This window comes from Heterodontus francisci, chromosome 26, assembly GCF_036365525.1.
Source record: "Heterodontus francisci isolate sHetFra1 chromosome 26, sHetFra1.hap1, whole genome shotgun sequence".
Taxonomy (NCBI): Eukaryota; Metazoa; Chordata; class Chondrichthyes; order Heterodontiformes; family Heterodontidae; genus Heterodontus; species Heterodontus francisci.
In genome coordinates, this window is record NC_090396.1 from 28,552,993 (window position 1) to 28,788,135 (window position 235,143).

At 41.9% G+C, this 235,143-nt stretch overlaps 1 protein-coding gene across 1 annotated transcript; it reads right to left on the reverse strand.

Annotated features, from left to right (window-relative positions):
• Positions 1–25,880: 25,880 nt before the first annotated feature.
• On the reverse strand, positions 25,881–231,940 carry map2k4a (mitogen-activated protein kinase kinase 4a). Its single transcript, XM_068057961.1, has 12 exons — positions 231,130–231,940; positions 187,099–187,227; positions 148,277–148,382; positions 111,345–111,519; positions 108,740–108,859; positions 101,264–101,383; positions 86,832–86,883; positions 81,542–81,669; positions 41,126–41,203; positions 40,750–40,898; positions 38,004–38,049; positions 25,881–28,238 (listed from the first exon to the last, which is right to left on the reverse strand). Exons 1-12 carry the CDS (start codon positions 231,215–231,217, stop codon positions 28,125–28,127), a joined length of 1,305 nt encoding a protein of 434 aa, XP_067914062.1. The 5' UTR covers positions 231,218–231,940; the 3' UTR covers positions 25,881–28,124.
• Between the last annotated feature and the right edge of the window lie 3,203 nt (positions 231,941–235,143).

Consider the following 235,143-nt stretch of genomic DNA (forward strand, 5'->3'; position numbering starts at 1 on the left):
AGTCAAACATGATCTGCCTTTTACAAATCCATGCTGGCTATCCTTAACTCAAACCTCTCCAAGTGTCTGTTGATTTTCTTCCCCGATTATTGTTTCTAAAGCCTCACCCACCACTGATATAGTAACTGGTCTGTAATTACTAAGATTGTGCTTACACCCTTTCTTGAATAAGAGTGTCACATTTGCCTCTCTCGAATCCTCTGGCACATACCCATATCTTTGGAAGATTATGGCAAGCCCTTCTGCTACATCCATCCCCACTTCCTTTAGTAATGTGGGATGCAAGCCATCTGGATCAGATGATTTATCAACTCTAGGATAGCCAGCCTTTGCAGTATGTCCTGTCTCTCAATTTTCACCCCATTCATTCGCTCTACCATCTCTGCTTGACCAATATTTTGTTGGCATCCTCTTCCTTAGTAAACACCGATACAAAATACTCATTTATTATTCTACCCTTGCACTGCACCTCTAAGCATGTATCACCCTCTTTGTTCCCAATAGGACCCACCCCACCTCTTACTACCCACTTACTATTTACATGGTGGTAGAAGACTTTTGAGTTCCCTTTTATGTTGACTGCCATTCTATTCTCATATTCTTTCTTTGCCAGTCTTACTTTCCTCTTCACTTCCCATCTTAACTTATTGTATTTGACCCATTTCCCACTGGAAGAATTCACCTGACCTGCATTATACACCCTTTTTTTTGTTACATCATAGTCCCTATCTCCCTCATTATGCAAGCAGCCCTGGCTTTGGTTTCCCTGCCTTTCACTCTTGTTGGAATTTACATAGCGTGTACTTGAAGCATCTTTTCCTTGAAGATCACTCATTGTTCCATTACAGTTTTTCTCGTCAATCTTTGGTTCCATTTTGCCCTGGCTAGATCCCCTCTCATCCCATTGAAGTTATCCCTCTTCCAATTTAGCTGCTATACTTTAGATTGTTCCTTGCTCTTCTCCATTACCAGTCTAAACCTTGATATTATCACTCCAACCCAAGTGTTCCCCCACAGACACTTGGTCCACTTGGCTCAAATCATTCCCAGCACCAGATCCAGCAATGCCTCTTTCCTGGTTGGACTGAGACAAACTCGTCAAGGAAGTTCTCCTAAACACATTTCAGAAAATCCCTGCTCCCCCCCCCCCCCCATCCTTTATTCCAATATCCCAATCGATATTTGGGTAATTATAATCCCCCAATATGACCACTCTATAGTTTCTTCATAGCTCTGTGATTCCCCTGTAAATTTGCTCCTCTGTCTCTCTCTCACTTGGAGGCCGATAGAATACCCCCAGTAGCATAAGCATACCCTTTTTTACTTCTCAACTATAGCCAAATGGATTCTGTCCTTGTCCCTCAGTTCACCACACTTTGTGTATTTACATTAATGTATTGCAAATCTGTCTTTGTGTTCCTCATAGTCCTACTTAGTCTGCTCCTATCTAATATGGCACTATTTCCTTCTCTACTACTATCCAATGCTCTCACTTTATGCACAGTTTTCCTACTTCCATATGCTGGTGCCCATCCCCCTGCTAATTTAGTTTAAACCCTCCCCAACCACATTGGTGCCAGTCCGGTCAAAGTGCAATCCACTGCATATAATCCATTTTTGATACTCGTAACTCTCCGCTTTCTTTCCTTGCTGAAGAGAGCATAGAACTCCAAGAAGAGACAGAGAACTAGGGGTGGCCTTACAGTGAACGCTACTGTGACTGCTGCTGTGGAGGCAGCCCTGGCGATCAGTAGTGTGATGGAGTGCCTGGCCATTGGTGATGGAGAGATGGAAATCTCCTGGCTATCTGGTGACAGAATTAGATCACACTGCCACATGACATGTGACACTCAAGTTGATTTGCTGTCACCTGTTACGACCAGATGAGAAAGGTGTCTAGGAGTCTTTTACTATCTTTATCTGGTCTTATTGTAGCAGGGTTTAATTTCACACAGTGTTTTGAGCTTCCCCTTTTGAATCCTTGTTCACAGCTTTCCAATTATAAGGCAAAGAAATAAGCACACCAGGTTTTCTTTAGGTTTAAAGCAGAAAAGTGGAATTTATTAAACCTTAAACTTCAACTCTAATACGGCTAACGCCCATGGATATACGATACACCCATGCGAGCATGCACGTGCGATACACAGATGCAAATAGGGACAGAAAAGAAAGAAAAATAAAATGGAGGGGTTTGAGGCAGTCTCCAAAAGGGAGTTTCTTGTTACTGTTTGAGTTTCCAGCTCGCCGTAGAGTCCTTGATTGTAGACAGCTCTTACTTTTCATTGGGGCCCAGTATTCTTCTTAAACTTTGTTCACTGTAGGAGACTTTTCTCTCTTGGGGTTCACATGTCTTGTATGGTTTCTGAAGCCGGTGAGAGCAAGATGAGAACAGACAGGAGAGAGGTCTTCTCAGTCCAGGAGAAAAGTGTTTTCTGATTTCAAATTCTTTGTTGGAAGTTCAAATTCAAAAAACTCCAAGTCAGTCATGTGACCAAACTGGTCTGACCATGTCCGTGTGTGTATTTGGCCATCTTGGTAGTTTACCTGGAATGCTTCAATGTCTGGTAATCAAAAGTCCATTGTGGATTAAATTGGAGCAGGGAATAGCTCCTTTGTCCATTGAAGTACTTGTCTGTTGATATGCTAATGTATCTCTCATTCTTGGCAGGTGGGAGCTTGCCTGATGTACCATTAACTTAAATATGAACATCTGTGCAATGTTGACTTTGAACCCTTTTTTTGTGTCAGTTCTAACTCATGTCTTTCATCCTCCACAGATCCTTCAAGTGTGATGCAGGAGCTGGAGTGAGAGAAGGCCGAGGAGTCTTCAAAGGAGGATGTGCAGTCTGATGAAGCAACATTGGATGACACGTGCACCCTGCACCAGCACAGATACACATACCTCAGTGGGGACTTCAAGGGAGCTAGCTAAGGTGACACATAGTGATACACACATCAAAAATGAGCAGAGTAGCTGTTGGAGACAGGGACACCAGTGGAGAGTCCCCGATGGAGGGCACAGGAACCTCCAAGCTCTGCACAGCTTGGACGCAGATGCTGAGCCTCGGGGGTCATCCACGGAGAGGACAATTCTGAAGCAGAACCCCTCACATTTTCTGGTGCTATCAGCCTTTTGAGAGGCATTGCATACCCTTGGAGAGAGACTGCAGGAGTACCTCTCTAGTATGAGTGCTGTGATATCTCAGGCATTTGCGCTGATGTTCACCTTCTGGAAAGAGTAGCCACCTGCACGGAGAATAAGACGCGATAGCTAACCGAGTGTTTGCTTGCTCTGACCAATGGCCTGCACACTCAATCTGACAGTTTAAACAGGATGGAGGAAAGTCTCGCCTTGGCCGTCCATCATAGTGCACTCCAGCTCTGGGCTAGCAGTGAAGTGTGGGTGGGCCATGAGGGGGAAGGTGGAGAAAGAGTACAAGGAAGTGGGGACTCTGCTCAAGGTGCCCCCACTTCTCATCCACTGCACTCTCCTGCCTCAGACAAAGCCCCATCTGCTGATTTCCACCCCATAATCAAGTCTGCCCCTGCAGAAGCACAGGCAGGGCAGTCTTTGGCAGGGCCCCAAAACCCAGAGGACATCTGCCACCGGCATCTCATCTGTCAGAGCAGGGGAATGAGCAGCCTGCCTCCAGCTCTGCTGAAGTCAGAGGCAGCACCACGTAGCGGAGTCATAGGAAACGGAAGAGGAAGACTTTTTTGCTGCATAAAGGAATTCCCCAGCATCACAGATGCCAGACTTAAGCCAATTCGATTCACGCGATATCAAGAAACGACTGAAGGCACTGGATACTGCAAAAGCTACGGGCCCTGACAATATTCCGGCAATAGTACTGAAGACCTGTGCTCCAGAACTTGCCGCGCCCCTAGCCAAGCTGTTCCAGTACAGCTACAACACTGGCATCTACCCTGCAATGTGGAAAATTGCCCAGGTATGTCTTGTACACAAAAAGGACAAATCCAAACCGGTCAACTACTGCCCCATTAGCCTACTCTCAGTAAAGTGATGGAAGGTGTCATCAACAGTGCCATCAAGCGGCACTTGCTTAGCAGCAACCTGCTCAGTGATGCTCAGTTTGGGTTCTGCCAGGGCCACTCAGCTGCTGACCTCATTACAGCCTTGGTTCAAACATGGACAAAAGAGCTGAACTCAAGAGGTGAGGGGAGAGTGACTGTCCTTGACATCAAGGCAGCATTTGACCGAGTATGGCATCAAGGAGCCCTCACAAAACTGAGGTCAATGGGAATCAGGGAGAAAACCCTCCGCTGGCTGGAGTCATACCTAGCACAAAGGAAGATGCTTGTGGTTGTTGGAGGTCAATCATCTGAGCTCCAGGACATCACTGCAGGAGTTCCTCAGGGTAGTGTCCTAGGCCCAACCATCTTCAGCTGCTTCATCAATGACCTTCCTTTAATCATAAGGTCAGAAGTGGGGATGTTCGCTGATGATTGCACAATGTTCAGCACCATTTGTGACTCCTCAGATACTGAAGCAGTCCGTGTAGAAATGCAGCAAGACCTGGACAATATCCAGGCTTGGGCTGATAAGTGGCAAGTAACATTCGCGCCACACAAGCGCCAGGCAATGAACATCTCCAACAAGAGAGAATCTAACTATCTCCCCTTGATATTCAACGGCATTACCATCGCTGAATCCCCCACTATCAATATCCTGGGGGCTACCATTGACCAGAAACTGAACTGGAGTAGCCATATAAATACCGTGGCTACAAGAGCAGGTCAGAGGCTAGGAATCCTGAGGCGAGTAACTCACCTCCTGACTCCCCAAAGCCTGTCCACCATCTACAGGGCACAAGTCAGGAGTGTGATGAAATATTTTCCACTTGCTTGGATGGGTGCAGCTCCAACAACACTCAAGAAGCTCGACACCATCCAGGACAAAGCAGCCCGCTTGATTGGCACCCCATCTACAAACATTCACTCCCTCCACCACCGACGCACAGTAGCAGCAGTGTGTACCATCTACAAGATGCACTGTAGCAATGCACCAAGGCTCCTCAGACAGCAACTTCCAAACCCGCGACCTCTACCAACTAGAAGGACAAGGGCAGCAAATACATGGGAACACCACCACCTGCAAGTTCCCCTCCAGGTCACACACCATCCTGACTTGGAACTATATCGCCATTCCTTCACTGTCGCTGGGTCAAAATCCTGGAACTCCCTTCCTAACAGTACTGTGGGTGTACCTACCCCACATGGACTGCAGCAGTTCAAGAAGGCAGCTCACCACCACCTTCTCAAGGGCAATTAGGGATGGGCAATAAATGCTGGCCTGGCCAGCGACGCCCACATCCCATGAATGAATTTTTAAAAAAACTTGGCTGTTTACAACAATGGCACTGTGCTAATGTATTTGAAAATGTTAATGAATGATCAAGTTTATTTCAAGGCTCCATTATTCAGTCATCTCCATTGCTGCCTCCTGCCTTCCAAATGGCCATTTGCTTTAAAAATAGTATGCTCGGAGTGGAAGATGAGCAAAGGGTGTGAACAAGATCGAGGGATTATTTGTGTTGAGTGTGGGTGGGGCAGTGGGTTCAGCATTGTTGTGCCATATGGCTACACGCTCAGGTTATCTGAGCTGTGCCTGGACGAGTCAGTTGTAGGGCTGCTCTGGCAGGTAGATGAACAGCTGCAGGCATCCTGGCCACACTCAGGTTCCTCATCATCTCCTTCAGATGTTACTGGCGCATTATGAAGACATAGTTGCAGCTTGCATGATATCTTGCACAGACAGGCATGAAAAGCTTCCAGTGGCTAAATACCAGCTGAACATTGATGGAATGGAATCCCTTTCAATTAACAAAGACTGCTGGTTGATCTGAGCGAGCCTTGATCAGCATGTGTGCAATCTATGACTCTCTGTACCTGTGGGAATCCAACCAGGGCAACAAATCCGAGAGCACTGTCATTCTGTCTGGCATCAAAAGCGAAGTGGACGTAAATAGCGGCTCTGGTAAACGTGGCATGCGCCACCTGGGAGATGCACTTGTGGGCAGCAGATTGTAAAATCCTGCAAACGTCACCAGCAGATCTCTGAAAGGAGTTGGAAGAGAAGAAATTCAGGAGTGTGGTGACTTTGACAGCCACTGGCAATGCGTGCCCATCTGGCACTTTGAAGGAGGTCCTGATCCAGGATTCTGCAGAAGTCAGCAATGAGCTGCCATGAAAATGTGAGCCTTCTGAGGCACTGCTGCTCTGTCATGTTGAAAAAGCTGATCCTCTGCCTGTGTTGGGGATATTGCCTTTTTCGAGCTGGAGTTCTGCGCCCATCCCCTCTGCCCAGTGGGATGGCTTGTGGTTGAGGAGGAGGTAGCTGATGCTGCTGTTGGTGTTGCTGTGCCTTTCATTCCTCAACAGACATCCAAGTTTGAGCTGCATAAGCTGCTCCCACGCTGCAGTGAAAGCTGACAGCAGATCAGAGTGAGAAAGTCCAAGAAAGCAGAATGACCTCCAAAATGTTGGAAATCACCTCTAAAGCATTGAAAGTATACTCTTGGAATAAAAGCAAGAGCAAAAGCCTTTCATCTAAGCAAGGAAGCAGTTATGCTATTTCAGACATTAAAGGCTTTCTGGCCTGTCAATTTCATAGAGCCATCAATCCCCGCTCTGCCCTGTTGACCCTGGTGAGTTTCAGACAGCTCCGAAACTTGTGTGTTAAAACCAGAATGCAGGGTTAATTGTTCATTCAATTACCTTTTAATATTTTTAAATAGGAGTCCCACCATCCCCATGGGGCTTTCCCACACACCTCCAAATACATATCGGTTAAAGGTGAAAGTGAGCAGGATCATGTTGAGTTCCCGACACAGTGGCATTTTTTGATATTGAAACCATGCACCCCACCCCCACCAGGTTAAAATTCTGCTCAATGTTTCCACCACATTTCTGCTGAAGTTACAATGCAGCAGTAAGAGCAGCTCTGAGGAAATTCCCAGCCTCTTTGTCTTTGAAGCAAGCTTGATTATTAGTTCTGTGCTTGAATGCTTCTTCAGGTTGTGGTAAATACAATAAAAACTGATAACCAATTCTTCAGTTCACTCAAATCTACCATATATCCAGATTATTACAGCAAAACAAAGCTTCACATGTGCCAAAGCTTGTGCTTATGTGAAAGATCGTCGTAAGGCTATGAAACAAGTAGTTAGATTCAGGTAAAGATCAATGTACTCATTAGTTTAGTACTGTGCTGCTAGCTTTGTATGCCATTTCAACTTAACTTTCGGTATTTTTTTCAATTTGCAGTTTAAACTGAAGCACATTTCCTCAATGTTGTATTTTTATAGTTATTTGGGTAGAATGTAGGCAATCTGCACAACATCTGGCATAATCCAATGGTAAAATAGATTGTTTGCCTTTAAGCAAGTTACATCCCAGTCTCAACACATGCAAGGTTAGGTTTCAGTTCAAAAAGCTTGTAGAAGCTGCACTTTCTGATGAGCCAAAGAACGATAATTGTCCAAATTACATCATCATCATTTGGGAGAAAGATTATCCACTTTTATAATTGTCCTCCACATTCTTTGAACATATTTTATCCTCCAGATATCTTCTCATAACTGGGTCCTCACTGGTGCCTGGGGAAATGATTAAGAGCGTCAAGCAAGAGTTTCTCTATAATTGAGAGAAAGATCTACAATTCCAGAGTGGATAAAAGCCCTACCTGCAGATTAGTCCTCAGCTTTTTTGTTGATGATACAAACTTGCAGTGTAGATCATAGTTACACCACAATAAGTTAAAAAAAATCCAGAACTTTGATTAAATGTTAAAAATGAGGGAGCAGTTATGGGGGGGGGGGGGGGGGGTTTAGGATACTACATTCAAAGAATACGAAAACTAATAACCATGTTTATCCTCTCCATGCCTTTTTGAGCAGATTGTCATAGTACTGTACCAAAAGCAATGGTTGGTTCACTAGGATTCAATTACTAAACACCATAAGAACTAGTGCGCCAAGAGGAGTATTTTGTTGTTGGGGGGGTTGATGGGGAGGTAGAAACCATACAAAAGTTAATTATTGCCTTTTTGTGCAGCCAATGAGGTATCATCTGTAACAGCTTATCATATAAACACAAGATCCAGCTTAACAACAAATAAATTTGTTCATGCTGTTGCAGTCAGTCAATCTTGCAGAGGATTAGAAACCCGGTTACACTGCCTCAATGCTGGATAGTGGATTTTAGGCAGAATAACTCAGTCATGTCCACTGATTTGTTCTGCTGTAGCCTGTACTGAATCCAACAGTAAGAAACTGGCAAGTTTCCAGACAAAACAAATCAGGCTCCAATATTGCAGATTTTGTTAGAAAATATAAGTTGTTGAGGATTCAGACTACAATACCATCTTTCCCCTTGCCCAGTGAAGATCCAACAGGATCACCAAGCTAGGATCAAAATGTTTGCAACTACATTAGCTCAGTGAAAGAGGTAGGTGAGCAATATCAGTTGCAGTTAAGTCCTTTGTACCCTCATGTATTTAGTATGATTTGCTCACTACCTGCATTTCAGAGACAGATTTAATAAACGGAAAAGTACAGATGATGAAAGGTGATAACGAAAAGTCAAATATCCAAGGATGATGGACACCAATTTCTGAGATAAAAGCAAAATACTGCGGATGCTGGAAATCTGAAACAAAAACAAGAAATGCTGGATTCACTCAGCAGGTCTGGCAGCATCTGTGGAAAGAGAAGCAGAGTTAACGTTTCGGGTCAGTGACCCTTCTTCGGAACTGACAAATATTAGAAAAGTCACAGATTATAAACAAGTGAGGTGGGGGTTGGGCAAGAGATAACAAAGGAGAAGGTGCAGATTGGACCAGGCCACATAGCTGACCAAAAGGTCACGGAGCAAAGGCAAACAAGATGTTAATGGTGTGTTGAAAGACAAAGCATTAGTACAGATTAGGTGTGAATATACTGAATATTGAACATCAGCAAGTGCAAACCTGAAGAAAAACAACCTGAAAAAAACAGTGGGTGAGCAAACTGAACAAACTAAGATGAACTGAAATAAATACAAAAAAAGATTGTAAAAAATGTAAAAAGGAATGCCAAAAAAAAAGGAAGAAAAAAAAGAAAGAAAAAATAACTAAAAATGAAAGTAAAGTGGGGGGCTGTCATGCTCTGAAATTATTGAACTCAATGTTCAGACCGGCAGGCTGTAGTGTGCCTAATCGGTAGATGAGATGCTGTTCCTCGAGCTTGCGTTGATGTTCACTGGAACACTGCAGCAATCCCAGGACAGAGATGTGAGCATGAGAGCAGGGGGGAGTGTTGAAATGGCAAGCAACCGGAAGCTCAGGGTCCTGCTTGCGGACTGAGCGGAGATGTTCCGCAAAGCGGTCACCCAGTCTGCGCTTGGTCTCCCCAATGTAGAGGAGACCACACTGTGAGCAGCGAATACAGTATACTACATTGAAAGAAGTACAAGTAAATCGCTGCTTCACCTGAAAGGAGTGTTTGGGGCCTGGGATAGTGAGGAGAGAGGAGGTAAAGGGGCAGGTATTACACCTCCTGCGATTGCAAGGGAAGGTGCCCTGGGACGGGGACGAGGTGGTGGGGGTAATGGAGGAGTGGACCAGGGTGTCGCGGAGGGAACGATCCCTTCGGAATGCTGACAGGGGAAGGGAGGGGAAGATGCGACTGGTAGTGGCATCACGCTGGAGGTGGCGAAAATGGCGGAGGATGATCCTTTGGATATGGAGGCTGGTGGGATGAAAAGTGAGGACAAGGGGAACCCTGTCACGGTTCTGGGAGGGAGGGGAAGGGGTGAGGGTAGAGGTGCGGGGAATGGGTCGGACACGGTTGAGGGCCCTGTCAACCACAGTGGGGGGAAATCCTCGGTTGAGGAAAAAGGAGGTCATATCAGAAGCACCGTCATGGAAGGTAGCATCATCAGAGCAGATGCGTCGGAGACGGAGAAACTGGGAGAATGGAATGGAGTCCTTACAGGAGGTAGGGTGTGAAGAAGTGTAGTCGAGGTAGCTGTGGGAGTCAGTGGGCTTATAATGGATATTGGTAGACAACCTATCCCCAGAGATGGAGACAGAGAAGTCGAGGAAGGGAAGGGAAGTGTCAGAGATGGACCATGTAAAGGTGAGAGAAGGGTGGAAATTGGAAGCAAAGTTGATAAAGTTTTCTAGTTCGGGGCGGGAGCAGGAAACGGCACCGATACAGTCATCAATGTACCGGAAAAAGAGTTGGGGGAGGGGGCCTGAGTAGGACTGGAACAAAGAATGCTCGACATATCCCACAAAAAGACAGGCATAACTAGGACCCATGCGGGTACCCATAGCGACACCTTTTACTTGAAGGAAATGCATGGAGTTGAAGGAGAAGTTGTTCAATGTGAGAACAAGTTCAGCCAGGCGGAGGAGGGTGTTGGTGGATGGGGACTGGTTGGGCCTCTGTTCCAGGAAGAAGCGGAGAGCCCTCAAACCATCCTGGTGGGGGATGGAGGTGTAGAGCGATTGGACGTCCATAGTGAAGAGGAGGCGGTTGGGACCAGGAAACTGGAAATTGTCAAAATGACGTAGGGCGTCAGAAGAGTCACGGATGTAGGTGGGAAGAGACTGGACCAGCGGAGAAAAGAGAGAGTCTAGATAGGAAGAAATAAGTTCAGTTGGGCAGGAGCAGGCTGACACAATGGGTCTGCCGGGACAGTCCTGTTTGTGGATTTTGGGAAGGAGGTAGAAGCGGGCTGTCCGGGGTTGCGGGACTATGAGGTTGGAAGCTGTAGAGGGAAGATCTCCAGAGGAGATGAGGTCAGTGACAGTCCTTTGGACGGTGGCTTGATGTTCGGTGGTGGGGTCATGGTCCAGAGGGAGGTAGGAAGAGGTGTCTGTGAGTTGGCGTTGAGCTTCTGCAAGGTAGAGGTCGGTACGCCATACAACAACAGCACCACCCTTGTCTGCAGGTTTGATGACCATGTCGGGGTTAGACCTGAGAGAACGGAGTGCCTCAAGTTCAGAGGGGGACAGGTTAGAGTGAGTGAGGGGGGCAGAGAAATTGAGACGACCAATGTCTCGCCGACAGTTTTCAATGAAGAGATCAAGAGCGGGTAAGAGGCCAGGGTGAGGGGTCCAGGTAGAGGGAGAATGCTGGAGGCGGGTGAATGGGTCTGCTGGTCGGGGGGAGGACTCCTGGTCGAAGAAGTGAGCCCGGAGGCGGAGGCGACGGAAGAAGAGCTCAACGTCATGCCGAGCGCGAAATTCATTGAGGTGGGGGCGTAAGGGGATAAAACTGAGACCTTTGCTGAGTACAGAGCGCTCAGCATCAGAGAGGGGGAGGTCAGAGGGTATAGTGAATACACGGCAAGGGGTCAGATCAGAAGGGGTGGGGTCAGAGGGAAGTGAAGCGGAAGGAGGATCTGGAGGGGCATTAGTCCCCATCAGCTGCTGGAGCTTGCGTTCCTTAACACCTGAAAGGAAGAAAAAAAGTTTTTTGTTAATGCGTCGGATGAGACGTAAGATGAGATGAAACTGTGGAGTAGAACAAATTTGAGATAAGGTGAGACGGTGCTGCTGGAGAGAGAGGTCCAGTGTGTGCATATGGCGGCGCATAGCACTGAGTGTGGATCTCAGGATGCGGCGAGAGTAGCAGTCCGAGGAACGTTGTATTTCTCGGAGATACCTGTGATCCTGGGTGGTTTCAAAGCATGATGGGTGAAACTGCAGTTGGAATCCACGTGGAATCAGTCGGAGCCGGAGACAGTCACTGAGGAAGGAGATGTGGCTGTGAAAACGGGTTTTGGTAGATACCTTATCAAACACCAGGAGGGAAATAGAAAGCAATGAAGGTGAACAAGGTAAAAGAGACAAACGAAAATCCCGTCGGAGAGAAGAGCAGAACTTCTTCAAGGTAGGCATTCCTGGAAGAGAAGTGGCAGTGAATTAAACACTAAAATAAAAGCAAAATACTGCGGATGCTGGAAATCTGAAACAAAAACAAGAAATGCTGGATTCACTCAGCAGGTCTGGCAGCATCTGTGGAAAGAGAAGCAGAGTTAACGTTTCGGGTCAGTGACCCTTCTTCGGAACTGACAAATATTAGAAAAGTCACAGATTATAAACAAGTGAGGTGGGGGTTGGGCAAGAGATAACAAAGGAGAAGGTGCAGATTGGACCAGGCCACATAGCTGACCAAAAGGTCACGGAGCAAAGGCAAACAAGATGTTAATGGTGTGTTGAAAGACAAAGCATTAGTACAGATTAGGTGTGAATATACTGAATATTGAACATCAGCAAGTGCAAACCTGAAGAAAAACAACCTGAAAAAAACAGTGGGTGAGCAAACTGAACAAACTAAGATGAACTGAAATAAATACAAAAAAAGATTGTAAAAAATGTAAAAAGGAATGCCAAAAAAAAAAGGAAGAAAAAATAACTAAAAATGAAAGTAAAGTGGGGGGCTGTCATGCTCTGAAATTATTGAACTCAATGTTCAGACCGGCAGGCTGTAGTGTGCCTAATCGGTAGATGAGATGCTGTTCCTCGAGCTTGCGTTGATGTTCACTGGAACACTGCAGCAATCCCAGGACAGAGATGTGAGCATGAGAGCAGGGGGGAGTGTTGAAATGGCAAGCAACCGGAAGCTCAGGGTCCTGCTTGCGGACTGAGCGGAGATGTTCCGCAAAGCGGTCACCCAGTCTGCGCTTGGTCTCCCCAATGTAGAGGAGACCACACTGTGAGCAGCGAATACAGTATACTACATTGAAAGAAGTACAAGTAAATCGCTGCTTCACCTGAAAGGAGTGTTTGGGGCCTGGGATAGTGAGGAGAGAGGAGGTAAAGGGGCAGGTATTACACCTCCTGCGATTGCAAGGGAAGGTGCCCTGGGACGGGGACGAGGTGGTGGGGGTAATGGAGGAGTGGACCAGGGTGTCGCGGAGGGAACGATCCCTTCGGAATGCTGACAGGGGAAGGGAGGGGAAGATGCGACTGGTAGTGGCATCACGCTGGAGGTGGCGAAAATGGCGGAGGATGATCCTTTGGATATGGAGGCTGGTGGGATGAAAAGTGAGGACAAGGGGAACCCTGTCACGGTTCTGGGAGGGAGGGGAAGGGGTGAGGGTAGAGGTGCGGGGAATGGGTCGGACACGGTTGAGGGCCCTGTCAACCACAGTGGGGGGAAATCCTCGGTTGAGGAAAAAGGAGGTCATATCAGAAGCACCGTCATGGAAGGTAGCATCATCAGAGCAGATGCGTCGGAGACGGAGAAACTGGGAGAATGGAATGGAGTCCTTACAGGAGGTAGGGTGTGAAGAAGTGTAGTCGAGGTAGCTGTGGGAGTCAGTGGGCTTATAATGGATATTGGTAGACAACCTATCCCCAGAGATGGAGACAGAGAAGTCGAGGAAGGGAAGGGAAGTGTCAGAGATGGACCATGTAAAGGTGAGAGAAGGGTGGAAATTGGAAGCAAAGTTGATAAAGTTTTCTAGTTCGGGGCGGGAGCAGGAAACGGCACCGATACAGTCATCAATGTACCGGAAAAAGAGTTGGGGGAGGGGGCCTGAGTAGGACTGGAACAAAGAATGCTCGACATATCCCACAAAAAGACAGGCATAACTAGGACCCATGCGGGTACCCATAGCGACACCTTTTACTTGAAGGAAATGCATGGAGTTGAAGGAGAAGTTGTTCAATGTGAGAACAAGTTCAGCCAGGCGGAGGAGGGTGTTGGTGGATGGGGACTGGTTGGGCCTCTGTTCCAGGAAGAAGCGGAGAGCCCTCAAACCATCCTGGTGGGGGATGGAGGTGTAGAGCGATTGGACGTCCATAGTGAAGAGGAGGCGGTTGGGACCAGGAAACTGGAAATTGTCAAAATGACGTAGGGCGTCAGAAGAGTCACGGATGTAGGTGGGAAGAGACTGGACCAGCGGAGAAAAGAGAGAGTCTAGATAGGAAGAAATAAGTTCAGTTGGGCAGGAGCAGGCTGACACAATGGGTCTGCCGGGACAGTCCTGTTTGTGGATTTTGGGAAGGAGGTAGAAGCGGGCTGTCCGGGGTTGCGGGACTATGAGGTTGGAAGCTGTAGAGGGAAGATCTCCAGAGGAGATGAGGTCAGTGACAGTCCTTTGGACGGTGGCTTGATGTTCGGTGGTGGGGTCATGGTCCAGAGGGAGGTAGGAAGAGGTGTCTGTGAGTTGGCGTTGAGCTTCTGCAAGGTAGAGGTCGGTACGCCATACAACAACAGCACCACCCTTGTCTGCAGGTTTGATGACCATGTCGGGGTTAGACCTGAGAGAACGGAGTGCCTCAAGTTCAGAGGGGGACAGGTTAGAGTGAGTGAGGGGGGCAGAGAAATTGAGACGACCAATGTCTCGCCGACAGTTTTCAATGAAGAGATCAAGAGCGGGTAAGAGGCCAGGGTGAGGGGTCCAGGTAGAGGGAGAATGCTGGAGGCGGGTGAATGGGTCTGCTGGTCGGGGGGAGGACTCCTGGTCGAAGAAGTGAGCCCGGAGGCGGAGGCGACGGAAGAAGAGCTCAACGTCATGCCGAGCGCGAAATTCATTGAGGTGGGGGCGTAAGGGGATAAAACTGAGACCTTTGCTGAGTACAGAGCGCTCAGCATCAGAGAGGGGGAGGTCAGAGGGTATAGTGAATACACGGCAAGGGGTCAGATCAGAAGGGGTGGGGTCAGAGGGAAGTGAAGCGGAAGGAGGATCTGGAGGGGCATTAGTCCCCCATCAGCTGCTGGAGCTTGCGTTCCTTAACACCTGAAAGGAAGAAAAAAAGTTTTTTGTTAATGCGTCGGATGAGACGTAAGATGAGATGAAACTGTGGAGTAGAACAAATTTGAGATAAGGTGAGACGGTGCTGCTGGAGAGAGAGGTCCAGTGTGTGCATATGGCGGCGCATAGCACTGAGTGTGGATCTCAGGATGCGGCGAGAGTAGCAGTCCGAGGAACGTTGTATTTCTCGGAGATACCTGTGATCCTGGGTGGTTTCAAAGCATGATGGGTGAAACTGCAGTTGGAATCCACGTGGAATCAGTCGGAGCCGGAGACAGTCACTGAGGAAGGAGATGTGGCTGTGAAAACGGGTTTTGGTAGATACCTTATCAAACACCAGGAGGGAAATAGAAAGCAATGAAGGTGAACAAGGTAAAAGAGACAAACGAAAATCCCGTCGGAGAGAAGAGCAGAACTTCTTCAAGGTAGGCATTCCTGGAAGAGACGTGGCAGTGAATTAAACACTAAAATAAAAGCAAAATACTGCGGATGCTGGAAATCTGAAACAAAAACAAGAAATGCTGGATTCACTCAGCAGGTCTGGCAGCATCTGTGGAAAGAGAAGCAGAGTTAACGTTTCGGGTCAGTGACCCTTCTTCGGAACTGACAAATATTAGAAAAGTCACAGATTATAAACAAGTGAGGTGGGGGTTGGGCAAGAGATAACAAAGGAGAAGGTGCAGATTGGACCAGGCCACATAGCTGACCAAAAGGTCACGGAGCAAAGGCAAACAAGATGTTAATGGTGTGTTGAAAGACAAAGCATTAGTACAGATTAGGTGTGAATATACTGAATATTGAACATCAGCAAGTGCAAACCTGAAGAAAAACAACCTGAAAAAAACAGTGGGTGAGCAAACTGAACAAACTAAGATGAACTGAAATAAATACAAAAAAAGATTGTAAAAAATGTAAAAAGGAATGCCAAAAAAAAAAGGAAGAAAAAATAACTAAAAATGAAAGTAAAGTGGGGGGCTGTCATGCTCTGAAATTATTGAACTCAATGTTCAGACCGGCAGGCTGTAGTGTGCCTAATCGGTAGATGAGATGCTGTTCCTCGAGCTTGCGTTGATGTTCACTGGAACACTGCAGCAATCCCAGGACAGAGATGTGAGCATGAGAGCAGGGGGGAGTGTTGAAATGGCAAGCAACCGGAAGCTCAGGGTCCTGCTTGCGGACTGAGCGGAGATGTTCCGCAAAGCGGTCACCCAGTCTGCGCTTGGTCTCCCCAATGTAGAGGAGACCACACTGTGAGCAGCGAATACAGTATACTACATTGAAAGAAGTACAAGTAAATCGCTGCTTCACCTGAAAGGAGTGTTTGGGGCCTGGGATAGTGAGGAGAGAGGAGGTAAAGGGGCAGGTATTACACCTCCTGCGATTGCAAGGGAAGGTGCCCTGGGACGGGGACGAGGTGGTGGGGGTAATGGAGGAGTGGACCAGGGTGTCGCGGAGGGAACGATCCCTTCGGAATGCTGACAGGGGAAGGGAGGGGAAGATGCGACTGGTAGTGGCATCACGCTGGAGGTGGCGAAAATGGCGGAGGATGATCCTTTGGATATGGAGGCTGGTGGGATGAAAAGTGAGGACAAGGGGAACCCTGTCACGGTTCTGGGAGGGAGGGGAAGGGGTGAGGGTAGAGGTGCGGGGAATGGGTCGGACACGGTTGAGGGCCCTGTCAACCACAGTGGGGGGAAATCCTCGGTTGAGGAACCGTGACAGGGTTCCCCTTGTCCTCACTTTTCATCCCACCAGCCTCCATATCCAAAGGATCATCCTCCGCCATTTTCGCCACCTCCAGCGTGATGCCACTACCAGTCGCATCTTCCCCTCCCTTCCCCTGTCAGCATTCCGAAGGGATCGTTCCCTCCGCGACACCCTGGTCCACTCCTCCATTACCCCCACCACCTCGTCCCCGTCCCAGGGCACCTTCCCTTGCAATCGCAGGAGGTGTAATACCTGCCCCTTTACCTCCTCTCTCCTCACTATCCCAGGCCCCAAACACTCCTTTCAGGTGAAGCAGCGATTTACTTGTACTTCTTTCAATGTAGTATACTGTATTCGCTGCTCACAGTGTGGTCTCCTCTACATTGGGGAGACCAAGCGCAGACTGGGTGACCGCTTTGCGGAACATCTCCGCTCAGTCCGCAAGCAGGACCCTGAGCTTCCGGTTGCTTGCCATTTCAACACTCCCCCCTGCTCTCATGCTCACATCTCTGTCCTGGGATTGCTGCAGTGTTCCAGTGAACATCAACACAAGCTCGAGGAACAGCATCTCATCTACCGATTAGGCACACTACAGCCTGCCGGTCTGAACATTGAGTTCAATAATTTCAGAGCATGACAGCCCCCCACTTTACTTTCATTTTTAGTTATTTTTTCTTCCTTTTTTTTTTGGCATTCCTTTTTACATTTTTTACAATTTTTTTTGTATTTATTTCAGTTCATCTTAGTTTGTTCAGTTTGCTCACCCACTGTTTTTTTCAGGTTGTTTTTCTTCAGGTTTGCACTTGCTGATGTTCAATATTCAGTATATTCACACCTAATCTGTACTAATGCTTTGTCTTTCAACACACCATTAACATCTTGTTTGCCTTTGCTCCGTGACCTTTTGGTCAGCTATGTGGCCTGGTCCAATCTGCACCTTCTCCTTTGTTATCTCTTGCCCAACCCCCACCTCACTTGTTTATAATCTGTGACTTTTCTAATATTTGTCAGTTCCGAAGAAGGGTCACTGACCCGAAACGTTAACTCTGCTTCTCTTTCCACAGATGCTGCCAGACCTGCTGAGTGAATCCAGCATTTCTTGTTTTTGTACCAATTTCTGAGAAGCAGCTCTACCAAATCTGCAGGGAATGCTATCTTTGTCAACTCCCTGTATATTGTTCAAGTATATTTTTATGTGCACATTATACTGTATAACTTTTAAAACTGCAAGACAAAAATTCTACACATGTAAAGAAACATTTAATAATGAATACTGTATCATTAAATTACAATTTCCTTGACAATGTGGACATTATGACACAAATGAAAACAAAGATATTAACACTTCCAGAATGCTTTATAATAAAGTGTTATTCAATTGCCATTAGTCGGTGGCTTGAATAAAATATAAAATATTTTGTCACATAACGCAACAAATCATATCACCAAGTCACTATGAGTAACAGCACAGGAGGAGCCACTGGTGCATATGCATAGAAAAAATTCTTTAAAATCTTTCAAAAATATGTGTGAGATGTGCAGACTAAACATTGTGAATAATATTCAGCATTATAAATGTGCCTTTTACCAGTAAATAAGTGTAAATTCAGGATGATTGGTGATCCCAGTTGTCGTCATTTCCTGCTACTTGCTCAACAGTTTTTGTTTTGACTACATCTAGTTGCACAAATACCTGCTTGATATGTCTTCATTTCAGCCAGCGAATAACTGTTTAATAAGGTATGGTGAGATAGATGCGTTCGAGCTGCCAGACTTCAAATTGTAAAAATTGTTGTTGCTTCTACCCAACTTTTTTCTTTCCCTCCACTCCCTACCTGACTCTGCTGAATATGGCTGCAAGGTTGCCAGGTGCACTCCAGTAGCTCACCCAAACACCATTATTCTGAGCTGAAATTCGAGAAGTTCCCGTGAGACATGGTCAAATCCAATCCAGAGCAGCCTAAAGTTCACACGCTGATTTGTTTTCTGTCTGACTGAAGACATGATGACTGCCTGCAAGCAAACCACATAGTTTGACCTGATAATTAATCCAATAATCTATCACTTTAAACCTTCACTTAGTCCACTGTGGCTACAATGTGTACCATCTATGAGATGCACTGCAGCAATTCACCAAGGCCGCTTCAGCAGTACCTCCTAAACCTGCGACCTCTGCCATATTGAAAGACAAGAGTAGCAGGCGCATGGCGGGGGTGGGAGCAATGGGGAAGCACCAACACCTCCAAATTCTGCTCGAAGCCACACATCATCCTGACTTGACATATTGTTGTTCCCTTATTGTTGCTGGGTCAAAATCCTGGAACTCCCTACCTAAAAGCAGACTGCAGTGTTTCAAGGAGGCAACTCTCAACCATCTTCTCAAGGACTACTGGGGATAGGCAATAAATGCTGACCTTACCAGCAACACACACATCCCAAGAATGAATAAAACTTAAAAAAACGATATAGCATGTTTGCTGTGACGAAGGCTGACATATTACGTTATTTAAGGGAGAAACCCAGGCAAATTGCACAACTCAAATGTGCTGTGGGATTTGCTTTGATACTTATGTGATTAGCAACTTTTTTGAATTGAACAAAGAGTTAAGGAAACTGACTGATTAGCTTGCTTCTTCTCAAACATTAGAAACTTTGGGCTTCCGCACAGGCAAGCAACTTTCAGTAATGAAAGCAAATTGACTGGAAACTTTCAAAGTGTTAACTAGCTACATACTCCTATAATTGACAAAAGTGGATATAAAAGCTAATATAGTTTAGCACATTTATTTCCCTCATACAGAGGAGTTAGAATTTTTCGAGGAGGTGACTAGGTATATAGATGAGGGTAAAGCAGTTGATGTAGTCTACATGGACTTCAGTAAGGCTTTTGAATCCTGCATGGGAGATTGGTCAAGAAGGTAAGAGCCCATGGGATCCAGGGCAATTATGGCAAATTGGATCCAAAATTGGCTTCGTGGCAGGAGGCAGAGGGTGATGGTCAAGCTTGATTTTGAGCTTGGAACTCTGTGACCAGCGGTGTACCGCAGGGATCGGTACTGGGACCCTTGCTGTTTGTAGTGTACATTAATGATTTAAACATGAATATAGGAGGCATGATCAGTAAGTTCGCAGATGACATGAAAATTGGTGGTGTCATAAATAGTGAGGAGGAAAGCCTTAGATTACAGGAGGATATGGATGGGCTGGTAAGATGGGCAAAGCAGTGGCAGATGCAATTTAATCCTGAGAAGCGTGAGGTGATGCATTTTGGGAGGACTAACAAGGCAAGGGAATACACAATGGATGGTAAGAACATAGGAAGTACAGAGGGCCAGAGGGACCCTGGTGTACTTGTCCATAGATCACTGAAGGCAGCAGCACAGGTGTAGGAAGGCATATGGGATACTTGCCTTTATCAGCTGAGGCATAGAATATAAGAGCAGGGAGGTTATGACGGAGTTGTATAAAATGCTAGTTAGGCCACAGCTGGAGCAGTGTGTACAGTTCTGGTCGCCCCACTATAGGAAGGATGTGATTGCACGGAAGAGGGTGCAGAGGAGATTCACCAGGATGTTAGCTGAAATGCTCCAGTCCAGGCATGAAGAGAGACTGGATAGGCTAGGATTGTTTTCCTTAGAGCAGAGAAGGATGAGGGGGACCTGATTGAGGTATACAAAATTATGAGGAGCATAGATAGATAGGAAGAAACCTTTTTCCTTAGCGGAGGTGTCAATAACCAGGGGGCATAGACTTAAGGTAAGGGGCAGGAGGTTTAGAGGGGATTTCAGGAAAAAAAATTTTCACCCAGAGGGTGGTTGGAATCTGGAACACATTTCCTGAAGGGATGGTAGAGGCAGGAACCCTCACAACATTTAAGTAGCATTTTGATGAGCACTTGAAATGCCTTAGCATACAAGGCTACGGGCCAAGTGCTGGAAAATGGGATTAGGATAGGTGCTTCATGGCTGGTATGGACATGACAGGCCAATGGGCCTGTTTCTGTGCTGTATAACACTGAATCTAGTTTACCAACTACTGTAAACACACTTATCCACTTGTTTACTTAAGGCTCAATAAACCAATTTGGAAGTCAAAGCTTAAGACAAGGTTTACTGTTGTGTTATTCTGTGACCACCCAAAGCAGCTGAAATAATCTAAGAACAGGTTTTCTGTTCATTATGATCATTCTATCAAACTTTTTTGGGTATCCAGACAGGCGTAGACTTAAGAATGTAAGAATGAGGGCTCACCAATGAGATGGTCAGGCAGAGAGGCCAAAAATATATAAACTATAATATAAAATGAAAAGGATAAAAATGGTAGCCTTGGCTTAGTGGTAGCACACTCTTCCTGTGAGGTGGATCATCATGGGTTTCAGGTCTACTCCAGAGAATTAGGCAAATAACCTAAGCTGACATTCAGTGCAGTAGTGAGGGAATGCTGCCATCTTTCAGGTAAAATGGTACAATTGATGGCCCATTTGCCCTCTTATATGTAAGAGATCTCATAACATTATTGCACAAATTGTTGAAATGTAAAATGTGGTCAGTGCAGCTTGCTGACCGAGAAAAGCACAGGTTCAGCAAGAGGAGGGCGTAATTGTCAGTGAGCTGCGTACTTAAGCAAGGTTGAGGACACTGAGACTGGTCCTGTCCATCAGGTACAATGCATTCACTTACCTGTGAAGACAAGGAGAAAGACTGTGGTTCGGAAGGCTGTCCAAGGGAAGGGGTGGGGTCAGGCAGCAAGAGCAGAATACAGATGCGTTAGTGATAGCATTCTCTGAACATGCCCTCATGCCCATGAACAGGAGTCCTGAAGGGTGTGCTACCTACCTGGTAACAGGATGAGATATCTCTTAAGGCAGCTGTTGATGAATTTGGAAAGGGAGGGGGAAAATCCAGTCATTGTGGTCCATGTCGGAATGAACAGGTAGGAAAAAGGAGTTGGTGTACTAGCAGACTATCAGGGAGTTAGAAGCTAAATTAGAAAGCAGAACCTCAAGTGTAACAGTCTCTGGATTATTTCCCGAGTCACATGCAAATTGGCATAGAGACAGACAAATCAGGAGAATTAACACATGGCTAAAAGGCTGGTTTTGGAAAGAGGTCTTATTCATGGGACACTGTCACCGCTATTGGGACAGGAACGAGCTGTACCAATAGGACAGGCCCCAGCTGAATCAGAATGGGACCAGTGTCCTAGTGGAAAGGGTAAATAGGGAGATGGCAAAGGTTTCAAACTAATACGATGGTGGGAGGGATATTCAAGAAAGGAAACAAGCCTAAAAATAAATGAAAGGCAAGCACAAAACAGACTAAACTTGAGAACATAAATGGCCAGCGAAGAAAGAGCATTGCAGAACAGAAGTGTAAAAAGATAGTTAAAAATAAAGTGAGGGGAACTGATATTAAATATGTTAATCTGTCTGTACAGCAAAGCAGAGTGTCTATAATAAAACTGGGAATCTGGAGGCAATATGTTGTGAAGAATGAGAGATAGTAGGAATTACTGAGATGGGGCTACAGAAAAATCAGGACTGGAAATTAAACATTGCAGATTCTAATAGATTTAGAAGAGAGGGCGGGGAAAAGGGGAGGTGGGGTAGCTATACTTATTAGAGAAAACACAACAGCAGTCGAAAAAAAGTGACATCGGCACCAGTAAGACAGAAATAGAGTTCATGTGAATAGAGATAAATGATGAATAGAACAATAGGGGTACTGTATAGACCACCTAATAGTGGAAGGAGATGGAGGAAGAAATATGCAACAAAACAAATTAGGGAAATGACTAACAAATATAGAATCATCATGGGCAATTTCAACTACTTGGAAATTAACTGGATAAAGGAAATAGGAAAAGGGGATAAGGGCATAGGCTCCTACCATGTATACAGGACAGCTTTCTAACATAGTATGTAAGAAACCAAATAAGAGAGGATTCACTACTGGATCTAATAATGGGAATGAACCAGAGCAGGTAAGAGAAGTAAAAGTAGGGGACATCTAGGCAATAGTGACCATAATATAATGTTTTAAGGTAATTGAGAAGGAAAAAACATGCCAAAGACAATAGTAATAGATTGCAGAAAAGTTGATTGATGGGCTGAAAATAGACCTTGGGGAAAATGGGCAATATTGGAAAACAATTGTGTAGAACAGCAATGGGAAACATTTAAAACAATTTTCAGAGTCCTGGAAACATATATCCCTTTAAAAAATAACTAAACACCGATGAGGCGCCAAGGGAAAAACTGAGGCATAAAGGCATAAGGGAAAAACTGAGGGTAAAAAAAGTATATAGTAATTACATGGTCAGCAGGGAGAGCACGACATGATAGAATACAAAGGGAAAATGTCAACAAAAACTGGGAAGGCAGAGGAACTATGAAATTAAATTATCAAGCAGCATAAACCAAAATATTCTACAGGCACATTGATAAAACAAGTTGGGATGAGAATACATGGACAGGATAAAAATCAATGGCAACTTTAGTGAAATGTTAATATTAAATCATTGCTTTGCATCAGTATTTTCCAGGGCGACATCAGGTGGACATGACATTGGAAGATGAGATTAGAAATGATAGCTACATGTAAAATACAGAAATATTAAATAAGTTAATCAAACTCAGGATAAAATCCCTGCTCCAGAGATTGCATTGAGATAATCTAGTCAACTGGCACTATTGCACAATTTAATAATTTTCTCGAAAAAAGTACAGCACCAGAGGACTGGCTGATAGCTAACATCATACCTATATTTAAGGAGGAAGATAGAATACATCCAGGGAATTATACATCCAGGGAATTATAGACCAATCAGCTCAACATCGGTGGTCGGAAAAATAATGGAATCTCTACTAAAGGAGAAAAAACATCTAGAAAACAAAAATATAATAATGGACTGGATTATGCAATTAGTGGCAAGTTCTGGAGCTTAGAAGAATGAGAGGTGATGTCATTAAAAACAGCAAAATGTTTTTGATGTAACAGGTAGATGCTGTTTTCCCTCACCGGAGAGTCCAGAACTAAGGGGTCAAAGTCAGTCATTTAGGTTTTTTTTATTTCTTTCATGGGATGTGGGCGTTGCTGGCAAGGTCAGCATTTGTTGCCCATCCATAATTGCCCTTGAACTGACTGGCTTGCTAGTCCATTTCAGAGGGCAATTAAGAGTCAACCACATTCCTGTGGGTCAGACCAGTTAAGGACAGCAGATTTCCTTCCCTAAAGGGCATTAATTAACCAGATGGGTTTTTATGACAGTTTTCATGGCACCCATTACTGAGACTAGCTTTCAATTCAGATTTCTATTAATTAATTGAATTTAAATTCCAAAAGCTGCCATGGTGGGATTTGAACCCATGCGCCCAGGGCATTAGCTTGGGCCTCTGGATTAGTCCCAGTGACATTACCACGATGTCACCGTCTCCCCAAGATTGAAATGAGGAGAAACGTTTTCACTCAGAGGGTTGTGAATCTTTGAAACTCTCTGCTCTAGAGGGCTGTGCATGCTCAGTCAATTAGTCTATTTAAGACAGAGATGGATACATTTTTGGGCACTAAGGCAATCAAGGGACATGGGGCTAGTGTGAGAAAGTGGAGCTGACCTTGAAGTTCAGCCTTGAAATTATTGCATGAGGGAAGCAGGCTCAAGGGCCATATGGCCTACTCCTGCTCTATTTGTTTCAAAAAATATCTTGTATTGAGATAAGTTAAAGCATTTTTGCCTGGTGCTGTGTGTAGATTTATTCACAATATGGTTCACATTTTGTTCCGCAGGTCTTCACTAATTAAATTAATTTCAGTTTCCTCTAGATTAAAAAAGGAATCCAAGCTGCAGAAATATGCTTGTAGGAATAAACATCTCAAGAATAATTACAATGGGCTCATTCTTGGAAATAAGTAATTTGAAGAACAATTCGGTATGTAAACAAATTGAATTTCCTCCACCTGCGTGATCAGCAGAGATGACTTGCTGGTTTTCCTAATAGAATATATAGTCACAAACTTAAACCCAAGCTTGTAGAGAGGACAGCTATTTCAGGTGATCTGCAGAAGCAGCAACAAGAGGTACTAGACCCCAATATGGTTTTTAAAATGGGCTTTGCTGAGCTTATAGAATTTTAAAAGCACTGGGGTTTCTGTGCAGGTGCATCAGGTACACATACTGAGGTAGATCTTGATTTTGTTAAATAGTGTAAAATGGGTGACAGTGAGGTAGCAGGCCATTTTACATAAGCAAAATACTGCAGATGCTGGTAATGTGAAACAAAAACAGAAAATGAAGAAATACTCAGCTGGGCAGACCGCAGTGGAGAGAAAACAAGTTAATGTTTCACGTCTGTGACCTTTTGTCAGAAGTGGAAAATGTTACAGATATAACAGGTTTTAAACAAGTACAGAGGCAGGAAAAGGACAAAAAGCAAAGGTCTGTAATAGGATGGAAGACAGGAGTGATTAAACAGCACCTGCTGTCCAAACAAGTGGTTAGAATCTGAAATTTTGAACTCAAGTGTTGAGTCTGGAAGGTTGTAAAGTGCTGAATCAAAATATGAGACGATGTTCCTCGAGCTACTGTTGAGCTTCATTAGTGTAGGTTGCCGATGACAGAGGTCAGATTGAAGTGAGGCAGGAAATTAGAGCAGCAAATGACTGGAAGCTCTGGATCTCGCTTGCGGATTGAAAGGAGCTGCTCAGCAAAGAGATCACCCAATCTACATTTGGTCTGCCCAATGTACAAGAAAACGCACCGTGAGCAGTGAATACAGTACAACTGAAAGTTTTACAAGTAAGTCACTGTTCCACCTAGGAAGAGTGTATGGGGCGCTTCTGGTGGGAAGGGAGGTGGTGAAATGGTAGGTGTTGTATCGCCTACGCTTGCATGTATAAGTGCCATGGGAAGGGCATTTGACACTATCGCACAAAGACAGGCACAGATTATTTCTTTCTCACAATGGCCAGATGCAGCGGTTTACAGTTATTAAAGTTGTTCAGGAATCAGAATCTCCAAAAAGCTAAATAGCAGTCATTTGAAAAGGCAAACCTTTAAAGGGATTGTACTGGAAAATCATTCTCGAACATGATTCTATTACAATACAAATCAGCTACCATGGGATATGTTAGCAGAGCACTATTTAATCCAATTGTGAACTAAGACCTTGTCAAAATAAATCAGCAGCAAGCAGCCCCAGGATTCAAACAGAGCCAGTCATTTAGTGAAGAGTTACATATTCAAATTAAACTACTTTATTATCCCACGGGTATCATTTTTAAAATTCAAGCTGTATGCAAGTTCTTCAGTGTAGATGCACAAGCTTCGAGTTACTGATGACTGAATGACTAAACACATCAATCTGGTTATTTGAGAACATATCAAGTTGTGCAGTTTTTCCAGTATTTCAATTTGGAGTTTATTTTTGCAATTGTGTGTTTCAGATCTTACAAAACAAGAACAAGGTCACAGTCACGTTCTAGTTTTATTACAACTGACCTGCAGGCAAGAGTATAGAACTATTACATGAACACTTAAGATTCCATTTATAATGTTTTAAATATAGGAAGAAGTCAAACCAGTATACAGGATAAGAAATATCCATGAGCTCTGTAAAATAATGCTATGGTGATGTTACTCAGCGAGCTCCATTTTCACAGACAAGTAAGGCAATATCCCTGCACATCAGCTTTGATATTTTTTATACATTTTCTATGGTACAGGAAAGAAAAATTAACCAAAGTTCACAATGTACAGTTCTTATTCTATTTTCACAGTTTGTGACCATTATACACCTTTTTAAAGATACAATGTAATATATTCCTCACCCTTAATAGATTATAATCTAAGATTAATATATGAATAAACTGCCAATTTTTACAGGCATTCCACTCGACAAGTTTGAAGAGAAGTCCCTTGACATTCTCATCAAGTTCACTTCTCCACCAGTAGAATTGAACACATTAATGAACTGCCAAGCAAGGCTGGGGGGGTGGGAGGGGGGTGTAGGGCAGGGTGTGGGCTTGTGTCTTCATTCTGCATAATTTTATAACTTTAGTGACTTATTGATCTACAGTGGAGATACTTATTGGATATACTTGTCCATTACAAAAACTTACAAGAAACTAACACAACCCCCAATAAACAAGCATATTCTCCACAGAAGTTGCTATGAAAAATAGAATCTCACAAACAATCCTTTTTGTGACACAAGTCCTGGTTCAGTTGTAGCTAAAATTAAAACTTTCCTGTAGTTATCTTGAGCAACAGAATTCTTCCAGACATGCAGCACCTCTGGAGCTGGGCTATTGCAGGGGTGTTGCATTAATTGGAAGACTTTGCGCCTGACATCCAAAATTGGTGATTTGTTCCTCTTACCAATAAGCAGTTTTTCCTCAGTAGACAAGTACAACCAATAACTAAACCAAACAAGTAGCCAATCGGTGTCATCAAACCACTGATAAACCTGGAGGACTTCAAGGTTTACAGCAGTCACAAGTATACATTTATTTTGCATAAATAATTTCTGGTAAAAAATAGCACATTGAACCACAATATGAGCTGTCGGTGGGCAACATTTAAGAACATTACTGCCAGGTGCTTACTGCATAATCCATATATAGCCTGCTTTTGTCTAAGATCCTAAGACATCAATGTGTACATTTACAGACTGATTAACAAACAGGAAAACATTCGTTGCTTCAACACAAGCTTATTTTTTCCAGCATGCTTTACTCTTTGAGCATGCTGCTCAAAGTTACACCATAGTTCACTATCTTTTCTTTAGATTTCAATAGACAATATTAAAACATTTTTCTCAGGTGTCTAGGCTAATTTTCCCAATAATTACAAAGATATTGTACAGTGAATGACATTTAAGTCATATACAAGTTCAATTTCAGGGGAAATACCTTTTTTGCAGCAAATCTTTCCTGTATCAATTCTGTTTTCATTGCAAACCTCAGTCCACACACTTTTTGGTGAAAGACATGGTGTTCAGTTATGCCCTTATTTAAAAATCATTTCAACTTTAACAACAGTAAAATACAGACGAATTCATTCCTCCATGATAGACACTAACTATAAAGCAACAGAATTAAAATCAGTAAATCTATTGCACTTCGTGAAGCATAATTCCTCAAGGTTTTTTGAAACTGCATCGGAGTACTGATCGAAGTTTCCTGCTCATGTACAAGTTTCCTTTCATTGAAGACAAAGCAGATATCTAGGAGTCCTTGTAGGTGTTGCCTAAAATATTCTATGCAATGGAGGGTAAAGCTAGTCCAAGACTTGGTCTTTCCAGTACTGTACTGAGAAGTCTCTAGTTTCAAACTCTTCCCAGCAATGGCTGCACAATATCCCACCAAAATCCAGATTTAAATGAACACACTGGCAGCCTCCGTATGTCTATCCAAAAAGGTAGTAACTATCTCTTATCCAGCAAAACTCTCGTGATGACTTCGGTACAATAAGGATGTTTCTCGAATGGACAGTTGCGGGCAGACACAAAGAAAATGGAACACCAATTTTTATTGCACGGTCTGTTTGAGCAAGTTAAAAATAGAAACACTGCAATGTGTCATAAAACAAATCTTTACACCTTGATTTCTCTCAGCCGTTTTAAGGCCCTTTTTCCAGCAGCAGAATCAATCGACGTACATTGGGGAAACAGGGGTTGGGGGCATTTGATCCAAGATTTTGCAAACATAACTTGCAACGTCCACCCTGCGCTCCTCATACATCGAGATGAAAGGATGTTTCTGAATAAAGGAAAACAATAGCATGTTTTGGATATACAAATCACATTTCTTCCTGAAATAAAAAAGCCCACCATGTGAATGAATTGATCGCTCAGGAAACTTCCATTATTAGCACTGGGTTTATAAATTACGTAAACATTTCTAACTGTAAAGCTCCTATTTAGACAGGTTTACCCATTCAGCATTTAACATTAAACTTTACACATTCACACTGCAGTTGTATATGTTAGAATTCCAGCAGCACTGGCAGTTTTAAATTTAAATATCAGAGAGACATCAGTTTCTCTGAAGCAAATCAAATCAATGCTAAATTAAGAGTTTTTCCTTATGCTCATCAGGATGAGTGAAATTTACAGCAGCAAAAATTTCAACATGCAGAGAGACATTTTATATGAAGCAGGAATTTGAAGAGTTGAACCCGAAAAAATTCATCTATTAATCGAATCACAGAACAACATAGCACAGGAGGTCATTTGGCCCATCGTGCCTGTGTCAGCTCTTTGAAAGCCAACCACTTAGTCTCACTATCCTGGCCTTTCCCCACAGACCTGCAAATTCCTCCCCTTGAAGTATTTATCCAATTCCCTTTTGAAAGTTATGAAATTGCTTCCATCACCCTTAAAGGCAGTGCATTTCAAATCATAACTACTTGTATACAAGAATTTCCCCTCATCTCACCTCTTGTTCTTTTGCCAATTAACCTTAAATCTACGTCCTCTAATTATCTTCTGCCACTGGAAGCAGTTTTTCTTTATTTACTCGATCAAAACCATTCATGATTTGAACATTTCTATTAAATCTCCCCTGAACCTTCTCTGCTCTAAGGAGAACTACTTCAGTTTCTCTAGTTTCTCCAAGTAAAGCCCCTCATCCCTGGTACCATTCAAGTAAATTTCCACTGCACTCCAACAAAGGCCTAGATATCCTTCCTAAACTGTGCTGCCCAGAATTGGATACGATACTCAAGCTAAGGCCCACCCACGATTTACACAGGTTCTGCATAACGTCCTTGCTTTTCGACTCAATCCCTGTTTATAAAGCCAAGGATTCTGCATGCCTATTTCTGTAAAAAAAAACAGCTTTTGCAATTTGTTCTGCCGAAGATTTGTGTACAATCACCCCCAGTTGTCTGCTCCTGCGCCCCTATTAAAACTCCAATTAGCTTATATTGTCTCTCCTCATTCTTCCTTCCAAAATTAAATTTGATCTGTGTTTCCGCCCTTTTCACCAGTCTGTCTACATCATCCTCTTCACTCTTTGCATTTGAGCTTCATGTCATCTACAAACTTTGAAATTATGCCCTGTATACCCAAGCCCAGGTCATAAATACAGATCAAAAAGAGCAGTGGTCCTAATACCAATCCCTAGGGACACCACTGTAAACTTCCTGCCAGGCTAAAATCAACTGTTTACGATTACTAAAATAAAAGCAAAATACTGCAGATGCTGGAAATCTGAAACAAAAACAAGAAATGCTGGAATCACTCAGCAGGTCTGGCAGCATCTGTGGAAAGAGAAGCAGAGTTAACGTTTCGGGTCAGTGACCCTTCTTCGGAACTGTTCCGAAGAAGGGTCACTGACCCGAAACGTTAACTCGGCTTCTCTTTCCACAGATGCTGCCAGACCTGCTGAGTGTCTCCAGCATTTCTTGTTTTTGTTTACGATTACTCTTGGCTCTCTCTCCCTTAGCTAATTTCAATTCCATGCTGCCACTATAATCCTTTGGGCTTCAATCTTGCTAGCAATGTGAGTATACAGTACTTTATCAAACGTCTTTTGAAAGTCCATAAACACATCAACTGCACTATCTCCATCAACTTTGTCCACTTCATTAATTCACTGAATAACAATTAATTAATCACAACCAGGTCATTTTAAGACACCTTAAACTCAAGATTTTCTCAATTTTAGTATGAAAAATGTTCAAAAAAACAAACACAGAAAAGCTGGAAACACTCAGCATCTCTGTTGTGTGTGCATATCCGAAACATAAAATATTTAAACTCTCCACAGATGCTGATCAACTCAGTGTGTTGCTACTTTTTTGATTATTTCTAATATTGGCAGTATTTTGCTTTCTACTTAAAAAACACTCTGCTCTACTACAGTAAACATTGCAACTAGGGAGTAGAAGCTGTTACAGAAGCAGAACTTTATCATATAGCAAATGAAAACACCTTCGCTATAAAAAAGAAACAGAAAACAGCAGAAACACTCAGGTCTGTCAGCAGTTGTGGAAAGTAGAGGAGTTAATGTTGCTTTTACAACTGAAGACCTTTTTTCAACGTTGGAATCAGAGCAGGGAGAATGGGAGAGAAGGATATACAAAATAGTTTGGAGATAATGTTAGTTTTGTGGGGAGGCAGCTAGCCATTGCTTTGAGCTCACTACCTGATAAAAACTATTCAGACCAAGTTTGTTTGACTGGTTCATAAACCTTTGAAATGTTATTACATATGCAAATTTGCAGACCCATACCAGACACAGATAATTTTCTGTTGTGGCCCGATATCCAAGCAAGTAGCTCAACAGAGAACCACGAGACTGCTGTTAGTACCTATTTACCTCAGTGGTAACAGTAATTGATATTCTGATCACCTGGCTACTGCAAAAAATGACTTTCAGAGGAACTGTGCCTGTCGGAGAACTTGAACAGCTGTTTAAGTATGGATTTTACCTTCATTGCAAGTTGTTGCTTTGACTGCCCATTACTGGGGAGAAAGCTTGGAAGAGTATTTGGAAGCCTTTACCACGCACATTTCATCAAACACTCAGTTAAAAGATTCTGCATTCCTTATTTTTGCAACAGCTTAAATACTGTGCCTACCTCTGTGATCAAAAGGTTGGTCACTTGTCCTAATTTTTCTTTATGCAGCTTAGTGTAAAACTTTGCCTGATAATACTCCAGTGAAGTGCCTTGGGAGGTTTTTAAATATTAAAGGTGTTATATAAATGGAAGCTGTTGTTGTGAAAGTCAAATGCAATGCTAGTTACTTTGCTGTGAGTTTTTAATAATCATCTTTGTAAACAAATTAGACTAATATGGTCTGACATCATGGTATGTGCTAAATTTCAGGAGCAAACACGAGAATATGATGGCTGTGTACATGGTTTCTAATGTGTAAAACCAAAACAGGGATGAATTGTTAGCCTGTGGTACACTACCCTGTTTACATCATATATACAACTGCACGCATTAATTCATAGGAGACTTGGGGGCAGGGGGGGGTCTATGACTACAGATGTTTTTAGATTAGATTAGATTAGAGATACAGCACTGAAACAGGCCCTTCGGCCCACCGAGTCTGTGCCGACCATCAACCACCCATTTATACTAATCCTACACTAATCCCATATTCCTACCAAACATCCCCATCTGTCCCTATATTTCCCTACCACCTACCTATACTAGTGACAATTTATAATGGCCAATTTACCTACCAACCTGCAAGTCTTTTGGCTTGTGGGAGGAAACCGGAGCACCCGGAGAAAACCCACGCAGACACAGGGAGAACTTGCAAACTCCACACAGGCAGTGCCCAGAATCGAACCCGGGTCCCTGGAGCTGTGAGGCTGCAGTGCTAACCACTGCGCCACTGTGCCGCCCTTATTAATAGAAATGAAGAATGTTGAGAATAGGACTGAATTGTAACAGACTATTTATGGGCAATTGCAGATGGCTTTGATATTAACCACCTTAAGCTGCAAGATCACAAACAAAACTGAAGTTTTTGTGATAATGACAAACTGAAATTTGACAAGGCAAATATTCTGTTAACATGATCGGAGCAGTGTGAAGCAGACTGGGATCGGAGCAGTGTCAGGCAAGTTGGGATTACTGTGACGCAATTTGGGAGCAGTGTGAAGCAGACCAGGATCACTATTCCTTGAACAGAGGCCCAACCAGTCCCCATCCACCACCACCCTCCTCCGCCTGGCTGAACTTGTTCTCACATTGAACAACTTCTCCTTCAACTCCACTCACTTCCTTCAAGTAAAAGATGTTGCTATGGGTACCTGCATGGGTCATAGTTATGCCTGTCTTTTTGTGGGATATGTCGAGCATTCTTTGTTCCAATCCTACTCTGGCCTCCTCCACCAACTCTTTTTCCAGTACACTGATGACAGTATCGGTGCCGTTTCCTGCTCCCGCCCCAAACTGGAAAACTTTATCAACTTTGCTTCCAATTTCCACCCTCCTCTCACCTTTACATGGCCCATCTGACACTTCTCTTCCCTTCCTCGATTTCTCTGTCCTTCCTCCATCTCTGGGGATAGGTTGTCTACTAATATCCATTATAAGCCCACCGACTCCCACAGCTACCTCAACTACACTTCTTCACACCCTGCCTCCTGTAAGGACTCCATTCCATTCTCCCAGTTTCTCCATCTCCGACACATCTGCTCTGATGATGCTATCTTCCATGACAGCGCTTCGGATGTGTCTTCCTCAAATGAGGATCCCCCCCCACTGTTGTTGACAGGGCCCTCAACCGTGTCCGGCCCATTTCCCGCACCTCTACCCTCACCCCTTCCCCTCCCTCCCAGAACCGTGACAGGGTTCTCCTTGTCCTCACTTTCCACCCCATCAGCCTCCATATCCAAAGGATCATCCTCCGTCATTTCCGCCAACTCCAATGTGATGCCACTACCAAATGCACTTCCCCTCCCTTCCCCTGTCAGCATTCCGAAGGGATCATTCCCTCCGCGACACCCTGGTCCACTCCTCCATTACCCCCACCACCTCGTCCCCTTCCCATGGCACCTTCCCCTGCAATCGCAGGAGGTGTAATACCTGCCCATTTACCTCCTCTCTCACTATCCCAGGCCCCAAACACTCCTTTCAGGTGAAGCAGCGATTTACTTGTACTTCTTTCAATGTCGTATACTGTATTCGCTGCTCACAATGTGGTCTCGAAACTGGGGAGACCAAACGCAGACTGGGTGACCGCTTTGCGGAACACCTCTGCTCAGTCTGCAAGCAGGACCCTGAGCTTCCGGTTGCTTGCCATTTCAACACTCCCCCCTGCTCTCATGCTCACATCTCTATCCTGGGCTTGCTGCAGTGTTGCAGTGAACATCAACGCAAGTTCGAGGAACAGCATCTCATTTACCGATTAGGCACACTACAGCCTGCCGGACTGAACATTGAGTTCAATAATTTCAGAGCATGACGGGCCCCCCATTTTACTTTTATTTTTTCTTTACATTTTTTTTGTATGTTTATTTCATTTCATCTTAGTTTGTTCAGTTTGCTTACCCACTGTTTTTTTTTCATGTTTGTGCTTGCTCCTGTTCAGTCTGTTAACACCCTATCTGTACTAATACTTTATCTTTCAACACACCATTAACATATTGTTTGCCTTTGCTCCATGACCTTCTGGTCTGCTATTCTGTGGCCTTGTCCAATCTACACCTTTTCCTTTGTTATCTCTTGCCCCACCCCCGCTTTACTTGCTTATAACCTTTGACATTTCTAATATTTGCCAGTTCCGAAGAAGAGTCACTGACCCAAAACGTTAACTTTGCTTCTCTCTCCACAGATGCTGCCAGACATGCTGAGTATTTCCAGCATTTCTTGTTTTTATTTCACTATTACAGAGGTCGGGAGTGACTGACTGGTAAGTAACTGATGAGTTTTTTTTTTAAGTAGCAAGTTTAAGTCTAATAAATAGACGCATGGCAGCCCACACCAGTGGCGTGCACATGGTGCTCAATGTGGGAACTCCAGGACATTTCTCATGTCCTGGACAACCACATGTGCAGGAAATGCTGACAGCTGCAGCAGCTCAATCTCTGAGTTTTGGAGCTTGAATAGCAACTGGCGTCATTGCGGTGTATCTACGAGGTTGAGAGTTTTGTGGATACATGTTTATAGATGTGGTCACTCCAGAGCTTAAGAGAGGGAATGAGTGACCGCCAGGCAGTCAAGAACGACTAGGCAGGTAGTGCAGGAGTTCCCTGAGTGCATCGCTTCACCAACCAGCGTTCCATTCCAAATACTGGCAAGAGTAATGGTTCCTTTGAGGTGTGCAGCCAGACTCTAGAACACAGCACCACAGCTAGCTCAGTTGTACAGGATGATGATTGGGAAAACAACAGTGATAGTAGATTCTATAGTTAGGGGAACAGACAGGCATGTCTGCAGCTGCCAATGTGAATCCAAGATGGTATGTTGCCTACCTGACGCCAGGGTCAAGGATGTCACTGAGCAGCTGCAGAGCAGTCTTGAGGGTGGGTGGTGGTGAGCAGCCAGCAGTCATGGTCCAAATTGGTACCAATGACTTAGGTAGAAAGAGAGATGATGCCCTACAGGCAGAGTTTAGGCAGCTAGGAAAGAAATTAGCAAGCAGGACCTCAAAGGTAGTAATCTCCAGATTACTCCCAGTACCACGCACAACTGAGTATAGAAACAGGAGGATAGAGCAGATGAATGTGTGGCTGGAGAGACGATGCAGGAGGGAAAGCTTCAGATTCCTGGGACATTGGGATTGGTTCTGGAGGAAAGGGGACCTGTACAGAGCAGGAACCAATGTCTTTGCAGGTCGATTTGCGAGTGCTATTGGGGAGGGTTTAAACTAAGTTGGCAACCAGGAGGTAAATTCAGAGAGGAAGACCAAGGTGCACAGAGAATTGGGAAAGACAGATAGCACTAGAGTAGGAAACAGTAAGGCATTAAGTGGGGTCAGTCTAAGAGGGAATGTAATAAGGTCGAAATTAGGTTTACTGTGCACATATATGAATGCACGAGTGTGATAAATAAGGTTGGTGAGCTGCAGACAGACAGCCACATGGAAATATAAAGTTGTGGAAATCTCGGAGACCTGGATCACAAAAGGGCAGGACTGGATATTAAATATTCCTGGATACAAGGTGTTCAGGAAAGATAGGGAAGGAAGAAAGGAAAGGAGGAGGGGTAGCTGTATTGATTAAGGAGAACATTACAGCTGGAGAGAGAGGATGTCTTAGAGGGGCCAAGGACAGAATCAATTTGGTTAGAGCTAAGAAACAATAGTGGTACCATTACATTGTTGGGGGTATTCTAAAGGCCACCAACTAGAAGGATATAGAGGAAGTAATTTGCAAGGAAATCACAGAGGTGCAAAAATTAGACAGTAATTATAATGGGGGACTATAATTATCCAAATATAGACTGGGATAATAGTGTAAAAGGCAGACAGAAGCAAGAGTTTCTAGAATGTGTTCAGAAGAAATTTCTACATCAGTTTGTTTCCAGTCCAACGAGGAAGGAGACATTGCTGGATCAGGTTCTGGGGAATGAGGTGGGTCAGGTGAATCAAGTGACAGTAGAGGAACACTTAAGAGACAGTGACCACAGCATCATAAGGTTTAGGTTAGCTATGGAAAAGGACAAGGAATAATCCAGAGTAACAAAAATTAATTGGGGGAGGGCCAACTTCAATGGAGTGAGAACTGATCTGGCCCAAGTTTTGGAATCAAAGATTGGAAGGCAAAACTGTAACTGAACAGTGGGCTGCTTTTAAAGAGGGGATAGCTTGGGGACAGTCAAGGTACATTCCTGTGATGGGGTAAGGTAGGGCAAACAGATCCAGAGCTCCCTGGATGACAAAAGAGATAAAGAGTAAGATGAAGGGTGCGTATGACAGGTAGATAATACAATTGAGAACTAGACTGAAGATAGAAGGTTCAGAGGGGAAGTGAAAAAACAAATGAGAAGCAAAAAGGGAGTCTGAGAAGAGACTTATGACTAATATAGAAGGAAATTTAAAAGTTTTCTACAGGCACAAACAGTAAAAGGGTGGTAAGAGGAGGAGTGGGGCCAATTAGGAACCTAAAAGGGGATTTACGCATGGAGGCACAGAGCATGGCTGAGGTACTAAATGAGTACCTTGTATCTATATTTACCAAAGAAGATGATGCTGCCCAAATCATGATTGAAGAGGAGGTAGCTGAGACCCTGGATGGGCTAAAATTGATAAAAGAGGTATCAGAAGAGCTGGCTGTACTTAAAGTTGATAAGTCACCAGGATCAGATGAGATACATCCAAGGATACTTAGGAAAGTAAGAGTGGAAACTGCAGAGGCAGTGGTCATAATCTTCTAATCCTCCTTAGGTACAGAGGTGTGGTGCCAGAGGACTGGAGAATTGTAAATGTTACACCCTTGTTCAAATCAGGGTGCAAGTACAAGCCCAGCAACTATAGGCCAGTCAGTTTAACCTCGGTGGTGGGAAAGCTTTTAAAAATGATGATTCAGGACAAAATAAATAGTCACTTAGATAAATGTGGATTAATTAAGGAACGCCAGCAGGATTTAAGGAAAAATTGTGTTTAACTAACTTGCTTGAATTTTTTCATCAGGTAACAGAGATGGTTATGAGGATAATATGATTGATATAGTGTACATGGACTTCCAAAAGGCATTTGATAAAGTACCACATTAACAGTCTTGTCAAAGTTACAGCCCATGGAATAAACGGGACAGCGGCAGCATAGATACGAAACTGGCTGAGTGACTGGATGCAGAGCGTAGTTGTGAACGATTGTTTTTCGGACTGGAGGAAGGTATATAGTGGAGTTTCCCAAGGGTCTGTGTTGGGACCCCTGCACCTCTTGATATATATTAATGACCTAGACTTGAGTATACAGGGCACAATTTCAAAATTTGCAGATGACACAAAACTTGAAAGTATTGCGAACTGTGGGGAGGATAGTGATAAACTTCAAGAGGATGTAGACAGATTGATGGAATGGATGGACAAGTGGCAGATGAAATTTAATGTAGAAAAGTGTGAAGTGGTTCATTCTGGTAGGAAGAACGAGAGGCAATATAAAATAAAGGGTACAATTCCAAAGGGGCTGCAGGAGCACAGAGACCTGGGGGTATATGTGCAAAAATCATTGAAGGTTGCAGGGCAGGTTAAGAAAGCAGTTGATAAAGCTTATGGGATCCTGGGCTTTACAAATAGGGGCATAGAGTACAAAAACAAGGAAGTTGTGATCAACCTGTATAAAACACTGGCTCGGCTTCAACTGGAGTACTGTGTCCAATTCTGGGCACCACACTTCCGGAAGGATGTTAAGGCATTAGAGAGGGTGCAGAAAAGATTCACAAGAATGGTTCCAAGGATGAGGATTTTCAGTTACATGAATAGGGTGGAGAACCTGTGGCTGTTCTCTTTGGAAAAGGGAAGATTCAGAGGAGATTTGATAGAGGTGTTCAAAATCATGAGGGGTCTAGACAGTGCAGACTGGGAGAAACTTCCCATTGGCCAAAGGATCCAGAACCAGAGGACACCAATTTAGGGTGATTGGCAAAAGAACCAACAGCAACATGAGGAGAAACATTTTTTATGCAGGGAGTGGTTAGAATCTGGAATGCACTGCCTGTGAGTGTGGTGGAGGCAGATTCAATCACAGCCTTCAAAAGATAACTGGATAATTATCTGAAAGAAAAAAAATTTGCAGGGCTACAGGGAAAATACAGTGTACAGGGACTCAGTTAGTTGCTCTTGCAGAGAGCCGGCACGGACATCACTGGCCAAATAGCCGCCTTCTGTGCTGTAACCATTCTATGAATTATTTCATAGAAACACTGACTGAGATGCTTGCAGTTAACTGCCATTATTGCAGGTCATTCACCATTTTGAAAATCATATAAGGTGTACACTAAAAATACAAGATAGTAATCATTACTTTATCTATGAACCTGTTAGCTACAAATGAAAGCAGAATGGAAATTTAGGGCTTCCTAAAAGATTATGAATTAACAAATTAAACTCACCAGAAGCTCTTTATACTTTGGCCTTTTGGATTCATCCTTTGTAAGGCTAGAAGAGATACAAACCATTATGTACAGAGTCAAGCAGCACAGTATATTAAACAATGCTTCAAATGGAAGCATGGAGATATATCAGACATTATTGACTATTAGTACAATTCATTTGTCTCCTCTTCCTCTCGCACCGACGTTTCCCCTTCTCTTAAGTTGCCAACTCTGAAGTATGCTTTCATAAATGCCAACAGCCTACAGTAGCTTGCCAGATGAACCTTCCTCAAGATTGATGCTAGACACTGTACATTGGCAAGTTATTTAGTAATGGACAGCTTCTTTGGCAGCACCTCCAAAACATGTAGCCACCACCACCTAGAATACAAGGGTGGCCACAATAGGGGAACACCATAATCATATGTTCCCCATGATTTGATTTTGACATATGTGGTTTCCTTCATCATCAAAATCTTGGAACCTCCTTCCAAACAGCACTGTGGGAGCACCTTCACCAAGTGGACAGCAGAGTTCATCATAACTTCCCAGGACAACTAACATGGGCACCAAATAAATTCCAGCCTTGCCAACAAGGCTAGGAAAGGAGATTTCTGGATGCTTTGTCCCCTCCCTGGACGGCTGACCCCAATTATCATGCTGACTTGCGACCCCAAAGCTGAGATAAGCTAACTCAGCAAAGACCAGGGATCAAACCCGAGATCTTCTGCTTTGTTTGGTTAGTACTGCACTGTAAGTGATGTGTCTACCCACTAACTGGTGTTTACCCACTAAGCTACCAGGGAAGCCTACATGATATTTGTAAATGTTACATGGCATTCTTCCCTTGAAATCCTCCCAGGATCATATCTTCCTTATGAAAGAGTGCTAGATGTACCCAAACCTACACTGGTGCTGCTCCTCAGTCAGTCATTAGGAAAAGAAGGCAATCCAAAGTAGCTGCCTCTCAGATGATCTGTCTTTGCCGGTTGTAACCTGGCTCCTCCCTACAAATTGTGGGCGAAATCAGAAATCTATGCCCAATGCAAGTCCCAAATTATGTAAAACCCACATAATGCAGGGTATAGAAACAAAAGACTTTCCAAATGGATGAATTCTGTAGTAAATATTGTTGCTCAGTGGTGTTTTGAAGCATGAATCATTTACTACACAGTGAATCTGCAGGTTTAGAAAAACACTCAGCACCTGACATACTATTAATTGTTTCCTCAAATGTAATGGATGTCATTTTGCAAGATCAAAGCAAAGGTTAATAGTGATTGAAACAAATATACCTTACACACCTGAAACATTTTCATCAACAATCTGTACCCCAGGAGTCCTTGTGCGAGCTCAATTAATGTAATCCTTTTAGCATTACTCACATATAATTTGCTCATGTAAACAAGTAACAAAATATACATTTCTTCTGGACAATTTGAAACATGTACACATTTTCACTACTTTTAAATGAATCCCAAGCCCCAGCACAAGCTTCATGTGGCCACCAGGTGGCAGCAGAAATCTAACATGTTTATTCTTCTGGGTTTAAACAACGGGGCTGAATGAAGAGCAACAAATACTGAAATTGGAACAGAAAAATCAAGGCAGCATTGAGCTCATAAGAACTGCCTGCATTAAGTGTTAAGATTTTCACTTAAAAAGTTCTGATGCATTTAATGGCAAAATTAGCAGGTACATTACAACCCGACTCTTATCTCCCAGAGCTGAACCCCTCCAGAACAGATTTTTTTTTCTGCTGCTCTAAGAGCTTCATTTTGTACCTCTGGATTAATGCAGCAGCTATCTTGCAGATTTTTTAATGCTAGCCTGTAAGTGTATAAAGAATTAGAATACTGAGATATCCAGAGGCTAGTGCAAATGAAAGATTTAATTAAGAGATACTCTCATCTGGGTACAATCTGGCTACCAATGCTGTAATCACCATTTCCTGTAATAGCAGTCCTTCATTTCTGATATAAAAATCATGTCAGAAGCTAACAAGTCGTTACACTTCACAGTCTCAATGGGGAGCCTTTTTATTTCGATGCACAGTGAGCCAAGAGTTCTCATTAAAAGAAATGTTCAAGAGTTAGCATATGCTATATTAGTAATAACATGAAAATAAAAATAGAAGACAATTGGGAATAGGAGAAAAGAGATACAGAAGGCAAAGGGACGACTGCTTACACTGCAGCTTTTAATTTTTGTTTGTATAGGACAGAAATCACAGAACTAGATAGCCCTGATGCCCGAGTAGCTTCGTAATACTAGAATATTTAGGATTATCTCAATGTAAGCAGGAAGTTTAAACTGGCTGGTCTGGTGTCAGTGAAGTAATTGTAATTTAAATGTCCTCTAGAATAGGAAAAGCGGCTTTCTAGGCTTCAAAATTCTAAAGCAATTTTCAGTGCTTTCAAAATCAAAACCAATATTGCTGTCCACAAGGTGCAAACACTACAGTGGAGATATAGCTGGGAATCTGGTTGCAGCAGGGATCAGGGAACTAGAATTGGGTCTTTGGCCAGACTTCTGGAGCTCCAGGTTGGGTGGCACTGAGAAGACACAGTGGCACAACATCACGAGCAACAGCATCGACTTTGGAGAACAACCTTAGAGGCAAGTCTAATAAGTTTCTAAGAACAATTACAACAGAAATAGGTTTGACAGGAAAGCGCAGAAGGGAGAGAAGTGCTACTCGATTGAAAGGGCACATATAGAATGAGACTTGATTTTATTTGCAACTACTTTGCATCATTCTTACCACAGGTTAACAAAGTTGATGAAGCTGGGAGAAAACTCTCTCTCTTCAGAGTTGCTGAGCTGTGGGGGTTCTCCTTTTACTACCTGGGTTAGTTGATCAAATACACTGTTCCATTTTGGATATGGGAATCGTCCAGTGGCTAGTTCGTACTAGAAAATGATAGAAAAGTGAAGGTTATGAAAAAACCATTAATGCTAATACATTCATACTCTCAATCTTTGGTATTCAACACCAACTTATATTTTTATAACACAGGTGCTTATCTTTTGAAGATGAACCAGGAAATTTAAATTCTGTATATTACAATCATTTGTTTTTGTTTCCAGTGGATTTATTGAATTCAACATTTTAGAAGTCTAATAGACACTTTACTTACTAATGTGATTCCCAAACTCCAAACATCTGATCGTACATCGTAGCCTTGTCTTGAAGCACTTGGATCTATTCGTTCAGGCTTTGTTTTTTGGGAGAAGGGGCAGAAAGGAAGAAGAAAAATTACTTTATTAAAGCCAACTATAGCTTACTGGAGAAACTAATTTGAACAATGACTCACTTCTAAACCAGCCAGAAATTCCATTTCAAACAAAACTAGCACACTTCTCTGAAACTAAAGGTAGGGTTTGAATATTTTTTTAAAAATTGCTTTGAAGAGATCAGAAAATACATCTCCCCCATCCTCCATTTAAGAAATTTAACTGACTTCAGGTAAACACACTGGGTAGTTGTTTCCAAAGTGCATATAGATGGCTGGGGTTGACTTTCCCTCTTGTTTTATTTCCCCTCCCAAAGGAGGGCACTATGCCACCAATCAGCAAATCCCCCAAAGGCTTGGCCAAGATCAGGAACTTTGCAGACAAATTTGAACCCAACTCTTGTTGGCATAATAAACTAAATGAATTATGCCAAGATGTAACCAGAATCCCACATACAGTAACCATTTATCAAGTCATACTTCAGTAAACTGTGTCTGCATAGCTTGAAGATGCTTGGCTGTACAGTTGATAAAAGATACAACATTGCCGAACTGCAGATGTAACCTAGATCAACTTAACTAGGAGATAATTTATCAGTACAGTACTACAGTTCTGCAACATCAAAATCTCAGAACAATGACTGGAGACGCAACACAAAACTCAAGTACATTTGATACTACTGTGGGGGATTGGAACACTTGTCCATGTTTGACACAAAGTGACAAATTAGGCACAGGAAACATCAGTTACATGATAAAAAAAAAACTCTCTCCCAACCCGATCAGTAAAGCACTGCCTAGAGCATAAGTTTAAATTCTTACAGTCCTCACACCAGCCATCCTTATGATATATATATTTGGGCCATTTAAAATAACTTACCTTTCATTGCAGCAGCTTATTCGGAAGCAGAGAGTGCGAGCGAGTGATCAGCTGGGAAGGTCAGTTTCAACTTAAACTTAATTTCCTTTTGTTTTCGGCGGACCAGGGGGCTTCTGGGTAAGTAAAAAGCCTATATATTTGGGCCGTTTCTGAACCCGAGACACTACACGTGTAGTGTCTCCCACCCGCCCTCCTCCTCTAACCAAAAAAAAGGACTCGGTGGTGTGTAGATAAGGTAAGGCCTTTTCTATTTCTCTTTTTTTTTTAACCGTGTGAATGGTAAAAACTTAGATAAATGAAAAAGGAATGAAAAGTTAAGACTAAGTTAAGCTTAAGGTTAAAAATGGCAGGAGATCTCAGAACTGTGTTATGCTCCTCTTGCTCAATGTGGGAGCTCAGGGACACGGCTGATGTCCCCGACTCCTTCACGTGATGGAAGTGTGTCCAGCTGCAGCTCTTGTTAGACCGCATGACGGCTCTGGAGCTGCGGGTGGACTCACTTTGGAGCATCCGTGATGCTGAGGTGGTCGTGGATAGCACGTTTAGCGAATTGGTCACACCGCAGATTAGGATTGTTGAGGGAGAAAGGGAATGGGTGATCAAAAGGCAGAGAAAGAGCAGGAAGGCAGCGCAGGTGTCCCCTGCGGTCATCTCCCTCCAAAACAGGTATACAGTTTTGGATACTGTTGAGGGAGATGGCTCACCAGGGGGAAGGCAGCAGTAGCCAGGTTCATGGCACCGTGGCTGGCTCTGCTGTTCGGAAGGGCGGGAAAAAGAGTGGAAAGGCTATAGTCCTAGGGGATTCGATTGTAAGGGGAGTAGATAGGCGGTTCTGTGGTCGAAAACGAGACTCCCGAATGGTATGTTGCCTCCCAGGTGCACGGGTCAGGGATGTCTCAGATCGGCTGCATAACATTCTGAAGGGGGAGGGTGAACAGCCAGTTGTCGTTGTGCACATAGGCACCAATGATATAGGTAAAAAACGGGATGAGGTCCTACAAGCAGAATTTAGGGAGTTAGGAGCCAAGTTAAAAAGTAGGACCTCAGAGGTAGTAATCTCAGGATTGCTACCAGTGCCATGTGATAGTCAGAGTAGAAATGAAAGAATAGTCAGGATGAATGCGTGGCTTGAGAGATGGTGCAGGAGGGAGGGGTTCAGATTTTTGGGACATTGGGACCGGTTCTCGGGGAGGTGGGACTATTACAAATTGGACGGTCTACACCTGGGCCGGACTGGAACCAATGTCCTTGGGGGTGCTTTTGCTAACGCTGTTGGGGAGGGTTTAAACTAATGTGGCAGGGGGATGGGAACCAAATGAGGTCAGTGGACAGTAAGGAGGTAGCAACTAAAGCCTGTAAGGAACTAGATAATGAAGTCAGCGTGACTAAGGGGAAGAGTAGGCAGGGAGCAGATGATGAACGCAAAGGGACTGGTGGTCTGAGGTGCATTTGTTTTAATGCAAGAAGTGTAGTAGGTAAGGCAGATGAACTCAGGGCTTGGATTAGTACCTGGGAGTATGATGTTATTGCTATTACTGAGACTTGGTTGAGGGAAGGGCACGATTGGCAACTAAATATCCCAGGATATCGATGCTTCAGGCGGGATAGAGAGGGAAGTAAAAGGGGTGGAGGAGTTGCATTACTGGTCAAAGAGGACTCGAGCAGTGAGGCAATATGGGCAGAACTCAGAAATAGGAAGGGTGCGGTAACAATGTTGGGGCTGTACTACAGGCCTCCCAAAAGTGAGCGTGAGATAGAGGTACAAATATGTAAACAGATTATGGAAAGATGTAGGAGCAACAGGGTGGTGGTGATAGGAGATTTTAATTTTCCCAACATTGACTGGGATTCACTTAGTGTTAGAGGTCTAGATGGAGCAGAATTTGTAAGGAGCATCCAGGAGGGTTTTCTAGAGCAGTATGTAAATAGTCCAACTCGGGAAGGGGCCATACTGGACCTGGTGTTGGGGAATGAGCCCGGCCAGGTGGTTGAAGTTTCAGTAGGGGACTACTTTGGGAATAGTGATCACAATTCCGTAAGTTTTAGAATACTCATGGACAAAGACGAGAGTGGTCCTAAAGGAAGAGTGCTAAATTGGGGGAAGGCCAACTATACCAAAATTCGGCAGGAGCTGGGGAATGTAGATTGGGAGCAGCTGTTTGAAGGTAAATCCACATTTGATATGTGGGAGGCTTTTAAAGAGAGGTTGATTAGCGTGCAGGAGACATGTTCCTGTGAAACTGAGGGATAGAAGTGGCAAGATTAGGGAACCATGGATGACAGGTGAAATTGTGAGACTAGCGAAGAGGAAAAAGGAAGCATGCATAAGGTCTAGGAGGCTGAAGAAAGACGAATCTTTGAAAGAATATCGGGAATGTAGGACCAATCTGAAACGAGGAATTAAGAGGGCTAAAAGGGGTCATGAAATATCTTTAGCAAACAGGGTTAAGGAAAATCCCAAAGCCTTTTATTCATATATAAGGAGCAAGAGGGTAACTAGAGAAAGGATTGGCCAACTAAAGGACAAAGGAGGAAAATTATGCGTGGAGTCAGAGAAAATGGGTGAGATTCTAAACGAGTACTTTGCATCGGTATTCACCGAGGAGAGGGACATGATGGATGTTGAGGTTAGGGACAGATGTTTGATTACTCTAGGTCAAGTCGGCATAAGGGGGGAGGAAGTGTTGGGTATTCTAAAAGGCATTAAGGTGGACAAGTCCCCAGGTCCGGATGGGATCTATCCCAGGTTACTGAGGGAAGCGAGAGAGGAAATAGCTGGGGCCTTAACAGATATCTTTGCAGCATCCTTAAACACGGGTGAGGTCCCGGAGGACTGGAGAATTGCTAATGTTGTCCCCTTGTTTAAGAAGGGTAGCAGGGAAAATCCAGGTAATTATAGACCGGTGAGCCTGACGTCAGTGGTAGGGAAGCTGCTGGAGAAGATACTGAGGGATAGGATCTATTCCCATTTGGAAGAAAATGGGCTGATCAGTGATAGGCAACATGGTTTTGTGCAGGGAAGGTCATGTCTTACCAACTTAATAGAATTCTTTGAGAAAGTGACAAAGTTGATTGATGAGGGAAGGGCTGTAGATGTCATATACATGGATTTCAGTAAGGCGTTTGATAAGGTTCCCCATGGTAGGCTGATGGAGAAAGTGAAGTCGCATGGGGTCCAGGGTGTACTAGCTAGATGGATAAAGAACTGGCTGGGCAACAGGAGACAGAGAGTAGCAGTGGAAGGGAGTTTCTCAAAATGGAGACGTGTGACCAGTGGTGTTCCACAGGGATCTGTGCTGGGACCACTGTTGTTTGTGATATACATAAATGATTTGGAGGAAAGTATAGGTGGTCTGATTAGCAAGTTTGCAGACGACACTAAGATTGATGGAGTAGCAGATAGTGAAGGGAACTGTCAGAGAATACAGCAGAATATAGATAGATTGGAGAGTTGGGCAGAGAAATGGCAGGTGGAGTTCAATCAGGGCAAATGCGAGGTGATGCATTTTGGAAGATCCAATTCAAGAGTCAACTATACAGTAAATGGAAAAGTCCTGGGGAAAATTGATGTACAGAGAGATTTGGGTGTTCAGGTCCATTGTTCCTTCAAGGTGGCAACGCAGGTCAATAGAGTGGTCAAGAAGGCATACGGCATGCTTTCCTTCATCGGACGGGGTATTGAGTACAAGGGTTGGCAGGTCACGTTACAGTTGTATAAGACTTTGGTTCGGCCACATTTGGAATACTGCGTGCAGTTCTGGTCGCCACATTACCAAAAGGATGTAGATGCTTTGGAGAGGGTGCAGAGGTGGTTCACCAGGATGTTGCCTGGTATGGAGGGCGCTAGCTATGAAGAGAGGTTGAGTAGATTAGGATTATTTTCATTAGAAAGACAGAGGTTGAGGGGGGACCTGATAGAGGTGTACAAAATCATGAGAGGTATAGACAGGGTGGATAGCAAGAAGCTTTTTCCCCAGAGTGGGGGATTCAATTACTAAGGGTCACGAGTTCAAAGTGAGAGGGGAAAAGTTTCGGGGGGATATGCGTGGAAAGTTCTTTATGCAGAGGGTGGTGGGTGCCTGGAACGCGTTGCCAGCAGAGGTGGTAGACGCAGGCACGATAGCGTCTTTTAAGATGTATCTAAACAGATGCATGAACGGGCAGGAAGCAAAGAGATACAGACCCTTAGAAAATAGGCGACAGGTTTAGATAGAGGACCTGGATCGGCGCAGGCTTGGAGGGCCGAAGGGCCTGTTTCTGTGCTGTAATTTTCTTTGTTCTTTGATATCTATAAACACTTCTAATTTGTATCTACTTTTGTGTGTTCTGTGCCTGCGCCGACTTATTTCTTGTAGGATCTTTACAAGCAGCAGTTGCGGCTTCCCAACAGCCTGAGAGAGGTTTGTACCTAGAATTTGGAAGTGGAAGGCCAGCAAGCTCACCCACTGTAACTCTGGTACAGAATTAATCAGAATTCATGCCTTAAGAGCCATACCCAAAATGTTATGGTTCAAGTTGCCCACAAGAGTGGCCTCTGATAACTGTTTTGCTATTTGTAACTCAGCCACATTTTCTAAAATACTTGCTTTTTTTTTTGCAGTTTCCAATGCTGTATGGGCTTCAATTTGTAACAAATTACTTAACCATACACTCCAATTTCAACTGTGCTGCCTAAGATATCAAGGAGAAATCAACGAACCTTATAAACCAAAGGTTCTAACTAGCTACAGCTTAATGCTAAATAAAAACATTCCATGATCTACAACTGACATATTAACCTGGTCTCCCACAGATGCTGACAGGCCTCCTGTGTACTTCTAGCAATTTTTTTCAAAATTGTAATAGTCAACTTCTTTAATATTCAGGATTCCTGACGGCAACATTAATATTGCACTCAGAAGATGCTGATATCTTCATCTTCAAGGAAATATTTCAATAAATACAATCAGTCAGTTACTGCAGGCATCACACACCCTAAGCCATGATCACTTGCTCACCTTTCCCTCTAAACAACTGACGGTCTAAATGTGCCAGTTTTGAAAGCCGATGAATGGAAATAATGCATGCTAAGTACAGCTAAGACTTGGATGTACAAATAATCCTTTTCCCTGTGGCTTCCTCATCTAAATTTGAAATACTAAACACTGTCCCATTACCCGTGTCTGGCTAAATTCTATGACCATCAATCCAAAAATATTAGCCAATACTCAATAATGTTTTTATCTATTATGTTTATTTCAGAATGCTGGATTTATAGGAAGAGTCCTCAATACAGCCATTTTTGGCCATTTTCTCCCTTTTAGTTTAACATTTTTGGATTTTTCGTACAAATTTATCCATTTCATACAAAGATTTTTATTTCAACCATCAGGTTATCTTCTATAAAGTTTCCCAAGCTGACAGAATCCTTAATTAAGTCTATTTTTTTTTTAAAAGAATTGTACATATAACAGATGAAAATAAATGAAGATTTATTCAATTACTATGAAGGAATGTTTACTAAAGCCACACACTATTTTAAAGTTGAGAACTTTAAGGAGGTCCACTTTAGGAGTACAATTTTGGAAACTGGGTCGTCACTGGTTGAATACAAGTTAGAACATAGAACATTACAGCGCAGTACAGGCCCTTCAGCCCTCGATGTTGCGCCGACCTGTGAAACCATCTGACTTACACTATTCCATTTTCATCCATATGTCTATCCAATGACCACTTAAATGCCCTTAAAGTTGGCGAGTCTACTACTGCTGCAGGCAGGGCGTTCCACGCCCCTACTACTCTCTGAGTAAAGAAACTACCTCTAACATCTGTCCTATATCTATCACCCCTCAACTTAAAGCTATGTCCCCTCGTGTTTGTCATCACCATCCGGGGAAATAGACTCTCACTATCCACCCTATCTAACCCTCTGATTATCTTATATGTCTCTATTAAGTCACCTCTCCTCCTCCTTCTCTCTTACGAAAACAACCTCAAGTCCCTCAGCCTTTCCTCGTAAGACCTTCCCTCCATACCAGGCAACATCCTAGTAAATCTCCTCTGCACCCTTTTCAAAGCTTCCACATCCTTCCTATAATGTGGTGACCATTGTTGTAAAATCACTTATCGTTTGAGGGTTTGTTGAGGGGGGGTGGGGGGCGGGAGATGAAAAAGTTAAGCAAGGTGTTTCTGGGGTTGAACTGGCTCCAAAGTAGCACATTTAATAATGGGAGATTAGAGCAGAACCGATCCTCTGTGATAGATTGAGTAATCCTCCTTGCAAACCAATGCTCTAACAGGTAGGATTCTTTAAGCTGGAGAAGAAATAGGAAGCTGACAGTGTTTTGTTTGTGTAAACTGTGTGGTTTTAGTTGGTTAAGCTTCAGCAAGCATCTCTCAAGCACAATTGGAAGCCCCTGAACTTGGGCTCATGTCAATGTGTGTCAAGTTCTTCCCTTAGGGAAGTGAGATAATACTCTACCTGGAAATAGTGTCCACTTCACATTAGGCAAATAGATGTTCTACCTTTTAAGATGATTCTCAGGATGTGGGTGATGCTGACAGGACTACAATTACCACCTTATCCTTTGTTGCTCTGAGGTGACAGTGATATTGGACCAATTCCTAGAACTATGGCAACCCTTGTAATGATGTCCTCACAATGATGAGGTAGAGAATTCTAGGACATGTCAACAATGATAAAGAAACAAGAGGACATGCCCAAGTAGGATCATGTGCAAATCAAGTGATGGATGTTTCCTTGACATTGCTATTGTCATCGCTCTCTATAATGGAGGTCACGGGACTGAGAAGTGCTGTCGAATTATATTTGTTCAGTGGCAGCAGTACGTCCTGTAGGCAGTACATATAACAGCCACTGTGCATCAGTGAAGCAGAGTGTGGATACTGGGTTCAGTGGCAGACTGCCATGCCCTGAATGGCACTGAACTGCTTTAATGCTGTTGTAGCTACATTCATTCAGACAAGTATTCCATCACATTTTTGACTTGCATTCTCATCTGCCAACTCTGGAAACTCAAAATTTGGCAATGGTTATTCACATTTGTCAGTCATCAGCTGAAAAAAAAGGGCCCTTTACTAGCCAACCTGACAGCACATATAGAAAAGGTTGACAAGGTTGCAAATTGGTCAAATGCTGACACCTAATTCAAGTGTTCGAATCTGGAAGGACTACAAGTAGGCTACTGTACTCCAACAGTTACAGACCAGTAGAAACAAAATGAATAAACTTGCCAACACTCCAAGAGCTAAACAATAGCAACTTGCATGTATATAGCGTCTTTAATGTCATAAAATATCCCAAGATGTTTCAAAGGAGCACAGATAAAAATTGACACCAAGCCAAAGAAGTAGACATTGCCAAGCTTTTTGGCACCTGTTCTAAAGAGGTAGGTTTAAGCAGCACCTCAAAGGAGGAGAGAGGTGGAGAGGCAGAGAGGTCTGGGGAAGCAGAGTGAATTAAGGCCCTGGATGGCTGAAGGAATGCCCACAAATGGTTAGGCGAAATATGTAGGGGATGCGCAAAAGACAAGAGTTGGAGGGAAGGAGGTCTCATAGGGTTGCAGGAGATAAGAGTTGGAGAGGGGCAAGGCCATGAAAGGAATTGAACATGAGGAGGAAATTTTTTTAAATCAAAACATTGGTGGACTGGGAGACAGTGTAGACCAAGCAAAGAGGTGATAGGTGAAGAAGACTTGATCAGAGTTAGGATACAGGCAGCAGAGTTTTAGATGAGCTCAAGTTTAAACTGGCGCAAGGGCGGCACAGTGGCGCAGTGGTTAGCACTGCAGCCTCACAGCTCCAGGGACCCGGGTTCGATTCCGGGTACTGCCTGTGTGGAGTTTGCAAGTTCTCCCTGTGTCTGCGTGGGTTTTCTCCGGGTGCTCCGGTTTCCTCCCACAAGCCAAAAGACTTGCAGGTTGATAGGTAAATTGGCCATTATAAATTGTCACTAGTATAGGTAGGTGGTAGGGAAATATAGGGACAGGTGGGGATGTTTGGTAGGAATATGGGATTAGTGTAGGATTAGTATAAATGGGTGGTTGATGTTCGGCACAGACTCGGTGGGCCGAAGGGCCTGTTTCAGTGCTGTATCTCTAATCTAAACAGGGTGAAAGATGAGAGGCCAGCCAGAAATACTCGAACAAGAGTTTCAGCAGCAGATGGACAGACAGTCGATATCACGGAGGTGAAAGTAGACGTTCTTCGATAAGGGGAGCATATGGGGCCAGAAGTTCAGCTGAGTGAAATGGGACCCTGAAGCTGTAAAAAGTCTGGTTCACCCTGAGACAATGGCCAAGAGGGAATGGAATCAACGGCAAGGAAACAGAATTTATAACATGGGCCGACAATGATGCCTTCAAGTCCTCACATCGTTTAACTGGACGAAATTATGGCTAATCCAAGAATGAATAGCAGTTAAGCAGTGTGACAACAGAGGCAATGAAGAGGTTGAGAACTGGAGGTGATGTGAAGCTGGGTATCGTCAGGATACTTCTACCATCTAGGACAAGGGCAGCAGACACATGGGACCACCACCACCTGTAAGTTTCCCTCCAAGCCATACAAAATCCGGACTTGGAACTATGTCACTGTTCCTTCACTGTCACTGGGTCAAAAACCTGGAACTCCCTTCCTAACAGCACTGTCGGTGTAAATACACCAGATAGACTGCAGCAGTTAAAGTCAGCGGCTCACTGCCACCTTCTCAAGGGCAATTAGGGATGTGCAACAAATGCTTGCTTTGCCATTGTCGCTTACAGCCAATAAAAGAATGAAAAATGTAGAATCATAAGTGCATCGTTGGATGACATTGCTGAGGGACAGCATGCAGCTAAGAAATAGGACGGGGTCACAACAGAGCCTTGAAACAACAGTACAGGAGCAGGAAGAGAAGCCATTGCAGTAGATTCTCTGGCTATGACTGGATAGTAAGAGGGAAACCAGGCAAGGGCAGCTCCATTCAGTAGGACAACAGGAGAGAGGGGTCTGAGGATGGTGTGGTCAACTGTGTCAAAGGTTGCAGACAGGTCAAGACGATCGAGGAGGGATATTGCACTATGACCACAATCTCAAAGGATGTTATTTGTGACTGATTAGGGCTGTTTCATTCCTGTGGCAGGGCCAAAACCAGATTGGAGGGGTTCAAATGTGGCGCTGCGGACAAGACGGGCATGGATTGGGGAGGTGATAGCACATTCAAGAACTTGGGAGAGGAAAGGGAAGTTTTTTTTTGGGGGGGGGGGGGTTAAATAATGGTAGATTTGAAAAGGGAGTGGGACAGTACCTGAGGAGAGGGAACCATTTACATTAACAGCTAGCATGGGGGTCCGGAAGAGAAGTTGGGTCATCAGCAGTGTAGTGGGAATAGGGTTGAGAGCAGGTGGAGAGTCGGATGGACAATAATTTAAATCATGGTCACATAGTTATTTAATAAGTTCAAGGAAATAAAATTTAAAATGCATTTGGGGTGGGGGTGGGGGGGGCGGGGGGGAGGAGAAGAGGGGAGGAAAAGAGAAAATACCTAGAATTTCAATCTTCATGAAACAAAGCCATTATGAGTCACATAACAGGTACATTGACTAAAAGGAATAAATGCTTTTTCTACTGAGATTACATCAGCTAGGATCAGCCTTTTATATAAGCTATTCACGATGCAAGCACACAAAAATTAAAATGATTTCATTTTTTGGGTGACCTTCAAATATAAATGATGGCTGTGATTATATTCTGCTCCTTCAGCCCCCAATCCACCCATGCCCACAGTAATTTCAACTCATATCTAATTACCAAATATTTGTTCTGTCCACTTGGAAGGCATTAGTAAAAGTGAAAAACAGTAAGTCTCATTAGAGGGGAATAATTGGATCACTTCTAAATAGGCACTTGTAATTCTATTTAACAGTATAAAGTTGGAATTACTAAAATAACAAACATACTAAATGATGTTCATTGTTCATGGGGAGTCAGATCTTTTACAATGAAAGGACTGTTACACCAAGCTACAATATCTGGGATACAAATTTATCAGTGTTGGGAAAGGAATAGCCCTGGAATCAATCAGCACTGGGTTAGGGAACCCGTGACTAACTGCACTGGGATGCAGTTCCAGGAAATAGTGTTTGAATGAGGTTCTGGGCTCCAAGAAAATACTAGTATATAAAAGTATACCAGAAGGAAGTAGGAGAGATTATGGCGCACTGAGGAAGGGGAGGCAGGGTATTTTGGGGAAGTTCAGGTCTGAGAGAGCAATAGGAAGAGGATGTCAGTTCTGTGAAAGTGGTCTAGGGTTTTGCAGTGGTGGAGCGCGGGGGGGTAGGGGGGTAGCGGGGTGAAGCAGGAAAAGATGAAGGGTTCCTGGGGTCTAAGGGGAGGAGAAAGAGGGGGAGAGAGAGAGCAGCCTTGAAGGGGCTAAGATTAAAAAGGATAAAAGGGCCCAAAATACCACTGGCTCAATTTCTCAACCTGTCACCAATACATTTCTGTCAATAAGCCTGCTTCTAGACTCGTCTTCGACCACTTTTGGGTCACTGGGTACCCATCATTTTCCCCAAAGTGAGTAAGCCTCGAAGTTCTAGTAAAAACTCAGTGCATTTGCTGATTTTGTCTGACAATTTGTTTGTTTTTGTAAAAAAGGCTACCATAAAACACTAAAAAGTTCCCTCCGCGACACTCTGGTCGACTCCTCCATTACCTCCGACACCTTGTCCCCTTCCCATTCAATTGCAGGAAGTGTAATACCTGCCCTTTTACCTCCTCTCTCCTCGCCATCCAAGGCCCCAAACACTCCTTTCAGGTGAAGCAGCGATTTACTTGCACTTCTTTCAATTTAGTATACTGTATTCGCTGCTCTCAATGTAATCTCGGAGACCAAACGCAGACTGGGTGACCGCTTTGCGGAACACCTCTGCTCAGTCTGAAAGCATGATCCCGAGCTTCCGGTTGCTTGCCATTTCAACACACCCCACTGCTCTCATGTGCACGTCTGTCCTTGGCCTGCTGCAGTGTTCCAGAGATCAATGCAAGTTCGAGGATTTTCCAATTAGACATGCCAGAGTCTTCCGGACTGAACAATGAGTTCAATAATTTCAGAGCATGACTGGCTCCTTTTTTAAAAATTATTTTATTTTGTTTTATCTTTTTACCATGTGCCTGCCTTAAACTGGGGTTTTCGTGTCTGTGCTTTTGGCTAGGGCTGTTCACTATTCTGTCATTAACACTCTCTCTGCACTAATGCTTTGGCTTTCACCACACCATTAGCACACACTCTTTGCCTTTGCCCCATGACCTCCTTTGTCAGTTAATCTCTCCAGCCGTCTGTCCTATCACACACCTTCTCTTTCGTTCTCTTTCCCCTCCCCCTACTTTACTTGCTTTAAAACCCAAAACGTTTCTAACATTTGTCAATTCTGATGAAAGGTCACAGACCTGAAACGTTAACTCTGCTTCTCTCTTCACAGATGCTGCCAGGCCTGAGTATTTGCAGTGCTTTTTTTTTTAACTCTAAAAAGTTCATTGTTTGCACAGTTCACATATTTTTAGATCAAAAAATATTTAAATCCCAATTGTTTATTGACTTGCTCAGAAGAGCAAACATAATTTTGACCCAAAATGGAGAGGTCAGGCTTATTGTGAGTGACATGGACAGCAATCAGGAGGAACAAAATAATGCCAAGTCATCTTCCAGTTAAATCACTTGGAACAACTAACTGAAATCCTCTTCAATCTTGCACGAAAATATATTCTCAATGAAAAAGTTTTGCATTCGAAATGTCAAGAAATCACAGGCTGACTGAAGCAAAAATTCAACTATTCAAAATAGAAAAGTAGTTGTTAATACTTTGTGTACACAGACGACACCCAGCTCTACCTAGCCACTTAATCTCTCTCCATACTGCCATCAACTTTGTTCTTTCAGTTCTCTTGGCTGACCTCCAGTCTTGCATGAGCTGCAGTTTCTTCTAGCGAAACACTGGGAAGACCAGAGCCATTGACGTCAGTGATCACCACCAACTCTGCAGCCACCCAAGTCAACAGTCTCAGACTGATCGAGACTATTTGCAACATCGACATTTTATACAACCCTAAACGGAGTTTCTGAAATTTATATAATCTCTGTCACGAAGAATGTTGACTTCAATCTCCATCACCACTACCTCAATCCAGTGGTCACTGAAACCCTCATCCATGCGTTTGTCACCTCCAGACCTGACTATTCCAAGGCTCTCTGATCAACCTTTCATTCTCCACCCGATGTAAACTCCAACTCATCCAAAACGATACAGCCTGCATCCTATCTTACAAGAAGTCCCAGAAATACTACCTTTGGCGCTCAGTCTTTCTATACAAGTTTAAAATTCTCATCCTTAAGTTTAACTCCCTCCATGGCATCAACCATCTTTAAGACCCAAAATTTACAGGGCTTTTGACAGTGTTCATTATCACTACCCCTCTGAATCTGACCGCAACTTCAGGATTTAGCACAAGCGCAGATTAACACAGGAATCCTGAAGTCGCAGTGTGCCATTTATTGCTCTGCCACAGGCTCTCCATTCCCCCCAGAGCCAGCAATTAGTGACATCAATCCACCAGATGAGAACATCCCTCTTATACTCTTATATTTCTGTTAGAAACCCCATAAGAAGTTGAGCCAGTTCAATGAGGTGTAACTGGGTTTTTAAAAGCGATCTGAGTAATAACTACTGCTGAACAACTGATCAGGCTCTAATTAAACAGTGGAATGTTTTTACATTTATTCATTATAATTATTAGATTTTTTAAGTAATTAAATTTTTTTCCAAATTTGGTCATATTTCACTAAAATATTTAAAAAATGGATTAGTGCTCATTTCCTGGTTTGTTAAAGAAAATTCTTTAATGCAATTTGTAACTTAGACAGCTGATGACATCACTGCAGCTCGATGCTGGGAATCCCCATTAAGCAATGCTACAATCAATTGCACATCTAGAGGGTTAATGTTTTCTCCACAGAGATCGCTAGATCTCTCAGGGCAGTTTCTCAGAGGTCAGGGGCAAGTGCAGTCACTTCGCCACTGATCACAAATTATGGGCCTTTATTTTAACCTCCTGGAGTACTACACCCATAGAATCGTTACAGTGCAGGAGGCCATTCGGCCCATCGTGCCCGCACCAGCCACAAATCTCTAGTCCCAACTCTGACCTTTTGTGCACTCACTCCCTTCGGCTCACCTTTACCAACTGTGACTGAGCACTTGGACAAGTATGAGCATTGGTTTGTGAAGGATGGGGAATGTTGAATCCAGTTAAATTTTTTGAGGTCACTAGCATGGTGGACAGGGCAGTGTCTATTCAGCTTGTCTCTAAGGACTTCTAGAAAGCAGCTGATGAGATTTGAAAAGGCACTAATGATTAGTAGCAAACACAGAATTGTAGGTAAACTGATACCATGGATTATGAGGTAGGATACAAGCAGTAGGGATAACAGGAATATTCTCATGGAAATTAGGTGGTGTTCCCCAAGGATCTGCACTAAGGACTCGGCTTTTCACCATACCGTTTAGTAGATGATGGAAGGGGTCATTGACAGTGCTATCAAGAGGCACATGCTCAGCAATAACCTGCTCACTAACGCTCAGTTTGGGTTCTGCCAGGGCCATTCAGCTCCTGACCTCATTACAGCCTTGGTTCAAACACGGACAAAAGAGCTAAACTCCAGAGGTGAGGGGAGAGTGACTGCCCTCGACATCAAGACAGTATCTGACTGAGTATGACATCAAGGAGCCCTCGCAAACTGGAGTCAGGGGGAAAACTCTCCGCTGGTTGGAGTCATACCTAGCACAAAGGAAGATGGTTGTGATTGTTGGAGGTCAATCATCTCAGTCCTAGGACATCATTGCAGGAGTTCCTCAGGGTAGTGTCCTAGGCCCAACCATCTTCAGCTGCTTCATCAATGACCTTCCTTCCAGCATAAGGTCAAGAATGGAGATGTGCGCTGATGATTGCACAATGTTCAGCACCATTCGTGACTCCTCAGATAATGAAGCAGCCCGTGTCCAGATGCAGCAAGACCTGGACAACATCCAGGCTTGGCTGATAAGTGGCAAGTAACATTCGCGTCACACAAGTGCCAGGCAATGACCATTTCAAACAAGAGAGAATCTAACCATCTCCCCTTAATGTTAAATGGCATTACCATCGCTGAATCCCCCACTATCACCATCATATGGGGGGGGGGGCTACCACTGACCAGAAACTGAACTGGAGTAGCCATACAAATACCATGGCTACAAGAGCAGGTCAGGGGCTGGGAATTCGGTGGCGAGTAACTCACCTTCCGACTCCCCAATGTTGGTCCACCATTTACAAGGCACAAGTCAGGAGTGTGATGGAATACTCTCCACTTGCCTGGATGGTGCAGCTCCAACACTCAAGAAGCTCGACACCATCCAGGACAAAGCAGCCCATTTGATTGGCACCCCATCCACCACTTTCACCACTGACACACAGTGGCAGCAGTGTGTACAATCTACAAGATGCATGGTGGCAATTCACCAAGGCTCCTTCAACAGCACATTCCAAACCCGTGACCTCTACCATTTAGAAGGACAAGGGCAGCAGATGTATGGGAACACCACCACCTGCAAGTTTCCTTCCAAGCCACACACCATCCTGACTTGGAAACACATTGCCGTTCATTCACTGTTGAACAAAATCCTGGAACTCCCTTCCGAACAGCACTGTTGGTGTACCTACACCCAAAGGACTGCAGCGGCAGCTCACCGCCACCTGCTCAAGGGCAATTAGGGATGGGCAATAAATGCTGGCCTGGCCAGCGACACCCATATCCCATAAACGAATAAAAAAAAAGCCTTTTGAAAAAAGTGAAGAAGCTCAAATACTCACGGGATGTGAAGGAACTCTAACTCAGAAATATACTGGTGCAATCTGAGAAATTCTGCAAGTTGCATATGCACAGATAGGATCAGTAATTTTAATTAATCTAGGGAAAATAGATCCTGTCAAAACCTAGTTGCTGGGGAAAGCGAGATAGGTCTTTAATATTTTGTACTATAATTAATGCAAGGCTCTTGCTGTGGAAGGTAGTAAAACCCTCCCGGAAGAGCTTTCACTTACCAACTCCAATCCAAATTCAGGGGGCTGGGGTGGGTCCCATCAATTGTCTTGTAAATGGTCATATTCCTGATGAGCTTTACACATAACAGACAGGACAACATGTTTTTCCAGGATATTTGGAATTACTGACTTGATTTTTACTATGTTTCAGTTAACTTTTGCCAATATGCATTACCATTATTATGTGAAGAGTTTTAATGCCTCACAAACAATCTCAAAGTTTGTGATGACAAACATCCTGGAATATTTTCACTCGTCAGAAAAACATTAAGCTAGAAACCTTGTCAAGCATCATCCTAAACTTTACCAACCCAATATTTTATAATTCTTTCATCTTGTAAATTGCTTTATTTCTTTCTAGTCCCCTTCTCCCTTCACAACCATATTAAACTGTTCCACGATCTGGGACTACACCGGTAACACTCAAAGTGGCTACCATAAGGTGCCTAAAAAAATGTAAATTAATTTGTTCTCCAACATTAAAGTCATTTTAGAAATCATTTTCAATGTAACTGCCGCCTATCCCTTGCAGAATTCAGGCCTGGAACACACTACACAGAGAATTGAGGGGTGAATCAGCATCTCACCACACTTTAACAAAACACGATGGTGCTTACTGGTGCATTAACAGCCAGGTTAAATAAATGTCTGTTTATTTTGTGAAATTAAAGCACAGTACATTTCAATAAAGTGGGAAAACTTAATATTCAATTTCTAGGAAAGCCATTATTACCTGTATAATGCCAATTTTCTTCATAGTTCCACAGTACAGTTTGCGTTGCAAAGATTGTTAACTAGGGGCAGCACAGTGGCTCAGTGGTTAGCACCGCAGCCTCACAGCTCCAGCGACCCGGGTTCAATTCTGGGTACTGCCTGTGTGGAGTTTGCAGGTTCTCCCTGTGTCTGCGTGGGTTTCCTCCGGGTGCTCCGGTTTCCTCCCACATGCCAAAGACTTGCAGGTTGATAGGTTAATTGGCCATTATAAATTGCCCCTAGTATAGGTAGGTGGTAGGGAAATATAGGGACAGGTGGGGATGTGGTAGGGATATGGGATTAGTGTAGGATTAGTATAAGTGGGTGGTTGATGGTCGGCACAGACTCGGTGGGCCGAAGGGCCTGTTTCAGTGCTGTATCTCTAAACTAAACTAAACTAAACCTGCTACTGTTTAACCAATGTATACAGGGGCATTTTTAAATAGCATCTAAGTGCTTAAAATTTGTGCAGAATCAGTTGGAGTTAAATGCCTTAGTCTCCTAAATTTTTGTACACAGGAACAAAAAAGGTTTCTACTTCTGTGCTCAGCAATCTAATTTCCCATCCATTCGCTTTAATAGGTGCAAAATTGTAAACTACTGTTTACAAGAAGAAAATATTGGCCAAAGTGTCTCTCAACAATTTCAACAGCACTGTTACTACAGTAGCACTTGAAATGATGCTTAATGCTTTCAAATTTTGAGCAGAAACTCCAATTTGAAGTTATTTCATTAAAAAAGTGCTTCATGCTCAATGGCAACCACAGTCCATTTAAGAAGGGACACATGGAACATGCCTCAAGCACTTCCAAGCTGGCAAATTTCCTAGAACCTTAAATGCATTCAAAAATGTAGAAAACAGTGCAATCTGATTCTGACCTAGATTTGCACAGAACATTATTCAAAGAATTGCCATGCTACTTCACACATTTATGTTCTTCAGATTTTTCATTAAGATGTTCTTATCCCTTTATTAGTCAAAAGGAAGGTGGTCAGATTTAAAGTCAGTGACGATTGTTCCTACTAAAAATCCAAGCTGCAATTGGTTCCAAGAGATATCCTGTAAAATTAAACCATGCAGTGATTAACTAAATAAAATTAGAGTAGATCTTTATTAATGTTATTAAATTCAGCACACTTGCATTTTGCTGCTTTCTTCCTAGTCTAATCATCTTGGACATGTATGAAACAAAAAATTCACATCACTGTATCTGGTCCTGGATAAGCAGTAAAACTCCGTGGAATTGGTCGATTTTAAGGAGGAATACATTATTTTCAAATTATATTTTTATTTAAATTTTTTTGTAGCCATTTGCTTGTGAAAACACGAGATTAGAAAAATAGGAAATACGCAGTAATTATTTCCACATTTGACCTGCAAAGTATTCCTCTATGCAGTTGCCATCACGTTTACTGTGGTTGGAGAAGTATTTGGAGGAGTTCAATGCTACCAAGTCATCTAAAAACAAAATTTTATTGTGACAATCTCGTATCCAGTTAACATCTACAAAATTGTGTTTAACCATTTTAACACTTTCCCTTATTATACCTCTTCTAATAGTAAAGATAACAGAATATTTTACTGAGGCTGCCACATTGTGCAGGTTTAGGCATGAGCACCAACACTTGCACCCCAGCGAGCTATACAATCTCAAAAAGAATTGTATCCCGGATAAAAGCCAACATGCCCCTAATTCTTGAAGAGTGGAAACAGGTAGTTTACCCTTCAAACAAATCTAGGCGTGGTCACCATACCCAGTTAATTTTTAAGAATGGTTAGATGCCTTCACTTTCTTCAGTGAACTTAAATACAGGTTATACTTTGATTGTTACTATCGACAGCCCAGTGTGACTTGAGCAAACCTCAAAGAAAAATGGACTCATCACTGCAACGTGTAAACACAGAGCCATGCAAAGCATACCATTAATGGAGTTTAGCTTGAAGAACTTGGGTATTGGGCCTGATACTCGGCGATGGATATTTTCCAATCCTAGTATGGATTATAAATCATGGAACTAACTAGGCAAGATTATGGTGAAAAGGGGTTGAAAATGGTGAAATTTAACTTATGTAACAAGTTTAACTCAAAATCTGACCAAGTGTTTTGGCAAGTACTTTCTTTTTAACAGAGGCAACCAATGATAAAAGAAAAATGGAAAAGTGATCAGAAAGTGGTTCACTTGGTATGAAATTAATAAGGTATTTAGGAACATAAAAACAGCAGTAGGCCAATTAGCCTTGTGAGCCAATTAGACGTTGGCTTATCTGTACCTCAACTCCCTTCACCTGCCTTTATTCCACATCCCTCAATATCCTTACCTAACAAAAACCCATCTATCTCAGTTATGATCTTTTCAAGTGACCTAAGCCTCAACAGCTTTTTGGGGAAGTGTGTTTCAGGTTCCAACAATCCTTAGTGCAAAGAATTGCTTCCTGTCATCACCCCTGATAAGCCAAACTAATTTGAGAATTATGCCTCCTTGTTTTGGACTCTGGTATCCAATTTACGACCATAACATTGTTAAGCTTTCTCAAAGATAGCTGATACCAAACTTCCTGATGTATTGTCTTCCTCAAAATGTGGTCTTTGAAGGATCATCTTTTTTCAGGGAGTGGTGAATATGATAGTTTATTTTAATATAAATGTTGATATCACAAAGCTAGTCCCTCACTTGCAGGTTATTTAACTTTAAATGTGATTACTTGGAAGGGCAAAAGACAACTGCACTCCACTAATGATTGTGAAGATTGCCTGAGAGGAAACATCTACATTGGTAAACATAGCAAGCATTTTGTGGAAACCCAACAGATCTCTTTAGTCAGCTGCTATTGGGAAAAGCCAGAATGAATAGTAGTTCTATTCTTGGATATCAATTCTGGCCACTAGGTTGGAAATGAATAGCAGCCTGACCTGCTGAGTATTTCCAGCACCTTAGGTTTATTTCAGAATCCACAGTATTTTGCCTTTGTCGAGATGAATAGCAGGAACCTGGTTTTACTCAAAGGCAGCACCCAAAGAGATGCTGCTGGGCAAGTCATCAGAGACCCTGCTCTCTGGTCAAGAGACCTAACCATGCATGTGTCTCCAATCAGCTTAAGAATCTTTTGGGGTGGGGGAAAAGAAATTAGGTACCTCGATAGCATTTCTCCCCACTATGGCCAGGGAGATGATTAGCTTTATAAGTTCAAATAAAACTGTTCCCCTCTCTGCTTCAATTACTTTTTTTGCAGTCCTTCAAATCGCATCTCAATACTTCACCAATGAAGCTCTACAGTCAGATGCCAGAAAATTTTCTTGCTGTACAATAGTTCATTTCCTTGCTTTCCAACATTCAGCATCTCATGCTGTTGTAAAGCCGTTAGTCTGCCTACCTACTGAAGCCCATTATAATTAAAAGTTGCAAAAGCAGACAAATCTGAAATCTAACATGACCAATCTCAGATATTGTTCTTGATCAATAATCTTTCAACAAAATGGTTGATCTGACTCCTACCAATTTCAGATTGCATTTTCATGGCAGCTATCACAGTGCAGCTTTTCTCTTTTCTTTAGCAGCTGCTTTTATATTTACAAAGCTTTGTGCCCAATCCCATGAGTCCACCTATGTCTGAATCCATTTCCTTTTGATTGTTAGAAAATATTGTGCTAGGCTGAGAAAATTCCATTTGAATTGAAAACAGTTCTAAAAGTTGCCTTTTCTAAAGCATATGGCATAACTTCGCATATTATTGCAGAAGAAAATTTAGGGAACATAAATTTACCTTACATAACAAAAAGTGATTTAAGTCTTTTTGAAAGCACAGCAGGTAACTCATAGTTCTCAATTTTTACTTCATACCTTAGTCTACAGGGGATTTTAAATATTTTATACCCATCAATCATCTTCCATGTGCTTACTTGTCCAGATGCTGTACAACAGCAGGGGCTGTTAAAGAATTTACTTATCAGCAGTTCAGTTTCCTGTTTTGGACATAATTCATGCATTAGAGTTTGATCTGGTCGCATCGATCACGCAGAGATGTCAATCCTTTGAATCTGCGCTTTCAATTGGGTGGACAGATAGCTTTTAAAGTCAATTTCTGGTCAATTAAACTTAAAAGAAGTTGCTCCCTCTTCCAAAATAGAAAGTAGGCAGAATTATTTTCAGATGCAATTTTATTCAATTACTTAGCATGCCTATATTACCTATAAAACTGTAAACTAAGCTTTCTTGATCCCCAAAGTCTTTTTCCTCCCCTCCTGAAGGGTATCGTTCTGCAGGCAACACTCTCTCTCCAGCACCTTACTTAAAATGGTCATTGTCCACCTTGGCAGTGAGTGCTAGCAGGCTCAAGTGGGTACAAGGGAGGACACAATAGCCAAAGGCGATGCTGTCCTCAACTGATGTCTATTGACTTTCAGTAGGAATTGCTGAATCGTATTCAGGCGTGGAAAACATGTGCAATTTCCCTTCAACAATCCAGAGTTATTAAGACTGGTTGATTTTAGACTTGCCTAAGCTAAAGTCTACCAACTGCCCAGAGGTGCTTTGCATCAAGCACACCAGACCTAGTGGGCTTTTGCTTGAAGTAAAAATTTGACACAGTTTGAACACTGTTGATAAAATGTGGTAGTACTTCAAATAAAATGCATCCTTCTAACCAAACATACTTTCTTCCCCCTTCAACCAACTGCACTTCAGTTAACATATGAGCATAAGGAACTGGAAGATGCTGAGCAGGAAATGAGAAAAGTTAAAGAATGGCCAAACAGGAAAATTTTAAGGAAGCTTTTGAAGATGGGGGAAAAAGCAAGACTGATTTAGGAAGGGAATTTCAAAGTGCAGCAGAGCAGTGGCTGATGGTACTCCTGTCAATGGTGGAATAAGGTGGAGGCAATCTGTGAACAGAATCAGAACTCTGGCACTGGTGAGTAGAGTTGGAGACAATTGTACAGGAAAGGTAGAGTTGAGGGCCTGGTGGGGATGGCGGGGGTGGAATTTGAAAACAAGCATGAAAATTTTAGTCAATTCATTAAGGAAAGGGGCAACGAGAGGTTGGCAAGGACACAAATATAGCAGTATGGTACTTGACAATGAATGAAAGTTACAGAACATTGGATAAGTTGAAATTTATGTAAAGTGAAATTTGGAGGCTGGCAAAGAATGTTTTGGACCCAACTGAGTTTTAAGGTGGCCATGGCATGAAGGGTTTTAGTGCTGGTTGATTTAGCTGGAAGGGTGATATTGCAGAGGTGGAATAGTGGTTTTGGTGATGTGCTTGATGTGGGGTTTGAAACTAAGATCTAACTTGAGCAGAATGCCGTGCACGATTCAGCCCATGGATCAAAGTTGTCAAAGGTTTTGTTAAATGTAAACTGTGGCTTATTCTAACATGATTCTAGGCAGGCAACTGGACAACATTGTGATATTCCCATCCAAATGGAAGTCCACCTTCTATTGCTTTTTATGTTGCCGAGCAATTCTGGAGACAACTCTTAGACCTTGATATTTGCAATATTATTCAAAAATATATTTTAGATATGTATAATAAAACAAGTTTTTTTTTTATTCATTCATGGGAAGTGGATGGTGCTGGCTAGGCCAGCATTTACTGTCCATCCCAATTGCCCTTGATAGGGTGGAGGTAAGCTGCCTTCTTGAACCGCTGCAGTCCTTGGGGTGTAGGTACACCAACAGTGCTGACAGGAAGGGAGTTCCGTGATTTTGACCCAACAACAGTGAAGGAATGGCAATATAGTTCCAAGTCAGGATGGTATGTGGCCTGGAGGGGAACTTGCAGGTGGTGATGCTCCCATGCATCTGCTGCCCCTGTCCTTCGAGGTGGTAAAGGTTGCGGGTTTGGAAGGTGCTGTTGGAGGAAACTTGGTGATTTGCTGCAGTGCATCTTGTAGATGGTACACACTGCTGCCACTGTGTGTCGGTGGTGCAGGGAGTGAATGAGAATTCCCAACCTCTGACTTGCTCTTGTAGCCACAGTATTTATATGGCTGGTCCAGTTCAGTTTCTGGTCAATGGTAACCCCCCCAGGATGTTGATAGTGGGGGATTCAGTGATGGTAATGCCATTGAACATCAAGGGGAAATGGTTAGATTCTCTTGTTTGAGATGGCAATTGCCTGGCGCTTGTGTGGCGTGTATGTTACTTGCCACTTATCAGCCCAAGTCTGGATGTTGTCCAGGTCTTGCTGCATGCAGGACATGGGCTGCTTCAGTATCTAAGGAGTCACGAATGGTGCTGAACACTGCACAATCAGCAAACATCCCCATTTCTGACCTGAGCTTATGATGGAGGGAACGTCATTGATGAAGCAGCTGAAGATGGTTGGGCCTAGGACACTACCCTGAGGAACTCCTGCTGTGATGTCCTGGGACTGAGATGATTGACCTCCAACAACCACAACCATCTTCCTTTGTGCTAGGTATGACTCTATCCAGTGGAGAGTTTTCCCCCTGATTCCCATTGACTCCAATTTTGCTAGGGCTCCTTTAATGCCATACTTGGTCAAATACTGCCTTGATGTCAAGGACAGTCACTCTCACCTCATCTCTAGAGTTCAGCTCTTTTGTCCACGTGTGGACGAAGGCTGTAATGAGGTCAGGAGCTGAGTGGCCCTGGCAGAACCCAAACTGAGTGTCGGTGAGCAGGTTATTATAAGTGCCGTTTGACTGCACTGGTCACGCTGCTGATGATCGAGAGTAAACTGATAGGGTGGTAATTGGCCGGGATGGATTTGTCTTGCTTTTTGTGCACAGGACAAACCTGGGCAATTTTTCACATTGCCGGGTAGATGCCAGTGTTGTAGCTGTACTGGAAGAGCTTGGCTAGGGACGCGGCTAGTTCTGGGGCACAAGACTTCAGTACTATTGCTGGAATGTTGTCGGGGATTATATTCTTTGCAGAATCCGGTGTCTTCAGCCGTTTCTTGATATCACGTGGAGTCAATCGGATTGGCTGAAGACTGGCATCAGTGATGCTGGGGACCTTGGGAGGAGGCCAAGATGGAGCATCCACTTGGTACTTCTGGCTGAAGATGGATGCAAATGCTTCAGCCTTGTTAGTTATGTCAACCAATTAAGCATGATAGTGTTTCTATCCATTTTCTAATCAGGCTCACTTGGAGATATTTCAGTTTTCATTGTGTCTTACATTATCAGTATAAGTCAAGATAACAATCTGATCCACATCTGAACCAATTACAGCTGTTTGCAAAATAAGACACCAAATAAATAAATACATTTAAATGGAGAATACTTGACTCGAGCAATGGGTCCGTTTATTATCAGATAAGTGACGTGCGTATGCCTGCCTCATGAATGTGATGAACATTGTCACCGCAGGTCTCATTGATCAGTCTTTCAAACAACTTTATTTACTGTTTTGATGAGGAGGGAGGCAATTTTCAAACAGGTTTGGGGCACTGTTGTAAATGACATGTCTGGTGTGAGGAGTGTACAATGGCTATTGCTTGTAGATGTATTTCACGGGAAAATGCAGTAACTGTCGTGTTAAGGGGTAGTATAAGCTATAACAGCTTTGGGTTCAATTGCTTTCCTCCCTGGAGGAAAAGTAAAGCCCCTGGTGCATTTTTGCTTTGTGGTTTGAAATTTTATTTTATTTCATGAAGTGCAAAAAAAGAACGCTTAGGTTACTGAAAGTTAAAAGAACAGACACTTGCATTTATATAGTACCTTTCACAACCTCAGGAAGTGCTTTATAGCCAATCAAGTACATTTGAAGTGAAATCAGTGTTGAAATGCAACAAGTCTGATGGCAAATTTGCGACAGCAATCTCCCACAAACAGCAATGTGATATGACCAGACAATCTGTTTTTTGGGATGTTGATTGAGGGATAAAATTGACCAGTACACCAGGGATAACTCAACTGCTCTTCTTCGAAGTAGCGCCACCGGATCTTTTACGTCCACCCGAGGATGCAGACAGGGCCGCGGTTTAACATCTGATCCAAATGACAGCACTTTCTCAGCACTGCACTAGAGTGACAGCCTTCATTTTTGTGCTCAAGTCTCTGGAGTGGGATTTGAACCCACAAACTACTAACTCAGGCGAGAGTGCTACCAACTGAGCCATGATCTCATTGAATGGTGGCACAAGCTCAAGGGGCTATAGTGATAACTGATATTGCCCATCTGAACTGGATCCTAGTCTCTGGAATGTCTCCATACAGACCCATATACTGAAAACATAGGTTGGTAAACTAGGAGACAATATCTTGTGTGTATATATTTTGTGCCATGTGTTTTGCTCTCCCGTCCTCTGCATGCTCACCGGTCACTGAAGTAAAAATATGCTGTTGTTTTGAAGTATTTTTAATTAACTCTGATTGACTAACAACTTGGACGTCTGGTCTTTTTTATTTAGAAATTAAGAATTAAGCTGACCATCAAAAACATGTAACATTGTAAAACAGTTACATAGTTACAAAATGCACATAACTAAGTTGGTAGTTTAGTGTTTATACAGGAAATTGTACCCATGAACTTTGGTATGAAGTGTATATTTCATGCCACAGTGCACGGTCATAAATTTTCCACGCTTGGAGTTTAACCATTGTGTGTTAATGTAGCTGTTTAATAATGTAGAAAAACTTTGTTTAAAATTAATTCAGAAAATTAACTATGAGCTCGGTTCCCACGTGAAAAAAAAGTCACTTCTGGTACAACTGAAGGAGAACGCTGCTGAGGTGTATTTCGAGAGGAAAAAAGAGGGGTGTGGTGGGAACTGATCAGTTGAAATGATTTTTTAGGCATTCAAAAAGTGCCAAATAAAACAAAAGCTTCTGAATGGGAGGAGGGGAAAGGAAGCCCTAGTGCACTATCCATCAACCACGGAAACATGCATTTAGGTGGGAATGAGGTTGTTGATAGATTTCAAGGAATCAGAGTTGTGGCAAGTGCTTTCCTTTATAAATGTGCCAATAGTGATATATAAATGCAATTTGTTGCTATACAGCAATGAAGGAGAAAATTTTATTTTTCATCCCCCTGCATTTATTATAGAACAAAAATTCTATCTGTAAAGAGTTCATGGAAAACATTTTTAGGAGTTACTAAAAGTCTAATGACAGTCATGATAATACGACAGCAGAGAGCGAGTGGTCCAAAAAAAAACTACATAAACCTATCCTCAGAATCACAATATGTTGAATAATCAGGTTTTAAAACACAATGCTTATTTTTGACACATTTCTTCAATAAAACAGCAACTATTGCTGCTTCGTATGATAGCGTTTAAGTGCCTGCCAGTTGGTTGAAATTTTAAAAGGTTTACTTACCTTTAAGCAACTCATTGCCTGCCTTTTAATGTCAGCCAATTGCATGCTGATAGTTTAGTTAATACAAGAAAAAACAATGATGAAAAAAAGAGGTTCATTATCCAAATGCCCCAGTATAGTATCTGACTAATGCCAAAAGCTTACATCTATTACCTTGGCTGGAAGATCTCAAGACATCTATTACCTTTTTGTATGAAGTTGTATTTTAAATTTACTTTGCATGAGTTTATATTTCTGATCTCAGATTCTAGCAGTTTGTCATGTCTTAAAGCAATATTCTGAATTTCTCAAGTCATTTAATATTTCATACATTCGTAAATATTTAGATACCACTGTCAAACAATTTCTGAATCACATTTTCAGAGGTTCAGGTGAACACAATATCTAGTGGTAGTCAATACTACACAGTTTTCCACATCAACTGAAGGCAGCATGGCTACAGTCCATTATAGTCCACACTGCTGACATCACTAGATTACATAGCAATTCCTAAAATGCCTATACTGTGAGAAAAATCTACTTTATCAAAGGGATGCCAATGATGTCACCTCAATACTCGAGTAGTTCAAGATGAAAAAAATACCTCAGCTCACTCATTCAGAAGTTGAATAGAGCCAATGATGTCATCTCAGTTTAGGGCTTTCACTGCCTAAACTTAGAACATTACATCAGTTGGTGCTGGGCCCACACTAAAGTACTTGGTTCCAAAGCTTAGGTCATGTCTGCACTTAGTAAATTCAAAGCCGATTTGGCTTCATCTGAAGATACAGTTCTTCCAGCATAGGTGAAAAAAACTAGCAATGTATTGTATTTATTGCACATCGCAAAGTCATCTAGAATTAATCTACAAAATTACTTGTTTTACTTTATAACCCAGGAATAGAGATCTATTTAAAATATTTCATATTTTATATTAATTAAACAAGAAAAATCTAAAGTTCACCAAAGCACTAAATAAATTTCAGCAACTTCACATGTAAATGTGTTTTTTTCCATGCTGGTAGAGACTTCTAAAACAAAGCCTTATCCAGGATAGAAACTGTTATTGTATCAAACAGGAAGTAGCATATTATGATTCGAGCCACATGCCTTTTTCCTGAGCTCACTTGGACTGGGAAAAACCAAATTGCAAAATCAATGTGAAATGATGTATTCATTAGGCACAAATACAAACACAAGAATGACCACCAGTTGAGAGGCTACCAAATTTAGATAGGAAACTAAAGGACAACAGCCGCTAATCCAAGCCGCAGTCTGCATACTTTAAAAATACTATTTACAGTACAGAATATGCCTTCACCATGAGCTCAGTGACAAGTGGGATTTTACAGTATATAACAGCACATGAACTGTTTCAATATGGGCACATTTGTAAATTTTGTACAATTCAGAATATTTGGCATTCCTGTTTTGTCACCAACATGCTCATTGAATGCAACAGTATTGCACTTAACTTGTTAGTCACAAAATTTTCTGATGAATGCTCAGATGCATAGTCAAGGAAAGTAAACAAAGGGTTAAAGGCCACTGGGAATACAGCAAAAGCTATTGAGTGTACTGTAAAAAAAAAAGTGTTAATTACTACTCCAGTTACTAGTACTGAAAAGGGATTTCAACTTCTATATAAAAGAAAACACCAAAATAACAATGTAGAGATTTTCTATCATTCAAAATGGCAGTACCAGCAGTAAACACTAAAATCGCAATGAGCATTTAGCAATTTCTAAGTCTGTACACTGAATTTCAGGAAGAGAGTTGTTCCCCACTTAGAATATATATCAGCAGCAGGAATCAGTCAATTGTTTATCCTCCCTTGTAGAGCAACGAGGCCAACTGCAACATTGCTACCAGAGGCAAGGTTGGCAACTCAGTAAATAGCAGAGAATGAACTCAAGCTTGCAGTGTCTTCTCAATGCATTAAAGCACTGAAATTCCCATCCTTTTCTTTCTCTCCTCTTCCCCATTTCCATATATAGCCCCATTTTCCTCATGTATATATTCTGCTTAAATGCCAGCTGCTGAAAAGCTTTGGAAAGTTTTAACCAACTCTTATGGCTCTCGGGAAATAAGGCAATCTGAAAATGGTTAACAGGACACACGAAAATTTGTTTAGAATTCTAAAGGAACTGTTCGATTATAACTTCAAGTTTTCAGTGATTTGGCAATTTAAAAAACAATTGTAAGTTATGCTTAAGCACAAGGAATGGAATACTACCCATTTTAGACACCCAGTATCAACACCAAGCACTCCTTAAGCCTATTTAAAGCATGTGCATGGAGAAAAGCTTCCTCTACTTTACCGCAATTTACTCTCAAAATTTGGATACAACACCAAATGTGAAATTACCATTTTCTATACCAGACATCTTTATGGGCTGCAAGTAAAATTTGTCAATTCAGTACCACCTTCGGAAGTGTTCAGAGATTATCCCCCCACTCTTGTTAATTCTCAAGTTAACAAAAGCCCAACTGCACTTAACATGATACTTGCAATATATTTATTTTTGGAGGGTGCTGTCATTCATTTAAACAATACACAAGTTAAACATTGTTGAAATAGATTAAGTGAAGATCCAAGTGAAGTACTTCAATCGGCTGAAATGGCGGGAAACCGAACTTGAACTGCATACAAATTTAAGAGTGAAAAATGTTGATTTCCACAACCATTTTCTAACAGTGGACTAGAAAGATTTCCACTATTTTCATGGGGTGAGAGGACAGAACAAGGTGCAAGAGCCAAAAGACCATAGTTAATAGGAGCACCAATGTCACCAAAAGACAGAGGCGCAAGGGGAGAGCCAACTGTGTAACAGCCCCGACAAACAAATTTCTCTGCAGCACCTGTGGAAGAGCCTGTCACTCTAGAATTGGCCTTTATAGCCACTCCAGGCGCTGCTTCACAAACCACTGACCACCTCCAGGCGCTTATCCATTGTCTCTCGAGATAAGGAGGCCAAAGAAGAAGAATGTCACCAAAACGTAAATTGCATATTACATTTATGATGGTTTTGTGCAAGGCTATTACAGAAATGACTAGAAACTTCAGTTTTTTTCCCCATATTCCATCACAGAGAATCAGTTGAAATGACTTCTGCTGCTGCATTAGGGTCAAAGTTTGGGGGCACATTGCCAACATAAGATAGCGGTGACTTGTTAATTAAATGTTTACAGCCCCATGAGTCCACCATGATCAGAGTTGCATTTACGATCAGCTTGTTTTTACAACAGGTTCACCAAAATTTCTGAGGCAACAGCCAGAGACCTTGTGATTTATTATTGCCAAGGAGACACTAGCTACGCAAAAAGTAAACAACTGGCAACACAAACTTGATACCATATGTGAGGTTAACGGGAAAGTACTCGCTAGCTGGCAACTTCAGTATTAACAAAGCAATGCATTTCTACACAGGGTCATTTTCTATCCAGGCCACACTCTGTACAACAATCGAGTCCCTTCTATTTCCCTCCTGGTGAATTACCTTGAAGAATCGAGTCCCTTAGTTGGCTCCTAAGCAATGATGGAACGAGGAATGGCAGTTTTATTTGACAATTAACCCATAATATTTGCTTTGAGGATAATTAAAAGTAATCCTCACATAACTCCAGTTTACAATCTTATTTCTATTTTCGTTCTTTTTGTTTGGCACATACCAGTTATTCATTTTACTGTTCACATTTTGCATCCCTTGCTTTCGAGGCATTTTTACACTGTACCCACAGTAACGACGTCACAAAGTTCCTGCTTCCACCAGTACAATATAGCAAAGCATGTTAAATCTGGGCCTCTGACTGCACCTGTGAAACATTTTGTGCACCATGTGAAGGTGAGGTAAGCTGAAAGGATGATTCTCTTCCTATTGGCATTCCAATGGAGGTCTGCAGCATACAAGTACAGTAAAACTTGTAAAAGGCTAGGGCTACTGAGAGGTTTCAGGTGTCTCCTTGATCAGTGCTTTCCCAAATCCGCTGTTATAATTCTCAGATTTATCCTCTGATGTGGAGTTATGGCTGCCACCTCAAACAGCAGTATTTCACATGCCCAAAGGAGCTACAAGTCAACCTGCACCTAATGTTCAATGCATTAAAAAATTTATTCATCTGAAACCATCTGAAAATAATCCCACATTGTCAAATGAGCCATTCAAAAATTAGAAGTGATATGCGATTTGCTCAACTTTAACCACAGTTAAATTAATTCACTTGGCTAATGTACTTAGTCATAGAGATACAGCACTGAAACAGGCCCTTCGGCCCACCAAGTCTGTGCCGACCAACAACCACCACTTGATACCATTTGGAAGTTTCTTTACTCAATATATGGAATTCTATTATGCAAGCTATGTAAAGATAGGATGAATTGAATAGCTTTAGGAATATATAAGAATAAGGATGTTGCAAAGAAACATTCACTCCAATCTTCGTGGAAAAATGGCTGCAGCACACCAAAGAAGTCAATTTGCAACAGAAATTCTTGCAATTTACATCAGACTTTTCATTTGGCGCTGCAACAAATGGTATCAGCTCTCAACAATCCCAGATGACCACCTGCCTTGCAAAATATAAATTTTGCAAGGGTCAAGTTATATGGAATATCACAGGATTTGATAAACCATTGTGCCAATAGCAAAGCCCCTAGCACTTTTGGACACAAAATACATACATCAATAGTAGTGACACAAGGATTTCAGTGAAGCTTAATAGTGGCACTTGTAATTTTTGTACTATGCCAACTTGAACAATGAAAAATGCTAGCAATGTAACTATACATTGTGCCCCAACAGCAACATAACCAAATCTTTAGTTCCCACTGAAAAAAGGCAACAAAAGAAAAATCACAGAATGTTGTCATTTTGTTCAAAACATTACATTCATTTAAGAGCCCTGGAGGGAAAAAGAAAATCCCGTTTCATTAAAGCAAAACGGGATCCAATAAACAATTATTTCGGTAACTGTGATTGCAGGTGACTCATCAATAGTGGTAGCAACTAACTGGAGGAGGTGGATCCACAAATATCCCCATCTTCAGTGATGGGAGAGCCCAGCACATGTCTGCAAAAGATAAGGCTGAAGCATTTGCAACAACCTTCGGCCAGAAGTGCTGAGTTGATGATCCATCTCAGCCTCCTCCTGAAGTCCCCAGCACCACAGATGCCAGTCTTCAGCCAATTCAATTCAGTCCACGTGATAATCAAAAAATGACTGAAAGCACTGGATACTGCAAAGCATATGTGCCCTGTCTGCATTCCGGCAATAGTACTGAAGACCTGTGCTCCAGAACCAGCCACACCCTTTGCCAAGCTGTTCCAGTACAGCTACAACACTGGCATCTACCCGACAATGTGGAAAATTGCCCAGGTACATCGTGGCCACGAAATGCAGAACAAATCCAATCTGGCCAATTACCGCCCCATCAGTCCACTCTCGATAATCAGTAAAGTGATGGAAGGTGCCATCGACAGTGCTATCAAGCGGCACTTGCTTAGCAATAATCTGCTGTGATGCTCAGTTTGGGTTCCGCCAGGGCCGCTCAGCTCTTGACCACATTACAGCCTTGGTTCAAACAGGGACAAAAGAGCTGAATTTAAGGTGTGAGGTGAGTGAGACAACCCTGGACATCAAGGCAGCATTTGACTGAGTATGGCATCAAGGAGCCCTAGCAAAACTGAAGTCAATGGGAATCGGGGGGGAAAGCTCTCCGCTGGTTGGAGTCATACCTAGCACAAGGGAAAATGGTTGTAGTTGTTGAAGGTCAATCATCTCAGCTCCAGGACCTCACTGCAGGAGATCCTCGGGGTAGTGTCCTAGGCCTAACCATCTTCAGCTGCTTCATCAATGACCTTCCTTCAATCATTAGGGCAGAAGTGGGGACGTTCGCTGCTGATTGCACAATGTTCAGCACCATTCACGACTCCTCAGATACTGAAGCAGTCGGTATAGAAATGCAGCACTCCTGTACAACATCCAGGCTTGTGTTGATAAGTGGCAAGTAACAATAGTGCCACACAAGTGCCAGGCAATGACTATCTCTAACAACAGAGAAACTAACCATCTACCCTTAACATTCAATGGCATTACGATCACTGAACCCCCCACTCACACTCTGGAGGTTACCATCGACCAGAAATGGAACTGGAGCAGCCATACAAATACAGTGGCAAGTAACTCACCTCCTGACTCCCCAAAGCCTGTCCACGATCTACAAGGCACAAGTCAGGAGTGTGTTGGAATACTCTCCACTTGCCTGGATGGGTGCAGCTCCAACAACACTCAAGAAGCTTGACATCATCCAGCACAAAACAGCCCGCTCGACACCATCCACCACCTTCTACAGGTACGCCCTCCACCACCAACACACAGTGGCAGCAGCGTGTACCATCTACAAGATGCACTGCAACAACGCACCAAGGCTCCTTAGACAGCACCTTCCAAACCCATGACCTCTACCACCTAGGAGGACAAGGACAGCAGATGCATGGCAACACCACCACCTACAAGTTCCCCTCCAAGCCACACACCAACCTGAATTGGAACAATATCACTGTTCCTTCACTGTCGCTGGGTCAAAATCCTGGAACTCCCTTCCCAACAACACTGTGGGTGTACCTCCCCCACACGGACTGCAGCAGTTCACGGCTCACCACCACCTTCTCAAGGGCAATTAGGGATGGGCAATAAATGCTGTCCTAACCAGCGACGCCCACATCCCATAAAAGAATTAAAAAAAGCAGTGCCGAAACAATGCGATGAAGAATTACTGGTGCAACACTATGACGCACTGGTTTATTGCAGTTCCTCAAAGAGCTAATTTTAGTGGCAAAATGATTAATTACCAATGCAGTGTCAAAATAGACACTGCAAAATTGAACAGTTTTATTCACTGTTGAGCTAGATTTTAAATTGGCTTCTGTAGGAGCCTCATTTACCAGGTTGAACGATGAAGCAAGCTTGAGATAACAGAAAGACTACTTTTTCTCAGTGTGTAGGCAGATCAATAGGTCTTGACTAAAAGGGAATGGTGCATATACAATAAGCTTCTTTATTGAAATGTACATATTGCAGGGCTGAATGAAGGTCAACTGGCTTCCCACTTGTATTAGACATCCAATATTTCATCAATAATGACCTGGTAAGTCCCAAATTTAGTTCCTAAACTGTGCTAAGTTAGCTCAGACTGGGAACTACAGCTAGGACTGCAGATGTGTTACAATGGCTTTATTCCAGGGGGAAAAAACTGGCTCAGATCCTGCTTGTGCTGCCTATTTAACAGATCTCTAATGGGAAAAATGGTGTCATTGTTAAGTGACAGTTGGTCTCAGTTGTGATGCCCCATATGCCAAATAGATTGCTGACATTGCCCACAGACACACACACACGCGCGAAACATGGTCAACATAAGCCTGCCAACGCCAGTGAAATCATTCCCCAAAATGAGTCAGTGCCTGTAAAGAAAGGAGGATGGAAAAAAAATGCAGCCAGCAGTCCCTGTGATGTTACATGAGAACACATACTATTGCAATCAGATGCAAGCATACCCATGGGGCTGTGAGAGAGGATGCAGAGGAAGGCACAAAGGATAAGCTAGATCTCAACCACAAGAACAGGCTTAGAGGTATTCATTTTGGAGAAACATAGGCTCATTCGATTGAAGTTTATAAAATCAAAGATAGAAAATACACTCAAAATAGAAAAAAATTGGACAAGGGGGTATGCCTTTAAAATACATAGGTAACAAATTAGGTTAGATGCAAGGATGTTTTTCTCCTCTCCCTTCCCCCAGTTGTACTCACAGCTTGGCAAAGTCAGCTCAGCATTGTTGACGGCAAAGGGCAAATTCCTTCTGCACTGACAGGAAGCATGGATGTTTACACTTCCCTCCCCTTCTAGCATTGAGGAGCTAACCCCCCACTCGAGTACAGATCCAAGGGGTTTGTGTGCCCTCAGTTACCCTAGCCAAGGCACCAATTGCCATGCGTAAGCCTAAGAAGTGAAAGTTGCTGTGCTATTCATACAACACAATGTTATTGTCAAAAACATTTGCAATTTTAAACTATGTATTTGGTATTTTAAGGTTGGGTCCAGACAATTCCCAGATGCCTTCCTAACAGTATTAGTCACAATGTTGCCGATGTTGTTAAATATTTCAGGGGGAACTATTTGAAAATGAACATGGGAGTTCTCCTGGGGTCCTGGTCAAAAGTTGTCTCTCAACTAACATCACAAAGACAGATTATTGGGGCAGCTATTTCATTGATGCTTGTGGGAACTTGATGAATGCAAACTGGTGACCAAATTTCCCTACATTACAACAGTGACTACTGCACTGTCTGTGATGCACTCTGGACTGTCTTGAGTTCAAGAAAAGTGCTATATAAATTCAGGTTTTCTTTGTTAGCTTAATGCTGTTCAATTCTATTTGGTCTGCTTTAACTGACTTTGCTGTGGTCATGTCACAGGCTATCAGCATTGGTAGAAATTCAGGACCTGGGTCCACTAAAAATGGGTTCAAAACTCCCTTCGTGCCTTTCAGGCCATCAGTTTCCCCCACTATTATCCTGTCAGTCAACCTCCTTCCCAAATGCATCTTCCTATTTAGGACTTCTGGCACCCCTTCCGTTGTAATCCCAGTCCTACCTTGCAGAAACCAGTGTACTTGCTAACTTAAGCGTCTTCAAGAAACTAATTTCTACGAATAAGCAAAAATCACATAAAATCATCAAAAGGTCAAATTGAGTTATGTTTTTATACATTTTGTTTTACCTCTGAGCCCCAAAAATTGTTTTATGTCTCAGTAAACAAAGATTTTTAAGCAAAATTAGGAATGCAATAATTCAAATTTCTCTTCAATCTACGCTTAAATCACTTCTAACAAATACACTTCAACTCCAGCACTGAGAAAAAGAAACATCCTTAATGAATATTTTCTTTTGTTTCTATCAAAAGGATGGGCAATAAATGCTGGCCTTGCCAGCGATGCTCACATCCCATGAATGATTGAAAAAACCACAGGTGGTGTTGCACCAAAGTAAAAATTGAGCAGTTCATGATGGAAAAAGGGGTCCATTTCAGATGTGACATTTGCCTGACATAATATTGACTGTTTGGAAAAAGTGACAAAACTCACAAATGCTCGCAGCATAAGAGACACCCTTCTAATGCAACTTAGAGAAACCTACTGATGCATTCAAGAAAACAATGCAAACTGTACATGCTCAGAAGACATGGAAATGGTGGTAAACCCTTCAACTGCTCCAGGAAAAACTATCTAATTGAACTTTAGGCTTTTGAGACAGAGGCCTTGAAGCAAAAAATTGAAGGTTCAAACACAAAAAATACAATTTAATGGGTAAATTCAATCATGCTAGTGCGAAGCATGCTATTAAAAACGTTTAAAAATTTGTACTTTTTCATGTAAAATAAACACAATATAAAAAGTTTTCTAATTGGACATTTGCTTTTTTTTTTAAACTCTAAAGCAGAAAAGTGTGAAAGAAAAAACATTATGGCAAGTAAGTGTGACAATAATGGGTTGTATATGTTATACACTAGGAAAGACACATTGTACAGCGAGCTCACCACTGGTATCAGACCCACCGGCCGTCCATGTCTCCGTTATAAAGACGTCTGCAAACGCGACATGAAATCGTGTGACATTGATCACAAGTCGTGGGAGTCAGTTGCCAGCATTCGCCAGAGCTGGCGGGCAGCCATAAAGACAGGGCTAAATTGTGGCGAGTCGAAGAGACTTAGTAGTTGGCAGGAAAAAAGACAGAGGCGCAAGGGGAGAGCCAACTGTGCAACAGCCCCAACAAACAAATTTCTCTGCAGCACCTGTGGAAGAGCCTGTCACTCCAGAATTGGCCTTTATAGCCACTCCAGGTGCTGCTTCACAAACCACTGACCACCTCCAGGCGCGTATCCATTGTCTCTCGAGATAAGGAGGCCCAAAAGAAAGAAAGAAGAATATATAGCATCAATATTAAAAGAAAGGATTCGTATACTGCCGTTTAAACCCTCAGGATGTCCCATAGTGCTTCACAGTCAATAAGATACTTCTGAGTGTAGTCACAGTTGTAATTAGCAAACGGGGCAGCCAATTTACACACAGCAAGCTCCCACAGCAGCAATGTGATAATGACCAGATAATCTATTTTTTTGAGAGGATTGAGGAATAAATATTGGCCAGGACACCAGGAAGAACTCCCCTGCTTTTGTTCAAAATAGCATCACGGGATCTTTTACATTTACCTGAGGGGGCAGACAAGGCCTTGGTTTAATAATTCATCTGAAAGTGGATGTCCCTTGGCATTGCTCATGATGAACCAGAGGATACACTGTTTTATGCTATGTAATATTCAATGCTATCAGGACACAGCTTCCGTTGGTTCAATATTTTGGGGCCAAATAGCAAAAGTAGAGAAAGGAGTATTGGTTTCCAGGCCTGATCTTAGCAGCTATACGACTGGTGGCACTGTGCATAGTTGCATTCTTTATATTGAGTGGAAGGCAGGGAGGTTGCTGCATTAAGAATGCAACAGCTCAGCCTGCCTTCAAGAATAAGTTTGGAGCACTCAATCAGAAGTAAAGTGAACAGAAAACCTCATGTCATGATTGAAAGTATGACAGGAAGTACAATACTTTCAAAACATTACCAATGGATTTCAGAGTGAGATTTTTTTATGAGATATTGCACAATATGAGAGAGCCACTGCTTTCTATAGATATTGAATGAGTCATTGTTTTTTATTAAGAGTATTAGGTATAGTAACAAAGCTGTTATCAAGTAACCATGAAGCTGTTGGATTGTTATAAAAACTGACCTTTAAGGAAGGAAATCTGTTGTCCTGACCCAGTCTGGCTTATGTGACTCCAGTCCCACATCAATGTGACTGACTCTTACACGACCCTCTGAGGTTACAAAGTAGTACCAAACCACTACAAAGGAGTACCAAACCACTACAAAGGAGTCCCACCACGATGGACAATGAATGTCAGCCTCGCAAGCAATGCCAACATCCCACGAATAAATAACTAAAACTGTGTCTGTGGTTTCAATGCAACAAATTTGTGTATATTGGCATAATGTTTTCAATGAGAGCATGGATATTATGGTGTACTTCAGAAAACTGAGATTGTTTTATTGTGCATATTGGGAGTAAAGTATCAGTTTAAAAATAAAGAAATGTATGTAAAAGAGTAAACAAGAGCAATTACATAAAAATTAAACTATTTGATTCAAAAAACATTATATAAAAACTTCCATTATAAAATTAGAAGCTTATACTCGTTAAAATAATTTGACATATATACCAAAGTCTGTGTAGACTAACCTTTCAATATAATGAACATGCAACTTAATTCGCATGGAGTATTTTGAAGATAAAAATATTTACAGAATTGTATACGCATAATGGCAATTTGCTTCCTGGGGAAAGTTGCATTTATGTTGGGGAGTTGTGGTGTGACATGAGGCAGCAAGTTGGGACATAATAGCTCAGTGGAAAATGTGTTTTCAGAAAGGGAATGGATTTGTGTTGAAATTGGTTACCAGTCTCGTCAAGTTAGATGTTCAACAAACTTAATCGGAAGGTTGGAGTTTGGGCTGAGTATAGCAAAGACTATAAAATATTAGGAAGTAGGGAAAAAAACAGGGCTGAAGAAAGGATGCTGGTGGCGAGTAGGTGGCAAAACTGTTGTGTGGGGTATGGAGCAGTAAAGACGACCTCAAAGTAGAGGAAGGGAGGAGGAAAGTTCAAGGGTGAAGACAGTTTGGGAGTGAGTACAAAAGTGCTTCAAGTGGGAAGCAAAAAATTCGGCAGGTGATAGACCTGTGAGGGAAGATGGGAGCTGGAGGCAAAACAGGGGCCCAGAATGTTGTTTGTGGGGGGGAGCGGAGACAGGGCTTCCTTTTGTGAAAATCTCACTTTACACTCCCAAAATACATCAGAAGCTGCATTAAGTTTCTTGCTCAACACGCTGCTGAGTTCTTCTACTGCCACCTTCACCTCAATGCCCACTTCTTTGGCCAGGAGTCTTCGACCTGCACAACAGGCCCTTTCTCATGTCTCATTTCACCTGGACCTCTCCTTCTGGCCTCTTACCCTTTTGACCTTTTCATTGGTAACTGTCGGCATGCTACAGGCTCTCTCAATTTCCCTACTTCCTCACTCATTCTAACCTTCTTCCCTCTGAACTTGCAGCGCTCTGTTCCCTTCGGTCCAATCTCAATACTTGTTAAACCTGCTGACTAGGGTGGTGCTGCTGTTTAGCGAACAAACTTCTACCTTGTGCAGGCTGAAAGCTAACTCTCAGACACTTCCTCCAACACTACCACTGAACATCAAGCCACTGCTTCCCAGACAGTCACTGACCTCAACTCCTTTGAAGATCAGCCCCACCACAGCTTCCAAACTCAGATGCCCAATTCTGCACAGCCCACTTCTACCTCCTTCCCAAGACCCACTAACAGAACTGCCCTGGTAGACCCTAATTTCAACCAGTTCCTGCCCCACGGAACTTATTTCTTCCCATCTCAACTCTCTTTTCTCCCCTTATCCAGTCTCTTCCAGCCTACATCTGCAATGCCACTTTAGCAGTTTCTAATTCTCTGGTCCTAATTGTCCCTTTCACAATGGATGCCCAGGGCTTCTACACTTCCATACACCATCATCCTCCTCCACCTGGCAGGGGAGGGGGGGGGGGAGGAGGAGGGAGGGAGGAGGGAGGGAGGGGTGGTGGAGGGAGGGGTGGCAGGGGAGGGAGGGAGAAAGAGCGAGAGAGTGATCAAGATCACTCCTGACAGATGGACAACTATCCAGAATTCTGCACATAGATACAAGTGTGCAGGCAAACATTGACTACCTGTGCAAGCAAAAAAATTGCCAGATATTTCATGAAATCAGTCTTCAACATGATGAAAAACTAAGTCAATAAATTAATCTTCTCATTTAAAAGCTTCTTCACAAAAATGGACATAGCTTAGTATTAACCAAAACAACAAGCAAACTCTTTAATGCCTTTATCTTTCCGAAATTTTCTCATTGGCCCCTAATGTAAGACAGAAAATGTGGACAACCCTGCTCTTGATGCATCTTTTGTTTACTTGTCCTAACACCCTCTTTGCCTTACACCATTATCCCTTTTGTCATTGAATCCTGTCTTCCACCCTCTCACAACCTTCCTTTTTGTTCTTTCCTCCCTCCTCCCTCGCCCTGCAACTGTTACATTTCTAACTTCTTCCAGTTCTGGTGAAAGGGCATCAACTTGAAAGGTTAACTGTTTCTCTCTCCTTCGATGCTGCCTGACCTGAAAATTTCCAGCAATTTCTGTTTTTTAAAAGCTACTGATGTTTTTAAAAGCACTTAACATTTTCAAAAAAGTGCTCAAGAAACCTAAAGCTGGTTTCAAGTCACAGCAGGAATCTGGATTTTGACAGCATGGAAGGGAGGAAGGATACACAGTTAGCAAACTACCACTGAGCTTCAAAAATTGAGTTGGGAGAACTTGCACAGAGTGCCACTGTGCTACCTAACTTGTGACACAGAAGCTGAAGATATCAAGCAAAGGTAAGCAAAATGTACAAAAAAGTGTGACGATGAGAGGAAATGGCAGTTGCAGAATGTGAGCACGAGACTTAATATGGGAGGAAAAGACTCTTTAAACAAACCTCTAACTATATCACAACAGTTTGACAATCATAAAAAATTATTCTTAAGTTATCAACTCACTTTCAAAATCTACAAATAATAACTGCATCCAGACAAATGGTAGTGGAGTGAAACTTGCTGGTAAGAACATTTGTTCTCAGTGGCAGTTTACTTTTAAGCCATGCAACAAATGGTTTTGCTAGAACAAATCTGTAACATACTTATTTTCAATCCACAAAAACACAGTTCTTACTGTTGACACCTAATGTACAGTTTCAACAAACACTCCACAAACAAATGCACATTATGAATCATCTGCATTGATGATTAAATAGGTATTTTGATGTGCAAGATAACAGCATTTTCTACAAAATTGTTAATGGGCATTACACAGTCTATGAATACAAATTCACTCAAACTTTGGAGTAAGGTTTAAAAGCTTTGAATTAAAAGACATCACCTGGTGTGACTCTTCAAAGATCAATTCCACATCCCTTAATTACAACAATTTGATTTTGGGAACACAGACTACATGTTTCCAAAAACAAAACATATGCATGTCTCAAATTTCCAATTAAAAGGGTCAGCAGATTGGTGGTTAACAAATAAAAAAACAAATACTATTTTGCCTTACTGCCATGTATGGTCGGCATCCTGCATCCCTTGTTTTGGCAATAGAGTCTACTAGTTGTCCACTAATACCAAAATCGCAGAGTTTAATATTGCCATTCCTGTCCATAAGAATATTGGAAGGCTTGATATCTGCAACAAAATCAACACATCATAAGTATCATGCAATAACAATGCTGTCTTTTACAAACAACTTTGTTTAAAAAAAAAAGTAGGGATTAAAATCCCTCTCTACAAAGAAGACAAATATCCACTGGTGAGGGCAATAAACACTAAAATATACCAATGCTGAGCCAATTACGAAATGAATGATCAAATTTGAGCTTTTCCAAAGACTCGGTGGGGAATTTTATAACCTCATGCAGTGCAGTCATACAAATTGGCCATTTTCAATCCATGAACTGTGCTAAGTTCTGATTTCATCTGATGCATTCATATCTAATTTTTGTTCTGTTAACTTGGTCAATATATTTATTTAAATCATGAATGATTGCACATCAGCGAACTAGCTAGCAGGCACCAATGGGTCAACAAGGCAGAGGAGATCTACTATGGATAAATTTTAGCACAACACCCTTAAAACTTTCAACTCTTTTTAGTGTACTCATCATTTTGGAAGCTTTTATTTTTAAGAAAAAACTTTTTGTTGGAGCTGTAGAAGCATCTTCAACTATTCCAACTTTCTCCAGATTGGAATGACAGATGTTAACAGGGAATCTCACATTGCCTGTCACTGTTCCACAATCAGTATATGAGCCAGAATGCACAGCTGCAATCTACTCAGTCCACCCACACTGAAGATGGCAGATTTGATCCCATACGATGAGTCCTACTCAGCTGGAAATCAACTTCCAAAAAATTATTTCTATTTTAATAGGCTGATTGCTGGTGACATGGCCAAATTGTAATAATTTTGCCAAACATGTTTTTTTAAATCGTTCATGGGATGTGGGTGTCACTGGCTAAGCCAGCACTTAATGCCCAACTGTAATTGCCCTTGAGGTGGTGGTGGTGAGCTGCCTTCTTGAACCACTGCAGTCCTTGGGGTGTTGGTACACCAACAGTGCTGATAGGAAGGGAGTTCCAGGATTTTGACCCAGTGACAGTGAAGGAACAGCGATATAGTTCCAAATCAGGATGGTGTTTGACTTGGAGAGTAACTTGCAGGTGGTGGTGCTTCCAGGCATCTGCTGCTCTTGTCCTTCAAGGTTGTAGAGATCTCGGGTTTGGAAGGTGCTGTTGAAGCAGCCTTGGTGAGTTGCTGCAGTGCGTCTTGTAGATGGTACACAATGCTGCCACTATGCGTCAGTGGTGGAGGGAGTGAATGCTGAAGGTGGTCAATGGGATGCCAATCAAGCGGGCTGCTTTGTTTTAGATGGTGTCGAGCTTCTTGAGTGTTGTTGGAGCTGCATCCATCCAGGCAAGTGGAGAGTATTCCATCACACTCCTGACTTGTGCCTTGTAGATGGTGGAAATGCATTGGGGAAACAGGTGGTGAGTTACCCGCTGTAGAATTCCCAGCCTCTGACCTGCTCTTGCAGCCGCAGTATTTATGTGGCTGGTCCAGTTCAGTTTCTGGTCAATGGTAAACCCCCAAGGGTATTGATAGTGGGAGATTCAGCGATGGTAACGCCACTGATCATGAAGGGGAGATGGTTAGATTCTCCCTTGTTTGAAACAGTCATTGCCTGGCACTTGTGTGGCGCAAATGTTACTTGCCACTTATCAGGCCAAGCCTGGATGTTGTGCTGGATATGCTGCATCTGGACATGAGCTGCTTCAGTATTTAAAGGAGTCATGAATGGTGAACATTGTGCAAACATCCCCACTTTTGACCTTATGATGGAGGAAAGGTCATTGATGAAGCAGCTGAAGATGGTTGGGCCTAGGAAACTACATCGAGGAACTCCTACAGTGATGACCTGGGACTAAGATGATTTACCGTCAACAACCACAACCATCTTCCTTTGCGTTAGGTACGACGTTTTGCCCCGATTCCCATTGACTTCAGTTTTGCTAAGACTCCTTTGACGCCATACTCTGTCAAATGCTGCCTTGCCATCAAGGGCCGTCACTCTCACCTCACCTCAAGTTCAGCTCTTTTGTCCATGTTTGGACAAAGACTGTAATAAGGTCAGGAGCTGAGTGGCCCCGGCAGAACCCAAACTGAGCGTCAGTGAGCAGGTTATTGCTGAGCAAGTGCTGCTTGATAGCACTGTTGATGACTCCTTCCATCACTTTGCTGATGGCTGAGAGTAGACTGATAGGGCGGTAATTGGCCGGGTTGGATTTGTGCTGCATTTTGCATACAGGACATATCTGGGCAATTTTCCACATTGCCGAGTAGATGCCAGTGTTGTAGCTGTACTGCAACAGCTTGGCTAGGGGCGCAGATAGTTCTGGAGCACAGGTCTTCAGTACTATTGTTGGAATGTTGTCAGAGCCCACAGCCTTTGCAGTATCCAATGCCTTAAGCCATTCCTTGATTATCATGTGGAGTGAAATTGGATTGGCTGAAGACTGGCATCTGTGTTGCTGGGGACCTCAGGAGGAGGCAGAGATGGATCATCCACTCGGCACTTCTGGCTGAAGATGGACAGAAATGCTTCAGCCTCATCTTCTGCACTGATGTGCTAGGCTCACTCATCGTTGAGGATGGGGATATTTGTGGATCCATCACCTCCTGTTAGTTATTTAATTGTCCACTACCATTCATGACTGGATGTGTCAGGATTGCAGAGTTCAGGTCTGACCCGATGGTTGGATCGTTTAGCCCTGTCTATTGCATGCTGCATCCAATAATAATTCTGTCCAATATTATCAGAATGGTGTTTCCACTATTTGACTTCTAAAACAAAACTTTTTAAAAAATCAATTCAAAGTTACAAGTATTCAAATTAAGCGGAATTCTTAATAGTTTCATTAATTAATATGTAGAGACGGCATATTTTGATGGTTGCTGACATTGGTTCGCATCCTTCCAACTACGAAAGATGATGGACACGCAGCAAACAATCCATTTAGGTGGGGTGTCTTTGCTGATGGCTGTGAAGGCCAATCAAATAGAGGCAGGCTCTGTCACAAGTGCCGCATGTGAAGCTGCCAAGAGACACTGTTGTTGTTTTCAGCTTTGGTGCGTGTAGCCAAGCTGCTGTGTCGATTGGTTGTCGTGGTAGTGCATGCCAGTCCACAGGACGTGTGGCCATTTCCCTCTTTCACCAGCTAGTGACTCCCAGGTGTGACAGTCAACATTTAGGGCCTTCATGTCATGCCTGCAAGCATCGCTGATGCAGAGCTTTGGGCGCCCCACTGGTGGTCTGGTCACGGCTACCCCATCATAAAGAAGGGCCTTGGGTTTGTGGCTGTCTTCCATCCTGCGGACATGTCCAGTCCACCGAAGCCACCTCGGTTTGATTAGCGCCGACACACTTGGGAGATCTGTGTTTGAGAGGATTACCGCATTTGTGATCTTGCCCTGCCAGGTTATACCCATAATGTGCCACAGACAGTGAAGATGTAAATTATTGAGCAGCTTCTCCTGGTAGCTGTAGGTCACCTATGTTTCACAGCCATACAGTAAGGTGCTGAGAACACAGGCCTTGTAACCATCACCTTGGTTCGAAGGGACAGTTTGGTGTTATCCCAAGCACGTTTTACAAGTCAGCCAAACGTGGCAGCTGCTTTCCCTTTGCGGGTACCAAGTTCTGCATCAAGGGACAAATTGTCTGTCACTGTGAACCCAAGGTAGCAGAATTTACTAACCACTTCCAGTGGGATGTTGTTTAGTGTGATTAGGGGCAGAAATGCAACACCTTGCCCCATGACCACGGTTTTCTTGAAGTTTATAGTCAAGGAGAACAAGTTACAGCCATGGGAGACGCAGTCCATGAGTCTTTGTAGCTGAGTTTTCGTGTAAGCGATGAGTGCATCATCAGTGTACAGGAGTTCTCGAAACAGAATGCGATGTGTTTTTGTTTTCGCTTTCAGCCTTGATAAATTCTAGAGCATACCATCTGACCTAGTGTGCAAGTAGACTACTTCAATATCTCCAGGGAAGGTGAAGGTCAGAAGCACAGAATAAGATACCAGAGTGAGGGCTAGGACACAACCATGTTTCATTCCATTCTTCACTCAAACTGTCAGAAGTGGAGCCATCAAACTTTATAGTGCCATGCATGTCGTCATGGAAGGAGAGGCTGAGACTGAGGAATGTCAGTGGACAGCCACTTTTTCCCAAAATCTTGTCGAGCCCTTCTATGCTGACGGTGTTGAATGTCTTAGAGAGATCTACGAAAGTAAGGTAAAGGGGGAGACTCTGTTCCCTATAATTCTCTTGTAGCTCGCAAATGGAGAAGATCATGTCCACAGCAGATCTGCCGGCACGGAAACTGCACTGTGCTTCTGGATACACCTGGACTGCATGTAAATGGAGTCTTTTAAGCACGACCCTAGAAATGGCCTTCCCCGTGACGATGTCCCTGTAGTTGTTGCCCTTTCCTCTGACGCTTTTGTTTTTGTATAGTGAGATGATTTTGACGTCACGCATCTCGTGGAACAGAGCCTACTTTTCAACAGAGGAGGAGGGAGTCATGAATGTGTGGCAATAGATGGGACTTTAAGTGCTTGAGCAGCTCGGCTGGGATTCTGTCCTTGTCGGGTGCCCTTCTGTTCACTGGGCAGTCAATGGCCTTCTCGGGATTCAGTGATGAGGGCTCTTCATTTAACTCATCCATGACAGGAAGCTGTGGGGGAGTGTCAAGCGCAGAGAGAGATGTTCAACTCACAACAGTACAGCTCCCAGTAGTGCCCAGCCCAGTGGGACAAGTGTTTACTTCTGTCGTTGAGTACTTCATCTGCCGACTTCAGGGGAGCAACTAAGGCAATGGCAGGGACCTCTTGATCCCTTTGTACAAAGCTCACAACTTTCCTGTGTCACATGCAGTTTGGATTTCTTGACATAAGTTGATCCTGTATTTGTTTGCGCAGTATCTCCCTGCCCTTTGCACGGCTGTCTTGGCTATTTTCAAGTCGTGCAGTGTCTCAGCTGTTGGGTTTATGTTGTGCATCATGTAGATATCATCTCAGCTGAGTAAGTCTCAAACCAACCCTTGTTGCAGTTTCTGCCCTTTCCAAATGATACTTTTCCTGCTTCAGACATGATGGAGCTCAGTGGCTTCCAAGCTTCATTGATGCCAGCACTGGTGCTTCCCGTTAAGGTTTTGGTGGGTAGCAACAAATAACAAAATTTCAAGATGGAAAACTTTTTTTAAAACTTAAACAGCCTGGACTCTTACCTCGGTGAATTATTTTCAAGTTTTCTTTTAAGTAGTTAAGTGCTTTCACAGTCTGGAAAAGAACAGATGCATGTTAGCTTTATGCAGACTGGTTATAAAGAAACTACATTTATGCTGAAAATAATTCCAATATGCATGGACAGCAATATTCCCTAGTGCAACAGAAAATAAAAAGTAGAAGGACCAGAATCCATAGTTTAATCAAAGCCTCTTTTCAAAATAAGCAATTAATATTTTCCTAGGACTTTTTTTCCCATAAAGAAATCACATTACCTTTCTTCAAACACCTCTCCAAATATCCAACCTAGCTGTAAAAGATCAAAAATTCTCTAAATTACCTACTTCAATACAGCCAATGGAATCTTACTTGAAAGTCACAATATCTCCCCCTCCTTCTAAAAAGGGGGAATCAATTGTTTCTGCCAATTAATGTATTTATTTTATCCATGCTTCAAATTAGCTTGAAACTTTCTTGGTCATCCTATGTAGAATATATAAAAAAGAAATTGTGAGGCTAGCAGTGCATAGTTTACCATAGGATGGATCATTGGTAGGGGAAGAGAAGAACTAACATGGAAAAATACTTTTGACCAAAAATGTTGACCTCATACCAATATGCAAACACACTCAAATCACTGAGGATGTGACAAAAAAATTAGGGTAGCAAGTTCTATATGGTGAACTAAAGTTAGAAACTAAAGTTAGAAATCAAAGTAACTTCAACATAAAACTGTTCAATGAGAAGTCTGTAATTAATGTTTTTGTACTAATCTTGACTATATGCCATCGAAACAATATGGAGAATCTGAGAATCAACCAAGTAATTTTACTGTACTCCTATTTCTCATATCCAAGATATTTCATTACTTTGAGTGACAAATCTGAAAATTAAAATGATCAACTGGATACTCAAAATTTTGTCAGTTTAATTGTCTTATTTGATTAAGATAACAGAAGTCTCAAATTTTCCCTAAAACTTTAGCTTTAGGAAATTACTCAAAGCACACTTTCATAGCAAGCTAGCTAGACATAATTTGCACAATAATTTCACTAGTTAGAGCAAGGAAACTGGAGTGCCTAATCAGAGCTAATTCAGCTAATATTTGGTCGCGGATTGGCGAAAAGTCATTGCTTCAACACTAGGAATTAACCATTCTCTGATACCATTGACAAATTTACTCATTTTTGGTAGCCCCTTTCTGTTTCCATGGACATAAACTTTGACCTGTAACACCTCCAGCACAATAGCAAATGTTCTAGCTTTTGGTTTGGGATAAATGAGGGGTTAATTAAAAGTCAATTGAAATACTTTTTTGTTTCGTTTACGAATACAGTTAAAGATATTATGAGCATTTATATCACTAAAAATTTACAGGGAGACAAACCATTTTCCAGAGAACTAAGGTTGAGAGAGACACTCAATAAGCTGTAAAATAAATTTACTATAATTTGTTAGTCATATTATATTTCATTATGGAGCAGTGACTACAGATCCTAAGTTACTCCACCAGCAACTTCTATAAATAAAGTTTGTTACAAGTGAGGTGGGAGGAGTATATTGTGCTACTCTAGTTCCACTTCTCCATGTGTCACAACATATATAGTCTATTTTTATTTCAGAATAAAATCCATCTTTAATAAACATAAATAATTATAAAACAAGACTTATTCAGTAAAGATGCAAAGCATTAACACAGATTGAAATATGAAAGTTCCCTTCTAACTTAGCCGAACACACACACATACCGGTTAAAGAAAATATAAAGAAGTTTGCTCTGCAGAGATCATTTTACAACAAAAGATTTTTAAAAATTACTTTGGCTAAATACTTGTTAATTCTTGAAGTAAAAGGAAAATATATGGAATGGTATCAGTAGTCCCTTTTCTGGCATCCTGGTATAAATGGCTGTCACAGGGATCTTTTTTGGAACAGTTCTCTTCAGGTGACGTCGAGGATTAGTTGGGCAGGCTTTCCAGGAGAAATGCAGCATCAGGGGTTTCAGTTATCACACATTGGATTCTCAGGGTTTCTCAGAGATCGAGAAAAGGATGAGCTGGTTGTTTCTCTCTGGCTCACCATCCCCAACTGACTCAAAACAAACCAAAATGAAACCAACTCTTGACCGCCATAAATCTCGACACATCTTGGTAAACAATTTCCCCTAGTCACCAAGGCTCCTGTTGTTTAGTTAGCTTAAGACACATGACATCCAGTAAGGGTTGTTTTAAACAGAAAGCTCAAGTCCCAAAGTCCTTCCAGTGACCTTTGTAAACAAAAACAAAGTCCAGCATCTATGGAATCACTTCAGTCCTCCAAATGAATCCATTTGCCCAATTCTAAAACATGAGTCCTCAAAAAATATTTTAAAAAGTACTTTCATAACACCTCCATCCTTGGAGGAGTGAAAACACTATTTTTAAATGTGCTGCATTACAAAGTGTGGAAAAAAAACAGAATATGAAAAAATTTACACACATTCACTCTTTACCTGTGACTAATGCAGTTTTGCTTTGTTACCATCTTTGTACTCCCGTAACTCAAAGGAAAGTTAAATTCTAGACAAAGCATCAGCAATTACATTGATTTTCCCTGCAATGTGGATAATCTTTAAGTGATAGGGCTGCAATGGTAAACTCCATCGAAATAGTCTGCATTCTGTTTTTTGAATTTTTCCACAAAGGATAGGGGGTTATGATTTGTATATCCTAGTGTCTCTGTGGTCATGGCAGGCACAGACTTCAAAATGCTTAAGAGTTAGTTGTAAGCTCTGGGTTTCCTTTTCCATTTTTGAGTATCTCTTTTGGTGTCGATTTAGCTTTTTGGAAAAGTATCCCACTGGCTTTTCGATGCCCGATGCATCATCTTGTAACAGCACCGCACTGACCCCGAGATCACAAGCAGCAATTGCTACCTTCAAGAGCTTTGTGAAATCTGGAGCAGCCAACACTGGTTCATTAATCAAAATGGCTTTCAACCTCTCAAAAGATGTTTCACACTCTTCTGACCAGACTACCTTGGCTTTTTTTGTAGCAAATCTGTCAGTGGAGCAGCTATAGTACTAAAATTTGGTGCAAACTTGAGGTAGAAACCACACATCCCCAAAAACCTCATGATTTCTCATTTAGTCTTAGGGACAGGGAACTCCATCAACGCTTGTACTTTTGCTGTTCTTGGCAATGCTTCTTGCCCTACTGTATACGAACATACGAATTAGGAGCAGGAGTAGGCCACTCGACCCCTCGAGCCTACTCCGCCATTCAATAAGTTCATGGCTGAACTGATTACTCCACATTTCCACCTACCCCCGATAACCTTCCACCCCCTTGCTTATCTAGAATCTATCAACTTCTGCCTTAAAAATATTCAAAGACTCTGCTCCCACTGCCTTTCGAGGAAGAGAATTATAAAGACTCACGAACCTCAGAGAACAAATTTCTCCTCATCCCTGTCTTAAATGGGCGACCCCTTATTTTTAGACAGTGACCCCTAGTTCCAGATTCTCCCACAGGGGGAAATATCCTTTCCACATCCACCCTGTCGAGACCCCTCAGGATCTTCTATGTTTCAATCAAGTCGCCTCTTACTCTTCTAAATTCCAGCGGATACAAGCCTAGCCTGTCCAATCTTTCCTTGCAAGACAGCCCACCCATTCTAGGTATTAGTTCTAGCAAACCTTCTCTTCCAAAGCATTTACATCCTTCCTTAAATAAGGAGACCAGCACTGTACACAGTACTCCAGATGTGGTCTCACCAATGCCTTGTATTGCTGAAGCATAACCTCCTACTTTTGTATTCAATTCCCCTCGTGCTAACCGATAACATTTTATTAGCTCTCCTAATTACGTGCTGCACCTGCGTACTAGCCGTTTGCGATTCATACACTCGGACACCCAGATCCCTCTGCATCGAGCTCCGCAGTCTCTCATCATTTAGATAATATGCTTCTTTTTTATTCTTCCTGCCAAAGTGGACAATGTCGCACTTTTCCACATTATACTCCATTTGCCAGGTCTTTGCCCACTCACTTAACCTATCTGCATCCCTTTGTAGCTTCATGTCCTCTTCACAAGTTAATTTCCTACCTATCTTTGTGTCATCAGCAAATTTCGGTCCCTTCATCTAAGTCATTTATATAAATTGTAAAAGGTTGAGGCTCCAGCACAGATCTCTGTGGCACACCACTCGTTACATCTTGCCAACCAGAAAATGACCCATTTATGCCTACTCTCGGTTTCCTGTTAGCTAACCAATCTTCCATCCATGCCAATATTTTACCCCCTACACCATGAGCTTTTATTTTCCGCAATAACCTTTGATGCGGCACCTTATCAAATGCCTTCTGGAAATCTAAGTACAGTACCTCCACCGGTTCCCCTTTATCCACAGCACATAAAGAACTCCAATAAATTGGTTAAACATGATTTCCCTTTCACAAAACCATGTTGACTCTGCCTGATTACCTTGAATTTTTCTAAATGTCCTGCTATAACCGATTTAATAGTAGCTTCTAGCATTTTCCTTATGACAGATGTTAAGCTAACTGACCTGTAGTTTCCTGCTTTCTGTCTCCCTCCCTTTTTGAATAAAGGAGTTACATTCGCTATTTTCCAATCTAAAGGAACCTTCCCCGAATCTAGGGAATTTTGGAAAATTAAAACGAAAGCATCAACTATCTCACTAGCACTTCTTTCAACACCCTAGGATGAAGTCCATCAAGACCCAGGGACTTGTCAGGCCGCAGCTCCAACAATTTGTTCAGTACCACTTCAATGGTGATTGCAATTTTCTTGAATTCCTCCTTCCCATTTCCTGACTTATAGCTAATACTGGGATGTTACTTGCATCCTCAATAATGAAGACCAATGCAAAATATATGTTCAATTCATCTGCCATCTCCCTATTATCCATTAATTCCTCAGACTCACTTTTTATAGGACCAACGCTCACTTTGTTAACTTTTATTTTTAAAATATCTATAGAAGCTGTTACTATCTGTTTTCATATTTCCAGCCAGCTTTTTCTCGCACTTTAGTTTTACCTTCCTTATCAATCTTTTAGTCCTTTTTTGCTGTTTTTTTTTAAATATTCTGTCCAATATGCATGAGGTAGATTACCTGCGCTTCTGCAAATTCACTTTTGGCAAGGTTCATCACCATATCAGTTGACTGTAATTTTCTAAATGGAGCTTTTAGTTGTTCCAAGTTCATTAATGTCCTTTAGGGAAGGAAATCTGCTGTCGTTCCCGGGTCTGGCCTAGTGACTCCAGACCCACAGCAATGTGGTTGACTCTTAAATGCCCTCTGAAATGGCCTAGCAAGTCATTCAGTTCATGGGCAAATTAGGGATGGGCAATAAATGCTGGCCTAGCCAGCGAAGCCCACATCCTACAAATGAATTTTAAAAATGTGGTCCAAGTGTCACTGCATACCAGCACATCATCAAGGTAAACCACACAGTTAGGAACACCGGCTACCACTTGGTTCATTAGTCTCTGACAAGTTGCTGGGGCATTTTTTTTTAACCCGAATGGCATCATTCGGCACTGGAAAAGACCGTTTGGTGTGCCAAAGGCTGATATTTCTTTAGCTCGGGGTATTAAAGGAAGTTGCCAGAATCCCTTTAACAAACCTATTTTTTAAAGCAACGTGACACTGCCAACTGCTAATATAGTCTTCCAAGTGAGGAATTGGGTAGGAGTCTGCCTTTGGTTACTGTATTAACCTTTCTGCACTCTATGCAAAATCTAATTGAACCATCAGGTTTACACATTAACACAACTGGGGCACAGCAGCTGCTCTGACTAGGTTCAATTCGGTGGTTTTCCAACATGTATTGGATTTCTGCTTTCACCTGGGTCTGTTTCTCTGGACCCAAGTGATATGATGTTATTTTATAGGAGAGGATTCTCCTACATCCACACCACATAGGGCCACGGTTGTACATCCTGGTATGTGCCTACAGACTCTTAAATGCTGTGAGCAGCCTTGTTAAATCGCATTATTCTGCATCTCAATCTGAAAGAATAGTGCCTAATCTCCCAAACAATTCATTAGCAGCTAACGGGATGGAGGTTCAAAGGGAATTGGATCGGCCTCCTTCTGCCTCATCCTCAGTATCCCTTTCATTCTTCACTTTCCCTACTACCGGATACCTGTTCCTGCTTATTCACCTCCCGGCAGTGAGGTTGTTTCAACATATTGATGTGACACAGCCAATTCTTTTTCCTGCGAACCAAGGTGTCAAACAAATAATCTACCAATCCTTTTGACTACTCTATATTGAATCGAGCTTTCAGCAGTTCACCCTGTAAAGGCAGTAATACTAACATCTCATCCTCAGGTTGAAATGTTCAGGTCTTGGCATCCTTGTCTGCCCATCTCTTCCTGGTTGTTTGAGAAGCTTTCAGGTATTCCTGAGCCACTTTGCAGGCTCTCGTGAGCTGCTCCCGGAACACAGATACATAATCTAACACAGAAGATTTGTCCCTCTGTTCTAAAAACTTTTCTTTAATTAGCTTTACAGGACTTCTTACCTCACGTCCATAAACTAATGTAAAAGGACAAAAACCGGTAGACTCATTAGGTGAATCCCTAGTGGCAAACAAAAGAAATTTCAGCCCTTTGTCCAAATCATGGGGAAATTCATGACAATATGCTCTGATCACCATTTTGAGGATCTGATGGTACTGTTCTAAAGCCCCTTGTGCCTGTGGGTGGTATGCTGAAGACTTCAACTGTATTATATCCAGATTTCTGAAATTCCTAGAAAATTTTAGACATATAAATGAACCTTGATCTGACTGAATCTCCAATCAGTAATCCATATCGAGTCAAGGACTGGGTTAACTTTCCTACTGCTACTTTAACAGAAATTGTTCTCCAGGGAATGGCTTCTGGGAATAGAGTAGCCATATCCATCATAGTGAGTATATATTGATGTCCTGCTTTTGTTTTCGGTAATGATCCCACATAGTCGACCAACACCCTACTAAACGCTTCCATAAAAACTGGTATTGGAATTAGAGGTGCTGGTTTTATGGCAGGTTGCATTTTTCCCACAATCTGGCACGTACGGCACATTTTACAAAACTGTACCATGTCCTTGGAAAGACCTGGCCAGTAAAAATGCTGACCTGTAAGTGATTGGGTTTTCCTGATCCCTGCCATAAGAATTTTATGGGCTATCCTTAATATTTCCCGGCGATACTTGGGCAGTACTACCATCTGGCGGACTACAATCCATTCTTCATCCGCAGGTCTGTGAGAAGGTCTCCACTTCCTCATCAGAATCTCATTTTAATTTTGAAGCCTTCCAGAACTCCCTTTGCTTCAGCTAGAGCCGATTGTGCCACTTTACTTAATTCTGGATCAGCTTGCTGAGCCTTGATCAGAGAAGACTCATTGAACATTTCCTTCAGATTATCCAAATCCCTTAAGTTTCAGATATTCTGCTGTCTGTCTGTAGTGCCAATTTGACCTCCGTCAATGGAACTTGTTTAGCCATTGCTCAGGTCACTACGCATGAAGGAAAAATTCCTGGAATCTTTTCCTGCAATTGCTGTGTCTCTTTGACTTCACTTGTCTTTCAGTGACTACTGGAGAAGCTATTACCTTCACTCCGCCCAAATCATTCCACACGATTAGGCCAATTCCATCTACAGGCTAACTATGAACAACTCCTACGGTCACCATTCCGGACATTAGGTCACACTTTAGGTGCACCTGATACAATGGTACGGGTATATACTCCCCACCAACACCATTCACTGAAACCTTGGCATTCAGTGCGCTCTCTGGTGGAAACGTTATGCCTTTCAGCAAAAAAAGAGTTTGGGTGGCTCTTGCATCCCTGAATACAACTATAGGTTTACCTGCCTCACTTGAAGGATAAGGAGTTACTTTTCCTTTTGACAAGAATTCCCTAGAACTTTAAGGTATCTTGTTCATGTCCCCCACACTCACAGCGATTTTTGTACTAGGCCTTACAGCTGCAGAGCTGCAGCTTGCTCTGTCGTATTGTTGGTCAGGGCCCCTTTCTCTGCATTGGCCTTGTGCACCCCAATAAGTCCCATGGGTTTACCTCACAGATTCCAGCATTCTGTAAGGTGTCCCACCTTGTGGCAATGGAAACACTTAGGCTTTTGGATCTCACTTCCACCCTCAGCATCTTCATTTCTGGCCTGAGATGACGATCCCGGGGCATTCCCGGCTACCCCTTCTTGTCCCCGGCTACTTGCCTTCCTTTCACACTCCCTTCTATCCTTCTCAGGTTTGTGGGGGTGACAGAAAAAGGATTTGGGCTGTAAACAAGCTCGTAATCATCTGCAATCTCAGCTGCCTGTCTGGCTATTGAAACCTTATGGATCTCTTTGCGGTTTCCGACTAAAGGAGGGAGTGAATTTTTAAATTCTTCCAGAACAATTATTTCCCTAAGGGTCTCATACGCGGCCTCTACTTTTAGTGCCTGCACCCAACGATCAAAATGAATTTGCTTTACTCTCTCAAATTCAATACAAGTCTGCCCAGGCTGTTTCCGGAGGTTCCAAAATTTCTGCCTGTAAGCTTCAGGAACTAACTCATAAGCTGCGAAAATAGTCTTTTTTGCCATCGCAATCTGCAGAAGCCGCCTCAGAAAGCATAGCATAAACTTCATGAGCTCTGCCAATCAACCTGTTTTGCATCAGCAGTGTCCAGCTTTGGCCACTTCATCTGTCTAGCTATCTTTTCAAAAGAATGAAAAATATCTCTAACGTCCCTTTCCTCAAACTTCAGGAGGGCTTGAACAAATTTAAACAGCTCTCCACTGGGTCCTGGGCTACAGTCAGGTCTTTCCTCACCTGAATTTGTACTGGAGTCAAGGCCACCCTTTTGTTTCAGTTCCAGCTTTAATTCAAATACCCTTTCTTGTTTCCTTTCTCTTTGTTTTTCTCCCTCCTGCCTGTGCTCTCCTTCCCTTTGAAAGGCCCAGTCTTTTCCCTTTTCCTCTCTTGGAAGTGCTTCTTTTTCAAGTTCAAGTTTCTTCAGTGCCAATTTTCTTTCCTGTTCAAGCTGCTTCATCTGCAACTGAATTCTAGTTAATTCATCTGAATTATCATCTGGAGTGCCTTTTCCTTCTTCAAATTTGAAATGTTATTACTTCAATTATGTCTGCTTTCTTAGCCGTTGGTTTTAGCTCTAACTCCAACTTTTCTGCCAATTCTTTTAGCCTAGCCTTGATTAAGTTTTTCAAATCACTCAGGGATAAACCCTCCCTCTTCAGAATGGTCGTAGCAATTGACAAAGTCATGTAAACTTTACTCTAATGCACAAAAAACCTGGTCCTTTTCCCCTTTTCAATTATTACCCCATTTACATTTGCACATCGTGGACTCTGGGTTATCCCGCACAGAGCCCCCAATTATATGTTACAATTGAGGCTGGAGGAGTGCACTGTCCTTCTGTAGTTCCACTTCTCCATGGGCCACAATATATGCTTAAATGTTTAGCCAGTTACCAATATGGCCAATTATATACTCTATTTTGATTTCAGAATAAAATCCACAAAACAGGTTTCTTAAATTAATAATTTTGTTATTTGTTAATTATTAAACAAGACTCTGCACTGAGTGCTGCTGGAGGGCACAGAACGTGAAGAAGGGAGTTTATTAAGTGAGGGAGTTCGGTAAGGAGGGGAACTATGATTTAATTAAGAAAAATAAATGTAATTAAATGAACACAATAAAGATGGCAGGAGAGGTGATGTGGCTGCATCATGTGGGAGTTCCTAGATGCCACGGCAATCACATCTGTAATAAGCGTCTGTGGCTTGGGCTCAGAGTCACTGAGCTGGAGGCCAAGCTGCAGTCACGGCGATGCATCAGGGAGGGGAAAAGTTGCCCGGACACTTTGTTCCAGAAGACAGTCACACCCCTTAGGATAGGATCATCCGTTTTGGGCAGTGGTCAGCTACAGGAGGGTGTGACTGAGAATCAGGCTGGTAAGGGGACCGAGAAGGTGGAAGTGGAGGAGTCTCAGCCCTTGCAATTGAGCAACACGTTTAGATTCTTGCAGCCTATATGGACAAGAGCAAGGGCTGTTAGTGTGGATAAGCAGACTGATCATGGCTCCATGGTACAGGAAGCTGTTCGACTGAGGGGAGCAAAAAGGACAGTAGTTGTAGTCAGGAACAGTATAGGGAGCAGGATTGACACTGTTCTCTGCAGCAAAGAGCGGGAGTCCAGAAGGTTGTGTTGCCTGCCCGTTGCCAGGCTTCAGGACACTTACTCTGGACTGGAGAGGAACATACAGTGGGAGGGGGTGAAGCCAGTGGCCATGGACCATGTAGGTACCAACGACATAGGCAGGATAAGAAAAGAGGTTCGGCATAGTCAGTATGAGGTGCTAGGCACCAAATTAAGAAGAACCTTAAAGATAATAATCTCTGGATTACCTGAGCCACGTGCAAATTGGAGTAGGACAAATAGGATTAGAGACATGAATGCGTGGCTCAAAGACTGGTGTGGTAGAAGCGGGCTCCAGTTTGTGGGGCACTGGCACTAGTACTGGGACAAGTGGGGGCTGTACCGTTGGGACGGTCCACACCTGAACCGTGCTGGGACCAGTGTTCTCGGTAGCCGCATGACCTGGGAAGCAGAGAGGATTTTAAGCTAAATAGTGGGGGCAAGGGATCAAATTTGGGAAGATGTGCTAAATCAAAGAATAGAGACAAAGCAAGAGGAAAGGGCATTAATATGGGAAAAGATAAATAAACCATGACAGGAAGGGACAGTGATTACAAAGCTAAGTGTAAATCAGCAGACAAGGTGAGAGGTCACAAAAATAATAAAAAGGACAAAACTAAAGGTTCTATCTGAATGCACGTAGCATTCGAAACAAAACAGATGAACTGAAAGTGCAAATAGAAATAAGTATGTACGATCTGATAGCCATGACAGAGACATGGCTGCAGCATGACAGATTGGGACCTGAATATTGAAGGGTATATAGCACTTAGAAGGACAGGAAGCTAGGAAAAGGTGGAGGTGTGGCTCTGTTAATTAATGATGCTATTAGTACAGTGGAGAGGGATGACCTAAGTTCAGGAAACCAGGATGGAGAAGCGGTTTGGGTCGAGATGAGAAATGATAAAGGCAAGAAGTCACTTGTGGGACTGGTGTACAGGCTCCCTAACATTAACCACACGGTAGGACAGAGCATAAAAGGAAGAAATAATGGATGCTTGTCAGAAAGGTACGGCGATTATCATGGGGGATTTAAATCTACATATAAACTGGAAAAATCAGATGGGCAAAGGTAGCCTGGATGAGGAGCTCACAGAATGCTGTCGGGATAGTTTTTTTTTTAAGAACAGCACGCTTTGGAGCCAACCAGAGAGCAGGCTATACATACTAGACCTAGTATCATGCAACAAGATGGGATTAATTCATGACCTCAGTGAAGGTGCCCCGAGGCAGCAGTGATTATAATATGATTGAATTTTACATTCAGTTTGAGGTACAGAAGAGTGGGTCTAAGATTAGTATTTTAAACTTAAATAAGGGCAATTATGAGGGCATGAAAGCAGAACCAGCAAAAGTAAATTGGCAAAGTAGATTAAGGGATAGGTCAACAGAGATGCAATAGCAGATACTTAAGGGGATATTTCAGAATATACAGAATAGATACAATCCAACAAGAAAGAATTTCAAGGGGAGGACCCACCATCTGTGATTAACCAAAAATAAGTTAAAGACAGTATCAAACTTAAAGAAAAAGCATATAATTGCGCAAAAATGGGTGGCAGGTCAGAGGATTGGACAGAATATAAAAAGCAGCAAAGAACAATTAAAAGATTGATAATGAGGGAAAAAGTAGAGTACAAGAGAAAGCTGGCTAGAAATATAAAAACAGATTGTAAGAGTTTCTATAGATATTTTAAAAAGAAAAAAGTTAACATGAGTGTTGGTCCTATAGAAAGTGAGTCTGGGGAATTAATAAAAGGAAAATAAGGAGTTGGCAGGTGAATTGAACAGGTAGTTTGCATCAGTCTTCACCATAGAGGATACAAGTAACACCCCAGAAATAGATGTAAATCAGGAAATGGAAGCGAAAGAAGAACGCAAGAAAATTACAAGCACCGGAGTAGTAGTACTGGGAAAATGGGAGCTGCGGGCTGACAAATCCCTGGGTTCTGATGGATTTCATCCTAGCATCCTAAAAGAAGTGGCTAGTGAGATAGTTGATGCTTGGGTTTTAATTTTCCAAAATTCCCTAGATTCAGGGAAGTTCCTTTAGATTGGAAAATAGCAAATGTAACTCCTTTATTCATCAAGGGAGACAGAAAGCAGGAAACTACAGGTCAGTTAGCTTAACATCTGTCATAGGAAAAATGTTAGAAGTTATTATTAAAGACGTTTTAGCAGGACATTTAGAAAAAGTCAAGGAAGTCAGAGAGTCAACATAGTCTTGTGAAAGGGAAACCATGTTTAATCAATTTATTGGAGTTCTTTGACATAGTAACATTTGCTGTGGATAAAGTGAAACTGGTGGATGTACTGTACTTGGATTTCCAGAAGGCATTCGATAAGGTGCCACATCAAAGGTTATTGCGGAAAACAAAATCTCATGGTGTGGGGGGGGTAACATTTTGGCATGGATAGAAGATTGGCTAGCTAACAGTAATGAGAGTAGACATAAATGGGTCATTTTCTGGTTGGCAATATGTAACGAGTGGTGTGCCACAAGGACCAGTACTGGGGCCTCAACCTTTTACAATTTATATAAATGACTTGGATGAAGGGACCAAAGGTATGGCTGCTAAATTTGCTGATGACGATGGGCAGAAAATGAAGTTGTGAAGAGGACATAAGGAGGCTACAAAGGGATATAGATAGGTTAAGTGAGTGGACAAAGATCTGGCAAATGGAGTATAATGTGGGAAAATGTGAAATTGTCCATTTTGGCAGGAAGAATAAAAAACATATCTAAATGATGAAAGATTGCAGAGCTCCGAGATGCAGAGGGATCTGGGTGTCCTAGTGCATGAATCGCAAAAGGTTAGTATGCAGGTACAGCAAGTAATTAGGAAAGCTAATAGAATGTTATCGTTTATTGCGAGGGTAACTAAATACAAAAGGAGGTGGTCAGCTATACACGGCATTGGTGAAACCACATCTGGAGAACTGTGTACTGGTATTGGTCGCCTTATTTAAGGAGGGATGTAAATGCATTGGAATCAGTTCAGAGAAGGTTTACTAGGCTAATACCTGGAATGGGGCAGGTTATCTTATGAGGAAAGGTTGTTCAGGCTAGGCTTGTATCCACTGGAGTTTAGAAAAGTAAGAGGTGGCTTGATTGAAACATATAAGATTCTGAGGGGTCTTGACAGGGTGGGTGTGGAATAGATGTGGGAGATTCTAGAACTCGGGGTCCCTGTTTAAAAATAAAACGTCATCCATTTAAGACAGATGAGGAGAAATTTTTTCTCGGAGGGTCATGAGTCTTTGGAACACTCTTCCTCAAAAGGTGGTGGAAGCGGAGCCTTTGAATATTTTTAAGGTGGAGGTAGATAAATTCTTGTTAAGCAAGGGGGCGAAAGGTTATTGGGGGTAGGCAGGAATGTGGAGTTGTGGTTACAATCAGATCAGCCATGACCTTGTTGAATGGTGGAGCAGGCACGAGGGGCCGAGTGGCCGACTCCTGCTCCTAATTCATATGTTCGCAGTCAGTGAAGATACACAGCATTGATGCACAGATTGAAATATGAAAGTTCCCTTCAAACTTAGCCCAACACACTTGCACACAAATATATTGGTTAAAGAAAAAATAAAGTTTTCTCTGCAGAGACCTTTTTACAAAAAATGATTTAAAAAAATACTTTGGCCAAATACTTGAAGGATAAGTTATGGAATAGTATTAATTGCCCCTTTTCTGGCATTCCAAATAGGCGTAGATGGCTGTCACTGGGATTATTTGGAGCAATTCTCTTCAGGCGGCATCGAGGGTTAGTTAGGCAGGCTTTGCAGGAGAAATGCAGCATCAGGGGTTTCAGTTATTACACACTGGATTCTCTGGGTTTCTCAGATGTGGAGAAAAGGATGAGCTGGTTGCTTCTCTCTTAGTAAGCTAACCCCCAACTGACTCAAAACAAACCAAAACGAAACCAACTCTTGATCACCATAAATCTTGACATGTCACTTCTCTGTAAACAACTCGCCCGAGTCACCAAGGCTCCTGTTGTTTATTTAGCTTAAGACATGCAGAATCCCATAAGGGTAACATGCAGTAACAGAAAGTTCAAATCCCAAAGTCCTTCCAGTGACCTATTTAAAAAAACAAGTCCAGCATCTATGGAATCACTTCAGTCCTCCGAATGAATCCATTTCCACAATTCTAAAACACGAATCCTCAAAAAACATTAAAAAATGGAAGCACTTTCGTAACCAGTTACTTACAGCTAATGTGATTTTGCCTAAGATCTCCTCTGGGATAACATCATCTAATGCACCATATACATATTTGTAGAATTTGTCAAATGAGGTAGACATGAGCTCCATGCATATCCAACAATCGCCCTGATGAAAACAGAATCAAGAATCAGTTACTCTTTAGGCAGTAAATTCTCTGTTTAGCCCACAGGAACAGTGCTATTTTGATTCAGGAACTGACTGATTATATTATTGTTTGGAGACAAACAAGACAGGCTATCCATTACTATAGAACTGCTGTATATTTATCTCTCCAAACAGATACTAAACAGTGAAAATAATCTAGCATCCTTTTGTGAGAGAAATCAGATATTGCAATCTGTCCAGGCCACCTACTAACCTCAGAGTACCAATCTTTCACTTGGTCACAAAACTAGCCTTGGTTACAAGGATCAGCAAATGTTAGAAACAATGTAATTTGAAAGACCTAATCACAAATATTTCAGTTTAGTGCTAACAGATCTAATAATTAGAAAAAATCTAGTTTATGTAACTAAACAGTAAATTATGGCAATTACAAATGCTGCTCTAAGACCAGCCTGGCTGCAGTTTGACTGCAGTCATTGTTTAATTGGTTCCTGCATTTACAGCAGTGCAAGCCATTGCTCACTGCATATTTCACACTGCTTCCAATTAGAGAAAAGCAAAGCTAAAATGCAGGTTCACAGCCATGCTAGTGACCTACTTGTCTTGGCTCTTTACAGATATGAAAAATATAGGCAGACTGGCAAACCTTTTAAGTTTAAAATAAGTTGCTTTGACATCAGTTTCAGTTGCAAAACATTCAATGTGAAGTCAAAACAATATTGACCGGATGCAGGCTCACACCTGTAGCCAAATCCTCAAATATTTTTGGATTAATTTGCCTTGTCAATGCAAAGCTGATACTGTATTTATTGTGCATATTCTGACCCAGAAGACAAGCTACTGATGTGACTGCTATATTTATTCTGAGCCAGTAACACAATGAGACAAAATATATGTCTAGACTGAACTACAATCTATGGGATTGTTGGGGAAATAAAAGACAGGTTTGTTGACCATTTTTCCAAGTTTCTGCATTCTGTCCGCAAGTGTGATTCCCAACTTCTCACTGCTCGTCCTTTGAACTTAACTTCGCATTTCCACCAGGGAAGGGGGGCGGGGGAGAGGGGAGGGGGAGGGAATTCCATGTCTTAGGGCCTTAGCAGCTGAGTGTCGGCACAGCCACCAATGGTGGATCCATTAAAATCCGGGATGCCGAACAGGCCAGAATTGGAGGAGTGCAGATGACTCAGAGGGTTGTGGGACTGGAGATTAGAGTTAGGAAGGGGCAATACCATAGAGGAATTTGAAAAAAAAGCGAATTTTAAAATCAAGGCATTGTTTACCGGGAAACCTGTATAGGTCAGCAAAGACAGGGGTGATGGGTGACCAGGATTTGGTGCGAGTTTGGTCCCTGGCAGCAAAGTTCTGGATGACCTCAAATTTAAGGAGGGTAGAATGTGGGAGGCCAGCCAGGAGGGTGTTAGAATAGTCAAGTCTAGAGTTAACGATGGCATGAATGAGGGTTTTAGCAGATGACCCAAGGCAGGGACAGAGTTGGGCGATGTGATGGAGGTGGAAATAGGCTGTCTTAGTGACGGAGCCAATATGTGGTAAAAAGTGCATCTCTGGGTTGAATGTGACACCAAGGTTGCAAACAATCTGGTTCAGCCTCAGACGGCTGCCAGGGAGAGGGATAGAGTTGGTGGCTCGGCAACGGAGTTTCTGACAGAGAGTGAAGACAATGGCTTTGGTCTTCCCAATATTTACTTGGAGAAAATTTCTGATCATCCAGTACTGGACGTCAGACAAGTAATATGACAATTTAGAGACAGTGGAGGGGTTAAGAGAGATGATAGTGAGGTAGAAATGGGTGCCATCAGTGTAGATGTGGAAACTGATAGTCTTTTCGGATGATGTCACTGAGGGGCAGCATGTAGTTGAGAAATAAAGGGGGGACCGAGGTTAGATCCTTGAAGAAAAGAGAGGTAACTGTGGGGGGATGGGAACAGAAGCCATTGCAGGTGATTCTCTGGCTACGATTAGCAAAGAATGAAACCAGGCGAGTACAGTCCCAACCAGCTGGACGATGGTGGAGTGCGGTGACAGATACAGGAGCTCACGTAGGGGTAGTTTATCTTTGTCAGTCACATAGGATACAATTTGTGACTTCGGTAACAGCCATTTCTGTACCATGGCAGGAGCAGAACCTTGATTGGAGGGATTAAAAAATGGAGTTCTGAGAAAGATGGACACGCATTTGGGAGGCGACATGTTCAAAGAATTTGGAGAAGAAAGGGAGGTTTGAGATATGATGGTAGTTTACAAGGGCTGAGGGGTCAGGGTTTTTTTTTTAAGAAGGATTTGAAGAGGAGGGAGGCAGAACTTGAGGAGAGAGAAACGTTAACAATACCAGCTAATGTGGGAGCAAGGAATGGCAGCGAAATATTGTGCATGCTGGAAATCTGAAATAAAATCAGATGAAAAGTCACAGACCTGAAACATTAACTGTTTCTCTCTCCACAGATGCTGCCAGAGGTGCTGAGTATTTCCAGTGTTTTCTGTTTATAAGCCAGGAACAAAAGTTGGGTGATCAGCAGTTTAGTGGGAATCAGGTCGAGAGAGCAGGAGGTAGGTCTCATGGACAAGATGAGTCCGGAGAGGGCATAAAGGGATACAGGAGATTAAGTAGAGAAAGATACAGATTCAGGGATAGGGCAGCGGTGAGCCTTAAAGGAGGTTTGGCTTGGTGGGCTGGGGAAGTGAGGGAAGTGGCAGAGGCAGCCGACCGAATGGTCTCAATCTTAGTGACAAAAGTCGATAGGACAGTTGTGTAGTGGCCGCTGGACTAGTAAACCTACAGACTCAGTCTAACACTATGGGGACACTGGTTCAAATCCCACTATAGCAGCTGGTGGAAATTAAATTCAGTTCATTAATAAAAATCTGGAATTGAAAGCTAGTCTCAGTATTGGTGAGCATGAAACTACCATCGATTGTTGCAATGTCCTTTAGGGAATGAAATTTGCCAAGCTCACCTGGTTTAGCTTACATGTGACTCCAGACACACAACAATGTGTTTGACTCTTAACCGTCTCCTGAAATGGCCTAGCAAGCCTTTCAGTTGTACAAAACCACTACACAATAGCTGAAAAGGAACAAAACTGGACGGAACACCTGGCATCAACCTAAACACTGGATATGACAACAGCAAACACAGCCCTGCCAACCCTGCAAAGTCCTCCTTACCAACATCTGGGGGCTTGTGCCAAAATTGGGAGAGCTGTCCTGCAGAGTCATCAAGCAAACGCCCAATATAGTTATACTCACGGAAACATACTTTGCATTAAATGTCCCAGACACCACCGCCACCACCATTCCTGGGTATGCCCTGTCCCACCAGCAGGACAGACTCACCAGAGGTGGCGACACAGTGGTATACAGTCAGGAGGGAGTTGCCCCAGGAGTCAAGATTGACTCTGAGCGCCATGAAGTCTCATGGCATCAGGTTAAAACATGGGCAAGGCAATCTCCTGATTACCACCGACGCTCTCCCTCCCCTCAGCTGTTGAATCAGTACTCCATGTGGAACACCACTTGGAAGAAGCATGGAGGGTGGCAAGGGCACAGAATGTAGTCTAGGTGGGGGACTTCAATGTCCATCACCGAGAGTGGCTCGGTAGCACCACTATTGACCGAGCTGGCGGAATCCTGAAGGACTTATCTGACAGACTGGGCCTGCAGTAGATGGTGAGGGAACCAAGAGGGAAAAACCTACTAGACCTTGTCCTCACCAATCTACCTGCTCCAGATGCATCTATTCATGACAGTACTGGTAGGAGTGACCACTGCACAATCCTTGTGAAAACCAAGTCCCATCTTCACACTAAGGATGCTCACCATCCTGTTGTGTGGCACTACCATGATAAATGGGATAGATTCAGAACAGATCTGGCAGCTCAAAACCGGGCATCCATGAGGCATTGTGCACCATCAGCAGCAGAATTGTATTCAACCACAATCTGTAACCTCATGACTCAGCATATCCCTCACTCTACCATCAAGCCAAGCAATCAAACCTGGTTCAATAAAGAGTGTAGGAAAGCATGCCAGGAGCAGCATCAGGCATACCTAAAAATGATGCATCAACCTGGTGAACGTACAACACAGGACAACTTGCACGCCAAACAGCAGAAGCAGCATGCGATACAGAGCGAAGCGCTCCCACATCCAACGGATCAGATCAAAGCTCTGCAGTGCTGCCACATCCAGTCGCAAATGGTGGTTAAACAACTAACAGGAGGAGGAGGCTCCTCAAAAATCCCCATCCTCAATGACGGACAAGCCAAGCACGAGTGCAAAAGAAAAGGCTGAAGCATTTGCGACCATCTTCAGCCAGAAGTGCCAAATGGATGATCCATCTCAGCCTCCTCCTGAGGTCCACAGCATCACTGATGCCAGTCTTCAGCCAATTCAATACACTCCACGTGTTATCAAGAAACTGCTAAAGGCACTGAATGCTGCAAAGGCTATGGGTCCTGACAGCATCCCAACTGTGGTACTGAAGACTTGTGCTGCAAAACTAGCCACAACCCGAGCCAAGCTGTTCCAGTTCAGCTGCAGCACAGGCTACCAATGTGGAAAATTGCCCTGGTCCACAAAAAGCTGGACAAAGCCAATCCAGCCAATTACCACCCCATCAGTCTACTCTTGATCAGCGAAGTGATGGAAGGTGTCATCGACAGTGCTGTTAAGTGCCACTCAAAAGAGCAATAGCTTGCTCAGTGACGCTCAGTTTGGGTTCCGCCAGGTCCACTCAGCTCCTGACCTCACTACAGCCTTGGTCCAAACATGAACAAAAGAACTGAATTCAAGCAGTGAGGTAAGAGTGATTGCCATTGATATCAAGGCAGCATTTGACTGAGTGCGACATCAAGGCGCCCTAGCCAAATTGAAGTCAATGGGAATCAGGGGAAAAACTCTCCACTACCTAGCTCAAAGGAAGATGCCTGTGGTCGTTGGAGGCCAATCATCCTGGGCCCAGCATATTGCTGCAGGAGTCCCTCAGACTAGCGTCCTCGGCCCAACCATCTTCAGCTGCTTCATCAATGACCTTCCATTGATCATAAAGTCAGAAGTGGGGATGTTCGCTAATAATTGTACGATGTTCAACACCATTCACAACTCCTCAGATACTGAAGCAGTCCATGTCCGTATGCAAAAGACCTGGATAACATCCAGGCTTGGGCTGAGAAGTGGCAAGTAACATTCGTGCCACACGAGTGCCAGGCAATAACGATCTCCAACAAGAGAGAATCTAACTATCTCCCCTTGACATTCAATGGTATTACCATTGCTGAATCCCCCACTATCAACATTCTGGGGGTTACCATTGACCAGAAACTGAACTAGAACAGCCACATAAATACTGTGGCTACAAGAGCAGGTCAAAGGAATTCTGCAGTGAGTAATCCACTTCCTGACTCCCCAGAGCCTGTCCAACATCTACAAGGCACAAGTCAAGGAGTGTGATGGAATACTCTCCACTTGCCTGGATGAGTACAGCTCGAACACTCAGGATGCTTGACACTACCCAGGACAAAGTAGCTCACTTGATCAGCATCCCATCCACCACCTTAAACATTCACTCCCTCCACCACCGACACATAGTGGCAGCAGTGTGTACCATGTACAAGATGCTCTGCAGTAACGCACAAAGACTCCTTTGACAGCACCTTCCAAACCTGTGGCCTCTTTCACCTAGAAGGACAAGGGCAGCAGAGGCATGGGAAGACCACCATCTGCATGTACCCCTCCAAGCCACATACCCATCCTGACTTGGAAATATATTGCTGTTCCTTCACCATCGTTGGATCAAAATCCTGGAACGCCCTCCCTAACACCCTCTGGTGCCACCACACCAGACAGACTGCAGCGGTTCAAGAAGGAAGCTCACCACCACCTTCTCGAGGGCAATTAGGGATGGGCAACAAATGTTGGCCTTGCCAGCAACACACACATCCCATGAAACAAATTCAAAAAAATTACTGTTGGTAAAGGTGGAGGAGACAGGGGATGGGGTTTAAGATGACTTGTCGTAGAGAAAAGAAGCCTAGGATTACCTCTGCATTCCAGGATTTCACAGAGAGCAGGACCCAATAGTACTTAATGTGGTCCAGACAAGTCTGGCAGTAAATGGCTAAACTCACCGTATTCGATGAAGTCTGCATCCCTTGGACTTATGGGAGTGGCTCTGAGGGTCTTGCTGAAGGAATAGCCAGAGAGAGAGAAATGGTTTTAATTGGCATGAGGGCATTGAAGGTGGAGGTGAGGTTGCGGTCGAGCAGATTAGTAGCTGCAGAACTGCTGTGACGAATAGAGGGCCAAAGGGTCGACAGTTGGGACTTTGAAAGTGCAGTTATAGTGAATGGGGGACAAATTTTCCAGGGGCAGACACAGAAGGAAGTAGGGTTTGGAGGACAAAGCAGAATGTGGGTGGTAAACAATACAAGGAAGTGATCAGGGATGATCTTAGCTGTGATTGATACTATGGGAGTAGCGAAGCCACCTTGGCAATATCATGGGGTTGGCCATAAATATGGTTTGGGGAGTTTACATGGAGGGAGGGATTAAAGGATGATAGGAGGGCACTGAACTCAGAAGATCATGAATTGAGATGGAGGTTGGAATCACCTATGACACACTTGGCGCAGAGGCTGAGGGAGGAAAGCAATGAAGATAGCCCAGTGAGAAAATGGGCACCGTACTTGGGTCGCTGGCAGAGAACAAGGATTTTTAACGAGCGCCAAGGGTAACGGAACATCAAGGCCAAGGGAATTCAGCCCAACTGTACCAATAAACTTTCCTTCTCCTCTTCACCCCCACACCCTGGCTTTCTCTTTTTTACTCACTTATTTCTATGTGGGCCTCTCACCATATTAGTTGTTTGTGCACGGATTCGGTTATTTTCATGCTCATCCTTTTCCTTAATGAAATGTTCCTGTATTCCATCTAAGTCTCTTGCCTCCTTTTTCCAGACCTACTACAATGTTTGCTTACCTTACAGATCTGACAAGATTTTACCAGAAACATTAACCTGTCTTTTCTTTAACAAATGCTAACTGACCTATGGGATTTTCAACATTTTCTGTTTTTGTTGGCTAACATTTGAGGTACAACATAGCAGGACAGTTACTACCACGAACTTTGTTTTTTTTTTAAACCATCAGTCTTGACTGTAAAGCAAGGCTTATAATGTAGCTATACATTCTGTAAAAGTTTCTCAGTCACTGCACACAAAATTCAGCTGGAACATCAATTCAACGAGGCTACGTGTACCTAAAAACTGATGATTAACCCCCAACAGAAACTGCAATTTTAAGTTACAAATAAGTCAAGCAACCTTTTCATTTCTCTCACCTCTCTGAAGAGTGCTCCATAAAACTGAACAATATACGGACAGTCACTACTCCTCATTACAACATCTAGATCCATCAAAAGCTGCTTCTGCTCCTTCTCGTCCACCGTCGATCGAATTCGCTGAAAGTTGGCAACATTATACATTAAAAGAGTTTTCTTGGAGTTTAAAGTCACATTGTTATGGCGAGAATTTTATTGAAAAAAGTTTCTTTTTTCAATATTTTTGTGTACTTTACTGTCAACTTGTATTGAAAGTTTCAAACTTTAAACCTTTTTAATTATTCAACCAGGGAATACAGGGAACTGGCAAACTATAAATGTGCTAATATTTACACTTCATTGAGTTATTTCAAAGCAATGTGCATCCTGTGCTTATGCACATAGTTGCTTATTTTTTTGAATTGGAAAATTATAATCTGCCAGCTTAAATATTCTTTTAAGTAACCAGTTCTTTACTATTGCAGCAAAGGTAGACACTTAAAAGTAAATCTGAACTAAACAGTCAAGCAGCATTTATAGTTTCATGTATTCAAATTACATTTCACAGGTAATATCTTCTACACATCTTGAGAAATTCTAAACTGACACATAATGAACCAGTTCACACAATCTGTCCCGCCATTAAACATCATGGAGAAGCTTTAATGACTAAAGAAGTTTATACAATCAATAATTGAGTTATACATGCAAGGCAGGTTCCAAGTTCAATCACTGACATTTGCGGAGTTAGCTGATCTGTTGCTATTTTGCTATCGGATGTATATATGCGATAACGGAATCAACGGACAATGCTGGGTCTTGCAAAGCAACTCGTCTTCCCAACTGCCACTGATAGTGAGTCATAGCAACTTTTGTTCAAGTTGTAGCAGTGGGACAACCTGTACTGCTAGCAAAGTCTTTGGTCACTATAAAAAGTAGCTGAAGTCAGGGCAGTAGCGGGAGGCATTATAATTAACCACAGGCATATGGCGACTAGGGCAAGGTGACAAAAAACGACCAGCAGCTGTGGAACCATACTGCAGCAGACAACCAATGTTTTTCCACTGTGCAAGATGCACACTAGTGCCACTAGTTCCAAAGGGCAAGTTTCAGACAGCCAGCTGAAAATCAAATCTGAAGCATCTAGGACTCGCTAAATGCAGTGCCTGAGGGACCTGTCAAAAACCCCAATTGTGGTAATTACTCAGAGAGTGCATACAATGTCGTACTTGTTACTTCATGGAGTAGTTGAGGCGAATAGTATAATTCCTTTAATGGGAAGCTAGTAAGGACATGTCAGAGAAAGAAATAAATGGATATGCTGATAGGTGAGCTGAAGTAGGATGAGAAGAGGTTTGTATGGAGCATGAACACCAGCATAGACAATTGGGCTGAATGTCATGTCCCCTTGTGCTATAAATTTTATATAATCGTATGTAAATAGTGTCTTCCTGGCAATTGGTTTTAGCAAGTCCTGGCAATTTTACATTTAGCCTGCAGCTAGCTAAAAAACCTGGTGGCACTAGCAAAGGTCTTGAACAATGCATCAGGGAGGAAATCAGTGATGCAAACTGGCAAATTGGTTCATTACAATATGTGATGCAAGACAGTGTATATTAAGTATGTTGTACAAGCAACAAGTTGTTTTTAACAAAAAGTTACTATTTGAATTACAAAAGATGGTTCTTACAAGAAAAACACAAGGCTTCCACAGTGTGACATTCAATTTCACGGTCACCATTTGAGTTTGGTTTCAAAGCCTTACTGGAACATGAAATGCACATGAGACCATTAAACGTTAATTCAAGTGTATTAACAGTCTAATTTTCACTGGAGTGAATCATCAGGGTACAAACAGAGGGAATAAAGCTCATAATAAAAATACATTCTAATCAGATGATCTGTTACTTGCCAAAAGGTACTAAGCTCTTGCTAATGCAGCATTCATCTAGTTAATACACAAAATTACTGAAGAGTCAAAGCAGAAATGGTTTTAGTTATAACTAAACTCCAAGTGCAGAAACAAATTAAAAGCTCTCAAATTTTAATTTTACAGCGATTGAATGGTAAGGTAGGTTAAATGTCTTTATCCTCTCCATGATTAACAGGTTCAAATCAAATCCACACCAGTGTGGTCGGCCCGGATGAATGTGTGATGTGTGCTTATTTTTGTGGCTTTAATGGCTCAGAAGAGCTTGGGCAGTTTCAACCCACTTCTTGTGGAGGCAGATTCAAAGCAAAATCTCACCCACAAACTGGCACAGATTGTAGCCTTTCTAGGTAAATTTGACAAAAATAATTACCAAAGGAAATTTTAAAAAAAAATCACATTGCTGCAGTAAGGATGCTCTTCTGAAATTCAAAGTTAAACTACTGGGACAAGGTGGAGGTGCGCTACTTAGCAACTGGTTGTACAAGAATTGAAACCAGTTCATGCTGACAGCTCAGAATTGATATTTCTAATCTTCAGGGCAAAAAGGGGAACAATGTGGAAAAAAAATATTTAATAGTTATGTGCTCTAAAGTTTGTCAGGCTTATTACAACAAATGAGATCCTGTTGATCCTTCAGATGCATGTCAAGCCGTTTTTCACAAAACTTAGCTTATAGCTGATGTAATTGCTTACTTTCACAGCCATAACCTGTCCGCTTGGGTTGTGGATCATTTTGTTCACAGAACCATAGGCTCCACGTCCGATTTCCCCAAGGTCCTTTAAATCATCTGCAGTGAAGTCATACAACTGTTCTGGAGAGATCTTCAATTTCCCTGAAGATTCAATGCTATGAGTCCGCAGCCTTTCTCTGCAACAGGATTTCAAGAATGACCATCAGAATTGGAGAAATGGTATTTATAATCAGTTACAATCCAAATTAATTGTTTATATACTGCCTTTGTTCTGTCTACTGTAATTGAGACAGTGCTTAGTTCATTATGCTTCCGTATTTACTTCCAAAACTCAGTCATGGTAGCAGGTAGAAACCCATGTGCCACAAATGTGTGACACCTTTTCCCCTTCTCCAGAACATATTAACTAATTTAGACTTTGGCTTCCCAGACAAGTAACTGCAGCTATCTCACTCAATGGCACCTTAACAGTGAATTAGTTGACTATTTCATTAAGCAGGTATTGCCATCTGATGTCAACAGATGCTCAGGAGTAATCAGGAGCAGAAACTCTGCATCTTCTGATCAATGTTGTGAAGGCAGAGTGCTATCTTAGTTGAGTCAAGATGATTGAGGGGTCAACTCTGACATTGAGGTTTTGCATTACACCAGTTAACATTTACCCATTAAACAAACAGGGGTGCTGGTTAAGAGCATTTTGTATTCAGAATACTCTTCAGGAGAACATGGATCACAATGTTCTATACTTTTGGAATGGAATGTTACCAGCAGTACCAAAAAGTTGCCATATCACTCATGCTGAGTCAGGCAGGAGGCCATCTCTAAATGCATAGCGAAAGTGGGTAGAACTAGCAAATAGTCAAATGATCTCTACTCAACACAAACTAAATATATGACATTTTGCAGGGGAATTTTAACATGGTCTATAATCTCCTACCAGTAGTCACAAAAATCACCATCTGCAACAGTTCTTGTTACATTGCAAGTTGAAGTAAAGCTGATCACGATGGAACAAATTTAAATATTAACAGACGTTTTCCCCCCTCAGTAATAAATCTCACGTAGAGTTAGGAAAGCTTGGGAATACACCTACACGTCACTTTGAGTAAAGTATAAAAAGACAATCATCGATATGGTGCGCACTAGGAGAGTGGGTGCTCGTAAATGAACTTTTTTCTTCAAGCGGTTCAACAAGATTTATATAGTTAATAGTGCATGAAATGCTTAGTATTTTGGAAATTACCTCCCTTTCAAACGATATAGCACAGTATACCAGTACCATCTTTGCTAATATTGTGGATACTATACAAAAGAAAAAAATCATTTCAAGAAGGATAAATATGAAAAGTAATACTGAATGGTGCACATCCCCCAGAAACAAAAATACAACTCACATTTTTGTCTTCACAATCCAATTTTTTGTAAGCAATCATGAAATGCAATGCCTTACAGGAGTTTGCAGAATCTAGTATTTTCTCAATACCAAAACTATAGGTTTCAATGCCACTTAAACAATTGTAAAATTATTGCAAAATGCTGCTCTCTGCCTTGTAAATGGCAACCATGACATCTACCAACCGAACTCTAAAAACAGAATTAGATTCCATCTGAAAAGCATTAACGTACTGTGCACAGAATTACTTAGATTCTAATCACTACTCGCTATTTTAAGTAAATGCAATGACAAATAGAATCCACGTACCATCTGTAAGCTTGCATGCATAAAATTACTAATTTTCAACCCTTCAAAGCCTGTTAGAAAATTATGTATCAAAAAATTATCGGAAATACTTCCTTGCCTCTGACCCCAGTTTCTCCCAAGTAACAAACTAGGATTGGCAGTAATTAATTTTATTTTTATCGGGGGAAAACTATCCATATCCATCTTTTCCCATGTAATAATGTAGAAAAGCATGCTGTTACGAAGACTTTAAACCAAATACAGTATTTCAGATAAAAATGGTAATCTACAATTTCTAATAGGCATAACTAAATAAATGTCCTTTCATGAACTGAAGCAAAACTTTTCCTTTCTGCAACTCCCTACTGAAGGACCAAGACACCCAAATGGTTCGACTACATGTGCTGTGTCAACAGCCAAGACTCTAAGCACTAGTCAATGCTACTGATACCTATCATGCACGAGAAAGATTTTCATGCAGCTGTCAAAAACTTAAAACATACAGAGCAGATCTACCAAAATAACTACAGCTCCAGTATTATCAACTTCCCCTGCAATGGACTTCCAAATGTTGCTATCGTTTGTTGCATCAGGGTGTAATGTCTGTAAATCTATTCATTTGGGCCAGAAAAAAAATCTACATAAAGGCATCCACTGTGTGCCTCAAAGGATGATGGCTCCAGCAAAAATTGAGGAAGGGAATCTGCACCAATTCACAAACATTCTTTTTATACAAACCTATTTGTCATGTTTGAAACGAGCTCTCAATTTATTAATAATGCACACAAACATTTCACAATCTCAAGACTGTTCACTGCACCAAGGTAAAACAGTGCTAATCCTCATCTGAATTTTATAAAGCATCCTATTTATTTTTCTTCTAAGTGCATCCTTGAACTTCAATTTTCCAAAAAGGTTTGCCAGTAACTTTGGTGCTCCATTAACCCCTACACTGTTACGGTTTTTTTATATAAGCTATTTCACTCATTTAACATCATTTGCCTAAGCTAATCAGTACTGCACTCCACAGGCACAAAGACAAACAAAATAAGGGCATTTCATTTGACAAAGCTCAGTATGGTAAAAGAAAAGCTTCAATTACCATAGAATTTTTATGTTTAGAGCTAGAAAATAGCTAATATTTGGATTTGAATACTCCATTATAACTCCCCAGATGCATACCCCAAACATTTGTCGACATAGAGTCCATTTTTGGCACCTTAGCGACAACCTGTTATCCGACCCTATTGTTACATGTTTCTGAACAATTACTCATCACTTTTGCCACGGTTAAGGTTTGCTACACTTTTTCCCTTTCAAGTCTTCACTGCAACCTGCAATCAACCTGCCAGTTGGGAGGTTAAGGAACTTTCTTTCATACAATATTCTGCGTAATGTTAGTTCTGCCAAACTCCAACATTTGAAATTTAATTTGAACAAGCTGAACTTGGAATCCAAACATTAGTCTAAAGTTGAACTGCTGGAGCTACTTTTCACTCCAAGACTGCCAGCTTGTGGGTCAGAGATGGAAAAGTGATAGGCTTAGTCGGCCAAATAGCCTCTTCCTGCTACTCAACTCATGTGACATGAAGCAAATTTGCCTTTTGGGGAACTTGTGTTCGAACAAGCCCATTAAATCGAGAATCAGGTTCAAATCTAACTCACACTGCTGGAAGGAAAATCATGTTATTTTACATAAGATCTAGGAGCAGGAGTAGGCAATTCAGCCCCTCGAGCCTGCTCCGCCATTCAATACAATCATGGCTGATCTCATCTCAGCCTCAACTTCACTTGCCTGCCCGTTTTCCATAACCCTTCAAACCATTACTAATTAAAAATCTGTCCATCTCCTCCTTATATTTACTCAATGTCCTGGCATCCACCGCACTCTGGGGTAGTAAATTCCACAGACTCACGACCCTTTGAGAGAAGTAATTTTTCCTCATCTCTGTTTTAAATCTGCTACCCTTTATCCTAAAACTATGACCTCTCGTTCCAGAATGCCCCACAAGAGGAAACATCCTCTCTATGCCCACTTTGTCAATCCCCTTAATCATCTTATATACCTCAATTAGATCTCCTCTCATTCTTCTAAAATATAGAGAGTAAAGGCCTGAAGTGCTCAATCTCTCTTCATAAGACAAACCCCTCATTCCTGGAATCAATCTAGTGAACCTCCTCTGAACTGCCTCCAATGCAACTACACCCCTCCTCCAGTAAGGGGACCAAAACTGGATGCAATACTCCAGGTGCGGTCTCACTAATGCCTTGTACAGTTGCAACAACACTTCCCTACTTTTATACTCTATTCCTTTAGCAACAAATACCAAAAATTCCATTTGCCATCCTTATTACCTGCTGCACCTTTTTAGTTTTAGAGATACAGCACTGAAACAGGCCCTTCGGCCCACCGAGTCTGTGCCGACCATCAACCACCCATTTATACTAATCCTGCACTAATTCCATATTCCTACCACATCCCCACCTGTCCCTATATTTCCCTACCACCTACCTATACTAGGGACAATTTATAATGGCCAATTTACCTATCAACCTGCAAGTCTTTGGCACGTGGGAGGAAACCGGAGCACCCGGAGGAAACCCACACAGACACAGGGAGAATTTGCAAACTCCACACAGGCAGTACCCAGAATTGAACCCGGGTCGCTGCAGCTGAGAGGCTGCGGTGCTAACCTGCATACTAGTTTTCTGCGATTCATGCACGAGGACATCCAGATCCCTCTACGCCTGAGTACTCTGAAGTTTCTCTCCATTTAGATAATAATTTGCCTTTCTATTCTTCCGACCAAAATGGATAACCTCACACTTATCCACGTTAAACTCCATCTGCCAAATTCTGGCCCATTCACCTAACCTATCCATATCCATTTGTAAATTTCTTATTTATTTATTGCAACTTACTATCCCACCTATTTTAGTGTCATCTGCAAATTTGGCTATAGTACCTTCTATCCCTGCATCCAAGTCATTAATATAGATTGTAAATAGTTGGGGCCCGAGGACTGAACCCTGCGGCACCCCACTAGTTACATCTTGCCAACCAGAAAAGGACCCATTTATCCCAACTCTGTTTTCTGTTGGTTAGCCAATCCTCTATCCAAGCTAATAAATTGCCCCTAACCCCATGTGATCGTACCTCGTATTAACCTTTTGTGCAGCACCTAATCTAATGCCTTCTGGAAGTCCAGATATACTACATCTGCAGGATCCCCATTATCCACTTCGTTACATCTTCGAAGAATTCTAGCAAATTAGTCAAACACTATTTACCCTTCATAAAACTATGCTGACTCTGACGGATGGTGTTTTGACTTTCTAAATGTCCTGTTCTTATTTCCTTAATAATGGATTCTAACAATTTTCCAATGACAAGATGTTAAACTAACTGGTCTATAGTTTCCTACTTTCTGCCTCCCTCCCTTTTTGAATAAGGGCTTCATATTAGCATTTTTCCAATCCACTGGAACCTTTCCCGCATCCAGGGAATTTTGGAATATTATAACCAATGGATCCGCCATCTCCGCTGCCACTTCCTTTAAGACCCTAGGATGTCGGCCATCAGGCCCTGGGGACATGTCTGCCTTCAATACCAATAGTTTGCTTAGTACTTTTTTCCCTGGTGATGATGATTGTTCCAAGTTCCTCCCTTTCTATAATCTCTGCATTACCTGTTACTAATGTCCTCCACCGTGAAAACTGAGGCAAAATACTGATTAGCGTCTGTCATTTGTGTTCCCCACTATTAACTCCCCAATTACATCCTCTAAGGGACCAACATTCACTTCAGCTACTCTCTTCCCTCTTATATACTTATAAAAGCTTTTGCTATCCATTTTTATATTTTGCGCTAGTTTTCTTTCATAAATTACATTTTTTTGTAACCCTTTGATCTTTAAAAGTTTCCCAATCTTCCGGCCTACCACTGGTCTTTGCAATATGGTATACCTTAGTTTTTGTCTTTATGTTATCCTTAACTTCCTTGCTTAGCCATGGATGTTTTTTCCCTTCCTAGAATCCTTCTTCCTCTCGAATATATTTTAGTTGGGAGGAATTGAATATCTCCTTAAACATCTGCCACTGCTCATCAACTGTCCTACCTTTTAGTCTTCCTGCCCAGTCCACGAGGGCCAAATCTGTCCTCATGCCTATATAATTACCTTTGTTTAACTCCAGAAGGCTAGTGTGGGACTCCAGTTTCTTGCCCTCAAACTGAAATTGAAATTCTAGCATGCTATGATCACTCTTCCCTAGAGGATGCTAAACTATGAGATTAATTAATCCCACCTCATTACTTAATACCAAATCTAGAATAGCCTGTTCCCTGGTTGGTTCCACAACATATTGTTCCAAAAAATAATCTCTCAATACATTCAATGAGCTCTCCCTTGAGGCTACCCTTGCCAATTTGATTAATCCAGTCTGTATGCATATTAAAATCACCCATGATTATTGCCGTACCTTTCTAACCCAGTATTTCCTGGTTTATACTGTGCCCCATTGCGGAACTGTTTGGGGATCTATAGATTACTCCCACCAGGGACTTCTTCCCCTTGCTAGTTCTTATTTCTACACAGACTGATTCTACAAATTGATCTCTAGTGCCTATATCATTTCTTACTACAGCACTGATCTCTTCCTTTACTAACAGAGCTACACCACCTCCTTTTCCTTGCTGCCTATCCTTCCGAAATACTGTATATTCAATTCCCAAACCTGGTTTCCCTGCAACCATGTCTCAGTAATCGCCACTAAATCATACCCATTCATCTCTATTTGCGCTGTTAACTCATTAATTTTACTCCGAATGCTTTGTGCATTCTGATACAAAGCCTTTAAGTTTGTTCTATTATCAAATTTCCCTACCCTTGCACGATTCCGTGGTGCAAGAGTCTCATTTTCTCAATCCAAATATCAATAGAGAAGTCTGCAGAAAATATATCCTTAATTTGCCATCTCAAAGAGGTTACAAAGATGGTCAGGGCAGGAATCTCAAGCTCATAACGCTGTACTACTTGGTTTAGGTTTATTACACATTAAGGCACAGTAGAGAAAATTTTATTAATACACTGGACAGGTCACATTACTTTTGTTGTGCAGTGCCAACATCAGGTAGAGTTCAAATCTCAAGAGTGACATCTCTGACCTCAGCAAGTGAGCTGATAGAACTCAGCCACATTTCTGTCAGGGCTGAGAGAAGGTTTGGTTTTTTACATATCTCAACACACAGTTCAGGAAGGATAGTATAAGTGAGGTGCCCATATTTGTTGGAAAGAGAATGAAAGTAGTGGAGCAAGGTAATATTGGAAATGTTGAAACACAGTGGCTGCAAGTTGAATTCATTCGTGTGAGACACCCAAACCAAGTGACAGGAATGGATCCATAGCTATGCAATCTAATCACCAAGATTGTCAGTAAAAAGGTGGGAGATATCAATTATCCACTTATAAAGGTGGACAAACAGGGAATACGCACCAGACATGAGAAACCCCAGAAATGTTTATTGATACCAATGATTGCTCCTCGACTCAACACAAAAGGACTAGCACCAGATGGAATATCTTAGATGTATTGTTGAGCAATGAGCCACAATTGATATCTGACCTAGGGATGGGGCAATATCTGGCTGATTCAGACTACCTTATTTAAAGTTATAAAACATTCAAACTAACTTCCAAGAAAATCCAGTTTTAATTCCCTGGAAATTATGATTCCTCGTTGTTATAAGAAAACATGTTAATATGGATCATTTATGAAACTAAATAAGCATTGCCAAGTTATAGGTCATCACTTGTCTTGTTTGAATTAGTTATGCTAACCAAATGCTCCCCCACTGTAAAGTGGACTATGAGTTACTGCAGACATTATCCAAAAAGGTAATTTTCTAATTTATTGCACACAATGACCAAGCTGCAAGTTCTTCCTATTGGTTTTCATTTGTCTACAGCCACAAAATGATATGAAAATCATGAATCTTAGCCTTTTTCACCTTGGAGTAGTTGTAGAGTTAAACTGGAACCAATCTATTACACTACCCAGCTTTACATCCTCTTAATCATGAATTCGGTTTGAAATAATTTTTGCATGCATTGCAACGAATCTCACATTAATCCATTTGGTCTGTATCTCTTCTAGATTTCATGACCAGAGGTTTGCAATATGAGTGGACCTATTTCTTAGGCAATCTGAAATTGGCGCAGGTTTCAAAACATGACAGATTGCATAACACACTTATGGTAGCTCCGCCTTTAAACATACAAGATTGGTTTTCTTTAATTTTTTTTTTAAGGTATGACTGCTTTGATGTAGCTGAAGAGCCAAGGTGACACGGAAACACGAGCAGAGTCATCTACCTCTTGCACATGGACTATCTAATATATCTAGATGTGGAAGACCACCCTTTACTGAAACTATACTACCGCTGCAGTAGGCTCATCTTAGGTCCATATATATTCTTCTCAGATATAAGATGTACATTAACTCAACTTAAAAGGTGGTCTTTATAATAGTCATCTGCTTGATTCCTAAATTAATTTACCTAGAATATGCTAGTCAGGCTGAACACATGGGAAAGAAATCAAAATCATTCATAAAATAATTACACAGCTGAACCGTACAGCATGTTGTGCCAGCTATAATCCCTAGAGCATCAACAGATGTCAAGTGCTAACACCAACAAAAAATGATTCCAAAAGGCATGGAGCTTACTTTTACCAAAAGGGAAGAAAAGTTTGGTTTTGGGGGGGGGGAGGGCGGGGTGGTGAAGGATGAAGGGAAACAGTAGAGAGAATAATAGCTTAATAGCTTTTTTAAAAAAAACTTTTATGTAGTGTCTTTAATGTAATAAAATATCCCAAGAAGCTTCACAGCAGCATTTTAAACCAAATTATGACAACGAGCCACATAAGGAGATATTAGGTCAGATGACCAAAAGCTTGGTCATAGAGGCAGATTTTAAGGAGTATTTTAAAGGAGGAAAGAGAGGCAGAGAGGTGTAAGGAGAGAACTCCAGAGCTTAGGTCCTAGGCAACTGAAGGCATGGCCAATAATGGCGGAGTGATTAAAATCAGGGTGCTCAAAGGACCTGAATTTGAGGACTACAGATGTGTGGGAGGGTTGTGGGCTGGTGGAGATTACAGAGATAGGGAGGGGCAAGGCCATGGAGGGATTTGAAAACAAGGGTAAGAATTTTAAAATCAAGACTTGCTTGACTGGGAGCCAATGTAGGTCAGCAAGCACAGGCGTGATGGGCGAATGGGACTCAGTCCAAGTAAAGGCAGCGGAGTTTTGAAGGACCTCAAGTTTATGGAGGGTAGAATGTGGGAGGCCAGCCAGGACTGCATTGGAATAGTCAAGTGTAGAGTTAACGAAGGCATGGTCGAGCTTTTCAGCAGATTAGCTGATACAGGGGCGAAGTCAGGCAATATTAAGAGATGGGAAAAGGTGGTCTTAGTGCTGCTACAAATGTGTGGTCAGAAGCTCATCTCCAGGTCAAATACAACACCAAGGTTGCAAACAGACTGGTTTAGTCTCAGACTATTGTCAGGGAGACGGATGGAGTTGGCAGCTGGGGAACAGAGTTTGCTGTCCGGACCAAAAACAATGGCTTCAGTCTTCCCAATATTTAACTGGAGGAAATTTCTGCTCATTTAGTATTGGATGTCAGTTAAGCAGTCTGATAATTCAGCAACTGTGGAGGGGTTGAGAGAGGTGTTCATGAGGTAGAGTTGGCTTTCATCATGTGTATGTGATAACTAACGCTGTCCTTTCAGATGATGTCGCCAAAGGGCAGCATGTGTGAGAAAAATAGGAGTGATCCGTGGGTGACTCCAGAAGCAAAAGTGTGGGAGCAGGAAGAGAAGCCATTGCAAGTGATACTCATGATACAATTCTATAGGTAATAATGGAACCAGTGAGAGCAGCCCCACCCAGCTGGACAACAGTGCACAGGCAACGGAGGAGGGGGTGTGGTCAACTGTGTCAAAGGCTGCAGACAGGTCAAGAAGGATGAGGTGGCAAAGTTTACTCTATCACAGTCACACTGGATGTAATGTGACTTTGGTAACAGCTGTTTCGGTATTGTGGGGCAGAAATCTGATTGGAGGGATGCAAACATGGAGTTCTGGGAAAGGTGGGCACGGATTTGGGAGGAGACAACATGTTAAAGGAATTTGGAGAAGAAAGGTTGAAGATGGGACGGAAGTTTGCAAGGATGGCGAGGTCAAGTGTTTTTTTTGAGAGGGATGACGACAGCAGTTTTAAAGGAAAGAGGGACAACACCTGAAGAGAGTGGCCTGTTAATAATATTGCCTAACATAAGGAGCAGAGAGAAAATTGGGTGGTCAACAGTTTTTGGAATGGGTCAAGGGGGCAGGAGGTGGGTCTCTGACAAGATGAGCTTGGAAAGGCATATGGGGAAATAGAGAAACAAAAGAAAGATGCGAGTTCAGGGCTAGGGCAGAGAGGAACTTTAGGCAGGTGGGCTAGAGGAAAGGACAGACATGGCAAGCAACAGATTGGATGGTCTCAAATTTAATGACAAAGAAATCCATGAGCTGTTCACACTTACTATTGGAGATGAGAGTGGAGGAGACAGGGGACAGGGGTTTAAGATGATAGTATGCCGTAGAGAAAAGCCACCAGGGATTATCTTTGCATTCAAGGATGATCCTGGAAAGATGAGCAGTTTTAGCAGACGACAGCAGGACCAGAGAGTGTTTTATGCGCTCTCCAGATCTGCCAACGGATGGCTAAACCAGTTGTCCACCATATCCTTTCAAGTCTGTGTCCCTTGGATTTGAGAGAGCAACGATGCGGGCTGTACCAGAGGCAACGGCCAGGGTAAGAAAGAGTAATGATTTTACTGGGGGCTAGGATGTCAAGGGTGATGAGGATGCGGTTGAGAAAATTAGTAGTTGCAGAAATGTGGTGAATGGAAGACCAAAGGCTAGGCAATTGAGATTTTGAAAGTGCAGGGGGATGTGGGTGGAGAGTGATACAAGGAAATGATTGATATGATGGGTCTACCAAGACTACATAAGACAGCAAGGTCAAGAGGGCAGCCATGAATATGGGTTAGGGAGTTTACTTGCACAGAGATGTTTAGGGAGGATAAGAGGGCAGTACACTCAGAGGACAGAACAAGATGAGTTGAGATGGAGGTTAAAACCACCGAGGAGAAGTCACTCGGTGCAGAGGCTGAAGGAGGAAAGTAGTGAAGATACCTCTGAGAAAAATTTTAGTTGCACTTGGGAGGGCAATAGAGAACCATGATTTTGAATGAGAGGTGAGGGGGTGGAACAAGGTGCGATGCTCAAAGGAAGAGAAAATGCTCAAGGAGTAGGAGGTCAGACCAAGATGTGATCTGATTTAAAGCGCCACACTGCCACTGACTGTCTCGGCGGGGCAAGTGGTTGAAGATATAGCCAGGCGGGGAGGCTTTATTAAGGGGAAGGTGTCATCAGCCCTCAGCCAGGTTTCCGCTAAGGCCATGCCGTCAATGCAATCATCCACAATAAGTTCACGCATGGCAAGGGCCTTGTTCACAAGTAAAAGGGCATTCTGGAGAAAAGATGTGTGGGGGTGGTGATCTGCTAGCACAGTCCACAGGGTCAGCAGTGGGAGAGGCAAGTTGAACAGGATGGAGATTGACAAGAGAGTGGGATGGATAATTGGGGTTGCTGCTCATATAAAGCCCTTTAGAGGATTCCAAGAGAGGCATGGAGGGAAACTGTAGGCTTATCTAAGAGGGAGTCAAGCCTGGGACAGTGGCAAGAGAGCAAGGGTTGGGGTCGGGAATTGGGAGAGCATAGCACCTGGGAGCGGAGAAGTGAAAAGAGGCATGGCGATAGAATACCGCAGCCTATGAGGGATAAAGAGAAAAGAAGTTAAAATGATTAGAAGTTGAAATACAGTGATGGGCTCGGGTCCAGAGTGGCAACCAAAACATGCACGCAAATGGACTTGGGGAATCAAATTACATCGGTCTTGTCAGATAAAAACCTGATAGTAAATGGGAATTAGGAAATAGATAAAAGCTAACAGGAAGGAGTCCAGAGGTCCCTTGGTGGTATAGCATTGACTTAAGTAGGGTGGAGTCAGCATGGAGCATTGACAAACTGTTATCAGAGTTTGGAGAAAGGTGTAGCAAGTGAAGTCCAGAAGCTTTTCTTTAAAAAACAAAACAAACAAAAACAAACAAACAAAAAAAAAAATCGCTGTATTCTCAAATCTTCTAAAAATAAATATTCCCAAGAATTTACTTAAACATGAACTCTATTACTAGTACAGAAGCCATCAAGCCGTTTATGGGTCGCTGATGAACTCACGTTCAAGGATCATTCTCATGCTTAACAAGCAGCATTGTCGGAAACAGCAGGATCTGCAATTTCAAGTCAGCTGCAGCAAGACTCCAGAGCCATCCAAAACTGGGAGCGTGGCTTCTCACTATTGATGGCTTGATAGCAACTCTCAGGCTGGTGTGTCATGCTCTTTTCTAGGGAGCTGCTCTCCAGAACATTTCTCAAGACCACTGCCACTGGAGAACCTCCAAAGCAGTGAGCTAAGACCTTATTTGATGCAAGATTCGCCAAAGTTTTACAAGACGAGAGGATATTTTAAACAAAAAGTATCCCAAGCTTTACTTCTCCTTTATCACTTATTGTATAAATTACTGTAATTATTATGCTCTGAGACAGTGCTATAAACCCTCGCAGATATGTTGGTCCTTTTCACATGTATTGTACCCCTTTTTTAGTGCAATGTAAAATGTTGCACATATTTTGGAATGCTCCCTAAACCTACAACAATCATACTTTAATTTTGCCCAAGGCACGAAACTGCAATACTGTAAAAAATTAAACCTTTAATTTCATGTCACTTAATGCAGACCCTCAAATGCAGTTGCTACTGTCCACGAACTGTATAGCGCCAGAGTCCTCATCAAGTAATTAAAACACTCTAGACCTGTTAAAGTGAAGATAACAGACAGCCCAATATGCTTGCAGTCCAGCTCATTTCCTTGTATGATATGAGGTTTCTCTTTGGCTCAAACTGCTATTTTAAATGGAAGCTCTCAATTCAATTTCAAGGAAGGCTCCCTTATTGTTGTCGGCTACCTCCATTTCACGACATTTTAACTAAATCATGACGACATTATTAGTTGCACTATAAAGAATTTAGCAAGTTCGAAGCTGAATAAATGGCCACTTAGGTTTTATGAATTGCTCCAAATCAATGGTGAGCACCGGTTTACTTGTTTGACAGTGGTGGTGATAGCCCTTTCCTTGGTTTTGACACAAAAAAAAAATTGAAAACATTACACCTAGAGTTTGACTTGCACAATCTTCTTCCCTTTGTCTTTGGGTGAAAAACTGCTGATGGGAGGCAGTATTCAATTACTGAATATTTGCAACAATGCACCCACTCCCAAAACAGTGGGTGTGATTGCTTGCCGTGGGAGGGGGGAGGGGGTGGTGAAACAGAAGAAAACGAGCTAGCATCAGATTTTATAAAGTTAGAGAGGGGAAAAGTAATCAACAGTAGCAAATGGAAAAATTACAAGATAAAATAAAGAGAGGGAAAACAATAGAAGCAATAAAGAGACCAGAGTCATCTTTTCATTTATATACAAGTACTTCAGTCTGGGATTTCACTGCATGACCCAAATATAAACAAAATTCAGCAAGCCCAGAAAATATGCTCCTTGGTCTTTTTAACACCCCAAGAACACAAGCTGCAGTTATTTATTTATACATAAAAGGTGCATTGAACTGACCAGTCAATTGAAATATCAAGTATTAAGGAGTTAATATACATGGATATATGTTGCAAGTCAATTAATAATTTCCTGTGAATGCAAAAATATGGTTAGAATATGACCAATGTTAGGAAGGATCTAGGAATTCAAACCTGGAATATGAGTATTTTCATGAAATATAAAATTGCATGTGAACCCTAAAGCGAGAGAGACATGAATGTTAAGAAAATTTAGTGTCTCAACATGTCCGTAAGAATGTCTCACGCACTTCATGTACAATGTCATTTGAGCACAGTCATTATTACTACGTTGACAAATGCAGCAGCTACTTGGCCCACAGCAAAGTCCCATAAACAACTTGCATTTACATAGCATCTTTAAAAGTAGGAAAATCTCTGAAGGCATTTAAAGGAACGTAATCAGACAAAACTGACAGCCAAAGGAGGAGATGTTATGATGAATAATGAAAATCAAAGAGGTAGAAGGGAATGCAGGGCTTACACAAAGTTGTAAGGCCAGGGGAGGTTGCAGACATAGAGAGGGGTGAGGCCATGGAGGCATTTGAGTATGAGGATAAGATTTTTAAAATTGAGGGTCTGGTAAATTGGGAACCAATGTAGGCCGGTGAGCACAGGGGTGATGGGTAAGCGAAACTTGGTGCAGCTTAGAATATGGGCAGCAGAATTTTGGAAAAGCTCACGTTTATGGAGGATGCAAGATGGGATGCCAGCCAGGAGGGCACTGGAATAATGCATGAGATAATAAAAGCACTGATGACAGTTTCAGATGAACTGGAGCGAGATGGAGACAGGTGATGTTACAGAGGTCAAGGTAAGTGGTCTTTCGGAGAAGATATGGGATCAGAAGCTCAGCTCAGGGCCAAACAGTCCTGAGATAGTTCATCTATTCTTCATAATGGTCGAGAGAGATAGCTCTTCAACAGTTTAGTGGAGCTTAATGTAATATCTGTGCTCCCTCCCTTTAACATAGTTATCCCAAAAGAAAGCACTTCCCTCAGTCCAGGTCAGCTTACCTTATGCCCTCTCGGCCTGAAGTGAAATCTGAGCCCACAACCTTCTGATTCAAGAGATAAAAGTATACAACTGAGCCAAACTGACACTATGAAGTAATTTTTATATAAATGCTCAGAAGCAAAGTGAGGGTATTACAGGTTGAAGCTGAAGCCTAAGCATACCACACACTAAGCTACAACACAAAGCAAGTGCAATCCAGTATGACAGAAAATTCAGTTTACTTCATATCAATTACACCACGGCATTTAATCCTCAATTCATCTTCACAAATGGGTATTCTTGAAAATAGTGAAAGACATTCTAGAGAGAGGAAAAAACATACAATTAAATCCATGATAGCTCTCAAGAGTTTTAAAAAAAAAACACAACTTGTATCCAGACTTCGTGTGGTAACTAATCGAATAAAAGAGCAAAACAAATACTAGTCTCAGCATTGGTTATCCACCGTCCGTGCAGTCACTATTTTCTTACTATAAAACAAGGTAAACAATATATAGTTCTCGCCTTATTTGTCATCAATAAACAGTGGTTGCAGACACCTGTATTCATACTGTTGAGAGCACAACTTTTTTTTTTAGAACTTAGATAATTGAGAAATATCAGCACTAATCTAGATTGACTCAGTTGGTAGCATTAAATCAATTAAACAGAAGTTTGTGGGTTCAAATCCCACTCCAGCATTTGGACACAATCCAGGCTGACATTTCAGATGAGATGCTAAACCAAAGATTGTCTGCCTAGTCAAGTAAAGTTAGTTAAAGAGCCTATGGTCTCATTTGATGATCTTTTGCCTTACATTTGGAATACATTTCAGCATCTAAAACATTCCAGGTTTTTGTTGGTGCTGGTTTATGAAGACACTTGTAAAGATGAGTTGTGGTACTCACATTACAAAGCGTCCTTGTTTTAAAACTACATCAATGTTTGGTTCATCATCCCTCATGACATGATGTTCAAATCAGTGTTATTTTGATCAACAAGTCACTTAATATTTAATGATCATGGAAAGCAATTTTGTCAGCATTAAATCCTCATCTTCCAGCCTCTCTCCTGGGACCATAATTCCATGCCAAGTCAAATTCCATTCATGAGTACCATTTTATCCTTCAGCATTAAGAGATAGTATCCTCCAATCTGCCAGAAATACTATAATGCGTGACTCTTCACTGCCTTATACAATTATTAACGGCAGAGGCTACCTTTACATTCACCATGGAGCTGCTGAGAGAATTCAGGAGACAACAACCTATATTTATATACCGCCTTTAAGTTACTAAAAAGGTCCCAAGGTGCTGCACAGGAGTGTTATAAAGCAAAATTGGACACCAAGCCATTTAAACCAATATTAGAGCAGATGGCCAAAAGCTTGGTCAAAGAGGTAGGTTTTAAGCAGCATCTTAAAAGGAGGAAAGGGAGGTTAAGGGGTTTAGGGAGGGAATTCAAGCTTAGGACCAAGGCAGCTGAAAGCATGGTCACCCAAGGTCGAGCAATTAAAATGGGGAATGCTCAACAGCCCAGAATTAAATGAGCGCAGGTATCTCGGAAGGTTGTGGGACTGGAGTAGTTTACAGAGGTAGAGGGAAGTGAGGCCAAGGAGGAATTTGAACATAGAATCATAAAATCATAGAATGATTACAGCACAGGAGGCAGCCATTCGGTCTGTTGTGTCCATGCCGACTCTCTACAAGAGCAACTCACAGTGTCCCACTCCTTCACCTTTTCCCCATAGCCCTGGAAATTTCTCTCTTCAGGTAATTATCCAATACTGTTTTGAAAGCCACGATTAAATCTGCCCCCATCACACTCTCAGACAGTGCATTCCAAAGATGAGAATTAGGTGTTGTTTGACTACGAGCCAACGTAGGTTAGCAAGCACAAGGGTGATGGGTAAAAAGGAGTTGGTGCAAGTTCGGACAAAGGCACCAGAGCTTTGGATTGCCTCAAGTTTATGCAGGCCTGCCAAACGTGTTGGAATAGTCAAGTCTAGAGGTAACAAAGGCAGAGATGAGGAGTTTAGCAGAAGCTGCGGCAGGGGCAGAGCAAGGGAACGTTACAGAGGTCGAAATAGGCAGTCTTCGTGATGGCGCAAATATGGGGTCAGAAGCTCACCTCGGGGTCAAAGATGACAATGAGGTCACAAACAGTCCTGCTTCAGCCTCAGACAGTGGCCAGGGAGGGGGACAGAATTGGTAGGTAAGGAACAGAGCTTACAGCCGGGACCAATGTCTCCCTAATTTTAAATTAGAAGAAATTTCTGCTCATCCAGTATCGAATGCCAGACAAAAAGTGAGATAATTTAGCAACAGTGGAGGAGTCAAGAAAGGTGATGGCGAGATAGGACTGGGTTTAATCAATTTATGTGAAAACTAATGAAGCATTTTCAAATGATGCTGGAGGGGCAGCATGTAGGTGAGAAATAGGAGGGGGCCATGGATAGATCCTTGGGTGACGCCAGAGGTAACTGAGAGAGAGTGGGAAGAGAAGTCATTGCAAGTGATACTCTAACTACAATTAGGCAGATAATACAACCAGGCAAGTGCAGTCCCACCCAGCTGGATAACAATGGAGTGGCGCTTGAGGAGGATGATGTCATTAATTGTGCCAAAAGCTGCAGACAGGTCGAGAAGGACGATGAGGGATAGTTTATCTTTGCCACATCATCATAGGACATCATCTGTGACTTTTCCAAGAGCTCTTTCAGTCTATGGCAAGGGTGGAAACCTAACTGCAGGCATTCAAACATTGAGTTCTGGGAAAAGATGGGCAGAGATTTGGGAGATGATGACAGGTTTAAAGGACTTTGAACAGGAAAGGGAGGTTGGAAATCAGGCAATAGTTTGCAAGACTGTAGGGTCAAGGGTCTTTTTTGAGAGGGGCAATGATATCAGATTTAAAAGAGAACATTTAACATTATCAGCTAACACGGGACCTGAAAGGCAAGTTGGGTGATCAACAGTTTAGTTGGAATTGGGTTGAGGGAGCAGGTGGTGAATCTTATGGACAAGATGAGCTTGAACGAAGACGACATGAAGGGAGATAGGAGGAAAACTAGAGAAGGATACAGCATCAGAATTAGGGCATGGGGAACTTTAGAGGCAGCTTGGGCCGATAGGTTAGTGGAAGGGAGGGAAGCAGCACAGGCAGCTGGTTTAGTCTCATTTTTAGTGGCAAAAGTAGTCCATGAGCTCCTCACACTTAGTGTTGAAGAGAGTGAAGAAAAGAAAAGAGAGAGGGGTTTTAAACCCCAGTGCGCAGTAGAGAAAAGCAGCCAGGGTTATCTCTGCATTTGAGATGAGAGTTATATCTGCATCAGTAATTTCACATAATCAAAACCACACTGTTATATAGCACTGCTATTCAGCCTTGTTCTACCAGTTTTGTCCGATAGTCACCCAGCAAGAACTATTTGACCACTGGACACATGGCCTACCCCACCTGTGCCTATACTAGTTCATGAACTGGAACGATTAACTCTAACTAAATATCCCATATCCTTTTATTGTCTTTATTTCAAATGGTTATCAATTTCCCTTTTAAGTTTTAGCCTTTAAAACTAAATGTAACCGACACTGTATAAATGACTGCTCTTCAGTAAATTTGTATCCATAAATAACAATCTTGGTATTAATATTTTAGGGTTTTAGTCACTCGAAAATTTTTGTGAATTGGTAGATGCACAAAACGAATCAAAGTAGTGCATCACAACATTTAAATAATCTATTCATGTAAAGAATGGTGGACAAAGCTTAATTTTATACTAACTGTACCAAAACTGGTATAATGATTAAAATTAATGACTGCAAGCCCTCACACAATATTGCACCCATAGGTCTTTGACAGAAATTTCAGTTAACCTAAACAAAACAGCAGCAAGATAGCTATAACCAACAGCCAAAATAGCAGGAGAGAGAGAATCGCAAGGCAGAATGTGTTAAAGGAGGTTACACTTATGTCAAACAATGAGACCAAAACTAATGCAAAATTATTCTTCATTCTTTCAAACTCCACTCAATTAAGATATCAAGTTAACACAGAAAGAGACAGGGGAAACCTCAAGGTATAAAAGTGTTCAGGTTAGCTTGTGTATGTAGGGTTAAAGCAAGATACTGCTGATGCTGGAAATCTGAAATAAAAACAGAAAACACTTGAAATACTCAGGTCAGACAGTATCTGTAGGGAGAGGAAAAGCAGAATCAGCGTTTGAGGTTGATGACTTTCATCAGAATGAGTTCTGATGAAAGGTTATTGACCCCAAATGTTAACTCGGTTTCTCTCTCCACAGATGCTGCCTGACTTGATGAAAGCAAGGTTGTCCACGTAGCTACATTATGATGCCAATGAGATTCTAAATGTTGGTCCAAATGAGTAGAATGGCCTCTGGTAATGCCGTCCTTGCAGATTAATTCCAGTATCAAATTCACCAACCTGCTTAGTGATGGGAAGAAAATATGTTTGGTAATATTGAAGTTATATTGGCACATCAAAGTAACATCTTGGTTTAAGTGTGGTTAATTTAAGAAACAATTTCAGAAAGACAGGTTAATAGACTGGACAAATAGAGTAACATTTAATGCAGAGACATGCAAGGTAATGCATTTTGAAAGAAAAGGGGGAGGGTGTATACAGTAAAGAGTGGGATTTTAAAAATAGAAAAAGATGTAGGAGTTTTAGTACACAAATCTTTAAGTGGCAGCGCATGCCGATAGTGTTTTAAAAAAAAAACGCATGGGACCCAAAACAGAGATGATGCTGAACCTTTACAAATTAATGGTTAGGCTGCAGTTAGAACATGGTGTCCAGTTTTGGGCACTTCACTTTTGCAAAGATGACTATGTAGCGTACAGGAGATTCACCAGGGACGAGCGTTCGTTATGAGGGTTCACAAGAGTATAGGAGCTCCTTTCATCAGAGCAACAAAAGATTAAAAGAGGATCTGATAAGAGTCTTCAAAATTAAGAGTGATTTGATAAGGTAAATTGGAAAAACTAGAACTATTTCCACTGGTAACTTGGTAACAAGAGATCATAAACTCAAGATCAGCACCAGAAAAATGAAGGGAAAGTTAAGACTTTTTTTTATACACAGAGGTTGTTAGCATATGGAATATCAAAGCAGAAATAGTGGTGAGCGCATAATTTATAACTTTTGAGAAGTGAATAAATAACAATTCCTTCAAAGTCAGCACAAGTGAAATGAACTGAATGAATCTTACAGCACAGCAGGAAGCCAATGATTCAAATGATAAAAAGGCAAGGAATCAAATTCCACACAGTCACTTCTTGAGCCAAATGAAACTCAGTTTTCATCTGCAGCATATGTGATTAGTGTGTCACAAGACAATCATTTCATCCGACTTTGCTCCCCCAACCCAGTGCATGACAGTATATCTTATTCACAAATGGGAGTTTTGGTAGCTGAACATACAGATATTATTTAAGGCAGGAAATTGGAACAAAAGCCCAACAAAATTATAACCAAGTTTGACAATTCTAATGTGTCTATTATGATAAATCATACAGTCATAGAGATACAGCACTGAAACAGGCCCTTCGACCCACCGAGTCTGTGCCGACCATCAACCACCCATTTATACTAATCCTATATTCCCTACCACATCCCCACCTTCCCTCAATTCTCCAACCACCTACCGACACTTGGGGCAATTTACAATGGCCAATTTACCTATCAACCTGCAAGTCTTTGGCTGTGGGAGGAAACCGGTGCACCCGGCGGAAACCCACGCGGTCACAGGGGGAACTTGCAAACTCCGGAACTGAACCCAGGTCGCTGGATCTGTGAGGCTGCGGTGCTAACCACTGCGCCACCCCATATGGCGAAGTTACGTAATAGGCTGCACAGTACTGACAAATATACAAAACACCTGCTACAAAATTTTAATGCACAGAACCAATTAGAATTTAAAGTACAGGCAAGCAGATATATTCACTTCCATTAGTCAGAGAAAAGAGATGTAAACAACACTCACTCACAAATATTAATATGTATTTTGCAAATAAGATGCTCTATTGATAACTAGCTGCACAAAAACTGAAAACCATATTCCGTTTCTAACATAGCCGAGACACACAAATCCAAGTGCTGTGTGTGTTGCGCTCTCCCCAACAAGTCAGGAGTTTACAATAGAGGCTGCACTGTTGTCTAGGATGCAAATACAAATATAATTCAAATGAATTATCAAGTCTAATTACTGGTTCCAGAATGCCAATTTTTATGTTACACATGATGCAATTCCAAACAAACCTTGTCCATTTCATTTCCAATGATATGAAGTCTTCATCTACAGGAGCTGAAAGTTCCAAAGATCCATGGTCTGGGCCCTGTTTTGAGTTGGGCCTGGACCTGCAGAAAATATTGGTGTAAAATCTAATAGGCTAATAACAAGTGGTAAATGTTAGCAGTGCAACATTTAATTTTTGAAGCTAATGGAAACTCGTCAAATAGCTAACTTAGAACAATAGTGAACAGATATGCAAATGTTGCTTTGGGATTCTCAATGTATTGATATTGGACCAGTACAACCACACATACACTAACATTTTTTCCAACTATAAAACTTCAAGATAGCTGATGCTTGTACACAGTTGTTTAAAAAACGCAATCCTGTAAGCCACACGTTATTTCAAGAAAAAAAACAATACCCAATTTCCTTTCAGCAACTTTACATGTCAGCGTACCAGACTTAAGAATGCCATTAAACCTCATTTCGCATTGGTTAAATTGGAGACACGAATGGAAAACTCAAATTGAAACTGAATACATCAACACAAATAAATTTTTACAAAATTGCTCTTTGATCTTTCAAATGAAGAAAATTTTCAGATTAAAAATTTTCCACCAGTTCAATGGTGACAACCCTCCAAGGAACTCTGCACTCTTCAAATTCTGGCCTCTTGTGCATTCCTGGTTTCCTTCACCCCTTTACTGGGAGCTGTGCCTTGAGTAGTCCAGCTTCTAAACTCTGGAAATCCATCCCTAAATCTCTTGGCCTCTCTACCTCGCCTTCCACTTTTGAGATGCTCCTTAAAACCTAACACTTTGATCATGCTTTTGATCACCTCTCCTAACTTTGCCTTCTGTGGCTCAGTGTCAAATTTTCACCGATAACATTTCCATGAGGTGTGTTGGAACGTTTTATCACATTAAAGGTGCTTTGTAAATGCAAGTTGCTGTTGGTCAGCAATCATACTGTAGAGGGAAGTTTGCACGAATCTAATCTATACATGGCAGCACTCTGTGGCCAGGCTGTTACAAAGATAACACTGTGTTTATCTACTTTAGTTGTATAGCTGTTCAGCTATAATTTTTCAATGATGCAACATAAAAAGCCAGCAAAAGTGACTTAATAAGCACATGGGTTCTGGGCATTAGCATGGTGATATGATGAAAGAAATACAGGAATCATGTTCCAGGTCTATCTGCTTATTCACCCAGGCTAAGCTGCCAGACAGAACTATACCCTTTGTGCATCTAATTTGTTTCTTAAATATACCTATGGGGCCTATGCCAAGATACCTGAGCAAATATGTTTCATTTAAGCAGGTTATATTGTGATGTGACTTGCTTTAACACGTATGTAAACATTCTACAGGTCTGTTACTCCATGTGTTTTACAGCATGTTTGTGCTTTAATGGATTGGGGAGGGGTTTTCATGGAGCAACAGAGGTTTGTGTGAGAGGTGGGAAGGGGCCCTAAAAATTGTTAATCCAGCTCTGATCTCTGAGAATCAAGTCAAAACATTGTCAGAGTCAGACAGCACAGAAACAGGCCCTTCAGCCCACCGCGCCCACGCCGGCCATCAGCCTATCTGTTCTAATCCCATTTTCCAGCACTTGGCCCGAAGCCTTGTATGCTTATGGCATTTCAAGTGCTCATCTAAATATTTCTTAAATGTTGAGGGTTCCTGTCTCTACCACCCCTTCAGGCAGTGTGTTCCAGAATCCAACCACCCTCTGGGTGAAAAAAAATTTCCTCAAATCCCCTCTAAACCTCCTGCCCTTTACCTTAAATCTATGCCCCCTGGTTATTGACACCTCCGCTAAGGGAAAAAGTTTCTTCCCATCTATGCCCCTCATAACTTTGTATACCTCAATCAGGTCACCCCTCAGCCTTCTCTGCTCGAAGGAAAACAATCCTAGCCTATCCAGTCTCTCTTCATAGCTGAAATGCTCCAGCCCAGGCAACATCCTGGTGAATCGCCTCTGCACCCTCTCCAGTACAATCACTTTCTTCCTAGTGTGACGACCAGAACTGTACACAGTACTCCAGCTGTGGTCTAACTAGCATTTTATACAGCTTCATCATAACCTCCCTGCTCTTATATTCGATGCCTCGGCTAATAAAGGCAAGTAACCCATATGCCTTCCTAACCACCTTATCTACCTGTGCTGCTGCCTTCAGTGATCTATGGACAAGTATACCAAGGTCCCTCAGACCCTCTGCACTTCCTAGGGTTCTACCATCCATTGTATATTCCCTTCTCTTGTTAGTTCTCCCAAAATGCATCACCTCACACTTCTCAGGATTAAATTCCATTTGCCACTGCTCTGCCCAACTTACCAACCCATCTATACCGTCCTGTAATCTAAGGCTTTCCTCCTCACTATTTACGACACCAACAATTTTCATGTCATCTGCGAACTTACTGCTAATTCCTTCCATATTCACGTCTAAATCATTAATGTACACTACAAACAGCAAGGGTCCCAGCACTGATCCCTGCAGTACACCACTGGTCACAGGCTTCCAATCGCAAAAACAACCCTCGACCATCAGCCTTGCCTCCTGCCACGAAGCCAATTTTGGATCCAATTTGCCAAATTGCCCTGGATCCCATGGGTTCTTACCTTCTTGACCAATCTCCCATGTGGGACCTTATCAAAAGCCTTTCTGAAGTCCATGTAGACTACATCAACTGCTTTACCCTCATCTACACACCTAGTCACAACCCTCAAAAAATTCAATCAAATTTGTTAGATATTATCTCCCCCTGACAAAGCCTTCCTTGATTAATCCCTGCCTCTCCAAGTGGAGATTAATCCTGCTCCCCAGAATTTTTTCCAATTGTTTCCCTACCACTGATGTTAGACTCACAGGCCTGTAATTACCTGGTTTATCCCTACTACCCTTCTTGAATAACGGTACCATATGCACTGTCCTCCAGCACTCCTCCTGTGGCCAGAGATGATTTGAAAATTTGTGTCACCCCTGCAATCTCCTCTCTTGCCTCACATAGCAGCCTGGGATACATCTCATCTGGGCCTGGGGATTTATCCACTTTTAAGTCCACTAAAACCACTAATAACTCAATGCTGAACCTGGACCTGAAACATGAACTCTGCTTCTCTCTCCACAGATGCTGCCACACCTGAGTATTTACAGTATTTCTTGTTTTTATTTAATACTTCAATGCTAATTTGTTCTAGTACATCACAATCCCCCTCCCTGATCTCTACACCTGCATTCCATGGGCTCTTACCTTCTTGACCAATCTTCCATGTGGGACTTTATCAAAAGCCTTTCTGAAGTCCATGTAGATTACATCAACTGCTTTACCCTCATCTACACACCTAGTCACACCCTCAAAACCTTGAAGGTATGAGGCGCAAGTTGGCTATGATGGATTGGGACGACGGTGGAAAGGCAATGGCAAACATTCAAAGAGCGCATGGATGAACTGCAACAATTGTTTATTCCTGTCTGGCGCAAAAGTAAAATGGGAAAGGTAGCCAGACTATGTCTTACAAGGGAAATTAGAGATAGCATTAGATCCAAGGAAGAGGCATATAAATTCGCCAGAAAAAAACAACAGACCTGAGGATTGGAAGCAATTTAGAATTCAGCAAAGGAGGACCAAGGGATTATTAAGACGAGGAAAATAGAGTACGAGAGCAAGCTTGCGGGGAACATAAAAACTGACTGTAAAAGTTTCTATAGGTATGTGAAGCGAAAAAGACTAGGGAAGACTTAGGTCTCTTAGTCAAAAACAGGGGAATTTATTATGGGGAACAAAGAAATGGCTGACCAACTAAATGCATACTTTGGTTCTGTCTTCACAAAGGAGGACACAAATATCATACCAGAAATGTTGGGGAACACAGGGTTTAATAAGAGAAGAACTGCAGGAAATCAGTATTAGAGAAATGGTGTTGGGTAAATTGATGGGATTGAAAGCCGATAAATCCCCAGGGCCTGATGGTCTGCATCCCAGAGTACTTAAGGAAGTGGCCCTAGAAAGAGTGGATGCATTGGTGGTCATCTTCCAAGATTCTATAGACTCTGGAACAGTTCCTACAGATTGGAGGGTAGCCAATGTAACCCCACTATTTAAAAAGGGAGGTAGAGAGAAAGCAGGGAATTATAGACCAATCCGCCTGACGTCAGTAGTGGGGAAAATTCCTGAGTCCATTATCAAAGATTTTATCACGGAGCACTTGGAGAACAGTGGCAGAATCGGACAGAGTCAGCATGGATTTACAAAAGGGAAATCATGCTTGACAAATCTACTAGAATTTTTCAAGGATGTAACAAGTAGAGTTGATGAGGGAGAGCCAGTGGATGTGGTTTATTTGGACTTTCAGAAAGATTTTGATAAAGTCCCACATGAGAGATGAGCGTGTAAAATTAAAGCACTTGGGATAGGGGGTAGTGTATTGCGATGGATAGAAAATTGGTTGGCAGACAGGAAACAAAGAGTAGGGATAAAAGCAAAATACTGCGGATGCTGGAAGTCTGAATTAAAAACAAGAAATGCTGGAAATCCTCAGCAGGTCTGTCAGCATCTATGGAGAGAGAAGCAGAGTTAACGTTTGTCAGTGACCCTTCTTCAGAACTAGCAGATATTAGAAATGTGAAAGGTTTTAAGTAAGTAAAGCAGGGGTGGGGCAAGAGATAACAAAGGAGGAGGTGTAGATAGGACAAAGTTACAGAGAATAACCGACCAGAAGGTCATGGAGCAAAGGCAAACAATATGTTAATGGTGTGTTGAAAGACAAAGCATTAGTACAGATAGGGTGCTAATGGATTGAAAACAGAACAGCCACAAGCACAAACATGAAAAAAAAAAGTGGGTAGGCAAACTGAACAAACTAAGATAAAATAAAATAAAATATACACAAAAAAAAAACTAAAAATAAAAGTAAAATGGGTGGCCCATCATGCTCCGAAATTATTGAACTCAATGTTCAGTCCAGCAGGCTGTAGTGTGCCTAATTGGTAAATGAGATGCTGTTCCTCGAGCTTGCGTTGATGTTCACTGGAACACTGCAGCAATCCCAGGACAGAGATGTGAACATGAGAGCAGGCGAGAGTGTTGAAATGGCAAGCAACCGGAAGCTCGGGGTCATGCTTTCGGACTGAGCAGAGGTGTTCCGCAAAGTGGTCACCCAGTCTGTGTTTGGTCTCCCCAACGTAGAGGAGATCACATTGTGAGCAGGGATAAATGGGTCTTTTTCCGAATGCCAGGCAGTGACTAGTGGGTTACCGCAGGGATCAGAGCTAGGACCCCAGCTATTCACAATATATATTAATGATTTAGATGAGGGAACTAAATGTAATATCTCCAAAATTGCAGGTGACCCAAAACTGGGTGGGAGGGTGAGTTGTGAGGAGGATGCAGAGAGGCTTCAGGGTGATTTGGACATGTTGAATGAGTGGGCTAATGCATGGCAGATGCAGTTTGTGAATAAATGTGAGGTTATCCACTTTGGCAGCAAAAACAGGAAGGCAGATTATTACCTGAAAGGCTATAAACAGAGAGGAGAATATGCAACGAGACCCGGGCGTTCTCATACAGCAGTCGCTGAAGGTAAGCATGCAGATCCAACAGGCGTAAAAAAGGCAAATGGTATGCTGGCCTTCATAGCGAGAGGATTAAAGTACAGGAGCAGGGATGTCTGGCTGCAATTATACAGGGCCTTGGTGAGGCCACACCTGGAATATTGTCTGCAGTTTTGGTCTCCTTATCTGAGGGAGGATGTTCTTGCTATAGAGGGAGTGCAGCGAAGGTTTACCAGACTGATTCCTGGGATGGCAGGACTGACATATGAGGAGAGATTGAGTCGGTCAGGATTATATTCGCTGGAGTTCAGAAGAGTGAGGGGGGATTTCATAGAAACCTATAAAATTATAACAGGACTTGACAGGGTAGATGCAGGAAGGACGTTCCCGATGGTGGGGGAGTCCAGAATCAGGGGTCATAGTCTAAGGATACGGGTAAACCATTCAGGACTGAGATGAGGAGAAATTTCTTCACCCGGAGAGTGGTGAACCTGTGGAATTCACTACCACAAGCAGTTGAGGCCAAAACATTGTTTTTAAGAAGGAGTTAGATATTCTTTTTTCTTCTTTTCTTTTCTTTCTTTTGGGCCTCCTTATCTCGAGAGACAATGGATACGCGCCTGGAGGTGGTCAGTGGTTTGTGAAGCAGCGCCTGGAGTGGCTATAAAGGCCAATTCTGGAGTGACAGGCTCTTCCACAGGTGCTGCAGAGAAATTTGTTTGTTGGGGCTGTTGCACAGTTGGCTCTCCCCTTGCGCCTCTGTCTTTTTTCCTGCCAACTACTAAGTCTCTTCGACTCGCCACAATTTAGCCCTGTCTTTATGGCTGCCCGCCAGCTCTGGCGAATGCTGGCAACTGACTCCCACGACTTGTGATCAATGTCACACGATTTCATGTCGTGTTTGCAGACGTCTTTATAACGGAGACATGGACGGCCGGTGGGTCTGATACCAGTGGCGAGCTCGCTGTACAATGTGTCTTTGGGGATCCTGCCATCTTCCATGCGGCTCACATGGCCAAGCCATCTCAAGCGCCGCTGACTCAGTAGTGTGTATAAGCTGGGGATGTTGGCCGCTTCAAGGACTTCTGTGTTGGAGATATAGTCCTGCCACCTGATGCCAAGTATTCTCCGAAGGCAGCGAAGATGGAATGAATTGAGACGTCGCTCTTGGCTGGCATACGTTGTCCAGGCCTCGCTGCCGTAGAGCAAGGTACTGAGGACACAGGCCTGATACACACGGACTTTTGTGTTCCGTGTCAGTGCGCCATTTTCCCACACTCTCTTGGCCAGTCTGAACATAGCAGTGGAAGCCTTACCCATGCGCTTGTTGATTTCTGCATCTAGAGACAGGTTACTGGTGATAGTTGAGCCTAGGTAGGTGAACTCTTGAACCACTTCCAGAGCGTGGTCGCCAATATTGATGGATGGAGCATTTCTGACATCCTGCCCCATGATGTTCGTTTTCTTGAGGCTGATGGTTAGGCCAAATTCATTGCAGGCAGACGCAAACCTGTCGATGAGACTCTGCAGGCATTCTTCAGTGTGAGATGTTAAAGCAGCATCGTCAGCAAAGAGGAGTTCTCTGATGAGGACTTTCCGTACTTTGGACTTCGCTCTTAGACGGGCAAGGTTGAACAACCTGCCCCCTGATCTTGTGTGGAGGAAAATTCCTTCTTCAGAGGATTTGAACGCATGTGAAAGCAGCAGGGAGAAGAAAATCCCAAAAAGTGTGGGTGCGAGAACACAGCCCTGTTTCACACCACTCAGGATAGGAAAGGGCTCTGATGAGGAGCCACCATGTTGAATTGTGCCTTTCATATTGTCATGGAATGAGGTGATGATACTTAGTAGCTTTGGTGGACATCCGATCTTTTCTAGTAGTCTGAAGAGACCACGTCTGCTGACGAGGTCAAAGGCTTTGGTGAGATCAATGAAAGCAATGTAGAGGGGCATCTGTTGTTCACGGCATTTCTCCTGTATCTGACGAAGGGAGAACAGCATGTCAATAGTCGATCTCTCTGCACGAAAGCCACACTGTGCCTCAGGGTAGACGCGCTCGGCCAGCTTCTGGAGCCTGTTCAGAGCGACTCGAGCAAAGACTTTCCCCACTATGCTGAGCAGGGAGATTCCACGGTAGTTGTTGCAGTCACCGCGGTCACTCTTGGGTTTAAAGGGATCAAAGGATATGGGGCGAAAGTGGGAACAGGTTACTGAGTTGGATGATCAGCTCTGATCATAATGAATGGTGGAGCAGGCTCGAAGGGCCGAATGGCCTACTTCTGCTGCTATTTTCTATGTTTCTATACCTACAACGTCCTTTTCCATAATGAACACAGCTGAAAAGTAATCATTTAAAACCTCACCTCCGCCTCCACACACAGATTGCCACTTTGGTCCTGAACGGGCCCTACTCTTTTCCTGGTTATCCTCTTGCCCTTAATATACTTATAAAACGCCTTGGGATTTTCCTTTATCTTGGCCGCCAGTATTTTTCATGCCCCCCCTTCCCTCTCCTAATTACTTGTTTTGAAAGTATTTTTTCAGTACCCCAGTACACTACCTATACTCCTCTAGGGCCTCCGCTGTTTTCAGCCCTTTGAATCTGCCATCAGCCTCCTTTTTTTCCCTTATCCACTCCTTAAAAACCCTTGACATCCAGGGTTCCCTGGACTTATTGCTCCTATCCTTCACCTTTACGGGAACATGTTGGCCCTGAACTCTCACTATTTCCTTTTTGAATGGCTCCCACTGATCTGATGTAGACTTTCCTACAAGTAGCAGCTCCCAGGCCACTTTGGCCAGATCTTGTTTTAGCATATTGAAATCGGCCTTCCCCCAATTTAGTACCTTTATTTTCGGTCCATCTTTGTCCTTTTCCATAACTACCTTAAATCTTACACAGTTATCGTCACTATCCCCGAAATGCTCCCCCACTCACACTTCTACTTGTCCGGCTTCATTCCCTAAGATTAGGTCTAGTACTGCCCCTTCTCTTGTAGGGCTTTCTACGCGTTGGCTCAAAAAGCTCTTCTGGATGCACGAAGAATTCTGCCCCCTTTAAGCCTTTTGCACTAAAGCTAACCCAGTTAAGTTGAAGTTGAAATCCTCTATTATTTTTACACCTCCCTGAGGTTTGCCTACATATCTGTTGGGAGGCTTGTAGTACACTCCCAGCAAAGTGATTGCCCCCTTTTTGTTTTTAAGTTCTACCCATATGGCCTCTTTAGAGGAACCTTCTAAGGATCCCTCTTTACTGCAGTAATAGACTCCTTGAAAAAGAGTGCAATGCCACCTCCTCTTTTACACCCCTCCACCTCGACCCATTGCCTGAAGATTCTATACCCTGGAATACTAAGTTGCCAGTCCTGCCCTTCCCTCCCTCAGCCATGTCTCTGTGACAGCAATATCATATTCCCACATGTTAATCAATGCCCTCAATTCATCTACCTTACTTGTAAGGCTCCTTGCATTAAAATAGATAAAATCCAGCCTTGCATTACGCGCTTGTGCCTTAACAGGTCTATATTTTCTCTGTCCTCCAGACTGACTTAGTTTCTCTTCTATATTTGGCTGTGCATCATCCTCTACTGTCCCTCCACTCTGGCCAAATTAGCTTAAACCCCCACCCCCCCAACAACTCCCTGTAAGGATGTTGGTCTCGTTCCGGTTCAGGTGCAACCCGTCTGACTTGTACAGGTGCCACCTTCGCAAGAAACAGACCCGGTGATTCAGGAAACTAAAGCCCTCCCTCCTGCACCATCTCTTCAGCCACGCATTCATCTGCTGTATCTCGTATTCTTATACTCACTAGCACGTGGCACTGGGAGTAATCCAGAGATTACAACCTTTGAGATCCTGCTCTTGTAACTTTTGTGCCCGAGCAGACTTCAAGATTCTGGGGCACAACTTGTTGGAAAACTGTCGTTTGGAGCCTGTCTTCAATCAGAGGATAATCTTTACAAAGCGAATCCCACCAAAATTAATAGCATACAAAAATACAACAAAGAAAAAATTGACAAGTTGAGAGAATAGGATTAAGATAAAAATCACTGAAGATAGTTTCAATAGTCATGTCAGCGGAGTCCTTCACAACAGAGTTAAACAAGTGTTCAAATTGTACTCCAAACAATTATGAACTGTATTACTTTCAGAAGCTGAACAGCGATCTTTTAATTTTAATACTTCTATGCTTTATGAGGGACAATACAGTCCAAATTAATAATCCTAAACCAGAAAAATGTAAATTCTGATAACATGCCTAAAATGTGCTATTGCTGTTCCAAAGTGCACACGCGTTAGAAAATTGCAATCACTGTTCCTGTGTAAAGCCAATTTCATCTCACTACTGATCGGGATTATTTCTTATAAAGGGAAATATGTGACCAAGATGATGACACAAGTAAAAGGCTAGGACATTCTCCAAGAAATACACTCAAATTTGAGGAAACAGAAAGTGGCTGCAGTACTGGAGTTTCTCATGAATCAAAAATACCCAAAGTCATTACATAGCCATTTCGCTAAGAACTCAAAGGCTCAATTGCAGTTATTTTTATGTTCTGCGCAAACTTCAGCCCATCAATCATGTCAATAGAGTATACAGAAGCGAAATCAATGCACAACACATTAGAGCTTCTAAGTACTTTGGAACAGAGCAACAGGGTGTGGACTGGCATCAACTCCGTGCCAAGCAAGCAACTAATTTTTTTCTACGCCATTTTAGAATGGCAATAAACGGAAGCCAGATGCTTCTCACCATTGAATGCAATAATTGTACAGACAGGCACACTAAACTTCTCTCGGATGCCTCCTAGTGGGCAGAGTGGCATTAGCTTAGATCTCCAGCCTGCCCTCTTATCAAATGACAGAACATAGCAGCATCAATGACGGTGGCTTAGATGGCTCAGCAGAGGGAAGGAGGCAGAAGTGATTCAGTTCAGAAGGACATTCCAAAATGAGGGGCAGTCAGATGCCCTGCATCTAGGCTTGTCCCAGTAGCACTGGTGTGACATTTAAGGGTGAATGAGATTTTAAAAACACTGCATGGCAATACAGGTTTAAAAGAGTCAATTATCCTAAGCATTTTATATGTTCTGCATTTTTCAAATTTCAAAAGATGCAGGCTGGTTCAAAAACTGAGCTTGTGCTTAACAATCCAAGCAATCATAAAACCTTCAGCCGAAAGTGTCTCCATATCAGAGATCAAATGCAGCGATACTTTGTCTGATAAGCTAAGCAAGCCAAGAATTAATTTCTTCATATTTAAAAAAAATTCTTACTAGATTTAAAAGTTACTGAAATTCATACCATACCATGAATGATTCCATTAAAACTGGGAGGGAAGAGGGACTAAAACTGATATTAATTACTCAGATGTTGATTTCAATCTTCAAATACACTGGTTATTTTCAGAATTCTTGTGTAACACACAGCTCTTCATCATTCTTCTGGACCTCCTTTACAAAAAAGGACCACAATCTCCACTTTTCTTCCCCAACACCTATCCACACAGCCAATGTTGAGGCTGCCTAAGCAGATTCATGAGATTGGACGTAGGGCCCCCAATTTTAATGAAGGCAGGAATGGTGTGCACTAGCTCCAAAAGCAGGCAGCATAGCTGGAAACAGAGACTAAGGCCCAGCCAACCTTAACAGCCAGCCCCATTTCCATAAATTTTGCTGGACACCTGCCAGTGTCTGACCAGATCCACTCCTTGTGCGGGATCATGAATTCAGCAAACAGGAGAACTCCATCCAGAAGTCAGCAAAGTGTTGGGGAGGATTCCAACGGAAGCTGCCTGATCAAGACAGGCCCACTGTTTGCTTGTGGGGCCCGGAGTGAGCACTGGGTCACCTAATCCTTTATAATAAAAATAAAGTTACCTGTTGAGCAACGTTTTCCCCTAAGCTACACAGATGCACAGCATCCCGAAAGTCCCTGCACAGGCCGTGCTCAAGTCGGCCCCTTTAAATTACTGCACATTTAAAAGATGCAGAGCACTTAAATAAATCGTCTACACAATCCCAAAGAGAGAACATTGCTGCTGGGCCTTTTCTGTCCCATGATCCATGGCCCCACGATGACAGGTCCCGGTGGGCAAACCTTCAATCATGCCTCAGAACAAAACTGCAGTTAGGTCAGAATATGCCTCTTTCCTGCAGGCATCCTGCTCACCTGCTCAGAACAGCAGATTAATACTGGGAACTGATGGGAAGAGACTTATTTTAACTGCAGTGTGTTGAAATTGGAGCCAGAGAATTAGGAAACTATTCAAATGTCAAGGGCATCACACCCAAACCCAATCTTGCTCCCATCATCGGGTTCCCTGTGACTAACTAGCAGCAGGTCACTGATCAGCACTAGGAAACCGGTTCATATTCGTACCTTCTCCAACTAACTAGAGCACTGAGGCCAACTGCAGCATCCCAAATGCTGCTCTGGCTGAAATTGGCTCATAATCGACCAGAGACGATACCTGTGTTTAATACAGGAATGGGACAAACAGCTGATTAAGCACAAGATGCAGCCACTAACAAATACAGCTCAGCTCACAATTACACATTTTTCGACTATACTATAACAAACACTGGCAGAACATTTTTTAAAAACACGTCAACAGCACCAAGACATGTCCAACAACATAAACCTGCATTGCACTGCCTTGCTTTTCCTCTTCATTTTATGAACCTTGACTTAACCACAGGATATTGCTCAAGCTAGCTGTTTTAATCAAACCATCAATGCAAAATATAGTATGTTATAATTCAATTCAAGCATGACAAAAGTGTTATCTCCCAGAACAGAAATCATAAGCATAATTTCTTGATTTCCAAGACATATGTGGTGTGCAGCAGTCCATCAATATTTGCATTTGCTTCATAAAAAGCGTAACAAATTGCTGAAAAGAACTTGCCAGAACTTATTGGGAATAAAAGCCATCAAAATTCACAATGTGTAGATACTTTTAATCAGAGACTCTTACAAGGTGGCCAATTGGCCCATTGTGCCTATGCTGGCTCTTTGAAAGAGCTTTTCACTTCGTCCCATTCCCTTGTTCTTCCCAATCCTGCAATTTTCTCCCCTTCAAGTATTTATCCAATTCCCTTTTGAAAATTACTACCGAGTCTACTTCCACTACCCTTTTCGGCAACACATTTCAGATCTCAACAGCTAGCTGTTCAAAAATATTCGCATCTCACTTCTGGCTCTTTTGCCAATTACCTTAAATCTGCTTCCTCTGGTTACAGACTGCTCTTCCACTGGAAACAGTTGTTTCTGGTTTACGCTATCAAAACTATTCATGATTTTGAAAGCCTCTTAAATCTGTCTTAACCCTCTCTGCTCTTAGGACAACAACCCCAGCTTCTCCAGTCTCCCCATGTAACTGAAGACGCTCAAGCCTGGTATCATTCTAGTAAGTCTGCTCTAAACCTCTCCAAGGCCGCGAAATTCTCTCGAAAGTGCAGTGCCCAAAATTGGATGCAATACTCCAGCCGAGTCCTAACCAGTGATTGATAAAGGTTCATCATACTTCCTTGCTTATGTACTCTATGCCTTTATTGATAAAGCCAAGGATCCCATGTTCATTTTTTTTTTGTAAACAGTCCTTACTTGTCCTACCACCTTAAACCATTTATCCACATATACCCTCAGGTGTCTCTGTTCCTGCACCCCCTATAAAATTGTACTATTTAGTTTATATTGCCTCTTCTCATTCTCGCTTCCAAAATGCATCACCTCACACTTCTCTGCATTAAATTTCATCTGTGAAATGTCTGCCCATGTCCTCCTGAAGTCTGCTCCTATGCTTCTCACTGGTTACTACTATTCTGAGGCTTGTCTCAAGAGTTGAAGATACACCCAAATGAAAATTGGGTTGTCAATGCATTAAACTGAACATATACTCCACAACTTCACAGCTGAATCCTAGAATAAATTTTCTTCAATATAGCCAGTTTTCATGCAAAGACCTGCATATTTTCACAGACCAAAAAGACAACAATTTCTGCAACAATTAAAAGTTCTTTAAAATAAACTAATTTTGCCACAGATTTACTATATTAGCATGTCAAATTATGACTACAAAAGCCAATATATCGAAAAGTTAGCTTTACAAATGAATGTTTTCTGTTAATTAAGGTGTGCATATAAAGGTTCAGAACAGACATGCAATTATTGAGTAGCCATTTCTCTAATACCAGATTCAGAATATACTTGTCATAACATTTTATACAATGATCAAGTTCAGTAGCTTCACAAACATATAAGTAAACACATATGTTAAACCAATTTCTTTTCTTTCTCCCTCTTTTTTTTAAAAAAAAAACTGCCTGCCACAATCTTTCACCACCTAAGTTTAAGGGTCCATGGTTACCGATGTCTGCTCTCAATATGACTTTATGAGGCAATTGACAGTAAATGCACCTCAGTTCGCAAGGACTGACTGCTCCCTCAGAACTCTACTACCATTCGTAAAGTCCACTGAATTAATGGAAACTAGTTGGAGCTTCAATTCTGATCTTAAGGTTGTAAGTGAAGCACTGAACCATTATGAGCTAGAAACCACACTGATTTACTAGAAATTTTGTTCATTCTTTGGAAATAATAGGCACATAAGTAACATATGAATTGACAATAAAATAACCAATAAGAATCTTCAAAGTATTGTTATAAAGTAAATTAGTCTCACTAATGGGACTTTTGTCTGATAGAACACCAAGTCCAACTATTAGTTGTCAATCCATATTACAATAGACAAATGTTGATGCTTCTTTTTTTCATTCAAATATTGACTGCAAGTTATAAAACAGAATACATGCAAACAGATATCTGCAACAATCAGCTTCGGCCATACAACATCTATGTAACAAAACAGGAAATTGAAAAAAATTCATTAATATTTTTACAGAGATTGCTAACTTATAAATGATAGTCAGTTGTCACCATGTTTCTCAATTTCAATTACGTTAACAACGAGCTGTCACATTCACCATGATAGAATATTATTCAGCAGAACTCTGGCAAATACAAAGTAATCTAAAGCACTCAAATCTCAGTCATGACATCCCCACAGTACAAATTTCACCTGGTTAGCAACACAGCACTGAGTGACAGGTAAGACATCTAACCAATAGGAGCAATGATACTCAGGCTGCACTTCAAATTTGGGACAAAATTAATAGTCATATGGACAAATGCAGGTTAATTAAAGAAAACCAGCATGGATTTCTTAAGGGAAAATCATGTTCGACTACCTTGCTGGAGTTTCTTTTGAGGAGGAAACAGAGTGGGTTGATGAGGACAATGCTGTTCATGTGGTGTACATGGACTTTCAAAGGGTGTTTGATAAAGTGCCACACAACAGACTTGTGAGCAAAGTTATAGCTCATGGAATAAAAGGGACGGTAGCAACATGGACACGGAATTGGTTGAGTGACAGGAAACAAAGAGTAGGGGTTAATGGATGTTTTTCGGGTTGGAGGAAGATTTGTAGTGGAGTTCCCCAGGGGTCAGTGTTGGGACCCTTGCTTTTCCTGATATATATTAATGATTTAGATCTTGGTGTACAGGGCACAATTCCAAAGTTGGTGGATGATACGAAACTTGGAAGCAATGTGAACTGTGAGGAGGATGGTGTGGAACTGCAAAAGGACATAGACAAGTTGGTGGAATGGGCGGATAGGTGACAGATGAAGTTCAATGCAGAGAAATGTGAAGTGGTTCATTTTGGTAGGAAGAACATGGAGACACAATATAAAGTAAGGGGTACAATTCTAAAGGAGGTGCAGGAGCAGAGTAACCTGGGTATATATGTACATAAGTCACTGAACGAGGCAGGACAGGTTGAGAGAGCGGTTAATAAAGCATACAGTATCCTGGGCTTTATTAATAGGAGCATAGAGCACAAGAGCAAGGAAGTTATGTAGAACTTATATAAGACACTAGTTCGGCCTCAGCTGAAGTATTGCATCCAGTTCTGGGAGCTGCACTTTCAGAAAGTTGTGAGGGCATTGGAGAGAGTGCAGAAAAGATTCACAAGAAAGAAGTTCTTCAACCAGTTATGAAGATAGATTGGAGAAGCTGGGACTGTTTACCTTAAAGAGAAGTTTGATAGACATATTCAAAATCATGAAGAGTCTGGGCAGAGTAGGTAGGGAGAAACTGTTCCCACTCGTGAAAGGATTGAGAACGAGAGGGCACAGATTTAAAGTAATGGGCAAGAGAAGCAAAAGCAACATGAGGAAAACTTTTTCATACAGCAAGTGGTTAAGGTCTGGAATGCGCTGCCTGAGAGTGTGGTGAAAGCAGGTTCAATTGAAGCATTCAAAAGGGAACGAGACTGTTAGATGAAGAGGAAGAATGTACAGGATTACAGGGAGAAGGCAGGGGAATGGCACTAAGTGAATTGCTCGTTCGGAGAGCCAGTGCAGACATGATGGGTCGAATGGCCTCCTTCTGCGCTGTAATTCTGTGAAATTTCTCACTGACTGATGAGAGAAAACATTAACCGAGACCATTCGCAGACCCATTTTCTCTGCTGGTTACAAAAAAAGGTGTGGAAAATAGTGCTCCAGGATTTGTTGGAGTGCATACATCATCAATCTCAACGGATTTTTTAAATTGAAGAACTAGAAAACTCTCCACTCACATGTGTGGGTTCTGAAAGTGAACTCCTCCCGTTGGATTTAATGTAAGCCTTGCTGTTGTCTTGATGGCTGGATTGGCAAAATTCAACTTCAATGCTTTGCGTTTAACTGTTTAAAAAAAGATAAGTAAGGGAACAGAAAGATATTATGTTAAATCATACCATCCACTAGGTCCGAGATGCTGTGCCTTTGCTCAGCAAATTGGCTAACTAAAAATAATTAGAACACTTAAGCACATGGAGACCTCACAAACTTATCCCCCATATCTTGAAAAGCCAGAATATTTTCAAGTCCATTTACAAGTCTTTAAACCTGCAAGAAAAACTAACATTGTACCAAGCAGAAAATGAATGAAATACATTTGTACTGTAACAGAAAAAATCCAACCACTTTTCTCTATTTCCCATTAAACAAGGCTACATGCTCCTTTGTTTACACAATATTTTCAGCCTATGACAAGGATGAAAATCATTCAAGAAATCTAGCATACAACACCCACTACTCCCAAATTGTACACCACAGACACGAATTCCTATTACATAATTCATTGAAGGATTGCTTAAGGACACATGACTGCATAGGAATGTAAACCAAATACATGTTTAATTCTACAATTAATTCAAGTACTTTATTTAGAATGTGATGTTGTACATCCATCAATTGGAAGAAAATGAGAACTGTCACTGTATAAAAGGAATTAAAATTTTCCTTTTTTTTTTAAATATATAGGGACGTACCTCTTGGCTGTACTGCTGTCTTTTTTCTGAGACTTCAGCAACAAATGTCTCGTGTGTGCAAGGTTCTGAGATTGCAAAACTATATAATCCTGTACTTTATACAGTAAAAATAGTTTTTCAAAGAAGATCAGAGCTGCTGGGAAGCAGCTGAGCACAATTGTTTTGTCATCCAACACCAAACTACCCACTCAGGAGAGTTCGCCAGACAACGATCAGGGATGAGAACTCCAGCTGAATTTTCTTCTCCCAAACCAAGGGGCACTCAGACTGTTTCTAGCAGTAATTCCATTACCCCAGCTAAACTTCATTAACTATGCACAGATTAGGAAATTAATCTGGACCTGATATAAATGGCTCAGCTCCTTGAAGCAAAAAACATGACTATTGGTTGCCAAGGACAAAATGTTGCCCACAGCAAGATTTTATTTGATATGGGACAATGAGGCTCCTTTCAAATGAACTGAAGTGAAGATTTTCCGCCATATACAAATGTAGCGATGAGTTACATTTTCCTACATGTTTATACATATCCACTAAATCCCACAAAAAGACAGATGACCATTCCCAGTTTAAGGAACATGTTTATTTTGCCATTTAAGAAACAAGCTATGCATTACATTGACATTTTATTTCAAATCTACCAAACAAGAGATACTGGGTTTTCCACTGAACTAGCAGCACAGCAACAAATATGTTTGATACCTGTGTCGGAATTCAAGTGAGTGTACTAACAAAACAGGATTTTTTAAAATTCATTTACAGGGTGTAGCTGTCGCTAGCAAGGCCAGCATTTACTGCCTTCCTGAACCACTGCAGTCCATTATAATTTTTCCCACAGTGGTTTTAATACAACTGAATGGGTTGCCAAGCCACTTGAGAGAAGTTTCTCAAGGGCAATTAGATATGGGCAATATATGTTGGCCTTACCAGTGACATTTACATCCCATGAATGAATTTTTAAAAAGTCAACAACATTGCTGTGGGTCTGGAGTCACATACAGGCCATAACAGCAGATTTCCTTCCCTAAAGGGGACCAGTGCACCCGTTGGATTTTTATGACAATCTGGTAGTTACATGGCCACCAGTAGCTTCTTATTCTACAATCAAATGAATTGAATTTAAAGTCCCCATTTGCTGTGGTGAAATTTGAACTCAGATCTCGGGATCATTAATCCAGACCTCTGGATTATTAAAGTCAAGAAATACTGGAAATACTCAGCATGTGTGCAGCATCCATGTAAAGCGTTAACGTTTCAGGTCAATGACCTTTCATCAGAAGTAGGAAAAGTTAGAGATGGAATGGGTTTTAAGCAGGTGAAATGGGGGAGGTAAGGGAAGGTCTGTGATAGAGTGGAAGACAGGAGAGATTAAATTACAAAAGAGTTAGTTGTGGAGGGCCAAAGGGAGTGATAATGGGGCAAGAAAAGAAACAAAGAAACAAAAGATGGCCTGGATGCGACTCCAGACCCACAGCAATGTACAGCAGGTGTGATTGGCAGAATTATGAACAGCTACCGGCCAAAGGCAAAAACAGGAGAAAAAACAGGGTAAGACTGAAACATGTAAAGAAAAGGAAACGTGGATACCTGCATGGGTCCTAGCTATGACTGCCTTTTTGTGGGATATATAGAACATTCCTTGCTCCAGTACTTAGTCAGGCCCCCGCCCTCACTTTTTTCAGTACACTGGTGACTTATTGGTGGTACTTCCTGCTCTCACCCTGAACTGAAAAACTTAATTAACTTTACTTCCAATTTACACTGTTCTCTCACCTTCACATTTCATCGCCGACTCTTGCCTTCCCTTCCTCAACGTCTCGGTCTCCATTTCTGGGGATAGGCTATCAACCAATATTCACGATAAGCCCAGAGTCTCAAAGCTGCCTTCTTCACACCTGCTTCCTCTAAGGACTCCATTCCATTCTCCCAAATTCTCTGTCTCCATCGCATCTGTTCTGATGATGCAGCCTTTTATACCAACACTTCTGATATGACTTCCTTTTCCCTCAACTGAGGATTTCCACCACCATGGTTGACAGGGTCTCGATCTTGTCCATTCCATTTCCTGAAATTCTGCACTCACCCCTTCCTCTCCCTCCCAGAACAATAGGGTCCCCCTTGTCCTCACTTTCCACCCCACCATCCTCTGTATTTAATGGATCATCCTCTGCCATCTCCAGTGTGATGCCACCAAACATATCTTACCCTCCCCTTTCAGAATTCTAAAAGGATCGTTCCCTCCATGACCTCATAGTCCACTCCTCAGTTACCTCCAACACCTCCTCCCCTGCCCATGGTACCTTTCCATGCAAATGCAGATGCAACACCTGTCCTTTTACCTCCTCTCTTATTGTCCAAGACCCCAAACTCTCCTTCTAGGTGAAACAATGTTTTATATACCGTATTCACTGCTAAAATGTAGCCTGCTCTGCAATGGGGAAACCAAACACGGTTTTGCAGAACACCTCTGTTCCGTCAGCAAGCATGAGCCAGAGTTACCCATCGCCTGTCATTTTAATTTTCCACCTTGCTCTCACGCTGACCTGTGTCTCCTTGGCCTACTGCAGTGTTCCAATGAAGCTCAAAGTAAGCTCAAGGAACAGCACCTCTTCTTTCAATTAGGCAATTAACAGTCTTCCGGACTCAACACTGAGGTCAACCATTTCATTATACTCCATCTTGTTGCCCATTCCCTTAACCTGTCTATATCTGTGTCCTCCCCACAGCTTACGTTTCCACCTAACTTTTTATTAGAAAACTTAGATACATTACACTCTGTCTCTTTATCCAAGTTATTAATACAGATTGTAAATAGCTGAGGCCCTAGCACTGATCCTTGCGGCACTCCAGGATTTACTGCCTGCCAACTTGAAAATACATAAATACGAACATATGAATTAGGAGCAGGAGTAGGCCACTCGGCCCCTCGAGCCTGCTCCGCGACTCAGTACGTTCACGGTTGAACTGATTACTCCACATTTCCACATACCCCCGATAACCTTCCACCACCTTATCAAGAATCTATCTACCTCTGCCTTAAAAATGTTTAAAGACTCTGCTTCCACCGCCTTTTGAGGAAGAGAAAAAATGCCCCGTTTATATCCACTCGTTGCTTCCTGTCTGTTAACCAATCATCTATCCATGCTAATATATTGCCCCCAACTTCATGAGCCCTTATCTTGTCAACTGACCTTTTGTGTGGCACCTTATCGAATGTCTTTTGGAAATCCAGGGTATATTACATATATCTACCCTACTTGTTACATCCTCAAAAATCTCGAACAAATTTTTCAAACATGATTTTCCCTTAATAAAACCATGTTGATTTGTTTTAATCATACTGTGCTTTTCTAAGTGCATTGTTAAGACTTCATTGGTAATAGATTCCAGCACTCCCCCGACAGATGTTAGGCTAACTGGCCTGTAGTCCCTTGTTTTCTCTCTCCCTCCTTTCTTGAAAAATGATGTAACATTTGCCAATTACAAACTGATGGCACTCTTCCTGAATCAAAGGAATTTTGAAAAGTCATAGCTAGCACTGCCGCTCTATCAGCAGCTATCTCTTTTAGAGCCCTAGGATGTTGCCCATCAGGTCCTGGAGATTTGTCAGATTTTAGTCCCTTAAATTTCTCCAATACTTTTTCTGTGTTGATATGAATTTCCTTAATTTCCACACTCTTTTTAGCCCCTAGGTTATTGTCTATTTCTGGTATGGAACTTGTGTCTTCTACAGTGAAGACAGACACAATGTATTTGTTCAATGCCTCTGCCATTTCCTCATTCCCCATGAGAATTTCTCATGTCTCTGCTTCCAAGGGGCCAACATTTACTTTAGCTACTCTCTTCCTTTTGATATACTTATAAATGCTCTTAGAATCTGTTTTTAAGCTACTGGCTAGTTTACTCTCATTCTATTTTTTCCTTTATCAACTTTTTGGTGGCCCTTTGTTGGTTCCTAAAACACTCCCAATCCTCAGACTTGCTACTCTTTTTTGCAATATTGTAAGCCTTTTATTTTAATCCATTAGCCTTAACTTCCTCAGTGAGCCACAGATGGGTCTTTCTGGTTGAGTTTTTGTTTTTCAAAGCAATGTACTTTTGTGAAACATTTTGAATTATTTCTTTAAAGTCTACTTACCCAATTCACCTTAGCCAGTTCTCCCCTCATGCCATGTAATTAGCATTGTTTAAGTTTAAGATTTTGTTTGCGATTGAAGCATGTCACTTTCAAACTTGATGTGGATTTCAATGGTATTATGACTGTTTCCCAGTGGATGTTTTACTATGACATTGCTAATTAACCCTGCTTCATTACACAATACTAGATCTAAGATAGCTTTATCCCTAGTTGGCTCCACAATGTACTGCTCCAAGAAATGGTCCCAAAGACATTCCACAAACTCATCTTCTATACCACTTTCAGTCCTAGTCTATAAGATGATTAAATTCCATCACAACTATTACATTGCCTTTGTTACAAACTCCAATAATTTCTTGTTTAATGCTCTGTCCAATGGTATAACTACTGTTGGGGCCTATAACCTACTCCCACCAGTGTTTTTTGATTCTTGCTATTCCTTATTTCCACCCATACTGATGCTACTTGATGCTCTTCCGAGGCTAGATCCTTTCTCACGAATGCCCTTATGTCATCCTTTACCAACAGTGCTGCCCCTCCTCCTTTGCTGTTCTATCTTTGCAAAATATTGTGCACCCTGGAATATTTATTTCCCAATCTTGATCACCATGTAACCATGTCTCTGTAATGGCGATTACATCTAAATCATGTACCTCTATTTGTGCCACTAGTTCATCTATCTTATTGCAGATATTTTGTGCATTCAGATGTAGAACCTTGAATTTCATTTTTTTGCTTCTATTCCCTTCAATTACCTTATTTGCTGATATACAATTTCTGTTAAACTCTGTCCCATTCTGCTCATTTTTACCCACAACGCTATACTGTTCTGATGCCTTGGCCTTTCTCTTTGGATTTCTAAATCTCACCTCTCCTGAACACTCCCCCCACTCTTAATTCACATCACCTCCAGTCTTATCTGCTGGCTCACTCTTGAGTTTGTATGCACTTTCCCTTCCTGTCACACCCTGATTATCCCTTTGCTATCTTGCCTTCTCCTCTCTCTTTAAACCATCACATCTTCCCTCACCCCCACTATTTAGTTTAAAGCCCTCTCGACTGCCCTAGTTATATGACGCGCCAGAACACTGGACCCAGCACTGTTCAGGTGTAGACTGTCCCAACGGTACAGCTCCCACTTTCCCTAGTACTAGTGTCAATTCCCCATGAATCAAAACCCATTTCACCAACACCAATCTTTGAGCCACGCATTTAACTGTCTGATCTTATTTGTCCGTGACTCAGATAATAACCCAAAGATGATTCACTCAGACCGTAAGCTCTGCCCCCATTTTGTTTCCTTTTCTCTGCATATTTCAGTCTTACCCTTGTTTTTCCTCTTTTTGCTTTCGGAGGGCAGCTGTTCTTCATTCTGCCATTCACACCTGCTCCAGGCACATCTTTTGTTTCTTTCCTTGCTCTATTATTCCCTTTGACCCTGCATAACTAACTCTTGTCATTTAATCTCTCCTGTCTTCCACCCTAACACAGACTTTCTCTTTCGTTCTTGTTCTTCACCCTCTCCCATTTCATCTGCTTAAAACATATTGCATTTCTAATGTTTTCCAGTTCTGATGAAAGGTCATCAACCCGAGAGGTTAACTGCTACTCTCTCCAAAGATGCTGCCAGACCTGCTGAGTATTTCCTGCATTTTCTGTCTATTTCAGATTTCAAGCATCCACAGTATTTTCTTCTGAATAGCTAGTCTAGTAACCTAACTGCTATGCTACCGCACCCTTAGCTATATAATCACTGCCATTACATTATGGGACTATACACCCAGTTTACTGCAGTCATCTATTAACGACAATACTATATTTTTACCTTCAAAGTCTGAATGCTGAGCTGAAACGAAACACCCACTGTTTTAACATGTCTGGCTACACAAAACTGAAAACTGCAGAAAGCCAAGCTGGCAACAAAATTTGAATGCTTACTGCAAACAAAAGTTGATACTGCCAAATTACACTGGGAGCTCCTGGATGCCAGTGTGATCTGAGGCAAACACGTCTGCACTAAGTGTTTGCGGCTCGAAGAGCTTTGGCTCAGTGTCATTGAGCTGGAGGCCAAGGTGCAGACACAGCGATACGTCAGGGAGGGGGAAACTTACCCAGACATTTTATACCAGGAAGCGGTCATACCCCTTAGGATAGGGTCTTCTGATTTGGTCAGGGACAGAAGTGTGCAGCTGCAGCAGGTAAGGGGATCCAGAGGACAGGAGTGGAGGAGCCTCAGCGATTGTCCAACAGATCTGAGGTTCTTTCAGCTTATTTGGATGAGAGTGGGGGCTGTAGGGTGAATGAGCAGACTGACCATGGCACTATGGTACAGGAAGCCATTCAAGTGGAGGGAGCAAAAAGGAAAGTTGTGGTAGTAGGGGACAGTATAGTGAGGGGGATTGACATGATTCTCTGCAGCAAAGAGAGAGAGTCCAGAAGGTTGTTTTGCCTGCCCGATGCCAGGGTTCGGGACATCTGCTCAGGACTGGAGAGGAACATACAGTAGGAGGGGGAGGATCCAGTCATCGTCGTCCATGTAAGTACCAATGACATAGGCAGGACAAGGAAGGAGGTTCTGCATAGTCAGTATGAAGAGCTAGGCACCAAATTAAGCAGAACCTCAAAGGTAATAATCTCTGGATAGTACCTGAGCCACATGCAAATTGGCATAGGGCAAATAAGATTAAAGAAATGAGTGCATGGCTCAAAGACTGGTGTGGTAGAAGTGGGTTCTGATTCATGGGACACAGGAACCAGTACTGGGGAAAGTGGGGGCTGTACTGTTGAGACAGTCTACACCTCAACTGTGCTGGGGCTGGTGTGCCAGCGAGCCGCATAACTAGGGAAGTAGAGAGGGTTTAAACTAATGGGAGCAAGGGATCAAATTTGGGGAGATGTGGTAAATCAAAGAGACACAAGGCAAGAAAGAAAGGTGTTAATATGGGAAATGATAAACAGACTGTGACAGGAAGGGATAGAGAGCACAAATCGAAGAGTAAATCAACAGTCAAGGCTAAACGTCACAAAAATAATAAAAGGACCAAACTAAAGGTTCTGTATCTGAATGCATATAGCATTCGAAACAAAAATGAACTGAGTGCGCAAATAGAAATAAATATGATCTGGTAGTCATTACAGAGACATGGCTACAGGATGACAGATTGGGACCTGAATATTGAAGGGGGCATGGCATTTAGGAAGGACAGGAAAATAGGAAAAGGTGGAGGGGTGGCTCTGTTAATTAATGATGGTATTAGCACATTAGGGAGGGATGAGCTAAGTTCAGGAAACCAAGATGTAGAAGCAGTTTGGGTAGAGATGAGAAATTATAAAGGCAAGAAGTCACTTGTGGGAGTTGTGTACAGGCCACCTAACTATCCACATATTAAGACTGGATATAAAGCAAGAAATAATGGGTGCTTGTCAGAAAAGTACGGTAATAATCATGGGGGATTTTAATCTACATTTAGACTGGAAAAATCAAATGGGTAAAGGTAGCCTAGATGAGGAGTTCATCGAATGTTTTCAGGATAGGTTCTTAGAACAGCATGTTCTGGAGCCAAAGAGCAGGCTATACTAGACCTGGTATTTTGCAACCAGATAGGATTAATTATTAAGTTCAGAGTCAAGGCACCCCTAGGTAGCAGCAATCAAATAAGTTTGAGAGAAAAGAATGCGCCCAAGGCTAGTATTTTAAACTTAAAGAAGGGTAATTATGAGGGCATGAAAGCAGAGCTAGCAGAAGTGAACTGGCAAATTAGGTTAAGGGATATGGCAGCACAGTGGCGCAGTGGTTAGCACCGCAGCCTCACAGCTCCAGCGACCCGGGTTCAATTCTGGGTACTGCCTGTGTGGAGTTTGCAAGTTCTCCCTGTGTCTGCGTGGGTTTCCTCCGGGTGCTCCGGTTTCCTCCCACGTGCCTAAGACTTGCAGGTTGATAGGTAAATTGGCCATTAGCAATTGCCCCTAGTATAGGTAGGTGGTGGGGAAATATAGGGACAGGTGGGGATGAGGTAGGAATATGGAATTAGCGTAGGATTAGTATAAATGGGTGGTTGATGGTCGGCACAGACTCGGTGGGCCGAAGGGCCTGTTTCAGTGCTGTATCTCTAAACTAAACTAAACATGTCAACAGAGATGCAGTGGCAGGCCTTTTAGACAGAATAGATACATTACAACTAGAAAGAAAAATTCCAAGGGGAGGACCCACTATCCATGGTTAACTAAAAAAGTTAATAGTATCAATCTTAAAGAAAAAGCATATAATTGCGCAAAGATGGGTGGCACGTCAGACAATTGGATAGAATATAAAGATCAGCAAAGAATGACAAAGTTTGAGAAGGAGGGAAAAATTAAAGTACGAGAGAAAGCTAGCTAGAAATATAAAACAGATAGCAAGAGTTTCTATAGATATTTAAAAAAGGAAGCAAGTCTGAGGAATTAATAAGGGAAAATAAGGAGATTGCAGATGAATTGATCAGGTATTTTGCATCAGTCTTCGCTATAGAGAATACAAGTAACACCCCAGAAATAGCTGTAAATCAGGAAATGGAAGGGAGGGAGGAACTCAAGAAAATTACAATCTCCAGGGTAATGGTACTGAGCAAATTGTTGGAGCTGCGGGTTGACAAGTCCCCAGGTCCTGATGGATTTTATCCTAGGGTCCTAAAAAAAAGTGGCTAGTGAGATAGTTGATGCGTTGATTTTAATTTTCCAAAATTCCCTAGATCTGGGGAAGGTTCCATTCATTTAGAAAATAGCGAATGTAACTCCTTTCTTCAAAAAGGGAGGGAGACAGAAAGAAAGAAACTACAGGTCAGTTAGCTTAACATCTGTCATAGGGAAAATGTTAGAAGCTATTATTAAAGACGTTATAACAGGGCACTTAGACAAATTCAAGGTAATCATGCATAGTCAACATGGTTTTGTGGAAGAGAAATCATGTTTAACCAATTTATTGGAGTTCTTTGAAGTAACATGTGCTGTGGATAAAGGGGAACCGGTGGATGTACTGTACTTAGATTTCCAGAAGGCATTTGATAAGGTGCCACATCTAAGGTTATTGCGGAAAATAAAAGCACATGGTGCAGGGATAACACATTAGCATGGATAGAAGATTGGCTAGCTAACAGGGAAAAGAGCAGGCATAAATGGGTCAGTGTCATTTTCTGGTTGGCAAGATGCAACCAGTGGTATGTCTTAGGGGTCAGTGTTGGGGCCTCAACTTTTTACAATTTATATAAATGACCTGGATGAAGGGACCAAAGGTATGGATGCTAAATTTGCTGTTGACAGAAGGATAGGTAGAAAAATAAGTTGTGAAGATAACATAAGGAGGCTACAAAGGGATTGTACAAAGGTTGAGTGAGTGGGCAAAGATCCGGCAAATACAGTATAATGTGGGATAATGTGAAATTGTACATTTTGCAGGAAGATTGTTGAGAGATTGCAGAGCTCGGAGACGCAGAAAGATCTGGGTGTCCTAGTGCATGAATCGCAAAACGTTAGTACAGCATTTAATTAGGAAAGCTAATAGAATGTTTGTGCTTATTGCAAGGGGAATTGAATGCACAAGTCGGGAGGTAATGCTTCAGTTGTACAGGGCATTGGTGAGACCACATCTGCAATACTGTGTACAGTATTGGTCTCCTTAGACTAGACTTGTATCCCCTGGGGTTTAGCAGAGTAAGAGGCGAGTTGATTGAAACATAGAAGATCCTGAGGCGCCTTGACAGGGTGGATGTGGAAAGGATGTCTCCCCTTGTGGAAGAATCTAGAACTATGGGTCACTGTTTTAAAATAACGGGTCACCCATTTAAAACGGAGATGAGAAATGTTTAAATTTTTTTCTTTGAGGGCCATGAGTCTTTGAACACACTTCCTCAAAAGGCATGGAAAACAGTCTTTAAATATTTTTAAGGCAAAGGTAGATAGATTCTTGATAAGCAAGGAGTAGGTGAGAATGTGGAGTCAAGATTACAGCAGAGCTGGCTTGAGGAGCCGAGTGGCCTACTCCTGCTCCTAATTCGTGGGCTACATTTTACCAGTCCCAATGCCGTGGGTCGCGGCAGGGTGGCTGGCAAAACTTTGCGTGATAAGGCCCGCGTCGACCTGCAAAGTTGAGACGGGCGCAGCACATATTACCGGCGGCGGGGCGACCTCGGAGTTCAACCCCCACCCGCTGCCTGGCGGCGGGCTCTTCATCTTAATATTCAAATTAACCTAAATTACATGCAAATACTCTTGCCTGTTGGCGGTAGCCATCCCACACCGATTTTACGGCCGCTGCTCGTACCTCGCGCGCCTTCAGAACTCCAGAGTTCCGGGGCAGGTACCTGGTGGTGTGGGGGTGGGGGCCAAGAGGAGAGGAATATAATTTCCAGGGTGGGTGGGGTGGAGGAGCGGGGAAAACAATTTTTATTGGCTGTGGGGATGGCGGAAAGGGTTTGAGGGTCAAAAGGCATACATTTCGGGGGGGGGGGGGGGGTTGGGGGAATTCGGAATACTATTAAAGGCTTATTATGGGGGAAGACAGCAATTAATGTATAAATTACCCATTGGGGGTGGGAGAAGTGATTTATATATGAAATGACATTTTGTTATATCCCAGAGATCGGGACCTTTAAATTTTAAAATGCAACTGAAGGGCTTGAAGCCCTTTAAAAAGGCAGTCGCACTGGACGCTGTTGCTGGGGATGGGGCGGCCGCTCCGCCCCCTCTATTTAAATCAGCCCCCGCACATAATATCACGGGGGCTGTGCAGTGGTCCTTCCATGTCAGAAGTCCGCTGAGTTCAAGGCGCACCACCATGGAGCGCAGCCCATGAATAAAATCCGACCACATATGTTTGATGAAATCACTGCACAGATAGGTATTCCTTCAGTCGAAAGAAATCTAGACTTTGTGAACACGAATTATAACACGATCGCATTTTAAGCTTTGGGTTCATATATTGTATTATTAAAGGGATAGGCAAGTCTAGCAAGGATACATCTTCAAATTACTCAACTTCCTACTGTTCTTTCTATAGAAAAACAAATTCTTAAGTTTGAATTGGTGATGTTTTTTAAACAATCAGTTGCTGGCAACTATGCAAGATCAAATCTCCCTTCCATGCTCGTTTAGGCCATGACATCATAGCTGGGGTTTCTCCTGAAACAGCTCCATTGTCAAGTGGGGGCTACAACTTCAGATCAGCCCAAAAGCCATCCTGGAGCCACAGTAAGTCAGAAAATGACACCACTTGTTGGCTACTTTATACTACATCTCACTCAGTAGCAGTTTCCTGTAATGCAATGGCTCCAGAGCAACTCTCCAGCCAGCTCCTAGTTGCTGCTGGTGTGAGATACCCAGGAGTGCGCCTCATAGTTGACTGCATGGTATAAGGCCTGAATTTGCATTCCTACAGGTACCAGAGGAAATTTGCTTCTCTTTTTCACGAAAAGAGAATTTTGGGGAATACATTTCCCTCATTAAAATAATAAGGGACATTCAGTAATGCAACAGTGTGCAAGACAACACCATACAAGAAAAATCTGTTAGAAAAGAATGATGCACAATCACTTGACAGATGATTCTCAGGAGGGTTTAAAAGACTCGGCATAGCTTTGGTATGCTGTTGCCCTGAACATGATGTTGTTACATGGCTTAAGCTTAGAAAATAGCTCTTGGTGTCTCATTAACAGTACAAATAGCTGTATTCTTCCAGTCAATTACTTGCTGAGCAGAACACCTTATAACTGCTTGGTATGCCTCAAGATTCAGAACAGTGCATTAAGCTTCCCTGGTATAAAACTTGCAGTTTAACAATCTGTAGCAGATTGCATCAATCCAGGTAGAACACAGTTTGTTAAATTTTTTCAAGTTAATACACAATGTTGCATACTCAATTCAGCTTGCTTTCAAAACCCTTGCAAGAGGGCTTACACAAACATATTGAACAGTACCAGAAGTGTTGGAAAGAAAGCAATGGATCCAATTTTCACCAAAAGTGGAATCAGAAGAACTTTATGCAAAAAATTAGAGTTGTGTCTTTTTCTTTTCAAAATCAAAGGCAAGTAGCAGAATCCAGTTTAAACCAGCACTGTACATATAGCAAGTTTTAAAAAAGCTCAATTTTCAAATCATGCGTCACTCTAGAGTTCGACTCAAATCATCAAATCCCACTCTGAAGAGAGTTGCTTCAAGAGATTGCATCCTTCTGCAATCATGTAATTTGCCTTTCACACTCCCTATTTTGCTGGTCATCTACCGATATCACCTCATATGACTCTCCTGACTTTCATAATGCTCTTTGTGGAGAATTCTCATTGTACTATGCCCATGCAGTCACTTTGAGTCGAAGTGTCTAAACTCCAACAAATTCTTTCTTCTAATGCAAGCACAAAGTCTGTAAAATCTTATGAAAATTCGTATGAAACTTCACCAGTTACTGCTCAATATGGTTTCTTCCATTCAAATTCCAGTTTACTGATTAAAAGATATACAAGAAAAAAAGATGCAAATGGTCTAGAAATTAAAAGACTTAAAATGCCTGAGGCAGCAAACTAAGATCAAAGGAGGAAAGTTGTCATCCTGACTCATTTTTTGTAGAAGGAACAGTGTAAAATCAGACGCTATAGGGGAAACTTCCTTATAAAAGGCATGCTGGCACTTGAACCCCAAGCAAAATAGTGTAAATTAAGACAAAAACAAAGGACTTTCCGCTCCAGTCACAAGCAGCTATAATGGGAATCAATTACACATTTGCATTGTACCTTGTTAATTTGTACCTTGTGTGAAAGACCAAACTTTTAATTGGAAAACTGGAACCTTACAATTTACCCGTTTGTTCTGAAGAGATCATACTAAATAAAGGTTTTTTTTCCCAAGAATCTTTTATTATTACTCTCACTAAGCAGCAAAAAAAATACCCAAGTCCTTGGGACAAAAAAGTGACTTACGTCAAGGAAGTATTTGTGCAATTATTGAATTGGGATCTTAAATAAAGATTGCCTGATAAAATACTTCAAATCGGGCAACAAAAAGTATTTAAAAGGCTTTTGCCCAAGTAATTGGAGAATTTCAGCAAGAGTCAAAGTAAGCTTTAAAAAGGAGAACATTTGAAGAAATAGTTGTTGGAAGTAGAGATAGATAAATGAAAAATGCTTGGATCAAATGCTAGCTAGCATCAGTGTGATCCAACAGTAACTTTGTATAGTAAAGGTTTTTCAAAGATGTGCCATGAAGATAAAACTAAAGCCTTACAAAGGAACTGTTCTGATATAGCCACATTAATGTGGTCATATGCTTTTTATAATAATACCCAATAGATTGAAACAGGAAGCATTTGACCACTATATATTGTTCATTCTCTAAACTGAAAATGACTAGCTGCAGAGACTAATACTGAACTGAGTTACGCTACCTTAAACAAAATGTTTAAATGTTAAATAGAATACAGTTAAGACTGTACTACAAGAATTGTAAAATGGAGTTACATCATATTAAGTTGAATCCAGCTTCAGATGTTTAGCATTGTAGGTGATGACTACGATGACAATTTCATTACCCTTGCTTAGGCAGAATCAGTGCAAGAAAATGGGGAGCAATACATTTGTTTATTCTGCTGAGTTAGAAGTTAAATAGTGGCCATTTTTATAAACTATGTTTTTGGTGACAGCTATAACTTAACCAATGTTACATAAATCAGTTTTTGTAAGACAATTCAAGAGCCGCACAAAACCCTACAAAGTTCAATCCCAATGCATTTCTTACACTGAAAACTCGTCCTGGCATTATTTGGTGCAGAACAGGAGACACACCTCAGTCAAACCTAACTTTGGTATTACCAAAAGGAATTGTACCTACTTAAGATTACTAATAAGGGACATGGCAATGGGTAGCAACAAGTCTGTAACTAAGGATAATTGACTCTCTACCAAACTAATTACATTTAAGGCAAAAAGCAAAATACTGTAGATGCTGGAAATCAGAAATAGAACATGCTGGAAACGCTCAGCAGCATGGCAGCACTTAAGGAGGGAGAAACAGAGTCAACATTTCAGGTCTGTGACCCTTCACCTGATGAAAGGTCACAGACCTGAAACGTTAACTCCTTTTTGCTTTTTGCAGATGCTGGCAGACCTGCTGAGCGTTTCCAGCATTTTCTGTTTTTAATTACATTAAGGACTGGGTCATAGATTCCTGCACAAAAACACCATTACAACAATATGAACATTACTGATGGTTAATGAAAATCTCCACTTCAACTTGCCAATTCAATGTATGGACTCCAATTGCAGCACAATTAATGTCCCTATAAGAACAAAAGGCACCAGGAATGCCATAGTCAGAACAGGTGCATTGGTACATCACTGTACAATGAGATGCAGGGAACCAAGCAGTATTTGTATTAGTTGCCATTGTACTGATGCAAGACATGATTAACTTCAGACTCATCAGCAACAGAATGCACTGTAATAGCGTGATGACACCTTTTACCAGCTTCTGCTGCCTTAGTGTTCCAAGAAAAAAATAGCACAGGCCAGTGCTAGTATACATGGATATACTGAAACCTCACTTCAGGATTGAAATCAACATAAAGAATTGCACCTATTTAAGATAACTAATCCAGAACATAGCTTTCCTAATGGGTAGCAACAAGTCTGTAGCTAAGGATAATTGACTGTGTCAAACTAATCACATTGAGCACCAGGTCATAGATTCCTGCACAGGAATAGCACCATAACAAATAGGAACATAACTGATGGTTAATGACACTTCCAAACTTGCCAACTCAATCCATGGACTCCAGTTACTTGGGCTCAAATGATGGTACTGACCTTGAAATGTTCTGAAGGTGGACTCACTAACATGATTTTGAGATCTTTCCCTGGACTATTCTTTCAACCCAGTATAACCACAATAGTGTTGTAAGCATAAACAAGATTGGAGAGAACACAAATCTACTGCTTTTAGACTGTTCTGTAGCCATTGACTTATGCAGATGGCAAACTCAACACTTGAATACTTGAACACTGACTTATTTTAAGCAATTTTACTCAGCATTATTCAATGGTTAAATTCCTCTTCGTGTGTGAAAGAAAATCAGTTAATCGCCATTAGACATCTATCTGTAATCAAAACATAAACCAGCCAAAATAAGTTAATACATTAACAATTCTGCATGCATTGGTTAGATTAGAAGTGTTCGTATTTAATTTCAAGCATTTTTAGAACATTGCAAACACTTATTTGTAATGCCTTTAAATAAGCTATGTGCATGCTTTTATAGTTTTTGTAATTACAAATTCTGGTTACATATATGCCAACCACTGAGCTACTTATGGTTTACAATGGGCGGCACAGTGGCGCAGTGGTTAGCACTGCAGCCTCACAGCTCCAGGGACCCGGCTTCGATTCCGGGTACTGCCTGTGTGGAGTTTGCAAGTTCTCCCTGTGTCTGCGTGGGTTTTCTCCGGGTGCTCCGGTTTCCTCCCACAAGCCAAAAGACTTGCCGGTTGATAGGTAAATTGGCCATTATAAATTGTCACTCGTATAGGTAGGTGGTCGGGAAATATAGGGACAGGTGGGGATGTTTGGTAGGAATATGGGATTAGTGTAGGATTAGTATAAATGGGTGGTTGATGTTCGGTACAGACTCGGTGGGCCGAAGGGCCTGTTTCAGTGCTGTATCTCTAATCTAAAATCCACCTTATTTTGCAGCACAAATTTGGGGAAAAACACAGACCTTAGTGAAAAGGGTAGGAACTGTACTGATGACATCGTGATAGCCAAAGTTGGGAAACTAGTCCCCAGGTTCCTGGGATTAAAAAAAAAAATCAACCACGTTCTTGTCTAACTCAGGTTAGTATGAATCACATTAGTATTAATAAATTTTGACCAGATTAATTTTATTTGAAAGTAATGTTTTAGTCGTTGGTCTGATTCTTCAACCAATTGTTTCCTGTGAACTGCTGTATTTCATTGGCTAGACGCAACGCTCAGCTCAAACAAAATTTGAGCTAATCATCTCTGGAGAAGTTACAAGTTAAATATTTTCTCTGATGCAACTACCATTTTAGAAGGTACAACACATCATACAGATATAACCCAAGTTGACCTAAATGGCAAAATCAGTGCAGGTCAAATTTAATGCAGTTGAAAGAGTACATTTAAGAAAAAAAAACTGTTGTTGAGTGCAAACCAACAATCAGTATCCTGCGTAGATGGTCCTCACACCCACTTAGCATTGATTCACAAAGAACAGAGGTCTGAGGTTTAGGCAGGACAGTAGCCAGCATGACTGCAGAAGTCTTAGCCCTGAAGTCATCACCTCCACCATCAGAGCACAACATTTCAAACCCAGTTTTACTTAGGAAAGCAGAAGACAAAACAGAGCAGGAAATAGAAACCCTTCACCAGCTATTACCATTTTATTTCAAAGATAACTTGAATAAATGCATAAATGATATTAGAAGTCTCCATGTAACAGCTCACTAGGACTAGACCAGTCTACATTTCTAAAATCAAGCTTCTGTGGTATTTGAACAATGCTTCAAATTTTCAAACACTCCCTGTGAACATAAAAACTTATTTTGAAGTCAACATAATATTGAACAGTATCGACTGAAGTTTATAGCATAAATGACAGTATGACAGCTGTCAGTTTCCTATTTGCAAGCCAACAGTAATATGCTGTTTACAATTACAATATGCTGTTACCTAACCCATATCTCAAAAGGTGGCAGGACCAAGGGGTCCAGCCACATGTTTTACAGCCTGCCAGGAGGGTTAGGCAAGAACTAACCTTAAATATTTTCAGAAATTTAATCTGTGATCAAAAGTGCATGAGCATTGCATTTACAAATACATAAAATTCTGATGAACCTAAAGCAATATGTTTGTTGGCTGCAGATCAGAATACCTGTGAACTTGTTGCAAGTGTAAACTGACATGATTTGATAAGTTATTTTGCATACAAGTACACAGTACTTTCATCCCAATTACAAAAATAGGTGTAACGTTTCTAGGGCATAAGCAACTGCTCTAACATGAGAAACATGTGCAATTTTAATCACCAGGGCAAAGGTGAACAGTGATGTATGTGGAGCTGTGGGGGAGCAAGCTTTTAAATCAACAGAAACAATGCCTGGAGCTTCCTCCCAAGGCATCAGACCCAAAAATGTGACCAATGTTGCACCCATTTTGCAAATGTCAAGTTATACCCAATTATCCTCCCAATCTTATTAGAATATGGTTGAACTTAAAATGGGTGTAAATTACAGAAAACAAAATTACAGAAAACAATTGGAAGTCAAGCAAAGCACGAAACCTAAACCAAATATTTATTCTTTAAGTATGAAAATTTAAGTTTTAACTCATTAAGCCATCATTCAGGATCAGGCACAGCATGTTTAGGAACCGAAAATTGGGGAAGCTTCCCAATTTTTAATATATGTTTTAAATGCAATAAAAATCTATCGAAATAAAGAGAAAACATAGAGGTCTTAATGAGGATAGTTTTTTTTTTAATGCTGAAAATAATCTGGTCACAATGTTAAAAGACTGGCACCACACCCCCAACCTTCCAAGACCCCTTTAAAAAGTGCGATGGGTATTTGCATGAGAGTTTGGACGGGGGAAGAGGCATGGACAGTTTTGTGGGTAGGGATTTGTTCGGATGAAGGATTTGATAGTCGAATGTAAAAGATGAAGGAGATTTAGACATACTGTGGTTACAGAGGTTAAGTAACACCCTAAATTTCACAATCTTTTAAGTCATGTAACTGTTTGTGCCCAGGTTACATGTCTCTGGATGTTAATTTGGAGTAACCTCCAGGCCTATATGTTTAAAGTTGTAATCATAACATTCATTTCTGCCTTCCCCATTAGCTGGAAAAATTCCACCATAGGTTTGATTGCTCAGACCAGCCACAGCTTCATTAATAGAAATAGCAGCTTGTTCTCAGCTGTTTACATTTGTTGCCACCTCTGCAGCAACAGTGTTTACTATCTCGAGGTGACAGTGGAAACACCACTTTAACAATATTGCAGTCCTGGTCACTGGTGCGAAAATTAAACTGGGACTTTAAGGTAGAATTTCATCTGAGCAAAACTGTCTCGTATGTTTTACATTCAAGCCAAGCAATTATTTGTGGGTACTCCAAAGTGTAATAAATGAATTACCCTGGGACATTGATAATTCCATTGTTGACTGATCAGGCCTTTAATGCTTTTGAGAACCACAGAATTCTTTTAACAACAGATTTGGGTAGAATAATTCCATGGTTCTACTGTTACACAACTAATGTTTCTTTGTTTCATCACTGATAAACACTGAAAATTACACAACATTTTAGAATTAAGTAAATGCTAATAATCTCCATCTGCCAAGAAATGCAACAAAAAAGACAAAGTTTCAATGGTTACTGGTACACAATTTCACATAAAATCAATGTTACCAAGATACTGACTGAACTTGCACTGAAGTTCTGGCAATCTCTATGTCTGCACACTGTAGAAGAGGACTAAAATATTTGCATCCCAGAAAAGAAACAGTATTTGGTAACCCAAAGCTCCACAGACTGTTAGTTGGAATGGCAGTAGACAGATACCCACTACCCAGTTATCAGAGTCAGAAGCAAGTTTCAGAATACAGTACCATGAAATAGGAGCTTACTTTGCTCTTTTCCACAGACGCTTAGCTGAACCCCTAAAGCAGAGAAAACAAAAAATTTTTAGAAATAATTGCAACACAGCAAATTTCCATAGCTATCATTGTACCTGTTAAAGATTGATCAGTAGGAATCTTGCCAAACACTGTTGGGCATTCTACTGAAAAATTAACGTTGACTTCTTTGGTTGCTATAGCTGAGCTGCATTGGTTGAGAAAGGGTAAGGATAAGAATTTCCAATTTACACCAAATTCTTCCCATTCATAAATTATCTTATTCATGAATGCTACATTTTTGTCCAGTCATTATTTTATTATGGAAAGAGCTGGGAAATGCTAACTACTTCAGAAGTACTGTACATATATTACTAGATCTAGGACCAGTGATCATGCAACTCAGTGACAAGGTCTTAAGTACATACTTTTCACATTGAACTTTTATCGCATTTGTGCCTGTATTTAGAAAGTTTTTTTTTTATAAATAGAACATTTCATAAAACATCTGGATCAAATCAAGGGTAAGACCTGCTATGCACAATCCAATTACTTTTGGCACTTGAGTAAAATGATCTTCACTCATGGTAACTTGTGCTTTCCATCATTTCCTACTGTGCAACATCTAATTTTTCCCTCAAAAAAAATTACCAGCAAAAGCAAATCATTTGAAGTACATTGAGGCATTAATTCCTTTCTGGCTCCACAAAGACAGTACTCGAACTGTTAAGGACCTCAAGCTAATATCTGTACTTTTATAAATGACAAATCCATAATTTGGAAACACAAAACAAATGTAAAATGGTACAGTGGCAGAAGCAACTATCGTCATAATTATGCTGCTCTATTAAAATTATTCACAGTATTAACTAGGTCAAATAAAAAGTTCTAGGATTTGGATTCAAGGTTTAATACTAATTGCAGCTGAGACACAAAAGTGAAGGACTCATTTGAACAGTAGGTTAGAAAGTGACCTTTCACTTCTTGGGCCTGCATTCAAATCTAATCCATCCTATTAGAAATTCTACTGTGTCTTGGGCAACACCACATAATAAAAAAGTAATAACGTATTCGATTGCTGTAAACCAGTGATCCTGGCTCTAATTTATCCTGCAAAGAACTTCATTCGAAAGTAAATTTAAGTGGTAAGAACTTGGAATTACATAGCACCTTAGAGACTAAATGTTTACAAAAGTTGAAGGAGGATGCATTAGGACAGGTGACCAAATGCTTGATCAAAGAGGTAGGTTTTAAGCAGTGACTTAAAGGAAGGGAGGCAAAGAGGCTTTGGGATGAGTTAGAGCACTTAGGGCCAAGACAGTTGAAGACATGCCACTAATGGAGGTGTCAAGGAAGTGGGAAATGCACAAGAAGCCACAGTTGGAATAGGGTAGAGTTTCTAGAGGATGAGACTGCAGGGATAGGAAGGGCAAGGCCATGGAAGGTTTTGAATACAAGGTTGAGAATGTTAAAATTGAGGTATTGGTGGATCAACAGCCAATGTCAGTCAGTGAGCATTGATGTGATGGGGGAACAGGATTGGAGTAAGTTAGAATACAGAGATTATTCTGATGAGCTCATGTTTATGAGGGTGGAAGATGGCAATCTTGGAGATCATTGAAGTACTTAACATGTTATTACTTTTTCTGAATTTTGTGCTACTTAAGAGAAAGGGGACTGAACATTTCTCATTTCAGGTATTTAGCATTTGCTTTGTTGATCATTACTCTGGGGTAACTGGCAATTTTAGTACCAATTGGTACTGAATTGGGACATTAAATGGGCACACTTCTTAACAGACCATGCAAGCTCATTTTACAGGACTCTTACAGCCTCGTATCAGAGCAGACTTTCATATCACCAGGGCTGGACTGAAATCTAGGTTCCAAAGGTCAATGTCTGATCTATATCCACATCACCCAGTCCTAGAATCTGAAGTAGTTCTCGGAAGGGATATTAAATATAAATACAAGCTGATGTAATTTCTCTTCAATGTCATGCACAAGTGGAACAAGAGTTTGCAGGCAGATCTAGTTATATCAAAAGAGATGTTCTTAGCACTTTACAAGAAAACAAATATCATACAGAATTGGTAACAGTTCATTAGTATCTTCAAATGTAGTTTTAATTAAAACGAACAGGTCATTGCACTAAAATTCCAAGTTTAAGCATTAGAACCTGCCCAACACACCCACCGAACAGCAACATTACCCAACCATCTTACATCAATGAATGCTTGGTCATTCCTGTTACACATTCAATTTCACTTCTTTAAGACCTATGTGATTTCTGTATTAGTCTACTGCATTCAATTAAAGTTGGACACCACAAAGTTATATACATTGGCACAAAAAACACATTCTGGCATTTTAACCTATATTGCCTAGAAGAGATTTTGTTGCAAATTATATTCTTACAAAACTATGAAGTTTGTTACAATGGTTAAACTTCCAGCACCTTTAAGAATGCTGACGAGGAGGTATTCCGGCATAAATAACCATCAAATTGCATGCTTTTGCACGTTACATTGGCTTTGGGAGTGGAAGAACTTGCTGGATATATTCACAGTGGAAAAATGACTTTCATTCACTTGAGTTCTGCCAGGGCACGAGTCAGTCAATACAAGTATCATGAGCTTTTGTACCACGGGGGGAGGGGGGGGGGGGGGGGGGGCGGGGGGGGAAAGAGGTAGTTTTTTTTGATACAGCAATCCTGATTGCCGCCTTGATGCACAAGCGTCGAGAAAGGTGAGGGACTGCTGCAGTCTAACTAGATTTTATCTTTTTAATCAATTTATATAAAAACACGAGCTAGACACAGAAAGGGAGACACAGATAAAGTAACATACAGAGAGAAAGACAGTGAAGAAAGAGAAAGGGTGGAGAGGGTATCTCACTATGAAACTGCCCTGTGGATTCATGTATTTAATTCAAAATAAACCACTTTGTATCTGTCTCATCTCACTGTTTTCGAGCCCTCTGCCTGAAAAGACTGGAGAACTCACGTGGCAGCAATTGCAATATCATAGTATCCAGCACGCACAACGAAGGGACTACTGTTCCTATCCAGGGTTAACTAGATATACGACGATAGCAACAATTTGTACTTGTACATCACCTTTAATTGAAACTGAGCCACGTAAGGAGGTATTAGGATAGATGAATTAGTTAAACAGGTAGGTTTTAAGGAGCGTCTTAAAGCAGGAAAGAAAGATATCGGGGTTTAGGAATGGAATTCCTGAGCTTCGGGCCCAGGCAGCTGAAAACAGCGCTGCCAAGGGTGGAGCGACTAAAATCAGGGACGTTGAAGAGGCCAGAATTGGAAGAATGCAGATATCTCAGAGGGCTGGAGGAGGTTACAGATATAGCTATGAGCAAGGCCATGAAGGAACTTGAAAAACAATGAGACTTCTAAAATTGAGATAAGGTAGGCCAGTGAGTACAGGGGCAATTGGTGAACAGGACTTGGTGAGAGTTAGGACACAGGCAGCAGAATTTTGAATGACCTCAAGTTTAGGGAGGGTAGAAAATGGGAGGCCAACCAGAATGCATTTGAATTGTCAAGTCTAGCGGTAACAAAGGCACGATTGAGGGTTTGAACAGCACCAAGCTGAGGCAGGAGCAAAAACAGGCAATTTTACACAGGTGGAAATAGGCAGTCTTAGTGATGGAGTGGATGGATTATGGGGTCAAAAACTCATCTTTGGGGCAAATATGACACTAAGGTCGTTAACAGTCTGGCTCAGGCTCAGCCAGTTGCCTGGGAGAGGGAGGAGTCATTGGCTGGAGAACAAAGTTTCTGGCGGGGACTAAAAACAATGGTTATGGCCTTCACAATATTTAGTTGAAAGGACATTTCTGCCCACCCAGAACTGGATGTTGTATGAGCAGCAGGGCAATTTAGGAACATACAAAGGAGTAGGCCATTTAGCCCCTCGAGCCTGTTCCTCCTTCTCAATGAAATCATGACTGATCTGCGACCTAACTCCATATACCTGACTTGCCCCATATCCCTTAATACCTTTAGATAACAAAAATCTATCAATCTCAGATTTCAAATTTACAGCTGATCTAGCATCAATTGCCATTTACAGAAGAGTTCCAAACTCCTACCATCCTTTTTGCGAAGTATTTCCTAATTTCACTCCTGAAAAGTCTGGCTCTAATTTTTTTAGACAATGCCCCTTAGTCTCAGACTCGCCAACCATTGGAAATAGTTCCTCTGTCTATCCATTCCCCTCAATTGCTTGCAAACTTAAATCAAATCATCCCTTCACCTTGTAAATGACCGGGAGTAAAACCCTAGTTTGTGTAATATCTTCTCGTAATTTAACCCTTGGAGTTCTGGTAAACCTATGCTGCACTCCCTCCAAGGGCACTATATCCTTCCTAAGGCGTGGTGGCCAGAGTTGCTCACAGAACTCCATGTGTGGCCTAACCAGGGCTTTGTATAGTTGAAGCAGGAGTTCTACCCCCTTGTATTCTCATCCTCTAGATATAAAGGTCAGCATTCCATTAGCCTTTATGATTATTTTATATACCTGTTCAGACATTTTAATGATCCATGTACCAGTACCGCCCCCCCCACCCCCCCAACCAAAATCTCTTTGGACCACTGTTTCTAGCTTTTCAGCATTTAGAAAGTTAGGTTTGCATCCTTTTTAGGTCCAAAGTGGATGCCCTCACACTTGCCTACATGGAAATCTATTTACCACAGTTTTGCCCATTCACGTAATCTATCAATATCTCTAATATTATGCTTCTTCCATTCACACTGCTTACAATGCCACCTATCTTTATGTCATTGGCAAATTTGTATACGTGTCCTTCTGTCCCATCATCCAAGTCATTAATAAATACAGTGGAGGGGTGATGATGTAGTGGGAGGAGGGGTGCTGTCATCAGCATACATGTGGAAACTGATGCTGTATTTTCTGATGATGCTGCCCTAGGGCAGCATGTGGCTGAGAAATAGGAGTGGGCCAAGAATAGAACCTTGAGGGACACCAGAGGTAAAGGTGCGGGAGCAGGAAAAGAAGCCATTGCAAGTGGTACTCTGGCTAGGATTAGACAGATAAGTATAGAACCAGGCGAATGCAATCCCACCCAGCCAGCCAACAGTGAAGATGCACTGGAGGAGGATGGTGCAGCCAACCACATCAAATGCTGCAGATAGGTCGAGAAGGACAAAGAGGGACAGTATACCACCGCCACAGTCACATACGATGTCATTTGTGACTTTGGTAATACCAGTTTTGATACTGTGAGGGGGTGGAAACCTGATTGGAGGGATTCAAACATGGAAAGCAACAGCACATTCAAGGACTTTGGAGATAGGCAGCTGTTTGCAAGAACAGAGGGGAACAATTTTTATTTTTGAGATGGGACGATGACAGCAGATTTTAAGGAGAGAGGGGACTGCACCCATGAAGAGGGGTGAAATCAGGAAGGACTTTTTCCACAAAGGACTGTGTTAATTCTGGAACTCGTTCTTCCTTAAGGCTGTGGATACTAGGCAAATAAAATTTTCAAGACTGTAATCGAGATATGTGTTAGGTAAGGTGATCAAAGGCCAAGGAACTAAAGCATGCAATTACAGTTGAGACACAGATCAGTCACAATGTAACTGAATTATGGAACAGGCTTGAGGGACTGAATTGCCTACGTTCCTATGTTCCCTTCCTTTAAGCAACTGATTTACATACATCCTGAACATTCAGCAACAGGAACTGAGGTATTTTTATTTGGTGATTGTAAAAGCACAGCCCAAGACCAAATTATATGTTAAGACTATTTATTCTTTCTAGATTAGGCAACATTATTTTTGCCTATATCTAGAGGAAATCTGATTGTCAAGAAAATCTACTATGCCAAACGAGGATTTTTTAATTCATCGATTGGAAACCTACATTAAACTTTTAATGAAACAAAAAGAACTGGAATGCTACAGATAACTTTTTTTAAAAGCTGGCAGCCAGGATGGCCACTGCAATTTGCACTTGAACACTTTGCACATTCCAAGACCTCAAAGAGACGACATGTCTGATCAGCCTGTACCCAAAACAATGACTTGCTCTATTGAGTGAACCACAGGAGACTGCTTTCATGAGCAAGACATTCAAAGCCATCCCGGACATTAACCTTGAAAGGGCCAATGCTTCCAGGTGTAAAAGTTAGCATCCTGAGGCCTGAGGGACTGAAATTCCTAAACCTGAACACAAGAACATAAGAAATAGGGAGCAGGAGTAGATCATATTAAAGGCCTGCTCCGTTCCACAAATGAGACCCGACCTGAACCCGACAGAACTCCATCTGACGCCAAGCCTTTTTTTTTAATCAATCAGGGATGTGGGCGTCGCTGGCTAGGCCAGCATTTATTGCACATCCCTAATTGCCCTTGAGGTGCCGGTGGAGATTTGCCTTCTTGAACCGCTGCAGTCCATTTGGGGTAGGTACACCCACAGTGCTGTTAGGAAGGGAGTTCCAGGATTTTGACCCAGAGACAGTGAAAGAACGGCGATATAATTCCAAGTCAGGATGGTGTGACTTGGAGGGGAACTTGCAGGTGGTGGTGTTCCCATGCATTTGCTGCCCTTGTTCTTCTAGTTGGTAGAGGTCACAGGTTTGGAAGGTGCTGTCTAAGGAGCCTTGGTGCATTGCTGCAGTGCATCTTGTAGATGGTACACACTGCTGCCACTGTGCGTCGGTGGTGGAGGGAGGGAATGTTTGTAGATGGGGTCCCAATCAAGCGGGCTGCTTTGTCCTGGATGGTGTCGAGCTTCTTGAGTGTTGTTGGAGCTGCACCCATCCAGGTGGTAGATGGTGGACAGGTTTTAGGGAGTCAGGAGGTGAGTTACTCACCTCAGGATTCCCAGCCTCTGACCTGCTCTTGTAGCCACGGTATTTATATGGCTATTCCAGTTCAGTTTCTGGTCAATGGTAGCCCCTAGGATGTTGATAGTGGGGGATGCAGCGATGGTAATGCCGTTGAATGTCATGGGGAGATGGTTAGATTCTCTCTTGTTGGAGATGTTCATTGCCTGGCACTTGTGTGGCGCTAATGTTATTTGCCACTTATCAGCCCAAGCCTGGATATTGTCCAGGTCTTGCTGCATTTCTACACGGACTGCTTCAGTATCTCAGGGCGGCACAGTGGCGCAGTGGTTAGCACCGCAGCCTCACAGCTCCAGCGACCCGGGTTCAATTCTGGGTACTGCCTCAATTCTGCCTGTGTGGAGTTTGCAAGTTCTCCCTGTGTCTGCGTGGGTTTCCTCCGGGTGCTCCAGTTTCCTCCCACAGCCAAAAGACTTGCAGGTTGATAGGTAAATTGGCCATTATAAATTGCCCCTAGTATAGGTAGGTGGTAGGGGAATATAGGGACAGGTGAGGATGTGGTAGGAATATGGGATTAGTGTAGGGTTAGTATAAATGGGTGGTTAATGGTCGGCACAGACTCGGTGGGCCGAAGGGCCTGTTTCAGTGCTGTATCTCTAAATCTAAAATCTAAAGTCGTGAATGGTGCTGAACATTGTGTAATCATCAGCGAACATCCCCACTTCTGATCTTATGATTGAAGGAAGGTCATTGATGAAGCAGCTGAAGATGGTTGGGCCTCGGACACTACCCTGAGGAACTCCTGCAGTGATGTCCTGGAGCTCAGATGATTGACCTCCAACAACCACAACCATCTTCCTTTGTGCTAGGTATGACTCCAGCCAGCGGAGGGTTTTCCCCGATTCCCATTGACCTCAGTTTTGCTAGGGCTCCTTGATGCCATACTCGGTCAAATGCTGCCTTGATGTCAAGGGCCGTCACTCTCACCTCACCTCTGGAGTTTAGCTCTTTTGTCCATGTTTGAACCAAGGCTGTAATGAGGTCAGGAGCTGAGTGGCCCTGGCGGAACCCAAACTGAGTTTCACTGAGCAGTCTATTGCTAAGCAAGTGCCGCTTGATGGCACTGTTGATGATACTTTCCATCACTTTACTGAAATAAAGATTGAGAGTAGGCTGATGGGGCGGTAATGGCCGGGTTGGACTTGTCCTGCTTTGTGTACAGGACATACCTGGGCAATTTTCCATATTGCAGGGTAGATGCCAGTGTTGTAGCTGTACTGGAACAGCTTGGCTAGGGGCGCGGCAAGTTCTGGAGCACAGGTCTTCAGTACAGAGCCTTACCCGGCCCGAGTCCTTCCATTTTTTCCCCGCGCCGACCCAACCATCAGTTAACTTACCTTCCGTTTTACATTTTGTTCCTTAGCTGCACAAGCTTCAAATAACGAACAAAACCACCCTGAAAGTCCAAAAAGTAAATTAACATTCGAGTCACTTACCTGAGGTGATGATACAGCGTGTCCGATCCGGCCGGACCCGGAAGTGTGACCCGACCCAAACCTGACACATGTTGTCGGGTCCCGTCAGGTTCGAGTTGGGAAGCAGGCCTTTAGACCATATGGCCCTTCGAGCCTGCTCTGCTATTCAAAATGATCATGGCTGATCTTCGGATTCAACTCCACGTTCCCACCTGCTTGCCATGCCCCTTCATTCCGAGACCCTAAAAATCTGTCTATCCGAGACTTAAATATATTCAACAGTGGAGCATCCACAACCCTCTGGGGTCGAGTATTCCAAAGATTCACAACCCATTGTGTCAAGTAATTTCTCTTCATCTCAGTCCGAAATGATCGGCCCCTTATCCTGAGACTGTGCCCTTGTGCTTTAGATTTCCCGACCAGCAGAAATAATATCAGTGTCTAACCTATCCAGCCCCTTTAGAATTTTATGCTTCAATGAGATCACCTCTCATTCTTCTAAAGTCGAGAATACAGGCCCAATTTATTTAGTCTCTCATTACAGGACAACCCCTTCATCCCAGGGATCAATCTAGTGAAACTTCAATGCACTGCCCCCAATGCAAGTATATCCTCTCTTAAATGTGGAGACCAAAACTGCACACAGTATTCCGGATGTGGTCTCACCAAAACTCTGTACAATTGTAGCAATACTTACTTATTCCTGTACTCCAATCCCCTTGCAATTAAGGCCAACATGCCATTTGCCTTCCTAATTGCTTGCTGTACCTGCATGTTAACTTTCTGCGTTCCTGGTACAAGCACACCCAAGTCTCTTTGAACATCGACACCTCCAAGTTGCACACCTTTTAAAAAATATTCTGCTTTTCTATTCTTAGGGCCAAAGTGCATAACTTCACACTTCCCTACATTATACTCCATCTGCCATCTTGTTACCCACTCACTTAACCTGTGTATATCTCTTTGCAGCCAACATACGAACATACGAATTAGGAGCAGGAATAGATCACTCTGCCCCTCGAGCCTGCTCCGCCATTCAGTAGGATCATGGCTGATCTGATTGTAACCTCAATTCCACTTTTCCGCCTACCCCCGATAACCTTTCACCCCCTTGCTATCAATAATCTATCTACCTCTGCCTTAAAAATATTTAAAGACTCTGTTTCCACCACCTTTTGAGGAGAGTTCAAAAGACTCACCACCCTCAGAGAAAAAAATTCTCATCTCCGTCTTAAATGGACGACCCCTTATTTTTAAACAGTGGCCCCTAGTTCTAGATTCTCCCACAAGGGAGACATCCTTTCCACAACTACCAAGACACCTCAGGGTCTTACATGTTTTAATCAAGTCATCTCTTACTCTTCTAAACTCCAGGGGATACAAGCCTAGCCTGTCCAACTTTTCCACATAAGACAATCCGCCCATTCTAGGTATTTGTCCAGTAAACTTTCTCTGAACTGCTTCTACACATTTACATCCTTCCTTAAATAAGGAGACCAATACTGTACACAATACTGCAGATGTGGTCTCACCAATGCCCTGTATAACTGAAGCATTACCTCCCTACTTCTGTATCCAATTCCCCTCGCAATAAATGATAACGTTTTATTAGCTTTCCTAATTACTTGCTGAACCTGCATACTAACCTTTTGCAATTCATGCACTAGGACACCCAGAGCCTTCTGCATCTCAGAGCTCTGCAATCTCTCACCATTTAGATAATCTGTTCCCTTTTTATTCTTTCTGCCAAACTGACAATTTCTAATTTTCCCACATTATACTCCATTTTCCAAATCTTGGCCCACTCACAACCTATCTCCCTTTGTAGCCTCATGTCCTCTTCACAACTTGCTTTCCTACCTTTGTGTCATCAGCAAATTTAGCAACCGTACCTTCGGCCCCTTCATCTAAGTCATTTACATAAATGTTAAAAAGTTGAGGCCCCAGCACTGATCCCTGCAGCATACCACTCGTTAAATCTTTCCAACCAGAAAATGACACATTTATGCCTACTCGGTTTCCTGTCAGCTAGCCAATCCTCTATCCATGCCAATATGTTACCCCATACACCATTAGCCATTATTTTATGCAATAACCTTTGATGTGGCATCTTATCAAATGCCTTCAGGAATCTAAGTACAGTATATCCACTGGTTCCCTTTTATCCACAGCACATGTAACTTGCTCAAACAGCTCCAATAAATTGGTTAAACATGATTGTCCTTTCACAAAACCATGTTGATTCTGCCTGATTACCTTGAATTTTTCTAAGTGTCCTGTTATAACGTCTTCAATAATAGCTTCTAACATTTCTCTATGACAGATGCTAAGCTAACTGGCCTGTAGTTTCCTGCTTTCTGCCTCCCTCCCTTTTTGAAGAAAGGAATTACATTTGCTATATTCCAATCTAATGGATCCTTCCCCAAATCTAGGGAATTTTGGAAAATTAAAACCAACGCATCAACTAGCTCACTCGCCACTTCTTTCAGGACCCTAGGATGAAGTCCATCAGGACCTGGGGACGTGCCAGGCTGCAGCTCCAACAATTTGCTCAGTATCACTTTCCTGGTGATTGTAATTTTGAGTTCCTCCCTCCCTTCCATTTCCTGATTTACAGCTATTTCTAGGATGTTACTTGTATCCTCTATAGCAAAGACCATTGCAAAATGCCTGTTCAACTCTTCTGCCACCTCCTTATTTCCATTATTTCCCAGACTCACTTTCTATAGAACCAATGCTTGCTTTGTTAACTTTTCTTTTTTAAATATCTATAGAAACTCTTAGCATTGGTTTTTATATTTCTAGCAAGCTTTCTCTCATACTCTAATTTTTCCCTCATCAAACTTTTAATCAGTCTTTGCTTTTTTTTATATTCTGCCTAATCATCTGACCTGCCAACCATCTTTGCACAGTTGTATGCTTTTTCTTTAAGTCTGATGCTATCTTTAACTTTTTTTTTTAGTTAACCTAGGATGGTGGGTCCTCCCCTTGGAATTTTTCTTTCTCGTTTGAATGCATCTATTCTCTGTATTCTGAAATATCCCCTTAAATGTCTGCCACTGCATCCCTTTTGACCTATCCCTTAACATAATTTGCCAGTTCACTTTAGCCTGTGTCCTCCCCACAGCTTACCTTTCCACCTACCTCTATTTCAGCAAGCTTAGATACATTACTTTCTGTCTCTTCATCGAGGTTATTAATAGAGATTGTAACTAGCTGAGGCCCCAGCATGATCCTTGCAGCACTCCATTTACTGCCTGCCAACTTGAAAATGCCTTGGTTATGTCCACTCGTTGCTTCCAATCTGATGGGACCATTCCTGAATTTAAGGAATTTAGGAAAATCACAGCTAGCGCATCCACTTTATATGCAGCTATCTCTTTTAGGATCCTAGGGTGTAGGCTATCGGGTCCTGGAGATTTGTCAGATTTTAGTCCCTTAAATTTCTCCAACACTTTTTCTCTGTTATGAATTTCCTCACTCTTTTTAGCCCCAAGGTGACTGTCTATTTCTGGTATGGAACTTGTGTCTTTTACTGTGAAGACATACAAAATATTTGTTCAATGCCTCTGTCATTTCCTCATTCCCCATGATAATTTCTCCTGTCTCTGCTTCTAAGGGACCAACGTTTACTTTAGCTACTCTCTTCCTTTTGATACACCTTCTTGCTCTATTTTTTCCTTTTATCAACTTTTTGGTGGCCCTTTGCCGGTTTCTAAAACACTCCCAATCCTCAGACTTGCCATTCCTGTTTGCAACATTGTAAGCCTTTTCTTTTAATCTATTAGCCTTAACTTCCTGAGTGAGCCATGGATGGGTCTTTCTGGTTGAGTTTTTGTTTTTCAAAGTAATGTATTTTTGTTGAACATTTTGAATTACTTCTTTAAAGGTTTCTCCACTGTTCATTTACTGCCATCCCTTTTAGTCTATTTACCCAATATACCTGAGCCAGTCCTCCCCTCATGCCTACGTAATTGGCATTATTTAAGTTTACGATTCTTGTTTGTGATTGGAGCATGTCACTTTCAAACTTAACATGGAATTCAATGGTATTATGATGACTGTTGTCCCCGTGGATGCTTTACTATGACATTGCTAATTAACTGCACAATACTAGATATAAGGTAGCTTTATCCCTAGTTGGCTCCACAACATATTGCTCCAAGAAACTGTCCCAAAAACATTCCACAAACTCAACTTCTAGACCACTCCTGCCAATTTCATTGTCCTAGTCTATAAGAAGATTCAAGTCCACCACAATTATTTCATTGCCTTTGTTACAAGCTCCAATAATCTCTTGTTTAATGCTCTGTCCAACAGTATAACTACTGTTAGGGGGCCTATAAACTACTCCCACCAGTGTTTTCTGATTCTTGCTATTCCTTATTTCCATCCATACTGATTCTACTTCATGACCTTCTGAGGCTGTATCCTTTCTCATTACGCCCTTAAGTCATCCTTTACCATCAGTGCTGCCCCTCCTCCTTTGCTATTCTGTCTGTCTTTCCGAAATATTATGTAGCCTCTAATATTTATTTCCCAATCTTGATCACCATGTAATCATGTCTCTGTAATGGCAATTAGATCAAAATCATGTACCTCTATTTGTGCCACTAGTCCATCTATTTTATTGCAGATGCTTCGGGCATTCAGATGTAGAACCTTGAATTTAATTTTGTTTGCTTCTATTTCTTTCAATGACCTTATTTGCTGATATACAATTTCTGTTAAACTCTGTCCCTTCCTGTCCCATTCTGCTTGTTTTTACCCACAATGCTATACTGTTCCAATGCCTTGGCCTTTCTCTGGATCTCTAAATCTCACCTCTCCCAAACCCTCCCCCCACTCTTAGTTCACAACCTCTAGTTGTATCTGCTGACTCACTCGAGTTTGTATGCACTGTCCCTTCCTGTCACACCCTGATCATTTTCCTTATTGCTATCTTGCTCTCTTGCCTTCTCCTCTCTCTTTAAATTATCACATCTTCCCTCAATTGATTCCTTGCCCTCACTATTTAGTTTAAAGCCCTCTCTACTGCCCTAGTCACATGACTCACCAAACACTAGTCCCAGCACAGTTCAGGTGTAGACCGTCCCAAAGGTACAGCTCCCACTTTCCCCAGTACTGGTGCCAGTGCCCCATGTATCGAAACCCATCTCTCCCACACCAATCATTGAGCCACGCACTTCACTGTCAAATCTCATTTACCCTACGTCTATTTGCTCATGGCTCAGGTAATAACCCGAACCTTTGAGGTTCTGCTTTTTAATTTAGCCCCGAGCTGCTCATTTACCCTATGTAGAATCTCTTTCCTAGTTCTATCTATGTCACTGGTACCCATGTGGACCACAACAACTGGATCCTCCCCCCTCCGACTGCAAGTTCCTCTCCAGCCCTGAGCAGATGTCCAGAACCCTGGCACCAGGCAGGCAACACAGCCTACTGGACTCATGCGCTCGGCTGCAGAGAATGGTATCTATCCCCCGACTATACTGTCCCCAAGAACCACTACATTCCCATTGTCTCCTCCTGCTGGAATGGCTTCCTGTACAACTGTGCCATGGTCAGTTTGCTCATCTGCCCTGCGGCCCTCACTCTCATCCATACAGACTGAAAGGACCTGAAACCTGTTGGGACAATTGCCAAGGTCTGAGTCTCCTCCGCTTCTGCCTTCTCGATCCCCTTACCTGCCTCACTGGCCATCACACCCTCCTGTCCCTGACCAAATCAGAAGAGGCTATCCGATGGGGTCTGACTGCCTTCTGGAACGAAGTGTTCAGGTAACTTTCCCCTTCTCCGATGCATCGTTGTGTCTGTAGCTTGGCCTCCAGCTCACTATGAGCCGAAGCGCCACAAGTTGCAAACACCTACTGCCAACAAATTTGCCGTGGATCACACTGGTATCCATGAGCTCCATCATACTGCAACACATCACTGCCCTGCCATCCCAATTGTGTTTTAAGTAACTAATTATTTAATTAAATAGGAAATATTCACCAGCCAATCTATTAAGCTTTACCAATACTAGTGAATAAAACCTTACAATTAGTAAAATTACCTGACTTTTGAAAGATAAGCGATAAAAAAAACTCAGCCACCTGTTTTCCTGCGATGTCACACAGTTTTTTTTGTCTCCTCAGAACGAGGTTGGTCCGCTCTGGTGGCATGGACTGGCCAGCTCTTTTAAACTGCTCGTTGGTCCTGCTCTCTCTCTGCTTCTCACCAGCGCTTTTTTAAACTGCTCGCTGATCACGCTCGTTCTCTCTGCTTCCTGCTGCTGCCTCTCTTTTTAACTGCTCGTTGGTCCTGCTCTCTCCCTCTCATTATAAGGTTCCAGACAATACACTGAGGCAGTCATGTGACTGTCTGTCCATCGCTGTGAAAGCTGGGAGTTTCCCTTGGACCAAGCAGACAAGCCAGTGACTCAATCAGGGCAGAAGCCAGAAGGGCTGTCTCTCTCCATAAGGCCTGCTGGGGCACGCGAAGCGTAGCTGCCAGGTGCTGGATCCAAGACAAAGACACCTGGGGAAGAAAGCCACCTACAATTCTACCTCCAAGTAAACCCTGAGCCAAGTGGGCCAGCCACAAAATACACTTCTACAAGCCAAAGACCTCAACAACTCAACTTCAGCTGGAAGACAACAGAATCACCCAACCCCACAGACTGTGTATTAATTTTTATTTATTCTGGAATCCAATCCAACCACAACTCTACTCCTCATCACTCTGTAATCTATTTGCGTGAGATTCTCGTGTGAGTGTGAATGTGTAGTGTTGTGAACCAGTAGTTTTTTTTCTTTTCCGGGAAGTATGCGGTGTGCCTTTAAGGCTGCAAAAAGGATCAGTGTTGCTTTAAGGCAACAGGCTCCAAGGACTGTGAGCAAGGAAAGTGTATCTTGGTTACCCCAGGATACAGCCAGAGTGGAAGTAGCAGCCAGCTTCAAATGTGCATTCTGGTTGCCCTTGGATACAGCCACTCAGAGCCTGAGGATCGAGAGATACAATGTTACAATTTAATTTTGAACTGGCTTATTGTGGAAACAGACTGTTCTAACTCTCAGACACAGTCAGCTGGACCAGCATGAACCGAACGGAGCTCTCTGATAGTTTAAACTGAAGCAAGGTGAATTTTAAACTGATCACTTTTTCAGCCCTCAAAATTCTAAAGCCAAATTGATTCATCGAAGTGTTTGTGAGTTGTTGATCGGCTGAGGTCATCGCTAGACGAAAGAGGAGTTGGAGTTTCAGATGTTGGACATTTTTTTTTCCATCGGACAGGTGTGAGGACTTCAAGCAACCTTGAACTGTTCCAACATTGCAAGATTCCACTTTGTCAGGAGCGTAAATCTGCAACAACACTAATTTTTCTATTTTAAATGGTGCTTAAAAATTTAGTTTTTCGATTTAAACAGTTACTTTGTTGATCTAAAGACACCTGGTTTGGTTAGCCTCATTCGGGGGTTAATAGATGGTTCAATTCGGCTGTGGTTTTCTTTAATTTGGGAAGTTTAAAGTGCTGTTAGGTGATCTGTGGAGGGGCAGGACTGAATCAACAGTGCGTTTCTCCCACCACAATCAGAATCATATATTTTGATTGGGGGCTTTGTCCCGAGCAGTCAGTCGTAACAGCCTGATTTTATTATTTTTTCAGATCAGGTTTAGAGTATTAAGTATAATAAACTCACCTCTCTTTTGTTTAAACTCAAGAAAACCTGCTCAATTGGCTCCTTAACGATCACAACCAAGGTAAAACGCTCACTGAAGTGGTAAGCACATCCACTGTTTAAAAAGGAATAAACCCTGTTGCAGTCAAATAAGAGGGGGGAACAAGAGGGGAGTCTTGTGACCCTTCCTCACCTGATCGTAATACTAAGCAAACTTACACAAGGACAGTACCATCTTTACACCGTCTTCTAGCAATCAACTGCAATATTTTTTAAAAACTGCTTTCAAGAAATTTGCCCAATTCAAAGTAGACCTCATTCTAGTAAAACTTATAAACAAATCACACTATTTGAATTCTGGATTGATAGTTCATATCACCTCATTTTGCAAAACTGGGTATCATTTGACTCATTTTCAAACAGGCTATAAACTACATTAAATTTCCTGCTTAAATCTTTAGAATTGAGAAAGTTCATTTCAATCTTCATAACACATGCTGAAACTGAGAATATGAACAGAAATGTAATGCAACTTTCCAAGCTTAAGTTTGAAGAAAAATCTGTGTATTGTGTTCTGGTTTAGAAACTAAATCTACAAAAGAAAGTTTTTTTGAAATACTAAAGACATTTTTGAAAGTGCAATATCTGCAATTTGAGTTGCTCAATTTCATGCTTTCCTTTATTCCAATGGGACAAACCACACTCAATTTTACAGAAAAAAGATTTTTTTAAAACATAGCACTCTTTCTTGATGATACATTTTACCAAGCAGGCCAGATGTGTTCAGACTAAACTGACCAGAAACATTTCACAGCCAAGTAGTAGGGAGCACAATAATTGACAATAACTGCAAGTTTAACACATCTATTACAAGCATACAACAAATCCCACGAAAATAGAAACACTCCGAATCACTGGTTCTCACTGCAACTACAGGAATTTAAACTTCAGGCCAAGTGTTATATGGCACTTCAGGGACATATTAAAAATGTAACTTCCTGACTGTCTTCTCTTCCTGACAATTGTTTATATAAGTAGGTAGCAGTACCAGTACATTTTTAGAGCAAGCAGGCATACAGTTTTATGGATTAACACCATCATTGAACGCAGGAAGACATAGTTACTGCACACATCTCAAAACCCGTCTGCCTTCCTACAGAGGAAGTGTGACAATATTTCTAAACCAGCTATATAGGCAGCTTAGTAGATTCGATCCCATTTTGACTTGCAACAACCATCACTTATTACAGTGGAAAAAAACCAAAAGGCTAAGTATTTTAGAAATTTAAACCCAGTATTGGTATTCCCCCTAAAAAAATTAAAAGGAAGAAATGCGTAATGAGCAGAACATTTCTAACAAGACATTCTCACTATACTTTATAATTGATGTAAAGAAATACTAAGCTGGTAGTATGAATCTGTCATCCGGGTCCAAACCATTCCAAATTCAAGTGAGACACCATAGAGGACGCAGTCTCACACCACTTCAGTTTGACACCATATAGAAGTATAAATCAAGTACAATATCAATCCAGGTTTATAAAGTGTCCAGATGGTTGGATGGACTTCCTTACAGCCTACTTCTCCTTAATTTAAATTTTGGGAGTCTCTCATCCCAGTGCTCAAAACATTTAAATTTCTATCTGTCCCTGTAAGCATCAAAAGAAATGCAGAGTTCTCTCCTGAACAGGACAGTTAAAGTTCTAACTGGGGACAGGGGTGGGGAGGAATCAAGACGAGAATGGAGTCTGCTGTCTGATTTCAAGCTGGTAGCTGCAGAGAGCATGCACTCTTTAGTTGCCAGCTTCTGCACTCTGATTATCAGGCATTAAATATTTTCTGCAATAACAAATGTAGAAGGAGAATTAGTACTTGAATAGATACTTTTCTAGTTGCACCACAAAGTATTTCCTCCTTTACAACAGGGACGGCAGATCTATTACATTTCATTTACTTTCAGAGATCCTTATGCAGAAAAAAATGTAATCACATCCTGCAGTTGAAAAACATACTGACCAGCTTCCTCTTTGGAGAAAGATAATACATAGAAACATGTCAGCCATTCAGCCCTATGAGTCTGTTCTGCCACTCAATTAGATCATGGCTGGTCTGTATCTCAAATCCATCCATCCTCAGTGGTTGCAAAAACTTGAATATCATGCTAACAGAAGTTTAGCAATCTGAAACTTTGAATTTTTTCACTGACCTAGCTTCAAAAGCTTTTAGGAAGACAGTTCCAGATTCCCACTATCCTTTGTGTAAAGAAGTGGTTCCTGATAACACACCGGAGTGGCCGAACTTGAATTTTAAGGTTATGCCCCATTTGTTCTGGACTCTCCCACAAGAAGAAATAGTTTATCTACCCTATATACTCCTTCAATCATCTTAAACACCTCAATTAGATTACCTCCTAATCTCTATACTCAAGGGAATATGAATAGTCTATGCAACCTGTCTTCAAAATTTAACCCTTTTAGCTTCTATACCATTCTTATGAATTTGCATTGCACCCACTCCAGAGCAAATACATCCTTCCTGAGGTGCAATGCCCAGAACTGAACACAGTAGACAAAATGAGGTCTAACCAGAGCTTATCACTAACATAACTTCCATCCCTTTGTACTTCAGCCCCCTGAAGACAAAGGTCAACATTCTATTAGCTTTTTAAATTTTGTGCATGTGCGTGGTGTGCATGTACATACACACATCAAAAATACATATATTCCAGTCTGTTGTACAACCATGACCACATCTACACAAGTGCAACACTGATTAAGTCAAACACCAGAGCACTTGTTTCATTCAGCAACTGTATTCAGTATCTCTGGCACAATCAAGGGCTGCAACTGTCACTCTACTGTCTAAACAGCAATGTCAGTTAAGGGACAGCTGACAGCAGGAACCTCAAGGTCAAGATACCCTCCTCTCCTCTTCCCAAAACACTGTCCACATCTAGGCAATCCCAAAAATGTCTTCTGATGCTGATTTGAATAAAACCTCCAGAAATCAGGAACCTAGAACACGAAAATGAGTAGCAAGTCAGCAACTTTGCCTACAGCCCCATCAATGACATCACTAACTGGTGACGAATCAAGGGGACTTCAATGCCCTTATGCTTACTGATATTTACCATGTCCACATGCAGCACACAATAATTCTCAGATATTTAAACACAGTCTGAACTTAGCCATTATAATGCATAGTTTGGTAGGTTTTCCTCCTCTATTAGTCACACTCTTAAGTTACACCGAGTTATTCTGAGAGATTCAATGGTCCGACGATAGGTGGGGCAGGGCAATAAGCAGTAAGACAATGTAGATCACTAACCAAAAGTGTAGTAGTCCTCATTTTTTGAATGAAGTTCTCCTCCACATACCAACTTTCCCACCCTCCTCCCCTCTGGATCTTGGTCTGGACTGAGGCAGGGCTTCTGTTTGAGATTTCTGTGTTTCAATTCTGTTTAAAAAAAACAAAAATAAAAACATGTAATAGGTAGGGCAATTTTACTCTCCAGAGACACAAACAGGGTAACTTTTTTTTTTAATTAATGTAGTGCATACAGAAAAACATCAAGGGAAGAACAAAGAACAGTACAGCACAGGAACAGGTCATTCGGCCCTCCAAGCCTGCGCCAATCTTGATGCCTGCCTAAACTAACACCTTCTGCACTTCCGGGGCCCATTTCCCTCTATTCCCTTCCTATTCATGTATTTGTCAAGATGTCTCTTAAACGTCGCTATCGTATCTGCTTCCACCACCTCCCCTGGCAGCAAGTTCCAGGCACTCATCACCCTCTGTGTAAAAAACTTGCCTCGCACATCCCCTCTAAACTTTGCCCCTCGCACCTTAAAGCTATGTCCCCTAGTAACTGACTCTTCCACCCTGGGAAAAAGCTTCTGACTATCCACTCTGTCCATGCCGCTCATAACTTTGTAAACCTCTATCATGTCGCCCCTCCACCTCCGTCGTTCCAGTGAAAACAATCCGGGTTTTTCCAACCTCTCCTCATAGCTAAAGTAAAGTTCCTTTACTGCATATATTAGCAAGATAATTAACAAGTTGGATCCCATGGACAAAAAAAAATTCCACAAACAGATGGCATTGAGAGACAATTACTTAAAACAGGGATTAGGAGATTCAAATAATGGGATGATGCAATGTGTTCTTAAAGGGCAGACATTTGAAAAACTCAGTGGGTCTCTCTGGCCTCAAGTCACATTCATGGCATATGGAAATCTGAATCCACAAGATGAGAATTACACCTTCAAAGAGTAATTTACCTGTTTCAAAGATGTAATGACTTCAATACAGTAGATTATGAGATTTATGGTAACTGCTGTGGGAGGTTTAATTACATGGCATGTCCTACTTAATATTGCAAACCAAAAAACCATGACAGCCAAAATTACATAAACCTCAATTAATGGAAAATGTTTTAATGGATGGTCATTTAAAAGCCCAGAAGACAACCCATTTTCAAGGTCCCATACCACCTTCCCCCCTCCAAGATCTCGTATATACAAATATTTCCACATCACCTGCCTCCACCCCTACCTTGGCTCAGCTACCACCTCAATTATTTCAATGCTCTCCTGGCCAGCCTCCCATTGTCCACCCCATAAACCTCGATCGCGTCAGCCAACCTATCTCTGTAACATCCTCCAGCTTTACAACCACCCCTCAAGCACTCTGCTCTTCTGACTGCAACCTTTAGTGTAGTGTAGTGCATTGCACCCACACCTGCAACCTGGCCATCAATCCCTTCTTTTCACAACTGGCCTTCAACCAACCAGACTGCACTTCCTGGAATATTTTCTTTTATTATCTCTGGCACTACACTACCTGTCTTTAAAACTCTCCTTAAAATTAAGCTCTTTAGGCCAATCTTGTTCCGACTCCTACTACCAAAAACTCATCTTTGGTGATTTGAATTTTTATCTCAGCTTTTGTACACTCCTCCTAATCTTCATTGTTTTGGCTCATTGGGGTTTCCTCATGGCTCCGAAGTACCTTGAAATGCTTCTATATTAAAGATACCATATAAATTTGTTGTGGCAAGATGCTGGGGTAACACTGAATGATTTGACCCAAAAAGTCTCATCTTTGCATGCCACCGAAGCAGAGTAATTTAGAGTAGGTCCATCTACTTGAAACAGAATGTATTTCATTGATCTAAAATTAATGGAAGTTATGCACAAACACATCTATTTTAGCAAGATGCTTTTTTTTTTGGTGAATCTGGATGCAAAAGGAGTCTCAACTTTCCAAAAGTCTTAAGATCTCAAAGTTCCCTTAAAGTCAACTTGCTCAAGAAATCTGCATGAATCTTGTGACTTCCAGTAAGTTTTTTTTTAAAACAACGTCCCAAGTGTCCTTCCAGTGACACGTTTTAAAGAAAAAACAAGTCCAGGCATCTTTTCAAGTATTTTCCACAGTTTTTTTTAAAGTCCTCAAAAAAAAAATTAATAATGGAAGCACCTTCATGCCATATTTCAAAACTTTCACAATATTCTCTTGTAAGCTAAGTAAACAGCCGGAGCTTTATGGACTATGGAATATTTTGGACTTGGAGAAGTCACATGTCTGGATTTATGGCTGTCGGGAGTTTTGGTTTTGGATACTGTTTGGAGTTGAGCGGGGTTTGCAGTCTGGAGAGAGAGCGAGAGAGCGCGAGCGCGAGAGAGAGAGACAACCAATCCTCCTGTTCCACCTCTGAAAAACCCGGAGAAATAAGAGACAGCGCTGGAGAAACTGATGCAGCATTTCTTGAGAAACTTCTGGAAGACTTCCTCTCAACATCTCCTGAATGAACTGCTTCTGAAAAGATCCCAGTGACAACTGCATGCGTCCAGTGACACCCGTCTACGTGTAGTCGGACACTAGACTGAAAGTCATCTAGAGCATTCCACAGCTTATCCTTTTTCTTCAAGAATAACTTGGCCAAAGTATTTTTTTAAAAATTTATATCTGCAGAGTTAGTTTTTTCATTTTTCTTTTTTTTTTGGTTTGACCAGCGTGTGTTCGTGTGTATTAGGTTATTTTAGAAGGGCTGATATTTATACTTCCCTCTTTCAAAGTGTGTTAATAAGCTTTGCGTCTTTATTGAATAAGTCTTTTTATAATATATCAACAATTGTGTTGCTTAAAGAAACCTGGTTGTCAGATTTATATTTTGAAACTAATATAAAGTACATAATTAGCTGTATCGGTAATTGGGTAAAATATTTAAATATATGTAGCAACCAGTGTAATGGAACTATAGAAAGACATGCGTTCCTCCAACCTCAGTCGTAATAAATCAGAGTTCATAAAGCACTGTCTCCAAGGATATCCAAATACAATAAGTGCTTTGCTTATGTTATTAGCTAATCAAATTTATTTCAAAGGTTTTTAAGAACTGTATGCTGGGTAAGCAAGTACTACAGCCTTGTAATCATTAGAAAACGGACTTCATTTCACACTTTGAAGTGGCTCAAGAATCAAAAATTAGATTTCAAAGCTATGTTAATTAAATTAAGCCCAACTTTCAATAATATAATGCATTAAACAAAAATTACATAGCTGGATTAATACTGGTGAAATATTAACAGCCTATGCCTTGAGAAAGTATTTTACCATTCACATATATCTACGTGGAATAAATCAATCCTTTGCTTATTTCTTTTGAGTGCCAAAATACAACTCTGTACACTAGGTTAAAATTCAAATAACTGGTTTCATTTTTGGAAGGAAAAAGTAATGCCTTTTTCGTATCAACGCATTGCCAAATTTGTTAATCAAGTCAAAAGGAAGCCATTCAAGATCTGAAGGCAAAGCAAAGAAGTGCCCTAAAAGGCTGACCCATCGCATTAAAGGACTGAGTATGAAGGAAGACCTGAGAAACCTGGGCTCTTCATGTTTGAAAGGTGACTGAAAGGGTACCAAATATAGTAAACTATATAGTGAAGGTAAATTCAGCAGACTAACTCCAGCTAAACTGACAAGATAAAGGGAGAAGACAAATTAAAGATGGTTAAGAATTTATTCTTCAGTGATCAAGTACATTTCCAGGTAGGGCAGTGGAGGAAAAAAAACTTAAATCATTGACGTAACAGTTGGATAAAGTGATGGGGATTGTAGTTTTTCTTTTAGATCAATGAGATGGTCCAAGTCACTTTCCTCACATGCCTGTCATTTGATCTTCTAAGCTCTACTTTATACAGACTCTGACTCATACAGAACCACTCCCCCTACTTGCACACTATCTCGTAACAAGTGGCAATCGTCTAGCACACCTCTCAAAGTACAATGAATGTTATGCTTCACTTATTAGTTACATGAATCAATCTGGGTATCTAATGGCTGCAGAAAAAAGGACAATGAATCCTTTGAATATAGTTACCTGAGAGTTTAAACTTTACAATTTTTGGGTTTCAGACAAAACAACTAACTCATATATACCTTTAAAGTATTCACTGCTATATAATAAGGCTTTCCTGGCTTTTAATCATTCCTCAGCAGTGTCTCTGCTATCACTGGGACAAAGGAACACACTAACATACTGCAGTCACGAGCACGAGTCTTCCTGCAAATCGAAGAATATTAATCGTCCATTGCTTCAAAATGTGATTGTAGTCAGCAGATTCAAAAAGGGAGGTAGTCTTAGGAAACACTAGGAATTCTTTATTCTGCCTATACACAGTCACACTACTGCATTCTGAGTGCTGTACCTTAAAAGGACATTCTTTGAGCTGATCGTGATAGTTCTGGGAAGCCCTATAAACTCCAGCCTCAGGCTTCTCAGCGAGAGACAGGCCTCCAGCTTAAATAAGCGACATTAAAAACAGACAAGAAATTTGTAGGTGTTTAAAATTTACAAGAATGGATGAAAACTACTAATGTCTATTAGGTTATAAACGTTGATAGCAACCAAATTGATTTTTCAAAAATAGTGTGGTTTCACTGGTTCACCTTTTTGAATGGGTAGGTTTTACCAACTAATCACAGAATCACAGAATAATACAATGCAGGAGACCCTTCGGCCCATCGAGTCTGCACCAATGCATTAAAGACACCTGACCTGTCTACCTAATCCCATTTGCGAGCACTTGGCCCATAGCATTGAATGTTATTTTTTATTTATTTTTATTTTATTTCGAGATACAGCACTGAAACAGGCCCTTCGGCCCACCGGGTCTGTGCCGACCAACAACCACCCATTTATACTAACCCTACAGTAATCCCATATTCCCTATCCCCTCCCTACACTAGGGGCAATTTACAACGGCCAATTTACCTATCACCTGCAAGTCTTTTGGATGTGGGAGGAAACCGGAGCTTCCGGCAAAAACCCACGCAGACACAGGGAGAACTTGCAAACTCCGCACAGGCAGTACCCAGAATCGAACCCGGGTCCCTGGAGCTGTGAGGCTGCGGTGCTAACCACTGCGCCAAGTGCTCATCCAGGTACTTTTTAAAGGATGTGAGGCAAGCCGCCTCTACCACCCTCCCAGGCAGGGCGTTCCAGACCGTCACCACCCTCTGGGTAAAAAAGTTCCTCAAATCTCCCTCAAACCTCCCGCCCCTCACCTTAAACTTGCGACCCCTTGTAACTGACCCTTCAACTAAGGGGAACAGCTGCTCTCTATCCACCCTGTCCATGCCCCTCATAATCTTGTACACCTCGATCAGGTCACCCCTCAGTCTTCTCTGCTCCAGCGAAAACAACCCAAGCCTATCCAACCTCTCTTCATAGCTTAAATGTTCCATCCCAGGCAACATCCTGGTGAATCGCCTCTGCGCCCCCTCCAGTGCAATCACATCCTTCCTATAATGTGGCGATCAGAATTGCACACTCCAGCTGTGGCCTTACCAAAGTTCTGTACAACTCCAACATGATCTCCCTGCTTTTGTAATCTATGCCTCGATTGATAAAGGCAATCATTCTGGATTATTTTCATATATCTTCAATAGATCTACCAACTTTTCATATTTATTGCCTATATTTTCAGTTACATTTCAGAAATACAAAATTTGCATCTAAAAATTGGAACACTAAATGCAAAGCGAGTGGAAAGTCAAGAGTGAGTGAAAGCAAGAGTGAGTCAAATAAGGGTGCGCACACAATTGATTTAAAAAAAAGTATCAGTAAGATGGAACGGAAAAATGAAGTCAAAAGCTAAATGTAGCTAGGAATATCATGAATCAGGTGATATGACTTGCAAAACTGACTACAACCTAGTGCAATAAATACTGCTTCCACTGATGCAGTCAAAAGCAAATGGAACCAGTTTCCGTTTCAGCAAATGAATTCAGGTTGTGGTCAGAAAGTGACAAACTTGGCACCGAAAGATCCTGGATGGTCTGACTGGCATTCTTGCGTTTAAGATCAGTGATCTTATGGTCTAATATTGCCCCCAACTATTCATAAAATCATGTAAGTATTGTATTGAAGTAGATATTTGTCTTTTGTACTTCCAAGCTTAGCAATTTATTTATTCTAACATAGAGCTTATTTACAAGACAAAATTCCAGCATTCTATTTTTCCATTAGCAGCTCAAATTTCCTATATGGAATATAGTTTGTTCAAGCTGGAGCCTGACTGATTGGAACAAGTAGTGGTATTTGGACTGAATGGTCAAAATCTCACTTTCTTTTTTAAAAAAAAGTGCTTACATCGATGCAAGCATCTTGCTCTTTGTTATTAATGGATAAAGTGCAAGTTTCAGGAAAGTACTTTTAAAATTCAGAATATTCTATTCTTTTCTATGGACAAAATATTAACCTCAGGAGAACTCTAACTGACTTCAATTTTCTCATTTAGCATAAAGTGTCTTAATTTGTCTCTCCCTACCCTCTTGTTCGTTCTGGTTAATACCAAGCAAAAACATCCCAATACATGCTAAAGAAATTCAATGGCAAAACACTGGGTGGCAAATAATGCTTTAAGGTAAGAATATAGAATTCCCATTTATTGGCATAGCTTCTGAGGGTAACTTTGCACTCTGCACCTCACCTCCCTTTCCTGGAATGCAAGGGGATGTACCCTGTTGTTGAGTAGCAAGATTTGGACATTGCACTAATTTTTGAAAATGTTTAACTGATTTAAATTATAATTTAATTGCAATTATGAAACTTGGTAATCAAACATTTTGCTGATCAGTACATTGACATGCCCAATGAAGGCATGTCTCATTCATAACTTTAAACATGGACTGTATCCAGCATAGAAACTTCTGAAAATGAGTTTTTGTTTGTTTAAATGAACCACAATGGACATTAAAAGTGGACATGGGCTGCAAAGATGGCCATCGAAGGTCAGCTGACCTTCAGTCTGTGTAGTCAAAAGCTGGCTCACTGTCGGAAAGGACAGAAGAATACCTTCTTGAATGCCCATCCTGAAACCATCAGGAGACATTCCTGAATTAAATGGGTTTCTCCTGAAACAAAGGTGGTGATTGTCTTAACCCCCCCTCAGGATGAATGTCTTACAACAATAAACCAGGGTGGGGCTATCAACCTAGACCCCCAACATATTTGGAAAAGGAACAGACAGAAGTCACATGGTGGGGCAGCCATGTTGATTTTTGAAAAATCTTTTAAAATACAGACTGCAGGATAAAGCAGCAAACAGACAAGGCAGTACCATCGTGCCTTAAAAGAACTGGAAGCTGTAACATCTTAAGGTTTCCAAACCTGTTCTTTTCAAGTTCACCAGTACAGAAAACCAAGCAACTAACTTCATGACCTGCTGAAAATTCACCTCCTACAACAGCTTTAATGTATACGACTCCAGCTATTGAACGCACCCAACTACACTTAAGCAGTGAAAACGCCTTCTTCAGCGGGCCCGCAACGCATGCCTTTACCCCAAGACGAGCCAATCATGTGACTTGCGAACTATTCCTGTTTGCAATTTGTAAAATTCTTTTATCAGCTTTCTTTCTCCAGCATGTGTGCATATGAGTGAGTGACACAGCGTTAGACTTTTGGGTGAATGTGTGAATAAAATTTTTTTTTTTAATTTCCAAAATATACTTTATTCATGAAAATCTGTAAAAATTACATTCCCAAACAGTTTAAAACAGCATCAAGTCAAAAAATACAAACAGTGCAAAGGTGATCAGTTACCTTCTATACAATCATGAGTTGCCTCACAACCCTTCCATTTCATTGTCATGCCATATACATTTTTACATTTACAGCACACAATGTGTGAATAAAAATAATCCTCTTTATTTAAACCCACGAAAAGCACGCTGCTGGTTATTCAAATTGGCCACTCAGGGGTTAAGAAACACACACATCTTCCTTGTCATAAGCACACAGTTTACGAGCAGTAAAGGGAAAGGAACTTGGGTTTCAGTTCCCTCTCAATTCTGTCCATAACATTAACCATATATTTGGGACATTTAAACTGTCACATTCCTGTCACCCAAAGCCAGTGCAGGGCAAAGGATGGAAAATACTTTCAAACAAGTTTCACTTTCACGAGAACATTTTCAGTCCCCTGAAGGACAGTATCAAATACTGCACAGAAATATAGTATTTAGTGACAAGATTCACATTTTACTTGGTTTTATTAACAATTTCACAGCAGTTTAAGTATCAGCATTTTACAGGATGCAGTTTGAGTGAACTTAATGGTTAGGATTTAGAGAGAGCTTATTGTTCACCACAAATTTTTTAAATTACAAAGAATTTTTCATGCAATCACTAAGTGATGGGCTTTGGTCCAGGACCCGATATGAAAACATTCAGGCAATTTACTAAATTTATTGTAATGAGGCCTTGTGATTTTTAGTGTCAGTTTCTGCCAGTAAAGACTTCAGTGGGCTACTTATAGAGATCCATCTGTTGGCAAAAACTGCACTGCAGCACTCTGATTTACTTAAAAGGAAAGGAAGTTCTATTGCTAGCACTTTTTGTTCAGAATACTCACCCATTTTATACAATAGTAAACAGAGTAGAACTGAGGAGGACTTTTTTTTGTGTACTTATCAAAAATGTTAAAAGTTTCTTACTGGCTGCTCCAGTCACAATCAATGGGAAACACCACAAACAGTTCCATGGAAAATATGCTGGGAGTGGGGGCTTAGCTGGACTCCATTGCGACAACTGCCCAAACCCAGAAAACAGTGCAGGCTGAGAATACCAAATTACTGCAAGTTTGAAAAGTCATGTCGTCCCATAGGTTTTTATGGTCTAAAAACCTGGAGGTTCACCTTCCAATTTTTAATGCCAGTTGACAAAATACCCAAGGGCACCCAGCACATCAGATTTTAACAATCTGAGTGGCAAAAACCTCAAATCACCTTCAGTACAAACTAAAATAGAGAGGCCAAAGGAGAACTATTATGCCTGAGAGGGCACATTCTACAATGAAATCAGTACTGACACTGCACATTGTGAACATAATCAAGTTTCTGCTTATATAAAAGTGTGCGAAAATATTGAATTCATATTAAGCTTTCATAAGCTGCTGCAGCCAAAATGAACAGCATCACAGGCACAAGGACTCTGAAGACAGTTTTCTCAAGCTGCTGAATGCAAAGATTCCCCACTATTCATGGCAAGAACATTGAATTTGTTGAAGCTGTGGGTCAGATCCACATAGCACAAATGTCAGTGTGTCACACAACTACCATGCCAAAAATTTTTTTTTTAATTTTTGAAAAGAAAACAAAAATCGCTTCAGATACTTCCCCACATCTGTTTCTCTTTCATCCTTCTCTCTTACTAAACTGGAATGTTCTGCTCCCCTGCGCCCTCTTCTATTGCCTGATCAAATCCACTATTTATTTCCCGTCACACTAAGGTACCATTTGTGCTACCACCACTGCCTAGTACTGAACAACTCCCAACTTGCCCAAAACACTAACTGCATGCATTTGTCCCACAACACAGTCTTTGCTGGCCTAATGGTCCCCTGTGCTTTAGATCCTTTTATGGTCTCTCCATAATCTGATTGTTCCACCCCACTTTGTCACCACATCCCCAAAACACTTAATTCAACTGACTCTTGGCTTTTGTGCATTTCCCCCTTCACCCCTCCACTGGTGACAATACCTTCAGTCACCTCCCAGAAGCTCGCCAACTTTCCAACTCTCCCTCCTTTAAAAATTGCATCAAAATCCATTTCTTTAACTAACATTTTGGTCACCCCTTCTATTTTCTCCTTTCCCGGCTAAGCATTAACAAGTATAAAGAGGTAAAGGAAAGTAACCAATCAGGTCACCATTCTAGAATCAGCCTAGTGTCACATCTGGATTTAAATTCGGGGAACTGGCAGAGGTCACTGGAGCATCACCGTCATGGATATAAGCGATAAGGCAAAAACTGGCTTGAAGTTTTCCTTTTACTATAATATATGGATGGATTTCACACATTCTGCATAGACCAGGAAGATTCCTAGTGCTGCCAGGTGGGACAGTGAAAAGGAATTTTGAAATTAATTCAAGCATTTTGGGAGGTGTGGGGGTCAGCTTCTGGTCACTATGAGCATATACACACCAGGCAAGGCCAGGATCAGGCTCAGCAGCTCTGCTTTTTGCAGCTGAATAGCAAGCCAACACATACTATCATGGCTGTTTGGTCAAAGTATTGCAGGGTGTTTGGTCCTTATGTAATTACGTCCTAGTTAGGAAGCAAAGTCTCCAGGAGAGACGTGCAGCAAAAATACCGGCACTAACATCTACATTCCAGAATATCTTTCAGAAGTGTCTATTGGATGATGATGAAACTCAAGAGGTTACATATGATAATTCTATTCTCAAAAACTCCACTGAAATATGCAATAACTTTAGGCCATAAACTTGATCTCTGGTCTATGCGGCGTTAGCTCAGCTAAGCCTGTGTACTCTCACTGGCCTCTGCAGCTAAAGTCAAGTAGGGAAATAAATTGGCTGTTCTTCCCGCAGCTGATTGCTGTCCTGTGGCCCCTGCCAGAAAGTGTATATCAGATAAGGACAGAATCAGGCTCCAGGGTGATGCTCTCCACAGTCAAATAGCCTGTGATCATTCATTTTTAGGCTCAGAAGTAGTCAGTGAGATACCTGAGGACAATGAGACTTGTGAAATTGTGCCTTCAGTAGAAAAGAAAATTGAGAGATAAAAAGTTTTACACAGATGCAAATATAGTACTAACCTCTTCAGAAAGCTTACACATTCACATTACAGCAAATAACCGGTGGCTTTGGAAGTCCGAGGTTGAATTTTCAGAAGTATTTTGCTCTCAAGTTTCCCTACCAATAATAAATTTAGCATTTACAGCCAAAAAAATTACAGTCTCAAAACATTCTATTACTTGGAACTACACCCTTGTTCACAATCAAAGTCAATTCAATACTATACTACAAGTCACAGACTGACAAGAAAATCAGCTCGACGCAAGGATCACTCAGAGCACAACTTATTTGTTGCATCATTGCAGAAAGTTACAAAGGTTGCTGAGGGTCAAAAATAAAGGACTGAAGGGTGTCATGAGCTGAGAAAGACATCAGAGTAGCATGTCTAAAATACCAGGGGTCATTTTATCTTCCTGTTGGGATGCCAGGAATAACTTCCGCTCACGAGACAGCAATTAATCCATTCACCAGTCTGATGAGTTTTTGCAACAGCAGGTTTTTAGTGACAATGGGTTTGAATCCTATTTACATTATGCAGAGTTTGTACTACCTAAAAATGTGCTTTAATGAAATCTGTGGTACATACACAATGCAGCGTTTGAAACACTGGATCACAAAATGTGTAATTTTCAAGGTGGGAGCACAATATCCAAAAACAAGATAGCTGCATTCGACCTCCATTTATATATATTTTTTCTCCTCCTTCGTCACCATCAGAAGAGGGAATATACAAGATAAAGCTAACAAAGGCTTGGTTCACTGTCTAGAAACAAGTCCTGTGTAGGCAAGGCTGTTCCATAATCCAACTGTTCAGTACCATTTTAAGCGTAATTTTTTAAAAACTGATTCCTAATTATAACCGGAAAAGTATTTCATTGAGAAAGTAATTGCTGTACCAAGATGAACCATGTACAATGAAAAGAAAGCAACACTACAATAGACTATAAAGAACTGTGACAAAAGAAATTCTAACACAAAAAAGTTAAACTATTGATTTTTGAAACATGCAGTTTAGCACACTTAACAGCTAGTTAATCTCAGGTGAGAAATAAAGCATTCTACAATGCATCCCTTAGGAACTTAAGATGTCGTTTCTTACAAGTCAATGCCTCCATATCAAATGCACATTTACTCTATGCAAAACGGTACTAGTTTTAGCATTAGGAAAATACAACTTGGTTAGATATTTAAATAAAAGGATGTTAAGTTACGCAGAAACACAGAAAATAGGAGTAGACCATTTGGCCCTTCGGGCCTGCTCCGCCATTCAAAAAAGATCATGGCTGATCATCTAATTCAGTACCCTGCTCCCGCTTTCTCCCCATATCCCTTGATCCCTTTGGCATTAATCCTTCTTCAAAATATTTAATGGCTTGGCCTTCATTGCCTTCTGCAGTAGAGAATTCCACAGGTTCACCACCCTCTGAGTGAAGACATTTCTCATCTTGGTTATAAATAGCATAGCCCGTATCCTGAGACTGTGACCCCTGGTTCTGGGCTCCTCAGCCATCGGGAACACCCTCCCTGCATCTAGCCTGTCTAGTCCTGTTAGAATTTTATAGGTTTCTATGAGATCCTCTCTCATTCTTCTAAACTGTAGTGAATATAGGCCTAGTCAACCCAATTTCTCCTCATACGTCAATCCTGACAGCCCAGGAATCAGCCTAGTAAACCTTTGCATTCCTTCCATGGCAAGAACACCCGCCCTCAGATAAGGAGACCAAAACTGCACACAATATTCCAGAGGTGGTATCACCAAGTCCCGGTATAACTGCAATAAGACATCCTTGCTCCTGTACTCAAATCCTCTTACAATGAAGGTCAACATATTATTCGCCATCCTAACTGCTTGCTGTACCTAAATGCTTGCTTTCAGCAACTGTTGTACAAGGACACCCAGGTCTCGCTGCACCTCCCCCTTTCCCAATCTATCACCAGATAATAATCTGCTATTCTGTTCTACAACCAAGGTGGATAACCTCACATTTATCCACATTATACTGCATCTGCCATGCATTTGCCCACTCACCCAACTTGTCCAAATCACATTGGAGCCTCTTTGCATCCTCCTCACAATTCACATACCCCCCCAGCTTTTTGTCGTCTGCAAACTTGGAAGTGTTACATTTAGTTCCCTCAGCCAAGTCATTAATATATATTGTGAATAGCTGGGGCCCAAGCACTGATCCCTGCGGTACCCCACTAGTCACTGCCCGCCACCCCGAAAAAGACCCGTTTATTCCTACTCTGTTTCCTGTCTGTCAACCAACTCTCAATCCATGCCAGTATATTACCCCCAATCTCATGTGCTTTAATTTTGCACACTAACCTCTTGTGGGACCTATCAAAAGCCTTCTGAAAATCCAAATACACCACATCCACTGGTTCTCTTTCATCCTCAAAAAACTCCAGTAGATTTGTTAAGCATGATTTCCCTTTCGTAAACCCATGCTGACTTTGTTCAATCCCATTTATGCTTTCCAGGTGTTCTGCTATCACATCCTTTATAATAGTCTCTAGCATTTTCCCCACTACTGATGTAAGGCTAACTGGTCTGTAACTCCCTTTTTTTTTTGTCGCCCTCCTTTTTTAAATAGTGGGATTACATTTGCCACCCTCCAATCTGTAAGAACCGCTCCAGAGTCTACATAATTTTGGAATATGATCACCAATGCATCCACTATTTCCAGGGCCACTTTAAGTTAAGTTAAGTGCCAAGGCTATTGGTTTATTCTGTGAGTTAAACATTTAAAGAAAAACTAGTTAAATTTTTTTCCTCAATCTCCTAGTAATTATTTCAAGTACAGTGTAAGAATGATACATCAATCGTAGACACAACTACAATAGCTGGCCAAGATTGATTGGTAAATGGACTAAAAGGTATGCCAGTAAATAAATAGTGGAAAACACCTATAGAAATGATTCCAAATGTTCAACAAAAATACATTCCACTAAAAAAAAACTCCAAGATAGATCTATTCATGGCTTACTAGGGAAGGTAAGGATAGTATTCGATTAAAACAAAAGACTTATAATGTTGCGAAGAATAGTAATAAGTCTTAGGATTGGAAGAGTCTTAGAAGTTAGCAAAAGGTGGCCAAAAAGTTAATACTAAGGGGAAAACATACTATGAGAGTAAACAAGGATCGAGCAGGGGATTAAATAGCTTCGTGGAGAGTGACCATGGACTCGATGTGCCGGATGCCCTCCTTCTGTATCGTAAAAGTTTTTTATATCCAGAGTCATAGAGCCAAAGAGCTTTTACAGGTGTATAAAAATAGTAAACATTGGCGCCTTAGAAGAAAAGACAGAAGAAATGATCATGGGGAATAAGATCATGGCAGAGACATTGAACAAATATTTTGTGCCTGTTTTCACAGTAGAAAACACATATTACATACCAGAAATGAAGGGTAGCCAAGGGGCTAAGAGTGAGGAACTTTAAAGTAATTAATATCTGCAGATAAATAGTATTTAAGAAGCTTAAAGGACTAAAATCCGAAAATGCCACACGACCTGATGGCCTGCATCCTAGGGTTCTAAATGAGGTAGCTGCAGAGATAGTAGATGCGCTGATTATGATTTTCAAAAATTTCACAGATTCTAGAATCGTCCCAGCAGATTGGAAGTTAGCAAATGTAACACTGCTATTCAAGAGAGGAGGGGGAGAGAAAACAGGGAACTGCAAGAAAGTTAGCCTGACATCAGTCATCAGGAAAATGCTAGAATCTATTATTATGGAAGTCTTAACAATGCACTTAGACAATCATAGGATGATCATGGTTTTACGAAAGGGAAATTGTGTGTTACAAATTTAGAGTTTTTTTGAGGATGTAACCAATACAGTATACTTGGATTTCCAAAGGCATTCAATAAGGTACCACACAGGTTAACATTCAGGATAAGGGCTCAAATTTGAAGGTTATATATTAGCATGGATGGAGGATTGGTTATTGGACCGGAAGCAGATCGTAGGGATAAATGGGGGCATTTTTAAGCTGGCAGGCAGGAACTAACAGAGTGCTGCAAGGATCAGTGCTGGGGCCTCAGCTATTTACAAGCTATATTAATGATTTAGACAAAGAGACTGAGAGTAATGTATCCAAGTTTGCTGACGATGCAAAGCTAGGTGGGAATGTAAGCTGTGAGAAGAGAGAAGCTGCAAAGAGATATAGACAAGTGATTGAGCAACAAGGTTCCCGATAGAGTATAATATGGGGAAATGTAAGGTTATTCTCTTTGATAATAGAAAAGAATATTTTTTAAAGGTGTAAAACTTTTAAAGTTGATGCTCAGAGAGGCTTAGGTGTAGCAGGCACAGCAAGCAATTAGGAAGGCAAATGGTATGTTGGTCTCTAATGCAAGGGGATTGGAATACAAGAACAAAGGTGTCTTGCTACAATTATATAGGGCTTTGCTAAGACCACATCCAGAGTACAGTGCGCAGTTTTGACCTCCATATCCAAGGAAAGCAGATACTTGCCTTTGTGGTTGTACAGTGAAGGTTCACTGGACTGGTTCCTGGGATGGCAGGGTTGTCCTATGATGGGAGGCTGAGTAAATTGGGACTCTCTCAGGAGTTTAGAAAAATGAGGTGATCTCATTGTACATATTTCTAAAGTGGTTTGACAGGGTAGAGACACACAGTTTGTTTCCCCAGCTGGGGAATCTCCAACATGGGGTACAGCCTCAGGGTAACAAGTTAATCATTTACAACGGAGATGAAATGAAACTTCTTCACTCAGAAGGCTGCAAATCTTTGGAATTCTCTATCCCAGAGGGTTGTGGATGCTCCATCATTGAATATATTCAAGGCTGGGGTAGATAGATTTCTGATCTCACAGGGAATCGAGGCACATGGGGAGAGGGCAGGAAAGTGGAGTTGAGGCAGAAGATCAGCCATGATCATAGCAAATCACGGAGCAGGCTCGAGGGGCCATACGGTCTACTCCTGATCCTATTTCTTAATGAGTTATTCCTGGTAAATTATTTTAAAAGTCCTGATATTTAGCCTTCCAATTTAAATTCTGCCTCAGCAGTCTTCTCTGAAATTCAGTAAACAAGACAGAAATTGTTTCAGGCCACATATGCAGTGTCAGATGTTCAAAACCAGAAGTGACTTAACGATTTAATCATTAACTTAACAACGTTACCACAGAGGCAAACAAAATAGCCTGGATTTTGTGGCCCCAATAGCAAGAACGCTGAGACATTCGTCACTATTGAGAACCACAACAACACTGTAAATTCCAGCCGCTACACTTGTGCTGAAAACCAGTAGTTGCAGTGTGCCTCAAGGGTCTACGGAGGAGAGCATGTTGATGGCCCTACTGGACTGATTGTCCAGAAGTTATGTGCATTTTCACTGATTCTGTTTTTAGGGCTGATACTTGCAGGCACAGAGCCTGCTGCTCTTAATTATATTCAACAATAGGAAGCTATCCATTTTAAGCTGAATGTTTCACTCGACACAACCACATAAGGATACAATGTTGTGTTTTAGTTTAGTTTAGAGATACAGCACTGAAACAGGCCCTTCGGCCCACCGAGTCTGTGCCGACCATCAACCACCCATTTATACTAATCCTACACTAATTCCATATTCCTACCACATCCCCACCACCTACCTATACTAGGGGCAATTTATAATGGCCAATTTACCTATCAACCTGTAAGTCTTTTGGCATGTGGGAGGAAACTTGCAGAATTTTATGCAGCTGCTACAATTAAAAGGGGAAATTTGAATTATAGATTGAATTATGTGCCACTGGAACCTATATGAATAGCAAAATATCCAACGGAAAGCTTGAAAAATAAACTACACTCCTCTGAAGCTAGAAAACAATTAATTGGAAAATCATCATTGCATACCTTTTTTTATATCCACACTACCCAATGGCTTAAATAACTGGACCTACCCTGTGCAAGAATTGTTTTGGTGCAAATACAGAACTTACCTGCACTTACAACTTTAGGAAGAAATGTCCTTAGAATTTTGCAGTGCTGTACGATTCTGATGAGGCCCTGGTGGCGGTTTGTGTTTTAACTGCATTTTTCCTCCTCTGTTTAGGATGATTTCATTTTAGTCTCGTTTTGTATACTCATGGATGGAAACACAGCAAGTCAGGATACAGTTCACTCAGTGTGATATTTACTCAGTCTGTGACCATCACTTCAATGGTGCTCTAAACTCATGATGCTGTTTTAGATTCTGGAAACATGTGGCATTCTTTTGTAATGTGTCAGAATTAAGCAGAAAACAACAGGAGCCCAAGACCACCTTGGGCTCTGGTGTTTTATTTTCTTTCTCTAATCAAGACATTTCCCTGGCAAAATACAGAATCCCTGCATGTCTAAGTCCTACTTTTGTAATATTTAATAAAGAATAATAGTTGTTGATACACTGGATATCTTCCACGACCATGCACCTCCCTAGGAGTGCATCCACCATTAGAAAGGCAACGGTAGCATGAATTTAAAAGTTTTATAACATTTTAAAAGTTTTCCAAGTATTTAAAAGTGTTTAAAAGTATTCAAAAGTTTAAAACATTTTATAAAAGTTTATAAAAGTATTAAAGGGTTGAAAAGTACTAAATGTTTATAATAGTTTTCAAAATTTTATAAACGTGTTTAAAAGCATTTAAAGTTTTAAAAAGTGCTCCAAGTGTTAAACAGTATTTAAAATCATAAAACGCTCACCTGCCATTGAGCTGAAGACTGACCTCAAGGGGCACGTCTTCAGCTTGTGACATCATTAGGGGTCGCGGCTTCGCCAGCAATACATCATACTGCTAGGCATCGCTGATGCTTTTGACATTAGACCATGCTGCAGCAAGAAGTGGAAGTTCTCGCTGCAGCTAATGAACCAGTAAGGTCGTATTTCTTTGTGCAGTCAGCGGTGAAAGCTACCATTTCGCCACTGACCACATAATCGGGGCCAATGTGAATCTCTATGTTGATATTGGTGATGTATTACCCTTTAGCTTTTAAACTACTGCTGTTTTATGGGTTGGTTGCTTTTCATTGCTTCAGCTGGCCAAGCCTGCCTGGACTACGTCAAGATAAAATTAGGCTTTTGATGCTGACTGAGAGGTTACCTCACCTGGGTACAGCAGGGATAACTCACTGTCTGCTCTTGCAATTATGACACAATTACTTCAGTAACAGTACATCACACGGAATCCAAAACTGCCTTGAAATTCTTTCTAGCCAATGAAATCCTTTCAAAATAGAAAATGCAACAACTGCAAGCAGGTGAATTAGATTCTGCAGAGAAAAGACAAGTTAATATTGTGAGTCTTTTTCCTTCATAAGAACTCATGGTGTTTTTTTCTTATGCTCCAGTTAAATAATGTATACAGAAGCAAATTGCGTAAAATCAGCATGACCGAGTTAAGAAAAAAGTCGCAGAATTTGTTTCAACATGCCTTGTGCACCATTTTCTGCCAATCAACCCTCACGTTTTAGTGCCATGCAGGCCCCCACCTGCCAAGAATGAGACACGTTAAGTTCACCACATGAAGATTGATTTTTAACAGAGAATTTGAACTCAAAGCAGTTTGCTCCTGGACTGAAAAAAACCTCTCTCCTGTCTGCTCTCATCAACTTCGGAAACCATTTAAGACGTATGAACCCCAAGAGAGAGAAGTCTCCTACAATGAACAAGGTTTAAGAATAATACTGGACCCCAACAAAAAGCAAGGCTACCTACAAAAGGACTGCAGTGAGCTCAAAGCACAACAAGAAACTCTTCTGATATTGCCTCAAACCTCTCCACTTTATTTTTCTTCTGCTCTTTTCTGTCTCTATTTGCACGTGCGCATCACGTATGCATGCTAGCGTGGGCTGCGGCATGTATCCGTAGGCACCAATCAAGTTAGAGTTTAAGTTTTAATAAATTTCACTTTTCTTCTTTAAACCGAAGGCCTGTTTGTGCTCATTTCTTTGCCTGAGAATTGGAAAGCAGTGAACAAGGATTCACCAAGGGGGAGCTCAAAACACAGTGTTTAAAAATTAAACCCTGTTACAGTAAGACCAGGCGAAGGCGGAGAAAGACCCCGAGACACCTTTCTCACCTGATCGTAACACTTAGTCTAAATGTTGTACATCTATGTGTACCTGTGAAGTACAAAATATTGAGTTTTAGTTTTCAGACATGGGCATAAAGACAAAACAGTGAAGTAGAAATCAACTAATTCCATCAACTAAGAGGAATCGAAAGATCCAATCAATCGCAAAAATCTGCAATAACGCATAGTAGCTGTCGCTCAGCAATCATACCGCTTGCAGTTGTGTGGCAATCACAGTAGGGAACCAATTTAAGCTTCTGTCCTAGTCTAACCACTTAACAGATGACTGAATATATGAACTCTTATTAGAAACGCTCACAATCACTAACACCACAAGTGCATTGTGTATATGCCAGATCAACAAATGTTGTTGGATAAACAAACAATGCAGCTGAATGGCAATCTGAGTTACTGAGCACAAACCAATGATGCTTAGCAAAAGAACACACACTGCAAGTGCAACAAATAGCAGGTAGAAGCCAAAATCGCATGCGGTACACAGATGGAACTCAGGTAGCTGAACAATACAACACAGAAAAATACCTTTCCCTTCATAGGGTCACCAGTTCTGACAAACAGGGTTATAGCGTTTAATGCTAATCAGTACTGGACCTCATCCTTCATCCCACCTTCTTTGAGATTTTGCATGTTGTGACAGCACAAGGAATCGTTATGTCAAGTTGCTTCAAAGTGACAGCTATAGTAAACCACTTTACAACTTGTGACAATTGGGCCAATTATATCCTGCTTACAATTCATACCACCAGCAAGGCAGACAATAGTACTGCTGCTCCAGTTACCAACATTTACCCATCTTCAACACATGCATCATGTGTCATTTATAGCAAGGAAAATGACCCAGTACTAGTGCTACCTGAAACTGGCGACATATTTCAACCTCTGACAAAAGGTAATTTACCTGAAATGTTAACTTTGTTTCTCTCTCCACAGATATTGCTGGACTTGCTGAGTGTTTCCTGCACTTACTACTCTTATTTCAACCTGTAACAATGTTGATCCAAAGATGAGTGATTATCTTAAAGAACTGGAATTACTTGCATTTAGGAAACACTTTTTCCAAGTTACATCCCACAGAAGGAAAAATAACACGTAGCCACAGGGAGGTACAATGTGTATACAACATGGGATAAGCCTAGGGAAGCTACATGACATCAACTTGTATTTTATCTAGTTTTACAAAGTGCAACACTTCAATCAACTACAATAACCCAAGCAACTTCAGAATGGCAGCAGCTCTGATTAACAAGACATTTAGATGTTTTCAATTTAGTGAAGTGGGGAGGGTTGTATTGTGTACAGCTCCAGTTTCTTGAATAAAACATGTTTTCTAAGCATGTATTTGTAATCTACACATCAAATAGAATCCACACACCAAGGAGATTTTAGAAATATACCTATTTATTGCTATCATCGTTTGGTTGAATCTTTAAAAATACACTCAGCCCAGAAAGAATCTCAGCTTTGTTGGCAATGTAAGGATCAAGTCTGTTCAGTTGCTATACCTAACAGTGACCTCCACACATCTGTTTGTTAAGGGCATTGCATCCAATTACAATAGGCAATAGCTTATCCCACCTTCTACTTCTAGCACTCCCAATTCAAATAAAGCATCCAGTGGGCCAAAAACAGATGCAACCTTATATTAGTTTGATTGTTTCAAATCTACAAGTTAAAAGACAACTCTACAATCACATGAAATTTTTGCATATTAATGGTAGCAGAATTTTATTTTAAATCTCTGAACTGGAATGGTTCTCTAAGCAGAAGTACGACATGAGATGTCCTCCAACCCCAGCCAAATTTATAAAGACTCAAGTCTAAGGATTATTTAGTCATTACGACAGAAATTGAAACACATGCACCATCTGCTGTGAACCCACATAAGAATGCTCGAAGAACAAGTCCAAGATATTAATGGTTTGGTTGAGTGGGCGGAAAAGTGGCAAACAGAATTCAATCCAGAGAAGTGTGAGGTATCGCATTTGGGAAGGGCAAATAAAGTGAGGGAACACACAACAAACAGGAGGATATTGAGAGTCAAGGCCTGCTCAGGTCTGCAAATGAGACCCGACCCGAGCCCGACGAACCCCATCCGACCCCGAGCCAAGTCTTTCCATTTTTAACCGCGCCCAACCCATCAGTTAACGTACCTTCTGTTTTTCACTTTGGTCCTTACCTGCACAAGTTTAAAATAACTAACAAAACCACCTTTAAAGTCCAATAAGTAAATTAACATTAGAGTCACTTACCTGAGGTGGTGATACAGCATTTCCGATCCAGCCTGACGCCGAATGCCGGACTTGGAAGTGCAACCCGACCCGAACCCGACATGTTGTCGGGTCCGGGTCGGGTAGCAGGCCTTTAATTGAAGGGGTAGAAGTGGTGAGAGACCTTGGAGTTCATGTTCACAGGTCCCTGAAGGTGGCAGGACAGGTGGATAAAGTGAAAAAGGCATATGGATTGCTTCCTTTATTAGCCAAGACAAAAGCAGGGACGTGATGCTGGAACTATATAGAACTCTGGTTAGGCCATAGCTGGAGTTTTGCATACAGTTCTGGTTCAACATTACAGAAAGGACATAATTGCTCTGGAGAGATACAGAGGAGATTTACAAGAATGTTGTCAGGGCTTAAAAGGTTGCAGCTATGAAGAAAGACTGGATAGGCTAGGGTTGTTTTCCCTGGAACTGAGGAGGCTGAGGGGTGACTTGATTGAGGTGTACAAAATTATGAGGGTCCTAGATAGAGTAGACAGGAAGGACCTGTTTTCCCTGGCAGGGAGGTCAGTTACCAGGGGACACAGATTTAAGGTGATTGGTAGAAGAATTAGAGCGGACATGAGGAGAAACCGATTCACCCAGGTGGTGGGTGCCTGGAATTCGCTGCCAGGAATGGGGGTGGAGACAGAAACCCTCAATTCTTTTAAAAGGTACTTGGACATGTACCTCAAGTGCTGTAACCTGCAGGGTTATGGACCAGGTACTGGAAGGTGGGATTAGTTTGGGCAACTAGTTTTTTTTCAGCTAGCATGGACACGATGGGCTGAGTGACCTCCTTCTGTGCCGTACTTTTTCTATGGTTCTAAGATCTTAGTATTTCCAAATCATTGCAAAACATATCCGCAGGATTCCGCTCACGTTGGGTTAAATGGATCTGGACCCACATTTCAGCATTCACCGACAATATTCATTCAAATTGTGTACAACAAACATGCAAAGCCAAATCTCCCAATACTTTGGGAACTGTAGACAACACTGCTCTGTTACAAAAGGTCAACTCAAGAAAGAATTTGTGATCACAAGCATGAACAATCGTTTTGTATTGAAAATGTTGCTATAATATAAATATTTGACAGTTTAAAATAGAGAATAACTCAACTTTGGACAATAATAATACAGCAATAAGCCTATCTATTGACCAACTAAATTCCTGATAAGCTACAAACAAAACATATTTGACTGAATCTGTTAGTCATTCGACTCCAACATTGTTACAGTGCTGTGAATGAATCGTTAGCTGCCAGCTGAGCCACAAGATGGAGCACCTCGCTGTGGCACAATGCTCCATCTCAGAGAAAGGAAAGTGAATCAATTGATCAAGCACACCTCTGCTGCACAACCCAAACCCTCTCATTCCACTGACATGATAGTGCAGAGGGGGAAGAGAAATGGGAACAAAAATAAATGAAATGGGGTCAAAAATAAATCAGAGGATATAAATTGAGAAAATTATTTTCATATCATCGAATCAAAGAATGGTTAGAGCACAGGTGGTCATTTGGCCCAGCTAGCCCATGCTGGTTCTGTGCAAGAGCAATTTAGCTAGTCCCACTTCCCCACCCTTTCCCTGCAGCCCTGCAAATTCTCCCTTCAGGTGCTTATCCAATTCCCTTTTGAAAGTCACAATTGAATCTACCTCTCCCACACTCTCAGGCAGTGCATTCCAGATCCTAACCATTCACTAAGTAAAAAAGCTTTTCCTCATGTCGCCTTTGGTTCTTTTGTCAATCACCTTAAATCGACATCCTCTGGTTCTTGATCCTGTCACCAATGGGAACAATTTCTCTCTATCTACTCAGTCTAGACCCCTTATGATTTTGAACACCTCTATCAAATCTCCTCTCAACTTTATCATAGAATCAGAATAGTTATAGGAAGAGGCCATTTGGCCCATCTTGTCCATGCAGGCTCTCCACAATAGCATCTCAGCTAGTCCCATTCTTCCACCCTTTCCCCACAGCCCAGCAAATATTTTCCCTTCAAGTTCTTATCCAATTCCCTCTCGAAAGCCATGGTTGAATCTGCCACCGCCTTTTCAGGCAGTGCTTTCCAAATTCTAACCACTCACTGTGTGAAAAAGCTTTTCCTCATGTTGCCTTTGTTTCTTTTGCCAATCTCTTTAAATTGGTGTTGTCTGGTTCTTGACCCTTCCACCAATGGGAACAGTTTCTCTCTATCTACTCTGTCTAGGCCCATGATTTTGACTATCTCTCACCAAATTTCCTCAACCTTCTCTTCACTCAGGAGAACCAACCCAGCTCACAGAATCATTACAGTGCAGAAGGAGGCCATTCGGCCCATCGTGTCCTCACTGGCTCTCCAAAAGAGCAATTCCCTCAGTTCCATTCCCCTGGCTTTTCCCCCATAACCCTGCACATTCTTCCTTTTCATATAACGGTTTAATTCTCTTTTGAATATTCTTGTTAATCTTTTTTGCATCCTCTCTAATGCCTCCACATCCTTCCAAAAATGCAGTGCCCAGAATTGGACAGAGTACTCCAGTTGAGGCTAAACCAGTGTTGTATAAAAGTTCATCATAACTTCCTTGCATTTGCAGTCTACACCTCTTTTTATAAAACCCAGGATCCCATATGCCTTTTAACCACTTTCTCAACCTGTCTCGTCACCTTGAATGATTTGTGCCCATGTACCCCCCAGGTCCCTCTGCTCCTGCACTCTTTTAGAAATGTACCATTTTATATTGCCTCTCCTCATTCTTCCTACCAAAATGTATCACTTCACACTTCCCCGCATTAAATTTCATCTGCCACTTATCCGTTGGTGAGAAACTATTAAATGTTGGTGTTCAGAGGCATTTGGGTGGCCATGTACACAAATCATAAAAGTTAACATGCTGGTGCAATTATGAAGGCAAAATGATTTGTTGCAAAATGGTTATTGCAAGGGGACTGGACAAGAGTAAGGAAGTCTTGCTGCAATTGCACAGGGCTTTGATGAGACCATAACTGGAATACCATGTACAGTTTTGGTATCTGTACCTAAAGAAGGATATACTTGCCTTATAGGCAATACAACAAAGGTTCACTAGATAATGGCGGAGCAGCCTCGAGGGGCCTAACGGGCTACTCCTGCTCTTAGGTTATGTTCTAATGACAGCGAGGGACAGTAGGGCAAAGAGGTCTAGAAAGAGGGAGGGAGACCGAGAGCAAACAAATAGGAAACACGAATTTCAGAAGAGAAAGGCCTCACCTGATGTTCTTGTCAGTAGATCCTCTGTCGAGGGAGAGGTCATTGCAGGTCATAGCACAAAGGAAGAAAAGCTCTAGCTTCTCCTATCTATCCAGTAGCTGAAGTCCCTCATCCCTGGAATTATTTTCAAAAATCTTTTTTGCACCTTCTCCAATGCCTTCATATCCTTCCTAGAGTGCAGTGCCCAGAATTGGTCTCCAGCTGAGGCTGAACCGGTGTTTAATAAAGGTTCACCATAATACCTTAGCTTTTGTAATCTATACCTCTGCTTATAAAGCACACAGGATCCTGGGCTTTATGAACCACTTTCGCAACCTGCCCTGCCACTTCCAATGATTTGGTGCACATATACCCCCACAAGTCTCTCTGCTCCTGCACCACCTTTAGAATTGTATCCTTTATTGTATATCGCCTCTCCTATCATTTTCCTACCAAAATGGTATCACTTCACACTTCTCTGCATTAAATTTCATGTCATGTTTCTGCCCATTCCACCAGCCTGTCTACATCATTGTGAAATTCATCTCCATCCTCCTCCCAGTTCACAATACTTCAGGTTTTGTCAATAAAAACCAAAAGAACACTACTGATCCCACAATATCCATGTCCAAAAAAATTTATATTTTCAGATTTGAATTTGCAGAGTTCCAAAATGAATGCCTCTAAATACTTAACCGTATTTGCTAAGTTAATAAGCTTACTAAACTTAACAAAAAAAAATAAAAGCAAAATACTGCAGATGCTGGAAATCTAAAATAAAAACAAAAAGTGCTGGAAATACTCAGCAGGTTAGGCAGCATCTGTGGAGAAAAAAGCAGAATTAACATTTCAGATCTGTGACCTTCCATCAGAGCTGGTAAAGGTTAGAAAAGCATTAGGTTTTAAGCAAGTCGACGATGCGGTGGGGGGGGCGGGAGGGTTGGTGGGTAACAGAACAAAAGGGAAGGTGTGTGATAAAGCAGAGGGCAGGAGAGATTAACTAACAAAGCTGTCAAAGGGCAAAGGCAAACAGCATGTTGATGGTTACGGTGAAAGACAATCCGTTCGTCCAGAGAGTGCGTTAATGGCTGAATAATGAGCAGCTCTGTCCACATGAAAAAGAACAGGAACATGCTTAAATAAAATAATTTTTAAAAAATATACAAAAAGGCCAGTCACGCTCTGAAATTGTTGAACTCAAAGTCCACGAGGCTGTAGAATGCCTAATCGAAAGATCAGGTGCTGCTCCTCGAGCTTGCGTCGATGTTCACTAGAACACTGAGCAGGCCAAGGACAGAAATGTGGGCATGAGAGCAGGGGTGTGTGCTGAAATGACAAGCAACCGGAAGCTCGGGGTCGTGCTTTCAGACTGAGCGGAGGTGTACCTCAAAGCGATCGCCCAATCTGCGTTTGGTCGCCCCAATGTAGAGGTGACTACATCGTGAGCAGCAAATACAGCATACTAAATTGAAGGAAGTACAAGTAACTGGTTACTTAACCTGGAAGGAGTGTTTGGGGCCTCGGATGGTGAGGAGAGAGGAGGTAAAAAGGCAGGTATTACACCTTCTTCAATTGCATGAGAAGGTGCTGTGTGAAGGGGACGATGTGTCGGGGATGACGGAGGAGTGAACCAGGGAGTGACGGAGGGAACAATCCTTTTGGAATTCTGATAGAGGAGGGAAAGGGAAGATGTGTTTGGTGGTGGCATCACGTTGGAGGTAGCGGAAATGGCAGAGGATGATCCTTTGGATGTGGAGGCTGGTGGGATGGAAAGCGAGGACAAGAAGAACCCTGTCGTGGTTCTGGGAGGGCGGGGAAGGGGTGAGAGCAGAAGTGCGGGAAACAGGTCGGCCACGGTTGAGGGCCCTGACAACCACAGTGGGGGGCAGGGAATCCTCATCACCACCCCCTCCCCCCCCTACTTCATGTAAGGACTCTATTCCATTCTCCCAATTTCTCTGTCTAATCTATTCGGACAATGCAACCTTCCAAACTAGCACTTCCGATGTGTCTTCCTTTTTCTTCAACCGAGAATTTCAACCCCATCGTGGTTGATGGGCCCGCAACCATGTCCAGTTTAGTTCTGCTCTCACCCCTTCCCCTCCATCCCAGAACTACAATGAGGTTCCCCTTGTCCTCACCTTCCATCTCACCAGCCTCCGTATTCAATAGATCATCCTCCGCTATCTCCAGCATGAGGCCACCAAACACGCTTACCCTGTCCCCTCTAGCATTCCAAAGGGATCGTTCCCTCCAGGACACCCTGGTCAACCCCTTAATCACCTCCAACACCCCTCCCTTTCCTACGGCACATTTCCATGCAAGCGCAGGAAACGCAACATAAGAGCAGGCGGCCATTCAGGCCACCGAGCCTGCTCCGCCATTCAATTAGATCAGGGTTGATCTACCTCAAAGCCACTTTCCCACGCTATCTACCCTTTTACCTTCTCACCATCCAAGCCAAACACTCCTTCCAGGTTAAAAAGTGATTAACTTTTACTTCTTTCAATTTAGTATACTGCATTCGCTGCTCACAAGAAGGTTGCTTGTACATTGGGGAGACTAAACGCAGACTGGGAGACTGCTTTGTGCATACAGGCCCAGTTTCCCAAAAAATACGACCTTCCCGCCATCCTGGGAACAAGTCTGGTGAACTTTCGTTCCACTCCCTCTATGGCAATAATATCCTCCCTAAGTGGTTACATGCGTTCAAGTCTTAAGAAGGAATTTTCCTCCACACAAGATCAGATGGCAGGTTGTTCAACCTTGCCAGTCTAAGAGCGAAGACCAAAGTACGGAAAGTCCTCATCAGGGAACTCCTCTTTGCTGACGATGCTGCATTAACATCCCACACAGAAGAGTGTCTGCAGAGACTCATCGACAGGACTGCAGCTGCCTGCAACAAATTTGGCCTAACCATCAGCCTCAAGAAAACGATCATGGGACAGGACGTCAGAAATGCTCCATCCATCAATGTCGGCGACCACACTCTGGAAGTGGTTCAAGAGTTCACCTACCTAGGCTCAACTATCACCAGTAACCTGTCTCTCAATGCAGAAATCAACAAGCGCATGGGAAAAGCGTCCGCTATGTCCAGACTGGCCAAGGAAGCGTGGGAAAATGGCACACTGACACAGAACACAAAAGTCCGAGTGTATCAAGCCCTCAGTACCTTGCTCTACGGCAGCGAGGCCTGGACAACGTAGGTCAGCCAAGAGCGACGTCTCAATTCATTCCATCTTCACTGCCTCCAGAGAATCCTTGGCATCAGGTGGCAGGACCGTATCTCCAACGCAGAAGTCCTTGAGGCGGCCAACATCCCCAACATATTGCAAGTTCTCCGTGTCTGCGTGGGTTTTCGCCAGGTGCTCCGGTTTCCTCCCAACGCCAAAGACTTGCAGGTGATAGGTAAATTGGCCATTATAAATTGCTCCTAGTGTAGGTAGGTGGTAGGGAATATGGGATTACTGTAGGATTAGTATAAATGGGTGGTTGGTGGTCGGCACAGACTCCGTGGGCCGAAGGGCCTGTTTCAGTACTGTATCTCTAAACATAATATAATATACAACCTACTGGGCCAGCGGTGCTTGAGATGGCTTGGCCATGTGAGCCACATGGAAAATGGCAGGATCCCCAAGGACTCTTTTTGTACAGCGAGCTTGTCACTGGTATCAGACCCACCGGCCATCCATTTCTCCGCTTTAAAGACGTATGCAAACGCGACATGAAGTCCTGTGACACTGATCACAAGTCGTGGGAGTTAGCTGCCAGTGATCGTCAGAGCTGGCGGACAGCCATAAAGGCGGGGCTAAAGAGTGGTGAGTCGAAGAGACTTAGCAGTTGGCAGGAAAAAAGACAGAAGCGCAAGGGGAGAGCCAACTGTGTAACAGCCCCGACAACCAATTTTATCTGCAGCACCTGTGGAAGAGTCTGTCACTCTAGAATTGGCCTTTATAGCCACTCCAGACGCTGCTTCACAAACCACTGACCACGTCCAGGCGTTTACCCATTGTCTCGAGACAAGGAGGCCAAAGAAAGGTAAGGGGACCACAACTGCACACAGTACTCCAGGTGTGGTCTAACCAAGGTTCTATACAATTGAAACAAGACTTCACCACTGAAATTCAACACAAGCTCGAGGAACAGCCACTCATCTTTCGAACAAACAATTTACAGCCTTATAAACTCAAGATTGAGTTTAACAATTTTAAATCATAACTTCCGCCCCATTTTGTTTCGTGTTTCGTTGCTGGTTTGATTTTTTCCTCGTTTCTCTCTTATTTCCTTTACTTTGCCTTTAGACGGCAGCTATTCAGGATCCTGCCATTCTTATCTCAGCTAGATACATCCCATTATCCACTCCTTTAGCTGTGCACCATGAAAACTTTTGTCATTTAATCTCTCCTGCCCTCCAATCTATCACAGACCTTCCCTTTTGTTGGTCTTTCCACCCTCCCCCCTTGCACTTGCTAAAAACCTGTTGCATTTCTAACTTTTCACAGTTTTGTTGAAAAGTCATCGAACTGCAACGCTAACTGCTTTTCTCTCTTCAGATGCTGCCAAACCTGCAGAGTAGCATTTCCAGTTTTTATTTCAGATTTCTGAAATCTGCAGTACTTCGCTTTTCTAACACCAGTGGGATAACGGATAACTGAATCAAATGAGAACATACTGACTGTTTCTTGCTTAATTTGGCATAAAGCTGAACAGCATTAGTGCTTTTGAAGATCTGCTTAGGTGATAGAAATCAAAAAATTAAAACTGTGTAAATTAGAGGTTAAAAGAAATTACAGAACTGTCATTTGACTTTACAGCTTGATACAAAGTGACAAAGCACTTATGCTAAAGTTACTTTGCATCTACCAGTTGGTAGAACTTTACGAACCAGCAATACCAATCATATTGACTGCTACACACCACTCAAATCGAGGAAAAATAAGAGAGCTCGAGGCATGTGCCCTTAGATATGTATGCAGAGGTCCGTTGGTGGGTTTGAAGACTCAATTCTTAGTCGATGCTAATTTTGTCACTATCAGCCAGAGACAGCAGTTTACTCCAGACAATTAACCTCGGTGTCCCTGGTCACTGAGGGTGCAGGTTGACATGACCAGGAAATGCACATCCATGGAAGGCCAGCAAGAGGGCAATCAGGCTTGTCTGTCTTCAACAGTAAAACAGCCTGTTGGCACTCAAAGGATGACGTCGCCGTCTTCTGCTCGGATCCGCTGTCTGTGCACAGACTGATGAGCATCTGCGACCAGTTCGAACTGACCTCGGGAGCCAAAGTTAACCACGGCAAGAGCGAGGCCATGTTCTTTGGGAACTGAGCTGACCGATCCTTTGTCCCCTTCACCGTCAGGTCAGACTACCTGAAGGTGCTGGGGATATGGTTCGGAAGGGCCGGGGCATGCACCAAAACCTGGGAGGAGCGAGTAGCCAAGGTACAACACAAGCTGAGAATGTGGGGGCAGCGATCTCTCTCCATTGTGGGTAAGAACCTGGTCATCAGGTGCGAGGCGCTCACGTTGTTGCTGTACGTGGCGCAGGTCTGGCCCATACTCCACTCCTGTGCTGTGGCGGTCACCCGAGCCATTTTCCGCTTCATCTGGGGATCCAAAATGGACCGGGTCCGGAGGGACACTATGTTCAAACCTTTGGATAAGGGCGGAAAAAATGTACCCAACGTGGCCCTCATCCTGATTACCACCTTAGTGTGCGGCTGCATCAAGCCGTGTGTAGACCTCCAGTACGCAAACTCCAAGTGTCACTACGTGCTGAGGTTCTATCTGTCCCCGGTGTTGCGAAGGATGGGCCTGGTCACATTGCCGCGGAACGCTCCATCCAGTTGGACCGTGCCATACCACCTATCCTTCATGGAGCAGTTTCTGCGGGAAAACACCTTTGACCACCGATCCATCAGGCAGTGGTCTGCACGGAATGTTCTCAAGGCCCTACGGGAAAAGGAGACGGTGGATCCTGTCGGATGGATCCCCGAGCAGACCGCCGAAGTCATTTGGCGGAATGCCTCATCGCCAGAACTTTCAAACAAGCACCAAGATGTAGCTTGGCCTCCCGTCAGATTCTTCCTGCACGCCCGAAGTCTCACCCCCTCCGCACAATGCCCCCGCGGTGGCTGTGGTGGGGAAGAGACGGTTGCCCACCTCCTTCTGGAATGTGTCTTTGCAAAGCAGGTATGTTAAGAGATGCAGTGGTTTTTGTCGAGGTTCATCCCAAGCAGCTCTGTAACACAGGAGTCTGTGCTCTGCGGGCTGTTCCCAGGGACGCACACTGAGATAAACATCAACTGCTGCTGGAGGACTATCAATTTGGTGAAAGACGCCCTTTGGTTTGCCCGAAACTTGCTGGTCTTCCAGCGTAAAGAGTTGCCCATGACCGAATGTTGCAGACTGGCACATTCCAAGGTCCAGGACTACGTGCTGAGGGACGCACGAAAGCTTGGGGCAGCGGCAGCAAAGGCTCAATGGGGAAAGACCACAGTGTAAGGTCCCCCCACCAAGCTGAACTGAGGGGCTGGATCCATGGGAAACCCCTCGAACTCTATTGGGAAATTTTTCGTTTGCTGTAAAATGTAAAAATGAATCTGGCACGACAAATGAAATGGAAGGATTGTGAGGCAACTCATGATTGTATTGAAGGAAACTGATCTCCCTTGCAATGTTTGTAATTTTTGACTTGGTGCTGTTTGAAACTGGTTGGTAATGTATTTTTCACAGATTTTTATGAATAAAGTATATTTTGGATATAAAAAAAAAGTCATACCTACAAAATGGCAGCTAGGGTAAGATACTGTAGAGTTGCTAATACCCATGGAACCTTTCCACAGAAAAAAAGTCTAGTTAGCAGACTGGAGAAACTCAGAAGGAAAACGAGTGGTGAAGCAACAATAAGTATATGGATCCCCATTCACTAATGCACACAGAGTTCTTGGCCATCCCATCATGGAAATAAATGGCAGTAATCTCCACAAGATGGATGGGGTGCAAAGTCAAATATGTTTCAAGGGAGAAAATAGAACAAAATGGAGGGATATTCAGCTGCTTTCAAACAAAAAGTTAAAAAGATAACGACCAGAAGTAAAATTCCATATTGCATCACTCGTGCAGGCAACATTTCAGAAGTGAAGGTGAAGACTTCAAAAACGTTAGAATGTTATTTGATAATTCTATAACTACCCATTGTAACTCTGAATACAGCTGTATGACTCAGTAGGATATACAAATTATTTAAGCTCCTAGTTGAATCAAGCATACATTCCAATTCCCAAATCCATGATACATTTTCTAACTTAGCATTTTTCTGCATTGAAGTACCACACATCTTTGGCTTATAGAAAGTGAAATTTAATTTCCAGCCCGAATTTGCTTAGGTGCATGGTAGTCTTCCTGCATGAGGTCACTCTTCAGCAATCAAGATTGGCCAATTATTCCTCTCTCTAACTCAAAGGTAGATGTCAATTCTAGCACCCAAACTGCATCAGCCGAGATCAGCGAACTAAGAGACTAATGATCAGCATGGCTCAGCAATTCAAATTTATGAACAGCAAGTTATCAGATGACTCCAAGAGACATTCTTATTACATTACAGAAGATAGTATCACATTTAATTTTTTGAAGCTTTCTTACAGAAAAATAAATTCAGTATTATAACTGTGTTAATAATTTAATTCTTTATATTAAAACAAAAAAGTTCAAAACTATAAAGATGGGATGGGAGGGAGTAGAGAATGACAAAGAACTATTCAGAATGGAAGCAATACATTGACAAAGGTATCAATGTGGTTTGAAATACATCTTTGCAATTCATTTGTTAGAATAGTAATGCTGTTTAATGTGAATAATTAGGATTCCACCTTCAAGCTATTGCTTGAACAATTTGCATTTATATGGCACCTTTAATGTTGCAAGATTTTTACAGATGTACAAATCAGAAAAAAAAGAACAGTGAGCCAATGAAGTAGATATTAAGAGTGAGCAAAAGCTTGGCCAAAGAAGTGGGCTTTAAAGAGGGTCTTAAAGAATGAACCAGGGGTGCAAGATTTATGAAGGGAATTCCAGAGCTCTGGCCTAGATGGATGAAGGCACAGACAAAAATGGTGGGGCGTAGGAAGGGTGAATGCTTAAGGCCAGAATTGAAGGGACGGAGTTCTGAGAGTTGCAGGAGGTCACTGAGTTTGGAAGAGGTGAGGTCATGATGAGAATTCTAAATTGAAAATGTTGGGGGACAGAGAGCTAATTTAGGTCAGCAAAGACATAGATAATACATGAGTGAAATGTGGTGTGAGATGCGATATGGGCAGCAGTTTTGGATATGCTGTGAAGCCAGCCAGGAAAGAAGAGTTGAGTTTGGAGGTGCGGGGAAAAAAATTACGTGATTACCTTCACTCTCCAGCCTAAAGAACAGTCAAGGAGGGAAACTGCAACATTGTCAGTGAGTGAATGACATTCGTGACTTTGACTAAGACGATTTCAGTGTTCAATCAAATACGGAAATTTGATCGGGCAATTCAAATATGGATTTGCAGGAAAAATGAGCAAAGATTCAGGAAACAAGTTCAAGGACCTGAGATGAATGGGAGGTCAGAGATTTGACAGTAGTTTTGTTTTGAGGAGAGAGCTGAAACCAGATGTTTTGAAAGGGAAAGGAATAGTACCCAAGGAGAGGTAACCATTTGCAATGTCAGCTAGCATGGGACCAGGAAGAAAATGGGAATAGGTGGGGGTCAAGGAAGCAGGAGGTGGGTCACATGAATGAGATCGGAGTGCACGAGGGGAGAAACTAGAAAAGGACGTGGGATGAGGGAAAGGATGAGCCTTGGGGGTCGTTTGGCTTGGTTGACAAAGGAAGGAGAGGCAGCTTAACAGGTTCAATTTTAAATGACTAATTCCATGAGCTCCTTGCTCTTGTAGTTTGAGGTGAAGATGGAGCTGGCAGGGGAGGACATTTTCAGAAAGACAGTTGGTATTGCTGAACAAAACAGCAGTGATTACCTTTACACGTCAGGGTGATTCTGGAGTAGTGGCCAGCTTTGATTGAGAAGAGTAAGGCCCGACCGTGTTTGATGTAGGCTAGCCAGATCTGGTAATGGATGGCAAAAGCAGTTGTGCACCAGATGCACTGAGGTCTGCACCTGGAGCTTAAAGAAGCAAAGATGGGTGCCATATCAAGGGGGGGATGAACAGAATGGAAGACTGTAAAGGTTTTACTGGTGCAAAGACATCAAAGGTGAAGGTGAGTGGGTGTTCGACAACTGCAGAAGTATTGTGGCGTATGGAAGGTCAAAGATGGGATATTTGGGACTTTGAAAATACAGCTATAACTTGAGGGACTGTTTTTTCCCCCATGGGTGGACGCAACAGGAAGTGGGAGTGTAATGGGGTAGGGCACGTGAATGGTGAGGATACAAGAAAGTGGTAAGAAATGGCCTTTGTGAGCAGATTTGCCTCATGACATTCCAGATCAAGCAGCAGCTATTTGCGAGTGAATGGTAACATGCCTTGCAAAATAGTAAAGAAATAATCCAGCCAGTACAATACTGACAGAAAAATTCAAGTATAATAGACCATTTATAATTCGGATTTGGAGAAAGTGGGAGTGCGACCTGACAGCATACTGGATTTTAACTATATGACTGATTTCACAATTTATTGTGCTAAACACGGAACTTTGGAATTAAAAATAATCTTATTAACTGGGCCATGCATACTTTACATATTATAGCTGGGAATTACAAAGTTGCAATTCAATCTTGGTGCTCACATCAGTTATAAAGTCTGCAAAATTATAGCATGGATACTAGTATATGAATGCTAAGCACATGCATCTGAAATTCCTCTTTTGCTTCAGCATAGGGCAGGGCAAACCTTTAAACAAATGGATAAACACTTCTCCTAAAGTAGTGCAAAGGGAAATTTTGGACAAATACATTAAGCATTTGTATGCTATCATGCAGTATAATTTCAGGGCTGGAGAGGAACCCAAGATCAGATTATAGCTTTGTACCTCATTCCAAAGAATTAAAATTGCTCATTAGGAGTACTAAATTCCTGTAACATTGCTCATTGTAAGTCAAATTACACAATTTTTTTTTAATACAAACCCTTTAAGTCCCAAGAGCCCATTCTCCCACTCAGGAGAGGCTGAGATACCCCTTCCAGCAACAGGATTGTTCACACTCTCCTCCCCTCATCCAAAATAGCATCATCTGTCCTCCTACTCTCCCTCACCCCAAGGTCTTACTCTCACTACTCCTCTCAAATTGGGTCCCAAATCTGCACATCTCCTCCCATCCACTAAATTGTCAATCCCTTCCCCCCTTTCCATTTTAAACACATCTCTTTGCTACTCCAACACAAGTTGTGAGGTTATTCAGAGAAGCACTTGTACACCTGTGCGCAGCGATGCTGTTGATTACATGAAGGTAGATGTTCCTTTGTGCATGCACTAGAACCCCAGCTGCAGGGTGGCTCCAGGGAATCGTAGTCCTTTACAGAGTCAAGCTCATACGTAAGCATATTTTGTTTATATCGGACCTCCAAACATTTGAAAGGCAAATGTGCCGATCAAGAAGCACGTTGGAAAGCCAGGGGAAAGAGAGAGTGGAAGGGTGTACTCAGAGCACATGGCGTTGAGGCCCACAGGTGAATTGCATTGTTTCTGCAAGTGAAATGAGGGAAGCCGTTGTAACGAAACTTTTTATATATCTATTTTTGTGAACTTATGTCTGCTATTGATAAATTTTATTTTGAGGCATAAAATGAGTAAAAAATTGTCATAGTTACATCTCTCTTTTTGCTGGAACAAGACTGTTTAATATATGATGGGGAGAGGATTGCAAATGGGGAGATAGGTTTTGGATGATATACTTGCTGACTACCAAAGAACAGAGGCATTTTAACTCATTCTCAGGATATGAACGTCACTGGCAAAACCAGTATTTACTGACTCCCTAGTTACCCTAAAGTAAAGGCAGGCCACCTTCTTGTGGTTTGATACAGGCCATTTCAGAGGCTCAACCATATTGGTGTGAAATGGGAGTCACATAAGCCAGAATAGGTAAGGACAAGTTTCCTTCCCAAATGGACGCTAGAGAACGATTTGGGGTTTTACAACTATCCAACAGCTTCACGGTCAGTGTTACTAATGGTAGCTATAAAAAAGGAACTCATTCTCAAACTGCCATGGTGGGATTTGTATTCACATTCTCTGAATTAACTGTTCAGGCCTCTTGATTATTAGCACAGTAGCAATCACTACACTATCGCACCTCATTAGAAAAAGCTAATTTCCCAATAACCAGGAAAGTAAGTTAACACAAGAAATGTTACAATAAAGATGCACTTTATCAAGTGCTCTTTCACTATTATATACCAGTAAATTGCATGATTGAGGCACTACAACACATAACAGACTAAAGACAAATGCAACACTTCTGCATACAGGTCCTTTAATACTATAGCAATGCTGTGTTAAAGATGAAACTGCAGTACGGTGTGCAGTTTTGTTCTCCATATCCAAGGAGAGATATACTTGCCTTGGAGGCACTACAGCGAAGGTTCACCACTGGTTCCTGGGATGTCAGGGTTGTCCTATGAGAGGTGAGTAAATTGGGCCTATACACACTGGAGTTTAGAAGAATGAGAAATGATCTCATTGAAACACAAGATTCTGAAAGGGCTTGACAGCGTAGATACGGAGAGGTTGTTTCCCCTAACTGGGGAATCTAGAACAAGGGGGCACAATTTCAGGATAAGGGGAAATTTCTTCACTCAGAGGTTTGTGAATCTTTGGAATTGTCTACTGCAGAGGGTTGTGGATGCTCCATCATCGAATATATTCAAGACTGGGATAGATAGATTTTTGATTTCACAGTGAATTAAGGGATATGGGGAGCAGGCAGGAAAATGGGAGTTGAAGCAGAAGATCAGCCATGATGGTATTGAACGGCGGAGCAGGCTCGAGGGGCTATATGATCTACCCCTGCTCCTATTTCTTATATTATGTTGGTAGCTGGTTGAAAATAGCAAAGGAAAAAGTGAATCGTTGGAAAATCAGATTGAACGATTATCACAAAAGATGGCAGTTATGTTGAAGCCTAGAAATTTGAACTGTATTGAGAAAACTTTATGAATGCTTTGTGTCGATTACAGTTTGCTATTGTGCACATGCAGTTAACGTTTAAAGTTGCACAAAGACTTTATAAACACAGTGTATAATGTATTGGATCACAGTATTTCAGACACTGCTGGAATCACACATTGAAAATTATTAATCTATATGGCAGACTTAACACTAGGGGCAAAGAAGTCAGGAAAGAATATTTTTCAGTTGCTGCTTAACTTGTTCACAATTAGGTTTGCATATCAACCAACTAAATATTTCATTACTGCAGATATAAAATTCCTATATTTCATCTACAGATCTACGTCTGCCACTATACAGAATATATCTGAAAGTAAACTAATACAAATTCACTTTACTAAATCAGTACTGTCAGTTCTTGCAATTTAACAGCTACTGTACAGAAACACATAAGCCGCTACTGTAGTTGAGACAAATAATATGTGATAACTAAATTTCAGCTTTACTTAACAGCAATTTCTTAACTCATTCTCTGAATGTGGGCTTCATTGGCAAGGCCAACAATTATTCCCCAGCCCTGGCTGTCCTCGAAAAGGTGGTGCTGAGGCATCGTCTTGAACTGCTGCAGACTGTGTGGTGAAGGTACTCCCACAATGTGCTGCGTAAAGAGATATAGGACTTTGACCCAATGCCGATGAAGGAAGAGTGATATATGTCCAACAAACTAAGACTTGGTGATGTTCCCATTCAACTGTTGTCCTTCTAGGTAGTGGAAGTCATGGGCTTGAGATGTTAGAAGTCTTGGGTAGTTGCTGCAGTGCATCCTGTAGATCCTACACACTGTAGTCAATGTGCACCTGTGGTGGAGGGAGTGGGTGTTTAAGGTGGATAGGCAACAGGCTGCTTTTCTCAGATGGCATTGAGCTTAAGTGTTGTTGCACCACACTCTTCCAGGCAAGTGGAGAGTATTCCATCACAATCCTGACTTACCGGTGGAAGGGCTTTGGTGAATCAGAAAGGGAGCCACTCACTACAGAAAATCCAACCACTGATCTGTTCTACTATCCACAACATGGGTGTGGCTGGTTCAGTTGAATTTCTGATTAATGGTGACCCACAGGATGGCAATGGTGAGGAATTTGATGATGGTCACAGGGAGGTAGTTGAACTCTCTTGTTGGAGATGTTCATTGCCTGGTACTTGAATGGCGTGAATGTTACTTGCCACTTATCAGCCTAAGCTTGTATATTGTCTAAGTCTTGCTGCATATGACCATGGATTGCTTCATTATGAGGAATTGCAAATGGAGCTGATCACTGTGCAGTCATCAGCAAACAAACCCAATTCTGACCTGATAAAGGGAAGCCCCAGGCTGCGAAAAGCAGCAAGAGAGGAAATAGCAGAAGGTCTGACCATCATTTTCCAGTCCTCACAGTTGTGTGGTGCAGAGGACTGCTCATGTTGTACCTCCTGTTCAAAAAGGGAGCGAGGGATAAACCGAATAGTTACAGGCCAGTCAGTCTAACCAGTTAGTGGGCAAATTATTGGAATCAATTCTGAGACACAGGGTAAACTGTCACTTAGAAAGGCACAGATTAATCAAGAATAGTCAGCATGAATTTGTTAAGGGAAGATCTTGTTTGACCAAACTGATCAAATGTTTTGAAGTAACAAGGAAGATAGATGAGGGTAGTACAGTTAATGTGGTCTGCATGGATTTTAGCAAGGCTTTTGACAAGGTCCCACATGGCAGACTGGTTTTTAAAAAATCCCACGGGCTCCAGGGAAATGTAGCAAGGTGGATACAAAATTGGCTCAGTGGCAGGAAACAAAAGGGTAATTGCTGATGGGTGTTTTTGCGACTGGAGGGCTGTTTCAAGCAGTACTGGGTCCCCTGCTTTTTGTGGTATATGTTAATGATTTGTATTTAAATGTAGGGGGCATGATCAAGACGTTTGCCAACGACACAAAGACTGGCCATGTGGTAGATAGCGAAAAGGATAGCTGTAGGAAGATCTTTATGGTCTGGTCAGATGGACAGATAAGTGGCAAAGGGAATTCAACTCAGAAGTGTGAGGTGATGCACTTGGGGAAGTCAAGCAAAGCAAAGGAATACACGATTAATGGGAAGTGTAGAGAAAGTGAGGTACCTTGGAGTGAATGCCCACAGATCCCTGAAGGTAGGAGGACAGGTCAATAAGGTGGTTAAGAGGGCATATGGAACCCTTTCCTTTATTAGCTGTGGTAATGAATACAAGAGCAGGGAGGTTATGCTGGAACAGGCCACAACACGAGTACTGTGGGCAGTTCTGGTCACCTCATTACAGAAAGGATGCAATTGCACTAGAGAGGGTACAGAGAAGATTTACGTGGATGTTGCTGGGAGTAGAAAAATGCAGCAATGAGGAAAGATCGGATAGGCTGGGGTTGTTCTCCTTGGAACAGAGAAGGTTGAGGGGAGATCTGATTGAAATTTTGAGGGGCCTGGATAGAGTGAAGGTGAAGGACCTTAGCAGAGAGGCCAGTGACTAGGGGGCATAGATTTAAAGTGATTAGTAGAAAGATCAGAGGGGAGATGAGGAAAACATTTTTCACCAGAGGGTGGTGATGGTCTGGAACTCACTGCCTGGATGGGTAGTTGAGGCAGAAACGCTCAACTCATTCAAAAGGAGCCTGGATATGCACATCAAGTGCCGTAATCTGTAGGGCTACGGACCAAATGGAAGGTGGGATTAGAATGGATCATTATTCGGCCAGCAGAGACACAATGGGCCAAGTGGCCTCTTTCTGTGCCATAAACTTTCTATGATTAAGCAGCTGAAGATGGTTGGGCCTAGGATGCTGCTCTGAAGAACACCTACAGCAATGTGCTGATGTAATTGCACTAGAGAGGGTACAGAGATGATTTACGAGAATGTTGCCGGGACTGGAAAAATGCAGCAATGAGTAAAGATTCAATATGTTGGGGTTGTCCTGAGGCCAAAATGATTGACCTCCAACAAACATAGCTATCTTCCTTTGTGCTAAGTATGACATCCAGCCACTGGAGTATTTATAACCTCTCACCCCCCAGATTCCCATTGACTTCAGCATTACCAGGATTCCTCGATGCCACCTTGGTGTCACCGGCAGTCACCTCACCTCTGGAATTCAACTCTCTTGTCCACATTTGGACCAACACTGTAATGAGGTCTGGAGACGAATTGTCTTGGAAACCAAAATGGGCATCAGTGAGGTTACTGGTGAATAAATGCTACTCGATACCAATGCTGATGATCCCTTCCTTCACTTTGCTGATGATTCACAATAGGCAAATAGGATGGCAACTGGGCAGGTTGGATTTGCCCTGCTTTTTGTGGAAAGGACATACTCTGGCAATTTCCCACATTGCCAGGTGGATGCAATGTTGCAGCAGTATTAGAACAGTTTGGCTAGAGGCACAGCCAGTACTTGAACTCAGATCTTCAGTACTATAGCCGGGATGTTATCAGGACTCAACCATTCCTTGATATCATGTGGAGTGAATTGAATTAGCTGAAAATGGTAACTATGATGGTGGAGATCTGAGGAAGCAGTGATGGATCATCCATTCAGCACTTCTGGCTGCAAATGCTTCAGCCTCATCTTTTGCCATGAATGAGGATGTGATGTTCATGAAGCCGCCTGCTCCCATTCGTTGCTTAATTGCCCACCACCATTCACAACTGAATGCGGCAGCACTGCAGGGCTTTGAACTGATCCACTGATTGCAGGATTGCTTTTCTCTGTCGATAGCATCCTGCTTTCGCTATTTAGCATGCATGTAGTCCTGTGTTGTAGCTTTACCAGGTTGGCACCTCATTTTCAGGTACATCTGATGTTGCACCTGGCATGCTCCCCTATACTCCTTATTCAACCCCAAGGACGTTGAGGAGGGCTCATATTAGTCAGTCATTTATGGCATGGAAGGAGGCCATTTGGCCCTCCATGAAGCAATTTGGTCAGTTCCACTTCACTGATCGATCCTCAAAGCCCTGCAAGTTTATTTCCTTCAAGTGGCCATCCAATTTCCTTTTGAAATCATTGATTGTCCCTTGTGGGTCACGAGTTCCAGGTTATTACCACTTGCTGCGTAAAGGAGTTCTTCCTCACATTCCCCCTGCATCTCTTGCCCAAAGCCTTCAATCTGTGTCCCCTAGTCCTTGTACCATTAGCTTGGTCATCTGGTTTGATAGCGATGAGAAAGTGAGTGACATGCCAGACCATGCGATCATAGATTGTGTTGGATTACAATTCTGCCGGTGGCCCACAGCAACTTATAGCTGCCCAGTTTTGAACTGCTAGACCTGTTAGAAAGAAATAACTTGCATTTATATAGCGCCTTTCATGACCTCAAGATGGCCCAAAGCACTTTTTGGGATCTTTTACATTGATCTGAAGGGGCAGAGGGAGCCTCAGATCAACTCATCCGAAACACAGCACCACTGACAGTGCAGCACTCCCTCTGTACTGCACAGAAGTGTCAGTGCTCAATGAATGAACCCACAATTTTCTGACTCAAAGATAAGGAAGCTACCCACAGTACCAAGGCTGACACCTTAATCTAACCCATTTAGCAAAGTGGTAGTGCCACAACAAAATGTTGCTGGGTGTTCTTAGGGTGAAGATGGGATTTGGCCTCCACAATAACAATACTGTTATGAGCAGATGTATCCGCAACAGGTAGATTGGTGAGAATGAGGCCAAGTAGGTTAAACCTCTTTTTACAGCAGTTTGATGTAACGGAGAGGCTTGCTAGGCCTTTCAGAAGGCAGTCAAGACTCAGCCACACTGGCATGAGACTGGAGTCACATATAACCCAGACCAGGTAAGGATGTCAGGTTTCCTTCCCTAAAGGACATTACTGAACCAGTTGGGTTTTTGTGACAATCCAACAGCTTCGGTCACTTTTACGGATATCAGCTTTTTAATTTCAGATTTGGCTTTAATATAAGAGCTCTGCCATAGATGCAAGTAAATGAAAACACCAAACACTTCACAGTACCTAACGCCTGTGCTGATAACTGCAGAAAAGCCAACTAAAAAAAGCATGCTGAACATACCACACACCCTAATATAATGTGCAGGTGGAACCCATAGCCACTAATTGGACATGGCCAAGGGTACTGCCACACTGGGCCTCATTCATAAATGAATTCCAAACAAAACAGCAATTACAGCCAATAAATGGCATTCCTGACTCTGCACTGAAGATCTTCCTTAATCCAACTTGAGACTAAATTACTACCTACTGCAACTGTACTCTCGTGTGTTCAATAGTACTGCCAGCCCAGAGGACAAATGAACTCATGAAACAGCTTTAGGTTTAACAGGCTTTTTTTAATGTTGGTATGCAATATTGAGACAGATACCATTGGCTAGTGTGCTCTGCAACTCATGTCTGAGAACAACCATGTGTGATGGAACCAATTAATCAAAGTTTATAATGTAAAATTATGAAATACATTCAGCAGTACAATTATGCAAATTTCATAATCTTACACTGTAAAAACATTTTCCAGAACTACACTTTAGTTACAACACAAACAAAATGGAATATTGCACTATTGGCCTCCTACGAACTGACAATTTGTAGGACCAATATAAAAATGTCTATAATGTTTTAGCAGACCAAAAAAAGGCACGTCATTTTGGAAATATTATCCACAGCTTGCAATGCAACATTTCAGAAAGGAAGGGAACATTTGTATTTCCTCTATGAACTGTTTCATCAATGTACAACAAATTGTATCTAATTTTTTTGCAACAGCGTAGTCTAAATTCTTGTACAACATTTCATATAATTTTTAATTCAATACATTTTGTCAAGTATACATTTTTAATAGAAGGCTGGCATGGCAATACAGTCACAGACACTGACATACTATCACACACCAATATTATGTGGCAGGACATCGACACATGGCCACAATCCCCACTCACTGATTTGTTTATCCCACATGTCACCATTTAGAGTAAATACTACATTTTGTTTTAAGAAAGGGGGCAAACCTAGAGCTTCTCAAGTACCTCTAGGTTCATGGAGGCTGGGGGAAATAAGCTGACCGTATATTCAAACCATGATGTGGGGCATAGAGACTCCACGAGGGAGAAAGGGAAATGGAACCTTCAAAGGTAAACCAAAAGAATGAATGACTAGCAAAACAATAAGCTAATCAAGCAAATTCTGATGTTGCAAACTACAACAGCAAATCTCAAGTATTCAAGATTAATAACACAAGGTTAAACATTATTGCCCTGTAGCTTACAACCAGGCATTAGTTATTGTCTACAAGTTCTCCAAGTTTTATTACTGCAATATTTTCATCATACTGATCCTATTAAGAGACAGTATATGGCTGAAAGGACGGTAATAATGAAATGGATGAATGAATTCAGCATTATTTCAGTAATGTCATTTACTTTTGACAGAATACCAGGAAAATACCATATAGTTTTATCTACAATTTTGCAGCTGGCAGCAATTCCACCATCAAATTTTTATACTTGTCTTCTATGTTGTATATCGCTAAAAATAGATGTGCAAAGAATGAAATCTTTTAAGTACTTGATTTAACATCCTACAACCCAAAAAGGTGCAAAAATAGTTTAGTTACTACATTATATTGCCAACTATATTCCAGCTAGATGCCAAATACAAACATTGTCACCCTGCAAAATAGACTTAGCCTTTAATCTTATGTTCCAATAGCCTGCAATACCTATTCTGTTCCTCTACATAATGCTATTGTAATTAGATTTATTAAATTTACATAGAGGAACCTCACAGGATAAGTACTGTACCAAAGTAGAATATGGGCCTGAAAAATAAGCTAAAACAGGTAGAAATATCTACTCAGTGTAACGTCGTTTAACTAAAGCCCTTATTTAGGGAAGGCAGGCACCATTACTCGTTACCACAGCAAGCCAAGTTAACTATAAAAAATGATTACCAGTGTAAAAAGACATAGTAACAAGCCAAATGACCACCTTCGATGCCGTAAATGACTATGACTCTATCCAAGTTTGAAATACTCGACTGTAATGGGAGTTATAATATATTTCACTGCAACCAGAGGCAGAGGAAATGGGGCCGTGTAAATAGGAGAATTTGTATTCCAACACCACTATACTATGCCATAACTGAAACATTCATGCAAACATTTCAAGATAATTCACCATGTTAAGCACTTTGGAATGTTTCAGGTGCCAAGGCATTACTTAAATGCAATTACTTCTTTCAGTAAAAGGTAAATGTAGGACATACGAACAGGAGCCTAAAATTGACAATTAAAAACCCCCAACACATTTTACATAGTAGCACCTGCAATGTTGTAAACACTGGAGGCATAAAAAACTCCCCCGATATTAATCTCATGAATGATAAATGTATTTTAAAGTGCAGACAAATTAGAGCTGCCTAAATGGACCCACACCTTGCACATCTAAGCAAAATGAAGAGGTTGTTTGTTGTACGTGTGGCACAGTACGAACACTCCAGAAACAGAAAGACAAGGTGGAAATCTACATTCACAGGCTGCAAATAAAATTGCACAAGAGTGCGGTGCGACGGCTTACCCTGCATGCAGGTAGTTGTGTTTTGCTGCTGACTCTGTTGCTGCTGAGCTGAGCTGCTGGAGTTGTTGCTGTAGCTGGGAGTCGCCATTGTACAGATAATATTCCAAGGGGGGGGGCTGCAATGCAGCAACTCGTTCGCTCGGTCACTCGCTTCCTTTTTTTTAAATATAAAAACACCCCCCACCCCCTTACACACACTTGCACTCAAATCTCTTAAGCACTTAACAGGACCCAAACCCCGCCGGCACCGTCAACAAAAACCAGTTAAAATCCGCCTCCTGTCTTCCTTCACGCACCATATCACAATCAAAGACAGACACACACACGAATTTTTTTTTTAAATGAATTGGTTATATAATTAAAAAAATAAAACCTCCAAAATTTTAAGCCCGTTTACACAAATGTATCTATTTAACCCAAAACTTAAGACGGCGAGAGAAACGACGCGCAGCCGTTTCCACAGGAAAGTCCACAGGTTAGTTTCTAAATGAAATTAATTTTTTCTTGGGTTTTTTTCAACAAAAAAAGGAAAAGATATTTTAAACTAGGAACTGCCCGACTGCCTGGAGGCGCCGCCACTGCAGCCCTGACAAAGAAGGCATGGAAACCTGCTGCCCCCTTCCAACGGCGAGAGAGAGGCCCTCTGTGTGTAAGAGAGAAATTTTAAAAAAAACTGAGATTTGTGTACGGCCCGAGAAAGATGTAATCACAGAAAAATTCGGGAAAATCCCATTAAGAATGCGTCCCTCCTGGCGTCACATCTGTGAGTGAAGGAACAAGATGGGAAAGGGAGAGGAGGGGGAGGGGGGCGGCACAGGACGACGCTTCCCACTGCGCAGACGCGGAGCTACCGCGGCGCACTCTGGGACCTGTAGTTCCGACGCCTCGGGCAGCCACCTTCGCGGGAGGCGCGAGTCCAGAGGAAAACAAACTACAGTTCCCACCCGGCAACGCGGCCAGGGCGGGGAAAGGGGGCACGCGTCCGGGTCGCCAGACATTGGCCCCGCCCCTCGCGTAGCGTTGTTTGTGACGCAGGCTGCAGCCACATCCAGGGTTTGCTGCAAGGACACGAGTTCCGCTCACCCTGCAGGGTGAAGTTGACAATTGTATGCTTAAGTTGCAAGCTGTTTTTAGTATTTACTCAGAATTAGTTCCTGAACACAAAACTCCAGGCTTTTCTGAATTGATCACCTTACTTTGGGTTTTGAGTAGGCTGTGTGTAATTTTCAAAGTTACAAATGGACACCCAAAATCTGAATTTAGTTTTCCCCTTCTGTGTTTGAAGATGTGCAAAATGTTAGTTATCATTTAATTTCTATCAGTAAGTAAGAATATTTTGAATCTCATAATCTCAATAATCTGATGTGGCAGTGAAAATGGTGAAAACTGATTTTTATTTTTGTTTCAGTAGTATCATTTTGATTACTGTGCCTGTATATGTGTGTTGCTCAAAGATGACCTGGAAGGCATGAAGTTGAGAAGTACCAGTTAAGAGATTGAACTCATAATCAGTTTTCAATCTCGTTTGAAGCTGCACTGAGTGGAGTTATGACATCTTCCCATTGGTGGGGAAGCCAAGGTGACAAGTCATCGCTGATGGTGCTCACACAGCTTTAACTACAAAGTGGGGTTGGAATTGGTTGCCCATCAATCCATGTGACTGGAAAAACCTAAATGGGGAAGGAAAATATTTAAACAAATTGGGCGAGTTCCACGGCTTGGCCTGTTCCAGAGAATTACAATAGGGTCTTAAATGCTCCAAACAACTTGTGGAATAACACAATTTCATTTCATTCATTCATTTTACAAAGCCCTCAAAAAAATGTATCTTGTAGAGTACAACATTGAATCAACATGTTGTGACCGGGAGACATAAGAACTTGGCATCTTTCTACAGTTTGTGATATGGTAAACTCCAATCTTATCACACCACCTGGAATAGGAGCAGAACTGAGCCATTCTCAAAAAACAAGAATAAATGGAGGTCTACTTTCCTGTATCTCCAAGCAGCTGGTTACATTTGTAGAGACTGGCAGGCTGGGTAGGAGATCTGCTCCCATAATTTCTACCAATGCTGTTCTCAAATAGGCTGTTGGAAGTTACATGAGGACTGCTCGGATAACTGACCCTGAAATTGCCTTTTTCACTTTGTGGTACAACATCTTATCTCCCTTATTTTTCCTGACAGAATTACATATGAAACGGAGGGCTCACTATCTAGGAGAATCATATACAAACACTCACATCTGTCTACACTGATATACTACAGTTATATGGCAGATGTAACAACATATTCCTGAGAAAGTTCATCAATTTTTTTTACATTGGTATTTATTACCTTGGTGATAATGTAAAAAGTGATAGCCCCTGTACAATCACCACTAGCTTTTAAACCTGTTTTCAATAATAAATTTTAAAATATTTGCATTGATCGAATACATTCTAAAACAAATTATTACAGATTGTGTCTTTCATTTTGTAGCAACACTCATTAAACTATTGGTCAGTTGCTTGCCAGATAGATTTCTTGAAAATAAAATTCTGGCATGATTTCAGTTGTTATCTAGATGTGTGCCAAAGCTGAATAATTAGAATCGAGTTGAAATATGATTTGTTCCACCAAAGTAAACAGATGAGGCACACAATTACATTTTTGGACAAGACTATACTTAATATTGGTCATTTTTAGTTTTGCTGGTTTTCACCACCAAATAGTGGAATTTAAATTATTACAAAATCAGTCTATTCACCCAAATATTGAGACTACCCAACCTGTATGATCTTCTGAAATCTCAGAATTTTTGGCACTCTCCCAAGATTTGGATCTGTATATGGGGGATCATATTTGTTGGGCTGAACAGCTCCTCATCTGAATTCTCTCCAATAGACCATCAAAAGGTAAATTACACAAGCAATAATTATTCTATTTACATCGTTATGCTTCCTGTACCCTGATTAAATACCAAGATTATTCAAGGTAGAATTTCCAGTATGGTCTTTTTTTTCCTGTCTGGTCTCTTTGTCTCAGTTCTATCCCCATCTGTGCTATGTTGAAGTAGCCTCCAGTAGCAACTCAATTAATCAGTATGGTAGCCTAATGGTTATGGTACTGGATCAGCAACCCAGAGTTGAGAGTTGAAATCCCACAAGGCAAGTTCTGATAAATTTAATTTAATAAATCTAGTAATCTGTGGGCCATTGCCAGTAAAATAGCATTGAAAGCTGCTGTGGTGTCTTAAAAACCCAACTGGTTCACGAATATCCTTCAGGGATGTGCCCAGCAACTGATACATAACTCTAGCCTGACAGTCAGCCTTTTAGTGTCCTTGTGGTAACTAGGAATGAGCAATAAACACAATCTAATTCAAACCCAGTGTTACCTGGATTTAAACCCCCCTATCAATTACTAGAGGATATCTAAAAATGTTAGCACTGAAATTTCTCTTGCAATGATAGTGGACAAATGCTAAACAAGCTCATATGACATTCTTTGTCTGATATTTTAATGCATTTAAAATAAACAGATCAAAGCCTGCATTAAAACAGTGGACTGAGAAATGTCAGATGATCACATTAAGCATTTTTCTGATGTCTCCAATAATTTCTGGGCCATAATTTTTCAATAAAGTGCTCACCCTAAATAAATCAAAATGTATTATCTTATTAATCTTGATTTAAATGTTGTTCCTAAAAGATTAAAAGTTTTGCTGATTTTTTTCCACACACTAACTTCTCATCCTACTCATTTTTATCCAGAAAATGAAGTATTTATTTCCTCCTTTTTGTTCACCTGGATTTTGTTTTTTAATTAAAAGTTGGAAAAATACTCAAACATTTTCAAAGCAATACTGAAATAAAGCATCCAACTACGGTTTATGCTAAATTCTGTGTTCCCCAAAATAATGTTCAACAACCAAATGTAAGTTCAGTACATAAGTGAAATTATAGTTCAAAGGATTGTCCCAACTGATACAAGTAATCAGAAAGCTTCCCACCTTTATTTATTTTACCTTC

What these genes read in the sequence shown, in the direction of transcription:
- map2k4a (XM_068057961.1), bottom strand. Translation starts at nt 231,217, where the DNA reads ATGGCGACTCCCAGCTACAGCAACAACTCCAGCAGCTCAGCTCAGCAG. An exon ending in GGAGTTTGGGAATCACATTA is followed by an intron (nt 40,899 to 41,125) that starts GTAAGTAAAGTG and finishes ATCATTTTCTAG; the next exon opens with TACGAACTAGCCACTGGACG. An exon ending in ATCAACTTTGTTAACCTGTG is followed by an intron (nt 38,050 to 40,749) that starts GTAAGAATGATG and finishes TATCTCTTCTAG; the next exon opens with CCTTACAAAGGATGAATCCA.